Source organism: Mytilus trossulus, chromosome 5 (assembly GCF_036588685.1).
Source record: "Mytilus trossulus isolate FHL-02 chromosome 5, PNRI_Mtr1.1.1.hap1, whole genome shotgun sequence".
In the NCBI taxonomy this organism is placed as follows: Eukaryota; Metazoa; Mollusca; class Bivalvia; order Mytilida; family Mytilidae; genus Mytilus; species Mytilus trossulus.
Window position 1 is genome coordinate 43,254,795 of NC_086377.1, and position 288,358 is coordinate 43,543,152.

General features: G+C 31.6%; 9 protein-coding genes and 1 long non-coding RNA gene across 11 annotated transcripts; 4 read left to right on the forward strand and 6 right to left on the reverse strand.

Moving 5' to 3' along the window:
• Window positions 1-10,346: 10,346 nt before the first annotated feature.
• LOC134718863 (uncharacterized) lies at window positions 10,347-18,171 on the reverse strand. The gene is made up of 3 exons (XR_010107462.1): window positions 17,492-18,171; window positions 12,983-13,157; window positions 10,347-10,701 (listed from the first exon to the last, which is right to left on the reverse strand). It is a non-coding gene; the product is annotated as an uncharacterized LOC134718863 (long non-coding RNA).
• On the forward strand, window positions 10,689-15,820 carry LOC134718862 (uncharacterized). Its single transcript, XM_063581683.1, has 2 exons — window positions 10,689-13,096; window positions 14,585-15,820. The coding sequence occupies exons 1-2, from the start codon at window positions 10,712-10,714 to the stop codon at window positions 14,615-14,617; spliced, it is 2,418 nt and encodes an 805-aa protein (XP_063437753.1). The 5' UTR covers window positions 10,689-10,711; the 3' UTR covers window positions 14,618-15,820.
• A 1,478-nt stretch (window positions 18,172-19,649) lies between the features above and the next one.
• On the reverse strand, window positions 19,650-33,803 carry LOC134717969 (von Willebrand factor D and EGF domain-containing protein-like). The gene is made up of 11 exons (XM_063580470.1): window positions 33,534-33,803; window positions 31,495-31,581; window positions 30,272-30,369; window positions 28,599-28,926; window positions 27,535-27,620; window positions 26,806-26,878; window positions 24,835-25,038; window positions 23,502-23,731; window positions 22,896-23,199; window positions 21,424-21,579; window positions 19,650-19,850 (listed from the first exon to the last, which is right to left on the reverse strand). The coding sequence occupies exons 1-11, from the start codon at window positions 33,759-33,761 to the stop codon at window positions 19,650-19,652; spliced, it is 1,995 nt and encodes a 664-aa protein (XP_063436540.1). The 5' UTR covers window positions 33,762-33,803.
• A 1,341-nt stretch (window positions 33,804-35,144) lies between these two features.
• On the reverse strand, window positions 35,145-47,948 carry LOC134717970 (oncoprotein-induced transcript 3 protein-like). The gene is made up of 5 exons (XM_063580471.1): window positions 47,835-47,948; window positions 37,852-38,055; window positions 37,072-37,251; window positions 35,720-35,785; window positions 35,145-35,212 (listed from the first exon to the last, which is right to left on the reverse strand). Exons 1-5 carry the CDS (start codon window positions 47,890-47,892, stop codon window positions 35,145-35,147), a joined length of 576 nt encoding a protein of 191 aa, XP_063436541.1. The 5' UTR covers window positions 47,893-47,948.
• A 20,492-nt stretch (window positions 47,949-68,440) lies between these two features.
• Window positions 68,441-72,995, forward strand: LOC134718864 (zinc finger protein 862-like). The gene is made up of 7 exons (XM_063581684.1): window positions 68,441-69,319; window positions 69,592-69,824; window positions 70,361-70,450; window positions 70,765-70,930; window positions 71,178-71,401; window positions 72,565-72,685; window positions 72,858-72,995. The coding sequence occupies exons 1-6, from the start codon at window positions 68,651-68,653 to the stop codon at window positions 72,584-72,586; spliced, it is 1,404 nt and encodes a 467-aa protein (XP_063437754.1). The 5' UTR covers window positions 68,441-68,650; the 3' UTR covers window positions 72,587-72,685; window positions 72,858-72,995.
• Window positions 72,996-85,688: 12,693 nt separating this feature from the next.
• LOC134717971 (von Willebrand factor A domain-containing protein 7-like) lies at window positions 85,689-110,187 on the reverse strand. Its single transcript, XM_063580472.1, has 21 exons — window positions 110,090-110,187; window positions 109,190-109,449; window positions 108,543-108,659; window positions 107,038-107,211; window positions 103,651-103,723; window positions 103,098-103,189; window positions 102,535-102,726; window positions 101,620-101,838; window positions 101,130-101,249; window positions 99,559-99,726; window positions 96,611-96,729; window positions 95,756-95,915; window positions 95,181-95,251; window positions 94,400-94,553; window positions 93,096-93,262; window positions 92,191-92,302; window positions 91,421-91,616; window positions 88,854-88,923; window positions 88,156-88,364; window positions 87,395-87,521; window positions 85,689-86,411 (listed from the first exon to the last, which is right to left on the reverse strand). The coding sequence occupies exons 2-21, from the start codon at window positions 109,416-109,418 to the stop codon at window positions 86,121-86,123; spliced, it is 3,060 nt and encodes a 1,019-aa protein (XP_063436542.1). The 5' UTR covers window positions 109,419-109,449; window positions 110,090-110,187; the 3' UTR covers window positions 85,689-86,120.
• A 4,812-nt stretch (window positions 110,188-114,999) lies between these two features.
• Window positions 115,000-140,181, forward strand: LOC134718865 (transmembrane emp24 domain-containing protein 7-like). 2 transcript variants are annotated; one of them, XM_063581685.1, is made up of 3 exons: window positions 115,000-115,307; window positions 121,833-122,081; window positions 138,561-140,181. In XM_063581685.1, the coding sequence occupies exons 1-3, from the start codon at window positions 115,158-115,160 to the stop codon at window positions 138,798-138,800; spliced, it is 639 nt and encodes a 212-aa protein (XP_063437755.1). In that variant the 5' UTR covers window positions 115,000-115,157; the 3' UTR covers window positions 138,801-140,181. The 2 variants fall into 2 exon arrangements, with proteins under 2 accessions (XP_063437755.1, XP_063437756.1); XM_063581686.1 differs by lacking the exon at window positions 138,561-140,181 and adding an exon at window positions 130,417-132,684.
• A 10,532-nt stretch (window positions 140,182-150,713) lies between these two features.
• Window positions 150,714-155,781, reverse strand: LOC134718868 (guanosine-3',5'-bis(diphosphate) 3'-pyrophosphohydrolase MESH1-like). Its single transcript, XM_063581688.1, has 4 exons — window positions 155,625-155,781; window positions 154,406-154,461; window positions 152,537-152,615; window positions 150,714-151,276 (listed from the first exon to the last, which is right to left on the reverse strand). Exons 1-4 carry the CDS (start codon window positions 155,743-155,745, stop codon window positions 150,984-150,986), a joined length of 549 nt encoding a protein of 182 aa, XP_063437758.1. The 5' UTR covers window positions 155,746-155,781; the 3' UTR covers window positions 150,714-150,983.
• Window positions 155,782-155,935: 154 nt separating this feature from the next.
• LOC134718867 (hepatoma-derived growth factor-related protein 2-like) lies at window positions 155,936-190,677 on the forward strand. Its single transcript, XM_063581687.1, has 20 exons — window positions 155,936-156,296; window positions 159,032-159,108; window positions 160,138-160,273; window positions 160,714-160,857; window positions 164,815-164,871; window positions 165,471-165,578; window positions 166,542-166,743; window positions 167,467-167,548; window positions 168,083-168,172; window positions 169,429-169,573; window positions 170,608-170,970; window positions 171,416-171,507; window positions 172,573-172,605; window positions 173,028-173,101; window positions 177,865-177,941; window positions 178,433-178,534; window positions 180,363-180,476; window positions 181,336-181,414; window positions 184,454-185,232; window positions 186,071-190,677. Exons 1-20 carry the CDS (start codon window positions 156,222-156,224, stop codon window positions 186,341-186,343), a joined length of 3,102 nt encoding a protein of 1,033 aa, XP_063437757.1. The 5' UTR covers window positions 155,936-156,221; the 3' UTR covers window positions 186,344-190,677.
• A 68,679-nt stretch (window positions 190,678-259,356) lies between these two features.
• Window positions 259,357-269,517, reverse strand: LOC134717973 (uncharacterized). Its single transcript, XM_063580473.1, has 6 exons — window positions 269,424-269,517; window positions 268,772-268,899; window positions 264,794-264,947; window positions 261,665-261,904; window positions 260,062-260,310; window positions 259,357-259,544 (listed from the first exon to the last, which is right to left on the reverse strand). The coding sequence occupies exons 1-6, from the start codon at window positions 269,515-269,517 to the stop codon at window positions 259,357-259,359; spliced, it is 1,053 nt and encodes a 350-aa protein (XP_063436543.1).
• Window positions 269,518-288,358: the final 18,841 nt, after the last annotated feature.

Consider the following 288,358-nt stretch of genomic DNA (forward strand, 5'->3'; position numbering starts at 1 on the left):
AACGGTATATATTATAGAAAATCAATTAATAAATCTTTTAAATGCTGATAAATTATAAATAGATGTTTGGGTTAACAAACTTATGTTATACTACAGTGCATAACAACTGTAGTAAATGCTATTACTTTGTTCCATATTTTTAACCGGAATTTTTGTGACAAAAATGTCGGTTATTGATTTGGGGATGTACGGCGGGCGGCAACCAAATGTTGTCCGTGCATTTACTCATGAACCGTTCAACCAAAGCTTTTCAAATTTTAAAATGTTGTTACAGACAACAAAATGAAGGTCAAGTTAGATAATGACGATTTTTACCTTTACCGTTCAGGAGTTATGGTTCTTGAAAGATTGAAAAATGGCATTTCCAGTCGTGTCCGTGCATTTACGCATAAACTGTTCAACCATAGCATCCAAAATTTTAATATGTTGTTACTGATAATAAAATGGAGGTCAATTTAAATAATGACGATTTTGACTTTTACCGTTCAGGAGTTATGGTTCTTGAAAGATTGAAAATTGCATTTCCAGTCGTGTCCGTGCATTTACGCATGGACTGTTCAACCAAAGCTTCCCAAATTTTAATATGTTGTTACTGATGACAAAATGGAGGTCAATTTCAATAATGATGATTTTGACTTTTACCGTTCAGGAGTAATGGTTCTTGAAAGATTGAAAAATGGCTTATCCAGTCGTGTCCGTGCATTTACTCATGAACCATTAAACCTAAGTTTTTCAAATTTTAATATGTTTATACTGATGACAAAATCGAGTTCAAATTTGATATTGACGATTTTCACTTTCACTGTTCATCGGTTCTTGTGATATTGGCAGGACATAAATAAATGTTAATAAATCCGGTTCGCTGTCGTTGTGAAAGCCTCTTGTTGCATGATGAGGGCTTTTCTTTATTTATTTGTACGGAATATTTATTTTGCATGTGTTGAGATTCAGTTGATTCAGTTTATTACATGTAAATGCAAACTTTTTGATACTTCTGCTGAGGTTTTAAGGTTTTATTAATTGTTTTTGTCTTACAATCAATGGCGTTATATGCTTAATAATATTCTACTTTGAGTACCTTTCTCAATTATTATTACGAAGCACTAACTCCTGGTAAAAATTGCGAGATTTATTCAATTCAAATGCAAAGAAAAATCGCTGCTAACATATTGAACGTTGATGTGTTGTAGCAAATGGAGAATGGAGTATGTGGAATGACTGGACGTTCTGTGAAGTAAACTGTGTTCGGGAGGATACAACCGAAGGTACACAGAGGAGATCGAGAACGTGTAAGGGTCCACAATGCTCTGGTAAAGGCATGGAAGAACGATCATGCTCAGAACCAGGAATATGCAAAGGTATAAAAAGCCTTGTTTAGGGACCAGCGGAATCTCTCCGCCGGTTGCAGATTTTCTTGTTGTGTGAAAGAGCCATTGGTGGCCTTTGGCTGTTTTTTGCTCTGTTTGTCGGGCGGTTTCTGTTCTTTGACACATTTCATATTTCCGTTCTCAATTTTTTTCATTGTATCGCTATTCAATATATTTGTGTTTATCACATATGATAAATTTGGCAGCATAATGCAGTAAATGGAATTGAGAATGGTAAATGTGTCAATGAGACAACAACCCGACCATAGCTCAGTGATAATATTAAAATCCGAAATATATAAATGAACTAAAATTAAAAATGGTCCCTTCACGTTTGATGCGTATTGTGTATCCTCTTTGTAGATCAAATTCGATTGTTGTTTTATCTAAATGTTTTTAAATGTTATATTTTTTTTTCAATTATATATTGTTTAGAAATTGAACCGAGTAATCGCGTGAACGAAGGACATTTCAAATATATGTATCTACCTTATTTTGATTTTATTTTATTTACCAGTACGATAATATAGTCTTACGATTCATATAATCAGAATTAAAATATATCAATTAAAATTAAAATGTATCAATCAACATAAACCATTTTGATAGATTATGATATATAAATAAGAATTTTCCGACAATCAATATAGCATATGTAAGACTTAGTCAATGCGAAAGGGGTACAACACAAATAAAAAAATTTGTAGCGTTAAATATATAGATATATATAAAAGCCGGAATTTTTAAGTTACTGCAAACTTAACAACAGTAAGCCAAAAAAGAAAAGATCTTTTAAACTTTTAAAAGTCCCTAGTAGGAAATTTATGACGTCGAGCATTCTAGAAAACTACGGAACACATTGTAAAATTTTGATAATATACACTCTCAATTTGAAACAAGCATTTCCTGCAGATCTGAGAAATTCGCTTTTATACTATCATAAAGAATGTATCAAATTATCTGTACAAGTTTGTCCTCCTAATTATTTAAACTGAATTTTCATTAAAAAAAACTTAGATGACACGTTAACTAACATTTTTTTATAAAATAAAATTCTATACAGGTTAACAAATGAAATATTAAACCAGATAAATGCTATTTTATTTTGATCTTTAAGGAATGAGACCAAGGAAACTTTCATGTAAATGCCCAAAGAGGTTGATTAACACAAAATGGCACAACCTTGATGGAAAGAATATCACAAATTCTGAGGTAAAGCAAAAGGTCCAGGAGGATTTCAACAAGAATATAAAATCAGAAATCGAAGTTGACAGGAAAACTGTTTCAAAAACAGTTCGAAAGAAAATATCATCGGTGAACAAAAGAACATCTTCACAATCCATTGGGTGGGGCTGCATTGTTTTTCTCGTTATTCCAATGATTTTCTTGATTTCAATCGATATACTTAAATGCTATATTTACTTCCGAGCTCGTTGTTGTAAAAATAAACGGAACCGTGTTATCCAAGATCAAGGAGATAGTGCAAATCCCCTGCAAGAAAATTTCGATACCACTGAGGAATGTTATGCCCGCGGAAGTTGCAATAATCTTCATCCTGGTGAAATGAAACTTGAAACTTATAAAAGAAGGGATGACAAGAAACAGAAAATTGAAAAAGAGTGGTTGTAGATTATATGACGTGTTATATTTGTTTAACTTTCATTGTTACGATTGTATGTTAAGCTCGCACATAAGTGTCTATACAATTTTATGCGCTTGTCATACAAATGAGATGTTTAGCTAGCTATAAAAAAAAAGGTTTAACCAATCATTTTCTACACAAGGAAATAAATCAAGTTTTGTGTATACACCAAGTAAACAACTAATCTCCGAAAGTAAAAATCATAAGTGGTATGAAGTTACGTCGTTCCTCTTTTGCCTCTACGCTGAGGAACATTTGCATAAGGTGAACAAGACAAGTCAAATTATTCAATAAATGAGACCGGACTTCTGTCATCTTCATGTGTTTCTTATTTCAGGATTCCATCACATTTGGGTTCTTTAATGTTCTTCAAATTTGTTCTATACTTGGTCTTTTCAATTTTTATTATTCATGCGTCACTGATGTCTTAAGTACTAAGCATACGAAACGCTCTTCTATCATGTTCATATGTAAGGACATGAGTAGTCGCCGGCTAAAATGTTTAACCAAGTGTATGTACAAAAAAAAATGTATGTCCCAAGTCAGTCGCCTGCAATTCAGGGGTTGATTTGATATATAAATTATGCCTCTTAATACGGCTCTAGTATGGAAAGAAAAAATCAATAATGTTATGATGACTGATCTTTATTAATATACAACAAATGCAATTTTAGATATGAATTTGTCTATCCCTCTGGTATCTGTTGCTCCTCTTGTACAGCAGATATAATTTCATTAATACATGTAGTGGATATTGAAGGTAAAAAATCCGAAATGTTTATCTCATAACATATGTGTACGTGTATAGATACATATAAATTAACATGAAACTTTAAAAAGATCTCTTTTGGAATACATGTATTGTTTAAAACACCCGCCACCAACAACACACACTTCACCTGAAATTTATCACATCAGTAATTGCAAATGTTTGTTCTTGCAATGATCATTAATATTTGTTTGTATAATGTGCGTTTTAACTGTGATGATATACATTTGTACTTTCATAAACATACATCAAGTAAATTAATAATAATGGCCTATTACTACATTAGTTTGTGTTGAATGTAATAAACTGAAATTAAAAATATATACATTTTGTTATTACTATATTGTGGTAAGTATTTGTTTAATTCATTTCCGAAATAGTAAGTTCACTTTATATGGTTTCCTTCTTCTTCGATGTGAGAAAGCATAATATAGAACAGCATTGAATACTGTTTAACCTTTTTCATTTCAACTCGTTATTCATTGGTCTTAATTTAAGATAATGTGATTAATTAATTGACATGTTTACTCTGGAAAATTGTTTGTTTTAACTTTTTTTCAATGCAAGGGCCCTAATTACAATTTATTATTATCAAGTGAGATCGGGTGTCTTTCTGAAGAAGCAGTATTTTGTTTTAGTTTATCCTCCAATTACACGAACAAATTTATTTAGTTTTCGATCCTAATATTTTTTTTTCAAATTTAACACTTTAAGGTATGGGGGAATCTTAATTCAGAATATTTGTTTATCAAACTGGGGAACAGCATATAATTTTGGGAAAAAAAACATAAACTGCACCCCCAAACCGCCTTTTTGTAAGTGAAATTATCGTTCCCTTATAACTAGCTATACAACTAAATATTATATATTGTTAATTTGTTAATTGTTAGATTATTTTTTTGTTTGAAATATTAGATATAAATTTCTGTGTCGATGAAATCATTTCACCATCTTATTATTGTTAATCTTCAAATAAGGAAATGCATGCAAAAGAGAGTTTTTAAGTTAATCAAAAATACATTATAGTAGTTAACTGATTTTGTTATTTAATTTGCTCTTTATGAGTCGGTTGTTCCTATTTTGCTTCCATATATTCCAGTGCCTTTATATATATTTGGAATAATATACGAGAAGACTCTTTTGGATTAAAAAACAATGTTTCATCTGATTAAAATTCTGTGTAATTTATATGAAAAACTAATATAATATTGATATAACATTGGAAAGTATTTTTTTCAAAACAAATATTCACTATGGTAAATTTTCATATTGTGGATTTTCTAATCCCAGTGAAGAGCTATCTCTTGTAAAACTTTCGGTAGACGCCATAATGGATGAATATTCGTGGTAATTCGATATACTGATACTCGACACTGTTTCATACTGTGCATGTGGATTCTGCTGACCAGTATTTGACAAATCATACTTTCTACAAAGAAAGAGAATACGCAGATTAGCATAACAATATGTTCGTAGTACACGGGTGCCCTTTCCGCACTATCATATGTTCAATTGACCATGAAAATGGGATAGAAACTCTAATTTGGCATTCAAGTTAGAAAGATCATATCATAGGGAACATGTGTTCTATGTTTCAAGTTGATTGGTCTTCAACATCATCGACCAAAAACTTTAACCTAAAACTTTAACCTGAAGCAGGACACACGGACAAACGGACGCACAGAGCAGAAAACATAATGCCTCTAATTGGGGCATATCAATTAGCAAACTTTAGAGTAAAATGATTTAACAGATCAGACTTTTCTTTGAAAAAGAAAACATTATACGCACATTTAAATCAAATTGTCGCTGGGCTTCTAAAATGTTGTAAATCACAAATTTTTCAAGAAAAAAATATCTCACAAACAGGCTTTGAAAATTTTGGCAAAATGCATGCTTCCAAAATGTCGTATATGAACTTAAACATTTTTGTAAATAGCAGTGAAATAAAAACTTTGACATATCTGGATTATCCAAGAACTTAAATTATTTTCACAGAAATAAAGAAATGTACAATTATTGTTTTACCAAAGCCTTTCTACAACGATTTTCAAGTTTTCATACAACATTTTGGAAGCAAACTTTACAAACAACTGACATTGGCAATTTTGTAATATGTCTTATTTCACACATTTTGATTGGTCTAACTGTATGCTATTTTATAATACCAAATATTTTCTCCCGCCCAGACCATTGGTGTTAAAAAGTGTTTTTAGCCAAAAAAGTCATATACGACATTTTAGAAGCCCAGCCACGAAATGAGTTTGCGACAGGTTTCTTCTTCATGTTGCTTGAATCACTTAGGGTACATTAACTTTTATTTATTTTTGATAAAATATTATTACACAGCACTCTGCACGTTCATTCAGTGAATAGCATGACCAGTAATCGTGCAGGCATGACTTTAGTGTTATTTACTAATCCAGTTGAAAGTTAGTTTATGATACGCCATGTTCAGGACATGGACAGGAACTCAAATATATATATAATCAGAAAAAAGTGTGAAGAAGTACTAAATAGGTTTACGGCAGAACAGTTCATATTTAAACAAAATTGCTTAATTTAAATGTGTAGGGTATGCATATAATGAGTCGGCCCAATTACTGTCTTTCCTAGGTTTAAGTGTTTTTAATGAAAATAGAATTAGAAAAGCAGTTCAAGGGGAACCAACATTATTAAGCGTTATTCTCATATTTCACTTGTATGCACATTTTACGAGATATAACAGTGCTTTATCTAAAATTTATCAAAGTTTTTAATTTATTTCACTGATCTTTGTTGGATTGGACATGTTATAATATTAGATTAACACATTGTCTCTAAAACAAATAACAAACGTTTAAATTTAGTTTTTAGAAAAAAAAATCAAAACCAACCTATATTTTATGTTTTCATTTAGGTATCTTTAATGAGTTGTCTCTAGCTTTTATATACAACATTTTCTTTCGGTATGCTTTTTTCGTTGCACAAAATAAAATTTAGAAAAATTCCTCTTTCGAGAATTGACGCAAGGCAGTAAACGATTTTCTATATATGGCGGATGGACTATAAATGTTTGGGATTATTATATATCCAGTAAGTATCGTATGTTCATTCTTCTACACCTATTTAATAGAGTATACATGTGAGAAGATGAGGTATGATTGATAGTGAGACAACTCTTCGTAAGATACCAAATGACACACACATTAAAAACTGTATGTCATTGTTACACGTAAAAAATATGGATAGAAACATTTAAAATTAATTTTATCATTATCATAGTGAAAAAAAATATATTGTTTTGCATATTACCTAAAAATGAACCTCTTCTTCCAAATCATTATCACAATTATCAAAACGATAAAACCAGCTGCAGCCAAAGCGATGCCAAATCCTATTCCAAAGTATTCAGATGGATTGGATGTTTTATCTGCAATATAACGTTAAACAAAGTTAACGCATAATGGAATCCTGTTTTTTCGACAAAAATAATTAAAGGTTGGAGAAAGCTTTAAATTTGCTACGAATTGAAGTAATATATACACATGATTGGTAAAAAATCCGTTTTACTTGCCATTTTTTCAATCAGTTCATTTTTGACAATATTAAAAATAATGGCTTTCTATCTGACTTTTTCGTTAGAGAGGGGGTACGACAAGGGGATCCTTTGTCTCCCTATCTTTTTATTCTATGTTTGGAACTGCTTAGTGCATCAATAAAATATGATAACTACATTAATGGTATAAGATTTAAAATTCTGAATTTTTACTTAGCCAGTATGCTGATGATTCAACTTTGATCCTGGACGATGGTGAAGAATCGCTAAACAGTGCTCTGAATAAGATAGACTTGTTTTACTCTTCCTTTGGTTTGAAGGCTAATTTGAAAAAAACCTAAGTTATATGGATTGTGGCAAAACGGGGCTGTGGTGATGAGCTAAACACAGATAAATAAATAATATTGAACCCCTCAGGAAATTTAAAACTCCTAGGCATTCAATATTGTTTATCAAAAGTTGATATATGTGTTGATGATTATTTAGAAAAAAATCAAAAAGCAAAAAATCTCTTAAGTGATTGGTTATTTCGAAATTTTACTATATATGGAAAAATTGTAGTTGTGAAAACTCTTGCCCTACCAATTTTAATTCAATGTTTTACTGTTTTACCTGATCCATCCCCAGATATATTAAAGCAGATCAGATGCAAGCTTTGCTATACAAATTTGTGTGGGATGGTAAAGGGGTCAAAATTAAAAGAAATATACTAATTTCAAATTATTAGGATGGCGCGGTACAAATGCAACATATTAAATACTTTATAAAATCACTTAAGCTATCACGGGTTAAAAAAAGTTTTAAACCCCACAAATTATTCATCATGGAAGGTGTTTTCTTGAAATGAATGGTGGAGAAAATATGTTGCATTTATCAAAATCGGCACTCAATAAAATTAAAGAAGAATTTAACCCTTTTTGGCAAAATGTAATTTCAGCATGGGCCTCACTGTTTGAACCTCTGACCACAGCCTCGAGTGAAACTTTGTCTCAATTATTGTTTTTAAATGAAAATAATATAATTGATCGAAAAACAGCTTTTTATAATAGTTGGGTAAAGAATTATATATTTTTCATAAATGATCTCATTAAGGAAAATGGAGAATTTTACAATTTTAAAGAATTTATCAGAAACTATAATATAAAAACAACTTTCCTGTTCTATGGACTAATCTTTGTCCTCCCAAAGGAATGGAAAAATGTTATTCATTCACAAGTATTTTTCAAACTAGACATTATCGGTCACAAAATTGTAACCGTAATGAAAACAGTGGATAAAGTATCAAAACATTTTTATAATTTTTTTCTAGATAAAATCAAGGTAACCCCATCTCGTATACAAGAGAAATGGAAAATAAAATTGGGAATAGATATCCTGGCCGAAGAATGGAGTTTCTTTTTTAGTCTGCCTTTACTTGAAACAGAAGACCCCAAATTAAAGGTATTCCAATACAGATTACTCCATAGAATTCTGGGAACAAATACTTTACTTATGAAGTGTAAATACAGTGAAACAGAATTGTGCACATTTGGTACAAAACAAAAGAAACATATATACATCTCTTTTTTTAATGTAGATATGTCCGAACATTCTGGATTAATTGTTTTCAAAAGTTGGAAGAAGTATGTAAAATAAGATTTCACCCAATCTTATCAAGTATAATATTGTGTGTAAAATATCATGTATATAAAGATATTATCAATACATGTATTCTCATAATGAAGAGATGTGTTTACTAAATGTAGAGTTAGATTTACAGTCCCATCTGTTGCTGAAGCAATTGAATGGCTTAGGTATTATTATAGAATTGACATGGTCTCTACAAGTTTGTGCTCGACCAATAAAGCAATAAAAATTAAAGAAAAATGGTCAAATATTCATGATATTATTAAGAAATATAGCTCAATGAAGATGTATTCTGTAGTGTATTATTAACCTAGTATTCAATTATTGGTAACAACAATGGTTAACCATATACTTTAAGTCTATTGCTATTTGTAAATCTGTATTTGTAGAGTGAGATTTGAGAATAATATGAAAATAATAAAAATATATATTACAAAAAAAAAAGGATATTGTTTATAAATAAACTAACCATTTTGACACCAATTTTTTTATCAATATTGAATAAATTTGAATAAAGGATTTTTTAACATTGTTTGCAAAATTAAACCAGGAAAACGCTTTGTAAGCACATATTTTATATTGTAACTCACATTCTTCTTCCAATTCAACTTGAATATTTATTTTTTCAATCAGTAAGCATGAACGTTAACGATACAACAACTTTTTGTATTTAAATTCTCTTTCATCTAGTAATAGAATTAAAACATTTGACTTTTCTACTCTTTACACAAGTATTCCACATTCCAAACTAAAAGACAAATTGAAAGAGTATTGAATTGGTATTGCTTTGCTTCATAAAAAAAAGAAGGGCCAACGTAGATACAAATATCTTGTCTTAGAGAGGGATAAATCTTCCTTTGTAAAGGATCACTCTGATTCAAACAAAAAATTACCTTAAATTGATATTATCAAGATACTTAATTCCTTGATTGACAACACATTTGTAACGTTCGGAGGACGTGTTTTTAACAGACTTTCGGCATTCCAATGGGAACAAATCGTGCCCCTCTAATTGCCGATTTGTTTCTTTATTATCATGAGGCTGACTTCATGCAGGAACTTCTTAGTAAGAAAGATAAGAAGTTAGCGATATTCCTTAACGATACTTTCCGCTAAATAAATGCACAGGTACTTGAGGACAGGACCCTATAGGAGCCTTGTGATGCCCCCCTCCCCCTTTTTTTTTTTTTTTTTAATCGAGCAAAAATATCATTATTTTCGCTTATATTCAGCTCTCTGTATGCTATTTATCACTTCAAATGCAAGGAATACTATCAAATACCAGTTTCTAAAATTTGGGGTTTCTGATATATGTGTAGGCGGAAAGGTAAGTCACTCAGGTTTGTTTACATTGAGGTACTGCTCGGGATATTTCTTGAAATTTTCTATTAAATTATGTCCTACCTGTTCCAATATCGTATTTCTTCTTCGCCATATATATTATCCTCACTGAAAACATACATAAATAATCAAAATACAGGTATAAAGTCCTCCTCTGGGACACTTTTCACTCGCGATTTGAATATTTTCAACCACATTTTAGTAGAAGCTACGGAAGTGACATCGCTAGCGACATCTGTGCGGTATTTTCAAAAGGGCGGTAACCATTTCACATGTTACCTATTCTGTAACTCCCTCCTAAATCAAGAGAACCATAATCACTCCCGATCGATCGATTTCCGAATGGCAATGACGACAACGGTAAAACGCGAGAATTCCGAATATATTTTAAGTAATTGTTTTGGCGCAAAATTATGAACTGAAAAAGAATGACAAATATAAATGAAATGTCAAATAAGTCTAATTTGTTCAACTGGATAATTGATAACATTGAGGAAGGGGCTATAGATGAATCAATTGATTTAATAGATATTAAAGAAAAAACTGCAGCTGAAGGGACATCAGTTGGAAATTTAATAAAACAAATATATAAAAATGTGAAGGTGAAAAATGCACGCAGCAAAAGTAACTGGTGCAAAATGACCAAACGTTACTTTGGTATAAAGTGGAAAATTAATACACCAGTTGTGCTAGATATAAGCACATTTGGAACACATATCCCCATTGATTTTGTCTTGTTATCAAAAACTTTAAGCTGTATAACTATAGGTCATTTTAACAAAACCATAATAAATGGATTGAAGGTGCTTACTGAAGCTCAGTTAAAATTGGACCAAACTTGGACTTTAATGGTTATGGGTAAAAAGATAGACCCTGTTAGCTTAGGGGTAGACAAAACATTTAATTTACCATCATGTTTTGAAATAATAAGACAGTTGCGTTATTGTAATGGTGTTGAGGAAGTTGATGAGTCAATGCAAAATAAAGACTTCTTAAAAGAGCATGTTTCAAAACTTTTTGATGAAAACTCAGAACAAATTAGATACAGGTCAAAATTATGTCAAAAGGTGCTCCCATTTAAAAAATCACACAAAGCATCAGCATCATGTGTGCATTGTAAATGTTTGGAAAAAGCAGTTATTGTTAAAAATTTTCAACTTGAAGAAACAACGAAAAAACCTTTGAATGAGAATTTAAATTCCACAAATGCAACTTGCATAAGATCAAATACAGATCAGGATGTAATACTATCTACAGAAGATAATAATGACATGTCAGAAATTCTAACAAAAATTTTCCCTGAATGTAGTGATAAAATGAAATTATTTTTAATGTCGCAGAAAATGGCAATTGAAAGAAACCCACATGGAAGGCGTTGGAACAGAGACATCGTTCGTCTGTGTCTAACATTATGGTGCAGAAGCCCTAAGGGGTATACAGAACTTAGAAATAGTCAGTTTGTCATCCTCCCTTCTGAGAAATTACTACAAAGATTTAAAAATACTGTAAATCAAGAAGCTGGAATAAATAATGATATGCTTCATTGGATGGCAAATGAGGCCAAGCTAAAAAATATACCACCCGAGGGTTATGAAGGTGGGCTCATTATTGATGAAATGTCGATTCAGCAAGATCTACAGTTAAAAAAGATAAATGGAAAAATAGAATTGATTGGATTTACTGAATTATCTCCAGAGTCAGTAGTTTTTGATAAATTGAAATCCAACAAGAACGAAAGAATTTTAGCGAGTCATGCACTTCAACTTGTATTCCTAGGGTCGACAGGTTTTCGGTTTCCTTTCGCACATTTTCCTGCAAGCACTGCATCTGGACATGAACTCTATTTATTAGTATGGCAATCTGTGAATAGGTTAATGAACTTTGGGTTTAAAATCATGTTTGTTAGCACTGATGGGGCACAGACTAATAGAGACCTCTTTAAGCTTTTAATGCCTGAATTTAGTTCTGCCAAACCAGTAACATGCTCCTTTAATAATATTTACAGTAATGATAAGATAAGTTTCATCATGGATGTTTCTCATGTTATTAAAAAAATTAGGAACAATATCTTAAAAAGTGGAAGTGAATCTCAATGTAAAAGACATATGAAGTTTGAAGGTAATTTTATTGAATGGAATCATTTCAAAAGGGCTTATTCATGGGATATTTCAACCCATCCCTTTCCAGTGCATCATAAATTGTCACAAGATCATTTTTATCTGACATCAGAGGCAAAAATGCGCAATCACTTAGCAGAAGATGTACTGAATGCTGATATGTATCATTTGATGAAGCTGTATCAACAAACTTTGGGAGAATCAGGCTCTATGTTAAATGCTACTGTCAAATTATTGTCAAATACAAGTGTTCTGATAGCAAATTTTAGGGATAATAGGGCTATAACTGACTTAAGTGATGACAGATTAAGACAGAACCATGATGTAATGGATTTTTTCATTAAATGGGAAAAAAGTATTCAATTGGACACAACTGTCAAGCAAAAAGAAATGTGTATGATATCTCACCAAACCAGGCAGGACATAGTTTCATGTATTTTAGGATTTGAAGAATATTGTCAGTATAGGTTAAAAAACAACAATGCCTCTGTTATCCCCAGTAGACTAAATAGTGACGTTATTGAGAACGTATTTTGCCAACAGCGCACTTTACATAGTGGCGCCAACACAAATCCTACATACCTTGGTTACTGTCATGCAATGAACTCCGTCATCTTGGGCCAAACAACAGTGTCAAGAAAATCAAATACTGGTGGTGATACAGCACAACCTCCAACACAACAAAATCAAGTAAAGGTATAAAATAAGTCACTTCCAATATATACATTATGTACACTTTATCTGTTTTCATGTAGTCCTGAAATTAAAAAGAAATGTCACAAATATAATGCATGCATAAAATAAATAAGAACAATTTCATTACTAGCTGCCATTTATTATGGCGCTTTTGTGTGATGAAAGGGAGAGTACTGTAAGTGATGAGATACATGTATAATTCAAATTTAGATTGAAAAAGTATATTCAATACTACAGAACAAATTACTCATACTGAACATGCTGAATTTAGTAGTTTGAATAAAAAAAAAGATGTGGTGTGATTGCCAATGAGACAACTCTTCACAAGAGACCAAATGACACAGAAATTAACAACTACATGTATAATATGTTACTATACTTCCTTCAACAATGAGCAAAGCCCATACGGCATAGTCAGCTATAAAAGGCAAGAAATGACAAATGTAAAACAATTCAAAAGACAAAACTAACGGCCTAATTTATGTACAAAAAAATATCAAAAAACCCATATGTAATACAGCAACAAATGACAACCACTGAATTACAGGCTCCTGACTTGGGACAGGCACATACAATGTACATACATAATGTGGCAGGGTTAATGGTTGAAGCTCAAAAGATCTTCTTATAATTTCAAAATAAGGTTTATTGAGATTTGTTTTCTTTAAAAGGTAATTATTGGTTTACTTTTATTATAAGAGTAAGGAGGAAAAAAATCACCTCCCCCCCCCCCCCCCACAAACACACACACACACACATTTTCTGAAAAAAAGAATCAAGTTAATAAAATGAAAATTGTGTTAGATGTATTATAACATATATAGATGGTGAAGATTGGATCAATTGGACATCAGTGTTGAAATAATATTTTCTTTGCCAAAACATCTGTAATTTCTTCTTTCCTTTTCTTGGAGGAAATTGTAATTGTAATGTCTTTGCAAATTAGTAATAAGTCTTTTTTGTGAAAGAGCTGTCATTTAAAAAAACAACATTTTGGCTTGCTATATTTTTTAAAGAACCATACCCCTTTCCCTCCTATTGCAAAAAAAAATCCATTATTAACAGAAGCTTTTATTCAACCATCATTCTTAATTTGAGAGAAATTTCAAAATGAGTTTGTATTAAAAAAAGAAAACCCTCCAAATTATTTTCTCTAACCCCTCTTTTAACTTGGAATTATCTAGTTCCTTAACATAATCAAGTATACTTGCTTACTTTATTATAAGCACAAGGGACAAGTGAATGACCCGTCCTCCTCAGTCAAACATGCCCATTCTGCTTCATCCTCTAAATTAACACATTGCCGATGAAACCATAATGTGCAAACATCACAATTAATCCAATCTTCACCGTCTATATATGTTTTATTACATATAGCACAATTTTCATCCTCTATTGTCTCTTCTACTTTCTTGGTTTTTTTCCCTTTTCCTTTCCCCTTTCCTTTAGATTTTTTTTTGCCATAATTTCTTGTCCTTTTTGTTTTAGTCAGTGTTGAAGGAGCAGTCCCAGACAAACTAGTTTCTGGTTCAGAAGAAACATGTAGAGAGCCAGAGGGCCCAATCATGTCATCATGCACTGATTGTTCAGAGACAGGCACAGACTGAGAGATCCCACTAGGTCCGGGCTGAGGTTCATAAGAATCAGGTATATTTAGAGTTTCAATACATGTATCACTATCTAATATTTTCTTTGCCAAAACATTGGTAATTTCTTCTTTCCTTTTCTGGGAGGAAATTTTAATTTTAATGTCTTTGCAAATTAGTAATAAGTCTTTTTTGGTGAAAGAGTAGTCATTTAAATATTTTGGATTCTGAAGAAGTTCTGATTTAAGACGCAAGAAGGATGACTGTTTATTGGTTGATTTGTCTTCGGTATAAAATTTCATGTCAAACTTTTTGATAGATTTCTTTCCCTTTTCAGTCACTTTTTTTCTCAATGCCTTTCCTTTTTCTCTTTTTAAAAAAGCCAGAAAATCTCTTCTAAACTGACTCAAGCTTACTTTCAGAAACAAAGTCACAACTGACTGGAATAAAATGAGAAAGTTGTCAACAGCTGTTGCCATGGAATTAAGTAATGTGCGAATGTCATGGTCATTCTCACATTCATCCTCAGAAGAGGTGGTAACGGATGAGGTCACGCACATTAACCATGCCTCATATAACTCGTAGTCATCAAACAGTTGCTTTAAAGAATCATTATACAAATTTTTACCATATATGACTAAATTTTCATGGGTCAATTTTTGGCGGCATTGAATTTCAAGCTTTTGAAAAAAATCAAAAGCAGAGTCAGAAATATTTGTTAGTCCCTCACGCTGATTTTGTTTACGCTTAATTTCATCTAAACTAGTTTTATCAGTAGATACATCTACTAACTCACCAAAGGTACAGCACATTGAATTCAAAATGTTCATTTTATTTTGTAAATCTTTCAGTTCCTTTTCTTTACCTTTTGCAAATAATGAGTTTCTTATCTTCTGTGACAAATTGTGCTTTAATTTTGCAATCACATACCCACTGATATATCTAATTTTGCCCTTTCCAGCAGGATCTAACTCTTGAGTTAAAGATGGTTTAGGTAAGGGTTCAGGTGAAGTCAGATGCAGATGAGAAGATAAAGTTTCAAAAAACTTTCTTTCAATGTAAAATAATACAGATGTTAAAAGTCTATAAGCTGGACCTTTCAATTCTTGTAGTTCATACTTTTTAAGCAGAACAGAAGTGCTACATTATTATTCTTCTGAATTTATGTGTTTATTGAATTTAATAAAAAAATCATTCCTATGCTTCTGAGTGTATTTATCCTTATCTTCAGGGAAGCAGTTCAGCCCTATGTCATCAATAATTGATGCCTGCTGATCAAACCAATCATTGAATAAATTAAAGTTTTTAAGAATTAATTCTTTAAAATATAAGATCTGCTCTTCTGCAGGGGTATCCAAAAATTCTAATAAAACATTGTCAAAGGCCAGCTTTGAAGGGAGAGGATCAGTAGAGAATACTTTCTGGTTGTCATCAGTTAAAATTGTATCTAAAAATTCAAGTTTTTCTATTTCAGAATCTGAAAAATCTGAATCATTATCAAAATCAATAAAATCTTTCTCAAATGTTTTGCTGCATGCATCACTATCACTAGAAGCTGATTCAGTTTCTGAATATGAAAGTTTTTCAAGTTGAGTTTTATTTCGGCAACATGTTAAATCTTGGTTAAGCTCACCTACACTGAATGATTCATAAAAGTTCAATACATATCCTGGATGCTTTTTGCAAAGATGTTTTTTGAAATTGACTACTTTTAAACCATTTACAGACACTGCTCTTCCCACTGCGACACCTAATTGACCTGGTTGAACACTGTGTTGGCAATTTACTGTTACATTTTCTAAACTCATACCTTGGGCTTTATGAATTGTAAGTGCATAAGCTAATTTTAATGGCAGTTGAATGCGCTTTGCAATAATAATTTTCCCAACAGGATCATAAGTGGAAAAAATTTCTGCTCCAATATTTGCCGTAACTATTTTCTCACCAATTTTGAAATTAACATCAACAGATTTATTATGCAGTTGAACAGCAATACCACGAACACCATTCACTAAAACATCACTAAGATTTTTGATCAACATAACAGGACACCCTACCTTTAGCCCTAAATTCTTTGGCGCTAAAAACTTGTTTATATAGTGTGCAGAACCTTCATCTACTGAATGGTATGTTTGAAGCTCTCCTTGTATTTGATTTAGTTTATTATAATTGAACATATCAACGTCAATGTTTCTAGCAAAAAGTTGGACACTGCCTGCTTCATCCTGCAGAGGTCTATTTAATGATTGTAGAAATGCTACTGATTCATCTGAAGGATCCCCAACCTCTAATTCATTAATACATGTTATCAAATTATGTTCGTCTTGTCGGTGTACAATATGTAAATTGATCTTGTGGGGGAAATAACTCTCAAACCATGGTAAACGAAAACAGAGGTTGCCAGGGTCACCATACAGTTCATTTGAAACTGGTGGAAGCTGATAAAAATCTCCTACAAGAATAACTTGAATGTTTCCAAATATATCTGGAGAGTTCCTAATTTGCCTACACAAAACCTGGACCTGATTTAAAACTTTAGAGCTAACCATTGAAATCTCATCAATAATTAAAGTTTCAACAGATTCAATATTGGATTTGGCAACTGTGTATCTCTCATCTGTTCTAAGTAAATGAACAATTTCCTCTATTAAATACCTTCCGTCCCTTATTCCTGACCACTTGTGAAGTGTTTGTGCACCTAGGTTGCCGTAGTGTGTGGCAGCGATACCAGTTGAACACACGATAGAGACGTTTTTCTTTTGACTATATCTCATAAATTCAACAATTTTCTCAACAAGAAATGTCTTACCAGTGCCTGCTTGGCCTGAAATCAGTAAATTATGGCCATTAACGGCCAAATTGAATGCGAATTTCTGGTCTTCATCCATTATTGTTGTTGTTGTCTGTTGTTATAAAATTTCCCGCAAAATATATTCGGAATTCTCGCGTTTTACCGTTGTCGTCATTGCCATTCGGAAATCGATCGATCGGGAGTGATTATGGTTCTCTTGATTTAGGAGGGAGTTACAGAATAGGTAACATGTGAAATGGTTACCGCCCTTTTGAAAATACCGCACAGATGTCGCTAGCGATGTCACTTCCGTAGCTTCTACTAAAATGTGGTTGAAAATATTCAAATCGCGAGTGAAAAGTGTCCCAGAGGAGGACTTTATACCTGTATTTTGATTATTTATGTATGTTTTCAGTGAGGATAATATATATGGCGAAGAAGAAATACGATATTGGAACAGGTAGGACATAATTTAATAGAAAATTTCAAGAAATATCCCGAGCAGTACCTCAATGTAAACAAACCTGAGTGACTTACCTTTCCGCCTATACATATATCAGAAACCCCAAATTTTAGAAACTGGTATTTGATAGTATTCCTTGCATTTGAAGTGATAAATAGCATACAGAGAGCTGAATATAAGCGAAAATAATGATATTTTTGCTCGATTAAAAAAAAAAAAAAAAAGGGGGAGGGGGGCATCACAAGGCTCCTATAGGGTCCTGTCCTCAAGTACCTGTGAATAAATGATGTTCTTTCACTAAATAATTCAAACTATGTGGAACGCATCTATCCCTTCGCACTAAAGATAAAGGATACTACAGATAAAATTATGTCGGCCTCATATCTTGACTTACATCTAGAAATAGACAATGAGTGTCGGTTGAAAACAAAACTTTACGACAAAAGAGATGATTTCATCTTTTCAATTGTGAACTTTCCATTTCTAAGTAGCAACATTCAAGCAGCATCTGCATACGGGGTATATATCTCCCAACTGATACGATATTCCCATGCTTGCATTTCCTATCATGATTTTCTGGTTAGAGGGTTGCTCACAAGGAAGCTAATAAAACAAGAATTTAAACTGGTGAAGTTGAAATCATCCCTTCGTAAGTTTTACGGACGCCATCACGATTCGGTTGACCGTTATGGAAAAACCGTTTGACAAATGATATCGGATATGTTCCTTACGTCGAAACTACAATCTCCATCCCTTCCGTGATTGTGAACTACCGAATTAGACTATTTACCGGATTTGTTATCACATAAGCAACACGACGATTGCCACATGTGGAGCAGGATCTGCTTACCCTTTCGGAGCACCTGAGATCATCCCTAGTTTTTGTAGGGGTTCGTGCTGTTTATTGTTTAGTTTGCTATGTTGTGTCTTGTGTACTGTTGTTTGTCTGTTTGTCTTTTTTCATTTTTAGCCATGGCGTTGTCAGTTTATTTTCGATTTATGAGTTTGACTGTCCCTTTGGTATCTTTCGTCCCTCTTTTAGCAATGATTCATATCAAACCTTTTAATAACGTTGATTTGTGTTGTCACAGTTATCGTTATCAAAGGTAACTGGCTATAATTTGATACGTCAGTGACGCTCATATCACGCCAAACAAGTATAAAGTTGAAGGACCCAAAATTCCAAAATGTTGTGCCAAATACGGGTTGTGCCTGAGATAAGATAATCATTAGTATTTCGAGTTATTCATTCGTTTGCAAACAGTTGATTCATACATTAGACCTTATATTTATGTCAACACCGAAGAGTTGACTACTGGGCTGGTTTATCAGCAATGGCATCGAACCTGTGGTGTAAATAGTTATCAAAAGTACCTGGCTTACAATTTGATACGCCAGACGCGCGTTTCGTCAACTTAGATGCCATCAGTGACGCTTAGGTCAAAATAGAACACCAAAAAGGTATAAACCCGAAGAGAATTGAGGACCTATCATTCCAAATAATACTAATTTTATGACACCTTTATTAACAGTTGACATTAGCAAATAATCAACAACTACTGAATGAAATATTATTAGTCGATAAGACGTTGTGTAAAATACTTTGTTTATAATAGTATCAGGTAATGGTTCAATAATGCTGAAAACATTAAAATGTCAACAAAGCTCGTTTAACATAACTGTAATCTAACTTGTAAAAACATGTAGGAAAGACTAACCTTCAGCGCAAGATCCCTTTCCAGAACAATTTCTTGGACATGTAAACTCAGCAATAACTGTTAATATACTTGTTGATTCTCCTGTAGCGCTGTTAATATTTTTGTCTGTAAGGTTTTCAAATTTTTTTGCATCATTCAAGCACATGGTCTCAAAGTTTCTGATATTAGAATATAAAAATATGTCTGATCCTGCTATCTAAAAATAAATGTAAATAAAATGTTTATAACAATATCTGATGAGCACTTATTGCTTATAATTATATAAATGGAACAGACCTGTATCATTGAAAAGTTACATTACTATTTGCGTTTGAGTAAAAAGAGAGTTTCTATTAATTAGGTTTTCAATGAATAATTAATAAACGTTTATTAATTAAAGTTTGAACAGTTCATTATCATGATATGTAATTTCAATTTATAACAAAACAACTTACGTGTTATCATTTTATCCAGTTCAGCCCACATTTTCAAAACTAGTGAAAAGGCCACATGATAAAATTTCACTACAGGGCTACACAATATATTTGTGTGTGTTTTTTTGTTGTTTTTTTTGGTTCTGAGCCAATGACCTCATTTCAGATTTACTTTAAAATGTTGATTGTCATAAAGAGGTGGAGGATTATGAATATCTTTTTCATCAATATTTAAAAGTTGTAGCTGTTTTTTAATGTTTGTTTTCAGTATTTATATAGGGTCTCTTTTAAACTTGCCTTTAAATGAGGTTTATTACTCAGTGTAATATACAATTCAACAACTGAATTGCATGAACAACGTTAAAGACGATATCATCACAAATACTACCTAACTTTTTTTGCTATAAAAATTTCCTGTAGATTTGAAGTGTTAGGTGAAGTAAAGACATAATGTTTATCGTTGGTTTTTTTTTATTTAACATAGTTCTTCTCTTCAAAAATATCTTAAGTTGCTGCTTGGGCTATCGGTACAAACGATTTATTAGGAAAACGTTGTTACTTGATATTAATAGTTATGACAATTGCTTTTCCAGTTCATGTGATAAATATAAAAAAAAAAATCCATTTTATTTATTTATTTACGAAAAACTACAAAGTGAAAAGTGAATAAATTGATTATATGAAATCAAAAACATAATAAATCATTTTATTCCCAATTAACCCCTTATCTTTGTTATAAATATAACTAATTCACACCTTTCCTTACTAAATATGGGCAAACGAAAGTTAACAGCCGGTTAAAATGTATTTACTTAATTATCGGCTTATTAGGAAACTGTAATAACAATTTACAGGTAAGCATGAAACTAATATTATTGAGAAAAGAAACAGGGAATGTGTCAAATATACAACAACCCGACCAAAAAGACAAATACAGGCCAACTCCCCAAATTGGTTTTGTTCACAGCGAAAAAATCCCGCAACCAAAGTTGATCTGCAGCTTGCCTTTAAACAACAATGGACGTCACACTTAAAACCAAACAAATAAATGAAACAAAATTTTAAAAACATTCAAGACTAACGTAGGCCAGAGATTAAATTCGGCGGGTTAAATATGATTTGTGGTATCTCCACTACCCACTTTACTTATAGCAAATGTAGAATAAAAAGAGAGCATGGGCTTTATGGAGTATTTATGATGATAAAAAAGTTCTAAGCAAGATAATCTTAGTCCCCGTTTTTTTATAATCAAACTTTGTCTCGCAGATGCACGGTTAAATAAGACTTTTGATGGAAAACAACTTTCACAAACTATTATAAAGTGTAATATGCGAAAACAATGGTTATTTTACTTACCTTCATGTCACTTATACACTGGTCTATGTAATTAACGGACTGTACAGTTGGGACATTCGCTGCACATATTTCAAATGCTGGTAAGATGTTAAATGCATTTTCACATTTTTGCCTTGCAATATCTTCTGTCAGTCCATTCCTCCATACTGCAGGTTGCTATGAAAAGTCATTATAATTTATTACTGTACATTTCACCTGTAAATATTCATGCATTTTGTATTAACGGAGTCGAAACTCCTACTACTGGCATAAGTGTTTCTAATTAAAAGAAAAACACACACAAAGCAAAATAAATTTATGATAATTTTTAGCAGTGAAAATGCCATCCATGCGCAAAAGATGGGTTAACTTTTTAAGATCATCGTTGTTTATGTGATATCCGGAACCTTTCCTTACAAAATACAGTAACGGTTTTGCTCAAATTTCAAGTTCGTCTGGTGACCTGTAGTTATTTAGACTGTTTGGTTTGATCCTTGGTTGATATTGATTTAATGATAATAATATGATATTTCTTTATTTGTAGTGTGGGATATTTTTGTCAACTATTTAAAAAAAAAAAAATATTTGACCCGAAAATTATATATCTATATGTAGGGTAAAGGTATACTGGCAAACTCGGTTTCCTTCACAAAACACGTATCACATCTGGTTACATATGTTTGCTTACATTTAAAAACTATACAATAAAACAATAAAGAAAGTTTTGTTTTAATTTTTATAGTGGATAATATCTATTATTTCAAATCACTTGTATCCATTAACCCTAGGCAGTCCAGAGCTGCTTAGGGTGGTGATCTTGCTTTAATTTTACATGTCGTTTTTGCAAGGGACAATAAAAATGGGTGAGAAAAATAATAATCCCTCTACACAAAATATTCAATATAGCAACAAGCATATTTTTTCAATTAGTTACTGTATACAAGAAATATTGACATGTTGCATTTTTATAAAACCGTATCCAATTTTGAAATTAAACTTTAAAAAAATATTGACAACTGTTACTTTTTTCCTATTTATTTCTAACTATTTTCACTGTTTAAAATTCAAAACATAACTCGTGTAAATAAAAGACAAACAATTATTGAATTTGTCAATATCTTGAGTGTGTTCCCGGTTAAATGCCTGTTATAGGTATCTACAGACATGTGCTTCAAAATTTTTGGATTGTTTTATTAAAACTGTTTTAAAAAAGAACTATCAGAACATTTCAGTCGAAATGTTAAACATTGGTGATAATACTTAATTTCCTCATTTTAGATATTTTGAGTGATTAAAATATTAATGAAATTTCTATCCATTACTATGGTTGTCGGAGCAAAAACAATCGGCTATAGAACAATTCATTGATCTTGTTATTAAAAGATATCCGTTTAAATAATTATATTAACTATTAGAACATATCCTGCATATTTTTTTCATTGACATTCTAACAAAACTTTGGATGATATCATGATAATAAAAAAAATATTCACGTCATCGACTTCCACTTGTTCATCATCTATCATGTCATACATTGGTGGCGCCTCATCGTCCTCCTCCAGCGACCTTTTTTGCCTGTGACTGGATGTAATGCAAGAAGCATGGTATATAGTTGTTGATATTTCTATTTGCCTACATGCTTCCATGCGGCTATATAACCTACACTTAAAGTTCGGTTTTGACGTTTGGCCTTGTATTGACGCATATGCATCACATGTGCAATACTCTTGCACTTTGTAGTTCAACGGAGGCAATCTTGTTGGATCGAAAAACGTTTCTGTCGAATTATTGTCTATCCTACAAATATAATTGACAATATTTGTCTTTTTAATTTGTCTAATAATAATAATGTCAAAATTTAACTTGGAGATACAAAATAGAAATAGTACAAGACATAAACTCGACAACCTTATGACAAATAAAAGTTGATAAAGGACATCCAAGAACAGTTCATGAAATATCAAATATAGATATTAAAGAAAATAAAAGAAAACTGCTTACATGGTGACATCTGTCGCGCCGATAATAGCAAGAAAGTTGAACATACATTACGTTTGTAACAAAAGAAACAATATATGGAAGAATAGTATTTGACTCACCGCCAAGATTTAGCGAATTGCCTTAGATTATGTTTTGAATCTAAGCTGTTTTTTCTGGTTACAAAGTCGTCCGTAGGATTGTTATTGTATTTACCACAGAGTCCAGTTGTTAGGTCGAAATCGAGTTTTGAAGGTGTTATTTCAATTTTGCTGAAGAAGGTAAATGGAGAGTCAGTATGCTCGAAATCGTGTCTGTTGATGAAGACGACAGTTCCAGAAGGAAAGGTGATCTGAAAATTCATAACAAACAACCAGAAATAAGTTATTATTCAACTTGAAACAATACTATTGTAACGTGCACACCGGGTAGGCGTGTCTGTTTCTAGTTTAGAATGAGTTCGTTAGCAATTTGATACTGGATCCAAAATGTTTTATTTACAAAATATATAACAATTAAACTTTATTCATAAATTAACGTCAATGAACCAAAATATTTACAAGTGCTCTTTGCAATCTCTAATAAACTTTCTATCAACTATTCTACTGAAAATATATTCACTGGTACAAATTTGTACTCTTACAAATTTGGCCTGGGTCAGGAACAAACTTGTCCTCGTGGTACAATAATTTACCCTAAAAGTTTACACACTTGTCCTTGTTCTGTTGGTACAATTATGTACTTAACAAGGTGGTCACACAGACTCAAACTTGTCCTATACGGTACAATACGGTTCAGACTGTAAACATACAAGTCCGTATTTCTAAAAGGCACCAACCTGTTCTTTATTACACTTATTAATATTATCTATATATATGAGCCAGCGATCTCGAATATCTACATACCGTACTTCAGGTGTTCGTCTTCAAACTTATGACAATCGACCCTGAGCTAGGAATCTCTCCTGCGTATACATGTTATATACCCCGATGATAGCTGTACCATTCGTGAAGGAGGGGTGCTCTATCAAAGTGCCTTCTTACCAGTTTCTGAGTTTCCTACGGAACACCCCTTTACATTTGACCTGACCCGAAGTTTACCCGCGAAACATAAACTCTATTCTATGTTTTTTTAAAGTATTGTGTATAAAATGAGGCTTCTGCCAAACAGTTACTAAGGTAAACAATTGCACCTATGATACAAATCATCACACTATCTAAACGAAATATTTGGCCTAAAAATATGAAATATATGTTTAAAAGAAAATGCAGATCTTGAAATATATAAAAAGATTAAATACAAATGATTATAACATTTTGTTTTAAAAATAAAGTTTTGTATATAACAATATTTACTTTCAAAAAAAGCCATATGCACTATTTAAACATATACATTGATAAATGACATTAAAACATGAAAGCAATTGCATAATAAAATGTAAACAATATTACTAACTTTAAACGTTTTATCTGTATCTTCGGTCACAATAAGGTTTTGATCGTCGCATATTCTTGAGGTAATGTACCGGTTTGTTTTTCTTTTAGTTAAAATTCCTGTTTCGCAGAAATTAGCAATGAATATGCTATCAGCACTTCGTACAGCCACACCACAGTTACATAGTCCTGTTCTGAGTATACAGTGAGAGAAATATACGTTCACCTAAGAAAAAAGACGTAGTGTTACCATTTAAAAAAACCAATGACAATGAAAATGTATAAACCTCTGATCATAACCAGAATTATCTTTATTCAATATACAGAAAAAACACATTATTACGCTATGTTAAAAAATAAATAAACGGCACGACTTTTCATGGAATGGGCTTTCACAAATATGCTTGTAAAATTAACCAGAAAGCTGAACGTCTTATTATAATCCTGGTACTTTTGATAACTATTATCAAATTAAAAACGAAATATGTTGATAAGATCATTTTTGGAAAAGTTTAAAGAATTGAAAATAATTTGAAATTTTGTTTTAACATTATAGCGATTTACTTCCTCAGATATTTTTTTTTAAACTCAAAACACATTTTTTTTGTTACCAAAAGATTAACCATAAAATAAATAATATGTCGAAAGATTTTGAAAATGACTAAATATCAATGGAATCAATCTGAATCAAACTTTCATCGTTTTTATTATTTCACGATCTGTGTAACTACTCAACCTGGAAAGTAGACGTAATATAAACTCCATTGAATTAAATGCAACTTTCTTTTGCTAATTTACATCAATACAGATAAGTGGAAAGAAAAAGTAAAAGGTGAGTAAATTTGTTGTTACACATGAAAAAAAAAATACTAAGAAAAATAACTCCTAGGAAAATTCAAAAATGGAAAGTTCGTAACCAAATGGCAAAATCAAACCTGGTTTTATAGGTAACCACTCACTTGTATGACAATTGCATAAAATTCCATTATATTGACAAAACAACACTTGTTATAATGCTAATAACAAACATTTCAGTGTTGTAGGATTAAAACAATTTTATAAAAAAGTAAAATAACATAGAAATCAAACTCCAAGATAAATTTAGAACAGAGGAGTCAAAAGTTCAAAACATCTAACGAACGGAAAACGACTGTCATACTCCTCAGACTTGTTGCATGACATTTCACTTGTATGAATGACAGTTGCACTGAATTCCATTATATTCCAACATTGTGTGAGCAAAACAAACAGACATAAAAGGTAAAAACATTACAAAAGTGGTTACATTGTTATATAATCTTAATGGCTATAAACCAAATAAATGTTTCAATTCAACGAAGAAATACAAAATAGCATATATACAAAGTCTATGAGCAAATATGAAAGACAAGAATTCAAAATTTTAGCAAAGTACCACAATGGTAGGATGTAAGAGTACCAAACCACGTCAAAAGTATTCATAAAAAAATTACTTCACAGTAAAGTTAGAGATATACAAGGCAAATATTGAAATCGTATATCGCAATGTAGTTGATGTTTGTATATTACTGCTGAGGTGGGGAACATAATTTTGAACTTAATATCGTCTAGCACGTCATTTATTATGCTATTAAAATGAACGCGTATGCCAAATTCAAGATATATTGTCTATACACAATCTCATTTTCTTGTATCTTATGTCTATATTGTTACATGAGTCAATTTTTGGAATACAACATGTGTTTTTATCTCTTTCAATTAATACTAGAACAATTCTTCCTTGTCGTTCTGAGTTGTTATATTCAAGCCTCATTAAATACATTGGAATTGCATAGATATATGTTTATTGCTGAGACGTTTTATATACCTCATTATAAAGTTAACATTGTAGTTGTTGGGTTGCTGTTGTCCTATTTTGATTAACCATTCATTCATGTATTATATTTGTCAAAGTTGTTTTCAAATTATATTTCTCAAATCCGAAGAAACGAAAAAATCCAAGCAGCATAGTTACCTGTTGTGGTAGTGTTTCGTGTTTGTACATAATATATTCTCCGTAGTCGTTTGGAGAAGTAATATTCCATTCACTGCGAAAATAAAACTTCATCAAAGATATATTAATTAATTCTCTTTTAAATGCTTGCAATTATGACTGGAAAATCAATAGAATATAAAACCACAACTATCTCAATTTGTGATTGTAATGCTACATGAATGGAAAGTATATAACTCCTAATACACGAATTATATTAGAAGTTATGTTCCTTTTTTTGCCTAACAATTTTTCCTTGAATTATTACTCAACATGCAGTAGAAAACTAACAACGGTTCCTTTTCGATCTTGTAGAAAGGCTTGTCCTTATAATAATATTGAGTATGGATTTATTAGCATCGAATGAATAACCGTCATACTATACTGTGTTGTTGTATTGCTGTCTTTTCGTTATCTACATGATGTCTTATTTTTACTCTGATTTTAATATTTGTTAAACCCATAAGAGTCACTTAGAATACTTAGAAAAAACGTTCTAAAGATTACCTAAAAGCATAAATTCTGTGAATGAGTATAATAAACTGTGTATTTAGAATACGACGACTGCGAATTAACAAGGATGAACTACAGTTGTCAATTTCTGTGTTATGTGGTCTCTTGTGGTAAATTGACTCATAAGCAATCATACCACATCTTTTTTTTTTTTTTTTTTTTTTTATCTCATAACGCCTAGAAATCAAATGGACATACCTTTTGTCAAAAGTTTTTAAGTAAGGATCATTGCTAGAATAACAAGTATTGTCGATATGTGTTATATCCTTGTCACTGATGTAAATCTATAACATAATTTATACCAATAAGATAGTTGATATACATAATTTGTAAAATAACAAGTTGACTCAAAATGTTATTCGATATATGAGTTTGAATGTCCCTCTGGTATCTTTCGTCCCTCTTTTTTTAACGTGCTTGTTCCAAGATTTGGTAATTAAACTTTTTTGATTAGGTATTTTAAACATGTTTTATTAGAGGTGTAAGTAGATATATTAAATTGCTGTAGAAATGGGAAATGTTTAGTAGCAGCACAAGAGCTGAAATTTAACTATTAACACATGTGAGTCTCCCTTTTTGAAGTTAAAATGCAAATGCTGACATTAAAGTAGCTTTGACATGTAAGGTATTCGACTATTCAAGGTCAAAGTCTACGAACTATGAACGAAGGGACTGGACCTGATCTAACTATTCTATACAAACAGGAACATATTAAAAGATATAAATACGATTAAGATGAAATAATATCATATTGAAACACAAATATACCGAATAAAAATTGGTTTTGTACAGCGTTAATTTTGGGAAAAAAACGTTAATAGGTCGTGTATTGTGATAAATTATCCTTATTTAGTACCTACAGATAACATTTATAGTTAAAGGCGGTTGTTGTAAGGCAGTGTTGCAGTAGTAGTAAAATGTTAGCATATAGATTTCTAGTCCCGATCTTGGCGGACGTTGTCGTTTTACATAAGTTTTTCTTTTTTCTCGTTTCTTTTTATAGATTATATCGTTTGTTTTCGTATTTGAATTATTTTACACTAGTTATTTTGTGACACTTTATAGCTTGTTGTTTAGTGTGAGCTAATACTCTGTGTTGAAGGCGGTTCTTTGACCTATACATGTTTACATTTTACACAGTTTGAACTGGATTGAGAATTACTTCATTGGCACCCGTTCCATATCTTATTCTTTTAAAATAATAGAAGTTTGTGTGTGTGGTAATCTGTGTTTGGTATTACATTTTCTTATATTATCCTTACTTTTAAATCTGGTAGATGTATTGAATTCCAGATTTTTAGAATATCCTCTTTATTAGCATGATCAATCGTAGTATACAATCGCAGGAAAACAATTCTGTCTACTTTGTTTACAATACCATCCGATACACCAGTTACATTGATAAAATAGCTGTTACTCCATCCAACATGTGGTATTGTTAGCCGACATTCTTGTTCATCAAATTCTAGATTGCTTTGAACGAAAGATTCATCAGAACAGACAACTTCGTTATCATCAGTAGATTGATATTTTGGAACCCCATTATATAGTCCTACGAAGCATCCTGACTTTGATCTTTGAACGTTTATTCTTGAAAATAAAAAATATATATATATATAAAATGACTGAATAAAAAGTCAACGATAAATCTTACGGGGCGATGGATCATAAATACGATTCAGTACACTACAAAATATAATATATAACAAGTCTAAAAGGGTACAACATCACCAAAAACACAATAAAATGGTCATCGTGCAATTACCGAGGAAGGATATCTGTTATCCGAATTATCTAACATATTGTTCGTTTTATTGTGTTTTTGGTGATGTTGTACCCTTTTATACTTGTTATATATTATATTTTGTAGTGTACTGAATCGTATTTATGATTCATCGCCCGAGACATAATCGTGCATGTCTTCATCATATAAAAATAAAGCAAAATCCCTCCCTGCTACCGGTTGGTCTAACTGTTTTGTTGTTTAAACATTTTCATTAGCGACAGGTATGTACATAATCCAAAATATTGACTTCTTGAAATTTTCAAAAACTAATTCATATTCCGAAAATTGATGGACATCTGAAACTCAAATGGATATTTATTTGCAAATTATTCGGTTCAGCTGCGGTTCATTTCATTATCATAACATTAATATGAACGGACATACCTACCGTAAGAGTTAAATTATTGAAATAATCGTATATCACTAATTATAGCCCGTGTAAGTGGAGTATATGGTTTAGATCGATGAAGGGATGTTGTATAATATAGATTGGAACTAATGAAAACAAAAGCCCATGTAATAAGTTTTAACGGCAAGACAATTATTTTGAATACCCCATACTAAATATAATTCATCGATTGTCAACGCTTCTTACAATATGTCTAAATCTTTGTATATTTGTGCATTTTGTGTATGACGTTTCATGTAATGGTTTCTTTTCATGTTTCTAATTAAGTGTTGTGTATGAATTGATTTGTAAAAATTTTAAAGTATCAACAAGTTGAAATTTTACATTTCAGCTAAAAAAAAACACCTCTGAATTAGTTAGATACAACATCACAGCACAGACATTTCATCAAAAGCACGAGAATAGAATTTATTCAAGATAAGCTATAATATGGTGTTCTCACGTGTCTGAAATGGTGAAAAGAATAGTTACGCATATGTCGCCCCTTATAAGATTGCCTGTATGATTTAAAACCCGATATATTAAATTTATTAACCCATTGCAGATTTTCACTTATCAATAGACATCTTACTTTCATTTAGGTCTGTTATTTACTTGTTAAGTTCGAGCGTTACTAATAAGTATTTCGTAGACAAAATCCACGTCTGACGTTTCACATTTTAATCTATAATGTGTTTAATATACACGAATTTAAACAGTTAGTTTTATCCAGTTAATCTGAAAGATGTAAATATATTCACCCTTCTTGATAGAAACATCCAATGGGCAGAGTAGATTTTATTTCAACGCTGATCGGTTCATTTTCTTCTACATGTATTCCATTTACACCATCTACAACCTTCAAATAAAAAAATTTAAATTGTATGTGAACATGTGCAATGAAAATGCAATCTTACACCGTTGAAGTGCTGAGTGTGTTTTAAGTAAATACGCAGTCAGTTAAAAGATAAGATTTTTAAGTTCGAAGTTGACATTTCTTTTTTCAAACTTTTGATGTAGAAATCTAGATCTTGGACTAGTATTGTCTTTTTTGAGGAACTGAGCAAGGTTGAGTTGGAACTACAAAATGTCACATTCAATCTGAAATATGGCAAGCACATCAAACGAAAGAATAACAAAATTAATGTAATTTTCGTGACTCAGTGCAGTCATTTTGATCCATTTTATTACTTAGAAAACTGTGGATTAAACCTGGTTTTATACCTAGCTTAACCTCTCACGTCTATGACTGTCTCATACAACTCAAAAATAATGACAACGATGTGTGAACAAAACAAACAGACATATTTAGTTAAAATGTAAAAATAGGGGTGCAGCAGTCAACTTTGAAACTATTATGATCTGAGCGTCACTGAAATAAGTCTTATGTAGACGAACGCGTGTCTGGCGTATCAAGTTGTAAGCCTTGTACTTTTATTCTATTTCCATAGATTTTGGTACTGAGATGACTGCGATTCTCCAGTATAAGACTGAATAAATACTGTGACGACGTAATATATATATTTTGGATAAGGCAATACTTTATTTATGGAAAATGGAAATTATCTAAACTATACTGACAAAACAGACAGAAATTGATAATTTGGTAGTTAAACTCAACTTGTTTTAGATTTTAGCTTGAAGTTGTCTATCTGTGTCAATATTGAGGAATATATTTAGGTATGAAGCAGTCATTTTTGTATGAGTAGCATCCTTAATTTTAGGTACTGTCGGATATATGAGATGCAAGTACCGACAGAAATAGCGGTTATTCAATGATAAGACATCATCAATATATTTGAAAGTAAAATTAAAAAAAAAAATGTCGGGTGCTTTTTCTTTTTGTATATCGGACGAATCTGGTTGAAAAATGCTTTATTCGAGTACAAACAAGTTGACAAGAACGGGTACACAATTAGTGCTCATTGGAATTCCGACTGTGTATCCTATTTGTGTTTATTTTTTTTATTTTATATATGCTTACCTTAATTCCTGCGAAATAAATCTGTGAAAAATATTTTGGTCCAGCAACACCTCTGTTCTTGTACCTAGCTTGCACCGAACAATTGACCTGAAACATTGGTGTAACAGTGATCTATAAAGTAAAAGACTAGTTCGATCTCAAATAGCGCAGTTAACCATAGAACGTAATAATAGTATATCAAGTACATCAGCCTGAGAGCTTTATACATATATGATATATTCTACATGAAGCTCAACTTATTTCACTTGTCATCAAATAAAGAAAACATGACAATCGAAAAGTAACAAAAAAAACGGAAAGGAAAATAGACTCAATGAGGTATTTCAACAAGAAACAGATATGATTTCAGAGTAGAGGACAAAGTTAAATCATTTTGGTCAGGGAGTTATAACAAACATCAGATGATCTCCGGTACATGTTGTTCATATACAAATAATCATCAATGAGACATTTATAATAAAGTTATATCTTTGAAACAAAGGAAAGAAGACTAAAGTTAGATATTGAGGTAAAATATCTGACATTCTTCAACCAAACTAAGACATGGACTACTCGTATGTACACATACATGTTTCAAATATACATAATAAAACGAGATCTTATATAGCTTAATAAGACGATAGAAAGGAAACACATAATAAATAATATTCACATTATATTACAATGAACTAAGTACATGACTTATACACCTCAAAACAAATATTGCTTATTCTGTTTTCCCCTTGAATGTCCATGCTGATTTCATGCAGGAACTTTTTCGGAAGAAACAAAAGAAGCTAGCAATATCCTTTAACTTAACTTTCCGCTATATAGATGATTGTTTTTTATACTCAATATTACAAACTTGTGTGACTTTGTTCAACGCATCTATCCCATCGAACAAGATATAAAGTATACAACAGATACAGATATAGTTAATCGACCTCATTACTTGACTTTCATCTAGAAAATGACAATGAGGATCGGTTGAAAACATTTATTTTCATATTTGACTTTTTACTTTTGTAGCAAAGGCTTTGTCCGGCTTTTTAATCTATGAACTTGAATGTCCATTTAAAAAAAAAACTGCATTCAGAAAACCTCAGGTTTGTCGGATTATTGACTTTTCACCTTGAAAGTTCTAAGTTTGACCTTTGGTATAACTTATACTGGTATACGATAAAATAATAAGATGTTTTATTAGTTTACCAGACAAACCCCTCATGTATACTCAGTTGTAGCAATCTAAATTCATATGCAAGTTCAAAAAATCGTATGCGTGTAAAGTCACCTACCAAACGAATCAAGTAGTGTCTTTTGTAAACCGGAAGTGCAAACTAAAACCTGTATTTCAATGTTTGTGTTAAAGTACAGCCAAACTAGTAATTTTTAGAATAACTGTTTAGTGAGCCGTTATTAGTCATCAGAATGGACTTATAAAACTGTTATGTCATTAAAAAAAAATGTTTTTGTTTCAGTGAAATATAAGCTATATTTTGATAGCGAATATGAAATTCAAACATGAAGTAAACGTTTTCAAGTGATATGGGTTTACGTAGGAGAGTTTTGAATTATACCCCTTTGATACAACGTTGACCCCTTTGAAAAGCGAATCCAAAATGTTTAACTTATTTATTTTGATTAACTTATTTAGAAAATAAATGCATAACTTCAACTAACAACACCACATGGTTTATCACCAATATACTAAATGTTTTCATGTAACTAATCGCATACAATCAATAATGTACAACATTGCATAACTAGAAGAAATTCGAGATCCAAGTAAACAGGAACTAAAGATTCAGACTAACGATTATCTTTCATTTGAATTGGTAATCTAGTACCCTTTTATAGTTTTTATAATTCATTTAAGCCGTTCATCTTTTATTCATCTTTTTATTTTCTTTATACTTATTTTTATTGAAAGCATTTCTACGAAATTATCATAGGGAATACATTATTGTACATAATATTCAAATCATTCATAGTAGTAATTGTAGAAAAAGTAGTACAATTGTATAATGAAAATAACGCTATGCTAAATATGTTATACTTACCATCATATTCGGTTTGAATGTCTCCTCCCAGTGTTTTTGTAAAAGAACTGCAGTTCCTATGTTAGTGTTGGATACATTTGTGTATATTGCACCAGTAATTAGAACATTATTGATGTAGAAGTTGATATCATAAGCATAGTCATTTGTTGCGTCATTTACTCTGCACAAAAACTTTGGCGTTTCCTGAGTATAATTTCTGGATTGGTGTATAACACGTTCGATATGCATATCGACTGATATAGTTGATGTAAAACGTATGGAAGGATACACTGCAAAACAAATATGTGTAAGTTAAGAACCGAACATCAAATAATCCGTTTACGTTTTATTTCACACAAAGGAACAAAAGGTATAAAATGATGGTTGCATGATTGGTTACAATAAAAAAAAATCAACCTATTTAATGTTTTAAGACACGAAAACATACGGCATATAAGGCATAAGAAATGAAATTATCAGAGTAGAGATGATTGTTTTAGATGCTATATATCTAATGTTTCTTTATCAAACGAATTACAAAGGGTGCTCAGATAATAAGTAAATTATGATCCGCTCAAAAGTGTATATGACTGTCCATGGTCTTGAACTTTTGTTTATTTTACAAAAGAGTGTTTAATTCAAGTCGAATTTGGTGTGGACAGATGTTTCTCAATAAGTTTCCATTTACTCACTCACTTTCCAATATATAGATGATTTTCTTTCACTTATTAATTTAAAATTTGGTTACAAGGCTGACTGTGGCCATCCAATCGGACTTACGATAATGGATTCAACAGAATTCTCTTTACTTACATTCAGATATTGACAATCAGGGTATGTTGAAAAAACTTTACAGCAAGAGAGAGAATTTCAGCTACCCAATTGTGAACTTTCAATTTCTATGCAGCAAAATTCCAGCAGCGCCTGTATGTATATCTTGCATTGCTATGATATTCCCCAGCCTGCTTTTACTATCGTGATGTTATCGCTAGAGGGTTCTGCTCACAAGGAGTGTTTTAAACCCAGCATTCCATAAGGTGATGTTGAGATTTTCCTTCCGTAAATTTTACGGACACCATCACTAATAAGTTGATGGTGTGAAATATCCGTTTCACAGATAAGAGCGGATATTTTCCTTAGTTCGTAATTACAATACCATGAGGACGGTCTCCTTTTCCTGAATGTGACTTACCGAATTAGACTTATTTTCGGGTAAGTACTTACATGAACACCACGACTAGCGCAACAATTTGATCAGCAATGGCGTTGTCTGTGTATTTCGACTTTTGAGTTTGAATTTCCTTGCGATAACTGTTCCCTTTCTCGTAATCATTAACTAATATATCCCTAGATGATTTCAAGCAATTTCAAATACTACAGATTACGGAAACTCTTCAGAGTCGAGTTTTGTCTGCAAAAGATCGTCTAGACTCATCAGTGACGCTCGAATCCAAAAAGTTGAAAAGGCCAGATAAAGTTACAAAGTTGAAGAGCATTGAGGACCAAAATTCCTAACAGTTTTGCAGACTATGATAATAGATGGTTTTCTTTGCGTCTACTGTCTCAGATATATAGATTACCCAGTCTTTTTGCAGTTAAACATAATTATATGACTGATATGACGATGAATATTTATGCACCGTAAGTTTTAACAAAACATGTCTTGTCAATGCAAAGCTGGCATTTAGGTGGTGCTTTGACTAAAATTCATTGCGTGTAATGATTATATTATAGTAGTATCTCTATATAATCTTACTGACTGATAATATCCTTTTTCAGCACATTATAGTGATAAATAGAGTAGTATGTGTTATCTAAACTTGATTGCTTTTCTTACTTTCGACGTAACGGCTCCGACAAAAAAAACAATCTCGTAGATATGACCAACGATAATCTATACATCTAACTACTGTATGGGATTGATACAGGTATAAATATACCTTAATGAAGAGAACGATGAATTGACTTCATACCAACTGAACGATTGTTATATTAATATTGTCAATCCATTGAAAATAGATCAGACATTCATTTGAATAATGGTTATGATTGTAGTGAGGGTTCTTTATTAACAAAAAAATACATTTTTAAAACAATTGTCAATAAAACCAATAAAAAAAGTTGGACCTGTGAATATTTTTGACCAAATTAAATCAGTTAGAATATACCAATTAATATTTTTACATGTAATGAAAAAAAATACCAACCATTACTACAGCCTGGAGAAAATCCCGTTTGTGAGAGTTGTCCATCTGGACACGGCATTTCTGTACCTAGGATAACATTATGATTTATTTTTCTTTACAATAGAAAGAAGTTAAAAGGGTAATTTCATTGGAATTTGCATTATTATGATTAAAATGTACTTAATAAATGTGAAAAAGCCTTAAACATGTGTAAATGTAACGGCCATTTAACATTTTGTATCCTCTACAACAATGCTCATCACTTTCTAATGACGGTTAATTGTTTTAAGAAGAAACAATTTATTTAAGTACTTTTGACATCAGTGCAATAGGTTACATTGTTTCCAACGAATTTATAAAAGGGATAATTTCTCAATGTATAACAAAATTTAAAAGCATCTTTGAAATATTAAAGATAAGTTTTGTTTGTTTTCTTTTCAGAAAGATAACATGCTAGATAATGTAGATCATGCGTTGCTTTTGAAGTTGTGTAATACTTTTTCTGACGTTGATACAAAACATGTATTTTGAATTTTAAGTGTCAGTTGAAGTGTTAGATATAAAATTCGAATATTGCGTCCAATGGAATTTTCAATAACTATAAGACTGAAAAGGAACAATTAATTATCTCATAGTTGTTGTAAAGAGACAGGGGTGTGATTTAGTTCCCGGTTGGCTTAGATTATGAAGTTTATTCAATGCGTATGTTGAATCTATAGTAGTCAATGCGATCTCTTTTTATAAGCTTGAAATGTTGAAAGAGGAAACTATGGAACCAAATAATTTTCCCTGGTTGTGCTTCAATGATTTATTTGAATAAATCCTAGATTGACACACATAGATATATGGTTTAAGTATAAATCTTTCTGTGTCGTTTGATCTGCAGGAAACTTTTTATTGGTTGTCACTTGATTACTTTAGTGATTCTAAACGACAATGTTTTAAATGAATTCTATTTAAGCTATGTTGTTAAAAAGGACGGTATTTCGAAGAAGTGGATAATAATGTTATATCACCTATTGCTGCGGATACGTAACTGACAGTTTTTTGTAATCACATTTACCAGTCTCAATTCTGGAACACTTCCAATAATCCCGAGATTAAAACTTTATGGAGTTAACACAAATCAAATGTACAACCATGTCTGATTTATCTTGGACATTTGAAATGATGAAATACCGTTATGAAACTTGAAGTTCTTACTTGACAAAAGCTTATACTCTCAATTATAATATTATGAAATGAAATATTTTTTAGAGTAATTATTGTCGGTAGCATGGTATATTGTCATAAATAAATATATTTACGTGAACATAATACTTTATACATTCAAATTACCTCTTTTCTTAAATTAATCACAATTATATACATACCAAAGCAGTATGTTGTGGGGCAACCTCGTGTCGGTCGCAGGTAGTACACCAAGTATAATGTACAGTTTTTTATTCTTATAGGATATTCTTCATTTACACATCGGTCATCAAGTACTTCGTACGCTGTTCTGTTAACAATTTTGCCAGTTTCGGGGAAAATATCTTCACCAGTAGTTACACCTAAGGCAGTAAATGTATGTATAAGTGTCGTCACAAAATTAAACCAACCAATGAAATCAAACTGAAAATAGGAGGCTAAAGCAAACAAACCCTAAATTTTGCCAGGCATTGTCGAAATATTACTGAAACACCATAAATGAACATTTACGGTATTATGTGATTACATTTTTTAATATATGCACATATATAATTTAAATGAGTTTTTTCGGGTCTCTTGGAGGGGCGTCGGTGACCACGTGGTATGGTAATCACTAGCCAGTCAACACTGAGTTGTGAGTTCGAACCTCGTTTATGTAATTGCACTTGACTCCAATCGTAATTGACTAGGATTGTCAGTTCTCCTTTCGAAAGTAAATTGTTTTCTCTGGGCACCCATACTTCCACACCAACGAAAACTGATCGCCACCGAAATAGCCGAAAAGTGGCATTTCAAAATCGCAATAAAACACCAACAATCAATTATTCGAGTCTCTTTGCATCAAATATCATAATGTAAGTTATCACTGTCATGTTACATAAGGATTTATAAGTGTCAGGAATGTAATGTTACATAATATTAGTCATTCAACAAATGTACCTTTCTAACTTGAATAAGGTTACCTTTCCTTGACAAATATATCGGATATTTTGTGCCACATCTGTATCCACCGATCAAGCATTCGGTAGGCATACGTTCACCAGCTGTGCTAGTAATTCTATACCACCCTTCTTTTAACCTTGAGTCGCACAGGAAAGTATTGTCTGTTAAATTGTTGGCTGCTGATCGTTTCCAATTATCTATGGCATTAAGAGTTTCACAGGGCTCTACAAATATATTAAAATGACAAACTTAATAAGCAGTTTAGAAAAAATATATATTTCATTAACATGTTTTGTTTAAGGTTGTATAATATATGGATATAAATTGTGCCTCACAACAGGTTACCTATGGAGTTATTGTAAGTCTCTTAACGTGCAGAGAGCTTGCCGCTTGCTAATTTTATGAATCATTGTGTCATTGTTATAAATCAAAAACTTTATTAATTTCAATTATGCATTTGTTTTTAAAAGCAAGATATCTATGGAGCATACATGCAAATGCAACATTAGCCAGCACTATTACTTCCAAAACAAGCATATACTGACAAGCATACGGTTTGCGAAAAAGCAATTTGTTACTTATACATGTGTGTATTATATATGTGTGTTATATAAGTGTGTTGGGCACATCATAAAATATATACAAACTGAAGTTAGAAAATTACAAAAATAGCATTAAAAGGTATTCTGTCAGTTTTTTCGGTGTGTTGATGGAATTTATATCAAGTGTTTTCGTATTGAATACTTCCAGATTCACTTCTTCATAATTCAAAGATATGTCAATGGAGATATAGTTTTCTGTTTTACTTGTGTGCTTTGTCAAATATGCTTTTTCGTTGACATAATTGTTTGTTTTTATAGTGATTAAGGCCGTGTTCACACTTAATAACATGTACAGTAAATATGTTTACCATTAGTTTAATATTATGTACACTGGTTTTACATTAAATTTGTCACATTCATCCACCTGGTTCAATTGCCTGTACATGATATTTGTCCACACTAGTTAAATATGCTTATGTCATTAATATGATTATAATATAGAATCTAACTCAAATGTGTAGGCAACTTTGCAAGCCACGTTAGACTAATACAAAAATGGCCAAGACCGAAAATAATGAAAAAAAGGAAGGACAGATACGACGACTTAAAAAGTCAGGACATCATTTTTCATCCTAGCATCCATCCACCCCAGCCCACCCCGATAAAAGTCAAATGCTAACTCCTTTAGCAAACAAATATACCAACACATTTTGCATATATGAAATTGAGAAAGGAAATGGGGAATGTGTCAAAGTGACAACAACCCGACCATAGAGCAGACAACAGTCGAAGGCCACCAATGGGTCTTCAATGTAGCGAGAATTCCCACAGGCGTAGGTGTCCTTCAGCTGGTCCCTAAAAATATGTATTTTAGTACAGTGATAATGGACGTCATACTAAACTCCGAATTATACACAAGAAACTAAAATTAAAAATAATATAAGACTAACAAAGGCCAGAGGCTCCTGAAGTGGAACAGGCCCAAAATTGCGGTGGGGTTAAACATGTTTATGAGATCTCAACCCTCCCCCTATACCTCTAGCCAATGTAGAAAAGTAAACGCATAACATATATAAGTACGTCTGAGTCAGTGACAACTCTGCAACAGATTTATCCATCGGATCACCAGCAGTGATGGGGATACATGGCTGTGTACATTATTTATAAACTACTCGTCTAAACATCAACTCAACAATGTTAGATCTGTAAATTTGCTTTTGACGTGGAAAGGTAACCGATAGCTTAATTTTTATGAAGCCCAGGTGGTCGTGTGATCTAGCGGGACGGCTACAGTGCAGGCGATTTGGTGTCACGATATCTCAGTAGCATGGGTTCGAATCCCGGCGAGGGAAAAACTAAAAAATTGCGAAAGTAAATTTACAGATCTAAAATTCTTAGGTTGATGTTCAGACGAGTTGAATATACATAATGTACACAGCCATGTTTCAATATCACTGCTGGTGATCCGATAGATAAATCTGTTGTAGAGTTGTCACTGGCTCAGACGTACTTCTTAATATAATTATTTTCTGTGACTGTATTTTACATGAATTTGTAGGATCCTTTACTATAGATAATTTAGCTGATCTGTAAGAATATCATCTTCATGTCTTATATATCATGTACTGTAGTACGACGCTAGATTAAAACTGACGTGGAAAGGTATCACCTGGCCACCGAAAAGCTTTATTTTTATGAAGCCCAGGTGGTCGTGTGGTCTAGCAGGACGGCTACAGTGCAGGCGATTTGGTTTCACGATATCTTAGTAGCATTGGTTTGAATCCCGGCGAGGAAATAACACAAAAATTGAAAAAAGCAAATTTACAGATCTAACATTAGTGGGTTGATGTTTAGACGAGTTGTATATACATAATGTACACAGCCATGTATCACCATCACTGCTGGTGATCCGATGGATAAATCTGTTGTAGAGTTGTAACTGGCTCAGACGTACTTCTTAATATTATTATTTTCTGTGACTGTATCTTACATGAATTTGTAGGATCCTTTATTATAGATAATTAAGCTGATCTGTAAGAATAGCATCTTCATGCTTTATATATCATGTACTGTAGTACGACGCTAGATTAAAACTGACGTGGAAAGGTATCACCTGGCCACCGAAAAGCTTTATTTTTATGAAGCCCAGGTGGTCGTGTGGTCTAGCAGGACGGCTACAGTGCAGGCGATTTGGTTTCGCGATATCTCAGTAGCATGGGTTTGAATCCCGGCGAGGAAATAACACAAAAATTGAAAAAAGCAAATTTACAGATCTAACATTAGTGGGTTGATGTTTAGACGAGTTGTATATACATAATGTACACAGCCATGTATCACCATCACTGTTGGTGATCCGATGGATAAATATGTTGTAGAGTTGCCACTGGCTCAGACGTACTTCTTAATATTATTATTTTCTGTGACTGTATCTGACATGAATTTGTAGGATCCTTTATTATAGATAATTAAGCTGATCTGTAAGAATAGCATCTTCATGCCTTATATATCATGTACTGTAGTACGACGCTAGATTACACCTGACGTGGAAAAGTAACACCCGGCCACCGAAAGCTTAATTTTTATGAAGCCCAGGTGGTCGTGTGGTCTAGCAGGACGGCTACAGTGCAGACGATGTGGTGACACGATATATCAGTAGCATTGGTTCGAATCCCGGTGAGGGAAGAACAAAACATTTACAAAAGCAAATTTACAGATCTATCATTGTTGGGTTGATGTTTAAACGAGTTTTATATACATAATGTGCACAACCATGTATCACCATCACTACTGGTGATCCGATGGATAAATCTGTTGTAGAGTTGTCACTGTCTCAGACGTAATTATAAATATAATTATTTTTCGGTGACTGTATCTTATATTAATTTGTAGGATCCTTTACTATAGATAATTTAGCTGATCTGTAAGAATAACATCTGCATGCCTTATATATCATGTACTGTAGTACGACGCTAGATTAAAACTGACGTGGAAAAGTAACACTCGGCCACCGAAAGCTTCAGTTTCATGAAACCCAGTGGTCGTGATGTTTAGCGGGACGGTTACAGTACAGGCGATTTGGTGTCACGATATCTCAGTAGCATGGGTTCGAATCCCGGCGAGGGAAGAGAAAAAAATATGCGAACTAATTGCAACACAAGCTTTTTTTAGTGAAAATTGTAATATAGACTTGTACTAACAACATACTAAAACTATACATTGATATGATTTGCGGAAAAGGTTTTTTTGGGTGAAATACGTGGTTTTTAGAGAAAAAATGCTGAAAACTGGAAAAGAAGAAAAATTATTATTCATTGTTGCATTTTTAGACCTAAAGCTTGTGGAAGACAGGAAACCTTATCTTACTAGACTTTAAAGTAGTCCATTAGTTATTATTATTCATATTGAAGTAATTTTGAGGTGAAATGAGTGATTTTTTGTGAAAAAACGTCGAAAACTGGAAACGCAGAAAATCTCCGTTGTTAATGGTTAATATTTTTAAGATTGCATGATCTATATAGAAAAAAGAACATACTATTTTATGTTTATTTTGTGAAGTCTTTGAGTTATCAGTATTAATATTTGGGTAATTTAGTTGAATTTATGTTTTGAGACAGAAAACCCAATAACTGGAATTGAAAAAAAAATCTTGGTTATTGGTGGTTAAAACTTTCGAATTGGGATATAAATAGTAAATACTTTCTGATGTTTATCCTAAGAAGTCCTATAGAAATTAGCATTAAAAAAATGTAATTCTTGTGTAAAATATGATGTGTACATAAAAATTTTGAAAATGGAAATAAAAGGCTCGGTTATTCATGGTTATTCTTGGTCAAGACTTTTAACATAGGATCTTTATAGACAGACTTTATTATCTTATGATTACATGTATATGCATATGTATTCCTCTTGTTATCAATATCAATAATTACCAATTTGTTGTGTGAAATATTTTGTTTTACAAACTAATCACAAAATAAGAATGAGTCCATAGTACATGGATGCCCCACCGCACTATCATTTTCTATGTGCAGTGGACCGTGAAGTTGGGGTCAAAACTGTAATTTGGCAAAATGAGAAGGAGCATATCACAGGGAGTATGTGCAATACGTTTCAAGTTGATTAGACTTCAACTTCTTCAAAAACTACTTTGACCAAAAACTTTAATAGAAGCAGGGCAGACAGATGAATGAATGAATGAACGCTCAGACTGAAAGACAAAGTACCCCTAAGTGAGGGGCATAACAAATGAAAATTTTAAAATCTTGGTTACTTCCAGCTTGATTTTTAAAAACGTAAAGTTGAGAATGGAAACAGGAAATGTGTCAAGAGAAAACAAGTTCCCTATTATCAGTCTTCAACATAGCAAGTGAATCCAGCACACGAAGGTGGACTTCAGCTGAACCCTTTAATTATTGTGTACATTAGTTCAGCGAAATTGAAACCAGTCTTTAAACTCCAATACATATACATGAACCAAAATTATCAACAACAAAAACCATAAAGCAAGACAAACTAAGGCTAGGGGTTCCTGACTTGGGATAAGTGTACTAATGTGACTGGGAGAAAAACATGTTGTTTGAGAACTTAACCCTCCCATAGTTTCTCTAGACAATGAAGAATAAATAAACACGCAGTAAAACTCAGTTTAAAAGAAGTGCATTTTGTGGAAGTTTGAAATTGTTATCTTACATAACTGTTATGTATTTATAGTAATTAAATATGTAGCTATACTAAACCAAAAATTAGATTGTGTTAAAAAATAACTGTCGATCAGTTTGGTTACTGCCTTTGATTTGTAATGTTAATTGTTGGAAGAGTTATTTTTCTAGTGCCATTACATCGTCATTGATTGTAGTCCTTTTTTGTGTATTTTTTCCGTCAGCTACTTTTTCAACATTTGAATTGAATAAAGTCACAGTTAGACACAGACCAATTTTACTTAGCAGGTTTAATTTCAGATATGTAAGCTTTTTAATTTTTTGGCACATACACTGGTTCACTGAATTAGCATGCAATGGAGAAATTGTTTAAGGCAATTTCAAGAGAAGCTTTGTCAATATGATTATAATTTTACCTCTCAATAGCTTGAAGTTAAATAGCAATTGTACCAAAGTTACAACATTTTACATGTTGAAAATGCGATAAGCCGACTGTTGAATGAATTGATGGGATCACTTCCTGGAGTGTTAATGGTAACAGGGCATGGCGGATACAGGGGGGTTCCGGGGTTGGAACCCCCTTTTTTTGCCGATCAATGCATTTAAATGGGGACATATAGTTGGAACCCCCCTTTTTTGCCTGGTTTGGAAACCCTCCTTTTTAAAATGGCTGAATACGCCCCTGCAGCGCCTTTTGTGTGTACCCTGTAAATCCGTATGTGGTGGTCTGAAACATTAATCAAAGGATAATGACAAAGAACTAACATGGGTTGTCTGCTGTATGAAATATATAATTATGGTCAAAGATATATATGTCCATAAAAAAGCATTGCTAAGATCCTTCTCTAAAACATGATTTATTGTAAACACTCCCCATTCTAAAAACATAAGATATTGTATTTTTGGCATTCTATTATCCTTTAAATTCACACAAAACTATCTAAATACGTTATTTTAAATAGTTAAAAAATGTCACTAATTCAGTTTGTTCCGTTCTTTTACGTCAATTTAATAGTGCGTTTATTTATGAGAACGGCAAATATGTGCCTCCACCTAGAGCGCTTTGATCCAAAAGAATTGTCGTATTTGTCCTATTAGAATCGAAATAATTCATGGGGGCTTGAATGTATCTAGATTTTACCACGGGTTGTCCCTTTATGCCGATATTTTACCCCTCGCTAACGCTCAGGGTAAAATATTTGTCATAAAGGGCCAACCCGTGGTAAAATCACGATAAATTCAAGCCCCCATGAATTATTTCTTAAATGACAAAAATGTCCACAAGAGATAACAATGATGATGGTGTGAATGTTAACAACAAAAATAGCTCATCGTTAAAATATGAAACTGTTAAGACAATGAATGGAAAAATAAATATGACAGACAACAAACAATAACCACCATGTTCTCAAGGGCCACTTACTTGTGATAATCATACTCATAGTGTGCAGGGTTAACCATGTGTGCGAGCATGCACTTCGTCCTTCCATAATAAGGAACACTTGTGAAATAGCAAACAGCATAAGTGCAAATTGTAAAATCATTTTGAAAGGGCTCAGCTCAAAAAGGTCAGCACAGAGTATATACTAAACCAATTAACGAAATGAAACTGAGTTCCAATAGCTAGTTCAAAGCTTATTACAGTTGATGAATGATTAATACTCTTGTCACCGACTAAAATATAAATCTGTACACATCTGATTAGAAACCAGTGAAAAGTGGGTACAGTGATATTATTATATGTTATATTGATGTTTTGGGAGGCGACTTTCCTGGTATGGAACGTACACCCTTGTGGGTTAAGTGTTACAGCCAAACCTTATGTATATGGTGTGCAAGTACTGAGATCGTTGCTAATTACATGAGTAGTTTATTATTTGCTTCAGGAGCCTGGAATTTTCATTCTAACATACAATCATTTAACACTCATCATTTTTTTTTTTGAAAAACATTGTTTGATTCTAAATCCTAACATGTTTGTTCAAGAAGAAAAATGAAAAAAAAAATGTTCTCTTTTAAAACATGTAAAAGTTGTGGTAAAAAATAAATTAAAACTTAGAATTTCAAAAAATTAGTCTTGCAAACAAAAATCAATTTCTAATGGCCAAACACCTTCCCCAACTTAAATTAACTTTAACACAGGGGTAGATTTCTTTCAAAAACCTAGTAGGATTTGACTAGTTGGTTAATCTAACTCAGAAATTCTGAATGGTCTTCTGTTATAGGTTGTATACCATCACTATTGTGGAGAATTAGATCTTCGAATTGTAAAAAAGCAGAACACAATCTCGGTCTATATCTTTATTTAATTTTACAAACTTTGATACAGGAAAGTGATCAACTTGTAATATTATTCTTTTGAATTGACATAATTATGCATTGTATTATATTACTCAAACTGTTTTAAAAAATAAAGAATATTTTTTGGATAAATTATTTTTTATCAATTTTGGCAAAAAGGGGAAGTAACTCATATTACCTTCCTTTTACTACAAAATATTTTCGTGAATTAAACCACTTTCCGCAAAATATATTTTTGTATAGTTTTAGTATGTTGTTCATAGATAGTAATAGACTTGTTTTTCAGAGAAAAACCTTGTGTTGCAATTAGTTGCAGGTTGTTCACTAAATTGACTAGACTATTTCTGTGACTGTATCGTACATTAATTTGTAGGATACTTTACTTTAAATAATTTAGCTGATCTGTAAAAATAACATCTCCATGTCTTGTATATCATGTACTGTACATGTAGTACGACGCTAGATTAAAACTGACGTGGAAAGGTAACACCCGGCGACCGAAGCTTCATTTTTATGAAGCCCAGGTGATCGTGCGGTCGAGCGGGACGGTTACAGTGCAGGCGATTTGGTGTCACGATATCTCAGTAGCATGGGTTCGAATTCCGGCGAGGGAAGAACAAAAAATTTGCGAAAGCAAATTTACAGAACTAACATTGTCGGGTTGATGTTTAGACGAGTTATATATAGATCTAACATTGTTGGGTTGATGTTTAGACGAGTTGTATATACATTATGTACACAGCCATGTATCACCATCATTGGATACATCTGTTGTAGGGTTGTCACTGACTCAGACGTACTTATGAATATAATTATTTTCTGTGATTGTATCTTACATTAATTTGTAGGATCCTTTACTATAGATAATTTAGCTGATCTGTAACAATAACATCTTCATGCCTTATATATCATGTACTGTAGTACGCCGCTAGATTAAAACTGACGTGAAAAGGTAACACATGGCCAGCGAAAGCTCTTTTTTTGAGAGCCCAGTCGGTCGTGTGGTCTAGCGGGACGGCTGCAGTGCAGGCGATTTGGTGTTACGATATCATAGTAGCATGGGTTCGAATCCCGGCGAGGGAAGAACCAACAATTTGCGAAAGCAAATTTACAGATCTAACATTGTTGGGTTGATTTTTAGACGAGTTGTATATACATTATGTACACAGCCATGTATCACCATCATTGATGGCGATCCGATGGATACATCTGTTGTAGGGTTGTCACTGACTCAGACGTACTTATGAATATAATTATTTTCTGTGACTGTATCTTACATTAATTTGTAGGATCCTTTACTATAGATAATTTAGCTGATCTGTAACAATAACATCTTCATGCCTTATATATCATGTATTGTAGTACGCCGCTAGATTAAAACTGACGTGGAAAGGTAACACATGGCCAGCGAGAGCTCTTTTTTTTTGAAAGCCCAGGTGGTCATGTGGTCTAGCGGGACGGCTGCAGTGCAGGCGATTTGGTGTCACGATATCACAGTAGCATGAGTTCGAATCCCGGCGAGGGAAGAACCAAAAATTTGCGAAAGCAAATTTACAGATCTAACATTGTTGGGTTGATGTTTAGACGAATTGTATATATATATATATATATACATAAGTACGTCTGACATAGGACTCGTCATTGTTATAAATATCAGTTTTATTTTCAAAAAAAGAAGTGTCTTCTTTAAATATACATGGTAAAATTCATGTTCTTAATACTTTTTTTTGTGTATACTCAACCTTCACAAGGCCTACATTGACTATCGACTGCATGAAGATAAAACATTATTTAAACTACATGTACACATTGAATTTGATCAATGGGAATGTAATTGTGGTTTGTTTACGTGTGATATACACTAACACAACACCGAGTTTAGGTCAATGTGAACACGGCCTAAGATTATAATACAATGTTGACTGATGTACCTCAATGTTTGGCATTTTTTATTATTATATTTGTTTTTTTATGTCCACAGATGGTTGTTAATATAATGGAATTTAATGCAACTGTTATACAGGTAAGGGTTAATCTAGATATAAACCAGGTTTAATTCAACATTTTCTACATCAGAAAATGTCTGAACCAAGTTGGGAATTCGACAATTGTTATCCATGAGTTTGATGTATTTGACCTTTTGATAATGCTATTTGATAAAGGACCTTCTTTTTAAATATATTCCTCGGAGTGTGGAATTATTTATTTTAACTTTTTACAGCAGACAATTTATCATGGTTTATACTGTATTATATCTCGCTTACATTAATGATAGCATCACACATACGTTGAATACATATGAGAAACGTTAGATGCTCAGTAAAGTATTTATTACCTTTGTCGCTTTAAGTTAAAGACCAAAATTAATGACAATGTCCCCCTTACTCAAATCTTATTTAATTTAAAACAATTAGATGTAAGGTATAGTAAAAACAAAATCGCATGACATTTTTGTGTTTTGCTATCTTCATAATCTGAATGAAGCATATGTAAGATTCTTACCTGGAAATGCATGTCCCACGTAAATCAATACGGATATTGAAATTAATTTTAAACACATTTTGGTTTAAAAAATGTCTTTTATCTGAATTACGCAAAGACTGCCTGATATTTCGTTAATGCATATAAATCGTTCAAATCACAGGTATACTACTCACTCAGTACGTTAATCAAGCACATCAAACTTCCGTGTTTCATATAATTATGTAAGACATTAAATCATTGGTTGATTATTTTTACAGTAAGACTTTCAACGACATGATATAACATTACCAGATCTAAAGATTTGAAATACTAGCCGTTCGAAAAGAGTGCTCAATAATTTTATTTGGTTTGATGCTTCTTCTTAAGCTCTAATGCAAAATAAAATGCCCTTAAAACATTGGCACTAATGTATATGGAAAAAGTAAAATCACAAAAATACTGAACTCAAAGGAAAATCAATTCTGAAAGTCCATAATCACTGGACAAAATCAAATAACAAAACGCATCAAAAACGAATGGACAAATACATGCTTTCCACTTAATAAATTTATAATATCAAGAGTGTACAATCATATATATTAGTACACAGTTGTTTGTATATATTATGATAAAAGTGGTTTTAAACTTTTGTCTGTATGAAAACCTACATGCAAAGGACCACTTTTTCCAAGTTTAACCTCTTCTGAAGCAAAAACTAAGAAAAGACCTACACATGAGTCAAAAGACTGAATATATCGGGGTTTTCTTTAACAGACAGAAATTAGATATAAGATAACTCCTTACGAAGTGGCTGTAATTGAATAACCAATTTGTAGCATTTTGTCTGTTTTTTTTTCTCATAAACTGATCAGCAGACCTACAAATATACATATATTACAAAAAGCATAAGATAACTCCTTAAAGATTTTTACTCCTTTAATATGGATTTATATCCGAGTTTTACATTTATGATAAACTTGTAAGAAGCCAAAGAGAACCTATTTAATGCAAAATTATAAGAAATGCAAATATGTTTTTCGATATAACGAAGTCCTCTCCCTTACTGTTGTCTATCGTTATTCTTCTTGAGCTTGAAGACTAAAAACAATTCTTGCGTCACTTATATAGAACAATAATATATGTTATTATGTAATAGTGTGTTTTTTAATACACAAAACTATATGAGATGTATATAGTTTTCCCTCCAGTTTTGTTAGATATGGATATTTAATTCAATAATTACAGTATACCATAGTATTGTGCAATGGACAGATACTATCTCGTATTTCAACTGTTTACTGGATTGCTCACGCTTATACCAGTTTGATATTGTATAAAACTGAATATGTCAATAGTTTTATTAAAACATTTTTAAAGAACTTCTTCAAAATAATACGTTAATTGTGGGTAAATTGCAATAACATAATAAATGAGGAACATGTCTGTATGTTCGAATGGAAAAACCGACAATTTCTTTGAGTATTTTGAAAATGATAGTTCTGTATACTATATATTGATCGAAGATTTGAACTAATTACTGTTTACGGAATTATATCTTATAGCGTCAATTATTATCATGTGTTACAACAAACTATGTGAATATGAAATTTGTACTGATTGTAAATATCGATAACAAAAGTTGAAAATGTAAACTGGAATACTAGTAGACATACACGATCTATACTACCACAAGCAACATAATCAATTAAACGACTTCAAAGAGATGATTTAGAGATTTCAAAAAAATAATTAACAACAAAAATTATCAGCTATGCAAAATGATATATAAAATAAACTAAAGTATTTTGTTTGAGATTAACAATGTAAATAAATCCCATCGAGTGAAACAGGCTCATAAGAGCCTCTTGTTTTGTAATTAGTCACCCCCTTATCAATGTTGTTTTTCGTTATTTTTCTTGATCCTTATAGCCAATTTTGAAGAATGAAAACTGTACTTCATTTTTGTTAGATGTTGATATTAGATTGACTAATAAAAGTTTGCCAATGTATTGTGTAATGGAAATATCTCGTCTTTTAAATGTTTATTTGTGTTATCACGCTCAAACCAGTTGGCTTTATTGCATGAACTTGAATATATCAATGATTTTATCAAAATCTATTTAAAGAGTGTTTTCAAAAGTATACGTTAATCGTAGGTAAATTGCAATAGCAATTCTAAAATAGGAATATTATTGTATGTTCGAGTGGGAAAACAAATTGTAGTAGTGTGTGTGTGTGTGTTCTTTTTTAAATGATAGATATTGATACTGTATATTGACTGCATTTTGGTACAGTTCCCAATTGTAATAAGTTTATTATAACCTATCATATTTTTAGTATTGTATATGTTCCATAGAAAATATGTGAATATGACATTGTTAATGATAATTGTAAATGTATACAACAGCAATTTACCTCTGCTCAGATTTCATAACTTGAATTATAATATTAATAACGGTAAAATAAAATTCGACAATCGATGTTTTTTTTTATCATGGATACTCGAGGCCAAAATATTTGACACATTCTTTACAAATACGGATAATGACAAATATTCTGCTATAAGAAGAATAAGGACTGTTTAAACAACGGATTTTAGACATGTTGTATTTTTCAACTTATTCCAGATAACTATTTTAGTAGTTGGAGATCCAAGACTGTTTAAACTAGCTAGTAGAGATCTACTGTATATGTCAACTAATTCGTGATTATGACTGTACAACTTTTGTAGCGTCAGTTTCAGTGGGTCGCCTTATACCTGTTTTGAAATAGCTTTTATTTGTCTGTTTCTCTGTCCTATTATTTCTGCCATTTATCTTATTTTTTATTGTAACCCTGACGTGTAATGTTGTCATTTTAATGCTATAATTAACACTGCCATTAAAATTGGAGGTTTGGCATGCCACAAAACCAGGTTCAACCCACATTTTTGTCATTAAATTCCCTGTACCAAGTCAGGAAAATGGCCATTGATACATTATAGTTCGTTTGTGTGTGTGTTACGTTTCGGTGTTATGTCTCTGTTTTGTCGTAGTTCTCTTTTATTTGATACGTTTAGTAACCCGGATTTGTTTTTTTTTCTCTATCGATTTAAGAATTTTCAAAAGCGGTATACTACTGTTACCTTTATTTATGTGAAGAATATAACCGTTGCTAATAAAGTCCGAACTTTATGATTATACATGAGTGTGAAGCATCAATTAATATATGTCAATGTCGAACGATAGAAATGGTATTTTCATGCAGATAAATAAGAACAGTTATATCTTCAATCAGTTGTTAGATATAACTTTATATTGACCTATACAGTTCTACCAATTGATCAATACACACCAAACTCGTAAGTCTAACATACAAATAAGTTGCAATTCAAAGACACTTTCGCAGTATTGCATCAGGCATATTTCGAAAAGAAATTTACTAGAACTCGATGTGCGATTTGAGTATTCTCTCTTTGTTTCTGTTAAATACTTTCGGACATTTGTAACCTTAACAATTGAATACAAGTGAATGGAGAGAGAAGGTATTTCTGTAGAATATTTGCTGAGTACTAACAGGTATTGGAGTCATGATATTATCTTAAGACTTTTCTTGAAATTGCTGTACCGAAGTTATTTTTAATAAAAATGTGTTTGATTGCCCAATTTAGTTGTAATAACATTGTCGCGTAAAGCTCTTAAATATTTTAAAATATTAAGAACCCTTCCTTAAAAAAAATCTCACATATTTTGCCGTACCATTCTTGATACATTGCGATAAATACAGAGTATCATATTATTGAAATTGTTCACAGATAACTAAGATAAATATACATTCCTACACTGCAACAAGTGTATTACGATATTTATCCACTCGAGACAGTTAAATTTTATTATTTAAAGCGCGAGGCTAAAATTTAACTGTCGGGAGTGGAGAAATATCGTAATACACGAGTTATAGTGTAGGAATCTGTTTCTCTACAGGTTTTTATCCTTTTTTTTCAAAAGATTTTCATAAATGTGTATTCTTTCTATGCGACATCATCAGACATGGTCGCCTTTTTTTCATAACGTCACAATAGGAAAATTCAGAAGAAAACAAAACATTTCGACGTCATAATCAAATTTCGACTTATCATTTGCCGAGAACAGATTTTTCACTAGTGAGGAGAAATATTTTTCTCACACCGGTCAGAAAATGTGAAAAAAGCACAAAAAATAGAGAACCATATATTATTTGGATATACTTTTTGGATCTTTTGGATTATAGCCATCACATATATAAGCTTTGGATCTGGTGCAAGAAAATTGGTTCCGTTAATTTTATTAGTATCAATTGTTGTTTTTATCAAAGACGTTTAAAGAAGAGGCATTCAATGTTCTTGACGTTTTGAATAAGGAATGATTATTCTTTCATAGCAATTCAGTACAAATTTGAGACCAATTAATTGAATTGGAAAAATCGTATGTTGATAAGACTCACAAATGATCAACAAAGTGAGTGGAATTCGTATATTAATCCAAGCCATTGTGTCTAAAATAGAATTGTTGTTTCCGTCTTATTTTGATACCCCTGAATTGTAATAGACAATGGTCGGGTTGTTGTCTCCTTGACACATTCCCCATTCCCATTCTCAATTTTATTGGCAACCTAATAAAAGGTTAGATGCCAAAAAGTAACATAAAAATAAGGTTAAAAAAGACGGACAAATTATTTCAAAATAGAACACGACAGAAACACAGAATGCAGTCCTCATACAATTCATAACCAAATAATTGGTCAACGTCTCTTATATTTCTCCTACAAAAATCAGAAAACAAAATTACACTTCCTGCGATTCATGGTAAGTGGAAATAATGAGTTTGGTTCCATTTGGTGATGTCACAATTGAATATTCCGTAAAAATTATAGGCTATAGAACATGTCAGTGGTCATCTCTTATATTTCATGATCATCAATAAACTCATGTAACAGATCATTATGCACTATTTTAAAAATATTAAATTGATGTGTACTCAATAAATATATATCCGTCTCAATAATAATACTGCGTAGTTTATTTTGTCTTGTTTAAAGTTTAAAGGAAAACCTTGATCTTGATAATGATCCAATCGAATAAGTAGGTTATTTATTGGTAATATCAAATTACAGGAAGATCATAAAAATAGCATAGTATTAAAGATTGAGTGCAACATTGCATAAATACTAGATTAATTAAAATGCATTTAAACTATGTACTAGTGGTAGCAAGGTTAGATAAAAATAAAGAATATTAGTCATATGTGTTACAGGACACTTCGCATTGAAACGTTGGTTTACAATCTAATGTGGTTATATAAATAAACTTATCATAGATACCAGGGTTGAAATTGTATATATTCGCCAGACGAGCGTTTCGTCTACAAACGACTCATTAGTGTCGCTCGATTAAAAAATGTTATGAAATGTCATTACCGATGTTAAAAACTTACAAATTTGTTCATTATATTTAAATGAAAAATGACAAAACAAAAGGGAATCACATGAAATCTTTACTAATCAAAATCAGCAAATTAAGATATAAATCAAAGGACAGTAGTCAATTATACGAACATGTCATTAGCCTAATATGTCATTAAGTCTTCATTAGCCTAATGTGTCATTAAGTCTTCATTAGCCTAATGTGTCATTAAGTCTTCATTGGCCTAATGTGTCATTAAGTCTTCATTAGCCTAATGTGTCATTAAGTCTTCATTAGCCTAATGCATCATAAGGGCTTAATGAAGACTTAATGACGCATTAGGCTAATTACACGTTCGTACAACCGACTGTAGTAGTTTATCGATTTACAAATCTTGTTAATCGATTAAAAAACAGACATATCAAAGTTACAAACAAAAATTTAGGAAACAGCATGAACTCCAGAAAGACCAGGCCTGTCGACAGGATGAACAGCTCATGGGATGCGTGCTTAACCTGCCTTGCGCATTTACAAGTAGTTAAAATGTCACAACCGAAATTATCACGCAATCCGTAAAGTAACTGTTCAGACTTCCATTCTAGTATAAAAAATTCTAAGACAGCACTTAACTTTCGTAAGGGAGAAACAACTGTTGTAGTATCGATTTTCGTCGTTCTTCCTTTATTCGAGCAGTTTTTTTGTTTTTTTAAGTAGATCATTGCTTATAAGACCACCTAGTGTTGAAATGCACAAATATGATGTATTAACTTAGATGATTGAACGTCATTCGATGGAACAGATGGTATGCAACTGATGAGGGACTTTGAAATCACATTTGTCATAGACAGTACATTTTGTAGTTAGAAGTAGTTACCCAGACAACATGAGTATGTTGGCCCAACATTGGCACAACGTATATCATTGCATTAGCCCATCGTTGTATTTTAACGTTGGCCCAACGTATAAGTGCAAAGTGGGCCTACGTTGGCCCAACATGATGGCTGCATGTTGGCCCAACGTTGTACGGTTATGTGCAATACATAGAGCCAACATTGGCCCATTGTATGAAAAACGAAATCCATGTTGGCACAACGTTGGACCAACGTAGAAATATCTTTTCTTATGTTGGCACTATGTTGGTCCAAGGTAGGTATTTCTCATTTTTATGTTGGCAAAACGTTGGTCTATTGTTTCAACAAAATTACAATGGATGCTGCATGAGGAGATGTGTATGATAAATACTCCGGAGCGCATTTGATCTTTTTTTGGTTTTCCAAACTGCCAAAGTTTAAGGTAGCAATTCTGTATTTTTGTATTACCAATTGTTGGTACTGTCCTTGTTTTTTTCATGAACTTTGCCTCTTTAATCTTATTTAGTGTGTGACGCTAAGATATTTCTTTGGCAATGTTTGATGGATCGACCAGATAAACTCTGTGTCATTTGGTGTCTTGTAAAGAGTTGTCTCATTAGCAATCATACCACATCTTCTTTTTTCATATCAATTTCATTTATTTCTTTAACAGAACAAATGACGGATGGCTTATGGTTAGGCGATCATACAAATAGTTTTTTCGGGGATGTAATTTTAGTTGTATTGGTTCCAGATCCAGAATGAAATTAAATAATTCAGAAGATGAAACTTTATTTATTTTAAATTTGATATCATTGGTCGTCACCACGAGTAGTGTCCTCCTCAATTTGAACTTCAACAGTGTCATTATTATTTATATATGTTATTCTTTTTTTCCCTTCTCTGTTTCTTGCCACCTTCTCTGTCAAGGCTTAAGCGCCGCCAGCTTTAGCTGCATCATCTATCTCCTTATCCGAAGACTCTTTACAGCTATGTTTTTTTTCTAACCGACTCTGTAATAAAGTTATAAGTAAACTTGAATTGCGTATTTGTCTAATGCATGCGTGCGTAATCTCCCTTCTAGATATGTTATATAAATTAATGTATATTCTAAATAGTTTAAACACTATTTAATACAAAATAAATCTTAAAGAACCATTTTTTTTATATTGGTTATTTGTCTAATGGTCAGAAATTCATTAGTATTAGACGGATTTGTGGGTATAACAAACCCTTATTACTATTATTTCAGAATTCGGTATCATACTTTATATATACGTTATATACATGATATATAAAGAATAATGTAGATGTGTATTAATGACCAGTTATATATTTGATATATAAAAACACTGTTACACATTCAAGTGTCTATATGATCAGGTTTCACAAATATATCGTATCTGTTTGCATGCGATTTAGAAATACAATAAAACTAACAAATTCATTTATATTTTAATGAAGTAGAAATCATTATACCACATTTTTGAAACATTACGGAATAAGGTACATCTTAAGACAATTTTATTCCATTAACTTCAGTAATGATCATACATGTTGTGGTTATAGATTTATATTATTTACCATTGGTTTGAAGATACTAATGTTCAGTGGCAAATATTTCATGATAATTAATAGGATTGAAATGATTTAAAATCTAGAAAATATTTCGCCCGAAACGTATAAACTTCAAGATCAGCATTATAAAATGATAATATATGTTTTGATTTAAACAACATTAAAAAATCATATTGTATTTGTCATTCTGAATCGTATATATATATCAGATTTTTTAAAGTTACAACTTACATGTTACTATCTTTCTCTTTGAATCTCAGATGACATGATTTTCTCTTTTTGTTTTCTTCGTATCACTGCTTTCTTACAATTACACAACAGGAAATAATCACTAAAGTGACCATCCCATTACATTCAGATTTCCTATAAACTTAATTACCATAGCAACTATCTTTGAAATTTGTCGAACATATGGTCAGCCTTATCAGAATGGGCTTGATTAACAGACTGGCTGTATCAAATATCACTCTGCATATAATTGCTATAATAATGTTTCACAAAGTTTAATGAATAAAGTTATTATAAATAATGATTGCAATAAATTTTAATTTTTAACCAGGCAATCTATGTTTACGATATACATTTTTTTTATTACAGTAATGATATTCCAGTATAAATCTTACCTGACATATATATAGAGTATAATATATGATCACGCAACGTTGGGCCAGCATTGGCCCAACATAGAGTTGTAAATGTAATTTCAGTTGATAAACACTTTCGGTATAACATTAACTTTTCATAAAGACTGCTGCAATCGAAATTTTCCGCCTCCCGAGAGAAATAAAGCGTAAAATATTATATAATCAATTCTATTAACAAAATTTCATATCGGCCTTATGTTGCTACTAACATAATGCAAACATTTGCCCGATTATTTATAACCAACATTGAGATAATAATATGAATTTACAACAACAGACCAACGTTGGGCCAATGTTGTGCAGCCGACACCAACGTGCGACCAATGTACCGACAATTTGCAAACGTTGGGCCAATGTTGTGCAGCTAACATAAACTTGCGACCAACGAACCGACAATTTGCCAACGTTGGGCCAATGTTGTGCAGCCAACATAAACTTGCGACCAACGAACCGACAATTTGCCAACGTTGGGCCAATGTTGTGAAGCCAACACCAACGGTCGACCAACGGGCCGACCATTTGCCAACGTTGGCCCACTGTTAGTCTGCTGACTGGGTATATTAAGGAAAAGATCACAGGTGAAGCAGACTCCTACTTTTTGGAGTGTTCTTGTTCTTAATATGAAAATAAGGAGTTTTGGTATAATTACAAATGAAACAACTATCTACCACAGTTCAAATGATGTACAGGTTACCAATTTTAAAAATCAGTTCGAAAGTGCTTAACTTATCGATACAACACATACAGACATTTACCAAACACATATACCGGAATAATGCTAGATGATATATAACAACACAGCAAGTTTTTGGCAAACTAGCATAATAAGTTGTTGACATTCGTTTCGTCCCTGAAAGTAGATTAACAAATTGAATGCAACCGTAATCAAAACAATTAGTACTTCGTTGCAGTTTTGCTGATCTAATGTTTTCAGTGTTCGGTCTTAATCAATTGAGTCTTGTAATTGTTTTGATTCAGTTTGTCGCAGCTTGCATAACAGGATCTCCATTTTGAACTACATGTACTAGAAAATAAAAGGAAAATGATAGCGGGAATCACAAACATTAGTAAACATTCAAACAAATTCATGACATACCAAAACTTGACTACATCAAAAGCAAAAACTGACAAGCAATCATAGACAAGTGACAACAAACAAAAAACGGTCCAGTTAGCATGAGCTGGTGCAGACAAAAAAAATGGTAGGGTTGTCCAGTTTAACATGTTTGCTGTGCGCATTAAGTCCTTACTCATCCTAAATGTGTGTCGGAAAACTAGACAAAACTAGCTGAGTCCTGCACAACACAGTGAACAACAGTATATTCGCTGACATGCATGAAGAGATAAAACGGCAAATGTTTTTGAGAGCAGTGTCAAAATGTTCTCGATTTTATAAGAGGCTAACTCGATTCACATAACTTGTTATGAAACCTGTGATAGCGACAACTATCACAAACCATTCGCCGTACAGGATTTATTAAGCAGCTTCATATAATCTAATAAAATCAGTAGTAGCTCTGAGAGGTCAATATTATTTTCTCAATTATTTTCGATGAAACAAACATAAACTACTTGATATGTATATTATTTTTCATATGAAATTTAATGCTTAAAGAATGACAACTCTAACTAGGAACAATTATATTGACACTTACTTAGCAATTTTAACGATTGCACATTATATTTGTGATTGCAATATTTGAAAACAGTGTTGTTATAAAGCTATTTTACCTCATCAAAATTACAAAAAAATAAGGATTGGTTAAACTACTTGAAACATTGAAATACATTTCCAAGAAATTATTAAAATCGTTAACGTAGAGAAAGAAATGAAGAGTGTTATCCTCAAAACAACGATGAATATACATTTTCTATAGTTTCCTTTTAATATTCTTTTGATTCTCTTACAAAAAAGGTCCAAAACAGAACACACATAGACATGTTGTTCTGAAAACGATCAATGAATCATTGTTTTATTCCCGGAAGACACGTGTAGAAAATGATGCATTAAACCTGGTGTAATAGCTAGCTTGTAAAGTTTTTCTATATTTGATCTTTATTTTGCACCATGCTTAAGTGTATACAATCATATACAATAGCATGTCTAAATTAATAAAAAGTAATAAATGAAATATAGTTATTAATGTCTGTGTCATTTTTGGTCTTTTGTGGATAGTTGTCTCATTGGCAATCATACCAAATCTTCTTTTTTATAAGATTAAGATAATTAATATAAAAAGTAAAATCACAAAAATACTGAACTCAGAGGAAAATCAATTTGGAAAGTCCATAATCACATGGCAAAATCAAAAAAACAAAACGCATCAAAAACGAATGGACAAGAACTGTCATATTCCTGACTTGGTACAGGCATTTTCAAATGTAGAAAATGGTGGATTAAACCTGGTTCTATAGCGCTAACCCTCTCACTTTAATAACAGTCTCATCAAATTCCGTTACATTTACATGATGCGTTAAATAAACAGTCACAATCAATAAAATAGTCAAAATATGGGAACATCAGTCATCATCGTATAACAATTTAACAGGACACAACAACATATACTATCTACGAACACATGGATTGATTTGAGTGTCTGACGTCAGAAAAATTATATACGTCACATAAATTTGTCGTTCAATGTGCATACAATAGTTATCAAAAGTACCTGGATTATAAACAATTTTAAAATTTACATAGGCAATGAGCGCAGACAGGGTTAAAAAATCAAAAGTATGTAAGAATAAATTACAGAAATCAAACTAGTCCAAAAGTTATACATAGAACTTATGAGAATCCAAAACTTTTAAAAGGAACAATTTAACAGGACACAAAAACCTATCCACGAACACATGGATTTACTTGAGTGTCCGACGTCAGAAAAATTATATACGTCACATAAATTTGTCGTTCAATGTGCATACAAACAATTTTAAAATTTATATGGCAATGTACGCATACAGGGTTAAAAAATCAAAAGTATGTAAGAATAAATTACAGAAATAGACCGAGATTCAAACTAGTCCAAAAATTATACATAGAATATATGAGAATCCAAAACTTTTTAAAGGGAACAATTTAACAGGACACAATAACATCTACTGTCTAAGAACACATGGATAGATTTGAGTGTCTGACGTTAGAAAAATTATAAACGTCACATAAATTTGTTGTTCAATGTGCATACAAACAATTTTAAATTTTTTTCATAGGCAATGTACGCATACAGAGTTAAAAAATCAAAAGTATGTAAGAATAAATTACAGAAATAGACCGAGATTCAAACTAGTTCAAAAGTTATACATAGAATTTATGAGAATCAAAAAATTGTCAATAAAGCATTTCGTTCTAATGACCTAGTAAATCAATATAAGTTATTGATAGGGAAACAAGACATTTAAAATGGTTTCTATATCTCAAATTACACCTAGGGAATATTTTCACGCCGTTTAATTTAGTCATTGGGCGTGTTTATACACACAGGCATAATCATATACTATTTCCTGTAAATGTCATCGGTAAAATTTGATTAAATATTTCGTTAAATCTTTTCAAATAATATTATTTTTCACGGTCTGTGCAGAACCTAATATTCATTTTACGGTACACATTTATGAAAGTCCGTAGTTTAAGATTTTTTTATTTTCGTGAAATATGTCTTCATGTATCAGGATTGTCCAATGAACGATATGTCATAGGTTGATATTTCATTTTATCAATCCTGACACTGATAATGTATCAGTTGATGGATAATACGGCAATCTTAAGATATTCTTAATCTATTACAAATGTAATAAATGTAAAATGTTCACTGAAACCTGTAATAAAACAAAAGTTAGTGAACTGACATAAAACAAGCTCATTTCGATTTCAAGTGTGTCATACCTCAATACATTTAATTATATTTGAGAAATAAATACCCTTTAGTATTTAAAAAAACCTTATGTATGAATGCAGACTTTGTGTAATTATGACTTTTAATTAGTAATTGACTTCAAAATATATAATGTATAACGATTTACCTTAGTATTACATTACATTATATTTCTTGATATCATAATGCTAGTTAAAGGTGTATTCAAAATACGTATATTTTTGAAAAGGGAAATGTATAAAAAAAATTCATGTTGTTGACAGAAGTTAATTGAAATTTCGGATGAATTTTTTTTCTGTGTTCCATTCTGTCATATAACTAGTAAAATGTTCAAATATTATGCATCAGTATTTTTTTTCAAGCTTTCGTACTAACGATTTAACATGCAAAATGTATTAGAAATAAACAATTTACTGTGATTCAAAAATGAAATATAATAATATACAACGCATTTATTTGAATATTGATTGAAAGTCAATTAAGTATTTTTTTGGGTTCTATTGAGGGCAATCTATATGTATATTTGCTTCAGACCTATGTTTCGTCTACAAAAAACTAATCAGTGATGCTGCAATAAAAAAATGTTAAAAGGTCAAAAAAGGAAAAAGTTGAAGAGCAAAAGGTGCAAAACGAGTTCATTACATTATACTTTTTTAGTATCTAATTATTTATAGCTTTTTTTATAATGTGTTTTCTATTATAAATCTGCTGATAAGCGATGATACTATAGGGTTATTGCATGACTCTTGGGGAATATTGTCCTGAGTAGAATTTTATATTGCACGAGCTTGCTTATCTAAAATATTGTTAACTAAGGATTTTCTTATCCCAGGCATAGATTACCTTAACCGTATTTGGCACGATATTTTGGAATTTTGGATCCTTAAATGCTCTTCAACTTTGTACTTGTTTGGCTTTTAGCTGTTTTGATATGAGCGTCACTGATGAGTCTTATGAAGACGAAACGCTCGTCTAGCGTATGAAATCATAATCCTGTTACATTTGATAACTATAGTATTATATGTAAAAGTTAAATTATTCGCACGTTTAGGGACACCATTACTTCCTACCCATGTTTTGCGAGCAGGTGATCATTTTGTGAACGTACTTCTTACATTTATACAACTATTTAAAATCTCTCAAAATGCCGTTGACTTTCTTTAATAATATCATGTTTATGTGGTGTAAATAATACAAGGTTAAACTGAGAAATTGATTTTTAATTTTTTATCTACATTTCATCTTGTGAGATAAGATCCAAACATGATTAAACTTTTAAATATTCATGAGAAATATTCACAAATAATTTGAATCATTGCCAAATTATTACCATAAACATATCTACTCGGCAAAAAAGTAAAAGTCACTATAACAGCGCAGCATGGTTTCAAAAACAATTGTGTTTATATAATGAGATGCTTAAGATAATATACGCTTTCAATGTGTTTGTTGAAATGTACAATGCAATCATTATTGTGGTGTCTTATTTCTGGGTGATTGTCTTGAAATATGCAGGTAAGTTTATACTTATTCTGACAATTGTTAAAATCATCTTTTAGAATTAACCTTATAAGCTAAACAGTTGATTTGAAATTTTCAAATGGAATGGATTCTTTATAGATAAATTAATTGCTGTCATCAAAACTTTAAGACCTAGAATTGTTTCCAGTTTTTTATAAGATTACATTAAAGTTTCACCGTAACAAATTGATTAAAAATATAAGCACGAATTATGTAAATATTTTCTTGATTAATTGCATATGCATAACATGATGTCGTTGATGCCTTATTTGTGACATTTTTGGTCACTATTGGTCTGTTTGTTTTGTTCATCGGTGTCAATATAACGGAATTTGATACAACTGTTATACAAGTGAGAGGTTTTGCAAGCTTTAAAACCAGGTTTTATAAACCATTTTCTACAAAAGAAAATGTTTGTACCAAGTCAGGAATATGACAGTTTTTATCCATTTATTTGATGTCTTTGAGTTTTTGAATCTGCCATTTGATTAGGGACTTTCCGTGTAGAATTTTCCTCGAAGTTCAGTATATTTGTGATTTTACTTTTTTTAAACACTCATTAATGAATTGAAAACAAAACTTTTCGAACTACGTAATGAAATGCGTTCTATAGACCTTGAAAGGTTTTTCCCTCATACGGGTATTTTCAAATATATGATTACATTTCTTTCGACGGGTGTGGTCTATATTTATTTTAATCAAATAAACCATTTGAATCAACATACACAATCTGGATAAAATAATGGACAACCTCCTTTTGAAGCTATCAAAATTTAGTGTTTTGATCGTTTTTTACTCGTGTTTAACTGATAAGTCTTCTGAAAAACGCTCACCAGTCGAACCCAATTTTTAAATCGTGTATCTATGATGCAGTTGTTGTTAAATTGATAGCAGACAGCAAACTATTGTTTGTATAATTTTGCACATTTGAGATCGGAATTATAGTTTTTGTATGTGTTAACAATAAAATTCAATATCTAGGACGAAAATACCTTTTGATTGGCAGTTTCAGAATCTAAAGCATCATGGGTACTTTCATTGTTCGTACCCTAAAGTGAAAATAACGTTACGTCATTGGTTGAATTTCCTTTGTTTATAGCGTTTTAAACCAATCACAGCGCTTTAGTGTACACTTTTGAAAATATTACCCAGGCTGCATTAGATTTTGAAACAGCAAATTGCCTATAACTAAATCCTAAAACATCCAAAACATTTCTTCGTAAACTTTCTGTGCAATCTGTTAGATACTTCCGCATCTAAAATATTAAAACAGCAATGAAAAAAGAAGATTAAGCACTTTCACAGAAGATTTAGAAAAACAATTGATGAAATGCTTAAGATAATAGATAATTTCAATTGTGTTTGTAAAAATGTGCAATGCAATCATTATTGTAGTGTCCACTTTCTCGGTGATTGTCTTAGGGTACGCAGGTAAGCTTATACATATCCTGATAATTGTTAAAATCATATTTCCCCAGCTACCATATAAGCTCAGCAGTTGAATTGAAATTTCCAAAAAGGAATACGATCTTTATAGATTATTAATTTGCTGTCATCAAAACTTTTATACCTAAAAGGTAAGTTTTCATTGGACGTTATCATGTTTCATATGAAGTTTCTGATCTTATTGCTGAAAATATATATTTTTCTGTCGACAGATCTGGTTTATATTTTATAAATTGAAATAGATCTTTCGAATGCTCATAGGGACACTCTGGCTAAATTCGTGGCTAAAATTATGGTTTTTGTATGTGATATTGATAAACTTATAAATAATAGATTTAATATCCAGAAGAAATTATGTGTTGATTACCTTAAACCATGTCTCTGAAAAGCTACTGAACAGTACTTGATCGACTGCTAATAATCGTCTGAACGTTATTCAATGTATCATGGTTAATTAATCTGAATATTCATTTATCAGAGTGTATAGATTATTTTATTTTTGTTATTACTGTACATTTAGGTGTGGGTGTGTGATTTTTCTTTTACATTATTAAAGACATAGGAGAGGATAAGTATTTCATAAAACATGATAAACGCCCCTGGACTTGTGCTCCTGTACAAACTCAGAAACCTCTGACTTTTTTTAAGTCTTGCGTATGCTTTACATTAAGTTCATATATTTTGTAATTAAGTGTGGCGTCAATTTCGCTGTCCATGCAAACATTTGATTTAGGGCCATTCGATTGTCGTCCGCTCTTTGCTTAGGTTGTTGTCTATAATATCATTTGCATTTATTACAGCTTGTCTGAGCACTGATTGTTTAGATAACCCCAACGACGTCCAATCTTACACGGGAACAACTAGTGTAACACATACAGGGAAGACTTGTCAGAGATGGGATACGGACTATCCACATCTGAGAAGTTATAGACATTTCAGTGAGCGTCACAATTACTGTAGGGCTCCTGATAACTATCATAAATTGTGGTGTTATACAACAGATGTTTATACAAGATGGGAATATTGTGACATACCACAATGTGGTAAGTTTTAAATGAAAGATACCGGTAACGATTTATAATCTAAATACCTAACTTGAGGTAACAAATGTGTACGCTGGGATATAAGAAATAAATATCTTTTCAACACAAGAAAAAGAGCATGATAAAAAAAAATCCAGAACAAAAATCAAATTATACAAACTGCAGAAGTAGTGGATTAAATATTAAATAATGGTACAAAAAAAAACAATTGACAAAACAAAACGTTGTTCAATATCACAACTAATGTATCAAAAAAGCACAGTAAACAGTTGTTCGATTATACTTATTGTTGTTTTGTATCAGTATTGAATTTTTTCAATACATATGACAGCTGTTTCAGCAACTATATACAGCACGTATACAAGGACAACTACATAAAACCAAAAGGATTTTACCGAAACATTCATATCCGTATGAAGTCACTTAGTTTTGGAAAACATGATTTATGTAAAAGTATAATTGACCCTAGTAGAGCACTTCGGTTTTGACATGAGTATCAATTAAATGGTCATTTGTTTAGCTCACCTGGTCCTAAAGGTAAAGATCTATCTGCTCTGAAATATTCAGATGAATCGGAGAACCCGTTGTTGGGTTGCTGCCCCTAAATTGGTAATTTTAAGGAATTTTGTTAAGAAAATTTTCAGTTGACCCCTTAAGGAGTTATTGCCTTTTATAATTAATTTTAAAAAAATTTCTAATATTTTAGTGATCTTTTAACTCTAACAAAATGTTTTCCTTTGAAACTTCTAAGCCAAGTTCATTATAGATAGAGAAAATTGTAAACAGAAAGAATGGTCAGTAAAGTGAGATTGACAAACACATCATCATTACCAAAACACAATTTTATCTTGAATTCTATTCTCGTCTATAATGTGTGTCCTTTGTTAATTATGCTGCTTGTACATAGACCAAGGTGAGCGAAACTTCCTGATACAAAGTTTAGAATTATTTTTTTCCAAGAAATAGATTACCTTAGCCGTATTTGGCACATCTTTTTGGAATTTTGGGTCCTCAATGCTCTTAACTTTGTACTTGGGCTTTATAACTATTTTGATAGGAGAATCACTAATGAGTTTTGTGTAGGCGAAACACGCGTCTGGTGTACTAAATTATAATCCCGAAACCTTTGATAACAATTTTCACTAACTGAGAGTAATCTCAAATATTGAACATGTGTCTGCAGTCAGCTTGTTAGGTTGTGTCTTTTCAACGTTTCTTTTATTGAGTGTTGCTCTAAGATCACTAGCCGCGGTTATGGTACAATTGAAATCTATTATATAAATTATATTCCACGTAATATTTTGGCTGTCTTAAGTCAGAAACTTGTTATCGACGTTGATAGCTATCTATCATTTTGTTTGTTTTAAATTTATTTTCATTTAATCATGTCGAGGCCTATAACACTGTCTTTATACAGGTAAGTGGTTTTTTTTTATTGTTGTGGAAAAACTCATCAAGTATACCAACTTAAAGAATCCTTAGGGCTTTGATATATAAAAGTCGGAAGATTAAATCAAACATGAAGTCGTACATCTAGAGCATTTCATTGCATGGAGAAAAACCTAACAAAATGTGCCAATATTCGATTAAGACTAGGTATTATTTATTACTACTACTGTGTATCTTCTCTTGACGAAATATAAAGTAGTTCAGTACGTATAATATTTGGGGTAGCATTGTGTATTATGCCTTTGGTAAAATAGGCTTTTTTAAACATCAATAACGTCATTATTTGCAGGACTATCAACTGAAACAGTGACTGTAACAAATACACAAGCAACAAGTGCAACATCTGTGTCAGGTATTGGACATATTGATAGTAAGTTAATAATGCAAAATAGATAAGGTTTACTACTTATTTAGAAAGAAAAAAACTCGTCAAGGATAACATTTAATCAAAGCAACAGCTTCACAAGTTTATCATATATCTTTTTTTTTTTACATAAAATTACATTTTTTAGCTTACTTCTCTACCTGATAATTACGGAACCTACTTAAATCAAAAAACAAAAGTAATAGTCATAATTTGAATAATAATACTAATTATAATTATAAAACAAATATTAATAGAAATAATTTTAATAATAACATTAATAACGAAAACAATAATAATAAAAATTAAAAACCAATTGTTCAGAGAACAATTGAAGGTCTTTCCATTGAAAACAATGTGTTTTAATATGAAAGTTGTAAAATTAAGTTTAAAATGTCATTTCAATCGTAAACTGATAGGTTATTGTACGCTGATTCCAGAAATAAATGGTTTCTATACAATATTTTTTTTAATAAGGGAGATAATTTGTTACTTCCGGTTTGAAAAATGTTACTTCCGATAATATTTGAATATTTAATTGACACTGATTCCAAAATGATCTGGTTCTATATACTTTTTTATTAATAAAGTACAAAAAACAGCTACTTCCGGCGTACACAAGGTCGCTTCCGGTTGTTTTTTTCAAGGTTAAATGGTTTGATACCTTTTGCCAAAAGTCTCATGGCTATATCATGTATACATATGAGCTGAAAGCAAAGGTCAAAAACTAGAACGTCATATTAATCTATGACCTTGATATCAATTTCAAGGTCATAAACCAAGGACCTCAAATCAAAAGACCATAGGTCTTAATAATATTTGGTTAATCAGTTATATCACCATACGCGTAGTTTTAAATACAAGAGGGGAGAAAACTCACTTTTACGTTTAACGTACCCGTCCAATCAAAATTTATGTGTTACGACATGTCGAAACTAACAATTTATAAAAAATAATATGTCGATATCTTATACAGTTTCTGGAAATTAGTGGAAATAAGCCAAATTCAAAAATTAGAATATGACCTTGACCTTTGACCTTGACCTAATTTTTATATTTTTGGACCAAGGACCTCAAATCAAAAGATCCTTGGTCTCTAGCACTTATGGTTTACAAGATAGAAATGCATATTACTTATATCAAATGCATAAGGGGAAATAACTCTCATATGGAGCGTTCATATCACTTCGGTCAAAATAGGACAAATCATGCGAAAGATATAACGAGCAATTTTGTAAAATAAATTTGTCATAATATTTTACGGTTGCGAAGGAGTTGCGCTAACAAGGAAAACAGTGTTTGGGGAGATAACTCCTACAAAGAAAAGTATTCGTTTACGAAGGGTAAATTTCAAAAGCGCATAAACTGTTCGATATCATATACCAAATATCTAAGCGACATATTGCGAAATAAATGTTTATCGCAAGAAGAAAATTAGGCGGAAGAAAAAAAAAAAAAAAAAAAAAATAATCAGAAGAAAAACAATAGGTCTTTCCACAGAAAAGTGGAAAGACCTAATAATAATAATAATAATAATAATAATAATAATAATAATAATAATAATAATAATAAACATAGCAACAATAATTATTACAAAAGAAAAAAATGATAATAATAATAAAAGTAATAATAATAATAATAAAAATAATAATAATAATAATAATAATAATAATAATAATAATAATAATAGTAATAATAATAATATTAAAAATAATAATAATGTCGATATTATTAATAATAATAACAATACGAATATTATTAATAATCATAATAATAATAATAATACGAAGATTATTAATAATTATACGAATATTATTATACTTATAATAAAAATACGACTATTATTAATAATTACAATAATAATAATAATGATAATACGGATACAATTAATAATAATAATAATAATATTTATCATATAAATAATGACGAGGATGATGACTACTTATTAATAATATTATTAATAATAATTGATAATACTACATATATAATGAAATGGATATTTTTAAAGTTCTTTGTCAGACTAAATTATAAAGAATTTGTCGTAAGATCTTATATGAGATGAATCTTGGAAACAAACAAGGATGTAAAATAAAATTAGGAATAAAAACATCAACAATAATAATAATAATAATAATAATAGATTTTCTTTTTGGTACATGTTGTATACTTATGGCTGTTTGGTGTGTTTACGTACCTTTAATTTCTTCCATAGGTTCGACACTAACGGTAGTCCGGTAGTCCGGTGCCTCCCTAAAAACAAGGCGGACTACCCAAAAATTGTAAATCAGTAGTCCTGTGGACACCCTGAATTTTGTGTATGATCTGGTTATTTCAATGCTTAAATAAGATTAAAGCATTCATGTCACGCTTTCAATTAATAAATTTTATTTTACTTCACGATTGACAGGATGTTTACACTTATAATCATAATGTGACTCGACAGCTAGCCTTAAGAACGACCCATTATCTCGCCCCAGGTTATTAGGCCGAATGACGCAAATCGGACGGAACTCTTCGGACTTTTACCTTATGTTGAATCATGAGGGACGTTTGCGTAAAGTGGCGAATGAACGGAATGAACCGCACATCACGATCTTTCAAGCGCTTTTTAATACCGGGTATCGACAAAGTCAAAATCGCGTAAGATCGACATTGAATAAAAGAAATGTCAACATTAGATTCCTTTTTCGGGACCCAACCTCCCCCTAAAAGAACCAAAACATCAGAGGAAAAGAAAGACTCACAGAAAAATTATGAAAAAAGTAAAAGAAAAAGGAGTTATTGTGTCGACTGGGAAAAAGATTTCACCTGGCTTCAAAATTCTGATGATGAAGGCATGACATGTAAGACCTGTAAAAAGTATGAAAAAGAGGGGCAGTGGGTAGAGGGGTCATCAAACTACAGAATTGAAGCTGTTAGAAAGCATGGAAGCTCAGAAACGCATATGAAAAATGTTAAAAAACAAATGGCCACATCAATACCTCCATCAGAATCAACAGCTGAGAAAACACTATTGATGATGAAGAAGGCTGCATTCAACAAATTGACATTGCTCTTTCGTAATGCACATTATATTGGTAAAAACAATCGTCCCTACACAGACTATATTAGCCTCTGTGCATTGGACAAGGCCAAGGACCTGGACATTGGCGACACATACATGACAGACAAATCCTGCCAAATGTTTATTCATGCTATTTCTTCAGCAAGACAGAATGAACAGGATGACATCATAAAAAACAGTAGTTTTATCTCTGTGATTTCTGATGGGTCCACAGACGTCTCATCCAAGGAAGCGGAGATAATTTATGTGCGCTGTTCCGTAAAATGTAGGGTAAGATATCATAATTTTTGAAGTTTTATTTTTATATGACCTTTATTTCTGATTACAATACTTTCAATAATATGATGAAATCCTGCTATTAAAAGTCAAAAGGTACGCATGACAATTACATTTTAAGAGGACTTCGTCTTGACAGTTGATCATATTTAAATGTTTTGAAAAAAAATATGACTATATATTAACCATGTTAACATAAAAATTATGGAGCCGAGGTCCTTTAAAATTTATAACAATAAAATATAATAAATATTTTCTGTTAATAGGTGTCAACTCTTTTTATTGGTGTGAAGAATGTTGCCAAAGCTGATGGTAATAACATAAGTATTGCCATTAGTACTTTGTTAACAGAGAGATTCCAGCAATCATGGAAAGACAAGCTTATTGCTATGGGCACTGACGGAGCATCAGTGATGTTAGGAAAGTCTAGTGGAGTGGTAAAGAGAATAAGTGACATGACCAGCAAACCAGTTCATGCAATTCATTGTTCAGCACACAGGTACGTACACTAGTCTATGCACACTATATAAAAAAATAAAATATGGTATGATTGCCAATGAGACTATCCACAAAAGACCAAAATGACAAAACATTAACAACTATAGGTCACTGTATGGCCTTCAACAATGAGCAACCATATACCGCAAAGTCAGCTATAAGACAATGTAAAACAATGTAAATAGGAAAGCTATCGGCCTTATTTATGTAAAAAAAATGAACGAAAAGCAAATATGTAACACATAAACAAACAACAACCACTGAATAACAGGCTCCTGACTTGGGACAGGCACATACATAAATAATGTGGTGGGGTTAAACATGTTAGCGGGATCAAAACCCTCCCCTAACCTGGGACATTGGTATAACAGTACAACATAATGTCTTGTTAAGTACATGTACATATTTTATCTAGTTTTCCTGTCCAACCAATATTTCATCTGATCATTCATTACATCAATCAATCATGTATTAATCAATAGGAGTCTTTCATGTGCAGCTGTTCATGTCTATCATGTGTCCATATGTTTTTTATAGGATTGAATTGGCATACAAAGATGCAATCAAGATGGTGAAAATCTGGCAGCGGTGTGATGCGCTGATGCTGAACATCTATCTGTTTTACAAGTATGAATTAAATTTCTTTTTACAATTTCCGTGTATTAGTTTTTAGTATGTGTGTTAAAATTCAAAACGTCAAAAATTCTATGACTTTTAGCATAAACTTGGTTTTATTAAGGACAAATTCATTTATTTATTTATTTGCATTTAATGCACAAATGTTGTTCATGTGTGTCCTTGTTACATGAATGTTTTCTTACAAGCTCTATTCTGTAATTTGTTAATCCCCTTTTCTTCATACTTAAAACAAATCTTGCATAGCACTTTATAATGAAATTAAAAGTTATCACACGTTGAAGTATAAATGTCTGATTTTTTAGATACAGTCCACTGAACAGATCTAACTTGCAGGCTAGCTTCAAAAGCTTAGATCAGAAGATGTTAACACCAACCAGAGTCGGTGGGACACGCTGGGTGCCTCACCATGAGAGAGCTTTGACCACAATACTACATGGCAAAGAAGCCATTACTCAACATCTTGAACAGGTTTGTTGTTAATTGTAAAAATGTTGTATGAAATAATATAATTATTGGCAATATATGTTTCATATTAAGTTACATATTATATATATGCATATTAAAGCTGGACCAAGTCTAATTTTGTTATTCAAATCAACTGATGTGAACATGTTAATTATTAACTATATATTAAAATGCAGATAATTAGCAGTGTTTGAGTAGTAAATTTTGCACTTAACACAAAACTTTTAAAACTGAAAGCTTTCTTTTGTAGATGCAAGTACCAGGTGAATCCAGGAAAGATTCCAGTGCAAAGGCACGGAACTTTTTAAAAGCTTTGAAAGATAAGAATGTTTCCTTCTGGTTGCATTTCATGCTAGACGTCATTAAAACTTTGAGTACTGTTTCTAGGACAGTCCAAAGTAAAAACAGCACTGTGGGTGATGTTTATAATGAATTAGAGTCGTGCAAAACCATACTGAACAAGTATATGAAAAGGTAGCTAATATGGAAACACAATGAGTTCATTAAATATGCTTTCACGTCATATAATAAAAAAATTGTAGTTAACACTATATTAACAAATAATTCTGTAGCTTCTATACATACATTATGCACATATATAACAATATAATCAACATATAGCTGCATGACCATTTAACAATATAATCAACATATAGCTGCATGACCATTTAACAATATAATCAACATATAGCTGCATGACCATTTAACAATATAATCAACATATAGCTGCATGACCATCAATATAATCAACATAATGGTGATTTTTTGTACATGTACATTGTATGATAAACTAATGGGTTATTGTGTTGATGATGGCCATCAATATTATAATCCATTCATTTTTCCATCATTTTTCATGAAGGAAAATAAACAAAAACAAAAAGTCATCATTTGCAATAGAAAACATTATATTTTTAAGTTTGCTTTCATTCTTACAATGTTTTAGAAACAAGAATCTACCAGTCTTTTGGTTTTAATATAAACTTTTCAAAAATGAATGTATGCATAGTGATTCCATCTTGTTTCTGATTCATTAACTGGTGATGGGGCTAATCCAAAATGCTTTGAATGCTTCTTTTTATTTAGTGATGGACCAAATGTAAGAAAGTATTTGAAAGCTTCTACTAATGGTGATGAAAAAATCCTGGAAACTTCAAGAAACTTATTCCTCAGTAGACTAATTCAAGCCATTTCTACTCGCTTTGAAGGAGATTTGCATTTATTCAAGGGTTGTACAGTTCTTTCATTTAATAAGTGGCCATCCAGTCTTGATGAAGACACAGGTATTTAAGGGCACCCATTAAAGATATTTTGATTTGTCTTTTGAAGAATATCATCAATTGCTTATTTCAAATGTTGAAATACAATGAATTCTGAATAATCATATTTTGTTTGCCTTTTTTTAAGGGGATGTTTTAGTCTATGCACTATTTGGTTTATTTATTGGAACTGATCATTATGAATTCATGGTAGAATGGTTGATTTCCAGCATCTGTGGTTGTCTTACAGTACTAAGAAAATTATTTTGTCTGTTGAAGCACTTTCTCAAGTTCAAATTACCTCTATACTCTAACCCCAAAATAATTATAAATTTGTTTTCAAATAAAAACTTGACTTTTATATCTATTTCTTCTCAGAGTTTGGGGATACACTTATTAGTGAGCTAGTGGATGTGTGCAGCCCAGGGTTTGACGACACAGTTGATGCTGACTCAATTGAATCAGAGTGGACAAGATTTAAATGTGAACTGTATTCCAGGTAATTATAATTCAAAATTTGTTATAAAAATAATCATTCAGAATCTATGTATTTTAATGTACTTTTCTAATTGGACAGTAACTTCTTTTCATGATTTTGTATGGTTACACTACACCATATAGACACCAATTTTGCAATGAATTAATCATACATTATTTTTTATATGTTTAAGCAAAAAGTCACTGCAGATGTATACATGGGAAGCAGCAGCAGATGCATACATGACAAAATATCCCAATTTGTTCACTATGGTGAACTACCTCCTGACGTTGCCATCATGTTCAGTAGATGCTGAACGTGGCTTTTCAAGGTAACAATAAAAATTGATATGTGTCAGCAACAATAATAATATCTATCATTAAAAGATAACTACAAGTCTAAAAAATAAGCATTCATGATTCACATTTAGTTTAAAGATGTGATGTAAAACCAATGCAAATTTTAACTTTGACTCCACATGGAACTCAACAACTGGTGTATGTTTTTTTCAAGATAATGATTTAAAGTTACCATGGAAAAATTATTATAGGCTGTGGTGTCGAAGTATAAATGTTACTGTCTTCTCTCAATTGAGTTGAACATATTGATTAATTCAAGAAATACTTGTTTATTTTAAACAGCATGAAGATGATCAAGAATGATTGGCGGTCAAGGCTTAGCGCCAACAACCTGTCTGACTTGATACTTGTTTCTTTGGAAACAGAAAATGTTGATGCCTTTGACCCAACAAAAGCCATTCACCTCTGGAGTACTGAGGGTGTAAGATCAAGACGACCCTTCTATAAAGACAACCTGAAAAAGGTATCTATGGCCATAGCCTTCTATTAAAGTTAAAACTTTGTAAAAACAAGTCCTTGTGGGTTAATAGGCTGTTGGGTCGACCTTTGTCATCATGCTTTTTTTATTGTCACACATTTTTCCATCATAAACTTTAAACTAAACCATGTGAAGTATCCCATATAGACTGTCCTTGTTTAACTTTTCATTTAATACTAGAAATGATTTTTATATCTTTCAGAGTTGTACAGATGACATCCTCATTGATGTTGCAACTTCTGCTGAAGTGGAGATGGAGGTCAATGAGGATGAAGAAATTGAAACTGACAATGATTATAATTTGGTACAAAATGTATATCTTGAGGCAGAAAAGTTGGAGGATGAGGATGATAGCATCAGTGATGATGAGGATGAACTATATTATAATAACAAAGACATTCTATCTCTTCAACAGAAATCATATAAACTGTTCCAAGAATTAATGGAAAATTAAAAAAATATTAACTGATTGTTATTCTTTTTTCTAAATAATTCTGGAATAAAAGGTTTAATAACCCCATCAAACAAAGCCTTACAAATCGTCTCCAATTGCAGGCATCTCATTTTTTTCAAAATTTTTTCAGGGACCCGGAGGAAGTTCAGGAAGAATACAATAAATTGCACTAAATATTAGCTTTTATCTGAAAAAAAACAAAATATTTTCAAAATTCAAATGAACATTTGTGTGCTTTTGAGATGTTCAGATGGCAGGAAATTGCATCTAATTTTGAAAAATTTTCTTGGGGGGGCATGCCCCCAAACCCCCCTAGAAATTTCGGGCCGCGTTGCGGCCCTCACCGGTGATAGTAATGGCCTACCAGGACTACCAAATATTTTTTCTTGGTGGTCCTGTGGACTACATAGCATATAATGTTAGTGTCTAACCCTGCGCGGCGGCATTGATTTGATTTTCATCCACTTGTTATTGACTATTGTGCCTTTGGTATACTAGGTTTTTAAACATCAACAATTTAATTACAGAACTATCAACTGAGTTTGAGACAGTTAAAAAAACACAAGCAACAAGTGCAACATCTGTGTCAGGTATTTGAAATATTATTGTAAATTCATATTGAAAATTAAATATGGCTTACAACATGGAAAATAAACCAAAACGCATATGTCAAAATTCCATCAAAGATACAGCTTCACATGTTTAAATATCTATTATTCATTTACATAACATGCTGTAACTTCTACATTTTATTCACTGTGACAAACTATTTGTTACGCTATTTGCAATCTACCACGATCACACCCCTATTTAAAAGTTGGAATTTCCCAATCTTCATCTAGGAAAATCCTCTGTACTATTTTTTGATTGTTTGTCTTTTGATTTTTAGCCATGGGGTTGTCATTTTGTTTTCGATCTATGAATTTGACTGTCCCTCTCGTATATTTCGTCCCTCTTTTACAGAACTTACCTATTGTTTTGTTGCTATTTTTCTACTACTACTACTACTACTTAAACGTCGATAATTTCATTATTTACAACTGAGACTTGGACTGTAACAAAAACATAAGCAACAAGTACAACATCTGTGTCATTAGTCTGTTTTCAAGCAAGATTTCTAAATGCAAAATAGGTAGAAGCTGACGCACGCGTCCGGGTGCAGGATTTTCTCGCTGCGTTGAACACCCATTGGTGGTCTTAGGCAGTATCCTGCCTCTTAGGTTATTGTCTCTTTCTTTTTATAAATTTCAGAATAAAAAAAACAGAAACTTATTTGATATTTTAGCGATCAATGTGCTATTTAATAACAATTTTATTGCGAAACATTGTCTTCGTTTAATAAAAGCTAATATAACATGTATCATAATAAACTGTTATTTCATTTTCTAATTTACCACTAAGTGTGTTTTGTGTTTAGCAACTCATTCAAACAGGTATGATAAGGCGGATCGAAACGCTGTTGCCCCTAACTGTTTAATCCGTAAATTATAAGAAGGTAATTAGTTCCTGCAATAAAGATGCATCACCGAAAAATCAATGAAACCATGCAGATACATTGACAAGCATGACAGGAATAGAAAAGAAAACCTATCTGAATATATTATTTTTTTCTCCAAAATTGATGATTGTGCATAAACATATCTGGTAATTGCTGCCAAACATTAAACTAAATAATTATATGCGAAACTTGAAATTGAAAATAATAATGCGATGTGAGTGATCAATTTATTAGTTTCAATTTTCTTTAAGGAAAATCAATTTTGCAATACTCTAATATGTCAAAGCGTCTTTATAAATGTTAAAGATAAATAAGTAAATAAATGCAAATAGAGAATAAAATAAAGAAGTCATTGTTGAACTCTAATATTTCATTTTCGTTAAAATAATCGTTCCAGCTCATTAATTGATGTTCTCAATAGAGGATTGCTGATAAGTAATCATAGTTATGATCCCTCAGTGTGACGGGTGATTCTAATATGACGTTCTTCTTTAGCTTTGGGTACAAAGCCATGTTCTAATTTGAATAGAACATGGGCTGCACGTGATTGACGTCACAATTGAAATTGCAACGTCAGATGAATTTTGAACAACGCCAGAGATCAAAATGGACATTTTTGTTGGTGTTGCTCGCTAGGAAATTAAATAAAAACATTCTAAAAGTAAGTTTAAATGTTTCTGTTCTTTTTTTATTGATAAACTGTTGATTTTTCTATAACGTTTTTGTTCATCAAATCAAAATGGCGACATTTCGAGCGTCACTATAGGTCCGCTTTGAAGAACAAAACTTCAAAATATTCCTATTAGAATCGAAATAATTCTATAATGCCATGCTCTATGCTCATTTTAACATGGGTAGGCATTATATTTGTAAACATTGAATACCTCGCTAACGCTCGGTATTAAGATATTAACAAATATAATGCCTACCCATGTTAAAATGAGCATAGAGCATGGCATGAAAGAATTATTTCTTAAATAGAAGTATGGTAAATCATTAGTCCATTTTTGACGAGCAGAAAAACCTCCGGCAAAGTGGGGCGTCCGGGCGACTCTGCTATAAATTTGCAGTCACGTCCTGTCAAAATGCGGGGTTAAATCCGAGTGCCACACTCTTTGCACGTTAAGAATCCTTTTGTTATTTTTCTAAATTTCGTCTACTACACTTTTAGCAGGTTTTATGAAGGTTCATATTGCAATATTAATGTAAAGAATAAAAATAATAAGAGAATAATTAGAATAAGTGGTCCACAAAAGTTCACATAAAATGAATGTATTACTAAACAATTATAACAACTACTTTTTTTTACCGTATACGGTGCAGGAAATGCTTACTCTTCCGGAGTACCTGATTTCATTCCCAGTTTTTAGTGGAGTTCGTGACGTTTCTTAATGTTATTTATAACTGTTGATGTAAATGTCCTTTGGTTTTGTGAGTCTTGGTTCACTCATTTGTTTTGATTGTTATTGTCATATTTCTATTTTCAGCAATTGTAAGTACTTAAAACGGCTATACTATCAGACAAACGAACATTTCATGTAGTTCCCTCTTACTATTTCATTGGGGTCGATTTGTTATCTCATCGATGTTCTTTAGTATATGCTAAAGGTAGTTTGTTGAGGTTACGTAGTTTTTATTTTTGCCATATTCCTGATTTTCGTAGACTTATTATTGTCTGTTGTTCTTTTGGTATGATATCTTCTTTTTAAAACATCAAAAATTTCATTATTTGTAGGACTATCAACTGAGGCTGGGACTGTGATAAATACACAGGTAACTAGTGAAATGTCTGTGTCGACAGGTATAGAAAAAATAAGTAAGTTAGCATTGAAATATATGTATGGTTCATTATTTATCAACAAAATATACCAACACGTTTAGGATTAAGTTCAAGTAAAGGAACAGCTTCACTTGTGTATTATATCTTTTTTTCCCCTATTAAGTTTCAAAAACTATATTAAATCAAAAACTTGGACTTCTAAAAATACACAAAATATCAACATCAACGTAATCTACTCGGCCTAAATCATATGCAGAACAAACCTCTATCGTACCTTTCAAAATCAATTTGCTCATCAACACCATTTACCGCTCATATAAAGTTGTAAACACAAGTTGTACTCTTAACTATGTAAAAAACGTACAAAACGTCATAATTCCAATTCCAAGAGTGGTTACTATTGTAATTTTCATATACGTATGATATGTCTTTGACGCAATATTGTACATCAATTTTTCGTCCATCTATGATGTTTTACTCATAAAAACAACCAAACAAAAGTACCCCTATTTATTTTTGTTTCGAAGTGCAAAATTATCGAGTAAAGTAATAGTTTTGACAGTTGTTAGTTAATATACATGATATAGTATATATTATATATGTTTGATAACAAAATAAATCTATTTTATAATTTATCATTACTTTTCAGATTCAATAATTGATTTTCGATAACATTTCGATATATAATATTCGTATTGACGAACCATAAGATCTTTTTCGTACAACAAATTCTGATAGTTTACTTCATCATATATATTATGATTGATCGAATATTTTCACTACTGCTCATATAATGCATGTGTGGGTTTTGTAGCTAATGGAGAATGGAGTATTTGGAACGATTGGAAGTTCTGTGAAGTAAACTGCGTTCGAGAGGACACAACCGAAGGAAAACAGCAGAGATGGAGAAGATGTAATGGCTCAGAATGCTCTGGTAAAGACACGGAAGAACGAGCATGCTCAGAGCCAGACATATGTAAAGGTATGAAAGCTCCATATTATTGACAATTAAAAAATAAAAACAACACTGTATATACATTTTATGCGGCCGACGCGCTTCTCTAGATTTACCTTCATCAGCACACTTAAAGACAAATATTTAAAAGCTGACTATCTAGAGGAACCGAAGCAATATGAGCTTTATGAGTAAAAAAACATTATAAAAAAAGCAAAAACCGTTTAAGGACAAGTTTGACCGAAGAAGTAAGCACCTTAGTTTCTTTTTAATTTCTAAATTAAGGAATGGATTAGAAATCTTGTCAGTATCGATTAACTGACCTCTGACTTGGTGATAAAATTGAGAATGTAAATGGGGAATGTGTCAAAGAGACAACGACCCGACCATAGAAAAAACAACAGCAGAAGGTCTCCAACAGGTCTTCAATGTAGCGAGAAATTCCAGTACCCGGAGGCGTCTTTCAGCTAGTCCCTAAACAAATATATACTAGTTTGGTGATATTGGTGATACCTATCGAACCAGTGAGGTAAAACATTCGAAGTATTTTTGGTTATCCCATATAATATGTTTAAAATCCTTATGAAGAAATTATCATCACCTTACGTCTAACGATACTCAGACTTCACCTGCCAAACGTCGCCTTGTTCAAGATTCTTAGAAAAACCAGTATTTTTCTAGATTGTTTTCATTTAATTACTTCATTTGTATTGTCAAGGAAGGTTTAGGCATTCCCTCCACATTGTATGAATATTGCTCATCCTTTTGATAAATTTCTTTTTTGTTTATCTGAATGTCGTCAATCTTATTTTTCAGTTACAAGGTATATATTAGATTGAGACAATCAATTACGTTTTTACTATATCCTAATTTAAACGAATGTTCCAGTATGATTAATATTCTAATGGTTCATACAATAAGATATTAAATGTATAAAACAAATTTACCATTTTGATAGATTATAATACTAAAAAAAAAATTTTTTAAACTATATAGCATATGTAAAACGTGGTCGATTCGAAAGGGTTAGAGCAAAAAAGCGTTAAACTTATAAAAAAGCCTGCATGTTTTTGTAATTGTCAGTAATGACACGGAAAGACATGAAAAACAGTGAAACAGAACTGGAGAAGTCTTTAATAAAAGTAACTAATATATTTAATAGAAATATGTATAACGTCAAGTAGGATCAAGAAAATTCCTAAAGGGTGGGATAGTTTCGAACTAAAAACTGTTCACACAACTAATCTGTTAAAAAAAATCAGTTAGGTGCCTACTCTTTGTTTTTATGAATTTTATGTAAGGAAAATTCAAAATTCAAAATTGGAAAGACCAAAAATGAAGGTCCATAATGAAAGAGGAAAAAAACACATGATAAAACACATCAGACGAATGAACAACAACGATCGTATTCCTGACTTGGTACAGGCAAATGTAGAAAATGATGGATTGAATCTGGTTTTATAGCGCTTAATCTCTCACTTGCATGACAGTCGCATCAAATTCCATTTTGTTTACAATCATGCGTGATCAAACAGACATAATAGGTAAATTCAATCAAAATAGGGGTACTGCAGTTAATACCGTGTCGTAATCTCAATCAGAACAAATATTTAAAAAAGAAGCAAAAAAACCTACATCAAAGGAGTAGGTCCAGTAAGACCCCTTTTTGGCCAAAAATATAGCAGTTTTACAAAATTGTTAAATTGTAAACTTTTAGTTATTTATTGGAAAGAATAATGCTTCTGCTACATAAATATGGGCTGTTCTTGACAATACAATGCACATGTATCGGGTAATAGCATCATTAAGTCATGTAATTTCATTTTCGTTAAAATAATCGTTCCAGCTCATTAATTGATGTTCTCAATAGAGGATTGCTGATAAGTAATCATAGTTATGATCCCTCAGTGTGACGGGTGATTCTAATATGACGTTCTTCTTTAGCTTTGGGTACAAAGCCATGTTCTAATTTGAATAGAACATGGGCTGCACGTGATTGACGTCACAATTGAAATTGCAACGTCAGATGAATTTTGAACAACGCCAGAGATCAAAATGGACATTTTTGTTGGTGTTGCTCGCTAGGAAATTAAATAAAAACATTCTAAAAGTAAGTTTAAATGTTTCTGTTCTTTTTTTATTGATAAACTGTTGATTTTTCTATAACGTTTTTGTTCATCAAATCAAAATGGCGACATTTCGAGCGTCACTATAGGTCCGCTTTGAAGAACAAAACTTCAAAATATTCCTATTAGAATCGAAATAATTCTATAATGCCATGCTCTATGCTCATTTTAACATGGGTAGGCATTATATTTGTAAACATTTAATACCTCGCTAACGCTCGGTATTAAGATATTAACAAATATAATGCCTACCCATGTTAAAATGAGCATAGAGCATGGCATGAAAGAATTATTTCTTAAATAGAAGTATGGTAAATCATTAGTCCATTTTTGACGAGCAGAAAAACCTCCGGCAAAGTGGGGCGTACGGGCGACTCTGCTATAAATTTGCAGTCACGTCCTGTCAAAATGCGGGGTTAAATCCGAGTGCCACACTCTTTGCACGTTAAGAACCCTTTTGTTATTTTTCTAAATTTCGTCTACTACACTTTTAGCAGGTTTTATGAAGGTTCATATTGCAATATTAATGTAAAGAATAAAAATAATAAGAGAATAATTAGAATAAGTGGTCCACAAAAGTTCACATAACATGAATGTATTACTAAACAATTATAACAACTACTGTTTTTTACCGTATACGGTGCAGGAAATGCTTACCCTTCCGGAGTACCTGATTTCATTCCCAGTTTTTAGTGGAGTTCGTGATGTTTCTTAATGTTATTTATAACTGTTGATGTAAATGTCCTTTGGTTTTGTGAGTCTTTGTTCACTCATTTGTTTTGATTGTTATTGTCATATTTCTATTTTCAGCAATTGTAAGTACTTAAAACGGCTATACTATCAGACAAACGAACATTTCATGTAGTTCCCTCTTACTATTTCATTGGGGTCGATTTGTTATCTCATCGATGTTCTTTAGTATATGCTAAAGGTAGTTTGTTGAGTTTACGTAGTTTTTATTTTTGCCATATTCCTGATTTTCGTAGACTTATTATTGTCTGTTGTTCTTTTGGTATGATATCTTCTTTTTAAAACATCAAACATTTCATTATTTGTAGGACTATCAACTGAGGCTGGGACTGTGATAAATACACAGGTAACTAGTGAAATGTCTGTGTCGACAGGTATAGAAAAAATAAGTAAGTTAGCATTGAAATATATGTATGGTTCATTATTTATCAACAAAATATACCAACACGTTTAGGATTAAGTTCAAGTAAAGGAACAGCTTCACTTGTGTATTATATCTTTTTTCCCCTATTAAGTTTCAAAAACTATATTAAATCAAAAACTTGGACTTCTAAAAATACACAAAATATCAACATCAACGTAATCTACTCGGCCTAAATCATATGCAGAACAAACCTCTATCGTACCTTTCAAAATCAATTTGCTCATCAACACCATTTACCGCTCATATAAAGTTGTAAACACAAGTTGTACTCTTAACTATGTAAAAAACGTACAAAACGTCATAATTCCAATTCCAAGAGTGGTTACTATAATTGTAATTTTCATATACGTATGATATGTCTTTGACGCAATATTGTACATCAATTTTTCGTCCATCTATGATGTTTTACTCATAAAAACAACCAAACAAAAGTACCTCTATTTATTTTTGTTTCGAAGTGCAAAATTATCGAGTAAAGTAATAGTTTTGACAGTTGTTAGTTAATATACATGATATAGTATATATTATATATGTTTGATAACAAAATAAATCTATTTTATAATTTATCATTACTTTTCAGATTCAATAATTGATTTTCGATAACATTTCGATAAATAATATTCGTATTGACGAACCATAAGATCTTTTTCGTACAACAAATTCTGATAGTTTACTTCATCATATATATTATGATTGATCGAATATTTCACTACTGCTCATATAATGCATGTGTGGGTTTTGTAGCTAATGGAGAATGGAGTATTTGGAACGATTGGAAGTTCTGTGAAGTAAACTGCGTTCGAGAGGACACAACCGAAGGAAAACAGCAGAGATGGAGAAGATGTAATGGCTCAGAATGCTCTGGTAAAGACATGGAAGAACGAGCATGCTCAGAGCCAGACATATGTAAAGGTATGAAAGCTCCATATTATTGACAATTAAAAAATAAAAACAACACTGTATATACATTTTATGCGGCCGACGCGCTTCTCTAGATTTACCTTCATCAGCACACTTAAAGACAAATATTTAAAAGCTAACTATCTAGAGGAACCGAAGCAATATGAGCTTTATGAGTAAAAAAACATTATAAAAAAAGCAAAAACCGTTTAAGGACAAGTTTGACCGAAGAAGTAAGCACCTTAGTTTCTTTTTAATTTCTAAATTAAGGAATGGATTAGAAATCTTGTCAGTATCGATTAACTGACCTCTGACTTGGTGATAAAATTGAGAATGGAAATGGGGAATGTGTCAAAGAGACAACGACCCGACCATAGAAAAAACAACAGCAGAAGGTCTTCAACAGGTCTTCAATGTAGCGAGAAATTCCAGTACCCGGAGGCGTCTTTCAGCTAGTCCCTAAACAAATATATACTAGTTTGGTGATATTGGTGATACCTATCGAACCAGTGAGGTAAAACATTCGAAGTATTTTTGGTTATCCCATATAATATGTTTAAAATCCTTATGAAGAAATTATCATCACCTTACGTCTAACGATACTCAGACTTCACCTGCCAAACGTCGCCTTGTTCAAGATTCTTAGAAAAACCAGTATTTTTCTAGATTGTTTTCATTTAATTACTTCATTTGTATTGTCAAGGAAGGTTTAGGCATTCCCTCCACATTGTATGAATATTGCTCATCCTTTTGATAAATTTCTTTTTTGTTTATCTGAATGTCGTCAATCTTATTTTTCAGTTACAAGGTATATATTAGATTGAGACAATCAATTACGTTTTTACTATATCCTAATTTAAACGAATGTTCCAGTATGATTAATATTCTAATGGTTCATACAATTAGATATTAAATGTATAAAACAAATTTACCATTTTGATAGATTATAATACTAAAAAAAAAATTTTTAAAACTATATAGCATATGTAAAACGTGGTCGATTCGAAAGGGTTAGAGCAAAAAAGCGTTAAACTTATAAAAAAGCCTGCATGTTTTTGTAATTGTCAGTAATGACACGGAAAGACATGAAAAACAGTGAAACAGAACTGGAGAAGTCTTTAATAAAAGTAACTAATATATTTAATAGAAATATGTATAACGTCAAGTAGGATCAAGAAAATTCCTAAAGGGTGGGATAGTTTCGAACTAAAAACTGTTCACACAACTAATCTGTTAAAAAAAATCAGTTAGGTGCCTACTCTTTGTTTTTATGAATTTTATGTAAGGAAAATTCAAAATTCAAAATTGGAAAGACCAAAAATGAAGGTCCATAATGAAAGAGGAAAAAAACACATGATAAAACACATCAGACGAATGAACAACAACGATCGTATTCCTGACTTGGTACAGGCAAATGTAGAAAATGATGGATTGAATCTGGTTTTATAGCGCTTAATCTCTCACTTGCATGACAGTCGCATCAAATTCCATTTTGTTTACAATCATGCGTGATCAAACAGACATAATAGGTAAATTCAATCAAAATAGGGGTACTGCAGTTAATACCGTGTCGTAATCTCAATCAGAACAAATATTTAAAAAAGAAGCAAAAAACCTACATCAAAGGAGTAGGTCCAGTAAGACCCCTTTTTGGCCAAAAATATAGCAGTTTTACAAAATTGTTAAATTGTAAACTTTTAGTTATTTATTGGAAAGAATAATGCTTCTGCTACATAAATATGGGCTGTTCTTGACAATACAATGCACATGTATCGGGTAATAGCATCATTAAGTCATGCTAAATTACTGAAATCCATAAAATTCTAGCTTTTTCGCTAAATTTTAGACGGTTTCCGTTTAAAACGAAAGTGGCCGTATTCGTGTTCATCCTTAATATTGAAATGTAAGTTGTATTTGATGATAATACATAACATATATAAAGGTTGAGGATGAACACGGATGCGGCCACATTCATATTTGACAAAAACAACATTTGAAAAGTGACATATTTGAGCTTGAATCGGATCGTTTTTAATGACTAAATCAGTTAAAATCTTTCAAATAAACTAATTGAATCAAATGAAATAGACACTTAAGTATTTAAAAAGTGGTCAACATCTTTCGTCAGATGAGCCTGAAATTTGAGACCACGTTAATTGCTTGTAAAAAGAAGATGTAGTATGACTGCCATTAAGACAACTTTTCACAAGAGACCAACTGACAAAGAAATTAACAAATATCGGTCATCGTGCGGCCTTCAACTATGAGTCAAACTCATTACACATAGTCAGCTATAAAAGGCCCCGAAATAACAATGTAAAACAATTCAAACGAGAAATCTAACGGCCATTTTTATTTGAAAAAAAATGAACGAAAAACAAATATGTAACACATAAACAAACGACAACCACTGAATTACAGGATCCTTAACTTTTTCCTTACTTTTATTAGTTTTTGTATTGAAGATCAACCTAAAAAGGCTTTAAATCCTGTGACTGAATGGCTAAGTTCACATCAATGCGGAACAAATTGTAAAATCTGAATGGTATGACTTACAGTGTAATATTAGCGTTTCTACAAATTCGTTTCTATATTATCAGAAAGAATTATCAACTAACAAGTACGATTTAGACCTTTTGATCATCTAAACTGACTGTTCACTGACGCATATAAATGATACATTAAAAAACATTGTTTAGATATTTTTCTATATACGTTAACGAATAAAATATTACAAAAATAAATTCAGTTAATTTTGTTAATTTAGGGATGAGACCACGGAGACTGTTATGTAAATGCCCAAAGAGGTTTATTAATACAAAATGGCACAACCTTGACGGAAAGAATATAAAACACTCTGAGGTCAAGGAAAAGGTTTTAGAAGATTTCAATAAGAATATAAAATCGGAGATCTCAGTAGACAAGAAAACTGTAACGAAGGAAATACGAAAGAAAATCTCATCGGTAAACAAGCGAAAATCTTCACAACCAATAGGATGGGGCTGCATAATTTTTATGGGATTGCCGACTTTTTTTTTAATCGCTATGGACCTAATAAACTGTTACATTCACTTCCGAGCTCGATGTGTGCGAAAGAAAAGAAACCGAATCACGGCAATTTCTGGTATCCCAGATCACGGATATCCTCTGCAGTAAAAATGATGATACCCCTGCAGAATTATATGCCTGCGGAATTAGTAACAATCTTCAACCTGACGAAATGGAACCTGAAACTTCTCAAAAACGGCAACAAATAGCAAAGTAGAGAAGAATAGTTGTAGTATATAAAATGTGTTTTAATTGATGAAATGACATTGTTACATTAATTTTGAAACTGTACTCGATAAAATGATTCTAAATGCAGATTTTTTTTCTGTACTATCTTTGTCTAAATGTCGGAATAATATTCTATAAAATAATATATAAACATGAATTAAGTACCATTGAACCGTATACAGTATAACTTTTCAATATTTAATCAATTATTGAAATGTTTCAATATTTTGATGACACCTCTAAAGAACAAAAACGCAAGTATAAAAATTGAACTGGACTTCTATGTTCCGTAATACGTCAAATAGTTTTCCCTTAACTACAAGAACATATGTTAAAACTGTTGTAAATCTATCAGACACACATAAATACAATATTCAGTTTATGTCAAATACATAAAAGAAGAACCAAGTTTAGTTGCATTTCATCATTAGATAAACATTTTGGTAATACTAAGCCTTATTGAAAATCATTTATTTCCAATTCTAAGTCATGTGGAAAATGGGTATCTCGTGGTGGTTGACTTTTAAAGTCACATTTCAAAGTCATAAAGTCATCACAAAATAGTTGTTTTGAGGAGTTTTCCTTTTTCATAGGAAAAGTCTTTACAGCCTCTCTATTCAGATTATCAACCTTCATGGCATTTAGCTTTGGTTTCACACCTTTGCGATAGACGACTATAACAAATGTCACTGTTGCCAGTAAACAGGCCACAACTATTCCTGCTATGACACCTACTGCTATCTGTTCCTGTAAATGTATAAAAAGAAGCGTAAGCCATAGTAAAGATGTGATTGTAGTAAAGGTTTAGATAAAGGCAACAATAGTATAGCACTGTTCGAAAGTCATACATCGATTGAGAGAAAATAAATCCGGGTTACAAACTAAAACCGAGGAAATCGCATCATTTATAAGAGGAAAACAAAGAAACAACAGAAACATCCAAATGCAGCGAAAAAATAAACAACAATTTAACACACACATAAACTAACTATTAGATTACAACTGCCATTTTCCTGACTTGGTACAGGACATTTTAAGATAGAATGGTCTTAAGAAATCGATTATTTCGCTGTTTTTTGCGTTTTGTAATAGTAGTCTGATATAAAGAGCAAACTTACATGAGGGTATATTTTTGCAATTAAAATTTACAGTCTAAGATAAAGTTTTCATATTAACGTGATTGATTCATTAATTAAATGGGTGATTAATAAACATTCTGTGGAATTAACATATCGAGATATCAGAATGACAACCTATTATGAGAAACAACCCCTGTCATATCCTCTGTGATATAAAATCGACGCACTGATTTATAATGTGTTAGCTAATATTGTAACAATCTACAAAAACATGTTGATCCACCTAGACATATTGTTCCGAAACCGAGCAACGTAGTCTTTGTTGTGTTCCCGAAAGACACGTGCTTAAAAAACGCCAAATACCATTTATATTTTAAGTCTTTTAAGAATTTCGGGTCATCAATGCTCTTTAATTTTGTACTTGTTTGGCTTTCTAACTATTTTGACGTCAGCATTGCTGATGAGTAGGATATAGACAAAACGTGCGTTTCGGGTTTTAAATTAAAAACATGGCACCTTTGATAGGACTATTTGGTACCATTGAGCTTGATACACCCGAACCGGATCAGAACACTGTTTCGAGATAATTAAGAAAGTGTGTTTTGTAAATTTGTTAAAAATAATTTAAAGTAAAATACGTCCATGACTTACAGCTGTCGACAATACAGATTTAGAATCATCTATATAGATCACGTCTCCAAGGAAGAAATGGCATCGGACAAAATTATTAGTTTTGTCAATTATAGTTAAGTATGTCGATGGTGTACAACAGGTGCCACTGAAATATATTTTTCAAATAATTGTAAACTTTGACAATTGAGAGTTAGTTGAAACTATCCGTATATATATATTAGAAAGACACAATCAAATATATATATATATATATATGTGCATGCAATAAATTGATAGATACATGCAGTTAACATGCAAAAAAAAGATAACAATAAGAAAAGATTGAAGAAACTACGAAAATTCAGCGTACATCAACGTTTCTGCACGTTCTGTCAATATTTGTGTTATAGGCACATGTTTTATTGTAACGTCACGTTTGACAATTCTTGTTTTTGTTGCAAAATATATATTTTCATCTAATCATAAAATATCTCAAATTATTCGGGTTTTGTTATTGACATCTTTTAAATATGAAACACACCGACAAGATCCAATAGCGAGAGGTGTAGGCTAAAAGTATAGTTAGATATAACTGTGAATTCAGAAATTATTGCATACTTTTATTATTGTAGTTTTCAAAGAATGGACAATAATGCGCGATTACATATTGCGAATTCAGGTCTTTCTGCATTCATATTCAAGTATCAGATATCAAAATGTAAACTAATTTTTATTTTTTCAATAATCATATTATTTGCATTACTACAAAATAATAATAGTTTCTGAATTACAGTATTTACCTCACAGTTACTACTGATGGCGATGATAGTACACTGCTCATGTCCACATTCATACCATTAGATCCTGTGACAGACTGGAGATCTGTAGTAAATGTTATTGTTGCTTGACCAGTCCATGTACTGTCCAAGCAGGTACCGTTACCATAGTTATTGTCACACTGTCCATTCAAAGTGTCAACACTGCACATTGGTGGAATATCTGGACTTATCTAAGAAGACAATAGTCAATGAAAATGTTTAAATTAACATAGTTACTAGTATTGCTTTAAATTTTTAAATTTAGTTTTGGATACACTAGATTAATGTAAAATATTCAATATTTTATTTTTGACCGTCATAAAATGTCTATCTAGATTTAAGAAATATTATAGAATATAAACATTTAGATCACGGAGACACTATAGAAAAATACAAAAAGACTAATGAAATTCAAGGTACACACATAGACGAGAATTTATTTAGCTAGATACAATTTTCCCCAATCAATATATACTTTATGTTATTTTGCTTGTTTGACGTCCAGTTACAAAATGTTCAAAACAATTAGAACCATGGTATGTTTGTGTTTGGTCTGCGAACTGGACGAAGGACTGTAAATCGACGGCAAGATCTCACTGACAACAGACCACATGCTCTCCGTCAAAGAGTTGTTGTAAGGATTCTATTTGTACTTAATTGTACTCTGTTCAGAAACTTACATATAGTGTTTTGCTTTCTTGTTGAAGTGTATTTGTTGAGCCAGATCTCGTTACAGATATAGTATATGTCCTAGAAAAGAAATACAAATGTATATCACATATGCTTTATATTAAGGAAACAATATCTCCACCCTTAGATTTGTTAAGGTGGCTCCGGTGTCTTCCTTCTTTTTGAATTTTTAGTAGCAGACTACACTTGGTCTTTTTAATTTTAATAGTAGTATGCAGGGGTCGAATTTAACTTCTTTGTGTACTAGCCAGCCGGACCAGTGGACTGAAAACTCTACTGGTCCGGCTCCAAATCTACTGGTCCTGCACATTTTTCACATATTGTACAGTTCATTAAATTCCAATCTACTATATAATGCAACCATTCACGATCTTTTTCCCATGATTTTTTGGTATTTGCGCTTCCTTTTGTCACTTTCGTATACTTTATTTCGATCTTTTGGTTTTCAGTTATCTTTTATTTTTTTGTCCGGCGGTTTAACTCTTTCCAAATATTTCCACATTTTATATTGTTGTGAAGGACGCTCACCCGAAATATTAATTAACTTGATCAATTGTAATACCCCCCAGTACCGTGTAATTGACTTTACAGGTAAATTGTTTTGTAAACAAACGGAGATTGCGATGCAATCAGTGATTTTTATCGACATATTTCTACTGGTCAGCCGGACAACCAGCTGACAAAATATACTGTATGTAATACTTTTTATGTAAATATAGAAACTCATGTGTTTTATCATATTTAAGACATTTGTTTTAAAACAAAACACCATATGTGTGTGTTTGATTAATTTTTTTATCAACTTTGCCAAATAAGGGGAGATAAATCAGATAGTAGAGATGATTACGCAGATAAAATAATTTTATTATAGAAAGTGTTGTGAATATTTTATTATGTAACAAGAAAACAAGTTCGGCTACTCCATTTTTTTTTCTTCTTCTTATCTGAAATCATGTTATCTAAGCTGTCTTCTCACATTTTATTTTAAAATTCGATGGTTTAGTCTTCTTTTTATCACTCAAAATTGGATTTTCCATGCTTAATATATACAGACTCTGACAACTTTGAACAACCTGTAGCGTTTATTATATTTTGGAAAAATGCATGATAAATAATTAAAAACTACTGTGGATTTTATTTAAGACGCCCAAGTCACCATAACATAGCTATAAATCTTTCTCTTTTATATGACAGATATACATATCCACAGCGCTGGGTTCTTAGGGGGCAACATTTGTTTACAAGCAACAATAAAATGTTCTATACCATACTTATATTTTACAATCATTTTAAAAATATAACTATACAATGTGCACATTAACTGAAGCATTAATACCATCAAATCGACCAATAATTTTGTAAAAATAATTGAGGTACTTAATAAGTTCCAGATTGTTGGTGTTGAAGTCTTTTATGTTCCTTACATAACGAAAGGGGTTATATTATAATACTTAGAGATGTTTACATGACTACACATTGCAGGATTGGTTACTGCCTAACTATGTTCGTATAAGACAAAACGTTGCAATAGAGGGGCGATAGACACAAGAGGAACAGTCAAACTCATCGTAAGAAATTAAACTGACAACGCCATGGCTAAAAAAGAAAAAGAAAAGCAGACAAATAATAGTACATAAGACACAACATAGAAAGCCAAAGAATAAGCAAAACGAACCCCACCAAAAAACTTGGGGTGATCTCATGTTCTCCGGACGGGTAAGCAGATCCTGCTCCACATGTGGCACCAGTCGTGTTGCTTATGTGATAACAAACCCGGTAAATATTCTAATTCGGTAGGTCATATTCGTGAAAAGGACAGGGGATTGTAGCTACGGTATAAGGAACATATCCGATACCATCTGTGAAACGGTTATTCCATAACGGTCAATCAACTCGTGATGACGTCCGTAAAGTTTACGAAGGGATAATTTCAAATTCACCTTTTAAAAGTCTTGGTTCAATAGCTTCTTTGTGAGTAGCAACCCTGTATCAGGAAAATCATCATAGGAAATACAAGCCCGGGAAATATTGTTTCGTCAATACAAGACGGGCACAACATCAGTGGCGAGAGATAATGAATAATTTTCATACGGAAATATGCAAGATGCATGAGAGCTTTACTGTATTTATACCATGTTGAACTTAAAATTGGTTCATACCTCCATTCAGTTTGACAATGTAGATAAAATAAACTTTAATGCTAGTAGTTATTAATGGAATTATTTAAAAGACAAATATGCAAAATGGAAGGCTGATTCGCACGAAAAACAGGTTAGATGTGAACCAAGGCTCCGTGTTGAATACCTATTATGGTTTACTTTTATAAATTGTGACTTAGATGGAGAGTTGTCCCATTGGCACTCATACGACATCTTCTTAAACCTATTCAGACAATTATAATTTGATATGTGCTAAATACCATGTGCTAACTGGCAATGTGTTCGGCTTTTGTTGTTTTTCAATATTTTCGGATGAGTAATTTTCGGTAATTTATGCAGTCTGTTTTACTATTACGTAATTACATTCGCTGTTATTATTTTTAATTAATTAGACTTACACGGTGCTAAATGAACTTGAACCCTGTAACTGAAACATGATTTCTGTAGATTCATTACTGGCAATGATTTCATAAAAATGTGTCTGGCCTATCAGCAATCCTCTATTATCCGTAAGTCTAGCTGTAAATGTTTCGTTTGTTGTTCCTTTGTTATCAATAATGTAGGAAACATTTCCAATCGTATTCACATACAGGTCTGTAAAAGTGATATTGCATTGTAATGTAAACTTGTTATATCAAATAATGACTATAGCTTGTAACTCATTTGATGTCATCTAATGCTGTTTATCAAAACATTTTTTTTATTGCTTTGTTTATGTTGTACGTTAATCAAACATTTTATTTCATCGTTTAAATTGTTCTACAATTGTCATTCCGGTGACTTTTATAACTTACAATAATACGGTATTGGTTATGCTCATTGTTGAATGCAATACGGTGATATATAGATATTAACTTCTAAATCAAGTGGTTTCTTGTGGAAATCTAGAATTTTCTCTTGACAATCATACCACGTCTTTGTATGTCTATTATTTACTACAAAATATTTTGGATATTGCTGCTTTATTTTCCATACATTATTTTATTTTATTTTCGTCTTGATTATCTTTGTTTCAATTGGACGTCTTCCAAAGTTGGATAATTGCCAAACATTCCTATGTGTATCCCAACAGTTAAAAACTGTCTTTGATAATGTTAACTATAATATTTCCTGCATGCTGGATGTTTTTTTTTTAGTTTTAGAAAATCAATGCCTACATGATACATACCAGCTGTTGAAGAAAGGGCTAGTTTGACATTTACTGGCGATATCGTGTTAGGTGACGTTCTCATCCATGTGGTCCCATTGTCGTCTGTTCCATAGATACTGATTTGATACACCTGGATAATAATGATTTTTTTTCTTTTACTTGATTAAATATTGATTATATTTCTCTACTAATGTGTTCTAACTATACGTGGTTGTTTCGCGTCGTGAGTTGACTCCCTTACCGGCAAATGTTCAGCATGTCTTTTTTACGTATGCATGCATTAAACGTAGGATGTCTTAACAGGCATGCATGAAATTCGTCTGCTAAAACAGTGAGACAAAAATTTACTGATAGAACTAAGGAAGATCTTCAAAAACATTATACCATCGGGGAAATATTAGAACATCGTTCTTCACCGAAAAAGGATACATTAGAAATCATTAATCCTGAGTTTGAGAAACAAGTCTATGTTTAGACCAACTATACAAATTTCACATTAATTGTTGATGTTCAATTAGGTAAGAAGAATCTTGAAATGCTATTGAATTAAACACAATTTTCTTAAAGGTAATTGATGTGTTAACTGAACTGTTGTTAAAAACAAAACTGCAAGAATGTTATTCAGTGTGAGTATGCATCGGCCACGTTTTCTAAACAATGTGTTTGATCCTTATAATATTCGATCAATATAATTATGTGTTGTAGTGTTTTCCTTAAATGTCAGCTTTGATGGAACCCAAGTATTCCATAAATATCTGTCGCGCTTGAATATATTACAGGGAAATTAAGAAGGTTTACAACGGTTACAAAAGTTACCTGATAATAAAGTTAACAAAACAAATAAAATTCTAACAGACCAATCATATTTAAGTATTTGAATACATGCAAATCCTACAAAAATATTGATTTGTAAATTCCTTTACCTCTGATATTAGACTTGCGGAACAAAAATACATCGAAACAAAATCAGATGTCATTTGTGTTAAATTGAAATGTTTTTCACTTCCTGAACCTTCTGTAAGTTGCATTGTTGTAGCTGTGGCATTCTCTGGTAAGTTATAAACTGTTAGAAAAATTGTATATGTTTCGCCTGCAACGGAACAATATCTATTCTATCAAATCATGCAAATCTGAATACTCTTCTTTTTATTTTAATAAACATTAAACGACAAAATGACTTCTTATGTGACGTAAATTTTTTGTCGTCAGACACCTGAATGTGTTTTTAATCTGATAGATGCTTTTGTGTTTTTTTGTAAAATTATTTATTTTAAGATTATAACACAGTGATGACTGCTGTTCCCATATTTTGACTATTTTATTTATTATGTCTGTTTTGTTCACGCATCATTGTAAATATAACGGAATTTGATGAGACTGTCGTACATGTGAGAGGTTTCTCGCTATAAAACCAGGTTCAATCCACAAATTTCTACATTTGAAAATGCCTGTACCAAGTCAGGAGTGTGACAGTTGTTGTCCATTCGTTTGATTTGTTTTGTTTAGCATTTGATTTTGCCATGTGGTTAGGGACTTTCCCATTGCATTTTCCTCGGAGTTCAGTATTTTTGTGATTTTTCTTTTTGTTACATATACAGTTATTTACTTTTGTTCCGCAGTCGGTAAATGATGTGCTCAATCATTTGGATATTTCTGATTGCAGTTACTAAATCCTTTTAACAACAATTTGCGGATCGTAGATTGTCTGGTTTAAGAGAAATCAAACTTATTCTCAAGTAGATATAACATAACATGGCAATTTTTTCACATCAGACCACTTATCAGACCTAGAGCCGACAGGCTCGAGAGACGATTTTGACCATGGGCTGATAAGGAGTCTTTTTGAAAACTAACATGTTAATTTTTTTTTAAATGATATACCTTAACAGAAAACATACGGACAGAGACTATTTTAAAACTTTAACAAATGCTTTTGTTGTAATATTTGTTTTGCAAAGTTATTTTCCTGATTCATATATTTTCTCATTATCCAATTTCACACGGCTTAGGCAATTCTTTAAAGTTAATGAATAAGTATATGTACAAATAGGTTTTCTCATTAGGTACATTTATACCATTATTAAGTATGTGATAAAATCTTATAATAATACAGTTGTGCCATATCAACTGAATATGTTACATAAACTTCAATTGAATTTCCATTATAACGGTTTAGCTACAATGAAGTTAAAACATTGAAACAAGAATTCAAGAAGTTATAACAAACCTATGATAGGATTTCCTACTATTTTGTACAAGTATCCGTCATTTGCTTCTTCTGTAATGGTATAATCAAAGTCTATTGCGGACTGGGCAGTTACATTAACACTCCAGTGGCTATTTCCTGTTCTGAACAGAGTGTACATACCAGATGTTGGGTTCTTAAAACATAAAAAAAGGATTGTGTGTATTTTTATTCCTCATTTGACCATATTTCTAGATATTACACTTATATGTAGATTATCATGGTATTATTTAAGTTAAGAAGTTAAGACGGAAATATTTTTAGCAAAATGGAGACTACGAACTCAACAAGACACGTATATGATGGTGTACAAGCTCTCCATTATATACTAGTATAGTATCACTATAAGCTTTGCAACCAAGTTAAAGAATAGTTAGCATACAGTGAAAGGTTCATAGAAAATGAGAGTAAAACAGAAACCCGATAGTTGCAGCTAATGGACAGATTCTGAATAATTTGTTTATTTGGTTTAATTCAAGAAGAGTTTGCTCATATTAATCACATTCATTTCCAAATAGTAATGTACTGATTAAATTAATAGAAAAACTTTAAGATTGTTTCATGTTTCTTCTTAAATTGATCGAACATATAACTATAACATTTTAGTTTGTCTATGGAATGTAAGGTAATGATAATGCAGTATTATTATTTATAGATCGTCCAAACATATTTTCGATACTGATTGAAATTATCTTAATTCTGAATGTGAACGTATTTATTGCGTATTTGTTTAACATGTTTATATTGTAGATTAAATTCTTACCGCCACTGTAACAACTACTTTGTTTGGGTTTTCAAATAAAACATTTGTACTTGAACTTGTCATTACTGATCCTGAAATTATCATGAATGTTATCAAAATAAAATACAAGTAACATAAACTTTTAACATTTATCATGAAGTTGGTAACTTTTCAAAACAGAAGAATTCGTAATTGCATTATTAAATATATAAACATATAAGCATTTTATTCTTTTTCTGAAGTCAGCAAATATTTACTCATTCTTATTAAAGATAAAAGAGAGTCTGCATGTCAAGTGATGACCTTTAATATTCTGTAGACTTTTTTAAGATGGTTTTTTTCTGATTTAAAACATTTTGGCCATCATTCTTTTTTTATCTAGGCATTGTCAGTTTCTTTATATTCTATACGTTTGAATATCCTTTTGGTATATTTCGCCCTTTGTGTGCTATAATGTTAACACAAATACAAATTGTTTCATTTTAGTACAATGTCTGTACGAGATTTTAAGCAGGGAATTTTCACCAGTTGTTGGGAAATGGTAAAGGTTCACCTAATTTATTGAGTGAACCAAATTCAATCACACTATAACATACCAAGAGGGGAGTGTACATCAACTTCAGTGGTAGAAGCGGCTCCAAGTATAGTTACTTTCAAATTAGTTATCATATTGTCAACAGGAAAGGTAACAAAATCATCCGCAGTAGCATCGAGGTTTAAAACATTAATCACAGCTGTTGCCGACGGTAAGAGCTCCTGAAAAACATATTCAGATAGCTAACAAACAAGTTCTTAAACAAAATTTGATTAATAACTTTCAGTAAACATAAACATTTCCAACATGTAATGAGACATAAGGCCTAAAATCGACACGTTATATATTCCACGAACATCATAAACATTCTCCTTAACCAAAAATTTTATGTTTACCATTATGTTTTTCTGAGGTTCACAGTTTCATCTAGTTGTATGATCTCAAACAACAATGAATTTGATAGACAACACTCTTTCAATCGATACACAAACAATTGAAGACGCTATTCAGTTAATATCAAAATATCGTAAACCGCAGAAATAACGTATCGGTAGTAAGATTACACATAGAAACACTGTATAGGTCAACCAAAGTGTAATTGTCCAGAATTACATATATATTTTTTTTATCTCATGGTGGCATTCTTCAACTGTGTTAAAATTAACAATATCCGTCGAGCTGATGAGTTTCCCTCAGGAATCAAGATTCCAAAGATTTTTTGTTTGTAGAATTAAGTTAATTTGTTATAAAAGTTTCCTACTAAATTCGACGCAAGAAATTTTCAAATAATGTAAAGAATTATATTTCGTTGCATACCAACGTTTTTATTCACACGCAGACTCGTATGACAAAAAGTAACAACCAAGTCATGATTTTAGTCCTTAAATCAACGTTGGACTTTTTGCTTTTTTCCTACCTGTGTGATATGTTTCATGACGTCAGCTATTTCTGATGTACTGATCTGGTAAACTTTTCCGCCTGTAGCCTCGGCAATTTCATAATACACATCAGATCCTGTTGCTCGCTTCCATCGACCTAAATAAAAGCATGTATGTATGAAGACTATATAATCATGGTTAACTTATTGTAGGTGAATCATTGCAAATTTTTCAATGTAGTTGTATGTTTCAAAAGAACGAATCGTGCTTAATACATTAAGAGAAAGTCCAATTACAATAATATTTTGTTTATTTGTTAATAGTGAATGATATGCATATTTCATAGTTTTTTTTTTCATAATCCGTATCCTTTATAAACTGATACTTTTTCGAAACATAGTGCGTACTGATAGACATTTGCAAAACAATTTTTAAAAAAAGTCAACATTGTGTTATACCCTCATCACTATAATAACAAACAAATATGTCTACAACAAACTAGAGGCTCTTAAGAGCCTGTGTCGCTCACCTTGGTCTATGTGCATGTTAAACAAAGGACACAGAAGGATTCATGACAAAATTGTGTTTCGGTGATGGTGATGTGCTTGAAGTTCTTATACTTTACTGAACGTTCTTGCTACTTACAATTATATCTATCTATAATGAACTTGGCCTAATAGTAACAGAGGAAATTATTTGGTAAAAATATACAAAAGTTTACAAAATTTATGAAAATTGTTAAAAATTGATAATACAGTGCAATAACTCCTAAAGGGGTCAACTGCCAATTTTGGTCATGTTGACTTATTTGTAGATCTTACTTTGCTGAAAATTATTGCTGTTTACAGTTTATCTCTATCTATAAAAATATTCAAGATGATAACCAAAAACCGCAAAATTTCCTTAAAATTACCAAATCAGGGGCAGCAATCCAACAACCGGTTGTCCGATTCATCTGAAAATTTCAGGGGAGATAGATCTTGACTTAATAAACAATTTCACCGCGTGTCAGATTTGCTCTAAATGTTTTGGTTTCAGAGTTATGAGCAAAATCTACATTTTACCCTATCTTCTATTTTAGCCATAGCGGCCATCTTGGTTGGTTGGCTGTGTCACTCCACACATTTTTCAAACTAGATAACCCAATGATGATTGTGGCCAAGTTTTGTCTAATTTGGCCCAGTAGTTTCAGAGGAGAAGATTTTTGTAAAAGTTAACGACGACGGACGACGACGGACGACGGACGCCAAGTGATGAGAAAAGTTCACCTGGCCCAAATAAATGAAATAAAATGAAATGAAAAAGAAATGAAAAAAAATGAATTATCGTCAAAGCACTTTATGAAAAAAAGACAAAAATACAAAACATTGCCATAGCATAACAAAACAAATACAGGATGTATAATGGATATTACCAAATACATTTGTTGTATACACTAAACAGTAAAAATTAATCCTTTACATAACAAAAAAGAACACTATATCAAATAAATAAGATGATAAACAACGTCAGTCCTATAATATAAACTTTTGTGTATTATTTGAGAAGTTGACTAGGGATATTTATTAACAAGGTTTTGCTTTTATATTAAACAGAGATTGCATTTAATCCGTAGATTACACATTACATACAACATATTAGAAATGTCAAACTAATGATTTGCTATATGAGCCTCAAAACACCTTAGCATGTCAAACCACATGTCGTAAAACTAAACCAAACAGTGAGAAACTTTATAAATGCAACTACCAACCGGGTGAATGTTGGCTTGAAATGAAATATCGGTTACAGCTTAACCAGAATTTGGAAGGCAGGACGGAAATTTAGTGGCACCTATTGGAAGCAACTACAGCAATTGCCTTGCATTGTTCAGAGTTGAGATTGATTAACGACATTCCATTAAATGGTAAGGCAATAAATCGTGTCTAAAAATATTCCTTTCATTTTATTTACAGATAAGATGCTTACATCGCCTATAAATAAATTTAAAAAGTATTCAAAATATGAGGTATCTGTGACACTTTATAACTCATGTATGTCTGTTAAAACAAGGTTGCCTTCATTTTATTTAGATTCAGTAAAGTAAAGCATGTTATAACATAGCTTACAAGTAATGAATTTTACACCCCCGTTAGATGCGGCAAAAGGAAAATTGCCGTTGAAATCAGTTATGAATGTGATATAGAAAAATTGAATTTGTTTATTTTGTCGTATATTTTGATTTATCTTTTTTTATTTTGTTACACTTCAGTTATGTCGACATCCACTTTATGTCATATAAAATACACAAAATATCTATATAAAAAGTCAGCAAGTTGTCTGCCTTATCTGTGTTTTGTTCATGTTTTAAGCTTCTGGATGTTCGCTACGCTGTTTTGAAAAAAAAAAAAAATAATTGATATAGGAACCAAAATACAATCAAACAAAATGCTTCTCCGTTTTAATGTATTTTTGTGTTAGGCATTGAAATTTTGGCGATAAATGAGTTTCTCGAGATTTTTTCGTTTCACATCAGCACTTTTTTTTCTTAAATTTACTATCCAAGGTCGGTGGTTATCTCCAGGCACTCCGGCTTCATCCACCAATAAAAACTGGCTGCCACGCAATAGTCAGAAAGCAGTGCCTAAATGTGGCGTTTAAACACAGAAGTAATAAAGTAGAAAATGTTTTCTTTAAAAAATAAACTATGAACAAGGATTCTATTAGATTTACTAAAGTAACCCTTAAACTACATATTATTAATTTTTGAAAAAATGTTTGTTATCGGGCAATGTTCAATGACACTGTTCTGGATATAACAGGAGGATTCCGAAAATTTGTCAAAAAAAGTTACAAGCAAGAGCAGCGATCGTCCTTAATATCTCGTCATTTAATACTTTTTGAATGCGGTTGAGTTTAAGGTTTCAATTGATAAATGTCTAGTGTTTCCCAGTTCTGATGAAGAAAAATATTGAAATTGTTGAAAAGAGTTTCTTCCGTGAGTTACCTGCTTCTCTCCTTTTGCGTTTACCACACAAATTGCCCTCTGCAAAAATACTGAGCTTAATATTTTTGGCAATTGCAGCATCGATAACTGCTTGTCTGTTACTTTCATCTTTTGCAGATGCGTCTGTATAGGAAAACAGTATAGAATTTTCTCTACACAGTTCAATACCTGGAATGAACATACAATTAAAATCAAATATTACATCGAACTTTAAAAAGTATTTAATACAAATAATTCAAACATGTCAACCTATCAATTACACACATTTACAAGAAATTCTATGTCCAACAACACTTTAATATTATAATTGAATTTATATTCTTCAAAATAGGGCTATCATCTTTATATATCAGTTCTTGCATCCCCTTCTTTAAATCTAATTTACTAGGCTCTCTTATGTAGCAGTGCGAATAGAGATATCGCTTACAAAGCCGACATATATACAATAAAATGGTGCAACGATTCGAATCATATTAAAAGATTGTTGATGCAATAATCTTTGATAACTTGAACTTGAATTATAATGTTAAAATGATAAACTTTCATTTCAATTTCAAAATCCTAGACTAAATCTTGTTTTGCATTTTCCCTGACATTTGACTATTCGTTTCTTCAAGCATGAATATTGATGGTGAATTTGTTGCCCTTTTTCTATATATCATTGTATACTGTCATAAATGCATATATTTTGGTTCAGTGTCGCATTGTTTCGTATAGCAATTGATTATCCACTTACTTTAATACACAAATATCGATTTTTAAAAATAGTATATAAAAAATCAACAACGTTTCCTGCAAACAAGCAGTAGTAACTTTTTTGCGTGAAGTGGCTTATTTTACACCGATACCTAACATTGTTAACAGCCAATGTAAATAAAACCTATCGACTGAAGTTTATTTTTTGGTAAAGTAGTGTATGTACACATATGGTGTTAATCGTGTCAGAATGCACTGGTGACTCATAACAGGTTATATGGGATCATAAGATATTTTTCCTAAATACTTTCTTAGATATAACCAATAGATGGATTAAACATTCATATTGAGTGAAATACGCTGCCTGGTTGAAGGATAGTGGATTATAAGTAATTTTGTGCTGGTAAGGAAGGTGGTCAACCAAAGATTTCAAATGGTAGAGATGTAAGGATGTTGTCAAAAGTTTTAATGCTCCAAATTCATTTGGTGGTCATTTTTGATTATCTTTGACAAAAAACCTAAGATTGGAACATCATCCAATGCGGCTAATCCCACAAGTGAGTTTGATATGCTCAACATGATAGGTATCCATGTGGAATTGGAATTTCTTACTCTTTAATATTTGCGGTGTTCATACCCGTAATTGTATAGGGCAAGTGCTACTCGATCTTAAGTGTATGTGTATATTTTATGGACCGCTTTTTGTGATAAATTGTTTTGTTTTGTTTTTACTGTTTTTCTCTATTGTCATAGCAACGGAGGTTTTTTGTATCTCTCGGGTTCATATACACACCTTGAAACCGAAAATATTTTAATAAAAAGCAGGTATTTAGACTTTAAATATACATAATGTACTTTAAAGGCATATTTTTTACCTTTCAGCATTCCACTCATAGCATATTCAGGACAGTCATCCCCTCCACTCACGGAAAGCGATTCTAATGTTTCAATCATCTCGAGTCCATTTGTTGTGGTCAAACGATGAATATGCTCAGCTAGGAAAGAATAAAATTATTCTTGAAAATGTCACCTTTAGCAGTTATTGATATTAGACTTTTATAAATTACATGGCACTTCGATTGAAATTGATCCTTTTGAAAGAGTTTTGTTCTTAGTGTGTCATTTTTCCTTTACCTGACATTTTACTTTACATCAAGAAAACTTCTATCGCCTCTTATTTAGAATGCTCATTTTATCCTTATGTAAGGAATACCAGAACTGTATTCAAACTGTAGTTATAGGATGATCGACTTCAATTACTCAATGATGCATGATAAAAAGACATTGCACATTACAGCTTGTAATATAAGTCAACGAAAACAGTTCCATATAAATTGCGATATAATACATTTTATTCATACTTACTCGGGTCGTTGAATGTAACCAAAATATAATCAATTGGTTCATTCGTCGAATCTAAAACGTCTGTAATTATGTCTACGCATGCATCTTGAACTTTATCAATGTTATCGCTCATAGAGCCGGTGTCATCAATTACAAAGGCAAACGACGCCTTATGTTTTTCTTTCAAGTTAAACACTTCAGCAAATAAGTCATTTTCTAACTCATTGATAATTCCAATTTCTACAAAAAAAGAAATGCTAAATTATCTTTGAGGAGAATTACCTATTCTACAGACAATTCAGGCCTTCAAATATTGAAAGTTCAAAACGGAGACTTATACTTATAATAATGAACTAAACCATTAACGCATAGCCAGTTATAAAAGTCCCGAAATGAGACATGTAAAACAGATAAAACGAGAAAACTAACGGCCTGGTGTATGTGCAAAACAACCAACGAAAAACAAATATTATATAGAGCAACAATTGACAAACGCTGAATAACGAGCTCAATAAACAAGATCGCCGTAAAAATTAGGATGAGCTAATAAGTGTTTCTATGCTTGTGTTTTTTTTTATTTCCGACTTATCTCTGTTGGGTTTCTACCTGTTTCCGTTTGTTATGATACAATATTGATACGCATATAGTCTTAATATATAGTTACAGTTAAGATAATAATTATACAAGAAAACACGGACCTCTCTCTCTCTATATATATATGTATATAAGATGACATGTAATTCCAATCAATTAGATCTATTTGAGTTGTTAATCAATGTGATTATTCTGTCGACTCTGGTGTTCTCAATCCTATCGGAGGTCATTCAATTCCTCAGTTTTGATTTTTTAGTTTGAATTGTTTCATTGTTATGACGCCTCAATAATAGAGTTTGACAAAAAATATATATATAAATTCGTTGACTCAATTAAAAATACCTGGATCTATCAAAAACTGCTCTGTTGCCTTTCTTGCAGCAAAGAATGCTTGGTAATGTAAATGATGATGTGGCGAATACTTTGAATCAGGTCTGTCTTTGTTTATTCCACCTATTGCAGTTCTCTGTCCATTTTCTGTGTCGGAGGTCCCTCCAAATCCACACTTACCTTTATCAATATCACCACTTGTTTCTATCAGAAGAAAAACCTGAACTTTAATGCATTTGACAATTTAAGTTAACACTCCAAATCAGATTTTTTTTACATTTTACATTTTAATTTATTTGATTGTTTTTGATTGGTATATAAACTCTAAATAAAAAAAAGATATCTTCATAATTCAGCCTTCCGGTAAATAACGATCGAATACATGTAACTGTAAACAAAAAAGATTACATTGTGTTCATTCTGTTTTGTGTTCTTATTACTATAAGATCGTCGAAGGATGTTGTGTGAGGAAATGTGTTCGACTTTTGAAATGTTTCAATAAATATACCAAAAGTGTTGCAATTTAAATAAAAACTTGAAATTTAACCATTATGTTTTGTTAAAATAATACGTACTATATGGAGGTTGAATATCATGACCTGTTTGATATCCGCTTGTTAACGCATTATTTATCAACAAATTATTCTTGCAGGAGCTTGTATCTGAACTGTGTAAGAAACAAATAAATCATAAACAATCAACGTATTTTTGGTATATCTGTGTTTTACAAGTGAAAAAAAATATGACAGAAATACCTAACTCTAAGGTAAACCGAAAAAGGCTACGTACATTTAATCTGAACACAAATTTTGAAAATATCCTATTCATTTCAACCATTTGATTTCTTTCGTGAAAATCAGAGGTAAGTTTAACTAAGCGGTTGGCTAAAACATGGCTTATAGTTATGGTGAACTTAAGAAATATAAATATGTTATTTATGTGGTGAACTTAAGAAATATAAATATGTTATTTATGCAACTATGGTTTGCATAAATTACTAAGATTTTGTTAATATGGTATACTAAATTATTTGAATCGCTACATCTTAATTCAATTTATCAATTCATTGGATTCTGTTAACGTGCTAATAACATAATTGAATCATCGATTAACAAAGTTTTAATTTACCCGGAATTGTCACAATCACGACACGTGTCCACTGTAGAATCTGCAACAGCCATCAAAGTCTTATTTGGTACCCCTGTTGAAGAAATAACAAAGAGAGAAGGTCGTAAATGAGAACATTGAATTTGCAAGAATGACTGTGATAACTATTTACACCACTGGGTCGATGCCACTGCTGGTGGACGTTTCGTCCCCCCTAATGGTATCACCAGCCCAGTAGTCAGCACTTCGGTGTTGACATGGATATCAACAATGTGCTCATTTTTTATAAATAACCTGTTTACAAAACTTTTGAATTTTTCGAAAAACTAAGGATTTTCTTATCCCAAGTATAGATTACCTTGGCCATACTAAGCACCACCTTTTTGGAATTTTAGATCATTCATGCTCTTCAACTTTGTACTTGTTTGGCTTTATAAATATTTTGATATGAGCGTCACTGATGAGTCTTATGTAGACAAAACGCGCGTCTGGCGTACTAAAGTGTAATCCTGGTACCTTTGATAACTATATTAAAGCATAAGTTTATGTTACTAATGTACACTTTACTTCTATCCATTTAATACACAATCTACTAAGAATGACAATCTTTCTGAAATAAAGATGAAATATTTTCTGGGAAAAAAATATTTATCATCCTTCGTTTAATTATTTGTAAACCATATGGTTGATGCTTATGCTTTCATTGATTGTTTTTGTCATTGGACAAGTATGCAAGAAGAAATATAATGTGATACATAAAAAGATGATACATCTTAAAAACAAACTCACACTGTATAAAAGATTTATTATTATGTTTGCTTACATATTTTAAGCCTAATTTCATATATAATTGTAAAACTCAACAACGTTCAGTATTTGCTACAACTATAAGCACATTTGAATTAAGTTAAAACTTTTTTAGTCGCATTCTGAAGAAGACAATGCTGAAATTTAGAGCAATGCGTCTTCTCAATTTACTGCATTCAAACAGTTAAGAATCTTTGAAAGGATAAGGTACGGTAAGGCCCGTTTTTGTCATTCTATTGTCAACAAACTTCAAGCATCGGGGAATATTATAACATAAAAAGTTGCTATCAAAAACAGAATTTTAAAAATGAGAAAATACAATTACATTTATAGAGAGTAGAGACTTAAACTGTTATAATTATTCTTGCATATTTGTCAAAAAATTATTAGCAATTTGCTAAAAAAAAAGTTTGTGACTTAATGTACAAATTTAATGTAATGAAATATACAAACTATAGGCTCGTAAGAGCCTGTGTCGCTCACCTTGGTCTATGTGCATATTAAACAAAAGACACAGATGGATTCATGACATTGTGTATTGGTGATGGTGATGTGTTTGTAGATCTTACTTTACTGAACATTCTTGCTTCTTACAATTATCTCAATTTATAATGAACTTGGCCCATTAGGTACAGAGGAAAATATTTTGTTAAAATTTACAAAAATTTTACAAAATTATTAAAAATTGACTATAAAGGGCAATAACTCCTTAAGGGCTCAACTGACCTTTTTGGTCATGTTGACTTATTTGTGGATCTTACTTTGCAGAACATTATTGCTGTTTAACTCTATCTATATTAATATTCAAGATAAAAGCTAAAAACAGGGGCAGCAACCCAACAACTGGTTGTCCGATTCGTCTGAAAATTTGAGGGCAGATAGATCTTGACCTTATAAACAATTTCACTCCTGTCAGATTTGCTCTAAATGCTTTTGGTTTCAGAGTTATAAGCCAAAAACTACATTTTACCCCTATGTTCTTTTTTTAGCCATAGCGGCCATCTTGGTTGGTTGACCAGGTTACGCCACACATTTTTTAAACTAGATACCCCAATGATGATTGTGGCCAAGTTTGGTTTAATTTGGCCCAGTAGTTTCAGAGGAGAAGATTTTTGTAAAAGTTAACGACGACGGACGACGACGACGGACAACGACGCCGGACGCCGGACGCAAAGTGATGAGACCTTCGGGCCAGGTGAGCTAATAACAATTAGTTAGTTTTTCGATAACTTTTCTACAGTTGCAATATAAAAAATCCACATTAAAAAAAGACAAAGAAAATTCATGATTTCACGTCTTCACTGATTCAAATGATAGAAAAGGAATAATCATAAATAACTGTTTTTTTACTCAAAATCATGAAATTTTTCTTATGTATTTTACTTATAGTTCCTCATATTGCGGATACATTGGGACAAATAATATCCGTCTTCAGTAGACAGGCGGCCAAATGTACATGTACGACACGACACTCCATATTAGGCAGGTGTTTAAATAAGTTATTATCACAAATTCTTAATACTATCCATTTTGATTGTAAGGTAATTATGTTTTAGTGTATACTGTTTAAATACAGCGCATCACAGTGTATGCTATATTCTTTTAATTTGGCTTTTTTTTGTCTATTATTAGGACATAAGTTACAATAATTTAGCATAACATAACAATATGATTCACGTATATTTGTAACACTTCGTTCAAGTTATCCATTTAAATACGCAACAATAATCCATTCATGGTCATAATTTAGCCGCGATTTCCGATAACATTTTGGATTATTTTGATAATATACATATACCGGTACATGTTTTTAAATTACAAGTCATATATAACAAGAAATCAGTATTCATCAAATTATAAATTCAACTATATTGCGTGTAATAAATAGGAAAACCTGTTTGTATTTAACTAAAATTTAGATATATGATTTAACTGCCAAGTCTTGTATCGAATATTTTGATTGGAATACGATATTTTTTCACATATCGTTGTCAATATAATGAATTTTAAGCGACTGTCATACAAGTGAGAGGTTTAGCTAGCTATAAACCCATGTTTAATCCACCGTTTTGTACATAAGAAAATGCCTGTACCAAGTCAGGGATATGACAGTTGTTATCCATTCGTTTAAAGAATAAAAGTGTTTGGTTTTGCTATCAGATTCGGGACTTTTCGTTTTAAAATTTCCTCGGCATTCGATTTTTTTTTGTGATTCTTTTTTACATACCAGTTATTGCAGCCTGTTATTATTTGTATGAACACTATCTTTATTAAAGAGGGGTATTGGTGACCTGTAGTCGAAGTAGTCAAAATACTGTATCAATAGCCTATCAACACTGATATTGTCAGTTCGATTTCCACACGTGGTAGGACTAAATTCTGAATTTACTGGGATTTTCAGTTTTCCTACCAAAGGTCAGTATTCTATCCGGGCACTTCGTCTCCCTCCGCCAATTAAAACTGGCTGTTACAAAATAGCCAGCAGTGCTGAAAGTGGCAGTAAACACTTATCAATCCATCATAAAAATCTTTATAACAGTTGGTAACAATTATCAAACAAGATTTATCTCGAGTTACATTCTTCATATTCATCATATTTACCAAAATCTCTATACACTGTGTCGCCGTTCATTTCAACCCAATTTGTTCCACTGTAAAATGCCTGAATGGTATATAGACATTGTCCAATCATTTCACGTATTAAAAAAAGATCCGGTTCAGAACTTTGCGCTAGTTGTCCGATCTGTTTCCGAAGTTGTAATAAATGGGTATTTGCTGGAAAAGATCAAAAGGCTAATTAGTTGTACCTTTTTAAGATTTTTTGTAATAAGCATCATGAGCGAATTTATTCCAGATGGTTGAGTTTGGATATGATAAAAATAATAACTAGAGGCTCTAAAGAGCCTGTGTCGCTCACCTTGGTCTATGTGAATATTAAACAAAGGTAGCAGATGGATTCATGACAAAATTGTGTTTTGGTAAGGTGATGTGTTTGTACATAGTACTTTACTGAACATTCTTGCTGCTTACAATTATCTTTATCTATAATGAACTTGGCCCAGTAGTTTCAGTGGAAAATGTTGGTTAAAATTTACAAATTTTATGAAAATATTTATAAAATTGACTATAAAGGACAATAACTCCTTAGGGGGTCTATTGACCATTTCCGTCATGTTGACTTATTTGTAAATCTTACTTTGCTGAACATTATTGCTGTTTACAGTTTATCTCTATCTATAATGATATTCAAGATAATAACCAAAAACAGCAAAATTTCCATAAAATTACCAATTCAGGGGCAGCAACCCAACAACGGGTTGTCTGATTCATCTGAAAATTTCAGGGTAAATAGATCTTGACCTGATAAACAATATTACCCCATTTCAGATTTGACCTAAATGCTTTGGTTTTTGAGTTATCAGCCAAAAACTACATTTTACCCCTATGTTCTATTTTTAGCCGTTGCGGCCATCTTGGTTTGATGGCCGGGTCACTGGACACATTTTTTTAAACAAGATACCCCAAAGATGATTGTGGCCAAGTTTGGATTAATGTGGCCAGTAGTTTCAGAGGAGAAGATTTTTGTAAAAGTTAACGATGACGGACGACGACGACGGACGCCGGACGCCAAGTGATGAGAAAAGCTCACTTGGACCTTTGGACCAGGTGAGCTAAAAATGTCTTATATTTCTTATCTAACATAAGACTCCTTACGTGTGTATAAACATAATCATGTACTTTTAACTTATTTATTTTGTTGCGGATACTTAATTTCCCACATTCTAGCCGATTTTGCAACAACTTAGTGTCGCGATTTTCTTATCTTTTTTGTACTATATAGCGGATTTTCAGTACACTTACTAATATAGTACACTCTAACAGTTAGCACCAAACAAAAACGAATGTTGTTAAAATCATTCATTCTGTATAAACAAGTTGAGATCATTTTATATGACCAGTTTGTTTGGGTTTTTTTATTGTTTTTTTTAAAGGTCGAACGTCTTTTCCCTGTATTTCAGAAAATATATATACTAGTAATCATCTTATACTTTCATACGTTCATACATAGTTTCGTTTGAAAATAAAACCTGTAAAGTGATATTTACCTAGTTGTATCTGTTCAGAGTTGCAATGAATATGTGCATTATCAGATCTTTCTTGGTTCTTGACATGTTGTATTATTTCATCTTCCCGTCTACTGAACTCTTGCAATCCGTCACTATCTAAAAATAAACGAAGATTTGTTAGTTAATAGAATTAAAAAGGAGACAGCATTAGCAATTTATGATGAATTAAAATAAGGAGAACAAATTAAATGGGGTAGTATTATAAATTGATATATAACTAAGGTCGGGTTGTTGTCTTTTTGACATATTCCCCATTTCCATTCTCAATTTTATGATACCAAACTACTAGTGTCAAAGCGCCTAAACTACAATATATGTTCGGCCATTGCATTTTATAAGCAGTCCAAATCAAGTGCGATATAAATTAAATTCTTGTAAAATAATCTGCAAAGACCTAACAATAGAAGCATGTGCTTCATGTAAAGTAAGTAGTAAAAATTCAAAAAATGTATGCTATCAAACAAATCTGGGAAAGTGTTTGCTATATAAATGTATTGCCGCCTTGGTCAAAGGAAAATGGAGTGGAGTCAAGATATTAAGCTTCAGTTTAAAATAATAATTTCAACTATCCTGAAATACTCCTCTTAATAAAATTATCAAAACAAAAACTAAATCGTGATACCTACCATTTCCAAAGAATACATCGACTAAATTTATCACATCAATGCTGTCGTCGACAACAGTCAGATTGTTTTCCTTTATAAATTTGCCAACAGCAACACGGATTGAAATACGTGTTATTTCTGCATGATGTTTGGCATACGAGGCAGACCCTGTCAGAGCATCTGGTGGGAATCCATCGGATGGGTAGGTGATAATAATTAGAATCAAAAGTAGTTTCTGGTATACCGCCATCGTTTCAATTTGTATTGCTACTGTCGTCCATCTGGCAATTAGAAATGTTTGCATAATATTACGGCTACACATGAACATTTCTTTTAAAGTAATGAAGCTTTACGTTTTATTAGCTTATTATACATGCAATGAAGATATTTCTTTTCAGTATCTCCATTTCAAAATATTTATAAAATGTGTTTACTTACATAAATATTAAAAAGAAACCCCCCAAAAATATAGGGGAAAAAAGAACAAAAATAAATACAACAACAACTGAACAAACCGATAAACAATATACAAATAAACAGTTTCAGTTAAAGTTACACTATAGATAGATAGATATTTTTATTTTAAAGTACAACTTGGTATACATACATGAAATACAATATATTACAATTTTAAACGTAAGCAATCAATTAACATGTATATTTATACCAACCAGCCTTTAGAGTCGTATGATGCACTGTCATTTATGCACGAAAAATTATATGAATAAATTTCAAATCCTTTAATCATGTAAATCCTTATTATATCAGAGGCTTAATTCTTATAAGATACAATGTAGTTTCAATATATCAGATGTGTTTGATAATTAAATGAGAAAATAAGGATAAAAGTAACTATATTAATTTTTATCCAAAGAAACAATCACTCACACTGTAACGTATATATAATAGATATTTACTCACTATTCGCTTAATACCAATTCTCGTGAACAAAACGACATATATTTAGTGTTTTTCCAATTTTGTATATCAACAATTTCAAATACCAAATCTCACTTTTTTTAAGAAGAAACGAATAAATATTAGTTTCTTAAGAACAAACACAGATTGTACGTACCGTATTTCCCAAACCGACTTAAAATAGTCGTTTTGCAATTCATATAGATCATTATTTGCATATTTAAAGTTGGGACTTCCCGGTTTGTGATTGAATTGGTAATGATTCAAATATTTAAAATCACATCAACAATGAAGCTAATGCTTATTGGCTATTAAAATAAGAATGAAGGAACGTGCCAATTTTTTCATTTGCAAATATCAATATTTGTAATTCACTGTAAAATAGTGTCTAAAGATGTTTTACTCCCATATGAAATTAAGTTGGCATTGGGTGCCATTGAGACAAGTTTTCAATAGAAATAAAAGGATGTAGATGTAAACAAATATAGGGCACAGTACTTCCTTCAACAAATAGCGAACAGATCCATACAACAAAGTACGAAATGACAAAATGCGAATCAGTACAAAATAGAAAAAAACTACAGCCTCAATAATGCAAAAATATTAGTGCAAAAATATAAACGAAAAAAACCCTAACAAATTATGGCAGACGGCAACCATCTACAACTAAACCGCAGTATCTTGAGTTTGGACATGTACATCAAGACTAAGTTTAAGTCTTGAACTATGATTCTGCGAGTACCAGTCCTGGAACGATAAACCGTCAGGGCTCATATAAAAAAGAAGATGTGGTATGATTGCCAATGAGACAACTATCCACAAAAGACCAAAATGACAGACATTAACAACTATAGGTCACCGTACGGCCTTCAACAATGAGCAAAGTCCATACCGCATAGTCAGCTATAAAAGGCCCCGATAAGACAATGTAAAACAATTCGAACGAGAAAACTAACGGCCTTATTTATGTTAAAAAATGAACGAAAAACAAATTTGTAACATATAAACAAACGACAAAAAATACAATTCGATTGCTTGGTATTCTTGCAAATTGAGGAGCATGTGGAAAATATTTGTTGAAATTCTGCATATCTATTCACTTAAATGTTTTATTAGAAGAATTTCTTCAATGCATTTTCCGACAAACATATAGGCGCATAAACCTTCAACAGGTGCATGTATAAACCTACAATTTGGTAGTCTAGAATCTGAAACACTACTACGGGTGCTAAACAATCTGAATTACTCGGTCTGTTAAAATTCTAAACCATGACATTGAAGAGCTGGCGGATGTAAGATTAAGAAATGTGGGAGAATACATCAAAATCCATTATGCATCTTTACATATTTTGCTCGAATTTGCACAACCGCAATTCTGTTCTATGAATCACGTAGTATTGATTTTGTTAGTCTTACTACATTTGCATTAAAATAAATATATATAGCAATTGTTGAATGTATAGTTACAAAATACAAGCATTGTATGCGAAAGACTTTTACATCATATTTGATTTAAATTTAATTCAAATGTCTTATCAAGTATGCATACATTTTAAGATCACAATAAATCTCTGTATGTGGTGAAATATATGTAACATTTAATGACTGAGTGGTAATTTGATTCCGTTATGATATGTATCTATATCAATCGTTTGATTTAAAAATAGCATGCCTCAACTTCCCGGTTCAATATTTAAAATTCAGATATTGTTTTCACAAACCAGGGTCCATTTATTCAATAAATACAACACTATGAACGTGAAAACCATGAATGTGTTGTAAATTTGAATGATACACATGCAAACCCTTCAACAAAACAACAAAAAAATCCGACGACACAGAAGAAAAGTAACCAACCCTCCCTTTTTTTTGGGTCAAAATAGGTACATTATAAAAATAACTGACCCAGGAAAAACTCATTTGTACCTATAAATTGTCCCAGGTGATGCAATTAATATACTATTTTAATAAACATTATTAGTTTTCATGTTTATTTTTAACAGAATTTCCCTAACATATAATTATTTGCTGTTGAAAATAAACATGAAAAAATATAATGTTTATTAAAATAGTAAATTAATTGCATCATCTTTGTACATTGTATAAACTATAAATTGCCCATTACGGTAAAAAAAAAAAGCGATTTATCAGAACATAAATTTTAACTGATCATGCAGTGTGAACCGGAATAATGCTATGTTCTTTTGTTGACATGTCTTCCAATGAGAATAAAATTGAGAATGGAAATGGGGAATGTGTCAAAGAGACAACAACCCAACCAAAGAAAAAAACAACAGCAGAAGGTCACCAACAGGTCTTCAATGTAGCAAGAAATTCCCGCACCCGGAGGCGTCCTTCAGCTGGACCCTAAACAAATATATACTAGTTCAGTGATAATGAATGCCATACTAATTTCCAAATAGAATACCCATTTATAAAGTTCATGCATCTGAAGCAACATTTTGTGTTTACCTTCATCCGACACTTTGGTTGATTGATGGATTATTAGTTGTTTAACGTCCAGTGGCAAATAGTGCATGCATGTTTTGGACAAAAACATGTTTAAAATGCATACTAAAGGTAGGTCCTGCAATAAAGCGCAGCCATGACTGCCACTGGAAAAAGAGGGTATATTGGAAAGGGACAGAAACTTTGCCTCATAACAGGCCCATATGGACCCATCAAAAAGTTGCTGAAAGGGTTCTTAACGTCTAGAACGCGCCTACACATTTAAAAGCTATGAATATTAAAATACGTTGAGATGTAAGACCCCATGTGAAGAAAATGGGAAAAAAATCATTATGTCACCTTTACCTGATGTTGTTGGTACTCTTTTTGAATATTTATGAATTCAGTAACGGGGAGTTTTACACAAAAAGTATGTGATTCAGCGAAATACTTATTACAGAAAAGACGATACTCCAGGGTCAAACAGTTTAACTTAAGCATGTTAAGCGCATTCAACTAAGTGCTAGTTAAAACACTTAATAAATGATGTGCATCCGAGGCGCTTAACCTCCTTAACCATCACGATGACCGGCCAAACATAAAAAATTGAAAAACAGAGATGTGTAAACACGGATAAACGCATGGCCCTATATGACAAAAATTCACGAACGTCAATTTTTCATATTTTTTGGCACACTAAATGCAACTATAAAAATACAACTTGAAACACACAAAAAATACAATAAGAATTAAACAAAATATTTTTAAAACAACAGCACATTGTAAGGTAACCCAGGTGCTTTGGACTGAGGCTTTGGATAAATAATTGAGCAGTTCATTTAAGGCTTTTAAAACAAGACAAAAGTAGAACTGAAGGTATCCCAGTGCTAGCCTATGGATCAGAAACAGTTCATATAAAATAATACTCTAATGTTGGAATATATGATCAAACGTTTAAAACATGGCAAAATCCGTATCACATGCCGTATCACCCTCGACCAATATCACCCCCTCCCCCCCCCCCAACGGCATAAATGCCCTTGGGCTGATATTGGTGTCTCGGGATGATACGACATATGATACGGATTTTGCCATGTATTATTCTCTATATATATCTCCGACAGACAGCAACGTTAACAACATATGATATTAAAACAAACAGTGTTCTTAGTAATTATGATGTCATCGAAAAAAGGGGTGTACACCTCGAGGCTCTTTATTGTTTTTTTTTTTTATTTAATGTCTTCATACACGAAATTCGTAAAACAGAGAAGTGTTTACTATTACTCTAACCATCATGCGCAAAAAATAATTGCCGTTCAGCAGTCCTGTCTAATATATTCTACTTTACAATCTGTGTCTCAAGTGCTTAATATTGGTTGATTGAAAGAAATGAGATGAATTTCAGGCTAATTATTAGTTTAAACAATATTTTATTTTTTCAAAAGTGCATGAAATATAATTATACAATATAAATGCAGGTATTCGGCAACAAGAAAAAAATATGAAAATCCGTCTCGCTTTGATTATTATGTTTTTATTGCTGTAGGGAAAGACCAAGCAGATTGAAAATGATGGTCCACATCGGTGTCAGTAATCTTAAAGTTATAATGTATCCAAATATATAAACAAACTTAATTTATAAAAAGATCTAAAAAGACCGGCCGTGTCGCCGGATATATATATATATTTCTCTAATTCTATGGAAATTTATCCCTTTTCCAACCCATTGTATAAAAAAATTTAATCAACGTGTGGTTGCTGGTGATCTCAAAAGATCATTGGATGATTTTAAGGGTCATGACCTTTTTAACTAACTGGATGAATCAAAATTTGATAACAGGTGTTAATGAAATTGACAACTTCGTGCAATGTGAAAGGCACTCAAAGGGGATTTTCGGTTAACAAAAAAAGAATATGACTTTTTAATCATTAGAGAAACAGATTCTTACATAGTAACTCGTGGATTATCGGATTTATCCAATCTCGATAGTTAAATTATAAATTTTAAAGTACTCGCCGAGGCGGCTCGAACTTTAAAATTGATAATTTAACTATCTCGATTGGATAAATCCGATAATCCACTGGTATCAATGTAAGAATCTATATATATCAGAAATGGGATTATAATGCTGCGATCCTCTTTGTCAATTTGAAATAATAACAAATAAACACGTAAGGCATATAGCAAATCTAATTCATAATATAATGTACATTGAATTTGACTTTCTAATAAACTGCCCCCCCCCCCCCTTTTTAAAGTTTTTTTTATAATATTTTTTTTTTTAAATAGACTGCTATCATGTGTTTTAAAAGTCGAAGGAAAACTTAAAGTCAATGAAGTTAAAACAATGTACATTGATTTAAATCAGATATAAAAGATATAAAGAGGAATATATAAATTTTACATAAAATTTATGTTCCAATGACATACAAAAGTGGGTTATTTCCCTTTAGTGGAAATCTTTCGTATGCCACGTAATTTTAAACTACGCCATCTTTCGACAAGACGATTAGGAAGGACTTGACAACACATGTTGCACACGTTTTAATAACTGTATTGTTGAAATAAGAATAGATTGACACGAACTTTGATTATAAGATTTAGCATCCCGTGTTGACAATGAGCGAAAAATTGATCGGTGTCATCGCAGTCCTTAGTTTATTGTCAGTTGTGTTTGCCGGCGAACTGACATTTGAGTTACCAGATAATGAGAGACAGTGTTTTTTTGAACAAATTGAAAAGGGTGTTCAGTCTACCCTTGAATTTCAGGTTTGTAAACAACAATAACAAATATAAACATACGAAACAACAATAAATAATTCAAAATTCGATGCAATTATAGATGTAAACATAGTAAAACAGATTTGTAAACATGACATATGTTGGGTTTGTATGATTGTTAGACACAATGAAGAGGGTAGTAATGCCCTTTAATATCAGGCATCAAACAGTCTTTTTACAGCTTAAGTTCAAGACAAATTGGTTAAGGTTCATCATAAGGAACTGAAAAATATGGCCGTGTTTACACCTAAAAAATTACTATGAGTACATGTACAGACAAACTGGTACATCTAGGAAAGTTTTAAGGCATGGCAGGAACTAGAAATATAAAAGTTATACGCAGTCTACTTTTCAGAAAATTTAAAACTTATCTGGATTTTATTGTCCAGTTTTTTCAGTCTGCAGAAGATAGCAAAAAAAACAAACACCCGAGTTTCATTTGATACGGTCCACTCAGTTACACAGTTTAAATCACCTATTGTCTACAGGTGTTCATTGTCCGGTACCTCGAATTACCGAATAACAGTGTTATTATCCGAATAACACATGTAATGACCGAATAACTCTTCAAATATCAATATTAACACATTTGAGTGACTTTTAAACATATATTATTGAATAAAATTATAATAGAAGTGTATTTTATAACCTAAAAATGATTTACAAGTTGCAGGTAAGTTAATATTGATCATTATAAATTTATGGATATCGGTGTGATGGGGAAGACCAAAGAACCGCCGATATGTATGGGTCCGATTTATTCACGACAACACTGAGCGACTTCGACATCTTCAGCAATTTCTTCAATCATCTTAGAGTGAAATTAATTGACGCCGACACAGAGCAACTATTTTTTGGTAATTGGTAATGACGAAGAACCAGGATTAGTAAAATCTAAATAGTGTATTTTCGCAGACTATGACAGACAAGCCCGTGCCTTGTGCAGGATATCTTAATAGTTGTAATTTTATAGTTTTAAAGGGGCTTGGTTAACATCCATTTCTAAATCACAAATATAAAAATATGATAAAGATAATATTTTTTTTAATAAAAAAATTAAAACAAAAACTAATTTAAACAGTTTACTATTCTATATTTTATTTAAAAAATGCCCACCCTCATATTGTTCATTGCCTTGACGTGGTGTGAGGTCTCCACTTTGGTGGTCTAAGATGAACACGTTGAGGGATTGTATGCAATCTTTCTTTTATTCATTCCTTACGATTTCCTTGGTCGCCATCTTGGAAGTACACACCGATATCCATAATTTTATAATGATCAATATTAACTTACCTGCAACTTGTAAACTATTTTTAGGTTATAAAATACACTTCTATTATAATTTTATTCAATAATATATGTTTAAAAGTCACTCAAATGTGTTAATATTGATATTTGAAGAGTTATTCGATAATTACATGTGTTATTCGGATAATAACACTGTTGTTCGGTAATTCATGTTACCCTTCATTGTCCATCTATTGTCCATTTAAATCAATACTACTCTCAATCGTTTTCACTACTTAGTTAATTTTAGCACCTTCTGCAGGAACGAAAAAAACTGGATAGCAAAATCTAGAAAAGTTTATAATTTTCTAAAACATAAAATGCATTTAAAATTTATATATCTAGTTCCTGCCATCCCTTAAAACTGTTGCAGGTGCATAGGTTAGTCTGTACTCAGAGTAAAATTTGAGGTGTAAATACGGCCATATTAGCCAAAAGGTTATGATGAACCTTAAGATTTTACAGTGATTCGTCAAAATATCCTTTTCCTGATTCGTCAGAGGTCTTAAATAATTATTGTTACTTTCATTTTAGGGAAAAAATTAAAGTGATTTGTCAAAATCAGTCGATGTTTTTAACGTCTAAAAGAAAGAGTTCATTTCATGGTCATCTGTAACCAAGGGGCTGCTGGCTCAGTCGCTATGCCTTGTTACGGGGTCATAATTTTATGCGAAAAATCATTAGAAAAACGTTGACACCAATGACAGAAACTAGTTGTTGCAGTTATCAAAGATCAAACAGATTCACTTTTGATTATCATTTAATTCCAAGTCCAAGAAATAAACATAGGACAATGTCAATATCAAATGTACGACTCCTAACTGTAACTATCTCGACTCTCTGTTCTTACTCCTTATCCACACTATTTCTATTCTCTACTCACTACTCTACTACTCTACTGTTTTACATTTATTTTCACACAATATTTATACTATTAATCAGACAATACTTCATTTGTAACAATACTCAAATTAATATGACATTTCATAACACCTAGCAATAAGTAACAGTTTTCACATAATTAATATAAAAGATAATTATAATTCCTCATATAATCCCATTAACACATATTCTCTTATATGCTTAATTCTCTCACATTAATTCTCAATCTGTCACAAAGCCTTAAATATCAAACGTCACTAATTAACTCACATTTTGTTTTGACATGTAAATTATTAAATTTGTAAAAACAGTATTTTTGTAAAAGTTTAATTTTTGAATAAAATAATAAATCAAAATATAAGTCCAATTTAGCCTTATGACACATATACCAAAAATTACCGTTCACATCATTTGGCAAGAATTCTAACGTTATTAATCAAGAAGGTACCTGTATTACGGCCCTCAATGAACACTTCAGAAAATAATAATATCACTGTTTGTCAATTGAAAATTGGGATTACCAAACATACATAAATTACAAAGACCTTGACTGAGTGAGACTTCAAGGTAACCAGGGTATGACCTTAATATCTATTCAATATCATTATCCTGACAACCCTCAATTTGTACAACTCTGGATAGTCAAGATGATTGAGTTTCAATACTTTGGTTCCAAGAAAGTTAATTTAACCTTGTCCTATTTTCATTTTGCACACATCAGTCACGTTAGAATGGCAGAAATCTATGAAGTGTTGGGAGCAATACATCATCGCTTAAATAATGTACATGAAAACATCAACAAACAGATTATGTCAACATATGTTCCCTCATTCTTGTTACCCCGTATGGTATTTTCATGAGGATAAGGGTGTCAAACAAAATTAGTGTGGTCGATTTTAAGTTTTAAAAATATCTGTTTTAATCATTGACCAGTTCACATTTTTGTTCAGAAACTTGCCTCTAGGTTCAGGATTTTCTTGTTATGTTAAAGATTCCACTGTGGCCTTGGACTGTTTTCTGCTCTTCAGTAAGATGTTTGCTCTTTATGGTCAGGTTATTGGCTCTTTGACACATTTCCGATTTCCATTTCAATTTTTTTTTCATAGATTTCCTTAATCATGTTAATTCCCCTGTGTAAAAATCATGTCATGTGCATAGAAAAATGTAACTTGATACTAAAAGACATTTTCAAGTTTTGGGAGTTGTTACATTTTGTACAATGTACATGTAAGGGTAAACTCAATGCAAATTAATTATCAATGATTATGAGCACAGACATATACATGGATCATGTTGTTGGGACTTGACACTACTTTATTTAAGTCGGTTTCATAGTAACGATAGGATACGGAAATTGACATGTGTGAAAAACTTACTCGCAATTATCCCAATTATTTCTAATAATAATAATCAAATATCATTCAAACTTAGTTTAAAAGAGATAGCGGTGTATTGAACTTATAAATTGTCAATTAATTTTTGTTATGATCACATTCATTTCATCACAGCAGGGAACGGAATGCAAACCAGGAAATTGCACTGATTTCTCCCAAATTCCCAAACCATTACAAAACATCACACATCACATCAGCAAAGATCAAATAAATCACAACATGACAATATATATATCTTCTTTATTATAATTATTTGTATTTGTTTAGTATTAGAATTATTGGTTTATTTATAAAGCAGTTCTGATAGTTTTTCAGTTAGACACTTCCAAAATCCATAAATAGGAAATCTTGTGTGAAGTCTTGTAAAAAAAAAAAAATTTAAATGTTTAATCGCGATTAATTATTTAAAACTGGTTCTTCATACTGAGTTTGTGTATTTCTTTCTTTTCTGTTTTCATTCTCTTTTGCACTTTTCCACTACCTACATGACCTATAGATATATGGACCATAATTTGCTATTGGGCTCGTTTCCTATAACTATAGAAAAGTGATAAAATTGTGAATTACTGTAAGAAAAGTTGTAACTACATCTAAAGATGCCATTATTTTTATCAACATACAAGTGTATGCTACTCTTCCCTAGAAAAAAAATTGAAATATACAAATTTCAAAGATTCTACAACCGTATTTTTGTGTCGTTTCTCACGTTACTTTTTGCTTCCGAAGAGCATAACGCTGACTGATTTATAGATAATCGTCACCGGCAAATTCGTAACTTTTGCTTTCAAATAACAAAGAACATCGACCAATAAGAATAGTCAGAAGAAAATGCCGATGACTATAAGTATTTATGTAGCAGATGTAAGAACAGTGGCGTGACTTTTGTGTCCGATTTCGTAACGCAAATTTTAGATGATGTAATCTGCTTTGTTGTAATAGAATTCTTAAAAACAATATGCAAATATGAACATTCGCGAGATGTTCAAACAGGTAAATCAGAGATGATTTAAATTCTTGTTTTGATCTTCGTAATAATTAAGTAAGAAAATGACGTTATCGTTATGCGTTACATTTAACACGAAACAGAGAAGTCCAGTTATTTATTAAAATTGTTTTTGTCCTTAAGTTCTAATCATTTCCGGTCATAAGTGAAACATGTGACTAACATGAGTCACGCCATTACAGCCGGACATACGATATACTAGTTCTAAACATTGTTTTTGTTTCCAATGGGATGTTAGCAAACATAATCTGTAGACTTGTTTCGACTTGTTTAAAAAAGGAAAATACAATTTTCAAAGAGATTGCGCCAGGGGTCTATTATTTTTCCTATGTGCATAATGTTACATACGATCTTGTGTGAAAATAAATGCCCAATGACTTGACAAAATCGATTTCAGATTTGAACGACGTTTAAACACACTACGTTTCCCAATAACGATGTAAAGGGTCCTTGGAAAATTCAATCGAAATTACGTCTCTTTATCATGGTGTCGATGTTCGTTGGATTGATTTTGCTTCAGCAGTAAATATTACTGGATATTTTAGGTGAATAAAGATAATTAAATGAAAAATGCATGTTAATTTACCGTTACACTTGGAATGTACAAAGTTGGTAACTTTGTCACAATTTTTAATTATTTTTTTTTTATTCATGTTCTGCAAACACTTTTCAGAAACGCAATAAACTTGTCAAAGGAAAAGTAAACTTTTACCAGGCATGACTTGAAAGGAAGTACTTTATTGATTTTAGCCCACTAAAGTAGGTTAAAATGTGGAAACCATGTTGATGGTGTACAGGTCACAAATATCACATGGTGCCTATTTTAAAGATTTTAATTCCAAGTTAAAAGTTTTTTTCTTTACTGGATTTAAAGAATTTTACATTGCCAATGATTTGGAATAAATTTTATATAACTGGAATTTCAAAACCAAATATAAATATATTTTTTTGGCCAAAACATCAAGATACAACGATTATGGTATCCTGTATCAATGAAGAAAATATGGAAAATTCTGAATAAATTGTACTAATTGTTTTCAAAACAAGCACATATTTAGGAGTTTTATAATACTGTTACATTTAAGATGGATATTAAGAAAGAGTATACTGTTCAGATTATTTCAAGCATATTTTGCAATAAAATAAAACTAAAAAAATGCTTTCGGTTTCTTATGGTTTCCTGTCACATTTAAAAAAACCTTTAATTTAACATTGAAAATAGATTTTAAATATTAACACGAAGCAAGTAACACTTGTAATGGTGTTCATTTATGTCTTTTGAAATATATTGTAGAAAATAAAGATTGGTTTCCTTTTTGGTTTCCTGTCATGTAAACGGTGAATCAAAATGTATTAATTTTTTCTCGAAAAACTCAATTGTTCCATTCATACTATTCTAACACCAACACAACCCACAAAATAAAAGTTAAAATTTTAGAACTTATAAAAAAGGATACAAAAAGAAACCAAAGGCCGAATACCAAATTATGGTCCATATAGGAAGATGTGGTATGAGTGCAATTGAAACAATTCTTCATCCAAGTCACAATTTATAAAAGTATTAAACCACAGAGCCTAGGCTCACACTAAACAGCAAGCTATAAAAGCCTAAAAATTTACTAGTGTAAAATCATTCAAATGGGAAAACCAACAGTCTAACCTATATATATATTAAATGAGAAACACTTATGAACCACATAAGCAGACCACAACCACTGAACATCAGATTCCTATACATGTACATTGTATATACATGTAGATGTATTCTAGTATTATTCCAGTATTTTGTTTTAATACATTTTAATTGATTGGCACATTTTCCTTTGATCTTTCTGCCTATTATAATTATTTTCACATCAAGGACATAATTTAGCTGACATATATATATATATACAACATGTACAAGTAAAGTTTATATTCAAATACTCAATTTGCATTATTTTATAGGTTATATCAGGTGGTCAGTATGATGTGGACATGGAATTGACCGCTCCCAATGGCCAAGTGTTATACAAAGACGTGAAGAAGCAGTACGATAGTTTTACCTGGACACCAGATCAAAGTGGGGTCTTCAAGTTCTGTTTTAGTAATGAGTTTTCAACATTTACACACAAGATCGTCTACTTTGATTTCCAAGTTGGAGATGAAAAGCCACTTTTTGAACAAGAAGGGAAACATGCAACAGCTATGACTCTGGTAAGTTGAACTTTTGTATTTTCTTAAATAACATCGATTTGGCATGAACTAAAATAAATGACCTGTATTTTTTTTAATTTTCGTTTATATATTGTCAGGCTGAATATTACAAATGAAAATTTTGTGATCTAGAAGTCTTTTCTTTCGTGCCGCTAGTTTGCATGCTATTAGTTGTAATTGGTATTGCATGATAGTTCTATTTTCATTTGTTTGCTTATCATTGTTCAATAAACAGGTATACATGAGTTATAAATGGTTTATACATTCAGGAAGCCATTATCTAGTAAAATACAGGAGGTGGCCTCTTGTTTTTGGTTGAAAGTGTAAGTGTGTGCTCATTTATGTACAGACATTAAACAACTTAATTAAAGAGCATTGTAACAATTGACTTGACAATACTCCAGCTTTTTTGTTCAGTAAAAAATATGGAGGGCCTAGGCCCAGTGGGGGGACACCTTAATAAAAAATTTTTGGGGGGAGATGTCAGGGTTTGAAAAATTCTGTTATAAAAAGCATTTTGAAAAATATATTTGCAAAACTAGAATACTCGTTTTTTAAAAAGTGTGGTTTCAAACAATTTTCATTTTGTCTGGGATGGATAAGGCTATTAAGGGTTGTAGAGAAAGAATTCCCTCATGATAGCCACAAAACAATTGAATGATGGATTTTTTAATTTATATTATTTGTATTAAAATTTCCCAGTCCATATATACATGTATAAGGGCAAAGTAAAAAAAAATGGTCCAAATTTTTTTTTTTTTGTCAAATTTCAACATAGTTTTAGTCCATTTTCTTTTACAGTATCTTGATACATATACATTTAAGTTAATAAATCCAAAAGGATATTAAAAAGTATAAAGAAACAAAAAAGTTCTGTAACTTTATTGACATCAACCAATTGAAAAAAATTAAATCAAGTATACCTTTTGGGAATATGATTTCAAACAAATTCTATCAAATATTAATGTTTTTTTGATTGCAGAAATCCAAACATTACTTTTAATGCAAAAATTAATAATCTCATCTTTGATTATAATTTTTTTTAATGTTTTTGGCTATTTTTTGTATCAATTCATTTAAAGTTGATTAAAAAAGTTTTAATTAAAAAATAATTCATCAATTAGTTGATAAACAACCTTCTCCTTATCAAAATTAACCCTTTTTTATATTCAATGACAAAAAAAAATGATAGATAAATCTTTTAAGAAAAAAATGTATCTAACAGAAAATACATCCAATTTCCACTGTTTTTGTTGCACTCCTGACATATTATACACCAAACTAAAATACAGACACTAGATCAAAATGCTCATGATTTTTTAAATTTTTTAATCATTGATGGTTTATAAGGACCTAAATCTGTCATTTGAATGTAATTTCTGTTTTACCTCATGCATCTTATGCACTTCAGACCATATTTAAATTGGATTTTCTGACACATTCTTATACAATTGAGGGTAAGTTACCAAACTATGAACTAAATTCCATTAAATATCCATCAGAATTGTTGTTTGACAGCTTAAAAAGAGATCTGCAATCTTCAAAATTTTTCTGAACTCTTATTGTTTTTTAAATTATTACCTATATAAGGTACTTTATTTTACCCTATCTTGTTGCACTCCTGACATTCAATATTTATCATAACAAAATAGTTTATCCATTATCAAAACATACCATGCTTTCTAGATTAAGTGTTTATATACATTTGTGCCTTTCAGATTTGACATTTTATTTTCATTTAAACAATATTTTTATTAGCTATATATCATACATATCACTTATTGTATAAATAAATTCACATCTCATCACATTTCTCTACTATTTTCTTAAATAACAGTGATTGCAATGTCAAAATGGGCTGAGTGTTGTGGCTTGGTGTGTAGATTAATCCTGCTAAATATCTTTGTAAAATATTGAGCATTAGACAAATTACATTAAAAAAAAATGCCAAAATTGTCAGGAGTGCAACACTTTTTCTTGACATTTGAAAAAAAATGTTTTATTTGAAAGACACAGCAACTTGTAATATGATGACATGTGCCATAGATTCTTATGTATATTAGAACTAGAATGTCTTAGGGATGATTTCAGCTCAGAATGAAGCTTATCCATTGAACCTTTTTGATACAGATGTGTTTTGAAAAAGAGTCGTGCCATGTCAGGAGTGCAACACAAAAAATAATGTTACTGAGGAAAAGATGAATTTTGCTTAAATGGCTCACACCTAAATATAAACAAAAGTCAATCCTGTATAACAAACATGTTCTTTTAGAATGTCAAAGCAGGACTTATAGATATATTAGTTTTAAGTATATTTGTCCTAATCAAAAATTCTTGAATTTTTATATAATTTAGGATTCTCATAAACTGTGCATTTTTAAGAGAAATAACCATATTTCAGTTTTAAAAGTTTTATAATGGTTTCATGAAATACTAATTAAATTATTATAACTGTATTAACAAACAGTTAATTTTTATGAACTCCTGACATGAATTTACCCCAACAAAAAGTGTTTGCATATATTCAATATTTTTATCTTAGAAAGTTTCTCAAATTTTGAGTTCATCTTGCTTATCCAACCTTAAAATAAATAAAAGATGGGAAAGATAGTTGATGAAACTAAACTTACTAAACTTACTTGAGAACAGAATCAGACAGACTAAGGGACCAAAACACACCATCAAAGTCAACATCGACTATAACTTTGATGAGCAGAAAATTGAGAAAAAAATCTGAAAGAAGATCCACCTCAAGGACACACTAGACATTATATAACCAAAGAAAGCACAAGAAATTTAAAACTTAATTTAAATACAAAGACTTTAACCAGAAATCATAGTTATAATAAATGGAAGAAAAAATAGAGAGATTGGCAACAGAAGAGAAAAATAAATTTACACAATCCAAAAAAAATCCAAACCCACAGAAAAATATTCAGTTGATAAGTAAAAGTACAGGTTAAGATACACCATCTAGAGAAACAGAAAGAGAAGACTTAGTTTAGGAAAAATTCGTCCTGACAAACACAAATCTTGCCCTGTAAAACAATTGAATACATCATAGCCACAGCTAAACCAAGGTAGTTAGAAAGAACTAAAGTACTGATGGAAGTGTGCTAGAAGTTGATGGGTGCTGAAGTGGAAACAAAGTTGAGAGATCCTTAATAGATTTGGAAACTTGAAAAGAAACTGGCATTTTCAAAAAGAATAGAGGCTACCTAAAAAACTTAGACTTAGAACTTAAAAGGAACTCTTTGAAAATGTCATTTTCTTTTCAACAGTTTTCAGATATTTAAGGGGTTCCTCATCTTTGATTATACTTCAACATTTTAAAACTCATCAATTTCTTGTACTCAGCTGCCATCAGTTCTCATTAACTCTGACAACCACCTTGATGTAGCTGTGGATATGAGGTGCTCAATTGTTTTAGCACAAGATTTGGAATGGTCAGGCAGATAATGTCTTTTTCTTTGACTTCTCTTTCTGATTTTTTAGGTATTGTTAGTCCATCTGTACTTTTGCTACATGACTGGACAATTTTCTGTTGGCTTGCAACTTTTTCAGCTTGTGTCAAGTTTCTTCTTCTCTTTTGTTACCACTTTCTCTGTTTTGTTTTCCTTTTCTCATATGTGTTTTAATTCTGGTCAAGTCTTTTGAATTAAGTGTTACATTGTTTTGTTTTCTTTATTCTTTCTTTGTTTATATTTGTCTAGATTAACCTTCAGATTAGGATCTTAATTCATTGTTTTTCTCAATTTTCTACTCCTCAAAGTTGAAGTTGTTGTTGACTTTGTATGCACTTAGACTGTCTGATGTTACTCTAAAGCTTAGTTTCACAACCATCTTTCCAATCTTTCATTCATTGAAAGGTTGGGTCTTAAAATTGAACTCAGAATGTGATAAATGGTTTGTTATGGTAAATCCATGTCAGGAGTGCAACACAATTAATAGTTTGTTATATCAATTATAATAATTAAATAAGTGTTACATGAAACCATTCTAAAACTTGTAAAATGAAATATGGTTATTTCCTAATCAAATGACAAAGTTTAAGACAATTACCTTCCATAATTTGAAAATTATATGAATATCTAGCATAAAAATATGTTTGTCTGTGACAAAAAACAATTCTTGGATCTAAGTCCTGCTTTGAAACCTACCTTTAAGAATTTATTAAACCTCAAACATGTAACCTAAATAGTTAGAAAACATGTTTAGATGCATATAAGTCACTAGTAGGTGAAATTATCTTAAAATGTAAGTCCAAGAAAATGGTAATTTAAAAGTGTTGCACTCCTGACATCAAAGAAATGGTTCTAAAAGAAAAGTTCCTTGTCTATCAGACTTCTCTTTGGGTGCAATCTTGTATCTAGTATAGTATCTTTTGAAAAATAAAGCAGAACCATATATTTGCTTTTGCATTTTTTAAGTGTGAGTCTTTAAACTTCGAAGTTGCACTCCTGACACTCATAGGGAGGCCTTATTTACTTGACTCTGACACATTATTTATATCAATAATCAGGTAAGTAAACTATTTATTCTAGAAAGGACATATTTGTTTCACAGTATTGACCTTTGTTTATGTTTAGGTGTGAGTCATTTGTTCAAAATTCATTCTATTCCTCAGTAATACTAATTTTTGTGTTGCACTCCTGACATGGCACAACTTTTTTTCAAAACACATCTGTATCAATATGGTTCAATGGAAAAGCTTCATTTTGAGCTAAATTCATTACTAAGATATAACAGTTTTCAAAGAAATAAGAATTTATGGCATATCACTCCATAAAACAATTTGCTGTGTCTTGAAAAAAAAGTATTTTTTCAAAATGTCACAAAAAAGTGTTGCACTCCTGACAATTTTGGCGTCTTTTTTTAACATAACTTTTTTAATACTTGAGATTTTCCAAAGAAATTTTGCAGGAATATTCTACACATCAGGCCACATCATTTGAAATCAAATAATACAATCAAATTATCAGCATGGCTGATAAATATTGCTATATATGCAAGGAACCATTTTTTTTTACTTTGCCCATAAGTAAAGTTAGTTGATGAAACCTGTTTATTGAACAATACCTGCATGTTGTACTTTCCTGCATGAACGCATCATCTTGATCTGACTATTAGCATATAAAAATCTGTTAGGTTGATAATTTTGTAGCATTGATATAAGTTGAAACAAATGAAGATGGTGTGACACAGTTTGCTACATTTATACTGGACAAAGATTTTTTTTTCGGTAGCAACCTTTTTTTGGCTAACTTGGGGAATGAAATAAAATAATAAAATAAAAAATAAAAGACAATGTAGTGTTTCAAAATTCTAAGAACATGTATAGTCTATGGTCTCATAATTGTTTCGAAGGATTTATTGGTGATCATCAGTTTAAATTTGAGTTTTGTCAGGAATGTCTTTAGCATATTTCAATACTGTCAGATTATTTAAAATTACTGATATTTTCTTTGAAATTAGAAGTGATTAGATCAATATGATAGTTTTAGATTTCAAAATCAGAAACATGATAAATATGCTGAATACTTTTAAAACCATAAAAAAATCCTTTGACTTACAATCAGTCAGGGTGAATGCTTAAACAAGTCTGAGTCACTCTGAAGTCATATTTATTCACTCGAATATATATGTAAGTAATATTTACTGTTTAAGTAAATTTGTAAGATTTTTCTAATTTTGAATTATCTCCCCTTTTATTTTTTGGAATAACATTTATTATCTAGACAAAATTTCTGTCAATTACAGACAATAAAACTCTCTAATAGAACAATGTTGTCATGAAAATTCAAGAAAAGAATGAAATAAAATTTGTTTACTTAAAAATATGAGTTTAAAAAAATTAATGTACAAAGCATAAAACTAGTCATGTACCTCAAAAATTAAAAAAATGAAGTTAAGCTGGACCAGTGTATAAAGAACACTTGTATAAGTATTACCCCTGACTGACAATAACATTGTGCTAAATTTATATAGCATTTTATGGTTATTTAATCAATATTATTTATTTAATCACATGACACATACATGTGTTTGCATTAAAGACAGAAATCTTAATAGCACAGATATATAGATAAAATAAGAGTTATTGCCTTTGCCTCAGAGTTTGCGAAAACTATGGATCATCATACTCATGTCAGTTCTGACAGTCAACATGGTCAAAATTCCATCAAGTTTGCCATTTAAACATGTTTAATGTTTTGTGTCGGCCTTTTATACAATACATTTTGCAACATTTTTTAAAGCACCAGTCACCAGCATAAGTTTGTACCCTGTAAGTCAGACTCCAAACACAAATTGCCATAAGAAGCATGCAAAGATAAAGTAAAACATGAAAGAAGATATAATAGCCTATTATTTGAACTTGGAATTATTTTAAATTATGGAATTTGCTTGATTTCTTGTGTTTAAAATTTTTGATAAATTTCATGTTTATTTGGTATTATAATCTTTTGAGTGGTAAATAACACTTTCTTTACAATGTATTTTGGTTAGATAGTGTTGTGCGTGGCACAGTGCATTCTATTAAAAATATACTATTTTCTTTGTAATAGAAAGTGTTCATTTCTTTCAGTACAGAATAAACATGGAATTTATTAAAAAATTCAATAATAAGAAATCAAGCAAAGTCCATAATTAAAAATAATTTCAAGTTCAAATAATAGCCTGTTATATGTCTTTTCTATTAAATAAGTTTTAATAGGTATGACTTTGTAAAGAATCTTCATTGTAAACCAACATGACCAATGTTAAAAGAACAAATGTACCTTTTCAAATTAGCCAATACATGTAAAATATTCCAATTGCATGTGATTAGAATGGTTCATGATTTTCTGCTTTGTTCAAATCAACATGAAAATAAGTACTGATAAGAAAAGATGAATTCCAGTGATCATGGTTTATATCTTTTAAGTTATTTTTGCATCAGGTTGTGTTCATGGTTTGTGGCTTAGAAGAGTTAGATAGTGCAATTGAATCTTTGCTGTTTTCGTTGTTCTTGTTTCATTGCCTTGTACAATCAGTGATCTGGAAGGTTTTTTTCACTATGGGCCCAGGGCCCCTCAAAAATAAATTCAATGGGCCATTTTAAAAAATAATGGGCCATGTTGTCAAATGAGTGGGCCATTTGAATTGACTTCTGTAAAAAAATAAAAGTATCATTATTTTCCCAAGTTTTGGAAAAGAGGTGTTGGTACAAATTTTCCTAAAAATTATGATTTTAAATAATATTGTTCCTGTGATTCTGTAATTTCAATGAATATACAATAACTTCTTCCAAAAAGGACAATATTAAAGATAAACCTTTATTTACAATGTTTAAACTGTTACTGTTGACTTGTTTTCATGTTCATGTTTTTTTTAACATTAAATTTGGGTCTTCGTCATACCATACTCATTCCAGACGTTCCGTATTAGAGGACATTTCAGGAACGTCCTGTGCACTTCTTGTATTATTATTATTGCTTCATCAAGATGCCAAGAATAACAGTAGAGAGTACCATTAATTGATAGAACAAAATAATAATTCGCTGAAGTCATGTTTACAAAATGTCAAAACGAGCCAAAGACCAAAAAATGACAAGGACATTTAAGCGCCTATAATGGAGACAAAAACTATATTCATAAAATGGCTTCAGGGGTTTTCAATCGAAATAATAGCAAGCTAAACTAAATCAAAAGATTATATATTAGAGTTAAATCTCGTCTGTAATAGCCAAATTTCACAAATGTAAAGTTGTTTATAAAAAATTATATCATGAATGATGGTTAATTGCGTTTTTTTGGTTATCAGTTAAACCGCATGGTTCTATTATAACCATAGGAAAACACCCGAGACGTTAAACCGCATGGTTCTATTACCATAGGAAAACACCCGAGACGTCCTAAAAATATATAGGTGCTCCAATGATTGGAGGAACATTTTACAGTTGTTTCCACACACATGTGGCACGGAACACGATCGGAAATCTATTTGACGATATCTAAACGTTTCGAAACGATGTGAAAAATATCGTGCGCCACGTGGGCGCTTACATTTGTCACTCTATGCGCCATTTCTGGTGAATATGCGCTATAGGCGCAGGGCGCACGTCCTTCCCGATCACTGTACAATACACATGATACATTAAACTTGTTTCATGAATTGCCGTAAAATGTTAAAGGTAAAATTTTTAGGTAAAATGTCTTTTGCTAAAAACTCAACACACACTACAATTAACCGATAGACACAATGAACGGTAATATTTATCAAGCTTTTTACAATTAGCATGCTAGGTCAGATCAAGATGTATATCTGGTTACGGCTTATTTTTTTCCTTTGTAGATGGAGACATCAGCCGTCAGTATACACGAAGACTTACGTAACATATTAGATGACCAAACTCATCATCGTCTGCGTGAAGCTCAAGGCAGAGTATTTGCTGAAAATTTAAACGATAGAGTATTTTATTGGTCGTTAGGACAGTCATTAATCATATTATTTGTTGGAATAGGGCAGGTTTTAGTACTAAGAAGTTTTTTCACAGACAAGAGAACAGGAAAAGCATAATGTATTGCTTATTAGATTTTATACTTATTTCATGTAGGCCATCCTTGAAAATTTATGAATTTGCTAGGATTTAAAATTCTTCCAGTATAAATTAGCATAATCATTTAAGTAGTGGATATAAATTATGTGGGGGAAATATTTGCAAAATGTACTAAAAACTGTTGAAATATTTTTGTTCTTTTGGATTGAATATTCATGAATTTCTTATGAAACATGTTTTATCTTCAACAAAATACATGTTTTCCACTTAGGCTTATAATGTGCATCTATTGTTATCCTTACAATCTAAATTTGTTTTGAAACAATGTCAATGTCATGGACAAATTCTTGAAATTAAAAATCCACAAAATCAAGCGTTAACCAAAAAAAAATCATTTTTAATAAACCAAATTTTTAAGTATGGCCTTATCAAGATATATTTGAAGTTCAGTCTAATTAACATGATAAAGATAAAATTTCCCCTAAAACTAGGATGTATATAGATTTTTCACAGTTTAGATCAAGTTTGTGGTCATCAAATTTTCCAGTATGGTTTCAGACTCATAAATTAACCTATCAAAACTTGCAATGCAATTTAAATGTTCAGATTATTATATTTTAGAGAATTGATTGAAAAAAAAATCTATTCAAGCATTGTTTTCGAAACTATTTTTGGCAGGTCCAAAGTAAAATGAAGTACATACCAAGACTCAGAACGGAAATCATGTTTGTAATTAGACTTAAATTTCATTGTAAATTATTTTCATTGCTCATTTCATTTTGCTCATTTCATACCATTATAGAGGAATGAAAGTATTTGACAAAGTTAGTTAATAAATAGGAGTACAAGGGATTTGAACTGTAAATTTTTCGAAAATCTAACCTAGCTATTTTTTTTTATTTCTCCCACAATGCATTGTGAATTATCTGATAACATTAAAAATTTACTTTTACGTAAATGCTTTACATGTAATGTTGCCAATCACTTGTAAACTGTTGTAAGATTTGTACTAAATTTGGAAGGCAACTAAAAAAACACCTATATTTATACATTTATATATCCCATGCATGTTCAGTAACTATGGTAACTATATTAAATGCTCTGATGCCATTGCATGTCAGGATGTCAAACTTATTCAAACCATATTGCACTGTCAGACTTGTACATGAATACACAATTCAGATACTAGACATGCTAGATATATTATAATTTTTGTAAAAGTATGAAAAATCTCAATTTTTTTTCTCTTTGATGTAATATAATTGTAGTGTGGATATTTTGTATCACTGTGTGCTATTTGTACTTCTGTTTTATATGATGTATGTGAACACATTTGCATTGTCGTGAAGTGCGTATTTTGAGAATATTTATTTTGTTTGTTTTTTTGTATAGATGGTTATCATTCCATATACATGATATACTTGTATAAAAACATTCATTGTTTTTTTTTGTTTTTTTTTATGGTTATGTACTTTTTGTTTTAGAAATAAGCTGTTTGGTTTAGTGATCTAGTGAATGAAAGATTTCCCAGTAGATTTTATAGTAATAGTTAATTAGATGGGCGTATCATGATCACAGGAAATCTCATTTGCAATTAAATCAAGGGTTTACTTTAAAATCTACAAAGTCAGTGCTTGCTCATTTTAAGTTTTTATTGTTATTTATCTTCCATTTGCTTCTTTAGAAATCTAGTTTTCAAAAGTTAATTTAGAATTTTTCTTATTTTTTTTTCTTTCTTCTACTAAATAGTCAATTAAAATATTTCTCTGAATTAAGTACATGATGAAGGGAAATTGGAAACAATTTTGGAGACAACATCAAAGTTTTAATTTTCAGATTAAATACTTTCAGATATCTGCTGTTGAATTGTGCTCTCAAACAATTTTTTTTTATATTAAAGTAGGAGAGCATTTAGAAATAAATATGTAATTGTTATCTTTTATTCAATAAGTCAGCTATCATGATGAAAGAGTATCAATAATTTAAATTTGAAGTACTTTGTTTATTTGTATGTTTTGTTTTCCATTGACAAAAAGATTTAAGGAATAAAATGCTTTAATTGACTCTTTTTACATATTGCCAATGGTGTAAACAGGTCCAGTATAAACTCCTCAGTTCACTATTCAGCCTGTTTGTATGAAAGACCTTGTGCATTTATTAGCTTTTATGTAAGGGAATGATTCATATTTAGTCAGAAGCTTGATAATGTTCAGTTATAGCATGTCAGAAATATTGACATCTGCCTTGCAAACAACTCCTCAAGGCTCTTTGATGATACTTTGAAGTTTTGCTGCACATATTGATATTGTGCAAGGATATTTCTATAATAATTGTTATGCCAAAAATTAGATGTTTTTATAATTTGCCTACGTTTTTTATCTTATTTTTGAAAAAAATCGGAATAAATTTCTACATTTTAAAATCTTGTTTTAAGACTGTTTGTTATCAGTATTAAAAACTGTCAATATGAACAAGTTTTCTGCACCCTATCAAAATTTCCCCCACCCTGCATAAAGAGGAACTAATATGTGTGTAATTATATGTCATTGTGGTATGATAGTCATAATACGATAAAGGTCCTATAACTAGCTCTCATATATATGGTACAATCAAATTATTGTATAAAACATAGCAGCAAACAATGTATGACAATGTTCTTTCAAATTGTCTTAGAGGAGTACTCACACGGTAGATCTTACAAGATGACACTATTGCAATACTAAAAAAAATATAGTCCCTAAACTTCCTGAAAAAAGATGGTATAATATGGTCAACTACTATTCTGTTAAGTATGAGAGCTTTTCTGTAAAATGGTCTCAGAGGTTGGCTTTCACAAGATGTTTTTGTTACAATTCTCCCAACAAATCGTCAAAGACCCATAACTCACATTAAAATTGTCAAATCAAAATTGGTCAACTACATACACATATAATGGCAACCAATTCTACCAAATATGAAGAGTTTTCTGTAAAACAGTCTGTGATCTGAGTGGAGTTGCTTTAACAGGATGTTGCTGTTACAACATTTTGAAAAATGTTCAAAGTTCTATAAATCTGATAAAAATGGTCGAATCGAAATTGTGGTATAAAATGAACAACTACACATGAAAGTTAACAATAGTACCATGGATAAGAATCTTCCCTCTCCGATTAGTTGTATTCACAATGAGTTATTGCCAAAATACTTTCAAAACAAATATAAGACCCTTTACTCCTTTGAAATTGGTCGAATTATAATAACTGTACAGTACACATGATGAGAACAATCCCACTATTAAGTGTATAAAGGACTTTAAGGAGCTGCGTTCACAAGCTAGGATTGTAACAATACATACAAAAATGTCATATATGAACTTAACAAAAGCTCCTGAAGAATTTGATAAATGATATTATACTGAAAATATACCCTTGTCAAAAGACTACAAATAATAATACCACAAGTAATACAACTTTATGTCATAGGGTCTGAGTGTTGATGTGTTTCGGACTTGTGATAATGACACAACTACTGATGAGGTTTCTAACTTGTTACAGGCTCAAAAGCATTAAATCTGGGTTTAAAGTCTATATTATGGTTTTTGTGTCGCAGAAAGCTGGACATAGGGATAGTGATCCGGCGGCAACAGCTACGGTTCAGTGACTTCTTAAAAAAAGGCCAGAATTTTTGTAATGTTAAATTCTCTCTTATTATACGTAATAGGATAACTATATTTGGTATGTGCGTACCCTACAAGGTCCTTATACTCGTCAGAGAGTTATCACTTGACCTCGACATCATTTCATGGATCAGGGAACAAGGTTAAGTTTTGGTCACAGATATAATAAGCAATAGGTCTTGTATATTCGGTGTATGGAAGGACTGTAAGGTGTACGTGTCCAACTGGCAGGTGTCATCTGACCTTTACCTCAATTTCATGGTTCCGTGGCTATAGTTTTTGTTTTTGGTCTGTTTTTCCTATACTGTACGCAATAGGTCTACTATATTTGGTGTATGGAATGATTGTAAGGTGTGCATGTCTAGCTGGCAGGTGTCATCTGACCTCATTTACTTGGTTCGGTGGTCAAAGTTAAGTTTTTGATTTTTTGGGTATCTTCTTCTAAACTATTCCCCATTTCCATTCTCAATTTTATATGCAATAAGTCAACTATATTTGATGTATGGAAATATTTTATGATCAATATGTCAGTTTTTGTGGTTTGGTCTGTTTTTCTTTAACTTTAAGTATTAGGTCAACTTTATTTGTTGTAAGGAAGAATTGTTAGTTGTACATGTCTGCCTGGCATGGTTCATCTAACCTTGACCTCCTTTTCATGTTTAATTGGTCAATGTTTAGTTTTTCTGGTTAATGTTAATATGTGACAGTTGCCAATGATGGTTCTAGTAAATGCAAAAAATCCAAATAAAAAAATTATGAAGGGGATCAATTAATAGGAAATTTTATAGACGAAATCAACACCATTGCGCTTATCACAGAAAATCAATAAATGACATTGAACTCCACTTCTGCATTTCTTTACCGTGTCCGGTGACCTAGTATCTTATAACAGCTGGCCCAATTAAAAATTCTTTCCCGCGGTCTTGAATTTGAATATGTGAAAGAATTAAAATAACTTATCATGCAACTAAAAAAAGTAAGAGAGAAATTGTAACAGTACGATAAACAATCTGGTCTAAAAAAACGACGCTAAGGGCAACACTCTGTCTTAAACAATAATACATTTCTATATTGGCCTCTCATTACCTGATTGCAGCGTCATTGATGAGTCTTGTGAAGACAAACTCGCGTCTGGCGTAAAAAAATAAACACTTTCATAAAGTAAGTTGTGTAATAATTTACGTGAGACAATTAACTCAATGTCATTGGTCCTTTAATCATTATAACACACATTAACATCTTTTATAAATGTAGTTAAAGACGTACGCACAGACGGACTAGGTAACCACTCGATCTGAGCGTCAGTGACGAGTCTTATGTAGACAAAACGCACGTCTGGCGTAATAAATTATAAACCTGGTACCTTTGATAACTATTTACACCACTTGGTCGATGTCACTGCTGGTGGACGTTTCGTCCCCGAGGGTATACCAAGCTTAGTAGTCAGCACTTCGGTGTTGACATGAATATCAATTTTATAGTCATTTTCATAAATTTACTGTTTGCAAAAGTATGAAATATTCAAAATACTAAGGATTTACTTATCACAGGCATAGATTACCTTAGCGTATTTGGCATAACTTTTTGGAATTTTGAATCCTCAATGCTATTCAACTTTATATTTGTTTGGCGTTCTCACTATTTTTATCTGAGCGTCACTGATTCATGAGTATTGTGAAGACGAAACGCGCGTCTGGCATATTAAATTATAAGCCTGATTATCCTTGATAACTATTTACAAAACTGGGTCGATGCCACTTCTGGTAGACGTTTCGTCCCCGAGGGTGACACCAGCCCAGTAGTCAGCACTTCAATTATATGGTCATTTTTATTAATAAACTGTTTGCGTATATGTATGAATTATTGTCGAGCCTGCAACTTTTAAAAGCATTATATTTTAGAAGGTAGAAGACCTGGATGCTTCATACTTTGTATATATATAGATGCCTCATGTTACGAACTTTCCGTCAGTCACATGTCCAATGTCCTTGACCTCATTTTTATGGTTCAGTGACTACTTGGAAAAAAAGTTAAGATTGTTTGTAATGTTAAATTCTCTCTTATTATAAGTAATTGGATAACTATATTTGGTATGTGCGTACCTTGCAAGGTCTTCATGCCTGTCGGACAGTTTTCACTTGACCTCGACCTCATTTCATGGATCAGTGAACAAGGTTAAGTTTTCGTGGTCAAGTCCATATCTCAGATACTATAAGCAATAGGTCTAGTATATTCGGTGTATGGAAGGACTGTAAGGTGTACATGTCCAACTGGCAGGTGTCATCTGACCTTGACCTCATTTTCATGGTTCAGTGGTTATAGTTAAGATTTTGTGTTTTGGTCTGTTTTTCTTATACTATATGCAATAGGTCTGCTATAATTGGTGTATGGAATGATTGTAAGGTGTCCATGTCAAGCTGACAGGTGTCATCTGACCTTGACCTCATTTTCATGGTTCAGTGGTCAAAGTTAAGTTTTTTAGTTTTGGTCTATTTTTCTAATACTTTATGCATTAGGTCAACTATATTTGGTGTATGGAAATATTTTATGATCTATATGTCGGTTACGCAGGTTTTATTTGACCTTGACCTCATTTTCACGGTCTATTGCTAAGTTTTAAGTGTTTGTGTTTTGGTCTGTTTTTCTTTATTTATAAGCAATTAGTCAACTATATTTGTTGTATTGAAGAATTGTTAGCTGTTCTTGTCTGCCTGGCATGTTCATCTGACCTTGACCTCATTTTCATGGTTCATTCATCAATGTTTCATTTTCTTAGTTAATGTTGAGTTTATTTGACAGTTGTAATAAAGCTTTATATTTAGGTCTATCAAGATAGTATCAAGGATAAGTAAAGAAGGCGAGACATTTCAGTGTGTGCACTCTTGTTAAAAAAATAAGGATTTATTGATCTGAGCGTTACTGATGATGTTTGTGAAGACGAAACGCGCGTCTGTCGTATTAAATTATTAGCCTGGTACCTTTAATGACTATTCTCATCCTTTAATACCGGCAATCACCACGCATATACTGTGGAAAATGTGTTCCAAAGTGGCATTTAAAAAAGGGTATAATGTACGGCATATGTTTGGTTACATATAAAAAGTAAATTCACAAAAGTACTGAACTTCGATGAACATCAAAACGGAAAGTTCCAATCAAATGATTTAAAATATCAATCGAATGGACAACACCTGTCATATTCCTGACTTGATATGTTTGCGATGTCCATCAATTATGACACAGTTGATTTTATAATCATGATAATGGCGCACAGTAAACTTTTTATCTAAATGCATCTGTTTCCATACAGACAGGTGTTTCGAATATATACAAACATGTAGCGATTATAATGTCCAATAATTCAATTGATCCAATTACATTTAATTAGAACGACCCTACATGTTTTCTACATCACGACCCTCAGATAAGGAAGAAAGGACACTTTAAGTCAGTTGTATACCTCAGTCTATGGTGTATGTTTATACAGTTTATTTCGACTGATTGATCACAATTATGGGCATTTATCTATTATGCCTGTTTGGGTTGCTCTCTCAATTTTGTCGATATACTATCACCACTGTCATTCAAGTGGGAGGATTAACTAGCTTTAAAATTTTGTTTAGCCAACTATTTTCTTCGCCAAAACCCTGTCATGAAAATTGCAGTTGTTTTCCACTAGTTTTTGTGATGAATTGCGTTTTATAGCCTTCACCTTCTTTAATTTGCCCTGGAGTTCGGTATTTTGGGGTTTTTTCATAAACGATGCATGTATATTTTTATATATATATCTATTTAAAAACCAGATTGTTTTCCTAAAGTATCTCATTTTCTAATTTTACCACAGCAAACATCGATTATTCATTTTATATTATGGTTTACACTGTAAAAACTCAAATCTAGCATTTATGAAACGAGTAAATCTTGTACTTGTAAAAAATAGTAAGGTATTTACGAACGGAAGGTTATCATACTATCTGTGTGCACATGTAGAGACAGTGCCCTAGATCATGCAAAATTAAGGGGTGCATCTGTGAAAATGATTAAACGGTGTATGTTTTACTTAAAAGGGTTTTCATAAACTTAAAATAGTGGTAAAATCATATTGGAAATTGCAATTCTTTATTGTCGTTCGTATATATGTTATCTTTTAGGACAAAATGTCTTATCATATCCATTCAGACCTTTTGGTCCAGTGGCATACAACGAATGTGTCCTAAAAATAACAGTTTCAACTAACTTCAATAGACCTTATCATCTCACGATACGTATTTTTTTATATTGTAGATGGAGACAGCCTCTGAAGATATCCACTCATCACTCAGAGAGGTAGTTGATAGCCAGACACACTTCAGATTGAAAGAAGCCAAAGGTCGAATATACGCTGATGATTTGAACAGTCGCGTTTTCTACTGGTCGTTAGGACAGACATTTTTTATTCTTATGTTGGGAATCGGACAAGTGTTTGTTCTTAGAAGTTTTTTCAGTGAGAAAAAAGGTTACAATTCAACCCCTATTACGTCATAGTTTTTGTACTGAATAGGAACAAATTATCCATATCAAATCGGCAATTTGAATCGTTATCCGTTTTTATTTTTCCACTGATATTAAGGTATATTTATTTTTTGGTCTGAAAGTTCACAATTCAGGTATATGTTTTAATTAATCGCTATATTTTCAATGGCGTCTGCTTCTTTTCTCAGTAATATCTTTCACTGAATAAAATATTGTCAAAACAATACATAGGGTAGACAAGTTTGAGTGCAGACGAACAAATTTTTAAAATGTTTACAATAATTTGTAAAAGTTTTTGTATTGCCAACAGAAAATGTACTATTATGCTGTTATTTACAAACATGTTATCATTTTTTTTACCTGATAAAGTTCTTTCAAATTTAAAAAAAGTAAATATTTGTTGAATCTACCAGTTGTTGGAACACATTAATCGGAAACAGTACAATGTTTGAGCGAACCCTTTCTTTGACATCTTTTCAAAGTTACAATTAGATGGAATTCATCATTACAATCATGGTGTTGAGATGTATAAAATATTTTGCTCAATTGAAAATACCCATCGATTTCAAAAATAGTCAAACGTATGTATGCAAACCGATGTAAAAGTCAAGTAGTTTTGGTCCTCAATAGCCAAAGGATACGAAAGGGTCACGTGGAGCGGAGCAGACAGAATTGTATCTAATGGCTATTGACGATGAGTAGTAACTTTTTTATCAATAGATTTGTTAAATTATTTGTTAAGACTTCTGTATACATTGTTTTTAATGAGCCTTAGTTTGAAACAAACAGCGGCATTGTAGTCCAAAACTACAACTGATATAAGCAGGACCCAAACAATTTAGAAGTTAATACCTCAAATATCGGGGATAGGGATACTAGTTCAAACTTTTCTTGTTACTGGAAGATGTAGCAAACTTTTCCAATATGAAATTTATCAAAACAGCGGTAGGGATATGGCATTAAGGAATTGGCACATAAAGATACATTATTTTTATTATAAGGGTCTGGGTGTTGTTTTTACATAATAGGAGTATATTTGGGGGACATAAAGAAAAGATAATGATGAGGCACTAAACTATATGAAATAGAGAAAAGGAACACAGAAATACAGGCCCCTTAGCCAGATTCTCATATACGCCCATGTCATTGCACAAGTAAGACTAGTGCATTTTTGTACATGAGAAAATTAACCAACTACGTATACTAGTCGCATAATTTAATCATATGTGTCTAACATAGACGTTACAGAAATGGAATAGGTCCCTAATGTCATAGCTTTTACAATGTAACGCTTTCAATATCTAAATGTACTAACATCAAATTTACTATCATGTGAAATTAAGCAGCTTTAATGTTTTCCTTTTCTCCAATTAAAATTATTTTATATGTTCAACTGTGACTGTGTTTATTCTACACCAATTTCGAAATCAGATTGTTGTATAAAAACACTTAAATCGATAAACAGATATTTGACATAATAAGTAGTGAATAAGAAAGTTACACCACTGAACTAATAAGCAGCACATACATATCATTCCATTATTTTTTTTATACCTAAGATACATCCATATACCGGTATTATCCTATCATACACATGACTTCACAAATTATTTCAAAGCCGTTAAAAAACTGCATGTAAAGCATTTGATAATGTAAACTATTTTTAATCTTGAAAAATATACTTCAGTTCCTTCTCAAATGACAAGATAAAAAGCTCAAACATATCAAACGAATGGACAATAACAGTCATGTTCCTTGCCTGGTGCAGGCATTTCCTTCTGTCGAAAATGGCTGCAAAAAGTAAAATCACAAAAATACTGAACTTCCAGGAAATTCAAAAAGGAAAGTCCATAATCAAATGGCAAATTCAAAAGCTCAAACACACCAAACAAATGGAAAATAAACTCATCATAGATACCAGGACTAAATTTCGAATATACGCCAGACGCGCCTTTCGTCTACAAAAGACTCATCAGTGACGCTCGAATCCAAAAAGTTTAAAAGGCCAAATAAAATACAAAGTTGAAGAGCATTGAGGACCAAAATTCCTAAAAGTTTTGCCAAATACAGCTAAGGTAATCTATGCCTGAGGTAGAATAGCCTTAGTATTTCAAAAAAAATCAAAAATGTGTAAACAGTAAATTTATAAATATAACCATTTCAATGACAATTCATGTCAGCACAAAAAGTGGAAAACAACTGTCATATTCCTGACTTGGGACAGGCATTTCTTATGTAGAAAATGGTGAATCTAACCTGGTCTAAAAGATAGTTAAACCTATCATGTCCTTATATTGAATATTATGATAATGTGTATGCTGTTGCACCACTGACCCAGGACAGTATACTATCGGACGATTAACCGCACATGTTAACCAAGTCGTATTCGTCAAAAGACTAATTCAGTAATTCGTTGGTTTAAGTGTGATATACCAGTATTTGTTATTCAAGTAAACTATTGCCGGGGTCTTTTAAAGTTGAATATATGGTATGGGTTTTCTCGTTTATGAAGGCCGTACGGTGACCTATACTTGCGTTTATCCAAAAATTGGTGAAGGTTACTTTAATCTTTGCTAATTATGCCACATTTTAATGTTACTTAACACCTGTCTTACCTCTATGAAAAACATGCTGTACCCAAAGCCCCAAACAACATAGTGTCACTGTATGTGCTTGTGTAAATGAATAATGTATTGACAATTATTTTTTTGGAAACTCAATATACCCCCACGACACTTAACAAGGAGTTATACGGGATAATCATAGTTCTTGTTTATGTTCCTTTGGAATTTACACCAAAGATTAAAAAAACTGGATCATATTCTTTGTATCGGATACATAAATTGCATAACTGTCCTTACATAGAGGCAACAGTAGTATATCGCTGTTCAAACTAATAAATCCATGGACAAAAAACAAAATCGGGGTAACAAACTAAAACCGAGGGAAACGCATTAAATATAAGAGGAGAACAACGACATAACAATAAAATGTAGCACACACAGAAACGGACCGAGCATCAGACAAAATCCCACCACGAGAATAACAAATATAACATCAAAACCAAATACATGAATTTGGGATAGACAAGTACCGTGACACGTCTTATCGCAATGTGAATTTACACTAAAAAATAAGAGAAAACAAGCGACACAACGTTAAAGTGTAATACACACAGTGTGTGTTTAGATTTACAATCATTTATTCTGTGTTTACCAAGGCGGTTAAAGCATAACTTATCACGTTTTACTATTATCATACGGGATTCTGTGTCGGTTATTTTACTGCACTGGGTAGGTGCGTGTATTACATGACAAAACACACAAGGTCTTGTCTCAATATTCTTGACAGATTTGGACTTTGCCGATTCCGCTCCGGCAAAGAAAGACGATGTTGTGGTCAAATGGTTTGTCGACTCTTAACTCTTGTCCTGCGTCCATTATATTAATCTCATCTAAAATGCTTTTATGGAGGTCCCGTAATACCCAAGTATGTATTCTATGTTCTCGCGCGAGATGTTGTCTGACTTCCCCGGGTAGTTTCTTCATAAAAATTGGAACAAGTAAAGTGCCGTATGTTTCTTGTGTCTGACCTAAAGCTTCTAATCCCCTGACGTAATTTTCCATTTTATCGTAAACACTTCGTAAGCTTGTTATCTGATTTCTAGGAGAAGGGGTTTCTAATAATGCCTGCATGTATGCATTTATGATTTTATCTTGTTGACCGAACCTCTCTTTTAGCAAATTTACGGCTTCATCGTAGTTTACATTTGTAAGTGCGAACCCCGCTATAGAATCTAGTGCTTCATGTTCTAGCTGTGCTTTCAAGTAATTGAATTTTTGTACATTTGTAAGTGACAAGTTAATGTGTACGGCCGACTCATATGAGTCCCAGAAAGTTTGCCATTCTAAGATGTTGCCTGAGAATATTGGTAGCGAAAGTTTTGGTAGGCGGTGACTACTAGCTGACGAAAATGAACTTTGCTGTGTGTTGAACGTGTGACTTGCTTGTACAGACGGGTTCTCAAACGACTGTGCGTTGTGTGGGTTGGCTATGTTGTGCGTTGGAACAAACGGTATAGTTTCTGGATTTAATGCGTGGGTTGTTGTACTAGTATGTGAATCAATATGACGGGACTGTGGTGTTTGGACTTTTTGTATGAACTTACGTATGTGGCGAATCTTTGTTTCCATATCAACTGAATATTCATCTGAATCCACTATCTCATTTTCCACATCTTCCGGTTCTGTTAACTTTAGAATTCAATTCATCTGTCCTGATATGCTTTAATGTAGGCATCGTCGTCTTCGTCTAACTCCTTATTCTTTATACCTATTGATTCTAAATTCCAAAATCTCTCCAAATTGTAGTCTTCATCTTTGTGTGATATTAAAACATTAAACATGCTAGTTTTCGATGTGTTAGTTTTCTTACTGTATGTAGGTCCCGAAAGCAATGCAATGGCTGAACAGTTGTTGTAATATCGTTGCCTGAACTATCATCTATATTTATGGTGCATTGACCAATGGATCTCGTAAAATTAAAATCAGTCCGATCGGGGAACAGAAGCGCTGTTACCTGATTATTCCGAAGATTAGATGAAGCAAAGGAAAATTCGACTTTCGACGAAGAAGTTTTTGCACCACTCGGAAAACTAGTGCAAAAACAAACATTGTTTGAGTACTTAAACGAACAAATCCTGGTCACGGCACCATAAATATAGATGAATGTTCAGGCAACGATATTACAACAACTGTTCAGCCATTACATTTAATATACAAGTACGTATTTCCGCCCAAGGCGACGTCACTGACAATACGACGTCGACAATAGACATGTACAATAGTTGGAACGTTATGTTCCCGCGATAATCTCAACACACAGAAACGAACTATAATATAACAATGGCCACTTTCCTGACTTGGTACAGGGTATTTTTAAAGGGAAAAATGGTGGGTTGAACCTGGTTTTGTGGTATGCCAGCGACGTATTCTTTCATCTTGCAATATTATGGCAAATATTTGACTCTAATACACTTAACACGAGTAAAAAAAAAAGTGTAAAAGCGTCAAATTCCGATCTGAAAGACAAATAATTAGAGTGCTGCTTGGTTTTATAAAAAGAATGACCAACGCAGTTACAAGTATCTTGTTTTAGGGATCGGTAAATAGTACAATGTAGAAAAAAACATTCTGATTCAAGCAAAAAGTTCTCGGAACAGGAACGTGTTCCTATCTTTATATCAGGCGCTTCTTGGCAATAAATAAAAAAAAACATGATCCGTTAGCTTCACTTTCCGCTATGTAGATTACGTACTTTCACTAAAAAATGAAAATTTTGGTGAGTATAAAGTAAAATCACAAAAATACTGAACTTAGAGGAAAATCAATTTGGAAAGTCCATAATCACATGGCAAAATCAAATAACAAAACGCATCAAAAACGAATGTTGATCTAATGAATCCAATCGAACTTGCGATAAAGGATACAGCTGAGTCAGATTTATATCTTGACTCTAATCCGAAAATATACAACGAGGGTTGTTTTCAAACAAAAAATTACATCAGAAGAAAATAGTTCAGCTTTCTAATTGTGAACTTTCCATTTCTTTGTAGCAACATTCTAGCAACATTTTTCCAAAAATTACCAGCCTAAAAACATTTACTTATCACCGGTTTTGTACTTACATGAGTATCACTGCCCGACAGCCGCACCAATACGGGTGTCATATGTGGGGCAGGATGTGCTAACCTTTCCTGAGCACCTGAGATTCTCTTGTTTTTGTGGGTGGGTTTGATTTGCTCAGTCTCAAGCTTTCTATGAAATTTGGAGTAGGTTCAGTAAGACCTCATTTTGGCCCCAAAATATAGCAGTTTTACAAAATTGTTAAAATTTAAACTTTTTTTTAGTTATTGGATAGTAGAATGGTTGTGTTACATAAATTTGGGTTGTTTTTGACAATACAATGCACATATATTGGGTACTAGCACCATGAAGTCTTGCTAAATTACTGAAATCTTCACAATTCCAGCATTTTAGTTAAATTTTAGACGGTTTCCGGGTAAAACGAAAGTGGCCGCATTCGTGTTCATCCAAAATATTGAAATGGAAGTTGTATTTGATGATAATACATAACATATATTAAGATTGAGGATGAACACGGATGCGGCCACTTTCGTTTTTGACAAAAACCATCTGAAAAGTGACGTTTTTTCACATATTTGGTAGATTTTTCATATTTGAGCTTGAATCGGATCGTTTTTAATGACTAAATAAGTTAAAATCTTGCACATACATTAATTGAATCATATGAAATAGACACGTTTAAAAAGTGGTCAAAATCTTTCGTCAGATTAAACTTAAATTTGAGGCCAAAATCTGTCCTTACCGGACCTACTCCTTTCTTGTAATTGTGTACTGCTGTTTCCCTTTTAGTCTTTTCCAGTTTTGCCATGACTAAGTTTTGACAAAAGGCGAAACTCAACAAACAATTAATTGCAATAAGAACCAACTGTATCCTTTATACTCACCAACATTTTAATTATTTAGTGAAAGAACGTAATCTACATAGCGGAACTCTTTTGTCTCTTCTTATTTCCATATTGACAAAGAGTGTTAACAGATCTATGAACCTCACTTAAGTAATTCGCTATTATAGTTAGCATAACGCATTGTTACATTTTATGACAACCTCTTTTAAATGAGTCTTTGCAAGATTACTAGTAAGAATGGCTTAATTCGGATGTAAAACGAAACGTGTAAAGATCTAAGATGAGGCGAAAAAATACCAAAGGGTAGAAAATCCATTGATAATCTTCGTTCAATAGACTCCAATATGTAATAAAACAGTAAAATATTTATAGGAAACGCAAGCTCTGGAATGTCGAATCAATTGGAAGATATATGCTCAACAAGCAAACTCTGTTGGAATGCTGCTAGATAGAAATAAAAATATAAAATACTAAAAAGATGTGGTATGATTTCCAAGAGACAAAATGACTCAATTAACCAATCATTAATTATTGGGAAGGTGAAAATAAACATCTCTGGCAACGTTTTGTTTCAAATATCCATCGATCAATTTCTTGATTGAATTCAAGATACGAGTCAGTACCTCTCAATTATTTTGGGTATGAGCATTCCTGATGAAGGTAAATCAAGTAAAGCCGTTCCGAAGTGAGACGCAACATTAGTATTCATAAACTCATCATAGATATCAGGACTAAATTTTGTATATACGCAAGATGCGCTTTTCGTCTACAAAAGTCTAGTGTTACTTTCTTTCTCTAACCCTGAGATGGTAACGCTGCTGGCATGTGGACTGTTAAATGATATCAGATCAGAAGCCGCTACTTCGGGTCTTACATGAAATATAATATATGTTTGCGATTAAATTATTTGTTTAAAGATTGAAAAATTATAAAGCGTTAAGATTCAAACATACTTATACAACGGTGACATCATATGAATGTTGTTAGGTTAATATAGTGCATATCGATCTTGACGTTTTTTCTACAATCCCCTTCCCTTTCATGAATTTGACCTACAGAATTAGACTATTTACCGGATTTGTAATCACATAAGCAACACGACGGGTGCCGCATGTGGAGCAGGATCTGCTTACCCTTCCGGAGCACCTGAGATCACCCCTAGTTTTTGGTGGGGTTCGTGTTGTTTATTCTTTAGTTTTCTATGTTGTGTCATGTGTACTATTGTTTTTCTGTTTGTCTTTTTCATTTCTAGCCATGGCGTTGTCAGTTTGTTTTAGATTTACGAGTTTGACTGTCCCTTTGGTGTCTTTCGTCCCTCTTTTAGGTAGTTATATTCATGCTTGGCCCTCATTTTTTAATGTTGTCCGTTCCTTTTGAAGACAAATACAGAAGAATATCGCTTCGAAGGCTGTGAGTAAACGATGATCAACATTTCTTAATTGAAAATGATTTCAAAATTTTATAAGCACATTAAAATCAAACAATATTTGAATTATCATATCAGCACTGATTGAAGTACTGACTACTTGGCTGCTGACATTCAGAATAACAGTCAACCGGTAAAGGTTATATATCCAATTGTATTAATACCATTAATAGTACCCATTTTACTGCAAGAGAGACGCATTTTAACAAATAAATTATCACCAGTCTAACATGTTTGAACGTCCAAAACCAAAAAATGATTTTCAAAATCATTGAAGTAATAGAATTTTATTATAGATTCACTGGTTCATTTTTATTAATACTAAATCATTAAAACATTGTACCAACATTAAAACCTTTGATTTTTCCACTATTCCACATACTAAACTTAAAGCTCGACTGAAAGAACTCGTCAGTTTATGCTTATTTAACAAAAAGGGCACTAGACGTTTTAAATATCTAGTTTTGGTCTGGAATTCAGCTTACTTTGTGAAAAATCATAGAGTCAAGGAAAAAAATATACCGACGAGGATATCACTGCCATGCTGGACTTTTTAATTGACAACATAGTTGTTGAATTCGGAGGTTTGGTCTTCCAACAGACTATTGGAATACCAATGGGTTCCAATTGAGCTCCTCTACTTGCAGATTTGTTTTTATATTCCTATGAAGCAGAAGTTATCCAAGGGCTTGTACAGAAAGGAGAAAAGAAATTAGCCCAGTCTTTTAACTTCACCTTTCGGTATATTGATGATGTACTGTCTCTTAATAAAAATAGATTCAGTGATCACTTACATTTAATATATCCAAAAGAACTTGAAATTAAAGATACTACCGACACGGATAAATCTGCTTCATATTTAGACATTTTTCTCGAAATGGCTTCTTAGGCAGCAACCATTTGAATTTCGGGGGGGGGGGGGGGGGGGGGGGGGGGGGGCTATGGATTTTTTTCCAGACAAACTTTTTTTTAATTTTTTTTTGCGGCAAGTCAAAAACAATTTTTTTCTTTCAATTTTAGCATTACATACAGTGGCAGCCGAGGGTGGAACAAACAATTTTTTTCTCAGGGTCAAGAACAAATTATTTTTTTCTTCTCCAAAAACTGGAAACCCCCCCCCCCCAGTAAATCAAATGATTGCTGCATTATGGTGGGTTGAAACCAAAATTTATGACAAACACGATGATTTTAATTTTCCTATAGTCAACTTTCCATTTCTGTGAAGCAACATCCCAGCGGCACCAGCATATGGAGTTTATGTGTCTCAATTGATAGGTTACTCTAGAGCTAGCTCAAAGTACGTTGATTTTGTTGAACTAGGAATACTGCTTTCTCAAAAGTTGCTTAGACAGGGCTATGAATCAATCAAATTAAGGTCATCACTCAAGAAATTTTACGGTCGCCATAATGAGCTGATTGGCCATATCTGATATTCTCCCTCCGTAATAATAACCTTCTGTCATTACCGAACTGAACAAAGAAATAACATCACGGGTGCCGTATACGGTGCAGGAAATGCTTACCCTTCCGGAGCACCTGATTTCACTCCCGGTTTTTAGTGGAGTTCGTGTTGTTTCTTAATTATTATTTATAACTGTTGATGTAAATGTCCTTTGGTTTTGTGAGTCTTTGTTTACTCCTTGGTTTTGATTGTTATTGTCTAAATGCCTTAATTATTGGAACTTGATATTTGAAGAATTGATTTACCACAAACTCTCTTTAAAATATGCTAATCGTAATTAAGTAGAATAAAGTGATATGCATGTCATAAAGATGTGGTCTTTTTAAAGTCTAGAACTCTGAGTTGAATACCAATAACATATACAGATGATAAATGACAAGGACAAAACAAGTCGTAATTATTTCATATTTGTTATCCATTCGTTTGATGTGTTAGAGCTATTGATTTTGCCATTTGCTTAGCATTTTACATTAAAATTTGTAATTTTTCTCTGGGTTTAGTAATTTTGTTATTTTATTTTTTATTGACTCAAATGATCATTTAGCCCACATCTAGTTTTAGTTGATCGAGTTGTTAATTTCATGTTTGAATTGTTTCTCATTTTGTCATGCCAGAATCTTTTATAAACTACTTATACTATATATGGTATGAGTTTTGCGCTCAATAAACTTTCAAGTTTGATTTTCACACTCAGAATCTCAAATCAACCAATCAAAATACTGTAATTTTTTACTCCCAGTACTGAGTTATATGACTGAGGACTGATATAAAAACAAGAGGCTCTCAAGAGCCTGAATCTCTCACCTTAATTTTTTTGGTTAAATCTCTCATCCTTGATTATTTTGGCTTTTCAATTTATTTAAATGTTCTTTGAATCGTCCTATTTTCTTCAAAAGCAAAAAAAATAAATCATTTTCTCCTTTGTTCTATTTTAGCCATAGGAGCTATGTTTCTTGACATACAAGGAAATAAAATACAAAATTTATACTAGATACTCTGAAACTCATTTAGCCTAAATTTGGCTGAAATTGATACAGCAGTTTCAAAGGAGAAGATTTTTTAAAGTAAGTCAACATGATGAACAAACTGTGAAAAAAGTCTTTAAAGGGCAATAACTCCTTAAGGGGTCAATTGACAATTTTGGTCAAATTGACTTATTTGTAGATCTTACTTTGCTTAACATTTTTGCTATGAACAGTTTATCTGTATCTATAATAATATTCAAGATTATAACCAAAAACTGCAAAATTTCTTTAAAATCATCAATTCAGGGGCATTATACCTGCAAAACCAGTTACCGGATTCGGCTAAAAATTTCAGGACAGGTAGACCTTGACCTAATAAATATTTTAACTTATTGTCTTATTTGCTCTAAATGCTGGAGTTTTTGAGATATAAGCCAAAAACTGCATTTTAACCAGTGTTCTATTTTTAGCCATGGCGGCCATGTTTTTGACGAAATAGAAAATAAAACACAAACTTTATTTTATACACCCAACTGATCATTCAGTTGAAGTTCGGTTGAATTTGGTTGAGTAGTTTTAGAGGAGAAGATTTTTTAAAGTTAGCAAATATGATGAACAAATTGTGAAAAATTGTCATTAAAGGACAATAACCCCTTAAGGGGTCAATTGACAATTTTGGTCATATTAACTTATTTGTAGATCTTACTTTGCTGATCATTTTTGCTGTTTACAGTTTATCTTTATCTAATTAAGTGGCAGCAACCCAACAATGGGTTGTTTGATTCATCTGAAAATTTCAGGGCTGATAGATCTTGACCCAATGAACATTTTTACCCTCATGTCAGATTTGCTCTTAATGCTTTCGTTTTTGAGATATAAACCAAAAACTGCATTTGACCCCTATGTTCTATTTTTAGCAATGGCGACCATGTTTGTTGATAGATCAATACTTCGGATACAATTTATAAACTAAATACCCTAAGGAACATTCAGTTAAAGTTTGGAAGTATTTGGCCCAATAGTTTCAGAGTAGAAGATTCTTGAAATAGTTTACGATGACAGACGACAACGACAGACGACGACGACGGACGCCAAGTGAGGGCATAAGCTCACATGGCTATGCCAGGTGAGCTAAAAACCATACACTGCACTATAACTATCTATTATTTTATAATTGGTTATAATTTCTATAATTCTTTTGGTCTGTGGTGGAGAGTTCCTCTCTATTGTACTGATAGATATGTTTTATCATACAAGATGAATTTTCCTGTTGGATGAATTTTTAATGATGATCTGCAGATGAAAATTGTCCAGTGACACTTTACCAAGTATACTAGAACAGCTCTGTCTTTATTGGAATATATTATAAAGCTGTATTGCACTATTCTTAAAAAATCACATAAATTTTGTGATAATCCATCTTTATATAAAAAAATAGGAGACAAAATAAAATTGCACATGTACCGATCAGGGAAAGATCTTATGTTGTAATTTATATATATATTTATTGCAAGAGCAGGCATATGTCTGATAAACAAATTATTTTTTAATCTTTATTAATAAATATAAATAAATTCAAATCTTAAATATATATTAAGTGTCCAAGAAAAAATCATATAAAAATTGTATTACTATATATATATGTAAATAATTTCTATGTAAAAGGAACAAAAGTTAAACAATGGCTTTGAGTAGTTTTAAGACTGAGATCCCAGGTGGTGACAAAAATAAATAACACAAAGTCTTTCTTGCCAACATTCATCACAGGCGAGACAAAGAATCTGAGATTTTCAAAGTGTATAAAAGTATCTAATGCTGATACTATTACAGTATCTTATAACAAATTACTGAACTATGAATCTGATATACCCCTTTCTTTAAACAATTTATCTAATTCTTTTTCCATAGCATCATTTATTCCTCTCAGTCCAGCTACTACTTTAAATGCAAATACAAAATATTCCTGGACTCGTTCCTCACTCCAGCCTTCTGGTGTAGCTCTCTTTAGATCTCGTAGATTGTACAATTTGTCTGCTAACTTGATCAGTTTGGCTTTGAGACTTTTATGAGGTGCATTTTTTATCTGTAGATTTTTCCTTTCGATCTTGGATAAACTTTTATCATCTGAAACTTCATCGACTAGGCCTGTAAAAAGAGGAATGTGCAATAAAAATAATTTCATTTCACTTTCTACCAAATTGTTTTAGCATATAAATGATATATTCATGATATTTAAGTCTTTAAACTGTGTATTTATTACTATTTGTGAATTACACATTTACATGGATTACATGGTTTTGGATGAACCAACTAAAATATTTCAAATAAGAACCAACTTGCTATTGGCTTGTTACAGACTTTCACAAAACAACAAAATCAAATATCCACAAAAGTCTAATATTTTATTCAAACAATGCAAAATTTATTAATTCAAAGCATGCAACTTCATCAAAAAGAACGCCAAACAGTTTTTCTATACCTTATTTTTCAGATTACAGCTTCCACTATGGATTTGCTAGTAATGTTAGTCAATATCAACCTTTCTGGCTTGGTTGTCTCAATATTTTAATATTCTATTTTTTGTCAATTTTGACTATTTTATTAAATGTGTCTGTTTATTTAACGCATCAATGTAAATATAACAGAATTTGATGAGACTGTCATTAAAGTGAGAGGGTTAGTGCTATAGAACCAGGTTTAATCCACCATTTTCTACATTTGAAAATGCCTGTACCAAGTCAGGAATATGACAGTTCTTGTCCATTAGTTTTTGATGCGTTTTGTTATTCAATTTTGCCATGTGATTATGGACTTTCTGAATTGATTTTCCTCTCAGTTCAGTATTTTTGTGATTTTACTTTTTACACTACATACCATCTTTTTACATTTCAAAATGTGAACATTGTTTTAATCATCATGATCATTGTGGAACTGACAGGTTTCATTTTGCAAAAATAAAAACTTGCAGTTCAAATTTTATAGCAAAAATTTCATGCAGCATTTCCTTAAATCAGTATAATTAACCTAGCATTCAAGGCAGTTTATCAACAATCCCAAAAATAAGTGTACACATCATTTCTCAATTTACAATATTAAGGCTAACCATTGGTTTAAGAAATTGCAATGCATAAATCTGTTTGAACACACTTCACTTACAAGGATCTGAGAATAGCCTGTTCGATTTGATTTTCTAGTTTGTATACCTTTCAAGTGAACCACTGACCAAAATCATACAAACTTTTAAATTGAGGGCTGATATTAAATTTGCTGATGTAATTATTACCAGTTCAAAAAGCAGGATGGAGTGATGTCAGAACCTTGTAAGCACATGGTTCACACATGATCTGTTTTCTAGTTAAATTGACAATGTAATGTCTATGTGAGACTTATCATACCATAACTAACCTGCCACTTCATCACCAAACTCTTCCTTAATTTCATCTGTTGTTTCTGTGTCTTCTACTGTGTCATGTAACAATGCAGCCTGAAATATTATAATATATTTTAATAAATGTAACATAGTGACATACTGTATAGCAGATTACTTTCATGGGTGTTAAATTTCATGATTTTCATTGAATAAGGTTACCAAATATTTCAACAGTTATTATTTTGGTGGATTTTAAAAAACTTTATTACAATACTCTTGCATGTGCACTCTTAATTTGGCTGAATTCATTATTGCAATTTTGATCTTTTTACAAATTAAAAAATTTTACACATTGTGAAAAATAAAGCCCTTTACAGTGGTCCATTTGATATACATGTATCAAGTCTTAACATCCATCAACCAATCAATAATCTGAAAGTTTAAATAAAATAGGTATGGGTTCTCCATTTAAACGTTATAAGTTTATAAGGGAGCTACCATTTGATTTTTAGGGGGGGGCTAGGATGAAATTTGAAAAAATAGACAGGACAGGAGTTTTGAATAAAAAAAAAGCAGGATGAGACACTTGAAAAAAAAAAAGTCAGGACGACAATTTAGGTAAAAAAAAGTCAGGATAAAATAATGAAAAAAAAAGGCAGGACCGAACAGAGTGAAAAATAAAAAGGCAGGACAGAGATTACAGCTAAAAAAAAATGCAGGACAAAATTTTTCATCCTAGCCCCCTCATAAAAATCAAATGGTAGCTCCCTAAGCAGTCTGCTAGTATTTCATTTGAATTGTTTAACAATTTTCATGCAAGGCCTTTTACAGCTTCCTATATGCAGTATGGCAGTGGCGGATCCAGGGGGAGGGTTCCAGGGGTTGGAACCCCCCTTATTTTGGACAATCAATGCATTTGAATAGGGACATATAGTTGACAACCCTTTGTCCTGGATTGGGAATCCCCCTTTTTAAAACGGCTTGATCCGCCCCTGAGTATAGATTTTGCGTATTGCTAAAGGTTGTACAGTAACCTATAGTTGCTGACTCTTATATCATTTGGAGGAAAGTTGTATTCCATATCCTTCCTTTAATTTTTTTTTCAGTTTTCAATTTTTCAATTTTTTGTGATAAAATAGAAACACAGAAAACTCCTTTCAGAAAATCAGCGATAAACAAATACTGAATTAGTACTTATAATGCTAAAAACTGACAATAGAAGAATTACCAAATTTCCTCTGATGCCATAGTTCTTGAAAAGTGGTGGTCCAAAGGATAATATAAAAAAGAAGATGTGGTATGATTGCCAATGAGACAACTATCCACAAAAGACCAAAATTACACAGACATTAACAACTATAGGTCACCTTACCGCCTTCAACAATGAGCAAAGCCAATACCACATAGTCAGCTATAAAAGGCCCCAATAAGACAAAGTAAAACAATTCAAACGAGAAAACTAACGGCCTTATTTACATGTATGTAAAAAAATGAAATAAGATCACCAAAATTTGCAAAGGTGTGACACAATTTTGGTATTTTGTAATAAAAATAGTAGTGAGGACCAACATTTTTTCTTCAAGGACATACAGGGAAAAAAAGATATCAGAACTCTGGAAATTCAATGTGTGACTCAGAATCAGACAAGACTTTGCCTATTAATATTTTGTTTCAAGCTAGGGGAGATGTTGCTATCATAACAATTTAACAAATTAAATATTACTATTCTTCATAACTACAAAAATTAAAATGGTATACATGTTATAAAATCACTATGTACATGAATCTGTGTTTAAAATCATACTTTTTTGGACCTATAATGGTTTACTTTTACAAATTGTGACTTGGATGGAGAGTGGTCTCTTTGGCATTCATACCACATCTTCTTATATCTATATTCATACCTGTATTACACTTAAGTCTGTAATCTTTCCTTCATTTGTCAGTATATAAGCTACTCCTGTAATTACATACAAATCAATTATTATAATACAATCCTTAAACAATTTCCCAGCTGTTTTTATATATTCGAAAAGAATTGCACCAAAAAAGTTTTGATTTTGTTAAAAATCTGCACTTCAAAAATGACCTCACAACTGAAATATAACTGAAAACTTGATAAATGAATATCACAAGTACAATGTACTAAGGCCTAAAAAAAAAATCTGGGTTTCCGTTCCATTCTACTTATGAACTCAAAATTGTTAACTTTTTTATTTTCCAGACTTTTTGGTTTTCCCGCATTTGTGCAGAAATCCACTTCCTTTTTCAGGTCTTGTTTGCATGAGACTTTGAGTAAATCATATATTTACCAGTCTAGTAAAATATAGGAAGGAACGCAATACCAATTTCATTTTTAATAATTCCTTGATATGAAAAAAAGGTTATCTGATAATAGCGTTTCTTTGTTTACATTGAATATGACGTCATAACTTAAATAACATCAACACTTTAATACCTAACAACAGAACCAAAATCAGAAACATAACGATATTAGATGTTTGAATAAAAAAAAAATCATACAGACAAGTTCCCCTTTCACAGGTTCTGCCTGCCTCAAATTAGTGTTCTTTAAAAAACAACAACATATAAACATTGACTTTTGGGCAGAAGTTTGTTATAACAACTCAGAAAAGGAACGTTAATCAACAAAAAAAACATTTTAAATAGATGTAGACGTATTTACACTTGTATGCAAATTTGTAAAATCACACAGGTTCACGAAAACTTTGACATCATAATTCCAAACATTTGCATCACAATTAAAAAGTGCATTGCTTGAGTCAAAATGGTGATTCAGAGTAGATCTAAGGTCATTCGGAGGTAAAATACAGCTAAATACCAAAAGTGTAAATACGTTGATTAAAATCTACTGTATTTCTATTGTTTCTTTGCCTCTATCATATTTTTTTATTGTAGAAGCAATCTACATTCTTTCCCTTATAAATAGAATTAAAACAATGGCCGAAACGATTTTACAAAGTATGGACGAACTGATAGTATATATGGCCGAATTGACAGTGGCCGAAACATCTTGCATCAGACAAGAGACCAGTGACCACACAAAGGACATTGATCCGTTGGTTAAGCATTATCAGCTCTATATAAAGGAATGTTAACAACCTATTGGATGATTTATATATGGGGTGCTTTCAGGGTCTTTTCTTCTTTGATTTTTGTGTTCAATTGCTGCAAAATTCGTGCATCTAATAATTTCTGAAATTAAAGCTTCACCGGAAGCCATTTTTTTTTTATTTCGACAACCTGCGACTGGCGTAAAATGAAGTTAAATATGCTTTCCAATGACTCATAAATTATAATATACATCAAAGTATATTCTTCTATGTTACTTTATTACATATTTAATGACAAAAAATAGTTTGAAGTCATAATAAATTTAAAAGTGAAGTCGTAAATTTGAATTCCCGCCAAATTTTAATGCTCGCGAGAAATTACGATACTACAATCTAATATGGCAGCCTACACGACCAAAAATTAGCGGAAGAAAAAATCCTTGAATCATGAATAGGATAACAAGACGATCATGTTTATACTGATAAACAATTGCATAACATTGCCAAATTGTAGAATTTGCTCTCTGGTATTCGACACCAATATTTGAAAAGAAGCAAATTGAATACAAAGTTCAGGTGTAGGCATTGTCGTCGCCATTTACATCCAAAAGAGGTTCACATTTGTATCTGACAGCTTTTAAAAACAATGGCACATCTAGAATTTAAACCATTTGACAAAATATTCGCCAAGATGAAGGGATATCCGCATTGGCCAGCAAGGGTATGCAATAGTTATTGTCATTTTGTCTGGTTCAGCATGGATTTTTATTGTTTTTGTAAAATTTAGTAAAGTGTTATTTGGCATGTTTAGGTGAGCTCATTGGTTACCCCAGGGGTTAATTTAAGCTATGATTAGTATGAGATTGACCTTGACTTCCAACAAGATGTCAATCCCAGATAACCACATCCGGTGCCAGATATCAGGCATCCTGCGTTGCTCATTTTTTCGGTAAGAGAGGGATGCAATCCTAAAAGAGGCTGGAGTTGCCCAACTGTTAACCTTGCGTCATGTGTCCCTTCAGATCCCTCGGTGATCAGGGGTTGACACTAACTTATTAAGGCATTTGCGGGCTAGTAAAAATTATATTCAACTAGCCCTGTTCTGTGTCAGGTAGCACCCTGAAATTTTTTGAAATTTAGATGCAAAATCCTGCATTCTGAGGCATTTTAAGAAGATATTTTCAGTCTGAAAAATACCTATTTCATACTAGTTCTTTCTTCAAAAAAAAAAATTAAAGTCATAAGAAACCTCAAATCAAAAAAAATTAATGCATATGTTTTTTATAACTCAATGGATAGTTTTCATTATAAAACTTACGTACATTTACTATTTTCTGAAGAATTTTTTTTAATTTATTCATATTTAGAAGAAGTTTACTTTATTTTAATTGCTTGCTTCCAGCAACCAATTCCCCCGACATATTTTCCGTATGCAAAGTGACCTCAGTGTGACCCATCTCGTAAAAATCCGGTGATCACAATACGCATGAATGTCCTTAAAATAAACTATTATCTGAATTCACATGTTAAACACGTGCTCTCTTTCCATGCTTTTTTGTTTATTTTTTGTCGATTGTTGTCAAACAGGTGACCATCGTTAAACTTCGGCTTCAAAACACGAACTTTAATTACCTGCCATATTTTCACAACAACACTGACCGATTGAAAAAAAATTGACTATTATACGAAATTTAGACGACAAAAATGATAAATTCGTGCACAGAAGACTAAGTTTATGATGTTTGTATACATTGGTTCAAGAATTGCAAGAACATAATTTTTCACCGGTCACTCGTTTCTTATGACTTTAATAATTACACCACAGAAATCCAACGGCAGGAATTTGTTTGTCAAAACTTACATTTTTATTGTAGATGAATTTATGATAAATCTTCAATATTTATTGTGTTAAAATTTTTAGTCAAACATTAACATTTTGTATATTCCAGACCTACTTTAAAAAATAAATAGTTCCCAGATTAAAAGTATAGACTTCGAAACATTGACCAGGTTTATAGGGTGGTATTCAATTTACAAATATTCCTGCAGCATCAAATTAATTAATGACAATGTTGTACTGAGCTTGACAACTACATGTATCTCACAGTCTCCACCGCAAACATAACAATAGACCAACCACAAAGAAAGTGACAATCTACATTTACATCAAAACAAATATGTGTGTTAACTCATCAACTAAAATAATAAAATTATAAAAAAAACACAATGTTTTTGTTTATTTTTATTTGCATAAATAAGTTGACTTGTTCCCTTGCCCTATTTCACTTTTGGTTTCTGAAGCCAAGTTTTCATGTTCCAACTGATTTGGGTCATCCTGTTCTGTTAGGACCTGCATACATTTCGGTACGTGTAAAGAACGCTTTCTGATACCAATGGCTTAGTCTTGGTATCATCATCACCCCCAGTTCTCAAAAAGAAGCTACATGAAATCACATGCACATTTAATATTATTACCGGAAATTTACTTTCGTTTCTGTCCATTGCAACTATATCGATAAGTTCCGTTACGAAAAGAATTATGACGACATGACAAAAGCTAATTCGATAAAGACAGAGAAGATCGAAAAGTTTTCATCACCATGTGTACGCTCTATTTTAAGAACGAAATGACATTTCCAATTTTAACTATTAATTTACGCAACAACTACATGTATGTAATAGACAAGGGTAAAATACGCACGCGATTTAACAGGATCTTTGATATATCGATGTGATTAATAATAAAATACAATAAAACCAAAATGTATATGCAGTCTAATGAATATGTATTTCAAAATCTTGAAACGTGATGCATTCTTACTTTATAGGACGAGTAATCTTAGGCCGAGTTGACAGTATATAGCGACTGGTTTACGGTAGAATTTTTACCCTCCAGTACCTGTTTCTGTGTGTAAATAAAGAGGTCGTGGAACCAGTGTAGACAATATTGGACGAAGTTGTCAGATATGACAGGCGTTTGGACTGTACATTGCCGAAAGTACAACAGTTTGATGTTCAATGACAAATAAATTTACTAGCCCCTCTGTCTACCTCGCTATGGACATTTACTAGCCCGACACAAAAGTTACTAGTCTTGGGCTAGCCTTAGTGTCAAACCCTGGTGATGACCTGTACCCTTGTGACAGGTTGGGGAAGCCCCCTTGAACTACCGGGCAGCAATTACACTACATTAGTTTCACAGTAAACTTGTATTGCCTGCCTTCTCATTATGAAGCTGTAAAACTCAATCCAATGATCTCAATTGAATTATTAGTGAAGGTTCTCAACGTCAACAAAAGATGGATGAAAGATACCAGAGGGACAGTCAACAACTCGTATGGATTTGTACTATGCATGCCTTATCAATGGAAATACACCTGCTTATAGCTTATTTTTTTATTTTTTTTTGTAAAATCACCATTTATTTTTAGATTTGTCTTATGTTATGTTTTTCAGATTGATGAAGTTCCAGAGGGTGGAAAGCAAGCACCTAAAGGAAAGTTTCCAATCTTCTTCTATGGGACTCATGAAACGTATGTTGGCTGTACTTTTGAACTTTTAGATTATTTACTGACCCCTTGTTATGTTTGTTAGCATCTTTCTATCTTTTTTAACAAAACATATATAAGGCCAAATAAAAAAATCTTTCTTATTACATGCTTGAAAAAAATAATGTACGTTGGCAGTCTTCAGGCTTAACCACAAGTTCGACAGCATTGTTGTAAAATTGCTCTTGGGCTTGTAAAATTCTTTCTACAAGCCAACAGAATCCAACTGAACTTTTCAAAAAAATGAGTGTCTGGCTTGACTCAAAAGTTAAGCGTGAAGGCTGCATAGGTCAAGAAATCTTTTTGTTTTTATTTTTTTTTTTAAATTGGGGATTATCGAAGTCCTGAAATATTCATGTTTTCTTAGAATTTTTTTGGGGGAATTATACACTCACACCCTTAAAGCCTATTATAAGATATGCATATTTTTTTTACTTTATTGCATTCTTTAAAGAATGTGTTGCTAATTTGCCTGTAGTGTATCATGTGTATACAATGGGAATTTAGATGAAAGAAGTCTGCATTTAGTTTTAAACATGTAACAAATTGGGATGGTTCAAAAGCGTTTTTGAGAATGCAAAACAAATTTTCCAGTATCAGTCGGGTGACTGGAAACACATATATTTTGTTTTCGACTTTAAAGACATACATAAAACAACAATTAAAAGCACTCTGACTCAGGACCAATAGTAAATGAATAAATTACAAATCATACTTGTAGTTAGTCAACCTAAGTTTTAAGAAAGATGAATGTACTAATAGGGTCCTAATCTTTGCAACCATAGCTATGATATATATCACATACATGTAACAATGTCATTATATAAATACAGAGTTCTTGTGCAAAGTTCAAAACAAAGAAAACAGAAAAAAAGAAACATTTTCGTACGGCTTCTAACTGTAAGAAAGTGAATTAATATTATACCAGCATTACAAGACACAGTGATTGAACAACAGTAGGAAATTAATAAGATATGGCATTTGCATCTTTCTAATATTGTATTTATTTTTTAGAGCATTCCTTGCCACTAAAGATATATTTTTATATGAAAAGTGGAAACACAAATATGCCAAGCCACAGAAACGGATAGGTTTTAATGAAGGACTCTGGGAGATAGAAAATAATCCAAAAGTTAAATTCTCTGGTGCAGTAAGTTGAAACAATTGGAAATCTTTTATCATCCTGACACAAAGTGTGCCGTGACTTAAAAGATGTAGATTCATGATTAACTTATGATTTCATAATGATAAACTAAGATGATTAATAGTGTAAATATTCAGTGAAGTGAGAAAAATAACAAGCAGAAAATTAATGATTATTTTAAAAATTTTATTCTTATTATTCTACGACATGTTGAGGGGGCATTAAAGTTTCCTCTGTCCATCTGAGACAAAAGATGACCATGCTGATTTTTTTAAATTTCAATACAAATATTTGTAAATTTGAAGAAAAAAATGGATAGCTTAACCAAATTGAATTTATATATCTTTTGAGTATTTGTCAATTGTAACAGATTTGAATTTAAACATTGATTATTATGTTATACATGTTATATGTATAAATAAATCTGTTCAATTTATTTTTTTCAGCAACCAAGTTCTGATGAAGAACAAGGAGAGGAAGAACAAGAGGTGGAAGAAGAAGAACAAGAGGTGGAAGAAGAAGGAGAAGAAGAACAACCTGAGTCAGAAACTGAAGAACAGGCTAAAGCTACGAAGAAAACACCTAAAAAGGTAAATATCCAAATAAAAGATGTCGGGGAGAGATGGGATGCATCATATTTGCATCTAATCTCAGTTAAACACAATAAAAAAAAGGCTTTCTAGATGTCTTAAACAACAGCTCTTAATAGGAAAACTGTTTACATGAGGCCTCAGTACAGTACGGGTAGGGACTTATTTTTATGGATGTCTTAATCCGTCTAGTCGGATATGAATAATCAGACATTTTTATGGTAGGTAGTATGGTCATTTATCAACAAATCCAGGTGTGATTGGCAATATATTTGTCCTTTCATCTTAATCCGTGCTGCTAGAATTACGGTTCACTGATTTCAGAATCAGGTTACCTGTAATTTTAACCTCTCAGTCACTTTATTGATTACATCGTTTTTGACATAAAATATTTTTACAGGTGAAGTACTGGAGAAAACTTTGTTTTAATAAAAATAGCCTATTTTTTTAATTATGGTTTTTATATTTCAACTGCTATTTATTTTCTAATTTGTTCCTCAAAATTATTTTTGTTCTATGTTCTTTGTTGTTTATTTTTTGTTTTTTTGTGTATTTGTTTCTTATTTGTTTGCATAAAATTTCAAACATAAATATTTTTACATGTATTTCTGGAAGCTTATAATGGTTATTTTTGTTTAACTCGTAAATCCATTAGCAGAATGCTGTCTCCAGGGTTAGTTTGACGCGGCCACATGCAAAATATTTCTATAATATGTATTTAATTTTCAGTCTGTGTTGGGTCAGTTCCGAGATATAAAAAATAATTACAGTGAGCAATACTTGTATATTATTTAGTAGCTTGCTGATTCTTTGTAGTTTTTACTTTTTACTGTAAACAATTTATTGTCCGAAACTTCAAAGTTGGAGATGTATCAATAAAATATTTATAACGCAAATAATAACACTAGAAGAAGATATTGATTCTTCCCGGACATAAGTTTATTTTAAGATTTCCGTGTTTGTTCATTATGCTAAATTTATATAATTGATCTGCATTTGGGGGTAGGGGGTAAATAGGGTCCGGATCTCGAAATCCCTTGCTTAAAAACACGAAGTCCCAAGGTCCCGAATTTAAATAAATCAAAATCCCGACATCGCGAAAAAAGAATTCCCAGATCCCGAAAGTGTTAATCCCGAAATCCCGAACTTAAATTAAGTGCGTAATATTAATTTACGCACAATCCATGTAAAAAACGAAAACTTGTATTTTATATATTTTTAACAGCAATTTGTTTAGAAAAATTTGCCGTGAAAAGATAATTCCATGATAAACATATTAGTGATCAACGGCGTGTGCATGTGGTTGAACTTTAACTTGACTCCACTCACAATATTATTGAATGCTAATAAAAGATGATAAAGATCGATTTTGTCCACTGCACGAGATTCTTATATGGCGGGAAATGTCGTAACAGTAAACTCAGGTGACCTTACTGAACGACCGTGGGAAAATCCATTCATGATTAAATTTGATGTGGAATGATTGACAGTATTGTGCTTTAGTTTTGAGGCTCTCGATCGATTGATGCAGAATAGAAATTTAATCGATTTACATACATGTAAAATCAAAACAAGATTTAGTCTTCTTTAACTATTTTTTGTTTTATTTTTATCAGTCATTTCCCGGATTCCCATTTAAATATTCTACTTTGGAGAACTCCTTTAAACTTCGGACAACATAGATTTAAAAATTCTTACGGACTGCGCGAGCTATAGAATGACTAGAAGTACGACGAAAAAGTAAAGACAGCTGATCATGAATAGTACGATTAGCCTTCAACCCCATTGGGGTATAAATGTGCATTTATTCAATAAACTATATAAGGTTAAATTTTGATTTTCGTGTATCGATTCGTAAAAATATTTATAATAAAAACACCGGCGATTTTCATAAAAGAGTCGACTGAGACATGAAAATAGAAAGGCAATATCTCGATTGTCAACAATTTTTTGTTAAATAAAAAATAGGAATCGAAATATGTTCACGGCGTTATAAATATTGTATTTAAAGAAACCAATTGTTTGACTTTCAAAGAGATTAACGGGAAATATGTCAAAATAGAAAGCACGAGTGATCTGTCTGACCAAAATGTTTTACTTGCGAGAAATGATTGACAGGTGTGAATTGATGTAGAGGCTTCGACGGGGAAAGTTGTATCAAAAGGAAAATAACTTTATTCACAATGCCTATACATATTTTATAAATACGATATGTTGGCCTTATACTTAAAATTGTGTTTCTAATAATAACATAAAGGAACAGGATGTTAAAAGGGGGAAATAATATAACCATCAATGAAAACTCGTATAATTTACGGGATTGATGTCTCAACAATTTGATTTAAACTTCGATTGAAAACAGTCTTGGTTGTTATTAGGCTTATTATTTTGAATTAGATGAAATATTTACGGTTTACAAATACAAATGCAAATACAAAATAGTTTATTGGCACAAAACTATTATAATAATTAGCAACACAATATATTGTTAAAAATCGTCTTTATTTCATTTTCAAATTATAAAAAAAAAATCCCACATTCATGATATTTAATTTTAATTTTAAATATTTAATTTTTAATTTAAATTCTTATATTTAATATCAATTTCAATTCTTTCTCTTTGAATACAAAACAATATTTTACATTTATCTATTCTCCATAAATACAATTATATCTGTACAGGTAAAATTTAATTCTAATCAAGCTGGTACAGATTGATTTACGACCTTCCACTTGGATATTGCACAGCAGGTGTTTATTACTCTGGGACAACTGTCGACCAGTCTGACATCTAGACGGATTAAGGCTTCCATAAAAATAAGTCCCTACCTGTACTGTAGTTGAGTGATTGAAGTACTGTAAATTCAGAAATTATTGCCATGTTTTAATGATTGTAAAAAATGCAAAGAGGACATAATCACAATAATTTAACTTGTATTTTGAAATATTTTATATGAATTAAACAGGATTTTTCTATCTATTGTAAAATTTAAAATAGCATTTTAGTCTTAAATGACAAAATCACAATATTAAATGTATGCAAAAATTTCTGAATTTACAGTAAATGAAACAACTGTATCACTAGCCTGTCAACACTGAGTCTGTGAGTTTGAATCCCACATGTGGCAGTTGCACTAGACTCAGATTGTCAGTTTTCAACCCAAAAGTTGATGGTTCTCCCCAGATACTCTTGTTTCCTCAACTAATAATTTAATTTTGGATGTAACACATCTTCTGATTGGCTGACATTATTTTGTTATGAGCCCATAGACATAATTTAGTCATGTGAACGTGACACCATCAATGTTTTTTCATGGTTTTCTACGATTTAAAATGGAATTTAGTATTAAATCATAAAAAATGACTAATATTTTTTCTGTCTACGCGCGTTTTTCAGTGTGCACCAAATTTTTTATGTTATTTCTTCATAGAAAGAAAAAATATTACAGTCATTCCTTTAATAAAATATGAGAGGCACAATATAACATTATAGTAACAAAACAGAACTGAGAAAAATGCTCAAGAGTATATTTGAAGAAGCACCTCTTGACTTACTAATTCCCATATTAGACCATGGACTAAGAACTTTTGTAATTCATCTGACATATACCATTTCCTATTTTTGCTAAACTCTGGGAATGTATCACATGTATCAGGATAGCTTCTGGCTTATCAAATCTCCTGAAGAAATCAAAGTAAACATGAATGAGGCTCTATTTCATGTATTTGTACTAAGAAACACAAAATCCTTAAAATAATAAAAAGTCTTAATTAATTACCAGGATCATATCATTAGAAAAATTAAGAGATAAGGGTTAAAAATGTCGACATTTTTAATGGAGGGAAATGCTACCTGATTTGGAAAACTGACAATAAGCGTTAAAGAATGCACTATAGATATGAATAAGTATGTTTATTATATAACATAAAATTGATTTCTATTTTCATTTTCTACAGACACCCCAGACACAGAAGAAAAAAGAATCGCATAAAAGAAAGAAGTCTACATCAGGGGTAAGTGTCACTTTAAAGTTCTTACTTTAAAATATAGGTAGAAAATATGGATAAGACATACTAAGAATTCATGTGACAGTCAACCATGATTATTAAAATATGATTTCAAATTTTTTGTTTGCATATAAGATCATAACAGCAGTTTATGTTAAAAATACAAGTATTGGCCTAAAAAACAGAAATATTTCATTTAGCAGTTTTCTTAAAATATATGGAATTGTCAAAATATAGCACTTTACAAAAATTGTCATGAATCATCATAGAGCTATTGTTGAGCAAGCCCATACCACATGTACCATGCATGAAGTTTTCTATAAAAGGTAGAGTAGTGTAAAACAAGAAACTAAGTGCTTAATACTGCATTTACTGCAGTAAAAAAGGGGCAAAAGATACCAGAGGGACAGTCAAACTCATAAGGGTGATATTAACAAATCTATATGTTTTGTTTGTTATCTGGTAAATCTGACAACATTGTGAATCAATTCAAGCACGAAAACAAGAGACACGATTTATGAAGACTGTATATAATTGTCAGTAATTTTCACATCATTACTTTGTGTTTGTTTTCTTGTTATTTTTCTACTTATCTCTTTATCTAGGGTAAACCTGCAAAGAAAGCGAGAAAAGACGAAGGTTCTGATGAAGAGGTTGCAGATGAAGAAGAAGAGGACGAAGAATCACCTGATAATGATGATGAAGAGGATGAGGTAAACACACAACTTAATTTGAGAGAGTCACACTAGGGGGTTGTGTACAAACAATATTGAGGATGTTCGATTGTCATGTTTTGGATTTTTTGTCAGATTTTCGAAATCCTCTGATTTATCCATTTAGATGTCTTAAAAAAATTTGCCCATTGACCCCCATTTTTCTTTTAATAAATGTTTTACATGTATAATTATAAGTCATTTGTTAAAGTCTTATAAAATCTTATTTGTTTTTTAATAGTTTTTGAGAACTTTAACTTGTCAATGATAAAGCTATGAAAAAGCAAGAGAGATCATTTTCCCGCCATTATTTTAATGGCTTATAACTCGAAAAAACAAGCTCATTGACCTCTATATATTTCTTGCTTTTATGATTCCTTCATTGATTCCCTATAAATATATACTAGTGTTATGGAAAGTTATTTATTTTGAAATGGAGTAGTAAACTTCCTTAAATTGGTATTTCATGATGGATTAACAATTAAAAAAAAAACATCAACATTTCAATGAAACACAATGAATAATGAAATTCAATATAAAAAAAAGTATGAAATAAAAATTGAAAACACATTGCACAGGAATAACTCTTTATAACCCTCATTTAATACCATGGTACTTAATAAAATATTGCAATTTTGGGAGTACTGAATGCAATAAATGTATCAAATTGTGAGGTTTAATTAATGTGACGATTATCATGTTGCATTTTACCCAACTTAAACTAAGTTCTGACATGATATAACCTATTTGCAGTCCAAAAAGAATCGCTAGAAAAACTTCATATGCACATTTAAATAAGACCTGTTGATATATATGTCTATTAAAATGAGCTGTTCTATTGTTATCATATGTCACTATTTAAATAACAAATAAATAGTTCTCATATTTACTAAATACCAAAAAAAAATGATTTGATCGGAGGCTGTAAACAAGGCAAAAATTGATGCCAATCTTTTTTTCTAGGATTTTGAAATGGACGAACCTGCAAAGAAAAGCAAGAAGAAAACACCAGGCAAGACAAATAAGGCAAAAGCAAAAAGAAAATCAGTTGATTCAGATGAAAGTGATAAAGAGGAAGTGGAGGAAGAAAAACCCACCGAGGAGAAACAGGAAAAGAAGAAAAAGAAAACACCAGCCAAACCAGCACAGAAACGACAAAGCAAAGGTATAAATCAAGGATGTCGCAATATATTATGATATGACAATGCTTATTAGTCCTCTCCAGACAAAGTTGAAGGGGACTTGATTTTAAAGGTTTGCACTCCATCTGTCAGTCCAGCATATCAGTTTTCCACACTTTTTACTTCATGCCTGAAGATATTGATTTGAGTTTTGGTTGATTGTTTAATCATGACAAGTTACAGATCAAGTCTGACTTTTGTTTCAGGATGATAATTTTATGCAGAGTTATGGTCCTTTGACTTAGAAAATTCATTAAAAAAATAAGTTTTCTGCACTTATTTTGTCATTAAAGATATTGATTTGATTTTGTATACAGTTTTATTAGGATATGTTTCAGTTCTAGTTTGAATTTTGTTCTGGTCTGAAAATGCAAAACATCATATTGGAATGCAACGAATTTAATTAAAAATGTAACATGTCTGTTCATCTTACAAACACACATATAGATAATGGCTAATTTCAGGTATGGTTGCACATTATACCAGTTGGTCTTGATGTACACAAAAAAAAATCTGAATTTTAACCCAAAAAATATTTCATGAAAAAAGTTGATTGCAGCTGAGTTAGGTACATTCTATTACCGTTTGAATATTTTGAACTCATTCAATCGAAGAACAAATGTAAGATTAGTATTCCAAATATAAATATGAAGTAGGAAACTTAAAAGTTAAGTTGAAATGAATGATAGTAATTTTTAAAATTTAAGGTTCAAGACCATCTACTGGAGGAAAAAATAAAAGTGTTTCCAAACCTGCATCCAGCGATATGAGCAGTCTATCTAGTGACAGGTAAATTATAGAATAATCATCATGGAAAATGTTTGGGAGAATATAACAACTCATATTTTGTAAATCAAAACTGGTGAAAGCAAATTCAATTGTTTTACGAATAAAAATAGAATTTTATGGTTGATGGGCAAGCATCCAGATAAGGTCATATTTGTCAGTCAAAATGGATTATGAAAGGCTTATGACTGAAAAACTATTTTAATTTCACTTCAGATAAAAAAAATTGTACTATAAGTGACTTTCTGTTTATAGTATGCTGTCATTTTCCATTGACAGTAAAAATTCCTCTGACATATTACCTAAAAGTCCTCATTACCTAAAAGTCCTTTATTAAAAGACTTATCTATTGTACATGTATGCCACTGAACATAAAGCATCTATTGTACATGTATGCCACTGAACATAAAGCATATTGTACATGTATGCCACTGAACATAAAGCATATTGTACATGTATGCCACTGAACATAAAGCAATCAATCAATCATATCTCATATTGGTAGATTTTCTGTAATTGTTCCATATTTCTTTAAAGTGACTCTGAAGACGGTTTGAGCAGCTGGAAAAAGAGAGATTTAGAGAAAAAGAAAGAAATGGAAAGAAAAATAAAAGAGGCAGAAGAACGGTTTGTACATGTTACAGTCTAGGATACAGTATTTACTATTCAAATACATAAATAACAAACACCACCAGACTCATGAGACTTTTGATGAGGTTAGGGTTAGGGTTATTCTGTATCAACATTAAAACTGTTTGCCTAATACATTTGTCAAACATGTTGTCAAATGGAAAAATTTAAAAATAATTTTAAGGACTTCTTTAAATTTTTGAGAATTTTTTTTTTGTCATTTGAAAGCTTATTCATACACCAACTTACTGTCCAAGTTATATAAATTTTGGACAACCTTGCTTCTGGACCATTTTGCATGGTTTTCTCTGAGATGAGCTCTTAAATTCAAACATACATGGTACCAATGGAAATATCTTCATAAACAGAGTCCCCACCCTCAGAAACAGTTTGGGGGGCTTCAATACCTTTAAAATATATATAACAGGTCCTTATAAGAGGTATTAGTTGCATTATATTGGCCCATGTACCTTTTATGAAACAGTTATGTTGAATATTGACAATACAATAAAGAATTTACATCACATACATAGATTTATACTGCAACTTGTAGTATATATTTCCTGAATATAGTAACACAGTTTTATTTTGTGCAATGTCAATTTCATAATTGAACACCTTTTCCATAATCAAGGGTTCATTAAGGGATGAAAATAAATTAGAAGTGTTACAATAGCTACTAATAAAAATAAAATTGAGAATGGAAATGGGGAATGTGTCAAAGAGACAACAACCCAACCATAGAAAAAACAACAGCATAAGGTCACCAACAGGTCTTCAATGAAGTGAGAAATTCCCGCACCTGGAGGCATTCTTCAGCTGGCCCCTAAACAAATATATACTAGTTCAGTGATAATGAACACCATACTAATTTCCAAATTGTCTTTATTTAAGTTGCAGTATAAAAACAATATCAGGTCATGTTATAAAATTATAAACTTTTTTGTATTCTGCACCAAACTGGGAAGGGCTCGATATAACCCAAGTATTTTAGCCTCATATAAAAAAGTTTATATTTTTCTGACATTAACTTATAATGTATTAAAATTACTGCTTTATATTGCAAAACACTTACTTTTTTTTGGCCAATCAACAAAAAATATCTCATCCAGCGAAGGGGATAACAGTCTAGAACTTTTTTGTTATGGCCTACTGAGGCACTAAAAATGATGTCCATCATGTTCCTTATAAAAGTAAGAATTTTCAAATTAATAAAATAGAGGTTAAAAAATATATTATCATTTAATTTTTAGTACCCACAAGGAAGAGGAAGAAAGAATCCGTAAAATCCATGAAGAAAGATTAAAAGCTGAGGCTGAAAAAGAGGAATCGGAAAGTGATGATGGTACTTCCCCTAAACGTGAAAGAAAGAGAAAAAAGTTCTTTGATGAAGATGGTGTAAGTGTAAATTTTTGCTGATTGAGAAAACTAACGTCCTAATTTATGTACAAAATTGAATGAAGAACAAATATGTAGCACTTAAACAAACAACAACCACTGAATTACAGGCTCCTGACAGGCACATATGTAGAGAATGTGGCGGGGTTAAACATGTTAGCGGGATCCAATCCCCCCTAACCTGGGACAGGGGTATAACAGCATTAGAACGAACTATAGAAAATCAGTTGAAAAGGGCTTAACTCATCAGATGGATAAAAATACAATTACTACAAATACAAGTGGAAATGGTATTGCCAAGTTCGCAACAGAGAAGGTTTCTATAAAATGAAAATTTGCATTGTAATTTCTGATAAGGGCTATTCCAGAAAAAAATGTATGGGGGGGTTGGAAGGCACATTGTATTTATAATACATTGGTGATGGGTATCAGAGCAACTTTTCACACTATAATTCTCAATTACAATTGTCGGGGTGGCGGGTGCTGACAAAAACTGCCTTCCAACCCCCATACATTTTTTTCTGGAATAGCCCTAACATTATTTGTATGCAGCTTTTAAACATTTGTCTCAAAAGTTCCAATTAGACATAAATACATTCCAAAACCATTTACAGGAGCTATTATGAATGCCAATATGACAACAACTCACTCTTTTGGGGATTATTCAAATACTATTAAGGGCTATTCCAGAAAAAAATGTAGGGGGGTTGGAAGGCAGTTTTTGTCAGCACCCACCACCCGGACAATTGTAATTGAGAATTATAGTGTGAAAAGTTGCTCTGATACCCATCACCCATTTATTATTAATACAATGTGCCTTCCGACCAACCCATACATTTTTTTTCTGGAATAGCCCCAACCAACTTATTTTACAAATATCGTAATTTGTGTTAAGTCTTTTCTATCTGAATGATAGGTGATTACTTTCAGTACTTTTCTTCCTTACCAATCATGTGTTTGTGTTGAAAAAAAAATGTTAAGTATAAACAAATAGTTTGCTTTCATTCGTTAATTTTTATTTTATATATTTATAGGAAAACAAAGACAAGTCGGAAATAGTCAAAGAAAGAAGAGAATCCCATTCTCCAAAAGACAGTGTATCAAAACATTCTAAAAAATCTGATAAAAAGGACCATATAAAAATGGATAAGAAAGATTCAGAGGACAAAACAGATACGAAACATGATAAGGACAAATTAAAAAAAGACAATGTAGAAAAATCAAATAATGAATCTGAAAGTAAAGTGAAAAAGAAAGAACCAAGTAAAACAATAGAAGAATTTATAAAAGAAAACCGTGAAGAAGAAGAGACGATCAAAGATGAAAGTGATAATGACATTTCTAAAAATTCTAAACATAGTGATCATTCTGATACTAGTAAACCTGTTAATTCTCATGTAAGTATAATGACACTGAAAATTTACACCAATAAATCAAATGAAGAACATATAAGCAATTATAGGCAACAGCACAGCATTCAAAAATGTGAAAAGGCCGTTCTGTAAAGTTGACCCCAAAAACTAACAGCCTTATTTATAAGAAAACAACTCTATACAGTAATTGGCCAATTTCATGGTCCACTGAACATAGAAAATGATAGTGCGAAGTTCAGGTTAAACTTTTTGGTGAAGGTAGTTTTTGATGAAGTTAAAGTTACATCAACTTGAAACTTAGTACACATGTTCCCTATGATATGATTTTTCTAATTATAATTCCAAATTATAATTTTGACCCCAATTTCACGGTCCACTGAACATAGAAAATGATAGTGTGAGTGGGGCATCCATGTACTATGGACACATTCTTGTTTTTTATATGTAAAGATTTACTGGTTTATTGTAGGAGGAGAACAGTCATTCGGTATTAGATAAAGAGGCACAAGAGGCTGAAAAGGAGGCAGAGAGACAACGACGGATAGAGAGGGTTAGAAAACAGTAAGCACAGATGGTCCTGTACAATTTTGACAGCAAAAGCCTAAATGTCTTGATACATGTGATTCAACACTGCTCAAACAATTGTTTTATGACGTTAATAGTTCAAGTGTAGCAATATCAGTTCATTGATCATGTTCTAGGAATTGATATAAAGTTGTGGAGACGTGTTATGATTGCCAATTAGACACAGTTTCCACCAGAGGCCGATGGATAAGGATAGAAACATCTACAGGTTATTGTTCTGCCTTTAACAATGAGCAAAATCATAAAAGTCCTTAAAACAAAATGTGAAACATTTAAAAAAAAGAAATAAGCCTACTTTTAAATCTGTTTCATATATTCAGGCATCCAACTTGGCATTTACAGCCACAGGCCAGACACTAATGTTTTGTGTGTAAAATCTTGTGTAGACTTTTAAAATAAATTTAACATGCATGGGCTGGTGGACCTGTGTCCAAGTGAGTAGACTGTTAACAGTGCCCACTTGAATTTGACATAAATCTGTTCAAATAGGTCAGTTGGATGATTTATTTGTACATGGGGAAGTCACTTTTGGAAAAATGGCAAAGCAGACATGGAGTATGGATAAAAAGAAGACTTCTGGGATTTTGATTTAAAAAAAAATATATATACATGTATATTACAACTCGTTTAAACATCAACCCAACAATGTTAGATCTGTAAATTTGCTTTCGCAAATTTTTGGTTCTTCCCTCGTCGGGATTCGAACCCATGCTACTGTGATATCGTGACACCAAATCGCCTGCACTGCAGCCGTCCCGCTAGACCACATGACCAGCTGGGCTCTCAAAAAAAGAGCTTTCGCTGGCCATATGTTACCTTTCCACGTCAGTGTTAATCTAGCGGCGTACTACAGTACATGATATATAAGGATATAATAGTTTTATGAGACTTATCATTTAGTTGTTTTGTTGTCTCAGCAAACAAAAATGTATTGTGCCATATGTTTAATTAATTGTATTTATTATGTTAATGTATCCAAAAGTTGATTTATTCGATGAATTCATCAGACTTGTAATAAATATAACAAATCATTCATTACAGGAGAGAAAAAGAAGAAGAAAAGGAAAGAAAATAGTAAGTATTGTTTTAATAGCTTTATTCAAGACATATTTTCTAGTAGCACAAGAATTATAAAGGCTTAAATAAGGGCTGTTCAAAATCTAAATTTAAAGGGGGGGAGACTTCTGAGAATCAATGCAATTCTCCAGTTTGTCAATGAACTAAACAAACAAAAACATTGAGGGTAAGATATAGTTTGAAAAGGTCTATTATTTATTTTAATACAAGTATTGATCTAAAAAATGCAAATAAGATGATACATTAACTACAAGAGTAAGCATTTCCAATTAATGAGGGAATTAAAACTAGTTTACAGGACTTTCCGTTTTGAGTACAGTATTTTCATTATTTTACTTTTTTTGCAGTACACATGGTACACCTCTCACACATTTGAAAGGCAAATATATGAAAGTCGTTTATATTATTTTCTATTGTAGTCGAGAAAAAGAGGAAGAAAAGGAACGGAAAAAGCGAGAAAAATATGAACAGAAGAAAAAAGATAAAATAAGCTGTAAGTTTAATGTTCTGTGGATTTCATCTTTTGTGGAATACAGGAAATTAGTACTGTTGTGGATATTTGATTTCATGGCATGAGACAATAGAAAATTTGAATTTCATTGAACATTGAATTTCCTGGTTCGTGCATACTCAAGAAATCTGCAAGAAACTGCTATTCTGTGATAAATAATGAATCCAAATTTGTTGAAATGAGCACATTAAAATTAAGAAAAATGAAGGTTTTCCAGGAAAAATGTATGGAAGTTTATCACACCACACGATATTTTTTTCTGTGAGTACTGCACAGCTATTTTGCATAGGTACTATTTATGTACCACAAATCTGTAGTACTAGAAATCTACTTTTAATATTCAGTTTTATTGTGTTACTTACGAATTATTGTAATATTTAAGTACCTGTATTTTACAGTACTTGATTTGTACTTGAAATTTAAGTACTACAGATTTTTGGTTGCACGGTTACATTTTCAGCATTTTAAACATTTGTCTTTTTCAAATCTCATGAAGCTATGATGTTCAAACATGATATACTTTGATCATTGTTGGTATCATTTTTATACCCCCGCTTTAAAAAAGGGGGGGTATACTGTTTTACCTCTGTCTGTCCTTCAGTCAGTCTGTCAGTCAGTCTGTCAGTCAGTCTGTCTGTCTGTCCGTCCCATGAATATTTGTTGCATTTTTCTCAGGAACTACAATACAAGGATTTCTGAAATTTTGTTTGAGGGTTTATCTAAGTCAGCCATACCGTGTGATGCGTTTTCAGATTGATCACTTGACAACTTTCTGTTCACCGAACACTTGTATGATTTTACACATGATAGCAAAGTTGAAAATTTTCGTCACATTTTTCTCAGGAACTACAATACAAGGATTTCTGAAATTTGGTTCAGGATTTATATAAGTCAGCTTTACCATGTGATGCGTTTTCAGATTCATCACTGGACAACTTCCTTTTTACCGCATATTTTTACACTATTTATATTATCCACTTGCGGCGGGGGTATCATCAGTGAGCAGTAGCTCGCATTTCACTTGTTGCACCAATATTTTGAGTACATATCAAGTGTTGGAAAATAAAAGTACCTAAATATTACAATAATTTTAAAATAAAGAAATAGTACTAAATATTACAAGTAAATTTCCAGGACTACAGAAATAGTACTTTAATATGCAAAAGTAGCTTTGTAAGGGTTGACACAAATACAATTCAGTTACATATTGAATTAAAATGATAGGCAGTTGGATATATAAAAAAAAATTGTGCAATTGATGCATATGCTGAAGGTGCCTCGACACCAAATCAAAAATCAATTCTGAAGCAAGGCTTCCAAAACGGTCATATATGCCGGTCATTTGTATAATGTCCGGTAAAAGACCGGCTGGGCAAAGCATGAAACGGTCATCTACTTTTTTGTTTCAAAGGCTTTTTCGGTCATTTTAACATATAAATTCACGATCTTTTTGACCCAACATTTTGCCTTTAACAGCCATACATTTCCGGTCATAAAAGTGACATGATGATTAATTACTATCAAAACAACCCCTACTTCAATACTTTCTAATTTTAATCAAGGCTAATTAGTTGTTGGACAGCTGAAAACTACCTGTTCAGGTGACAGGTAAACTATTTTCAGTACCGGACATCGTATAAATTAATCGGTCCATTCCCAATTATTTTCGTACATTTCAGCAGCTTGTATCTAATTGATTTAAAATATATAATAAATACATTCATAAACATGATTTGATAAATCATTTAAAAAGGTTTTAAATGAAAAATCGTCAGCACTACGTTGTATGAACAAGAACACGTGTGCGCATGTGCACAGGTAAGAAATTCAATTATGCATCCTACATTTCTTCAAAAATGCTAAAAGTATCATCGATACCTGTATCTAACGTTCATTTCAAGTATTTAAATGTACAATAATGTATTTAACATACTGGAAAAGATATTTTGAAAATTTTACTTAGCCATGGTATTTTGACCCCCCTGCGGTATATTGACCCCCCTACCATAGACCTTCAATTTCAAAAGTTCTTGCAATTCATACTCCTTAACATAGTAATAATACTCCAATAAGTAGTTTGTATGTATTTAAAATGCTGGAAAAGATGTAAGAAAAAAATAAAATTCCATGGTATTTTGACCCCCCTGCGGTATATTGAACCCCCTACCATAGACCTTAATATTAAAAAATTCTAGCTATTCTAACTCCTTAACTTAGTAATAATACTTCAATAAGTAGTTTGTATGCATTTAACATCCTGGAAAAATGTTTTGAAAAAAAAAAAATTCCATGGTATATTGACCCCCCTGCGGTATATTGAACCCCTTACTATAGACCTTAAATTTCAAAAATTCTAGCTATTCTAACTCCTTAACATAGTAATAAAACTTCAATAAGTAGTTTGTATGCATTTAACATCCTGGAAAAAATGTTTTGAAAAAAAATAATTTCCATGGTATTTTGCCCCCCCTGCGGTATATTGAACCCCCTACTATAGACCTTAAATTTCAAAAAAATCTAGCTATTCAAACTCCTTAACATAGTTATAATACTCCTACAAGTAGTTTGTATGTATTTAACATACTGGATAAGATATTTTGAAAATTTTACTTAGCCTTGGTATTTTGAACCCCCCTGCGGTATATTGAACCCCCTACCAATTTCAAAAATTCAAAAATTCAAGCTATTCTAACTCCTTGACATAGTAATAATACTCCAAATTGTAATTTGTATGTATTCAACATGCTGGAAAAGATATTTTGAAAATTTTACTTAGCCATGGTAATTTGCCCCCCCCCCTGCGGTATATTGAACCCCCTACTATACACCTTGAATTTCAAAAATCCAAGCTGTTCTAACTCCTTAACATAGTTATAATACTCCAATAAGTAGTTCATGGTAGTACTTCATTTGCCACAGCGGCTTAGCCCGGCTTAGCCCAGGTGACGCTTCCGGTATAGGTACAGTCGCTTCATTTGCTGTAAAATCAGCCGCCGGCGCAAATAGGCATACGCCGCTCTCGCCGGTGTACACTTACCGGCAAGCAATCAGCCGGTCATAAAATTATGACAGAAAGTGCAATTTTAGATAAATTATCGGAATTTAAAAGGTGAATATTGATTTTCGTCAATCAGACTAGTATGATACATGATACTAAATTAGTCCACTACGACGATATTAAATTGCCATGCTATATTTTATTTTCAAATTCATAAAATTATCTCGGAGAAACGTTTTTATGATGAATAAGGCCTCAGAAAAAAAGTCTGCATCTTAAAAATATATATTTATTGAAAATAGGTTCATCTTTTAAATTCCCTAGCTTAGAAAGCAAAAAAGTATAAATTTGAACTTCTGTCGCCATCTTTAAATCAGCCGGTTCCACTCGTTTTATTTTCAGCCATATTTAACCCGGTCACGTGATAGGGCGAACCGGGCATAGCCCGACATAGAACAAATGAAGCAGCCCCCATATGTATTTAGCATACTGGAAAAGATATTTTGCAAAATTTTATATAGCCATGGTATTTTGACCCCCCTGCGGTATATTGAACCCCCTACTCATAACCTCTAATTAAAAAAAAAAAATAGCCAATAAATTGTAAATTAGATTATCTGCAATACTATTTCTCAAAAACAGGGGGGTTCAATATACCGCAGGAGGGTTCAAAATACCATATGTGAAAAATGGCCCCAGGGTCAACCGGGGTCATTTTACCGCATGGTATTTTGACCCCCGGGGTAATTTTTCCGCATGGTATTTTGACCCGGGTTCAATTTTTAGGGGGTTCAAAATACCATATGTGAAAAATGACCCCGGGGTCAAAATACCATGCGGTAAAATGACCCCGGGGTCATTTTACCGCATGGTACTTTGACCCCGGGTTCAATTTTTAGGGGGTTCAAAATACCATATGACACCGGCTGGCTCAGAAAAATTTTGGAAGCCCTGTTCTGAAGACCAACATATCATGCTGTTGATGTTAATAGATTCCAATAGAGAGTATAAAAGATCTTAGAAATAAGATGATGTGGTATGAGTGCCAATGCGACAACTTTCCATCTAAGTCATAATGTATAAAAGTAAACATTATTTATCAACTCGAATCCTCTGCTCAAACCAAACAGCAAGCTATAAAGGTTCTCAAAATGAATAGTGAAAAAGAGGAAAAATCAACAGAACAATCTAAAATAAAAAAGAGAAACACCACCAAACATCATGAATATCTTATTTCCCAAAAGACAAGAACATTAAGAGATAACAATTTTTATGCCCCACCTACGATAGTAGAGGGTCATTATGTTTTCTGGTCTGTGCCTCTGTTCGTTCGTCTGTTCGTCCCTCTCCAGGTTAAAGTTTTTGGTCAAGGTAGTTTTTGATGAAGCTGAAGTCCAATCAACGTGAAACTTAGTGCACTTGTTGCTTATGATATGATCTTTCTAATTTTAAAGCCAAATTAGACTTTTGACCCCAATTTCACGGTCCACTGAACATAGAAAATGAAAGTGGGAGTTTCAGGTTAAAGTTTTTGGTAGTTTTTGATGAAGTTGAAAACCTAACAACTTGAAACTTAGTACACATGTTCCATATGGTATGATCTTTCTAATTTTAATGCCAAATTAGATTTTTTACCCAATTTCATGGTCCATTGAACATGGAAAATGATAGTGCGAGTGGGGCATCCGTGTACTTAGGACACATTCTTGTTTAATTCCTAAAATTTTATTTTGTTCTTCATTTACAGTTGTACAAACAGAAACTAAGTTAATGCAGATGGACAAAGAGATAAAGAAATGTATACAGAAAGACCATGAAGCAACTGTATGTATATTGTTAGTTATTGGTACATTTTAGTACACCTCTAAATATGTTTTTTAATGAAAAAAAATAGAAATGGTAAGGTTTGCCAATGAGACAATTCTCCATCAAATGTGAAGCATTCAAAAAGTTTTAAACATAAAAAAATAGCAAATCTACAACTCCCTTTTATTTATGTTTTAATTTTTTCTCGAAATGAAGGGCGATGTCCTCAAGCACTCCAGCTTCCTCCAATACAAACAGGCAGCCACAAAATAGCCCAAAATAGGTGATTAAAAGTGACTCTAAAACACAACTAGAAGTAATATCTTTTGAAATTTGTGATTACGGTTCATGTCAGCATTCTATATATTTTGATGCAGTTTCAGATTCATTGTTTACCAAAAACTTACAATATGGAAATATATTGTTGTAAGTAAGTATTATATATTTGGTTTTTGAATTCAATAGTTCAACAATTAGTTCCCATTTAATATGTAATTTTATATTTGAAGGACGTAGACAAGTGTATAGCTATAATGGAGGATTTAGAAGCTCTACCTGTCAATCAGATCATGTTAAAGAAAAATCCAGACATTTTAAAGACAATAAAAATGGTAAGACTTAATGTAATATCACTATAAATGTGATAGTTGTGTCCCTTTGTCTGACTGAAAAAGAGTTATGACATATCTGAGTGGACAATTCTATACAAACAAACAAAAAACAATATGGGAAAAGATATAGTAAGAAATTTAATTGAAGATGAGTTTCACCAAAAAAATGTATGGAAACTTATTATGCCCCAGCTTATTCTATTTTACCTATTTTGACTGTCCCTCTGTTGGTTTGTCCCATAAATATTTTAAGTCACATCTTTTTAGGAAGTACATAACAAGGATTTCAGAAATTTGGTTTCAGAGTTTTAAATAAGTCAGCTATACTGTTTTGTGTTTGGTGGCTTTTCATCACTCAACAACTTTCTGTTGACCCTCAAGTATTTGGAAGAAGGTATCATCAGTGAGCAGTATCTAGCAGTTTCACTTGTTTTACAACAAAATCCCTTCAATGTGTAGGTAGAAATGTCTTGACGAAGAAAACTCCTGCTACATATAAAAAAAGTGGCAACAATCATAAAAATTCAAATTTGATATGCTTATCTGTTCATTTTGTTGGAATGCAGTGATCGGGAAGGACGTGCGCCCTGCGCCTATAGCGCATATTCACCAGAAATGGCGCATAGAGTGACAAATGTAAGCGCCCACGTGGCGCACGATATTTTTCACATCGTTTCGAAACGTTTAGATATCGTCAAATAGATTTCCGATCGTGTTCCGTGCCACATGCGTGTGGAAACAACTGTAAAATGTTCCTCCAATCATTGGAGCACCTATATATTTTTAGGACGTCTCGGGTGTTTTCCTATGGTAATAGAACCATGCGGTTTAACGTCTCGGGTGTTTTCCTATGGTTATAATAGAACCATGCGGTTTAACTGATAACCCAAAAAACGCAATTAAATGATATAATTTTTTATAAACAACTTTACATTTGTGAAATTTGGCTATTACAGACGAGATTTAACTCTAATATATAATCTTTTGATTTAGTTTAGCTTGCTATTATTTCGATTGAAAACCCCTGAAGCCATTTTATGAATATAGTTTTTGTCTCCATTATAGGCGCTTAAATGTCCTTGTCATTTTTTGGTCTTTGGCTCGTTTTGACATTTCGTAAACATGACTTCAGCGAATTATTATTTTGTTCTATCAATTAATGGTACTCTCTACTGTTATTCTTGGCATCTTGATGAAGCAATAATAATAATACAAGAAGTGCACAGGACGTTCCTGAAATGTCCTCTAATACGGAACGTCTGGAATGAGTATGGTATCGACGAAGACCCAAATTTAATGTTAAAAAAAACATGAACATGAAAACAAGTCAACAGTAACAGTTTAAACATTGTGAATAAAGGTTTATCTTTAATATTGTCCTTTTTGGAAGAAGTTATTGTATATTCATTGAAATTACAGAATCACAGGAACAATATTATTTAAAATCATAATTTTTAGGTAAATTTGTACCAACACCTCTTTTCCAAAACATGGGAAAATAATGATACTTTTTATTTTTTTACAGAAGTCAATTCAAATGGCCCCCTCATTTGACAACATGGCCCATTATTTTTTAAAATGGCCCATTGAATTTATTTTTGAGGGGCCCTGGGCCCATAGTGAAAAAAACCTTCCAGATCACTGGGAATGTTTTACACTTATTATAAATTGTAAGTGATTATAAGGGGAAACAAGCCATTGTTTGTAAACAATTTGTACTTGGTATGTTAACCATTTGAAAAACAAATGGTTCAGTATTTTTCTGTGCCTTTTATAAATTTTTTATTTAAATTGTGTTGAACTTTAACCTGAAATGTTGACTTTATAGTTGAGGAAGTATAAAGGCAGTGAGAGAATTAAACAGAAGGCAGAAGTAATTTACCACAAGTTCAAAGCTTTCTTTCTGTCAGGAGAAGACTTCGGCTCAACAACACCAGTAGTGGTATGTAATTTGTTATACGATCAAAATCTTTGCAAACTACAAGTCTGATGACAGATACTCAACCATATGTCCAAACATATTTTTGAAAATACTTTCTTTGTTGAAAAACATTTTACTAGTTGGGGTCATCTGACCAGTGGGTAATTATTGAGACTGTATTCATAATATGTTTTGTGGACAGAACTACTGAGTTTTTTGCATAAAACGACAAATTGCTGACCTATGTTAAGAGGGAGCCATATCTCTTGCACGTCAAAGACACTGTTGTAGATTTCAAAAAAAGAGCAGGCTAATGCAGCACTCGCACCTGCAAAGTGGAAAGGGATTGATATAAGTTGCAAAACTTGTTTCCCAATCCACTATAAATGAATATGTTTAAACTAAACTAAATTTAGCATTCATTGATGGATCAACAAACAACCTTCAACAGTGAGCAAAACCCACACTATCATTCTGAAGTACGTTCCGAGTGATATTTTATGGTAAATTATTTATACAGGATTACTGACTTTCTTTTCAGATTTTTGAAATATAATCTTTTCCTTAGTTTTTTTCTGGCTAACATTAAGGAGCTATAGAAAATTGTTTAAATCTGTGCATAAGGTAAATCAAATATAGGTTCCTGTCTCCATAACAAACCTAAATATTCAGGAGTTTTTTGTGTTTTTTTCATAAAAAAAAGGTATTTTATCAGCTTACATGAACTACTGACACTATTTTTATCTGTCTAGGCATGAAACATGGATATATATTTGTTTGGCTGGAAACAAAATCGTTTGTTCAGAAAGATTATGCATTTCATCATCATCTGACCATTATAATATTCATTGACCTATATTCATTGTAATATGTATTCTAGATAAAAGAGAAGCATAAAGATGTGAACTTGGAAAAAAAGAAAAGAGAGAATAAAGAAAATGAGATACAACAGACCTCAGGTATATGTTTGTTATTGGTTAGCAGCTGGTAAAGTCACCCTGTGGTGTGGCTTGTGTGGTAGAGGGGCATTTTTGTCTTAATGTTTCTTTATTTGTTTGCCTGTTTGTTTCTCTGTTACTTCATGGACTTCAAATTTTTTGCATAGTTTACTGCTATTTTAATTTAATCATTTGCATTTAACTATCAAAATTACAGTTTATAATTAAGAAAATCTTATTCACAACAATCAGAAAAATTAGAAGCCTCAAGAGAGCATAAATCTACTTAATTGTACTGATCCCTAGAATACGTGGAATTTAGGAGGTCAATCATTATAACATTGAGCCTGGTTTATCCAGTTATTTTATCACTGTCTGCCTGTATGTTAAATGCTTCTCCTTATTTCGGTAAGGGCTATTCCATTTAAACATAGATCAACCCCCAGGAAGGCATTTTGAAACCACTTCTAGTGGTGGGTGCCCTTTTCAAAGTTTTGATGAGGACAATCCTTCAAAATTTGTAAAAATGCTTCTCTGGGTGGCTGCCCTATTGTCATAGTGCCTTCCTGGGGGTTGATGTATGTTTAAATGGAATAGCCCTAAAGATTGCGTTCATGCCAGTAAAACATTTATAGTATCGCTATTTTTATTTTATCACTGCATTTGATATACAAAAAACAATGCATTTAGCTTTAATTTTTTCAAACCCTACCTATACAGAATTGAAAATACTCATGTATACAATTACAAAATGATGTGTTTGTTTATAACAAACCTTGTCAAGAAAATAACTTAAATTATGCATAGTGCAGTAATATAGGGTTATTGCATGAATATTGGGGAATATTGTCCCGTGTAGAATTTTATATTGGACGAGCTTGTGAGTGCAATATATGTTCTAAGAGGGACAATATTCCCCAATATTCATGCAATAAACCTTTTATTGTATAGCAATATAATATTTAAAAGTATAAATTGGTTTAAACATAGATTTTGACGTTGATGACATCATGAATTTTGAAGATTTAATGCACTAGTGCAATATTGGAATTTATTGCTTCTATATATTTATATAGTTTCTGGTCTTAAATATCCATGATTTTATTGTCAAACTAATATATAAGTTTGGAGTTATCTTCCAGTATAGCTTTTATCAGGCCTAAAAAAAATAATGTTGTGTTTCCGATCACCCCCTTGAAATTTTGCAGGGACGGTAGGTAGGGATTTTTTTTTTTTTTTTTTTTTTTTTTATAATATTATGCTTCATTGCTGTCTCGGTTTTCTTTAAAGGCATGCATGGACACTTCGTTCATTTCTTAAGACCATTTGACAATTTTCAAGATTATTTCATGTTTCTACTGTATACCGTAAAAATGGGTGTATAGTCCGCAGTTTTTTACCCAGGGAATGAAATTGATGGAAGGGGTGCGGACTATGCAGTACTATAGGATTTCATGAAAAATTTTTCCCAAGTTGGGATACGATGTTGAACGAGGTTTGGCCAAGTAAACAAAAACATCATGTGTTGTCAATGTTATAATGTATTCTTGACAACTCTTTGTATTATTTAAAAATAAAAGTATTCTTGACTATGTGATAGTCATGTTTTACGGGGTATCCATAAACGACAAGTCTAGGGTTCTTTGACATCACTTTATTAAGTAAACATAGGAAATAAATAACCCTGCAATAACAATAGCATATAGTTATCACATTTATCAATATCACAGTCTTATTAAAGTCTTATACTATAAACATATAAATATTATACTGGCGTAATAACAATGTTACAAGATCGTAAATAATAATCTATTCCATTTACAATAAACTATACTGAGTATCAAGAATGCGGTGACATTCACAATATGCAATGCACTTGCAATTATATCTTTCTAAATATAAATGCATGCTTTTGATAAGTCGTATCAAATAGTATATCATTATAATCAACCAAGCGTATTATAAACAACTCTTTGTTATTATTTTTAAATAAAATAAACGTATTTTTTTAAATAAAATAAACAATCTAGTGTTGACTTAGTAATTTGCATAAAAATCAGTCTTTGATCCAATGTCCGCTTTGTTTCGGATTTGGTAAAATTTGTTTCATTGCATCTTAACAGTGTACCTGAATCCTGAATATCAATGAAAGATGAACCCTTCAATGATAAAGCCATAATAGTCAAGTTGAAACCTAGTGAAATCTTCCCAAGATCAATTTCGTTTAATGTTATTCGCGTGTGTACAGTACAAGTAAACCACGATGCGCCATTTTGAATATGTGTGATTAAAAAGTATCAAAATTTTCGTATTCCGACTTTTTGTGTTTCACTCTTAACTTATCGACGTAAATAAATTAAGACCTAACATTTTTTAATTGTAAATTGTACATGTTGTAACCATTAATACTGAAAGTGTAAACCTGAAAGAATTTTGTATACAAAACTATATTCCCAGGTGAAAGGTCACATTGTGCAGGTGTATCGTCTTACTTAAATGAGTTTACGGGTTTGTGTGTAAGACATTGGATGAATTTCATTGCTAATGTCAAAAAAGGTGTTACTTTCTGTAAAATTTAGAAATATTTTTTTCTCCGCGAAATGGTCACACTTTCCGCGTTGAACATTGAATAGCACGCGTTGTGTTGCCATGTTCAAACACTGACAAACGAAAATAGCTACTGCACATGCTCCCGCATATATAATTAGCCAAGAAGATTCCACTTTCCAATACATTCTAAAAATAAGCCTCGAGTTTAAAATTACCGTTGTTTTCTTTTGGGGCGATAAAAAGATCTAGGGACTTAGAATTTTTTATTTTCTTTCAGAAAAAACAGTCGGTAGGTATACAAATTATTTTTTTTCCCACATCAGCTTTAAAAACTTTTGAGTCGGGGGTCTGAAGGACGGTTGGTCGGGTGACCGGAAACACAACATTTTTTTTTTAGGCCTTACAATGATTTTTATCAAACCTATCAATATACCTTTGTTTAAACAAATGTTTAATTTTAGGTAAATTAACAGATTGTAGTTATTTTGTTCATACTTTTACTCTTTTCAGAAAATGGACCAATAGAAGATGTCAATGTTTCATTGAATTTAGATTCTACGATGGAAACAAGTGTTTTAGATCAAACAGTTATAAATAATGATAAATCTGATGATAAAACTGACAATGCAGACAATAAGCAGGATACAGTAGATTCGGCAAATATACCAAATAATAAATTACCAAATCGGACTGCAGAGAGTCACTCAGACTGGCCTTCACTTCCAAGTCTACAGAGTGATACGCAAATCCCTGGTTTAGGAGAGACACAAATTCCTGGACTTGGAGACTTGGATCAATTAGAATTGAAGAAAAGTGAAAATGAACAGTCTGATCAAGACACAAAACTGGAAAATAAGGCCTCCGAAAAAGAGGTTAAAACTGGTGAGAAAGAGTCTGAGAAACTGGTAAAAACTGGTGAGACTGACTCCGAGAAACAAGATACTGAAGATGAGGATAATGAGGTGGATATGACCAACGAGGAATTGGAAATCATCAAAAATTTCCATGGCAATTCTAAAACAGATTCTAATGTGAAAGTGACTAGTAATGATACTGACTATAATCCTTTTTCCTCTGGGAATAATTCCCAGGAAGAGGAGGGTAATAATTCCCAGGAAGGGGATGGCGATCATTCCAAGGGAGGTAATAAATCCCAGGAAGAGGACATGGATGTAGATAATGAAGGCGGCGATGATTTATCCAAGTCATTACAGCAAGCTGCACAGGAAGTGGCCAAGTATGAAGCACAACCAGAATTTGTGGATGATGTTGAGGACAATGAAGATCAGGTATTACTATTTGTCTAAGGAATAAGAAGGTCATATCTTTGTGATATTGTTTGACAATTTGCAGATCATAGATAGTCAATTTAAATAAATATATTGCATGGACCATGAAGGTTAATTTTAGCTGCGAAAGTTACACCTGCCCTATTTTAAATAACTGCTGTTAAAAAAGTTAAAAAACAAACCTGGGTTACAAACTAAAATGGAGGGAAGCACATCATTTATAAGAGGAAAACAACAGAATGACAGAAACACTGTTCAAAGTGTCACAAAAACAATATACATACAAAAAAAACCCTATTATATACCAATTGCTATATTCCTGACTTGGTACAATACATTTTACGAAGAAGAAAAAAAGCGTGGGTTTAACCTGGTTTTATGGCTAGCCAAACCACCTGCTTTGTATCAATGTCCAAAATACTACTAAAATGACAATATAACATGACAGTTCAAATAAATGCAAGAACACTCAGAACACAGAAATACATAAATCATGTTATGTTAATACTTTATGGACTCCCAGTCATTACGTGTGCAATACAATTAACGGCACCAATTTTCTTGCACCAGATGCACATTTCGACAATACATGTCTCTTCAGTGATGCATGTGGCCAAAATATTTGAAATCCAAAGCTTATATAAAAGATGAAGAGCTATTATCCAAAAGGTAAAAAAAGTATATCCAAATCCGTGAAAGGAATCCGAGCTTTGCATGAGGGAGATACATTCCTTAATTTATAATAATTTCTAATATTTTGTAACAGCAAATCATTCTGTTGCATAATACCATAAAAAAAAAAATTTTAGATAATAAGTACTCTCATACTTCTTTACAGGAAAGAATAGACTTAGATGCCAGAATTAAAGCCATTATAGAAAGTCAGGATTCTTTTTCTGCTGTAGCAGCCTATGATCCTGAACAGGAGGTGTTTGACAAGGACTCGTCACCCATCAAACCAGTCAAAGAAGAGGAGGAACCCAAACCTGTCCCCGCCCCCGTACCTGCCCCAGTACCGCCTCCTGTAGCTGTACTGGAATCCCCACGTCATGAGTCTGAGTCAGACGGAGTAATGTCAGATGATGAACTGCATAATTTACTTGGTGTGTAGTAGTAAATGATTGTAAGACTTTTGATTGGATAAAAACAAGATATGTGCAGTAAATAATTGAAGAAAGCTAATATGATGTGTTTGTCATCATTAACTGAAATTTCAGCAGTGAATAATATTAGGAGGATGATAGACAATGACAGAAAAGGATAAAACATGATAGATCTCATTGGTGGATAATTTTAGTGCTTATTGATGATTGGTGGAAATTTTCTTGAATGTATTAGAATGTGTGTGATGAAAGAGATTTTTTTTTAAATTACTTGAAGTTTTACAACTTTGTTATTGATTTGAAAGAAAAGAAAATGATCTGAATAATCCAAATGGTGCAAATGGATTCATATTAGAAAACCATTAATTAATTGTCTGTCATGTCTGTATACTATATCTGTTGTATATTGAGGGGATTAAATCGTTAAACAAATGCCATTATTGTAAAATATTGGCAATAACGATTCAAGCATGATGAATTGTGGGAGGAGAATGTGATGAGCGTGAATAACAGTTGTCAATAATCATGATAATGGACCAAATCAAAGCTTTCATAATTCTTCCATTGTGTTCAAAATTTAAAGGTGTTAAATGATAGTGAAAATGAGAAAATCAATGGTTTAACTTAAGTGATTATTGTTGTTTAAGAAATTGTTAAAGTATAGATATGTATGTGTGTGTGTGTGTACAATTAATTGTATTTAAAAATTGAGTGATATCTTGCTGTATGACTACCACTGGGATGATGTTTATTTTTATGTGAATAAGGGTGTCACAAGCCCTTTATAAACACTCATGCTTCTAAATAATGTATTGTAATTTTTAGAGCTAGCTGTATGCAGTTCTTATATTGTTTTGATGATTCCATGGATACATTAATGGTAGGGGATTCACAAGCCCTTTATATTGTACTATCCAGTTCCAAGGGCTACACTCTTACTACTCAATAATTTATTGTAACCTTCAGAACCGAGAGTTGGTAGTTCTTTCTATTTATTATCTATAATTAGCTTGGTACATTACTGTTTTTATGCCCCATCTAGGATAGTTAATGGGCATTATGTTTTCTGGTCTGTGGGTCAGTTCGTTTGTTCGTGCGTCCGTTCATCCCATTTCAGGTTAAAGTTTTTGGTTGAGGTAGTTAATGATGAAGTTGAAGTCCAATCAACTTGAAACTTAGTCCACATGATCCCTATATATATATATATATATGATAAGATCTTTCAAATTTTAATGCCAAATTAAGGTTTTTCCCCCAATTTCTTGGTCCACTGAACATAGAAAATGATAGTGCGAGTGGGGCATCTGTGTACTTGGGACACATTCTTGTTCTATTATAGACTAAGTTGAAAATACAAGTAAATATGTATGTAATACAATCAATGGCAATCTAGTAGAATCAGCAATCCATGATATCAGATATCAGTCACAATAGGACAAACTTTCTTAAAGCCACTCTCTATATGAAGTCAATACATCAGTATCAAGTCTTTATTGAATAAGGGCTATTCCAGAAAAAAATGTATGGGGGGTTGGAAGGCACTTTTTGTCAGCACCTGCCATCCAGACAATTGAAATTGAGACTTACAGTGCATTATAGTGTGAAAAGTTGCTCTGATACCCATCACCCATGTATTATTAATATAATGTGCCTTCCAACTCCTCCATACATTTTTTTCTGGAATAGCCCTAAGCTTATTCTGATCATTAATCTAAATGATGTCATGTCACTGAAATTAAAAAAAAAACATCTTCTTGAATGATATGATTGGGTATATGTAATAAACTTTTCCAATATAGGACCCGTTTAAACTGTTAACTATTGTAATCCCTGGAGTAGAACTCTTGGGATGGTATTTGCATGGGTCTTGATTGGTATGGATTTAATATTGAAAAAGCCATATAGTGTTCTCTGTTTAACAAATTGTGAAAAGCACTGCTGAACAGTGTAGTTATTGCCCTTGGACAAAAATAAAATATGTGCTATGTGAGGGACATTGGAATTCTATTCCTGTTTTTTTTACTTTAAGTTGTCCTAGATATCTATACACATTTAAATGATTGAGCTATTAACTATAATAATGAATTTTATTTGCATGCCTAACTCATCTTGAGATGAGTTATGGATCTGTTTGTTATTATGTATTCAAATTGTGTATCTGAAGATGATGTGTAAATCTAAGAAAATAACTTTGATGAAGGTGTGATTGAGTTTCTTATCAATTTAATTTTTGATAGAAGATTTCATACATAACAATTATATTGCATTTTTGTGAATAACTTTGTAAATTGAGCATAGAGTGTCATACAACTAGCACAATATATTGACCATAGGACGTCTTTGCTTCAAGTTACTTAATATTTTGTGCTTGCTTACAAAATTGCCTCATTGAATAGAATGTGATGTGTCTGAGAGTAACATACTGTTGCTTTTATCAGAAGTTAGTTAGCAAAATTGTTAGATTTTCACCCATTTGTACATAAACATTTCATTCAAGCTAATTTCCCAATGCATGTAGAGCAGAACTTTGGTTAGCTTGTTTGCTTTCTTTGTGTATTGTATAATTGATTTCGGGACAATGTCCAATCAAATTCAAATACTCTAAATTCAGATATTCTGGCGAAAAATCATCAGGGTTATAATCGCTATAATTAAAACTTGATTTTTTTTACATGAATTAAACAGGATATTGTTGAATATCACAAAAATTAAAATCACATTTATTCAAAAAGACAAAATCACAATAATAAATGGACCAATGATTTCTGAATTTACAGTAGAATACATACAAGTTTGACTATTCCTATATATATGGTTTGAAGATGTCAATATCAATTCCAAAACTTTGGTAAAAGTATATTTAAACAAAGCAAGCAAGTGAACCAAAGTTTTACTCTACAAGCATTAGAAAATTAGCTCTAAACATTATTTTTGTTACCTGTATGACTGTACATTTGATAGTGAATATTGTTTTAAGGAATACAGTTCATGGGACTGTTTCATTCAAATTTATATTGATTAATTTTCTATTTGAAAAAATATCTTTGCTTTCCTTATTTTAATTATAAAGTACACAAGTGATGTACCTCTCATAAAAACAAACAAACTTATGAATGAAATTTTAAATCATTTTCTTGTAAAATATCTTCATAATTAAATAACAATCTTTTTTAATTTTAAGACCATCTTCATTAGATAAATCATATATACTGATTTTCATTTAAAAGACAACTTTATGTTGTGTAAACCATTGAATTCACCTTTTCAGGAACTAGTGGACTATGGGAAATCATTGTTCGTACACCAAAATGAAAATAAGGTTACGTCATTGGTTGAATTTCAATTGTTTAGAAGGTTTTTAACCAATTACAAAGTTTTGGTGTACACTTTTGAATATTTTACTCAGAATGCATTAGATTCTGAAACGGCGAATTACATTTCTGCATGAACATATGCTATTGTCAGTAAAAATGGGTACTGTTTTTTAATGGTCAATAGAAATCCAAAATGGCAGAACACTTCCATATTAACTGATCTAGAGTTAGGAATTCTGCATGTATCATATAGTGTCGAAACATTAATTTTTTGTGGGGTTAAAATTTCATGGTTTTGTATCTACATAAGTTTTCATGGGGATTTAATGTCCTGGTTTCCATTAAACGGAAATGAAAGTTTATGGAGGTTAAAAATTGGTGGGTTTTTTAATTTCTTGGCTATGTTCTTTCCACAAAATCATCGAAATTAAATCCTTCACGAAAATTTCTGCTTTTACAGTATTCTCTAAATAAAATATTGAGGTATAACAGTGTCCAAATGTTTATATAACATGTACTCTAAAGAGTTAAGTCACAAATATAACTGCCATAAAATGTATATTATGTATATTGTATGTGAAATGATTGCTAGCAGATCATTAAATTTCAAACCTCAAAAAGGAAAAAAAGGAACAAATTCGATACATCTTAAAAAATCTTTAAAAGCTAAATTCTTTCAGCACAAAAATCACAATAATTCTTCTGTGTTATCAACTTTCAACTGTTTATTATCTTAGTGTTCATCTGGTATTTAGTAATGAAACTCTGCAATATAAGATCATTGAAAACACTTTATTTTTAATATAGAATAAACTTGTCATGTTTCAATAATATTGATACACATCTGTTATGTGATTCTAAAATTTAAAAGTTTTGTATGACTGGTTGTATCATAATCATAAGGACGAATGTATGTGAATGTGAACTGGTTGTAGATCATATTGCTGTATATTATTATCTGTGTCAGTCAGTGACATTGTATTTGTAGATGTTGATGAAATAAAGTCGCATCTTTTTAAAAGTCAAAATTAGTTTCATAGTCTTATTACAATATGCAAAAAAGTCATGAATTACAAAAGACCAAATAAAGATGCCCAGCTATATAGGTTTCAATGTTTCTCCTTCTATCTTTTCATCTGTTTGTCTGACAGATATTTATCTACAGAATATAAAGACACCATATTTTGCTTGGAGCATAGCAATGATTTGAGTTAATGTGAGCACTTTTTATTGTCTCGCTTGACAAAGTCAAAAAGCAACATAGGCATGCTGTTTCGGGCGTTGGCAGTTTCAACAATGTAATTGTGATTAGGTCTAATTTATGGTCAACCACTAGTGGTAAGTCAAAGATATTTGGTATGCAGTTGTATAAGTATTGGCACATCTCATTTCCGTGGAGATTATTTGGCCCCACCTCCTGATTCATGGTCTATTGACTTTGAAATATTTGCTTCATTTAATGTACTAGTTTGTGATTAGGTCAGTTTATGGGGAACCGCTAGTAGTAGGTTAATGATAATTGGTACATGCAGTTGTATAAGCATTGGCATACCTCATTTCCATGCAGATTTTTTTGCCCTGCCCCCTAGTCATGGTCTATTGACTTTGAAACTTTTGCTTAGTTTTCATGTATAAGTTTGTGATGAGGTCAGTTTATGTGGAACCAGTAGTGGTAGGTCAATGATATTAGGGACGCAGTTGTATTACATGTATTAACATTGACAGATCTTATTACCATCGACATTTTTTTACCCTTCCCCCAGTTATGGTTTATTGACTTTGAACATTTGCTTAGTTTACATGTGTAAGTTTGTGTTTAGGTTTGTTTAAAGAGAACTACTTATGATAAGTCAATGTTATTTGGTATGCAGTTGTATTACCATTGGCACATCTCATTTCCATGGAGATTGTTTAGCCATGTACCTTCATTCATAGTTCATTGACTTTGAATATTTGCTTAACTTACATGTTAAAAGTGTTGCTTTTTTTATTTCAACATTTACATTATCGAAATTACCAAAAAGCGAGACAGTTTATATATTTCAGACACCTGTTTTCTGTTTGCTGGTACTTTGAAATTTTTGATATGATGTTTTCCCTTTGAAATAAAATTCCCTTTTTCATCTAGAACTTTGGAACTGAACGCCTGTATATTCAGTCTGCAGCCTGATAAAGACACATTTATCATCATAAAGCACATCTGGTGTAGTTAATAAAGGCAACAGTAGTATACTGCTGTTCGACAGTCATAAATTAATTGAGAGAAAACCAATCCAGGTTACAAACTAAAACAGGGAAACTCATCAAATATAAGAGGAAACAACATGTAACACTAAAATGCAACAAATATCAAAATGACAATGCAAAACACACAGAACTAACTATAAGATAACAATTGCAAATTTCCTGACTTGGTACAGGACATTTTAGGAAAATATGGTGAGTTAAACCTGGTAATGTGGCTAGCCAAACCTCCCACTTTTAACGCATGCCAACTTTACCTGACTACAAATACATGTACAAATAAATGGTAGAACATTCAGGACGGAAAAATACACAAACTAACAATACAATAAATAAACAGTATTAAGTCAATGAAAGAAAAATATATACTTTTTCGTATGAGGCTGAGAAACTGGAGAAGAGCGAGGTTCTACCGAGCCCTTCCCCAGTTTTGTGAAGAGTACAAAAAAGTTTATATTTTTATGACATTGACCTAATATTGTTTTTATACTGCAACATAAACAAATACATTGATAGCTTTTTAAATCGTAACACAAATGTCAAACTTATTTTCATCCCTTAATGAACCTCTGATTGTTGAGAAAGTGTTCCATGATGAAATTGACATTATACAAAATATAGCTATGTTACTATATTTAGGAAATAAACACAACTAATTGCAGTATAAAACATTAGGACATGCTAATAGTTATTAAAGGTACCAGGCTTATAATTTAATACGCCAGACGCCGGTTTTGGTAAATTAGGAATGTACTTCCCCCATGCAAAGGTCTGTTTTTTCTACTGGACTCATATAATACAAAAAAAAAGATGTGGTATGATTGCCAATGAGACAACTGTCCACAAGAGACCAAAATTTCCGCTTTCCTTTTGGTCTATTATGATTTCATTTATTTTGTATCCCACACGACGTGACATAAAAATATCAGAAATGTGCAGTAAAATCGGTACTGTTTATGTTACGATGTATTGACAGTGATGGACATAGGGAATTCACCAAAGAGACAACAGACCGGCAAAATACCATGAAAATGGCAGAAGGCCAGAAATAAATCTTCAACACAGCGAGAAATTACCGCACTTAGAAGCGGGATTCAGATGACCCCTTAACACAATATGTCTGTATTCGTTCAATGATTTATTTTAGTAGCAAATGTTTGAAACTTATCATTTTAGATGATAGAAAACCTGGATGCTTCATACCCTGTAAACAAAAACCTTGTATGAAGAAGTTTCTATCTGTCATATTTCTATTTGATTGACCTTATTTACATGTTTCAGAGACCGTTTGAAAAAAATGTGTTTACTTTGTCAAGGGAAATACTTATGGGTACTAGTACTATGTTAATCTCATTCTGTATTTTGGAATCCTAACTTCGTATACTTGTCCTTTTTTCTCAGACACTATACTGAAAAGGGACACTTTATTTTGCGTATGGAATAAATGTAAGGTGTTCATGCGCTAGTAGGATTTTACTTACCTTGACCTCATTTTTCTTGTTGATACGACAACGTTTATTTTTTTTTTCGTCTTTTTATCAGGTATTGTGAACAATAAGTCAATTATATTTAGTGTATGAACAATTATAAGGCGTGCATGTCTGATTTTACCTTGACCTCATTTTTATGGTTAATTGGTAAATGATGCACATGCCTGTCTAGATCTGGCATGGTTTATTTGACATATTTCCATTTCCATTCTCAATTTTATTGACTTCATTTTGATGGATTATTGGTCAATGTCAGATTTTGTGGTTTGATCTGTTTTCCTGATAATATAGTAGTAGATAATAGTAAGTCCACTATATTTGTTTTGTGGAATGATTGTTAGGTGTACCTGTATGCCAGTTAAGGTTCATCTGACTGACTCCGTTTAAAAACACATTTATATTGCTTAGCTAACGATATATACCTTTATACTTTCAACATGAATTCAATAATAAGTAAAATATGTATCTACAAGCGGAGAAATGTTTTAAAGATTAGCATCTTAAAATATCATATGTTCAAATGCTCAAAAAATAATTCACTTGGTATGTATTTGAGTTATATAATGTAAACAATGCTTTTGGATGTTTATTAGATCTAAACCCCTCAAAGCTCAACACTTATAAGCCAAATCCATTTTTATACTCAACTTTTATTTCTAAAATGTTATTTAAATCTCCACTTGCAATTAAATTGTTCAAAAGCAAAAAAGCAAAACTATCAAACTGCGTTTTATCAATTACTTTTAATACATAATAATGATTACAACAGAAATTCAACTGATCCAAGATATATGCTTATTTTCAAATGATAAAACATATTCAAATGTCATTCCTTATAACGAGTCGTATCAAGGGAAATGTGTTATGAAATGTTATGATTAATTAATAGTTTAATCAGCAATTAGCTCCTTTTGCAACATTTCATATCAACAGATCTCAAGCAATTAGCTTCTCAATTGACCTTCAATCAATTGTCTGATTTCATGGTGCTTTTTAAAAACATTGAACAGTATGAAATTATCCACCAGAGACTAACTTAACGTAGGTGGAGATTCATGTTAACAATTTCCTGTGTGATAATTTGCCTAAGTGACCACCTGAATCAAGCAAAAACCTTTGTAAAAAGACCCCCAATGTTAGATCCCTCGTTAGTACATTTCATATAAATTGAACCTGTATTAAAAGACCTCCTTGTCTTAAGAGACAACATTTATACGATCCTTGACTGTAAATAAAAAGAATTCATCGATTTTTTTTTATCGTTTCGTCTTAACTATCAAGACATCATGGTTCTTTGTTAAAATGAGAACAGTGCGTTGGGGACCGTAAAACATCACACATACATATTTTTTTAAATTACAATCTGTAAGTGAGAATGATTACAATTTTTCGTTTTACGTATGAATTAAAAAAAAATCATATCATTAGCATTTTAAATTTATATTATTGGTTGTATGCAGCAAAATCCTAAATCGAATTTATCTTTGTCTCTCTATCAACACTCACCAAAATAGTCGTCCCACATTATTTTGACAATTTCTTCTTATTTTCAGATTTAGCGAGAAATATTGTCTGAATTTCTTATCCATTTGTTTGAATTGATTGAGTGCGTTTATCGATTCGGCAAACTCGGCTTTGAGTTTTTATGTATCCGTTTTTATTCTGTAGTTAGTCACCGGTTTTATCATGTATATCTATTAATATAGTAATTTTATAAAAACAATTACTGTTTGCGAAAGTATGAATTATGCTATATAATAAGGATGTTCTTATCCCATTCAGAAAACCCTAGCCGAATTCGGCACAACCTTTTGAACTTTTGGTTCCCAATGCTCTTCAACTTTGTATTTGTTTTGGCTTTCGAACTTTTTCCATCAGAGCGTCACTGGTAAGTCTTGTGTGGACGAAACGCGCGTCTGGCGTATGGAATTTTAAACCTGGTACCCGTTGTTAGCTATTATTCGTGAACCGTGAAATTGGGATAACAACTCTTATTTAGCATTGAAATTAGAAAGATCTTATCATAGGAAACATGTACCAAGTTTCAAGTTGTTCGGAATTTAATTTTATCAAAAACAACCTAGACTGTAACCATTCATTTCTGCTTGGCTGATTGGTCTCTCCCCTTCTTCTCTGATAAGTGTAATGTTTCATTTCGTCAGGATGAAAATCATTGCCACATCTGCTGGCGTACTAACTTTCGGTGTTATTGCCATTTTCTTGCAGAGGCTTTGGTGTTTCTCTCTGAAATTTGGTGTTAGAAATTGGTCTATTACGGTTCCGTTTCATACCACCAAAGCGTGACTTGAAGTGAATGCAGTAGTTGAGTATGTCTATGGCAATCAAGAAAGCCGTTGGCCGAACGAGAAAAACAATACAGCCCCAGTCAATAGATTGTGAAGATTTTCTATTGTCTACCGAAAAGTTTTTCTTTCTTGTCTCTTTTGATACAGTTTTCTTGTTTACCGAGATCTCGGATTTGTTTTATTGTGGAAATCTTTGAGGTCAATTTTCTTTACTTCAGCATCTGTTATATTCATTCCATCAATGTTGTGCCATTGTGTATTTATTAATCTCTTAGGACATTTAAATAAGTTTCCTTGGTATCATCCCGAAAATAACAAAGTGAACAGTGATTTTTATCTTATGTAATATTTCATTTGTTACAGTATTGAGTAAATAGAATGAAAACTTAAATTGAATTTTAAAATATGTTTTAGCAAAATACGTGAATGAAGATGAGGTAAAATAAACTTCATCGTACTGGTAAGTTGATATATATTTTTATTATTACATAGGCAAGAATTTGACTTTTTTTTAGGAAAACGCTAGACTCAAGCTAAAGCTGATATTAGTTCCGCATTAACATATAAACTCTTTTTATATTATCTGTGTCTTTGTAACAAAAACATATCCACATATCCGAGATTAAAAGAAATATACCTTCAGAAATAACACAGAATGAAATACGATGTACCAGGAAGATGACGAAACATTATTTACAGTCTTTAATAATGGACTTTCCGATTTGAAAATTCGGTATAATTGTTTTTTAGTTTTTACTGGCTTTCCTTCGATTAGCCATACTTCTAGTTTGAAGTATGATCTGCAATGAAAAGGCAAACGATTGATAATTTAAAATTTATTGTTTATAGATTTTATTTGTTTTACAGATTAATTTTATGTATAGAAATATCATTTTTTTTAATGACCATCTTCAGGGATTTAACTTTTTCCACACTTTTACTTTATGGCACTATCAAGCTCATCAATAATTGAAATTCAAATAGGCATGCTGAACATTTTAATTGTATTTTCGGTGAAAAAACTTCCATTTGAAATCAAACGTAATAATCATTAACTTTAATTATTTTTATGTCTATTATTGCATATAACAAATTAAAAAGATTTATTGTAAAGATAAAATATCGGAAACGCTAATAACCTTTAAGTATTAATTATCATTATGAAATGAAATTTTGAAAATTTTAGATTCAAAACAATGATTACTTAAAGGAGCACTAGCTACGATATATATAAAAAAATAAAGTATGATTTTTTTTAGATTAATCATTAATTAAATGGGAGTAATGAAATAATAATTTGCTTTTAGCAATCAATTTGCTTTATTTTTGTTGAAATAAGCGATTATACATAATTTTTGACTGATTCGCTTGCAAGTGAAAACGTCATCATCATTCTAACCGGTATTCATGTGAACTTCAATTTAACCCCTAGCTAGAGACTGACAACGCATGCATTGTACGTGAACTGGTTATTTAAAGAAAAAAATTGTCAACAATGAAAGTGAAACTACGGTAAATCATTTGATTACTAATTCGATCCACATAAATCATTCTTATACGGTTAAAAACAATGAGAAACTTATATTTTAAATCTATAAATTCAAATCAAACAGACCTATAAAAATCCAATTGCACGTGCTGGTTTAACCTATTCATATCTTTATTTGTGTTTACATCGCTTATATGGTCATCTGAGGTCAAATCGATAGTTAATTAGATGGCATCTGGATTTAAATACACACGAAACGAACCTACATATCATCTACCCCATGCTTTGTAAACTGTTTATTTTAAACGTTTGATAGATTGGATAAATGTTTTACATTGTAATTAATCAATTATGAGAATTTGAGTCAAATTGGTGACCATGAATTTGACAGCTAGTGCCCCTTTAAGGAAATATCCGTTGGGACCAACAGTTGAAAAGTATCTTTGAATAGGATGTGCTTACCCTAGCGAAGCCACTGAAACGACCTCCAGTTAGAGAGTGGGTTTGTGTTGCTTAGTCTTGATATTTTTATGTAGTGTTTTATGTACTGTTCATTTCGTTTTTAGCCATGGTGTTGTCAGTTTATGTTCCACTTAAGAGTTTGAACGTCATTTCATATCGTTTGCCTCTCCATATTATGTTTAATTGAGCATACCATATTACAGTTCAACGATGACATCGTCACTTTATGAAATATTAAGAAAAAGCCTACTTAAATTATAAGAAACAACTTTGTGCCATTAAATATCTCCCCCCACAAAAAAAAAAAAAAAATAAAAAAAATAAACATAAACATCAGGACCATTAATAATATACGAAGTAAAACCAAGTAAAAAAGACCATGATGAAAATAAAAAATAAAAAAACAGATTTTTTGGTAAAGAAAAAGGAGAACGATACCAACAGAAGATTTAAACTTTTGATTCTTACAATGCTTTTGAAAAATAAGAAAAAGGCCAAAAGACATACAAAAGTACACAAATCACAAAAGCTAAAAATTTAGCAACACGAACCCAACGAAAAAGAGATGATGTCAGGTGATACACAGGGTAAGCAGATAAACGCTCAATTCGACAAATAACAAAGCAAAATTGAACATATATTGACGACATTGTAACAACAAGTTGCATGTTGTCCATTGCCTGATATCATATTAATAAAAAAAGGTTACAATGCAGTTATTTCGAATTATTGTCCTGATTAATACGTTTATTTTCGTTTTTCTCTTGAATTACCTGTATTTAAACGAGGGTCAAACTAATAAGCAAAATGTTAACACATAACAAATACTTTAATTAGATAAATGTATTAAAAACACGAAGCTACATCTATCAGGAATAGGACAAAAGTATATCTATTGAAATGAAAAAGAAACGATATGATTAACCAGTTCTTGATACAACGTACACGAATATCTAAATCTGAATTTGTGGCATTGTATTTTCTTTTTAAAGATGAATACCGTCTGATTCAATTTACATATCTAACTTGCTATGGTTGATTAGAATGTAGTTGCCGAAAGCATGGAAAATGTATGAGTTTAAACAGACTAAGATTAATATAGAATTGTGGATATTTCAGAGGACGAATGCCCGCCTCATAAAATTTGAGTACGATTGTCGATTTATTATTGAAGAGTGAAAACAAATATTTCACATTTTAACTGTAATGTTTTAGTACCATACATTCGTATTTGACTTTGACTTTGTCATAGTTGTTTTATTGCATAAACTTTTCAATTATGCGTGTTCATGATTTTACACTTCACAGCAGTAACTTTTTTATGTTTCATGTTTGTCTCTTCAAAGTAGAAGCTTAAAACTATAATTTTGAAGACTTGCTTGAAATATATCAATTTTTCGTTTTACCACATCAATATCCTTTACATACATGTATGTTTCTCTTTTTGTCAATGTGTTTTGTTTTGATGCATTACAATTTGATTTGCACAATCGTACTACTGCAATATTGTGCTCATGTTCTGAATAATCAAAATAATAGAAAAATCTATTTGTTTTAATTCAAACTAGACAAAATAACTGCTTCACCTAAACAATCATGCCTATTTAAAAAAAAAATCATCCTCCTACTTACTATGTTATTTATGTAGTATAAACAGAATAAGTTTGTAGTCGTTATAAAAACATTTTTACAAATTATACACTGTCCATACACGGGACTTTTATTGTACAGGACAACTGTGTCATTCAACCATGTGATCGAGTCCTATAAATAATAAAACAGTTTCAAGTTGGATTTTATATCGAGTTAGTTTTAAAATTTATACCACTACAATCAAACCTTTGAACCAAAAATCTGTGTTCTCTTAGAATAATCGATGACCTAGATACTACTGTAGTTCAGGAAAATGGAAATCCGGACGACAGTGCTGTTAAATGGAAATACACAGAACGTTCTCAAACTGCGTGATTCTACACTCATATCATTCAAACTTCGTCTCAAGGTATACCCCTATTTGGTATCTTCTTATTGCTTAGTCTTTTTTTCTTCTAATTTGTGTTTTGTGTACTATTGTTCGTCTGTCTGTTTGTTCGTCTGTTTTCTATTTTAGCCATGATGTTGTCAATAGATATAGAAAGATGTGGCATGAGTACTAATGAGACAATTTCAGTTTATTTCCGATATATTAGTTTTGATATCCCTCTGGTATCTTTCGCCCTTCTTCACACTATGTGTATCATTGCGAAGGGTTATACCAAAAAACCGGCTGACGTCAAATTTCATGATTGAGTTTTATTTTGAGTGTGTAACTTTCTAGAGAGCTATGTTTGTTAGTTTGATATTTTTGTTAAAGTGACTGTGTTATATAATTTCTATGACTCTTTAAATTTTCTTATTGGTCACATTAGACAATCTATAAATTACTGAGATTCATCTAGATGGTTTGTTGAATAATTGATCATCTTTTTTAATTTGAATTTGAAAAGCAAATTTATCACCAGTAAGTAAAGATGTACTCGCATATGTAAACACCTGTGTGTGAATCGACATCAACATATTTTACTTTTTCCATAAAGTTGCAGGGAGTATCTTAAATTAAAAAAATTAACAAATGTGAATTTGAACACAAAGTGGCTGGTGTTTTTGATATAGCTAAATGCACTCATAGTGTAATGCAATGATTGCATTGTTGCAGTCAGTATAACACATTTTCATTGTTTTCATGGTATTCATTCGTATATTGTAAAATGCTAGTTACTTCCAAAATGTATAGCTTGTTTGTCGGTGTTAGCCAAAGCTCAGTTTTGAAAGCCGAACTCTGGCCTATAATGGGTAACTTTTAACAATTGTGGCTAGGATGGAGAGGTGCCTAATTGAAACTCATACCACACCTCCTTATAGGCCACCAATAAAAAGGTAAGGAAGAATGGAAAGAATACCGGACTAATCTTTAACTTCACATTCCCCTATATAGATGATGCGATGATTTTTTCTCAGTAAATTATTCAATGTTTGGTGACCAATGTGAACGTGATCAGATACATTTAATCTTCTGCATATCTTGGTGAACCTCTAAAAGTTGTAAAGAATGATTGTTGACACCAATTGCGACAAAAGTTGATTTTAAGACACCAAATTTATATGATGCCAATATCCAGCAGTGTGATTTTTTTTTATCTTCAAGTTAAACCCGAGTATTTTCTTTTCCTATAACGATGGTTGCTGCAGACATAAAGCTGTTATGTGAAGACAATAGTTCTTAAACCTTGTTACAGATGTAGTCGTCTCTTCGGCGGATATTTCATGGGAACCATAACAAAATAATTTAATTTTGGATGTAACGCGTCTTCTGAATGGCTGACGTTATTTTGTTATGAGCCCATAGACATAATTTAGTCATGTGACAGTGACGTCATCAACGTTTTTTCGTGGTTTTTCTACGGTTTAAAATGAAATTTAGAATTAAATTATAAGAAATGACTGTAATATTTTTTCTGTCTATTGAAAATAACATAAATAATTTGGTGCACACTGTAAAATAACCCGCTACGCGCATTATTCAGTGTGCACCAAATTTTTTATGTTATTTCTTCATAGACAGAAAAATATTACAGTCATTCCTTAATTGACTGACAGACATGGAATAACTGTTTTTTTTATTTTTTTTTTTATAACGGACTATCTTTCAATTGTAATAACCGTAACCCTGTCCTCACTTTACCGATTGTGTCATCACCGAAAGAGACGTTTCACAAAATGTGTACTTGCGTGACTGAAACGACGGGTGAACAAAACATACTTCCAATTTCAGGATCACCTTAGAAATGTTTGTGATTTGGTTTGTGCTGCACAGTTTGTCTGTTCGTCGCTGCATTGTTGGTTAGCAATGTAGTTGTCAGTTTGTTTAAGACTCATCAGTTCCATTGTAATTTTCGTTTCCTCCCCCATTTTTATAATAGTTTCTGATCCAAAAGTTATTTTGTCAACCAATATGTTATTATTTACACAATATAGACCTGAATGCATGTAATATTTACAGCAGTGATATATTGATGTCAACTTTAGCTTTTCTGATATTCGATTGTGCAATATAATATACTTTCCGGTCAGCTTTTACTGCATCAATATAAATGTAAGACAAACATATATTTCTCCAGATTTTTTATTAGTGATACAGCATCACAAACATAAAAAAAGTAAACTCCTTCTTGACAAAACACAACGTTCAACACCACATAATACAAAGTTATGAGAATAGCAAAAAGCATAGTTCTACAACACATTTAACAGAAATACGATAAAAACATAGGTTTCAATACACTTTATACAGATTGATCGATGTAATGGAAAAATAGAGAGTTTAAAACACATTATACAGAATAATGTTAATGGCAAACCTCAGAAATGAACAACACATTACACATATACATTCTAATGCCAAAAAACAGAGTAAAAATACAAATCATACAGATAAATGACTAGAGAAAAAAACACTGTGCTAAAAAAAACATAATATAGAGACAGGATAATAAAAAAATCACGATTCAAGAATACAATATACAGAGGCGTGATTATGGACAAACACTGTGTATAACAACACATAATAAAGATATCTATATTATTAATGACAAAAAGCATAGAATTTTACAACATATTATACAGATATATCATTATGTCGAACACATGGTGTCAGCTAAAAATTACTAGTATACAGATTTTTTTATAATGGCAATACAAAGATATGGTGTACAAAACACTGTGTCCAACAATACATTATACATATATATGATAACGACAAACTAGAGGTGTTAAATGCCCTGTTTTTCAGAGATAAGACAATTGCAAATATTGTGGTTCAAAAACATTTTACCGAACTACGATAATGGCAAAATTTAAGGTTCAAACGCACTTTGTACCGAGCTACGATAATGGCAAAATGTAAGATTCAAAAACACATTATGCAGAGATATGATTATTCCAAAACACAGAGTTCAGCAACACATTTTACAAAGATGTGCTAAAAGTGGAAAGAGGGTTCAACAACACAGTATACATATATATATGATAATAGCAAAACACAGGGTTAAATAACACAGTATACATATATATGATAATAGCAAAATACAGAGTTCAATGACAAATAAGCATAGAGGTAATAATTGCAAAACACAGGTTTCAACAAAACCGTGTATATACAGATATAAGATAATAGCAAAAGAAACAGGCTTTTACAACACGTTAGCCAGAGATATGGTTATAAAACTTTGAAAAAAGTTATTATCTTTACAATCTATATTCCTCGTGAAGAGAATGAAGCTTTCTTTTTTTTAAGATATGGTTAAATAGTTCTACTGAGGAACGTTACTATTGATTCATTTAGTTCTTTCTAACAGGGGTCTACCCGTCTTTTTTGATAAGTTTCACGTTTTATTTCGTCTGGATGGAAATTATTGCCGCATCTAGTTGCGTAATAGTCATCTGTTGAAGGGACATTTTCTTGAAGAGGAATATCTCTATCTTTAGAAATCGCATTAATTCGATCACGTTTATCATGTTTACTGCGACGAGATCGCTTCTGGAAGTGAAAACAGCAGTTGAGTAGGTCTATGGCGATCACGATAGCCATTGGAAGAATGAGGAATACAATGCTACCCCATCCAATAAATTTTGAAGATTTTGTTTTGTTAATAGCTGAGTTCCTCTTTCGTACTTCTTTTGTCACAGATTTTTTATCGATAGAGATTTCCGATAGTATGTTCTGGTAAAAATCTTCAAGGACTAATTTCATAACTTCTGAATCTGTTATATCGGATCCATCAAGGAAGTGCCATTTAGTATTACAAAATTTCTTTGGACATTCACACAACAGTTTCTTGGGTCTCTTAACTGAAAAAGAAATAAATGAATCTTTATCTCTTGATTTAAAGTTTTTGGTTTTAATTATATAAAACAAAATATCGAATTAAAATATGTAAAGCTTTCTAAACGAAATATATTGAAAAATAGAACATAGCATGATAAAGCAATACAAATATAGCAAATACTGCCAACTAATTTTCCAAGATTTTTTTAATTTGTTTTTTGCCCTTGTGAGCCTACCCCCCGCGATTTACTCTTGATGGAATACTATTAGAGTAGACCTAATATAGTTATCAAAGGTAGCAGGATTATAATTAAGTAGGCCAGACGCACGTTTCGTCTACATAAGACTCATCAGTGACGCTAATATCAAAATATTTATAAAGCAAAACAAGTTTAAAGTTGAAGAGCACTGAGGGTCCAAAATTTCCAAACTGTTATTGATCCGCGTCATCGTCGTCTTTTCTTTCAATACTTTTCCCAGTGCAAAAATGACCTTATAGAAAGTTTTTTTTCGGTAATGCGTCAGTTGTTATAAATTAACTACAAATGGAAGTTTTTAACGACCTTGACTGGCTATACAGCCCTTGCACGGTCGGTTAAATATAATATATATATATATAAATTAACTATCCACGTTGAAGCGCTTTTGTAGTTATTTCAGCAGCAGCAAAGACAAGATTCAGCTTCACTTCGAATTCAAACCCTCTGACAAGAACACATGGTTAAGTATGATGATGACAATTACTAGATATTTCCATCTTAGTAGGTTTTCTTTTGAACTTGCAATATACTAAAGCTACCTCAGAGTTGAAGACATGTTATGTATGATATGAAAAGCTATGAAAAAGCTTTTAACTTTTGTTTTTACAAAATTACACATCGGATATATGTTTAAAACATGTTCAATACCTGTTCTTGCTGATGTTGAGGGTTTAGTCAAAATAGTTGAACTAACAGAATACACATTTTCAGAAGTTGAACTGGATATTTCCCTCACAGTGTCAGGCGAACTCTGTATTACAGTTGCTGGAAATGTGTTGTCGTTAAAATCTGCCGTCGTTGTATCTCCTATAGTGATAGAAGTTGCTGTAGTCGCTTGGATTTGCACTGTCACAGCATCAGCTGTTTGTTCTGTAATAATGTAATTTCTGTTTTAGAGAGAAGCTACATATATAAGAAATTTAAGGGACACTAGACCAAATATGAGCAAGGAAAACCCTCACTATCATCACGAAAACACTCTTAAGGAACACTTTTACTAAAACGATATACTGTGAAAGTACTTTAATTCGTGTGTATCAATTTTTGTGGTTTGAGCAATATTTACATGTTCGTGGATTTTTAAATTCGTGGATTTTAGTTTTCTAAAAAAAAATTAAAAAAATTAAAGCCTTTAGAAACGAAGGTTCAAGTAGTCTAGAATGAAGGAAATTGCAAAGTAAACATCGACCCTTTTAAATCGTAGTGATAACACTTATCAAACCATGATAAAGTGATCAACAGATTAAAGACCATCAAAGGTGTTAAATGGACCATATACATGTCACCTAAAGAAAACAGTAACAGAAACAAATGCTATAAACGTATTTTGAATTGTCAAATAATTCTGATCAAAATCAAGCCCAGCATGAAATTATTATTTCATATATGTACGAGAACAATGAGGATATAAAATGAACACTTTATCATACTAGCATATCAATACCGGAAATCTAACTTTCATCGATCAAAAATATTTTTTATGAGAATTAAAAGATCAAAAGATGTACAGTTTAGGTTATTAAAGATTAAATGGGTTTAATCATGCATGCAGTTGTAGTTCTGTGACTGCTATTAAAGTATTTTCAGATTTGGCGTTATTCAATATGTTCCCTAGATCATATCAGTAGTCAAATCTACCGATGGGATCTTACCATGACTTGATTTGGAAATTGGTTATTTTTATTTCGTTGGACATTTAAATTCGTTGATAAAGTCATCCACGAAAACCACAAAATTGGTACCCCATGAATAAAAGTACTTGTACAGTATTTCAGCAAAGTTTGACAAAGGAGTAGGTCCGGTAAGACCACTTTTTGGCCCCAAAATATAGCAGTTTTACAAATTTTTAAAATGTTATGTTTCAGTTGTTTATTGGACAGTAAGATGCTTCTGCTACATAAATATGAGCTGTTTTTTACAATACAATGCACATATATCGAGAACTAGCACCATTAAGTCATGTAGTGGTTAGTGCATCGGACTACTAACACAAAGGTTCCTGGTTCGATTCCCGTTTGGGATGAAAATTTCAGGAACTCAATTTTCGGCTCTCCCTTGACACCATTCGCGAGTATGGTCTTGAGGAAACGATGATAGTCCGTCGGAAAGGGACGATAAATGGCTGACCCGTGTTAAGAGAGAGCCATATCTCTTGCACGTTAAAGACACCCTTGTAGATTTCGAAAAAGAGTAGGCTAATGCCGCTACAAGGCAGCACTCGCACCCGCAAAGTGGAAAGGGATTAATATAAGTTGCAAAAGTTGTTTCCCAATCCACTCTAAATAAATATGTTTAAACTAAGTCATGCTAAATCACTAAAAACTTCACAATTCTAGCATTTAATTTAAATTTTAGACGGTTATCGTGTAAAACGAAAGTGGCCGCATTCGTGTTCATCCTTAATATTGATATGTAAGTTGTATTTGATGATAATATATAACATATATAAAGGTTGAGGATGAACATGGATGCGGCCATTTTCATTTTTGATCAAAACCATCTGTAAAGTTACATTTTTCGGCATATTTGGTAGATTTGTCATATTTGAGCCTGAATCGGATCGTTTTTAATGGCAAAATCAGTAACATTCTTTTACATTTACTAACAGAATCAACTAACTCCTCCTCCTCCTCCTCCTCCTCCTCCTCCTCCTCCTCCTCCTCCTCCTCATCATCCTCATCATCATCATCATCATCATCATCATCATCATCATCATCATCATCATCATCATCATCATCATCATCATCATCATCATCATCATCATCATCATCATCATCATCATCATCATCATCATCATCATCATCATCATCATCATCATCATCATCATCATCATCATCATCATCATCATCATCATCATCATCATCATCATCATCATCATCATCATCAATCAATCATCAATCATCATCAAGTAGGTTTTGTTTTGATACTGCAGTCAGTCTAAAGCTTTTTGTCAGAGTTAAAGGCATGTAATGTACAATAAGAAAAGCTTGGAAAAAGCTTTAAGTTATGATATAAAATACCTGTTCTTGATGGTGTTGAGATCTCAGTCGTCACAGTTGAAATTGCTGAATTCACATTTTCAGAAGTTGAACTTGATATTTCGCTCACATTGTCCGGCGTACTCTGCGTTACAGCTCCCAACGATGAGTCGCTGGTTAACATGCCGTTAAAATCTGCCGTCGTTGTATTTCCAATAGAGCTGGTGCTTGCACTAGTCGTTCGGGTATTTCGCATTGTTACAGCTTCGGTTGTTTGTTCTGCAATGAAGAATATATGTTTTAAAAAGATAACAAAATTAAGGGACACAAAAGACAAAAAACACAACTCTAATGAACATTTCTTAAGTCTAAAGATATTTGTCAGAGTTGAAGACATGTAATTTTTTAATGGAAAAGCTATGAAAAATTTATGAAATTGGAGGCTGAAAAAAAATCACCACGGAGAATTGAATAAAAAAAACCAATTCAATAACTAGCATCGGGTTATGTTTAGATATATGATTAGAAACGTTGGAATCGTTGGTACGGTGACCTATAATTGTTAATGTCTGTGTCATTTTGGTCTTATGTGGACAGCTTGGCAATCATACCACATCTTCTTTGTTATATTTTTTCATTTTATTTTGATCAATGAATATATCGGTTTTGTTGATTTTACTATGACGAAATTCTCATGTCTATAACATATAATGAAATCGGTTCATTAAAAAAGGTTATTAAATCTACATCCGGTCAATCTACATCCGTGTACTTTATATATAAATGCAAGTGAAATTAAATAACGTTGATAAATTTGTCACACTTTGTTATTTCATTTAAAGATAGGTATTTTATTACAAATATACAATTAGTAATTCCAAAAACATTGCAGAACAATGAATGGATAATTAGGTTAGAGATATAGGCGAAAAAAAGTTGAACATCATATTTAAATGTAGAATCAAGGTTGACCTTCAAACGTACAAAAAAGGTAAGAAATTAACACACTGTGGCAGTTGAACATAACACCTTTTAAATGGTCCAGCAGGTGGCATTACTTATTAGTTCATGGTTTATAATCCTCCTTCCTATACATGCTCGATATTCAAGATTGACAAAACGGATGCTGTTGATTTGAAAGCTGAACATTTATCAGACCATGACCAAGTGTGCTATGCATGTACCAACAATGTCTTGTTTTTTTTTATTTTAGATTTATTGATAAAAAAATCAATATTTGTATAATAATCTACAAGAACACAATACGCAGTGAAAAGACCTTTGTCTCACTCCAAACTTTTGTTGAGCACTAATAATAAATATGAAAGTTTAACTATGATTTTATAATTTTTGTGCTATTTTCACATTTCCTGACCGGTTTGAGAAAATGTTTCTCCTCACTAGTGAAAAATCTTTTCTCGACAAATGATTGGTTGACATTTATTTGTGACGTTAATTTTTCATGTTTTCGCCTGAATTTTCTTATTTAGATGTCATGAAAAAAGGCGACCATGCCTGATGACGTCACATGTAAAGTACACAACTTTCATGAAAAGGAAGAGTACAAATTATTAGAGAAACAGATTTCACCACTGTAACTCGTGTATTACGATAAATCTGAACTCTTAACAGTTAAATTCTAATTATTATCTTAAAAGCTCGGCAAGCCTCGCTTTTTAAATATAAAATTTTATTGTCTCGAGTGAAGAAATATCGTAAAACTCTCGTTTCAGTTGTGGAATCTTTATTAACAAAATATTATTTTGTTTTACTTTTTTGTTTATCTTTTGCTTTTCATTTATATTAAGATTGTTTAGATTCTGTGGCGAATGGAGAGTAATGTCACAAATTATAGACGTGATTTAATATTTTAAGAAAGATTATGGTGTTGTTCTTTTTCTTGAAGTTTGGTCAATAAAGTACTTATATTTTGTTCAAATAAATTTGTTTTGTAAGTTATATATTGAATCTACTTTTGCAAACGGGTCTTTACCTGTTTCTGCTGGTGTTGAGGTCTCAGTCATCGCAGTTGAAGTAACATAATTCACATTTTCAGAAATCGAACTAGTTATTTCTCTCACAGTGTCAGGCGATTTCTGCGTTACAGTTGCTGGAGATGTTTCGTCGTTTAACATGCCGTTAAAATCTGCCGTCGTGGTATCTCTTATAGTGATAGCAGTTGCAGAGGCACTGGTCGCTAGGGTACTTTGCACTGTCACAGCTTTGGTTGTTTGTTCTGTAATACCGGAGTACATGAGTTAAACAGAAACTGGATATAACAAATATATGGAACTCTAGAAAAAAATATGAACCACAGAAACAGCAGTACCATAACAAAAAAATAAAAAAAATAAAAAATAAATAAACACCTCTCAAGAACAGTTTGACTCAAATAGAATAGCTTCGATGAAGTCCAACAAAAGCTGTCATGAGCTCGTAAAATAGTTCAATACTGATACAAAACAATAAGTATTATTGAACATCTGATTTAGAGTACTCTCTGTCGGAAATTCTATTTTCTGATATTTGTTTTGATATTATCCAGCTGTTTTGTTTTGTTCTTTTTATTTTTTACCTTAATTTACCATGTTTTCCATTACTTGTTTGTCCAATTTCCTTTTAATTATTGATTGTTATTGTTTATTCTTTGCTTTTCCTCTGTTGATAGATATCTTTTTCTAACTTATACTGTTCGTCTTCTATTTGAGCATTCAAAATGCATTGACTGTCTATGTCTATGTCATATGCAGTCACTGACTAGTCAATATTTTAGTTCATTTTCAAACGAATTCCTTCATCATCGGATTGGTTTCAACCCTCTCGTTTTTGTGTTTTGTCAAGTCAATACATTATTATTATCAATATCAAATCCCAGTACACACATTGTTGTGTACTCAGATGAAAATATCATTTCATGTGTCTTTTTTTATTCTCTTTTTCCTTTTCCTCTGTTGAAAGATATTTATTTCTTATATCAAATCCCAGCGTACACATTTGTTACCTCAAGTTGTGTATTTAGATTATAAATCGTTACCGGTATCTTTCATTTAAAACTTACCACATTGTGGTATGTCACATGATTCCCATCTTGTATTTTCATCCAATGTATAACACCACAATTTATGATAGTTACTAGGATTCCTACAATAATTATGATGCTGACTTCCTAATTTATATATTCGCAAATGTGGATAGTCTGTATCCCATCTCTGACAAGTCTTCCCTGTATGTGTTACACTAGTTGTTCCTGTGTAAGACCAGACGTCGTTGGGGTTCTCTAAACAATCAGTGCGTAGAGAAGCTAAAACAAATACATATGATGCAACAGGTGAAGACAGTGAAGCTTTTTAATTGAAAGTTGTGAGAGCTGTAAGAATTCATGTGCACGTTTTTGAGTCTGCGGCGATTTTAACACATATTTTATTTAATTTTAACAACAAACAGTCTACAACGTCCACATAGAGTTGATGAAATGACATTGTAATAATGTAAGAAAGCTGGGCATCAATACAAAAGTAGCTGCATCAAACCCTCCAATAACCTATATTTTCGTTTCTACTGTTATACAGTTATAAATCTCTTAGAACAAAATAGATGTTTTTACATTCTAACGGTAACAAACCATTAACGACCATAGTTATATGTTCCCATCACAAGGGCTACAAGATTTTAAAATACACATGTACTGAATATTGAAAAAGGATAAAGGCAACATCGGTTTACCGATTTTAAAACCTTTTGAACTGATAAATCAAGGTAAAAAACCCAGAAGGAACTTCGTGTACTTTACAATTGTATCGATATAAACAAAATTGAAATGATTGTTGAAGGCAGCAAGGTTGCTTGCAATTTTATTTTGGGATGAAATTTCATGTAACCTTTGATTTTGAAAACCCTAAGACATAACTACAAATAACGAAAGGACACTGTTCAAATTGTATATCATTTTAAGCTACTAATTTTCCGTCACTTGTTTCAAATCAATTCCTTCATAATGTTTTATCCTGGGAGTTGTAATGCGTTTCCGACCATTGTAGTTCACTATTTTAACCAGGGGATAAAGGCTTTCAAGGTATAGTGAATAATTTTATCAATGGTTACATGAAAATAAAGTGCATTTTAGTTTCTATTAAAGTTCCCGGGTTTTCCTTATCGTTTTTGTCCATACATCATTGTCCCTTTTGGTTTCCCTCTCATAATGCCAGAAAAGATACAACGAAAATCCCTAATGGAGAATAACACAACAAGATACATCTTGATTCAAGGACAAAAAAAGAAGCAAAGAAAAAATACAACAATAAAAAGCATTTCTCAGTTACTAAGTCACAACCTAGAGAATCCAGGCCAAGGTCTCTTTTTTTAGTCAGTATGAAGATTGTTTTGGTATTATTTGATTCATATTATCTTGATATTCATCCAACATTTTTTTAGATAAGAAAAGTCAGTACTGAATCGCATGAACGACACACACATGACCAAATAACAAAAAAAATCAAAAACATAGTCTTATCATAACCTGCTAATTATTATAATACTTTATAATTCAAAATCTTCTATTTTTAGTTTATTCCTCTGTTTTTCTTTCTTGTAAATAAGTATTACACTATTTAAAACATGCTTATTTAGATACAATAACCAAAGATACAATATTTTTATTCTTTCAGTTTCCGTTTTCCGTTTTCAGGAACAAAGTTAATTGCTTCAAAATACCGATTATTTTTAAATTTGAAACGACGAAAAAACTCTTCGCATTGGGATCATCAGTTCATACACTGAAAAGCATATCAAAACGTGTTTATAGGTTAAAAACAACCCAACCACGTCCACCCTTTTTATTTTCAGATGTATTTGTATTTGTATCCATCTGATGTGTTAAGCCTTTTTCAAATGATTTGTATAGTTCAATCTATCGTTGCATTGTTACACTACTGTCCGCAGGTTAGAAGAAGATTGCTATCCCGTAAACATGTTTAACCCCGCCATATTCTATATGTATGTGCCTGTCCCAAGTCAGGAGTCTGTAATTCAGTGTTTGTCCATTTTTATGTTAAAATAGTTATAAAGGTACCAGGCGTATAATTAGATACGCCAGACGCGCGTTTCGTCTACTTTAGTCTCACATATTTGTTTTTCGCTAAATGTTTGTACATATTTTTCTCATTTGAATTTATTTACATTTGACATTTCGTGACCTTTTGTAGCTGACTATGCGATATGGGCTTTGCTATTTGTAAAAGACAGTACAGTGACCTATAGTTGTTAATTTCTTTGTCTCTTTGACAATAATGTCATATCTTCTTTTCATATATTAAACAAACGTAGGAAAACAATGATGACTTCTGATCTGTCTTTAGATAAACAAACACTACTTTTACTTTTTGATAAAAACAACTTGTATATAGTAATTTCCATGATGCTTACATCTAAAACTAAGAACATGGGCGTTAAGAATTACCATACACAATTGTAAAACGTAGACGTACAGGAGACAAATACCACATAAATTTATGCCATATATGCAACAAGTTTAATGTTTTACGTGATTTGATAAAGATATTGAATTAAACAATCTTATACTGCTATTTCCTTTTTTTATGAGAATTCTTTAAAATATTAATGTAATTTCGTGGTAATTAAAATCTACCAAATTCATATAAACTGAAAAGTCTTTCTTTAAGGGCATTGTATCCACTGATAGGCTAAACAACTGTATTAAAAAATGGGATTTTAAATTTGACTCCGTGCTCCAAATTTAGCAAACAGTGCAGCTGTCAAAGAATTTTAATTTGAGTACACAAATGATTATAGATTAAGAAAATGAACCGACGAAAGATTAATCGGCTTTTGTTTTATCTAATTTTCAGTCGTTACTTGTATTAATAATTTTTTTTTAGTGAGGTAATTATATGCTACCGTTGTCAATAAAACAAGGAGATGTGCTATCATTAGCCCTGTGATACATTGTTGTAGATACAAAACTACATACACGTTAACAACTCTATGGCACTATGACTTTAAGTCATTCCCAATAAGTTATAAAAGCGCGAGTAACTTTAACATGCGTTGGAAAATATGATTAAGCGAGATAATCACAATTACACAACAGTCTTATAGAATAGATGTAACTACTCGAAAAGCGTGTAAAAGAGGGACGAAATATATATCAGAGGAACAGTCAAATTCCTAATTCGAAAATAAACTGGCAACGTCATGGCTAAAAATGAAAAAGACAAACAGAAAAATAGTAGTACATTTACACATGCCACAACATATAAACTAAGGAATAAGCAACATGAACACCACCAAAAACTGGAGGTGATCTCAGGTGCTCCGAAAGGGTTGGCAGATTCTGCTCCACACGTGGCACCCGTCGTGTTGCTCATATTATAGCAAATCCAGTACATAGTCTGCTTCGATATGTCACATTTATGAAAGGGAAGGGTATTGTAGTGAAGACGTAAGGGACATATCCGATATTATCTGCGAAACGGTTATTCCATAACGGTCAACCGACTCGTCATGTCGTCTGTAAATTTTACGAAGGCATGATTTTAACTTCACCATTTGGAACTCTGGGTTTATTAGATTCCGTTTGAGCAGAAACCCTCTATAAAGAAAATCATTTTAATCAAACGTGCTCTTTAAACCCGCCAAATTATTTATGTATGTGCCTGTCCCAAGTCAGGAGCCTGTTATTCAGTGGTTGTCGTTTGTTTATGTGTTACATATTTGTTTTTCGTTCATTTATTTACATAAATAAGGCCGTTAGTTTTTTCGCTTGAATTGTTTTAAATTTTCTTAACGGAGCCTTTTATAGCTGACTATATGCGGTATGGGCTTTACTCAATGTTGAAGGCCGTACGGTGACCTATAATTGTTAATGTTTGTGTCATAAAAAGCTTTATTTCAATACAAAAACATGTCAGTTGTCGTTTGTTTATGTAATATATACGTGTTTCTCGTTTCTCGTTTCTCGTTTTGTTTATATAGATTAGACTGTTGGGTTTCCCGTTTGAATGGTTTTACATTTTCGACAAACGACAACCACTGAATTACAGGCTCCTGACTTGGGACAGGCACATACATAAATAATGTGGCAGGGTTTAATGAGCACGTTTCCCCCAATGATTTTCTTTATAGAGGGCTGCTGCTTACACGGAATCTAAAAAACCCAGAGTTCCAAATGGTGAAGTTAAAATCATGCCTTCGTAAGATTTACCCTACAATACCCTTCCCTTTCATAAATGTGACATATCGAAGCAGACTATTTACTTGATTTGTTATAATATGAGCAACACGACAGGAGCCAAATGTAGAGCAGGACCTGCTTACCTTTTCTCTGCACCTGAGATCACCTCAAGTTTTGGATGGGTTCGTGTTACTTATTCTTTAGTGATCTATGTTGTGTCATGTGTACTACTGTTTGTCTGTTTGTCTTTTTCATTTCAGTCGTGGCGTTTTCAGTTTATTTTCCGTTTGACTGTCCCTCTGTTATCTTTCGTCCCTCTTTTATAAGGGTTTAAATGCAGTTACCCTAAATTAGGTTTGAAATGCTAATTCTTTGAATATAGACATGTAGTTGAAAGATTTACGTGTTTTTCGCCTACATTTTGAATTAAAGCCTCATGCGTATCGTATTTGTATGTATTTTGTCATAACAATATGAGTTCGAAAATTGCAAGGATTAGTTAAATACTTAATCGTATTATAAAAACTTTATAAAGAAAACTACACTTTATTTTAAGAACTAAACATTGTTTTTCTTCTATAGTGCTGATTGTTATTGATATAAGGTTAAAACTCCTAAAACATAACAATTGGAATAAATATGGCAAATATATAACCTAATGAGATTGTATGAATGTCTGTTAGTGACTTTAATATATTAAATACAAATATCAAAAGTATGGTAACTGATAAATTCAGAGTACATGAGAGAATAAGGAGCTGGACTCATATTGTATTTTGTGTGTGAGACTCTGTGAATGCATATTTTATCATGTTTAGCATTTATCTATAAAATAAGAGTAAGGTCGGGTGATTTCAGAGTATTTTATATCATATGATATTTACTGTCACGTTTTTGACGTTTTTCCTTATAGATGTAGTACTCTGCAATATGTTACAATATTTTGTATTCCGTAAAGTTATCGATACCAGTAACTTGTTCGTTAGGATAGATTGAAAGTTAGAGATTTATGAATATTACGAAAGTTAGAAAGATATGTTAATAATATTGTTAATGTGTTTTTATTTGAGATTAAATTTATTGGAAATGTTCTTTCTGTCGGTTGATGTTTATATACACCTTTATTGTACAGTGTGTTTTGCACTCATGTCGTAAAGGTTTGATTGATTACTGTGCTATTTTTCGTTTAATCAAAAGGTGTGGTGAAAAAGAACTGACCGGACATTTCCCGAAGTTCTACAAAATTGATAAATATTTTGCGTGACGTTTCTCCCTATCTTTCAGATAAACTTGTGCCTTGATTTAAAAAAAAGGAGGGTAATATAATATTTTGAAATGAATTTAAGGCAGCGACTCCATAATCTATAATAAAATTGAGAATGGTAATGGGGAATGTATCAAAGAGACAACAACCAACAGGTCTTCAATGCAACGAGAAATTCACGCATCCGGAGGCGTGTTTTATTAAAAAGAAGATGTGGTATGATTGCCAATGAGACAACTATACACAAAAGACCAAAATGACACAAACATTAACAACTATAGGTCACCGTACGGCCTTCAACAATGAGCAAAACCCATACCGCATAGTCAGCCCTAATAAGACAATGTAAAACAATTCAAACGAGAAAACTAACGGCCTTATTTATGTAAAAAAATGAACGGAAAACAAATATGTAACACATAAACAAACGACAACCACTGAATTACAGGAGTACTAAATTATAATCCTGGTACCTTTGATAACTATCCTGACTTGGGACAGGCACATACATTAATAATGTGACGGGGTTAAATATGTTAGCGGGATCCCCCCATAACCTGGGACAGTGGTATAACAGTACAACATAAGAACGAAATATACAAATCAGTTAAAAACGGCTTAACTCATCAGATTAGCACACTTCCTATAATGTACACTTTTTTTGATATTCACCTATTTTCGAGACAGTAATCAGGTGATAGTGATTCTCGACAAGTCCTCCACAAATGTCTTCATTGTCACCTGAACATTTATAAGTACATTTATCATCATCAACGTTGTCAATCATCAACGGTTCCGTTTCTCGACAATAGCACTCTTTGTACTACAATATAAAAACTAATGACAATACAAATGAAATCTTATATGTCATAGGCATGGTGTTACTAATGGAACTAATGAAACTACAAGTTTAGTGTAATACTAAGTTCATGACAAAATAAGATAAAATATACCTATGTTTGACGTTTTTGTTTCTCGTATTGCGAAGACTGTTGACATTTCTACATTTTTAAATAAAACTTGTGTTGAATATAACATAAGCCTTTTTTGTTTTATGTAGATAAAAGAAAAAAAGAAAAAAAAAACACGTTCAAATTGATTTCTTTTTCATAAACAAGCTTTTTTCGGTCCAAGTACGGTAGAAATCCCAGATTTTTAAGAAAGTTATTACAATTTCAGAATCTTTAATCCCAGAGGGAATATAAATGGACGCCGCCGTCGCCGCCGTCGACGACGGAGCGTAGGATTACTATGTCTCGCTTTTTCGACAAAAGTCGAAGGCTCGAAAAAAACAATGACTATCAATTTTTTTAATATGTAACAAATAAAGGCAACAGTAGTATACCGTTATTACTGTTAGTATCCAGTAATATGTGAAAAAAAAAAAAATATTTTAAAAAGAGTAGAAAGATGTACCAATAAAATATAAAATTCTTTTATTTTAGGTCACTTTACACATGTTCTAGGACTACATACTATATATATCTAATTTGTTCATGTATAAGCAAGCAGTGTTCGAAACACCATTATATTTTTGTTTTCAGCTGATTTAAAGTCAATCGACCCTTTATATTCAAAACATATTTTCGGATTTCTTGAAATTTGATTCATACAGAAACAAAAAATCAAATGAATGAAATATGTGATGGTCTCAGTGCAGTTGATAATCCTGACACCCTAGATTCCTGCTACAAAATTATTTGGTTGACAATCGTCAAGGCTGAGAAAGTATCGTGTGACTGTTTTAAATATTGCATTGTCAATCTTAAATTCCGTTTGGATGACGCAATGAATGTTAAGCCCAAATCAGCGTGCCGCAAATGTCAAGGTATAGTGTTCTGAAATTTTAGTCACATGTATCTATTTAAATTTCTCCTGGGATGTGCGATCATGTATTACAGTTTTTTAAATGTTTGTTATGTTTTATCTTGTGCAAAACATGTGAAGCATGGAAAAGTCCTATGATAGGCTCGTACGTCTTAAATTTCACAGAACGTCATGGTCAGAACACTGACAACACAATATAAAGAAATGAACAGGTCACAATATTCATGCGTTAGGAGAGTTTTCTGGATAAAAATCGTTAGATACGCTTCAAGCTTTATATTTGAATGCCAATGATGAAAACATTAATGGAAAGCTAAATGGAAAATAAAAGAACCTGTGTAATAGTTCTAAAGTCCCTTTTTCTGGGTTAGAGGAAGCTTTAGTTTCATTATAATAACAAATTTAAAGTCATAAGCAAACTCAAATCAAAAGAAATAATGCATACGTTTTTTATAACCCAATGGATAGTTTTCATTATAAAACTTATGTACATATACTTTTTTTTCCGAAGACAATTCTTTAATTCATTCATATTTAGAAGAAGTTTACTTTATTTAAATTGCTTCCTTCCAGGAAGCAATTCCCCCGACATATTTTCCGTATGCAAAGTGACTGCAGTGTGACCCATCTCGTAAAAATCCGGTGATCAAAATGCGCATGGATTTCCTTAAAATAAACTATTATCTGAATTTACATGTTTTTTGTAGATTTTTTGTCGATTGTTGACAAACAGATGACAATCGTTAAACTTCGGCTTCAAAACACGAACTTTAATTACCTGCCATATTTTCACAACAACACTGACCGATTGAAAAAAAATTGACGATTATACAAAATTTACACGAAAAAAATGATAAATTCGTACACAGAAGACTAAGTTTATGATGTGTGTATGCATTGGTTCAAGAATTGGAAGAACATTATTTTTCGCCGGTCTCTCGTTTCTTACGACTTTAATCAAATTAGTTGAAGCTTTGATTCTTATCTAATTGATATCAATTACACAAATGCATTTATTAATGTCAAATTTTCCTTCGAAAAGCTATTCATTCGGAAGGTTATTTGAATATTTTAATAGCAGATACTGATATTGCTAGAGGTTAAATAGTTTACCGTTGGTTGCCATTTCAATAGACCAAGCTGACCATTGATGGTCTTTATCTTCTGCTGGTGTATATCTAGACTGATTCACGTTTTCAGTTTTTTAGCTAACCATAAGTTGAAAATCGAATGAAAACAGGAAACATGTGTCATGTACATAAACATAAATTTTATGGATTTTTTTGAGGCAAATACAACTTACAATTGTTCCAGAGTAGGCATAATTTACATCAGCATCTTTACAGTAGTTTTCACATAAACCGTTAGTTTGGTCTGCAATCGAATTACCATGTGTCCATAATGATGCATCGAATTTATAACATGAATACCCAAATGCACAACCTGCAAAATTAGATCACTTTGACATGTTTGATATGGGACTGATAAATGTCATACTTAAATATAACGTCTACTACTAAAAAATATTTATTTTCTTTCATTCTATTTTAAACCATGTACATTAGGTATTTATGAAAAACATCAAGTGTTTTTATATCAAATGTAGCTATGAATACAATTGCATTAATGTTTCTCATCATTTTAAGATTTCATGAACGCTTAATTTTGGTAAGATTGTTATCAGTTCTCTGAAATTGGCAATCAAATGGTGACCGTTACACATTACATACTTGTCGGCATGCTATGATGTTTCAGACGTACAATTTTAAATGAGACTTTTAGTTTTGTATATTGTCTACACATGTCGTGCATACATACAATTATATGTTTTAAGTTTTTGTATCATTTTTCTATTTTATCTTTCTTGGGATTGCAACTACAAATGTGTCAAAATGAAAATAATTCGGCCATAGAGTCAAAATCAGGCAACACATTGGTTTACAAAGCGGGGGGAAAATTAAACACCTGCAGGCGAGCTTTGCTGACCCTCAAAATACTCAACTGTAGTTCAGCAACATGAACGGCTCAAAGGACTCCGAAACATACCAATGAACCAAAATGAATGATTTACAATAATTTTAATAACTATATCATTTGTATATTACTTTGTTCTTATAAAACATGGTATTTTATCTGCTCTTTGGTCGGACTGTTGTCTGTTTGACATATTCCATATTTTTATTTTTAACTAATGCATTTTCATGTTTATGCAAAATAGCCCTCTCCAGTTCTACCAATTATACATGATTGTGATCGTTTCGCTATCTAAATGAAATGCCTTTCGCCATACATTTAAAAGTTTGTTCCTTATTGTAAAATGTATGTAGTATTTCAAGTAACATCCTTATCATTGACTCCCCTTTTGTCACTTTAATAATCCAGACCGTTATGTTGTTGATTTTCACATAAAAATCTGTAAACAGCGAACGATTGTGGTTAAACGAAAAACAAGGTTAATAGTGAAATACACGTACTACATGTAGTAGGAATAGACAAAGAAGCGTTTTCAGCAATAAAATCACAGAAACAATACCAAAACGAAACCGAAACGTCTAGTGTCAAATTTTGTTCAGAACCAGAACTTATCCACAGTAGATACAATAGATACATGTACAATAGATATGTTCTGTACTATAAATAAAGGCACTCCGAGATGAAGACGAAAGTTACAAAATGAAAACAATTCGATCATAGACTCGACATCAGGCAACACATGGGTCTACAAATCAGGGAAAAACATTCAACACCTGCAGGTGGGCTTCGCTGACCCTTAAAATAATCAACTGTAGTTCAGCAACATGAACGGCGCAAATAACTCCGTAACATACAAATGAACCAAAAATGAATGACTTTCAATAATTTTAATAACTATCTTACTTTGTTCTAATAGAGATTTCCAATAAAATGACATACGTACCCAACTCGACGTACGCACGTAACGGGACCGGTTATTGCTAACCAATTAATTTTGTAAAATGCTTTACTCAAGTTTTAACTAAGTATTCATAAACTAGGAAACCCATTCATAATAAATTTAATCAATATCAAATATTTCTAAGATGATGAAAAACGAAAGAAATCATGATTTTTATATATCACGTGATTCTTGAGATTCCCGCCTAAACTTCACTGTCATAAGACCACGTATATATACGTATCTTTACCTATCATACGATTCATTGGAGTTGTCTTTCATGGTTTTGACAATAACTTTGATTTTCAGATATAATTGCAAAATTTAATGGACTTATTATTTGATATTTGTATTGATTTTGTGTGTCGTTATCAGATGGATTCTTCTTTTCGATTTTTAATGTTTTATAATATTTAATTTCTTATTTATCGATCGAATAGGGGGAGTACGCCCTCTACCCCTGTATCCTCGGATGCAAGTTTATGTACAAAAACCTCGCCCCATAATTTGGTATAGTTAAAGACGAAAAAGTACTTTTGAAAAATATATCATTGATATAAATTTCTGCCCACATCAAATTATCTTAAATTAAATTAAATTTTTTATTGATAAAAACCTATATATCATAAAGACAAATATGCAACATACACATGCATTGATAAGGGGTTATAATCAAGGGCAATGCGAGTTTAAAACAACTGGGTGACGTCATAAACGATTTCCTACGTATATTTTAACTCCTTTGAACTATGAAAATAATGCTTTTAATTTTATAAATTATTATATTTTTTTATGATTTACAAATAAATTTGAACATCCAATAGACTGCTAGCAGACGGTTGGATATTGCATATCGAATATCGAATAACCGGCTGCTAACTTCACATTCATTAACTATTTTGAAATGAGTGTCACTGATGAGTCTTATGCAGACAAAACGCGCGTCTGTCGTACTAAATTATAGTACTGTTATCTTTGATAACTATTTCCTATTTAAGCTTAAATTGGAGCGTTTTTAATGAATAAATCAGTTAAAATCATTCACATACACTAATTGAATCAACTGATATAGACACTTAAGTATTTAAAAAGTTTCCAAAATCTTTCATCAGATGAACTTACAATTTGAGGCAAAAATCGTTTCCTTTAGCAATAAAATGTTGATTTATAGAGAATGATTTTCTTCTTTTGATTATCTAATCTAAATTCATCAATGAGCATAATGAGTGTCGGTGTAAGACGTTAATCTGTTACTCTTGTTGGAGGGATAAATTTTACAGTTTAATTGAATGGTGAATGGATACATTTCATAGGTCACGTTACACCAAACACTGTGTACTGTTAAAAATTCATTTTATGTAATGAATTATGGTTTGACATATTACTGTTCTCATATGTACATCAATTTTAAATAACTTATTACATAGGTAAACAACATGTACACGAATATACATATCCATTACATATAATTGAATTGATACTTTCTGTACTAACTTGTATCAGTAAGACCAAATTCTCTTTTTAGGAAGGCGTAGTAACACTTTTTGAATACCTTTGATTTCAGAAAAAATATTTGTTCGTGGAGGAGGGAAGTGCGAAAATTGTTTGATATTTTTAAAATGAAAAACGGGGGATACAACAAGAAGTTAAACAAAATTCCGTTGTCAAGATAACGTTTGCCAATATGCCGTAACAAAAGACGAACATAAACGATTTTATGATAAAATGATAATTTGTTGATTGCGAATCGTCTAGTGCCAAGTTTTGCACGCATGCTCAGGGCAAGGACAAATCAACAATATACACAATAGATACAATAGATATGTTCTTTTCTATAAATAAAGGCACTCCGACATGAAGATAAAAAATTCTTCTTGTTCATATCGCACAGCCAAAGTGACGCCTTACTCTGGCAAAGATTTTAAGACCGATCGGAAGAAATTGTAAGTGACTGCATTTCCATTCCCAAGATTCATATTTGGGAGTTAATAGTGTAGATACTTTACGTTACTAACTGTAGCAATAGCCTTGTACACGACATCATGAAAATGAATAAGTTAACCTATAAAATGTAGAACTTTGCATAGAGAATGTGCGTTCAAAAAGTAAAAATACTTTTCCGGTTAATAAACTATCAATCGACGTAAACTCAATATTATATGAACAAATAAATTCCCCTTCTCCTGAAAATCAAAAGGTTCACTAAGGTTATTAAATTTTATCATGTTTCAATAGATAATTATTTTAGTATTATGCTAATGAATGTATTTAATATATTTATTTCCTTTAGAATTAAGAAATAATTCCTTCATGTCATGCTCTATGCTCATTTTAACATGGGTAGGCATTATATTTGTCGATATTTTACACTGAGCGTTAGCGAGTAGTAAAATGTGGTCAAATATAATGCCTACCCATGTTAAAATGAGCATAGAACATAACATGAAGGAATTATTTCGATTCGATATGACAAATACAATATCCGTATATAGTACTTTCACCATAACGAGGCTATTGATTTTGATATTTGTCAAGTGTTTTATTTAATCGTTTTCTAGAATACAACCACGAGTCAGTGTATCGTCGTTCAAGAAAGGCATACATCGCTTTACTCAATCGAATGTTGATGAACCCCTAATCTTTAACAACCTAAATGATAAATATTTGCATATAAATACCGCTCGACAATACCAGGCAAATAAGAGATATGTCCAAGACACGATGTAGTTACGATATCGACGATATCAACGATATTATATCAATATTAACTTAATCACGATATACCCCATTCATTTACTTCACAGTTGTCCGGGTTCCTCTGTTCGTGTGGATATCAACGATATCGACGATATATATGGACGATATCATATCGATGTTAATTGTAATTAAACTATATAAAGCCCATTTTATATATTCATTAATCTAACTTATGTGTTCTGGTTCATCTATGGTATCGATATCAACGATATCGACGATATATACTTGATATCGATATTCTAATTTCTCTCTTCATGTGTTGCTTTGAATCGTCTACGTTGAAATAATTTTAAAGTGGTGTTGATATCGACGATATCACATTTAAATTTCCCTGGTAATGTGAATCAATAATTATGTTTGTTAAACAAATTTCAAACAAGTGTCGAATTATTCCTTTCAATATATTTTTGATGTCTTCGATATCGATACCTTGTAATGTAAATCATCAATTCTTGTATTCATCTAAAACTCATCTTAAACTAAAGTCGATATTGTTATCGATGTCGATTCGATATAGAAATTTTGTTATCTTTCTTTAATTTTTTATTCATAACTTTAAAAAACTGTTATCACGTTTAAAAAATAAGTATCAGTCTCAACAAAATTAATTCAAAATCAAAACAATTCTGTTGTTTTGTTCATATAGTGTATTATCAATACTTAGCAAACTTTTTATAAAAAAAGAAGATTTTTCGTAGTTCATTTCGCAATACCAGGATATAAAATTTCCTTCATTTTTTTCTTGTATCTATCAACACGTGTTTCCTTTATCTTAATTTGTTTCATTTGTAATCTATTTTTTGTAAGAATCTTGTCAATGAATACATGTGTAGCATTACAGTTGATGTTATCTCGTTTACTGATATGCACGTTTAAAAACAAAATATTATCCACCTCAAGTTTAATGTCAATATCAAATTTGAAAGCTCAAACATCTATTGCTTATTCAATGTGATAGCAGTAGTTTAAAGGTAAAAAAACATTCCGCTTAAGAAGTTGACGACGAAAATTAACAGAATACTAAAACAGATATTATCAATATATTTTCCAAAATCTCCTTTTACATTTTATTTAAAATGAACAAATAATCAGTTACAAAATTTAACAAATGTTTTATCAGTTTAACTTTTCACATGTTTATGTATATTTTTCTTTTTTTAGGAATTTATATATATTAACAACTCTCTACCTGAGACCAAATGACACATACATTAAAAATTATAGGTCATCGTACATCCTTTAACACTGATCAAAACTCATAACGCATATTAAACTATAAAAAACCCAAAATACCAAATGTAAAACAATTTGGACGTGAAAACGAACGGCCTAATCTTTGTTTAAAACACAAAAATAAATTAACACGAATCACAAAATTACAAGCTTCTGGTCAAAAGAGAACAAGGTACAGATATGAAGGTAGTTGCAGTTACTGAAAGCTATTCTTTAACCATTACAACTAATAATTGATAATTTTGTTTCAGGTTAATGATTCTTTTCTGTTGTAGTCTACATGTATATCATTATTTCAGAACTTTTCTATATATTTTTAATACACTTTCTTTTCTAAACCATTTTGTTTTTTACTTTATTAAGTAACCAATTAACTATTTCTGTTTTTCAATCAAGTAGTTTTATTTCGTCTCTAGTATTCAAGCAATCTTAATCATATATAATGATTTAAATACAAATTCCAACTCAATAGACAACTGATAATGTTTGTTCTTAGATCTCTACCCCTCTAAATAAACTCATCATAGATACTAGGACTAAATTTTATATACACGCCAGACGCGCGTTTCGTCTACAAAAGACTCATCAGTGATGCTTGATTGAGGACCAACGGTCCTAACATTTTTGCCAAATACAGCTAATATAATCTCTGCCTGAGGTAGAAAAGCCTTAGTATTTAAAATGTCCATTTATAAAATCTACTGTTACCCTTCATCCAAAATATCGACATCTGGTATGTTTCGGTTTTTCATGTATGTCTTAAGCAAAAATCTATATCAATCATGTGTCAATTCAAAATCGTGTCAACATTGTCGATATCGACATCTGATTATGTCTTTGTGTGTCATGGATGTTTAATTGAAACATCGATATGGTGTCGACAAATTCGATATCGACGATATCGACATCTTGACAAATCTTGGACATGATTGGAAAATAAGGCTATGGTTAATGTCAAAATTACTAAGTTAGTAAGGCGAATTTATCAACTTCATGGCGCTGGTCATTCAGAGCAGTTTGATAAAAATAGACTTCAGTTTTTTGTCGTGTTGGTCTTGCATGGCAAGTAACATTGCCGATGATATATGCTTACTCATATTTACTCACATGAATTAGATGGAAATATACATGTTGTTAACGTCTGTTGGGTCGTAAGTAGTGTTTTGTTTCTAACAATTATCTGCTGATACTACAATTATAGTAGTAATTGGCTTTTATAGTCTACATAGAAATGCACCAATATCGTCTTTAGTCATGCTACTTGTTAAAGAAGATAACTTGAATTGTTCACATAGCAAGTAACTTATATTGTCAAAGACGATGGCGATTGAGAAAAGCGTTTCGAATATCTAGGTATTGGCTGCTGTTGAATGAATTGTTATGTTTTTGTTTTTGAACATGACTTAATGAATGTAGTAAGACATGATATCTATTTCTTTATAGGTGTTTAAATTATTTGGTTTACAGGAAAAGAAAGCTGGTGTGTTGCAGGTACAAATTAAAAAAAAAAATACTCGGTCGATTTTTCGAATTAAATAATAATTAATCATTCATAGATGCAATTTAATTGTTTATTGATTTTGAATTAAATTTTGTTAACTTTATGTATATAATTGTCTTTTTATTGAAATGACCACCTTCAGGGATTGACATATTTCCACACGTTTACTTAATAACACTGTCAACCTAATCAACCATAAAAACTACTGAATAAACATCCAAGAATGTAATTGCTGTCGAATATTTAGTGTAAAAAACATCCCATAAATTGGAGTCGAAAGTACTTTTCTTTTACTGCAATTGTTTGATCTTTCATATTAAAAAATAGAATTATTCATATTATAGATTAAGCAATAAAGTGCAGATCTAGTGAACGCCTATAAGCTCAAAGTACCAATTATCATTATACAATAACATTTTTTACTTGCGATAATTATTAACCCCTCGACACCAACAGTTAAAAACAATTTGTTTTACCTTAATCGAAATATGACTAGTAAACAACGATATTCCACTCTTGACCTTCATTTAATATGACTTGCTTCCCCTTCCAGAGTACCTGGGATCACCATCAGTTATGTTTTTGTTTGTTCATTTTGTCACGTCTTTAGTTTTCTATTTTGTGTTTTTTGTACTGTTGTTTGTTTGTCTTTTCTTTTTTGTCCATGGCGATGTCCGGTTGATTTTGGCTAATGAGTTTGAATGTACCAAATGTAGTTTATACTCTCTTTCGAACCGATTTAAAACCACATCTAACTCAGATGATATTTTGTAACATCCTCTTTATCTCTTAAAAATTACCAATTCACGAGGTTCAATTAAACATTTTTAACAATGATTATAATTTTATGTCTTTATTATTTTTATAAAAACTTTTTTTTTACACAGAAAAATTACAATTTAACGATAAAATTTCTTTCTATTTTAAATTAACAAAGCCTTCTATAATCGTTCAGGAAATAAACAGGTATTACTAAATATAAAAAATATAACATAACATCAAAAGCATAAATTATATAAGTAAAAAATCTAAGAAAAAAAACAAACTATAAAATAAACAAAATATGAAAAATAAACATTATTTCGGGAAAGAAAGTGTTGAGAGATGCCAAAGGGACATCCAGTTCATCAATAATAAGTAAACATTCATGCGTTGATACAAACAAAAACATAGTCCAAGATCATAAATAAAAAACTAAAGTATCAGAAGAAGTAGTAAACATGAAACACTTTACCTAAAGTATAGATGTTTGAAGATGTATTTCAAAAACGCCTATTGGTGAAAACTCTGATCAGTTTGTTATCAAAACACCTAAGTAAGTGACGCAAGTTTTTGAAAGTTCTTGCCGATGATTATTCATAGAAGTCAAAATGATAGCGGTGTCGGAACGGTTGTGGTTTTGGGTCTTCTAACACTAATCTTGTTATAGTCTACACACAAATGTAGAGACATCGCCTACAGTCACGTTGCATTTTAGAGAATTTATCTTGCTGAGCAAGTTACTCATGTTGAAAAATACGATTGAGATTGAGAAGATCATTCCAAATATCTAATTAAAGTAGATAATTATATATATAAGGGCATTGATAAGGGACTTTCCGATTTAAAAGTTCGATATTTTTATTTGTTTGCTTTTTATTGCATTTCCTTCGATTAACTATACTTCTATTTTGAAGTATGATCTGCAATGAAAAGGTAAAACGATTGATCATTTAAAATTTATTGTTTATATTTATTATTTTGCACTGACTAATTTTATTTATATCATTTCGTTTGAATGACCATCTTCAGGGATTAACCTTTCCCACACGTTCACTTTATAGCACTGTCAAGCTGATCAATAATTAAAATTTTGTATAGCTGAAAGTTTTAATTGCATTTTCGGTGAAAAAACTATTATTTGAAATCAAAAAGTGATCATCATTAACTTTTATTCTTTTTTTTATATATTTTGTTTCATATAACAAATTAAAAAGATTAATTGTACAGATAAAACACCTTAAAGTATTAATTGTCATTATGAGATAAAATTTTGAATTTTAGATTCAAAACAATGATTACCTAGTATGGAAATATCCGTCGGGACCAACAGTTGAAAAGAATCTTTGAATAGGATGTGCGTACTCTTGAGAAGCCACAGAAACCACCTCCAGCTGTGATGTGTTTGTGTTGCCTAGTCTTGGAATTTTTATTTAGTTTTTTATGTACTGTTTTCTGTTTTCGTTTTAGCCATGGCGTTGTCAGTTTATGTTCCACTTACGAGTTTGAATGTCCTTTCATATTTTTTTCCTCTCCTCATTATGTTTAATCGAGCATACCATATTACAGTTCAACGATGACACCTTCTCTTTATGAAATATTAAGAAAAAGCCTACTCTAATTGTTCAGAAAACAACTTTGTGTCATTAAGTAACCCCCCCCCCCCCTGAAAATAACCACATGATTAAATTAAAAAAAAAATGAAAAAAATAAACAAAATAAACAAAAACGTCAGGACAAATACTTTAATAAGTAAAGGTATCAAAAAAGGGTCCACTTGTCATCAAAATAACTTAGTAAGTGACGAAAGGTTATAAAAGTTCGTGATGAAAGTCATTCAGACAATCAAACATAAAATGATGTTAACGTCTGTCGGAACGGTTGTTGTCTGTGGTCTTCTAACAATTATTTTCTTATAGTCTACACAAAGTGTTAAACTTATATACATGCCAACAAGCTTCCCAAATGCTAGAATGCTTGTGAACAGATCTCACAAATGGGTATTCCCGCTCTCATTAACGTTATCACTAGTCACCAATAATACATTGATAACATATTTTGTAATTGAAAATGTAGTAATATCGCCTTTAATCATGTTGCATGTATTAGAATTTTTATATGAGTTTAAATGTCCCTTTTGTATCCTTCGCCTCTCTTTATTATGTTTAAACAAGCAAACCATTTTATAATTCAACAATGACATATTCTTTTTTATAAAATTAACATTGCCTACTTCCATGGTTAGGAAATAACTGTGTACTTTTGATACCACAACAAAAATTAAACATCACCATTAGGAGCCTAAATAATATATGAAAAAACAAGAAAAAAATCCATAATGTAAATTAGAAAACAAACATAATTTGTGGTAAAGGAAAAGGAGAAAGATATCAAAAGGACATTCAGACTCATACATTTAAAACAAACTCACAACGCTCTGGCAAAAAAAGACCAAAAGACAAACAAACATTTTTGAATGACCTTTTCAACGAAACGAACTTATCATTGCATGACATACGGAAGACTTCTAGATCAGAAAACTTCAGTTTGAGTATAATCTTCAATAATACCTCCATTTTCAGAAATAGGAAGATAATTTTTGTAAAGATTTGAAGAACCAAATCTCATTTTATTTCTATTAGGGTCTATTCCATAAATATTGTTATTTCTCAATAGAACTGTCATATATGTCACAAAAGAAAAAAAAAACGTAAATGGAGCGTTTCCTTTATTTTCCGCGATAATACTAAGATTATAGTTTCGTAATCAAATGATTCTGGAAAAATGTGTTCATCAAATAGACGTATTTGATGTATTAAAAATAAAGACAAACGATTGAAAGTACACTTAATCCGAAACGTTCCGTATGTTAACAACGATAACAAACGTTTGATGGTTGTAATCAAATATTTTTGTTTTCCCCTAGTTGTGATATGATATGATATACCCTATCGCAACTCTTGAGCAATGAGGTTTAAGAAGTTATAACATCAAAAATGCCATCTGCATGATCTGTGTGAGTCCTGTTCTAGTTCAGGTGTTTAAGGATTAATGATTAAAGAGTGTTTTTCTTCGGTACTCAAAATGTTGATACAATCGTAAACTATGTTTTCTTAAAGATTTGTTACTTATCATACATAATATCAATATAGTCTACAAATGATTTTTCTTCTCACAATAAACACCTATTCAACCCCCTCTGAAACTCAATCTTTTCACCTTAGGTCACTCCCAGTATTTGATGGGGTTCATTTTGCTCAGTCTCTAGTTTTCTATGCTATGTTTTGTCTACTAATGTTTGTCAGTTGGTCATTTTCTTTTTTAAGTAATGGCGTTGGCAGCTTAATTTCGACTTCCCAAAGATTTTCTCTCTTGAAACATATTCAAGGGATAAGAAAGTCGATTCCGAACAGTTGTATTCTATACGTTGTACATTTTATTTCGTTTACAGTACATCTTGAAATAATAAGATGTGCAGCAAAATAAACTAAAGAAACAAAACTCCAAAAGCAATAAAAAAATTACGTTATAGCCAAAAGGCATTATTAATTATGATAAAACCCATTGAAATGTTAAACCATAATATCATGCCCGTATCAGAGAAAATATTTTTAAAATGTCAAACATTTTGTCAAAAGCACATTATATGATTAAAGTACAGTATTAAGATAGTTATTGTCAGTATCTCTATTAATTGGTCCGAACTGTCTTTACTAAAACTATAATAATATCCATCCTTTCATAAATGATCAGGTTGATTGAGATTTAATTTTCTTGAGTTGAACTTTCAGAAGAATCATCAGTAACATCTATTTAATAGACCACTACTTGTGTTTGTATTGTTCATATCAAAAATAAATATTAAGTCAAAATTTACATTTTAAAAAATCTTATGTTTTTAATAACATTTATATTTAATAACTAAAAGATTGGTTGATTCTTAAAATCTTACCTGCATTCTTAAGGTCAATAACTGAACAATATAATACCACAAATATCACTGAATTGTACATGTTAGCATTGAAATCTGCACATGCATGTTCGTTTGGAACGTATCTCAATAACAATATTCAAATAGATAAAATTGAATTATCAAAATCATGCTACTCAGTCTCGGTGTACCTTTAATTCCGCCGTATCATAAAGCATGTTTGAATCATATTTACATTTCCTAAACACGAATAAGGCAAATTGTATGTTCAAATATTACAAGTACTTCCTTGCTGATCATATTTGGATCGAGAAAGAGAATTTGAAAGGAAAAAAAAAACATTAAAAAATAAAATATTGTTATTTTGGTATAGCTTCTCTATTTAAACTATCATGTTATATTGAATTATTCATGTTATTAATAAATAATTACATTAGATGTATGTTTCATTATAATACATTATTCTGATTGGCTAATTGCACATCACATGTTATTCCGTAAGCAGTTGCATGAGACAATAACATTTCATTCATGATGACACGAGGTCCCACAATAAAGTGCACAGGTGAATTTAAAAATTTAACTTCATGTAAATCGTGTTTTATAATCCTAGCTAAAAATGTAATTATAAGTATTAAATGCTTCTTTTTGTAACTTTATAGGGTTGTAAAAGCGTTGACCGTGCGTACATTTTTAGAATGAAGCACTTCCGCGCTTCATACAAAATGTACTTCGGTCAACGCTTTTACACCCCAATAAATTTACAAAAAGAAGCATTCAATTCTTAAATAAATTCAGATTACATTGTTCATTAGACATGCACGATTACAATGAAAGCTGATCTCATTTTGGTGTTAAAAATAACAAAATGAAAATTTTTATTTTTAGTAAATACAATCTGTCCATGGGTAGGAACGAAATGTATCATTTATTTATTTTATTGTAGTTGAACACTTTCCTTATGTTAGATAAAATAATAAAAATACAAGGTACGCATTTCAAACATGAAAGGGCGGATCTATTGACTGTTGTTTACTTAATCACCAGTGAGAAAACACATATAAGGTATTAGCATGATCAAATGAGGATTAAAATTTGGGTTCTTAGTAAAAGAAAAAAAGACAAGACAAAAGACATATAATCATACAATGCAACGCTACACAAAACATTAAAAATAAATCAACACACACTCGTTGAATGAAAACTGACAGTACTTTTAAGCAGTTTAGATATCAATATTTTATCGGAAGACTTAATTTAAGGCACTAAAAAACATCTTTGTGAAATAGCGTCACACATAAAAAAAACCTGATGCGTCAAAAGGATAGGCGGCTTTGATATATGCATTTCTGACTGATCAAGGACAAACACATTGGATCGAAAGTCATATACGACACAAGTACAACATATTTTGACTGAAACAAACATTATGTGCCTGGGTTAGATATGTCTCCGGGCAAACAACCCCCTGGACAGTAGTGTGAAAGCAGTTAAAAACTACCTGTCAAAATCAGTTGATAAGTTATGAATAATTCATAGTTTAAGTTTTTTCTTGTCGAAGAACACCCCAAGTTGTGTTCTACAACAAGAAAAACCTTAAAATATGCATTATCTGACTTATAATACGTCAACAATATTATATTGAATGTAATGTTTAGAATCACTCGGAGGAAACAGATGAATTTAATGTTTAGGAGAACTCGGATGAAACAGAAGAATTTAATGTTTAGGATCACTCGGATGAAACAGATGAATTTAATGTTTAGGAGCACTAGGATAAAACGGATGAATTTAATGTTTAGGAGAACTCGGATGAAACAGATGAATTTAATGTTTAGGATCACTCGGATGAAACAGATGAATTTAATGTTTAGGAGCACTTGTATGAAACAGATAAATTTAATGTTTAGGGGCACTCAGATGAAACAGATGAATTTAATGTTTAGGAGCACTCGGATAAAATAGATGAATTTAATGTTGAGGAGCACTCGGATGAAACAGATGAATTCAATGTTAAGGAGAACTCGGATGAAACATATGCATTTAATGTTTAGGAGAACTCAGTTGAAACAGATGAAGTAAATGTTTAGGAGCACTCGGATGAAACGGATGAATTTAAATTTTAGGAGAACTCGGATAAAACAGAAGAATTTAATGTTGAGGAGCACTCGGATGAAACAGATGAATTTAATGTTTAGGAGCTCTCGGATGAAACAGATGAATTTAATGTTTAAGAGCACTTGGATGAAACAGATGAATTATATTAAAAATATCTGTACATATCAAATCTTTTGTAAAATATGATTGAACAGTATCCTCCACTATAATATCCAGTGTATATGCAACAAATCGCGAGTCTTCATTTTAGCATCTATAAAGGTACTTTAACAGTAATGTAGACTAGTTCACAATGTTTAAAATCTAAAAATCATATTTTATGAATTCGATTTAAATGTAGAAAAACATCCACTGTTTCGTTTCTGCTATGTAAACACATTATTCGAATGTAAAGCGCTTTTACCAATCTTTTATGTCTTGAAGTTTTGAAGATAGTAAATAGTAACTGTATTAAAGTTTATTTCTAATATACGTATATGTGTATTTGTATTTTCTCGATAACAATGTACTTACCTGCATTTTTTTAGTCAAAAACAGAGAAAATAGACACTACAATTATGATGGTGTTATACATTTCAGTAAACAAATGAAATTGTCTAACAATTTAAAAAATATCTCAGCAATAGGATAAATGGCATTTAAAAAAGATTATGCTGCGCACTCTCGGGCTCGCCTTCGTGTTTTCGGTATTGGAGACATTTATTTTAATTACTTTTTCATAATTCACTTTTTTTTCAAATGTTTCTCGTTAAAAATTTCAAATAATATGCAAGAATGTAACATAACAAGATGGAAAAAAGATATAAACTTCATTTTGTAATAACGTTTAACGTAGACTACAATTTATATGGAATAAAAAAAGATAATAAATATAATATGTTTTATACATACATATAAACAAAATTGAAATCCATAGTACTGTTACAATCAAGGCTATTGCTATCTACATCTTTCAAGTGTTTTAATCAATATAATTGATTTCCTTTTCTTGAATACAATCACGAGTCGATGAACTGTCATTCAAAAAAGGCATGCGATAGCTCAATGTATTTTGGATGATGTTGAGCGCTAATCCTTATCTACCTAAAATACAAATAGTTGGTGATATATTTCTAATATGCCTAATTAATTGGAAGGGGTCAGGTTGTTGTCAAAACAACTAAGTAAGTAAGGCAGTTTAATTAACGTTTGTGGAGTTGGTCCATCAGGGCAGTCAAACGTAAAATGGTGCTTCATCTGTCGAAACAGTTGTGGTCTTGGGAGCTTCTTATACAGTTATAGGATACAAAAAAAATGTAGAGATGTCGCTTTCAGTCAAATTGCATGCTAGACAGTCTATCGTTAATAACAGGTAACTTAAATTTCAAAATACGATGGCGATTATTGAGAAAGTAGATAATTATAGAATATTACATGGCGTTTTCCATATTGGCCCTGGTATCAGGCCTTGATTCCCATTTCAAGCCAGAGGGCTTTAGCCCGAGGGCTTGATATGGGTTGTGGGCTGATACCACGGACCATATGGAAAATGACATGTTTTAATCTATGTGTCACATATTTTCAAACAAGAGAAAAAAGAAAGTATTTACCAAATAATGATTGATATCTTCAACAAAAAAAAACATTTAACGCTAGTTGATTTTTAAAAATGTATCACAGTAAGTTACACAGTTTTGTGAAGAGTTTAACAAATAATTAAAAATAGATATATTAATTCTCAGCATAGTAAATATCAAACGAGTGAAAGTGTTACATTTCCAATTAATGCTGAGGAGGAATACACCATATCGGTACTTTAATTTAGAAATATGTTCCGCTTGAACTTACGATGTCATACAACAATCGCTTTTCCATTGTGGCGTCATATATTTTCTAACTTCTTTATGTCGTCAACATTTTACGGGAACTTTTGTGATTTCCACTGTTGTTTTTTTACATTTTTTCTACTACAGCATAATCGATCGTAAACTTTATAAATTTCTTTTCATTCTGTTCTCATTTTTCGTTTTTTTGTATGAATTTACATGCATCTGTGATAATTTAAAATTCAATGTTTATAGATTTTATTTTTGTACAGATTAATTTTATATATATAAATATCCTTTCATTTGAATATCTATCTTCAGGGACTTAGCTTTTTCCACACGTTCACTTTATAGCACTGTCAAGCTCATCAATAATTAAAATTTGGTAGCTGAATGTTTTATTTGCATTTTCAATGAAAAAACTTCCATTTGAAATCAAAAGTGATAATCATTAACTTTAATTCTTTTTTTACATCTCTTGTTTCATATAACAAATTAAAAATATTAATTGTACAGATAAAATATCGGAAACGCTAATAACCTGAAAGTATTGATCCTCATTATGAAATGAAATTTTGAATTTTACATTCAAAACAATGATTACCTATGAAAATATCCGTTGGGACCAACAGTTAAAAAGAATCTTTAAATAGGATGTGCATACTTGCGAAGTCACTGAAACCACCTCCAGCTGCGGTGTTTTTGTGTTGCCTAGTCTCATGTTTTTGTGTGGTGTTTATTTTTTTTGCCTCTCCGTATTATGTTTAATGGAGCATATCATATTACAGATCAACAATGTTAAGGAAAAAAAATTGTGCGATAAAATCCCCCCACAAAAAAAAAATTAATAAACAAATAAGGAACAAAAATAAACATAAACATCAGGACTCTAAATACTATATGAAGAAAAACAAGTAAAAAAGGACATGATCATGATGATGAAAAATAAGAAAAGAACACATATTTTTTGTAAAGAAAAAGGAGAGCGATACCAAAAGGACATTTAAACTCATGAATCTAAATTAAACTTACAACACCGTTATAAAAAAAAAGAAAATGGCTAATAGACATACAAAAGTACACAAATCACAAAAGCTAAAATGTTAGTAACACGAACCCCACACAAAAAAGAGATGATGTCAGGTGATCTGCAGTTGAAGCAGATAAATGCTAAATTTGACAAGTTAAAAAGCAAAATTAAACACATATTGGCGCCATTGTTACAACAAGTTGCATGTTGTCCATTATCTGATATATATATTAATAAAAAAAAATTACAATGCACTTATTTCGAATTATTGTCCTGATTCATACGATTATTGTCGTTTTTCTTTTAAATTAACTACATTTAAACGAGGGACAAACTAATAGGCAAAATGTAAACTCATAATAAATACTTAATTAGGTAAAGGTATTGAAAAGCACGATGCTACATTCGTAAGGACAAACATATATCTATTGAAATGAGAAAGAAACGATATGATGCACCAGTTCTAGATACAATATATACAAATATCCAAATCTGAATGTATAGCATTATATTTATATTTTTTTAAGATTATTACCGTCTGATTCAATTATTAAAAGGTAGTGGCTGATAGCAAATGAGAAGAATATTTTTAAGCAGACTTAGATTAATAAAGAATTGTGTATAAGTCTCAGGACGAATGCCCGCCTCATAAAGTTTGAGTACGATTGTCAAATTATTATTGAAAAGTGAAAAAAATATATTTCACATTTTTACTATAACGTTTTAGTATCATACATTCGTATTTGATCTTGACTTTGTCGTTGTTGTTGACATAAACTTTTTAATTATGCGTGTTCATGATTTTACACTTGACTGTAGTAACTTCTAATATGTTCCATTTTTGTCTCAACGAAGTAGAAGCTTAACATTTTTGAATACCTGCTTGAAATATATCTATTTTTCGTTTTTACGACATCATTATCCTTTACATGCATGTATTTCTCTCCTTTTTATAAAGTTTTGTTGTTGTAATGCATTACAAATTATTTTCCACAGTCGTAATACTGCAATATTGTGCTCATGATCATGACAATTTATATCAAAATAATAGAAAAATCTATTTACTTTAACTCAAACAAATAACTGCTTTACCTTTACTATCATGCCCATTTTTTTATATGTAAATTTCATTCCCCTATTTTAAACATACAGCATAAAGAAATAAGTTTGGTAGGTGTTTCAAACAGTTTTGTATAAATTTTACGCTGTCCACACACGTGATTCTAATTGAAGACGATAACTGTGTCCTAAAACAATGGTATCTAGTCTATAAACAAAACAGTTTTAAGTGAGATTTTATTTTGAGTTAGTTCCTAAACTACTTGATTCTACACTCATTACATTCAAACTTCATCTTAATGTATACCCCCATGTTTTGTTTGGTGGGGTTCTTATTTCTAAGTCTATATTTTTCTTTTGTTTGTGTTGTGTACTATTGTGTGTCTATCTGTTTGTCTGTCTGTCTGTTATTCTGTCTGTCTGTCTGTCTGTCTGTCTGTCTGTCTGTCTGTCTGTCTGTCTGTCTGTATGTCTGTTTGTCTTTCTGTTTGTTTTTCTTATTTAGCAATGGGGTTGTCAATATATATAGGAGGATGTGGTATGAATGCCATTGAGACTATTTTAATTATTTTCGATTTATGACTTTGAATGAGTATATTTCGCCCATCTTCATATTTTGTGTATCTTTGCGAAGGGTTATACAAAAAAAAAAAAAAAACGGTTTACGTCAATGTTCATGATTAAGTTCTATTTCGAGATTCGAGTGTTTATATATCTAGGGAGCTATGTTTGTTAGTCTGATATTATTGTTAAAGTGTTATATAATGTATATGATAATTGTTTTTAATGTTCCGCTTGATATGTTATTTTAGAAATTTTTAATTTACTGAGATGCATTCAGATGGTTTGTTGAATAACTTATTATCTCTGTTAATTCGTCAAAGCAAACATAACACCAGAAAGAAAAGATGTACTCGCACATGTAAACACCTGTGTGTGAATCAACATCAAAATATTTAACTTTTTCCATAAAGTGGCAAGCTGTTATAATTGAAATAATATTGTCGTGTGCAATACAATTAATGTTGCTGATATAATTACATGTACTTCTCGTTTGAAACGGCTATTCCTGGATTCTAAGTTTAACATGATCCACTAAGTATAGTACCCAATCGGTACTGTGATTTCTAACGTTAGTTATACTGCTTATTGGAAGGTGTCAGTGCATGACTTACGTTTAAACGTTAATATATACTTATATGTAGGGCACTGTCTGCGTCTGACGATGCAACTGTTAAATTTATTTTTAACTCAGAAATTTCTAGCTTTCAACGTATTGATGACGATTGTGCTACAAATCCATGCCTTAAGCAATAATTTCGGTAAAGAAGTTTCTGTAATCATGCAATTTTTTGTTTGCAGCCATTTCAATTATGAAAACAGTCAGTAAATCAAATTGAAAAAAATGTGAATTTGAACACAATTGGGTTGGTGTTGTTGTTATAGCTAAATGCATTCATAGCTTAATGCAAGTTTAAAGTCAGTATCACACATTTTCATAGTTTTTGTGTTATCCATTCGTATATTGTAAAATGCTATTTATAGCTCATTTTTCGGTATGAGCCAATGCTCAGTTTTCAAATTCCCTGATATAGCTGATGCGATGATTCTTTCTCAGTAAATTTTTTTTTTTTTGTAAAATTATAATCCTGGTACCTTTGATAACTATTGTGACAAATCTGAACGTAAACAAATATATTTGAGTCTTCTGTATATCTTGGTTAATCTCTAGCAGTTGTAATGAAGTGTCGTTGACAAAAATTTCGACAAAAGGTGATTTTAAAACCCCAAATGAATGTGAAGCTAATTTCCAGGAGCGTGACGTTTTTTTTCTTCCAGTTATACCAGAGTTTTCTTTTCCTATAATGCTGGTTGATGCATACAAGAAAACTGTTGGTACAGATGTAGTCGTCTCTTCAGAGGACATTATATGGAAACCATCACAAATTGACTGACAGTAATGGAATAGCTGGTGGTTTATCTTATAACTCACGATGGCTATGTTTCAACTGTAGGAACTATAATCCCGTCCTCATGTTCCTCACTGTGTCATCATCGAAACAGACTTCTCTTTTGGTTTTTGGTGGGGTTCGTGTTGTTTATTCTTTAGTTTTCTATGTTGTGTCATGTGTACTATTATTTGTCTGTTTGTCCATTTCATTTTTTAGCCATGGCGATTTCAGTTTATTTTCGATTTTTGAGTTTGACTGTCCCTCTTGTATCTTTCGTCCCTCGTTTTAACAAAACATACTTCAAATCTCAGGATCACCTTAGATATGTTTGTGATTAGGTTTGTGCTACGCAGTTTGTCTGTTCGTCGCTGCATTCTTGGTTGGCAATGTTCTTGTCAGTTTGTTCAAGATTTATCAGTTACGTTGTCATTTTAGTTTTTCCCCCATTTTCTATTGGTTTGTCATCCAAAAGTTAATTTTGTCAAACAAAATTTCATTATTTACACAAGATAGATCTGCATAAATGTATTATTAAAAGCAGTGAATATTGATGTCCACTTAAGCTTTAATAGTATTTGATTGGGAACATTTTTTATACTTCCAGATCGTTTTCATTACATCAAAGTAAATGTAAGAAAAAAATAAATTTCCCCTATTTTTTATTAGTGATACAGCATAACAAACACAACAATAAGTAATTCTTTTCTTGACATAACACACATTGTTCAACAACACAAAATACAAAGTTATGAGAATAGCTAAACACATGGTTCTACAACACATTATACAGAAATAAGATAATAGTAAACTAGGGGGAACTTTGACACCTAATTTGACAAGAAATGTGTACGTAGTTACAAAGTCCTACCTTTTTTGTGCTAATTGATGTAAAATACTTCCAGAAATATCCAAAAGAAAGAATTTAATTAGATACTTTAAACCACTTTTTCTAAAGGAGGGGTCCACTTATTTGAATAATATTCAAATGTTAAAGAAAATGTGTTAAATTTACAGGAATATTACAAAATTATTGGACATGTTTTGACCATTTAATACCAGATAGATGTATAGTTCTATGAGAAATATGAACCCTTTTGTACAAACAGATATATAACTTATATTGATCCCTTATAAAACATGTAAAAGGGATATTTATAACATTAAGGTACTGCCCCCAAAACTGATTATGAAAGATGGAGAATTATCTCATTATCAGTCACACATACATAGACCAGATTTAGTTATTTCTTGTTCAACAGGGAAAAAATATTTCAGATATTTAAGAAATGTCAAAGTACAAGTGATAAATCAAGTTTTGGTATTGTCAAAACCTACTATATTATGTTCACAAACAAAAATTATAATCGCTCGCCTTTACTTTTCAAGCTTAGCCTAAAACATTTGCAAATTAAATATTTTTTTACAAAAAAGATTTAAATCGCTCGCTCGACCTAACTTGTTGAGTCCAAAAATCCGTAGAACAAGAAATTAAATTGGTGTGGCCTTACTGATAAACTGAAAAATGTATGAATCTTTTTTTTTATCGATAAAAGATTTAAACCTTTATTCCATTTGTACGAGGTAGTTATGAAAGTTGACTGTAGAGTATGCATTAAAACGGGGAATCGCAATTCTGATTCTACGGTAATTTAAAAACCCCGTTAATAAAATTATTCATCTAGGAAGAGTTTGACAATCACAAACAGGTCTACGCCCGACAGTCTTTTATAAATTGCATGTCAAAATAATGATATCGAAACTTTCTTTTTTTACTTGAAACAAGAAAATAAGTTAAGTGACACTTTTCTCCTTAGATCATATACATATTATAAATAAAGGCAACATAGTTTACCGCTGTTCAAAAGTCATAAGTCGATTAAGAGATTAAAACCCCAGGTAACACACTAAAATTGAGGGAAACACTTCAACTATAAGAGGAAAACAACAAAACAAAAGAAACCTAAAATGCAACAAAAAACAAAAGATAAGGCAACATACATAGAAACGAACTATTAGATAACAATTGCCATATTCCTGACTTGCTGCAAGCCATTTTATGAAATAATTAGTTTTATGGTTAGGCAAACTTCAGTGCTTTAAGGCAATGTTAGATATACCGCTAAAATGACAAGTAAACATTACATGACGGGAATTCAGCACAAAAAAAACCAAGAAACACACAAGACAAATAAATACTTAGATATATAATACATTTATAGTACATTTCAATATGCTTATCACAGAATAACAACAAATAATTAAAATCATTTGGATTATACAGCATAACGACATATGCGATTGCTGTCGCCAAAACTTTACTTTCAAATCAATACATCCAGAATGAGACAATTTGTACATGATTTTCAACTCAGCTTTACAAGAAAATCAACGGCTGTGTCTGATTATTTATTTTTCGAATACCCATAATCATCATGTAGTGTTTACATATTTTTTTTATCGGATTAATGAACATGACCTGACACTTGATTGATGAGTTTTCCCCAATTACCTGTCTATAGATGAACTTGTCTATGATGAGCGAACAGGTTAAACTCCGCTCAGTCAAGTGTATTAAATCCAGAAATAGTTATAACAATAATCACAAAACAATTACAGAAAATAAGCATTCAAATGAATAACACGTATATGCATAAAACTTTTTTTTATTTTTATCTTATGTGTATGAAGTTGATCTATTGGCTTATTCCTTTTAAGGTTAATGTATATATATAAACCAAGAAGTTTTTCAAAAGTAATACTTTCTGAATGTTTTTTTGAAGTATTCACACTTTAATTGATCCAAATAATAATTGATTTTCACTGTTTGGCGTCTAGTTTTTAAACAATTTTGGGATACATTAGTTTTCAACTTTATATTAACTTATATAGTTTGAGGGTTGCTAGCTGAATGTGGCCAATTTGAAGGACATGTAAACAACTGTCATATATGCAACATATGTGCATACATATGAATTGAAAAGCGTTAACTGAAATGCAAATTAAAAATAAACTTAATCAATTCTAACTGGACGGATAGAAATAAACAATTATTCAATGATACTATATTATTAGATACCATACAGCCTATTTACACTGGCATTGCTGAAATGTTTCTACAGTTTGATATCTTAAAACGCATTTATTTGAAAATGTTTGTAGAAACCTAAGATAAAGTTTTGATAATTACTTTTACGAGGCTAAAGGATTTTTTTTTAATATGCACATGTAGTTCATTGACCTTTTATTTACTAACCGTTATTTAAGTCGCTAATCAAAGGGTTCAATGATGAAGGCATTTGGCGTCTACGATTATGGAAGATGAGATATAAATATAGAGGCCACATATAAAACTTGTTTTGTCTTAGGTTAATTGTCAACATCTAGTGAAGTTGAGGCTATTTGTCTTATCGCCTCATCCTAATATACTGTTTCAGCATCATAGTAACCGACATTTAATCTATAGCAAGGTATATACGTCATCTTGGAATTTATCCAATGACTAAAATTAGGTATGCACATGTCCATAATTTAAAACAAAATATAGAAAAGACTATCTACGAGTTATAAAACTAATGTTTCATGAAGCTTCCTTGACTTAAGATGAACGTACACAACTAGCGAGTAGTTTAAAAAACCAGAGTTAAATGAAATAAGTTCTAATTGTAACAATCAATTAATTTTCTTTTTTCAAACAGTTACGTTTAATAATAATCAAAGGAACCAGAACTATAATTTATACCGCTTGTCTTATCTACACAAAAGTCATCAGTGACGCTCAGATCAAAATAGTTTTAAAGCTAAACAAGTACAAAGTTGAAAAGCATTGGGGACCCAAAATTCCAAAACGTTGTAAACATAATTGTTTATTTTGTTGTATAGTAACAAATATATTATCGAATACGTATGACGTTATTTCCTATTATCCTATTATCATACAACTGCAAAACGTGTTAAAAGACAAAACTGTTAATGTTTTTGTGAAGTAACAAGTGTATTATCGATTATCGTCATTCCTTATTTTCTTGCTGCTGCACCGGCAGCGCCCACTGATGCTCCTGCAAAAAAGAATTTTGCCACTACAATGACAACGACACCAATCACAATTACAGCCACAGTTCCACATACTATAGCAGCAACTATTATTGTAGAACTTATACCATCATCATCAGCTGAAAAATATTGAAAACCTTATTTGAATTATAGTATCTGTACATAATATCAGTTGATCAATTGCCAGTGATGTAATTCAAAATAGTGAAATATCAGCTGGGTGAACTTGTCTAGCAAGGTATTAATGTCTGTCAAATTTTAAATCAGTTTCACTTTATAAATTATCAGAAAGCTAAATAAATTTCCATATGTATATCAACACATGTATTGATACAAAAGCTGCTACTAATGCTGATTAATATGTTGAAATGTATTGATAGACGAGTGGATGGACAAGAGGATAACAGTGATTTTAGAAATGATTTGACGTTGTACATGTTGTAGTCACGTATTATTTGTGAACCATGTAATGTTTTAAAAGGGCGAATTTTCTGTTAAAAGTCAATAATTATGTGGATTTTTGAAGCCCAAACTTTCTTTTGCCTTACATACGGAAATGAAAAATCCGAAAACTATTCCAATATAGAACGACATGTTTATGAAATTACAATAAAACATTTGGTTGACAATTGTGTTATTCGTTATTGCAAATAATGAGCTAAACATATGTCATTTTCTCCCTACCAAGTTTACCCCCATTACTTATTATGATGTCGACCGGCCATTGTTATTGAATCTTATGCAAATTGATTGGATGCAGTTATTATTAGTTTACTTTCAAATTTTGAATATGTTACTTAAATTGCCCAAATAAACTGGACACTGGCCGAGTCCTTATCATTTTATATAAATGAAAGTGAAGGTATGAAAATTACGTAATTGCAACTTCTTATTATTTCTCAAAATTTGTCGAATATATTGTAGATAAATTATTTAATAATCATTATAGCATATTGATGTGAAAAAAAAGAGAAAGTTTATAAATCAGACGTCTTATTCAATAAAACAAGTCATGTTTGTTTTCGAAAAGGATATACTAACCAATTATATATTTAGTATTTACAAATGATTCAAAACTCAAAAGAGTCATTAAATAAAGTCAAAATTTGTCCAATCTGCCTATTTTTGGACCTAAAAGTCAAAACATCGCAATCTATTACAAGTCTGACTTCTTTTTCATATAAAACTTACCACATTCTGGTATGTCACAGTCTTCCCATCGTGTTATTCTATCCGTTGTATAACACCATAATTTTGTATGATTGTCAGGAGATCTACAGTAATTTTGATGCTCGCCGACCGATCCATATCTGTGTTGATGTGGATACTGACTATCCCACCGCTGACAGATCTTGCCTGTACGTGTAACGTTAGTTGTGCCCGTGTATGATTGAATTCCATCTTTGTACACAAAACAATCAGTTCCCTGAGCATCTATAATAATTTATAAATATATTACAACGTTAATCTTTATATCAAAAAGATATCAAAGGCATAACATAGAACTAAGTTGACCGAAACTGTCAAAAGTATAGCTACGTTAGTGTTTTTATGTGGTATGACATCCTTAGTAATTTGTGCTTTGTAAGTAGATGATTTATTATCATGACCAGATCAATGATTTTTCGTGTCATCACAGAAGTAATTACTATTTGGCTGGTTATACTCTCGAAATAGACCTCAACAAATGCAGCATTGACATTCACATATCAACTATGATATCACTTAAAGATGATGATGATCATAATACATGCCCGAGAAAAAAAACATTCGTGAAAACAATTTTCAGCTATACTAGTAAATTAGAAAAGCAGTATGCGGTGCTAGATTACACCGTGCAAACACAATATTCACTAATATAACTTATTTTCAGACAGGCAATCAACGTGGTTGCCCGGATACGTTCTACGGTACACATCCTCTATGAATTGGCCGAAATATCTCAAGGACTCTTCAGATTTTCTTTTCTCAGTTTTGCTTCAGTCACATACCTATCTTTAAGGCCGGGTGTCCAAATCTTTCCTTCATTTTTAGTGTGAGGAGATTATAATCTCTGTGTATAATGAATGGCATTCCGTATGCATAGCTCTCCGCTTGTCCACAAGTAGTGCTTAATAGGATATTTCGTGACATTTTGCTGTTCCATACATTAAAGTCCGATTGAGTCTCAAAGTATTCAATAAATTTATTCCAAAGATCATTACTAGTTTTGGAAAAAGGTTCTATGGACGGGACATATACTCAAATGAGGACCTTTTCTTGAATACCATCTTTGCTCAATAAAAATATAATTGTAAATAAATATGACAAGGCCTATTCCCATGACTTATTACTAAGAAATGTATAAAGAATACGTTTTACATTCGTGCTTTCATCAACTTGCCAGTTCGATTAAAATAAATTTTGGTACGGAGAAGCATTTTTCTAATGAAATAGTGCTTCGATCACGCTTTTCATGTCTTGCAATTTTAAAGTCAGCATAAAGTATCTCCTTTGATACCTTATCCCTGTTTATTTCAAATACATTTTGTTGGCATTTTCACGTAAATAATGTACTTACCTGCTTTCTTTAAGTAAAACACTGAAAATGTACACACAACAATTATGATTGTATGGAACATTTCAGTTAACAGAGCTAACATTGTCTATCCTTTTTAAAAGTATTTCAGTAATATAATTGAAATCAATTTTTAAAAATCATGCTGCGCAGTCTCGGTCTCGCCTCCGTTTTTCACTGTATTGGCGGGATTTATGTTGATAAATTTTCTGTAATTTTTTTTGTCATGTATTTCTCGTTAGTGTTTCAAACTTGATGGACAACTGTAACAGGATGGAACAGATGAAAGTTTTATTTTGTAATTAATATTGCGTAGACTATTAGTTTATATTGTATGATTAATGAAGACAATTAACTTTATCATAAAACACATATATGACATCGTTTATACATTTCTATGAGTTTTAAAAAATAGCTATCCGTATATGGTACTTTCATCATCACCAGGCTATGGAAATTGATACCATTTAAGTGTTTTCACTTAACAAAGCTTATATAGTTTTCCAGAATACATAACGAGTCAGTGAATCGCCCTCAAAGAAAGGCATTCATCGCTTTACTCAATATACAAAGGTGTTGGTTAACTGTAGTCTTTGTCAACCTTTAAAGTATAAATAATTGCAAATGAATACGGCTAGACCTAATTCGGAAAGAGGGGGTCGGTTTATGTCAAAGTGACTAAGTCAGTGACAATAAAGTTCAAAGTTCGTGACGCAGTTAAACGAAATAAAACAACATTTGAATTTGGTATAATGGGTTTTGCGTGGCGATTAAGATAGCCGCTGATACATCCATACTTATATTGACTCACACGAACTGGATTGGAACTGGATTGGATATGTTGGTCACGTCTCTTGAAACGGTAGCAGTCTGGTTTATTCCGAAAATAATCCTTTAACAATTATTTTATAATACTATCATTGATTACCATGTCATAATCTTTATAGAAATGTATAAATACCGTCTTTAGTCATGCCGCTTATTAGTGAAACGGCCATGAATGGTTCTTCTAGCAAGTAACTCACTTTTTTTAAGGCAATGACAATTGAGAAAAAAATTTCAAATCTACAATTCAAGTAGTTAATGTCCATAATCACATAAATCTACAGTTCAAGTAGTTAATGGCTATTCTGAATAAATTTCTAGGTTTGTGTCCTTGAACATGACATAATTTATGTTGTGTAATATTAAATATATATATGTCTTTATATGTTTTCAAGTGATTTGTTTACAGGCAAAGACAAATAGTGAAGTGTTATATATTTGTTTTCGTTTATTTTTTGTACATAAATTAGGTCGTTAGTTATCTCGTTTGCATTGTTTTACATTGTCAATTCGGGGCCTTATATAGTAAGCTGATTATGCGGTACGAGCTTTGCTCATTGTTGAAGGCCGTATGATGACATACACTTCGTAATTTCTGTGTTATTGTGGTCTCTTGCGGACAGTTGTCTAATCATTAGCAATCATACCACATCTTCTTTTCTTACAAGTTTTCCACCTGCATGTCAACCCCTACAGATTAAAATGTACTTCTTTATTCGAATTTGATCTGCTTTTAAATGTTAAACGTTTGCTAGTTTGAATTTAATTGTTTATTGGTTTTATAATTATGTTTTACCAATTGATATTGGTTTTCGTTAAAATGAATGTGTCCGGGAATTTACCCTTTTCTACACGTTCACCGTATTGCCTTGCTAATATAATAAATAATTAGAATTATAAATGTCATGCTCTACATGTTAAAAAAATAGACCTATTTCGGAAAGAGGGGGTCGATTAATGTCAAAATGACTAAGTCAGTGACGTTAATGTTCAAAGCTCGTGACGGAGTGAAACGAAATAAAACAACATTTAAAGTAGGTATTATTGGTTTTGCGTGGCGACTAAGATAGCCGCTGATACATCCATATTCATATTGACTCACACGAACTAGATTGGAAAGATATATGTTGTTAACGTCTGTATGAACGGTAGTAGTCTTTGGTTTATTCCAAAAATAATTTTCTAACAACTATCATCTAATATTGTTATGATGATCATGTCATAATCTTTATATCAATGTATAAATACCACCTTTAGTCATGCCGCTTGTTAGATAAACTGTCTTGGTTGGTTCTCATAGCAAGTAACTGACTTTGTCCAATAACTTAGTCTTATTCGACACAACTTTTTGGAATTTTGGATCCCCATTGCTCTTCAAAGTTTTACTTGTTTGGCTATATAAATATGTTGATATGATCGTCACTCACTGATACGTCTTATGCAGACGAAACGCGCGTCTAAAAGTACTAAATGGCTGTCTAGCATACATTTCTAGGATTGTGTCCTTGAACATGATTTATGTTGTGTAATATGAAATATATATATGGTTTGTATTTATTTAGATGATTTGTTTACAGGCAAAGACAAATAGTTAAGTGTTATATATTTGTTTTTCGTTCATTTTTTGTACATATATTAGGCCGTTAGTTTTCTCGTTTGAATTGTTTTAAATTGTCATGTAGGGACCTTTTATAGCTGACTATGCGGTATGGGCGTTGTTGAAGACCGTACGGTGACCTATAGTTGGTAATTTCTATGTTACTGTGGTCTCTGGTGGAGAGTTGTCTCATCATTAGCAATCATACCACATTTTCTTTTCTTATATAAGTTTTCCACCTTCATAACAACCCCTATAGATTGAAATGTACTTCTAATTTCGAATTTTATCGGTTTTTAAAAGTCAAACGATTGCTAGTTGTTTGAATTTAATTGTTGATTGATTTTATAAATATGTTTTTACTGATTAATTTATGTTTTGTTATTGGTTTTCGTTTACATGACTGTCTCCGGGGATTTACCCTTTTCCACACGTTAACTGTATTGCCCTGTCAATATAATAAATAACCAGAATTATAAATGTCTTGCTCAACATGTTAATTGCATTTGCATTTTCACTTAAAAATTGAATACATAACGAGTCAGTGAATCGTACTTAAATAAAGGCATGCATCGTTTTACTAAATATACAAAGGTGTTGGTTAACTGTAGTCTTTGTCAACCTTTAAAGTATGAATAATTGCAAATGAATACCGCTAGATCTATTTCGAAAAGAAGGGATTGGTTGATTTCAAAATTACTTAGTCAGTGACGATAAGGTTCAAAGCTCGTGACGCAGTTAAACGAAATAAAATAACATTAAAGTTTGGTATTATTGGTTTTGCGTAGAGAGTAGGATAGCCGTTGATACATCCATACTCATATTGACTCACATGAACTGCATTGAAAAGATATACATGTCTGTCAATTAGAACGATAGAAGTCTTTGGTTTATTCCGAAAATAATCTTCTAACAATTATCTTATAATACTAGTATTGATTATCATGCCATAATCTTTGTAGAAATGTATAAATACAGTCTTTAGTCATGCCACTTGTTAGAGAAACTGTCTTGGGAGGTTCTCATAGCAGGTAACTGACTTTGTCCAATATCTTAGCCGTATTTGGCACAACTTTTTGCTCTTCAATTTTTATTTGTTTGGCTTTATAAATATTTTGATATGAGCGTCATTGACGAGTCTCATGTAGACGAAACACGCGTCTGGCGTACTAAATAATAATCCTGGTACCTTTTATAACCCTGGTAACTATTTGTTAAAGGCAATGACAATTGAGAAAAACTTTTCAAATCTACAGTGTAAGTAGTTCATGGCTATTTTGAATACATTTTTAGGTTTGTGTCCTTGAACATGACATAATTTATGTTGTGTAATATAAAATATATTTATGGCTTTTTATGTGATAAAATGATTTGTTTACAGGCAAAGACAAATTGTTAAGTGTTATATATTTGTTTTTCATTCATTTTTTGTACATAAATTATGCCGTTAATTTTCTCGTTTAAATTGTTTTACATTGTCATTTTCGGGCCTTTTATAGCTGACTATGCGTTATGGGCTTTACTCATTGTTGAAAGCCGTATAGTGACCTATAGTTGGTAATTTTTGTGTTACTGCGGTCTCATGCTGACAGCTGTCTGACCATAAGCAATAATACGACATTTGTTTCTAACAAGTTTTCCACCTTCATGTCAACCCCGATAGATTAAATTGTACTTTTATTTTCGAATTTTGATGTGCTTTTAAAAGTTAAGCGATTGCTAATTTGAATTTAATTGTTTATTGATTTTATAAATATATTTTACCAATTAATTTATATATAGATATTGGTTTCCGTTTAAATGACTGTCTCCGGGGATTTACCCTTTTCTACACGTTCACCGTATTGCCCTGTCAATGTAATGAATAATCAGAATTATAAATTTCATGCTCAATATGTTAATTGCATTATTCATGTCAAAAGTACTAATCAGTGATATTATTTTTTATATCTCTTCTTTCATAGGCCATTAACAAGATTAATTTTAAAGATAAAACTGCAATTTTCGAATCTATCTAACGTTAATAAGTTTCACGAATTAATTATCATAATGATTTTTTTTTTGAAATTTCGATTTAAAATGATAGACTTAGGACAAATTAACTCTGGACCAACTATTGGTATGCATTTGATGTTGCTCAATATAATTATGACCATTGAACTTCAGACATTTCCCCATGAATGTAATGCCCATTAAAAGTTCTGAGCAACAGAAAATATACTTTTAGTGTGAGCCTTACTCCGTTTAATAATTAAAAAGACATGTAGTTATGGTGTTTGATAGTCAGTCATTATACGTTTAGTGCGAGCTTTACACCTTTTTATAATTAGAAAAACAATGTTTTAAGGGTGTTTTAACATCAGACATTTTACTATGAGTTAGATCAGCTTTCCTCTTTTAACCATCAGACATTCTCCTATTAATTTGATCCCCTTCCTTCTGTTGACCATCATATATTATACTATGAGTTTCATCACCTTTCTTCTTTTGACATCAGACATTCTCCTATTCGTCAACTTTCTTCCTCCGACCATCAGATATTCTCCTATAAGTTTGATCAACTTTCTTCTTTTGATCATCAGACATTCTTTTTTTAACCATCACACATTATACTACTTGTATGAGTTTGATCAACTCTCTTCTATTGACTATCTACCATTATACTATGAGTTTCATTAACTTTCTTCTTTTGACATCAGACATTCTCCTATGAGTTTGGTCAACTTTCTTCTTTTGACCATCAGACATTCTCCCATGAGTTTGGTCAACTTTCTTTTTTTAACCATCAGACATTCTCCTATGAGTTTGGTCAACTTTCTTCTTTTGATCATCAAACATTTTATTTTGAGTTTGATCAAAGTTCTTCTTTTGACCATCAAACATTCTCCTATTAGTTTGGTCGACTTTCTTCTTTTAATCATCAGACATTCTTCTTTTAACCATTACAAATTATAATATGAAATTGATCAACTTTATTCTTTTCACCATGAGACATTCTCCTATGAATTTGGCCAACTTTCTTCCTTAGGTCATCAGACATTACACTATGAGTTTGATCAACTTTCCTCTTTTAATTATTAGACATTATACTATGAGTTTGGTCAACTTTCTTCTGTAGACCTTCAGACTTTATACTATGCGTTTGATCAACTTTCTTCTTTTGATCATCATACATTTAAGTATGAGTTTGACCACATTTCTTTTTTTGACCATCAGACATTTTAATATGAGTTTTAAGCAATTTTCTTCTATTGCCCATCAAACATTATACTATGAGTTTAATCAATTGTCTTCTTTTGTGTATTGGCTACTGTCAGATTATTATAATAAAATCAACCTGTCTTTTCAAACCAAACTAGGTATTTGACCGTTACAAAGTAAGTGTTACCTCTAAGTGTTATATTTTTGTTTTTCGTTCATTTTTTTAACATACTTTAGGCCGTTAGTTTTCTCATTTCGGGGCCTTTTATAGCTGACTATACGGTATGGGCTTTGCTCATAATTGAAGGCCGTATGGTGACCTATACTTTGTAATTTCTGTGTTATCGTGGTCTCTTGCGGATAATTGTCTAATCATTAACAATCATACCACATCTTCTTTTCTTACAAATTTTCAACCTTCATGTCAACCCTATTGATTAAAATGAACTTCTTTTTTCGAATTTAATCTGCTTTTAAAAGTCAAAGGATTGCTAGTTTGATTTAATTGTTTAATGATTTTATAATTATGCTTTTACCAATAAATTTATGTATGGTTATTGGTTTTCGTTTAAATGACTGTCTCCGGGGATTTACCCCTTTCTTCACGTTCACTGTATTGCCCTGCTAATATAATGAATAATCAGAATTATACATGTCATGCTCAACATACTAATTGCACCTGTATTTTCAATGAAAAACAAAAACTCCCATTATTCCAGTCGAAAGTACTAATTAGTGATATTATTTTTAATATCTCTTTTTTCATATGACATCAACAAGATTAATTTCAAAGATAAAACTGCAATTTTCGAATTTATTTAACGTTACTGAGTTCCACAAATCAATTATCATTATGACATACAATTTTTAAAATTTCGATTTAAAATGATAGACTTAGGACTAACTCCCTCTGGACAAACTATTGAAATGAATTTGTTGTTGCTCAATCTAATTATGATTATTAAACTTCAGACATTACATCCTGAATGTTATGCCCCTTAAAAGTTCCGAGCAACAGAAAATATACCTTTAGTGTGAGCCTTACTCCTTTTTATAATTAGAAAAAAATGTGTTTATGGTGTTTGTTCATCAGCCATTATACTCTGATTGTGAACCTTTCCATGTTTTTTACCATCATAATTTAAACTATTATTTTTGTCATCTTTCTTCTTATAACCATCAACCAATATACTCTCAAGTTGATCACCTTTCCTCTTATAAAAGTTAAACATTATACTATAAGTTTGATCAACTTTCTTCTTTGACCATCAGACATTATACTATAAGTTTGAATAACTTTTTTTCGTTTGACCATCATACACTATACCATGAGTTTGGTCAACTTTTGTTTCGACCATCAGACAATATACTATGAGTTTGATCAACTTTCTTCTTTTGACCATCATACATTGTAGTATGAATTTTTCAACTTTCCAATTTTGACCATCAAACATTATACTATGAGTTTGATCAAGTTTCATCTATTTACAACCGGACATTCTCCTATGAGTTTGATCAACTTTGTTCTTTTGATCAACAGACATTATACTATGAGTTTGATCAACTTTCTTCTTTTGACCATCATACATTTTACTATGAGTTTGATCGTTTTTCTTATTTTGACAATCAAACATTATACTATGAGATTGATCCATTTTCTTCTTTTTACCATAAGACATGTAACTATGAGTTTGATCAACTTTTGTTGACGATTAAACAGTATACTATTAGTTTGATTACCTTTCTTATTTTGACCATCAGACATTCTCCAATGAATTTGGTCAACCTTCTTTTTATGAACATCAGACATCATACTATGAGTTTGATCAAGTTTCATCTATTTACAACCGGACATTCTCCTATGAGTTTGATCAACTTTCTTCTTTTGACCATCAGACATTATACTATGAGTTTAATCAACTTTCTTCTTTTGACCATGAGGTATTTTTCTATGAGTTTGATCACTTTTCTTCGTTCATCTTCAAACATGATATTACTTGAATGAGTTTGATCAACTTTCATCTTTTAACCATCAGCCATTATACTATGAGTTTAATCAACTTTCATCCTTTGACAACCGGATATTATACTATGAGTTTGATCAATTTTCTGTTTTTCACCTCCAAACATTATACTATGAGTTTGATCAACTTTCTTCTTTTGACCATCATTCATTATTCTATCAGTTTGATCAACATTTTGCTTTTGACCATCAGACATTATACTATGAGTTTAATCAACTTTCTTCTTTTGACCATGAGGTATTTTTCTATGAGTTTGATCATTTTTCTTCGTTCATCTTCAAACATGATATTACTTGAATGAGTTTGATCAACTTTCATCTTTTAACCATCAGCCATTATACTATGAGTTTAATCAACTTTCATCCTTTGACAACCGGATATTATACTATGAGTTTGATCAATTTTCTGTTTTTCACCTCCAAACATTATACTATGAGTTTGATCAACTTTCTTCTTTTGACCATCATTCATTATTCTATCAGTTTGATCAACATTTTGCTTTTGACCATCAGACATTATACTATGAGTTTGATCAAATTTCTTCTTTTGACCACCAGATATTGTACTATGAGTTTGATCAACTTTCTTCTTTTGACCATCAGACATTATACTCTGAGTTTAATCAACTTTCTTCTTTTGACCATGAGGTATTTTTCTATGAGTTTGATCACTTTTCTTCGTTCATCTTCAAACATGATATTACTTGAATGAGTTTGATCAACTTTCATCTTTTAACCATCAGCCATTATACTATGAGTTTAATCAACTTTCATCCTTTGACAACCGGATATTATACTATGAGTTTGATCAATTTTCTGTTTTTCACCTCCAAACATTATACTATGAGTTTGATCAACTTTCTTCTTTTGACCATCATTCATTATTCTATCAGTTTGATCAACATTTTGCTTTTGACCATCATTCATTATTCTATCAGTGTGATCAACATTTTGCTTTTGACCATCAGACATTATACTATGAGTTTAATCAACTTTCTTCTTTTGACCATGAGGTATTTTTCTATGAGTTTGATCACTTTTCTTCGTTCATCTTCAAACATGATATTACTTGAATGAGTTTGATCAACTTTCATCTTTTAACCATCAGCCATTATACTATGAGTTTAATCAACTTTCATCCTTTGACAACCGGATATTATACTATGAGTTTGATCAATTTTCTGTTTCTACCTCCAAACATTATACTATGAGTTTGATCAACTTTCTTCTTTTGACCATCATTCATTATTCTATCAGTTTGAGCAACATTTTGCTTTTGACCATCAGACATTATACTATGAGTTTAATCAACTTTCTTCTTTTGACCATGAGGTATTTTTCTATGAGTTTGATCACTTTTCTTCGTTCATCTTCAAACATGATATTACTTGAATGAGTTTGATCAACTTTCATCTTTTAACCATCAGCCATTATACTATGAGTTTAATCAACTTTCATCCTTTGCTAACCGGATATTATACTATGAGTTTGATCAATTTTCTGTTTTTCACCTCCAAACATTATACTATGAGTTTGATCAACTTTCTTCTTTTGACCATCATTCATTATTCTATCAGTTTGATCAACATTTTGCTTTTGACCATCAGACATTATACTATGAGTTTGATCAAATTTCTTCTTTTGACCACCAGATATTGTACTATGAGTTTGATCAACTTTCTTCTTTTGACCATCAGACATTATACTATGAGTTTAATCAACTTTCTTCTTTTGACCATGAGGTATTTTTCTATGAGTTTGATCACTTTTCTTCGTTCATCTTCAAACATGATATTACTTGAATGAGTTTGATCAACTTTCATCTTTTAACCATCAGCCATTATACTATGAGTTTAATCAACTTTCATCCTTTGACAACCGGATATTATACTATGAGTTTGATCAATTTTCTGTTTTTCACCTCCAAATATTATACTATGAGTTTGATCAACTTTCTTCTTTTGACCATCATTCATTATTCTATCAGTTTGATCAACATTTTGCTTTTGACCATCAGACATTATACTATGAGTTTGATCAAATTTCTTCTTTTGACCACCAGATATTGTACTATGAGTTTGATCAACTATTTTCTTTTGACCATCAATCATAATACTATGAGTTTGATCAAATTTTTTTTTCACCATCATACATTGTAGTATGAGTTTGATCAAATTTCTTCTTTGCACCATCATACATTGTAGTATGAGTTCGATCAACTTTTATCTTTTGACCATAAAATATTATACTATGAACTTGATCAATTTTCTTCTTTTGACCATCAGACATTTTACTATGAGTTTGGTCAACTTTCCTCTTTTGATTATCAAACATTATACTATGATTTTGATCAACTTTCTTATTTTGATCATCAGACATTATACTATGAGTTTGATAATCTTTCTTTTCTTTTTCATCAAACATTGTAGTATGAGTTTGATCACCTTTCTTCTTTTGACCAACAAACAATATACTAGGAGTTTGGTCAAGTTTCTTCTTTTGACCATCATACATTGTAGCATTGTTTATATCATCTAGCATATATCTTAATCATTAACCCATTTTATCTGTGATTAATTAATTTCACGGCTCTTGATCATTATGCAAAAGGGTGTGTGCGGCTTGTGCATATTCGACATGTTAATCCTAGTCAAAATCCATATAGCTTGCAAACGTCAGACATTATACTCTGAGTGCGAAAATCTACGGCTTGTGACTCTCTGCCATTATACTTCGATTGAAAACTACTACCGTTTTTTAACGTCACACATTATATTCCAAGTTAGAATTAAAACGGTTTGTAAACGTCACACTTATGACATATGTCTATCGATCCCTTTGCAATGTAAAAGGTAAAAAATGGAACATCTATTTCGAGCTTATATGTGACAATGCACTTTTTTCATATATTCCATATACCATTTGGTCGACCCTGGCATATCTGATCAGCTTTAATTTCTATATGTTTTATGTTCTTCAATGATAGAAATAAATATTTTCAAAAAGATGGTAAACACACAATCATAAAAACCAATGAATAAATAACTTTAAGATGTTAGGAAAAAAAAGTAAATCAGAGCGTAATAATCATTAATCGTAATATTTCATTCGACGCTTGATTCGTTTACCAACATTGCAATTCTGTCAAATAATTTTCCTCAATGAGTTTTGATAATTATCATGTACTAATTAGCGTCTGTTTCGGGTATATATAGAATAGTCCACTGAATTTCTATAAGTTTTGAAACAAATGAGTATTTCAAATAAATAATGGTTCCAACGAGTACATTTGTCGTCAGAAATGTTGCCATAGTTTTAGAAAATGGATTGGAGCAAATACTACAGTTATAAAGTTATACATTAAACGATGATGTCATAATTTTATATTCCTCTGATTAATGCAGTAAACTTTGAATAGTTTGTAAATGGTCTAATATTAGCTTTTATTGGTTTCCCTTCATGGGGAATGTCCATCGTTTTACTTTGGTAGGAAACCTTTTTTTTGTCTGCGTCGCTTGCCGTTGTGTCCAGTTGACAGTTGTGGTGTTGGTTGATGTTTGTTCTTTGATGAATTGTTTCATATTTGTAATGATAACCTCATTTTGAAATTTATTCAATTTCTGTTAGTGGCAAGAAAAAATATAACAATTATTGCAATAAGCTAAAAGAAGTATTTTTTCCTTAAACATTCAGGTATAAGATACATAAATTGATATACCTAAGTAGGATTGTAAGTTTTCTTCACAAGCTGTATTTTATAAAAACAAAACAACATAAACTGAACAAAATGACAATGATACATAATTAATAAAAAGCTACTAGCAGTTAATAACAGTCACTGATATGGCAGCTCTAGATCTTAATTTAACTGATTGAAAGATTATGTCTTCATTATATGAATATCAAGTACAATCTCCCCATTAGGGTTTTAGTATTGTACCATCATAAAATATATGGGAAGATCATAACTCATAGTATGACAACAACTAGTTTTATAATAACTGTGTATATTTCCGATGCAAAGTCCCTATAAGGGAATACATATTTAAGCCAAAATAGTCATAGTTCAACAACATAAATTTCATTAGTATACATACTGAAGTCGTCATTATTGAGAACCAATATATCACCTAAATATCATAAAGTATTGATAAATATTTTATCAGATGTTGATTCCATGGATAAAAAAACACAAACTTTTGATTAACTAATATAAACATCCCTTGTGACAAAATATAGACGTTAACACCCTGTTTGTTAAGGGCATACGATACAGTTACGGGGGGAGTTAATGACGTTGCTAACGTAAAATGTTATTTTCGCGACGTCAACTGTGACATATCCGGAAAAGATGTAGTTTTCGACTGTTTTTTATCATTCAAACTGATTTAATTTGAAAAAGAGTTCATGGACCCCATTTAAAACAGCAATTTGATTCATTTTGATGCTCTTCAACTTTGTATTTATTTGGCTTTTTAACTATTTTGATATGAGCGTCACTGATGAGTCTTATGTAGACGAAACGCGCGTCTGGCGTATAAAATTGTAATCCTGGTACTTTTGATAACTATTTACACCACTGTGCCGATGCCACTGCTGGTGGACGTTTCGTCCCCGAGGGTATCACCAGCCAAGTAGTCAGCACTTCGGTGTTGGCATGAATATCAATTATATGGTCATTTTTATAAATTTTATGTTTACAAAACTTCGAATTTTCGAAAAACTAAGGATTTTCCTACCCCAGGAGTAGATTACCTTAGCCGTATTTGGCACAACTTTTGGGAATTTTGGGTCCTCAATGCTCTTCAACTTTGTATTTATTTCGCTTTTTAACTATTTTGATATGAGCGTCACTGATGAGTCTTATGTAGACGAAACGCGCGTCTGGCGTATAAAATTGTAATCTTGGTACTTTTGATTGCAAGGAGATTATGTGACCCAAATTTTATAAAACTGTAAATAGCGCATTTTTTTTAAATTTTGATAAACATGCTGCAAAAAATGACGTTTTTCTCTATTCATTAACATTTGATTAATATGAGTTATTTCTGAATAAAAATTGCATAATTTGTAATGATACTTATAAAAAAACAGAAGTTACCGATTATTTTAACAACAAATAATTTGTGTTTATCTTTTAAAACAAAAAGTTATGTCTTTCTTTCAAAAAAGAAAATATGGACACAAATCTGAATTTTGAGCAAATATACAAAATTTCGACCTCATTTTACTCAAAAAGTAGCACATGAAGGTATATTACATATTTGATTTAATCAGGTAAAAAATAGCCTATATGCAAATTTTCATCAACTTGTAAATACAGGTTCAAAACTGTATCGTATGCCCTTAAGAAATACCTGTACCATGTCAGGAACATAACCGATGTTTTCAAATCGTTAGATGTGTATTAACATGTGTTATTTGAAAGACATTTATATACCTTCGATTATACAAATAGAATAATAAATGGGGTAACTTTTTTGTTCTTGTTACTTGAAATAATTATGAACCACATCATCACACAACGACTTCTGAACATTGGACAGGTGCACACAATTTAAGCGACTTTATACGTTTAAATAGTACCAAACCTTCACCCTTCTCTATATTCAATATCAATTGAAATAGCTTAACTCATTCAACAGACATATTAACAAAATTGAACATACACTGAATAAATTTGATATATGATACAATGTTAATACAAAATCAATACAAAAAGGGATGAATAATTAAAATAACAATATTATTCCGCTATGAAATATTGATATATTTAAAAAAAAAAAAAAACAATAGTTACTTTGGGAAAAAACGCCATTTACCATAGTATAATACACATGTAGAGGTAATTAATTTTATTGTTAGGTATACAGTTTAATGGAGGAGGTAATATTTTTACAAAATAAAAAAAAATGATGTTCAAAGAATAAGTTAAAACGTATAGTAATACCAAACGCTTGTGTATAGACCAGGTATAAACATGAATAACTAAACGTTAAATATCAAAAAGCATTACAAAGAGTAGCAACTTTTACATTTATTGTTTTTTGCAATATCTGTAATCTTAAAAATTATATGCATTCAACATATATTTATTTAGCTTAGTCACACATATTTAAGCCAAAGTAAATACTTTTCGTACTGTGCAATTCTAGAACCATTAATTCAGACTTAATCAGAAAAAACACAAAAGAAAGAAGAACATATATCATACAAAATAGATCCTACATATATAGCAAACATAACAGAATTATTGTGTGCCTTTTACTCCCTGCCTTTCAGTACAAGTGAGAGATTTAGCTAGATATACAACCAGGTTTAATCCACAATTTCTAACAAAATAGAATGCATATGCCAAGTTAGGTTTTTGAAGGTTGTTAGACAGTTAGTTGTTTCTCATTCGTTTGATGTGTTTGAGCTTTTTATTTTCCTGGTAGTTTAGTATTTTGAAATTTTACTTTTGATAGAGAAACACCTTCTGGGTTGTCCTTTATGTTAAAATTGATGCCGATATGTCTTAATGAAATAATTAATTGTCTTAAGTAACAACATTGTACTATATAATGACGTTCATGTTTCAATAAAGATGTCGCTATAAGACGTTGCCCCTGACCCTGTCGCAATTAACCATAGACATGAATATCTGTGAACAAGTGAAACATGTAAAATTTCATGGAATTTAATATAGAATAACATTTTGTATAAAAAATAACAAATGCGATTCTTCATATTACATCACATTATTTGGTGTTATATTATAAAAAAAAGAACTGGTCTTTATTACCAAAAAAAAAACCCAACCGATTCACTAAACAAAACCTCAACATCAGCCGCATACTATGCCTACTTGTATTTAAATTCATTATTTTACAAAACAATTTCTTATATATAAAGTACAGCATAAAATTGCTAAAAAGGGTATAAAGTGCTTAAAATTGGGAAAAAATAGTTTGTGACCATTCAATGTTGTTTTTTAAAGAACAATACACGTTTGTCATTATCTTCTGACACATATTACTGAGTTTAATTCGTACATTCACCTTTCAGTGTACAGACATTTGCGTCCTTATCATACTCTGCAGCAGCACAGGCTGTAATTGTGAAGCACATTATTGTACAATCGATGTAACTGCTCGCTACAGATGTCCCTATGATCGGACTGACAAATCCATACCTGGAATGGCCACATGCATAAGCAGTACTTGATTGACCTACAATAGATATGTTTATCAATTATTAGAAGTATTTTGAGACAATATGGAAACAATATCTTAATATTAGGCACATGCCGTGGATGTCATATCTACCGGTTACATATACACGTAGACTTTGATTACGACTGTTGTCGCATTAACCTTTCAATTTGGTTGAGATATATATTTCGATGAAAAAGAGAGAAAAAAGGGACACTGGCGAGTTTATTTTACTTAAGACATAAATATGTGACATCGTTAATATCTTAATGCAATAGGTTTATAATTTAACTTAACGTCTAACTGTCAAAATTTCATTTAAGTTCAGAACAATGAAATAGGGGGCTTTGATATTATTAAGATATCTTAAATTAATTTATGAATTTACGTCAGTTGCAATGCAAAGGGTACTGCATGTCCTTTTAACTGGAATCGATATTCGAATAATTCCTTTTGATTTTTTTTTAATACTACTCGTTGATAATGCATGATTAAATATACACTAGTGTACCATATCATTGACTGTTCTTATTACCTGATTCATTGGTGCTGTTCACCTGGTCGCCGTTAACATCTACTTCACGAATTGTAAGGGATTCCATATCCTTACATTTAATTCTGACGAACCTCCCTCTTGTGTTAGGTTGGCACGCTAAAGTGATGTTCTCGCTAGATGTGGCCTGATAGTTACAGTGAAATATATCTTCTTCATCTAAACCGTTCCCATTAGTACATGTACATGCTGGCATGATCACTTCGACATCAATGATTTTCAGTTGTTCAGCTAAAAGATATGCAAGTCTTAGAGCAAGTTTATAATTTAGGAATAAATAGGAATTCATTATGTTAGATGATTACTTGTATGTCAAGTATCTACAAATTGCAATTGACTTGAGACTTTGTGTTCGTTGATACAAGTTCCCACTATTTTTCTTCAGTAAATTTATGTTTTTCTTAATAATTTTGATATGATTAATAACCAGTTTTTCTTCCATATTAGTATTATTATCTTTATTATTTGAGTAGCAATAATAGCATACATGAAAGGTCGTCTGTTGCACAAATACGTTTACGTGATAAATAATGCGATAAGATACACATTTTTTTTTCTTTTCATTTGTATAATAACAAAAATGTTCAGTCAAATACGTCCTCCATTTTAAGAGTATATTATTATTGGTCGTTGTTGATTCTCTTATATATATGGACACTGTACATGTAGTTGCTTCTGTATTTTTTACAGCCTCTACAGTTTCAGTTGATATTCCTGTTAACAATGAAATCATTGATGTTCTAGAAATCAGCCGAATATAACAAAAAAGAATAGACAATAACTATATAGTTGAAAAACAAAGGCCTTGACAAAAAACAAAACAAATGGAGTTTACCCTCACATTCAAGGTTGTCATAAGATGCACAAAATACCTAAAGGTTATTCCATTAGGGTCGACTCATTTTCATATTCTACTTATGTAACTAAATTTAAGGCAAGAATAGGTCTAGAGATGAAAATTCTAAAATCTGATCGGGAGCACACAAATAAAAATAATAATAAAAAATTAACAGGATTATAATTAAGTACGCCAGCTGCTCGTTTCGTGTACATAAGACTCATCAGTGACGCTCGGATCAAAATACTTTTAAGTACAAAGTAGAAGAACATTGAGGACCCAAATTTCCCAAATAATTGTGAAAAATACGGCTAAAGTAATCTATTTATAGAATAAAAAAATCTTAGTTTTTCCAAACAATTCAATGTTTTGCAACATTGCCATTTTGAGCGCTATTTTCAACTTAGTGGAGATTCAGCAACGGACCTGTTACTAAAGGGTAAATTTATAAAATGCAATCAATCATGCATCACTACATCAATAATTTTAGTTTTAATTTTTTTTATTATCTTTTTTATTGTTATTGTAGTACTTATATCATTACATTTTAGTAGGTATTGCAATGGTTATGTATCCAAGACAGAAACCTTTCAATAGAGTAATAGACATTAAAGATACAAACAGATGTAAAACGATGTACATTTCTATTAAGATTTGTCATAGAAGTGTAAGATATCAGCTAAAGTGTTTTTACACTATTTATATGCCCTGACAAAAAAGAAAATGCTATGTCAACATGGGTCATACCTGTTGTTTCTTGTGTTGATGTCTCAGTCCACATAGGTGAAATATAATTATTTGCATTTCCAGATGTGGTACTGGATTCATCATGTGTAGTAAAAGGCGTGAAGTTTGTAGAAAATGACGAGGATGTGTCGCTAGTTATCATGTTCATGAACTCTGTCATCGCTGAGACTCTTGTAGACACAGCTGTTGCACTAGTCTCTTGGATATTTTTCCCGGTGGTCACAGTTTCAGTTGTTCGATCTGTAAATAATGTTGCTTTTTAAAACTAAACGATATACCAACAAAACAAAAGATAATATTGATCAAAGAAAATCAGTATCTTTGCCAATAATGAAAAGTTGAAAAATAAAACAAAGGAGCCAAACCCTTCGGTAAGGATTGATATTATGAGCATGTTAATCATGCACGCTGTCTCAGTAGAAAAGAAACTGTAACAGTTGCCTTGCCTCAAATGAATTGTGTTTAACAGTTGAATTGCTTGAAATACGAATTCTATTTTAAAAGTTGCATTGCCTAAAATACATTTTTTCAGTACATAATTCATACAGTACGCATAGCTTTAAAAAGTAAAATTGTACAGTTTTGTTTATCATATAAAGAGGGAAGGTTAAATCTCTCTTCAAGAGCTGTGTCTGTAAGATTATAAATGCATACTTTATTGGAGACAATGAGTTAACAACATAGAAACTACTGAACAAATCCCCTAAGGTTATACAAATATTTTTTTAATTAATAAAATATACGAATAGAACGATGTGGTATGAGCTGCAGAGCTAGCGTTTAACGCGCTAATGTACAACAGTTGAACTAGCTCGAATTGAAATAAAAAATACTTTCGAGTAGTTACAATTTAATTGTCAATAGTTATATCTTGATAGTAAAACTACCTTCAAATCTTCATTATCAATATCCCAAAATAGATTGCAACACGCAAACAAATGTACTATAGACAATACAACCTGTGTAATGTCATTGTATTGATACTTGATCAATACACAATGATACTTGAAAAAAACCTATTTAGAATTGAAAGTATTGTAATAAATCGTTCATACAAAAAGTCGTTAGGTTTATCTAACGAGTTATAAAATCAACGGTACCAATTTTGTTGCACCAGATGCGCATTTCGACAATACATGTCTCTTCAGTGATGCTCGTGGCCAAAATATTTGAAATCCAAAGCTTATATAAAAGATGAAGTGTTCCTCACAGCATAAAACATATTCTTCAAAATATTGTATGGACACTGTTTTTACAAAAATTGACGAAGTTGAAGTGCAATATCATATATCTATGGGTTAGGATTATTCCGATAGTATGCCTGTTAAAACTAACTCATTTAAGACACTTTATTGGATGATAGTTCTGTCTCTTTAAATACAAGCAACTTTGACATTACTTAATTTCTTCAAAATACCACAGCTTCATAAAGCATTCATAGAAGTTACAATCTAGGTTCAAAGATCAGAATTTTATCAATTTTACTGAAGTCTATATGTACTGCGAATCACATATACAAAAATAAAAGTTTAACTATAACTGACACAGAAATTGGTCATATCTTGCTTATATAGTTGGTGAACCGGCCGAACACGCTATGTGGCTTCGAGAAAAAACAGGTTGTATCGAAAGCAAAGGCCGAATGGTAATTTCGACCTCCGCAAAATATTAAAAACAAATATTTTCATACTTCATTTGTTGTCATAACATCACCTTCATTAAATTAGCGTCCACAATATGTACTTGTTAGATGGATCTCATTGATGCGTGTGCAATACAACTGTTTATAAATATATTGACAAATTACTATTTGTCTTTAAGATTTATCTCATGACTATTTAATGAAGTAGCTAAAACAACGTGAAATTCATCTTAATTTGGATATCGAATAATACATCTGGAAAGAATCTGGATATGTAATACTATTTCATGGTATTGTTAGTGCCGTCTGTATCTTGATATTCTTCCGTATGTTTAATAATATTTGTGAAATTTATCTCATAATAAGACATCCGGCACACTGTAGTTTCTGCTATAAGCAACACGACGGGTGCCACCTGTGCAGCAACTGACATCACCCCTAGTGTTTGGTGGCATCGTGTTACTTCAACGTTCTGTGATGTGTCCTATGTACTATTGTTTGTCTCTTTGTCTTTTTCATTTTCAATCGTAGCGTTGTCAGTTTATTTTCGATATATAAGTTTGACTGTCCCTCTGGTATCTTTCGTCCCTCTTTTATTAGAGTTTAAATACAGTTAGCCTAAATAACGTTTGAATGGAACATTTATTGAATATAGACATGTCAATGAAAGATTTACGTGGTTCTCCCCTTGATTTGAATTAAGGACTCGTGCGTAGCATATTTGTATGTATTTTGTCAGAACAATATAAGTTCGAAAAATTGCAAGGATTTATTTCGTTAAACTTAAAACTAATTAATCGTATTTTCAAAACCTTATAAAGAAAACTACACTTAACGTAAGACGTGTTAAAATTGTTGAGCTAGTCACAATCCCAAAACTAAAGTTTAAAGACGAGGTCAACATCGTTACAATTGCTGTTTTTTAAGACATAAGTTAAAGATTTATTGGCATATTTCTATGACTTTAAAAGTACTAGAAAACAATCAGGATATACATTAAACAAAACATTGACTATTTATTTTATCTATTAAGATTATTAATAGAGCTCAACTGCCATAAAAAAAGTATACTCCCACTAATATTGTACAGTGTGGTTTGCACTCATGAGGTAAATAATGTGGTTAGAGATTTTTCCTTAAGTTTAATATTATTCCTAGAGCTCAACTGTCATATAAAAGTATACTCCCACTAATATTGTACAGTGTGTTTTGCACTCATGTGGTAAAGGTTTGATCGATTAATGTGTTATTTTCATTTAATCAGGAGCTGTGGTGAAAAAGAACTGACAGAACATTTTTCCAAAATTTTACAAAGTTGATAAATATTGTGTTTGAAGTTTCTCTCTGTAATTCAGTTAAAACTTGTGCCTTGATTTATAAAAAAAAAGGTTTATAGAATATTTTGTAATGTATTTAAGACAGCGACTCTATAACCTATAACAATGTATTAGTACATTCTTAAAATGTACACGTTCTGTGATATTCACCTATTGTTGAGACAGTAAGCAGATTATAATCAAAATTGTGGTCATATCCTCCACAAATGTCTTCATTGTTACCTGGACATCTATAAGTACATTCATTATCAGCAACTTTGTCAAACGCAGACGGTTCCGTTTTCCCACAATAGCAATATCTGACCTGCAATATAAAAAATAATGACAATACAAATGAAGTCATATATATCAAAGTCATGGTCTTACTCAGGGAACTAATGAAACTACAACTTTAGTGTTACTGTGAAAGTACTTTTATTCGTGGGGTACCAATTTTCGTGGTTTTCGTGGATGACTTTATCCACGAATTTAAGTGTCCAACGAAATAAAACAACCAATAAGCAAATCAAGACATGGGGAGATCCCCGTCGATAGGTTTGAATACTGATATGATCTAGAGAATATATTGAATAACGCCAAATCTAAGAATTCTTTAATAGCAGTCATAGAACTACAACCGCATGCATAATTATACCCATTTAACCTTTAATACCTAAACTGTACAACTTTTGATCTTTTAATTATCTCACAAATATTTTTGATCGATAAAAGTCAGATTTCCAGTATTGATATGCTAGTATGATAAAGTGTTCATTTTATATCCTCGTAGTTCTCGTACATATTATAATTTCATGCCGGGTTTGATTTTGATAAGAATTATTTGACAATTCAAGATATGTTAATAGTATTTGTTTATGTTACTGTTTTCTTTAGGTGACATGTTTATGGCCTAATTAACGGTTCAATGGTCTTTAATCTGTTGATCACTTTATCATGAGTTAATTAGTGTCATCACTACGATTTACACGGATCAATGTTTACTTTGCAATTTCCTCAATCCAGACTAAATGTAACCTGTCCTTAATTTTATTTTTTTTTATTTCTAGAAAACTAAAATCCACGAATTTAAAAGCCCACGAATATGTAAGTTTTCCTCAAACCACGAAAATTGATACCCACGAATTAAAGTACTTTCACAGTATACAAAGTTCATAGCAAAATAAGATAAAATATACCTATGTTTAAATCGATATGTTTGACGTTTTTATTCCTCTTATTGTAAAAACTGTTGACATTTCTACATTTTAAAATAAAACTTGTGTTGAATATAGCATTAGTCATTTTTGTTTGATGTAGATGAGTGAATAAAGAACAAGAAAACACGTTCAAATTGATATTTATTTTCATGAACAAGCTTTATTCGGTCCAAGTATGGTAGAAATCCCAGATTTTTAAGAAAGTTATTACAATTTCAGAATCTTTAATCTCAGAGGTAATATTAATGGACGCCGCCGTCGCCGCCGTCGATGACGGAACGTAGGATTATTATTTCTCGCTTTTTCGACAATAGTCGAAGGCTCGACAAAAACAAAGACTATCAACATTTTGTAATATGTTACAAATAAAGGCAACAGTAGTATACCACTATTACTGTTTATAATAGTTAGATTGTATCCAGTAGTATGTGAAAAATAAATATTTCAAAAAGGGTCGAAAGATGTTCCAATAAAATATAAAATTCTTTTATTTGTAGGTCACTTTACACATGTTATATGACTACATACTAGGTATATTTAATTTGTTCATGTATAAGCAAGCAGTGTTCGAAACACAATTATATTATTGTTTTGATCTGATTTTAAGTCAATCGACCCTTTTATATTCAAAACATATCTTCGGATTTCTTGAAATTTGATTCATACAGAAACAAAACATCAAATGAATGAAATATGTGATGGTCTCAGTGTAGTTGAAAATCCTGACACCCCTAGATTCCTGCTATAAAATTATTTGGTTGACAATTGTCAAGGCTGAGAAAGTATCGTGTGACTGTTTTAAATATTGCATTGTCAATCTTAAATTTCGTTTGGATGAAGAAATGAATGTTTAGCCCGAATCAGCGTGCTGCAAATGTCAAGCTTTATTTTTGAAATTGTAGTCACATTTATCTACTTGTATCCTTCAAGGCTTTCTGAGATAACTTTTTCCTAGGATGTGCGATCATGTATTACAGTTTATGAAATGTTTGTTATGTTTTATCTTGTTCACAACATGTGATGCATGGAAAAGTCCTATGGTAGGCTCGTACGTCTTAAATTTCACAGAACGTCATTGTCAGAACACTGACAACACAATATAAAGAAATGAACAGGTTATAATATTCATGCGTTAGGAGAGTTTTCTGGATAAACAATCTTTAGAAACAAGCTTTATAAGCCAATGATGAAAAATTAATGGAAAGCTAAATGGAAAATTAAAGAACCTATTTAATAGTTCTAAGGTCGTTTTGCCTGGGTTAGAGGAAGCATTAGTTGCATTATAATAAAAAAAAATTAAATGTTGAATATCAGCTTTGATTAATACATTAATTTTTTTTTATTAAAAGTACATTTTTACGCTGACAGCAGCATAACATCGCGAGAGAAAGGGTTCCGATTTTTGTATAACATGTATTCCTTTTCAGTTATCGTCATTATAAAATATTTTTTTCTTTGTTCATATCTTTATCCATTTTAATACTTTTGCAGATAATATATGTTTAAACTAAATTATGGCTTTTTTTAATTGTTCATATCGTCCTTTTCTCATTATTTAAAACTTTATGCACCAGTATTTAGGTTATGTTCGGTAATTGTTCCGTTTTTGACTATCGTACCATTCTCATTTTCATAGTAATAATAGCATTTGCAAAAGCTATTTTCTATTATATTTAACTATTGAAACAATTGTAATGGGATTTATGACCGTTCTGTGTTGTTGCATACCCGAAATGTGATTGTTCAAGTTCCAATTTTATGACTATTTTTCATTTACTAGTATTGATTTCGTGTTTTTGACAAATTATGCATACAAAGCCTATAGAAAAAAAAATAATTCGCTGACTTAAAATATTGGTTCACTTGTACCCACGAAAGTCAAGGAAATTGGTATCCAACGAACTTTAATGTTAAATCCCGCACAGTATCAAATATCTTTTTTTTTTTTAAATATACCCTTCCAATATCTTCATGAAAGAGTGCTGCTTTTTTTAATTAACAGCTACAGATAGAATTAGATAGTTTCAAATGCTCTCGAAATCCAAAAAAAAGAAAACTATAATATTTCAACCGGGGTTATTATAATTTGACAAACAAGCATTTCCTACCGAAAATTTTTGGTAACAAATGTCCCCCGAAGAAAATAGAAAGCTTTCACAGAAAAGATAAATTTGTAAGGTATCTTCAAAAAAATCGAGAAAGGCCTGGCAATGAGCAAACGGTTAGTGCAGTGAACAAGACATACTCAATGATAAAATGTGAACGTCACTTCGCAATTTCCATGACTAAAATGTTATCGATAACTTTATTATGCTATGCATGTTAGAGCTTTGTATTTATCTAGCCATACTTTGTTTTAAATCCCGAATCAATAATCATTCATTTAAACCTCCAATTTCAAACTTGACCAAGATCTTGAAACTTGAATATTGTATCTTATAAATGTATATAGAATTAAGCTTCAGTGTTTCAATAGATGAATATTTTCTCCGGCATGTGCAACGCTGTTTTAAGGTTAGTAAGTATATAATATGTGCAAAATGAAAGATTCCAGATTAATTGTCATTATGTTAAAAAATGTCGAAACACAAACATCAGAACACTTTTTTCATCCACAAAATATCATGTTGTATGTCAGCATTGAACAATGCAGTTGCGATATACATCACTGACAAAATGACGAATAATGAGTACAAGCAAGATTTCAAACGCATAGATTAAATAGTTTAACATTGTACGTACATATTGATTGATTTCAATATAGCCAAGGTTATGGACTATCAGCGGATCAGTGCTTATAGTAATGCTGGTGTATTTTGTTTCCTGTTGTAAGGTTAACGTTATTATATGTTAAGGTCAAATACACTGAATTAATGAGTCATGTGCATGAACGATTAATGTGCAACAGTTATTTAACGCAACATATTCTTACCCGTGTTCCACTATATTGATATTTTGCATCAGCTTCTTTACAGTTGTTTTTACACCGACTGTTATCATTTTGGGAAGAAGACTGTATGGTGTCCCATAATTCTTCCCTTCTATAACATGATGCAGAATCTAAAACAAAAGAAAATGTTAATGTCAAAGTGATACATTAAAATGTAAGATGTTTTTGTCCTGTTGTGAAGTTGCATTCATATATGAACATGGCAATAGAAGGCTGACAATCCATTATGTATATATAGTGGAAGATATTAACAAGCAAAATCGACAGAAATATGCAAATGATGATACAAGCATGAAAATAAGCACGAAGCATTATTAGTATATATTTTTTATGATTAAACTGCTGACCATGAAAACAAAATCTTTTTTTCAAGATGGCCATGACTTTAAAAAAAAAATGACTGTTTTTTCCAGTTCTAAGTACATTTTTCAGGAGACATTATTCTTTGAACTGCTTTTACTGAAACAAATTATCAGGTTTGGTGGCTGCATTCCCTTTATGTGACGTAAATGATAGAGTTAAATATATGACTGATTTTTAATGATGTTATAAATTGGTTTGATAATATTTTTTAAAGTTATGAAACAAATGCGTTTATCAATTTTGCGCATGCAAAAACTATTTATAGACATACAGAGTAATTTGCACCCACTACCAGGGCATACCGATGTATATCGTAGTTCATCTAGACGAGGATTTGAATGTCGTAAACATATCTTGATCGTCATTTGATTCCTCTTAAAATATATGCTCTTCTATTCAAGTAAGTGTTACTTCTATGATGCCAGTGTTTGAACACACACCCATTCAGTTGAATTGTTCAAGCATTCGATAGATAAGGTGAAAAACGTGGTTAACTTACAAAATCCCGGCCAAATACAATTATAGCTGCAGGTCACGCTCCTTTAGTATTGGCTAAGCAAATTCATTGGGAATGGCCAAATTTGTACTAAGAAGATACGTTTATCGTAATGTTTGGTGGATAGTTCATTAAAATGGCTTGTTTAAAATTTGTTGGTGATATAGTGCATGAAAGTGGATGGACTTGTGCTTTCACTGAAGCGGATATTGCAACACCCTGAACGTCATATTAGATTTATGTATATTCAAATGTACCTAGGACTAGACATGCGCATCAGATAACTGCGTGTGTTTTGCTTGAATCATAAATGTCTTCACGCAGAAAATAAAGCTCATGAATCCGTGTCGTTCGATTATGTGTAAGGCAAGAGAGTCATCTCGACCGACCACATTTTAATTTTTGACGTTCAATTATGAATCTATAAGAACTTCTTGTGCTTTCGGTAGTTCGCACGTATCGTATTTCACAAACAGTGTAAATAAAGCATGACAACGTATTTTTTTGGTTCAGATCGTATTAATTATACTCGATGACTACTAATCCATCTCCGAGAAATTGCTTTTATTTACGAACATCACCCACAAGGTGGCATTGGGATTTGCAAATGGTAGTGTCAATGAACGTAAGACCAACAAGTTGTTTTCTTATATATCAATTGATCAGGCGCACAAACAGAATAATGCAGTAGTAAAGGGCGATGTTTGTTCCACTAAAGATCCGCTTGAGACGATGGATTGATTAAAGTCGGTAGACTGGTAGATGAATTTAAACGATCTAGTGGTTTGAGTCATTTTAAAATAGATGAACGACATCATGAAAACTCTTCGAAACATAAAAGGATTTCTTTGAAAAGTACCAAAGGCTTTCTAAAATGCTGAACGAGTTTGGAAATCCATTTTTCCTTTTTCTAGAACAGCTGTCAGATTTATACAAAATTGATTCTTTTAATGAAATTGTTTACTCGAAGGTAGGTGAGATATGTATATGTACTCCAATATATTGGGTCCGAACAATCCGAAAATCTTTTGATGCAAATGCAAAACGACGGAGAACCGTCTTTGTATAACCAGATAAAAAAAGAACTTTCTCCTACCATAGCCGTTAAAGAAACTAAAAATATCTTTGTCAAAACACAAAGCTGAAGAACATGAAACGTGATTGCTTATCATTTCATGAAAGTAGACATTTTGACTTGGAAGATGTCTTTATAAACGAAAACCAAATTACTCTGAGGGTGTCATTTTAAGCAGTGTTATTTGATCGCAGCAAATGGGTACACTTGAAACATTGTGCTAATTGCTAATTATAACTATATAAAGCCAAAATTATATTTTAATTGATGAAATGTATGTGTTATAATTCGTCTATAGGTATCAATATCAACGATATCGACGATATAGACTTGATATAAATATTCTTATTTCTTCGTGTATTGCTTTGAATCGTCTTTTTTGTCTATTTCTTAAAGTAGTGTTGATATTGACGATATCACATTTGAATTTCCCTGGAAATGGGAATCAATAATTCTGCATTTTAAACAAATTTCAAACAACTGTCGACTTATTCTTGAATATGTTGTCGATGCCGTCGATATTAACATTTGAATTTGCATTGTAATGAGCAGCATCCATTCTTCACTATGTATAGAATATACATTGTAATCATCTTAAACTCATCTCAAATTGCTACTCGATTTTGACAATTTGAAATGAGCTTTTGTATTTAATTTTTAATTTTAAATATTTTCTTCACAATATGCTCACTTTTTATGAAAAGTGTAGATTTTTCGAAGTCCATCTCGCAATATCAACATTTAAAATTCCTTCAAAATTTATACATCAATAAATACATTTGTAGCATTTCAGTTGTTGTTATCCCGCTTATTGATATATGTACGTTTAAAAACCAAAATTCGACCACCTCAATTTAATGTCAATATCAACTTTGAAAGCTTAAACATCTCGATATTATCAACATGCTTGATTTCTTGATAGGCATTATATTTGTTACGTTCGGGGGACATGTTTTTCAACAGACTGTCGGCATCCCAATGGGAACAAACTGTGCCCCTCTACTTGCCGACTTGTTTCTTTATTATTTTGAGGCTGACTTCATGCAGGAACTTCTTACTAGGAAGAAAGATAAGAAGTAAGCAATATCCTTTAACTCTACTTTCCGCTATACAGATGGCGTTCTTTCACTAAACAATTAAAATAATTTGGTAACTATGTGGAACACATCTATCTCATCGAATTGGAGATAAAGGATACTACAGATACAGTTAAGTCGGCTTCATATCTTGACTTACATCTAGAAATTGAAATGAGGGTCGGTTGAAAACAAAACTTTACGACAAAAGAGATGATTCTAGCTTTCCAATTGTGAACTTTCCATTTCTAAGTAGCAACATTTCGGCAGCAGTTGCATACAGATGGATGCAGTCCTAACCTGTACAGCAAGTTAACTTGATAACCAGTCATTTGGACTGGTCAAAGTTAACCTGTGACCGAACTTAGGACTGCTCTGACCAGTCCTAGGACCAAAATCTAGTTAACTTGAAAAGCGGACTTGGTCCTAGGACTGTTTTTATGTCTGCCAAAACATTAACTTGGAAACAGGTCCGCTATTGATATAAGTTAACTTCGGAACCAGTCCTGTCATAAAGTTATCTTCGAAACCATTCCTGCCACAGAGTTAACATAAGTTAACTTTTGCTTTGACAAATCCGATGAAAACCAGACCTGTCCGCAAGTTAACTTTTGGCTGGTCTGCTCAACACTAAGTTAACTTGTAACCAGGACCGCTCTATACGATTTAAAAAAAAATAATTTTAATATCTTTGTTTCGTAGTGTTAACATCGAAATAAAGTAAAATTAATACTTCCGTTTTATAAACAGTATTTTAAAAATACAAAATGAATTAGTTAAAAATTAAGTACGCATAAAACTTGCTTGTAACACAAATTTATCTGTGATCTGACTATCTATCAATTATAAAAAGGATCTTGGTTACAATGATAACGGGCACTAAATATATATATTCCAACATCAAATTCAACCATATTTGCACTTTATTATGTATATCTTTGGAAAGAAGTATAATTGATGTTAGTTGTATACGTCCTTGTTAGTAATACATCCTTGAACTATGCAGTCACAATCTGCAATAGTTTAATTCATTTACACACATGACTACAAATTTTTGTTCACATAAATTTCGGGTGCCAGCATGTCCTCCTTTTATTCAAAACATTGATACGTAACAAAATTTCAGTAGTTTTGATACCTCATGCTGACTAGTACATCAAAATTATTTGACCGCATTGACCAAAACTGACAATAAGTGCACTTTAAATTTTAAATCTATATACCCGCATAGTAAAAAAGCCATATTTTATGTATAATACAATGAACAGCGATATTCCAATATAATAAGAACAAATTTTTGTTCTCATAAATTTAGGGTGCAAGCATGTCCTCTTTTTACTCAAAATATTGATATATGTTACAAAATTTCAGTAGTTTTGATACGTCATGCTGACCTTACAACAAAATTATTTGACCGCATCGACAAAAACTGACCATACGTGCACTTTAATTTGTAAATCTATATACCCTGCATAGTAAATCAGCCATATTTTTTATGTCAGGATTCAATGCATGATACAATGGAAAGCAATATTGCAATATAATAAGAACAAATTTTTGTTCGCATACATTAAGGGTGCCAGCATGTCTGCTTTTTACTCAAAATACTGATACGTAACAAAATTTCAGTAGTTTTGAAACCTAATGCTGACTTGTACAACAACATTATTTGACCGCATTGACCAAAACTGACCATATGCGAACTTTAATTTGTAAATCTATATACCCGCATAGTATATCAGCCATATTTTTTATGTCAGGATTTAATGTATATTGCAATGAATAGCAATATTCCAATATAATAAGAACAAATTTTTGTTCGCATAAATTAAGGGTGCCAGCATGTCTGCTTTTTACTCAAAATACTGATACGTAACAAAATTTCAGTAGTTTTGAAACCTCATGCTGACTTGTACAACAAAATTATTTGACCGCGTTGACCAAAACTTACCATATGTGAACTTTAATTTGTAAATCTATATATCTGCATAGTAAATCAGCCATATTTTTTATTTCAGAATTCAATGTTAATACAATGAACAGCAATATTCCATTATAATAAGAACAAATCTTTGTTTGCATAAATTTAGGGTGCCAGCATGTCCTCTTTTTACTCAAAATACTGATACGTAACAAATTTTCAGTAGTTTTCATACCTCAAGCTTACTTGTGCAACAAAATTATTTGACCGCATTGACCAAAACTGACCATATGTGAACTTTAAATTGTAAATCTATATACCCGCATAGTTAATCAGCCATATTTTTAATGTTGGGATTCAATGTACAATTATAATCTACAGCAATATTGCAATATAATAACAATTTAGTTTTGTTCGCATAATTTTAGGATACCAGCATGTACTCCTTTTATCTAAAATATTGATACGTAACAAAATTTCAGTAGTATTCATACCTCAATCTGACTTGTACAACAAAATCATTTGACCGCGTTGACCAAAACTGACCATATGTGACATATGGATATCACTAAGGTTCCCGTAAAATTTGGATGTCATCAAACAAAATATCTGACGCCACAATTGAAAAGTGATTGTTGTATGCGTCAAATGTTCAATTGGCTGGGTCAGCCGGGATTAGCTATAACTTGTATTCAGACATGTCAGTGTTGGTACTTTGATGATGCGGAATAATGGTTTTGTTTTACATTCCATCATGAACTACTATACATATGAAGTGACTGTTATTTTGAATAAAGATATAAAATGCTGACACTCTCATTTTATATGCGGATTTTTTTTGGCATTTATATAGTTTCCCAATATTATTGATTACATGTACATTTATGGTCCTACTAAAAACTCCTGATATCAAATATATGGCTGATTTACTATGCAGGTATATAGATTTACAAATTAAAGTTCACATATGGTCAGTTATCCCGTGAATATTGCTCCGAAGCGTTGGACAACCTTTCTATCCGCCTTCTAATAGTAATAAAAAAAAACACTCTATGTGATTGTATAGGCATTTTGTTTTATTTCTTTAAGAATACATGTATATCAAATAAAAAAAAAGAGAATTTGTATAATATCTAGTAAAGTCTATAGCGAGTAAATAATAAATGATATCTGTGGAAAAACAATGCGAATGTTGTTTACGTATTTTAATTAAAGTTCAAGTCTGATATGAAAACTCTTATAACGATATACTGTCATAAGGCAAGCAGACCTGTCCTCAGGTCTGGTCAATAGCAGACTTGTCAACAGGTCTGGTCAAAAGTAGACCTGTCCTCAGGTCTGGTCAGGAGCAGACCTGTCCACAGGTCTGGACTGAGGAAGACCTGTCCTCAGGACTGGTCAAAAGCAGACTTGTCCACAAGTCTGGTCTGGGGCAGACCTGTCATCAGGACTGGTAAACAGCAGACTTGTCCACAGGTCTGGTCTGAAGCAGACCTGTCGATGGGTCTGCAGCAGTCCTAAAAAAGCAGACCGTAGGTCTGGTCCACCAACGACGAAGTTAACTTGCTTGACTGCTTAAAAATTCTCAAGTTAACTTAGAAAGCAGTCAACAAGTTAACTCTAAGTTAACTTTTGTCAAGGTTAGGACCGCACCCATCTGTACGTTGTATATATCTCTCATTTGAAACGATATTCCTGTGCTTGCATTTCCTATTATGATTTTTCTATAGAGGGTTGTTGTTCACAAGGAAGTTTTTAAATAAGGAGTTTCAAAAGAGGAACGAAAGATACCAAAGGGACAGTCAAACTCATAAATCTAAAACAAACTGACAACGCCATGGCTAAAAATGAAAAAGACAAACAGACAAGTAATAGTACACATGACACAACATAGAAAACCAAAGAATAAACAACACGAACCCCACCAAAAACTAGGAATGATCTCAGTCGCTCCGGAAGGGTAAGCAGATCCTGCTCCACATGTGGTACCCGTGGTTTTGCTTTTGTGATATCAAATCCGGTAAATAGTCTAATTCGGTAGGTCTCATTCATGAAAGGGAAGGGAATTGTAGTTACGACGTAAGGAACCAAATGGTGAAGTTGAAATCATCGCTTCGTAAATTCTACGGACGCCATCACGAGTTGGTTGACTTTTCGTTTCCCAAATGATGTCTGATATGTTCCCTACGTCCTTACAATCCCCTTCATTTTCATAAATGTGACCTACCGAATTAGACTATGACCGGATTTGTTATCTCCTAAACAAAACGACGGGTGCCACATGTGAGATTACCCCTAGTTTTTGTTGGGGTTAGTGTTGTGTATTCTTTAGTTTTCTATGTTGTGTCATATTTACTATATTTTTTGTCTTTTTGTCCTTTTTAGCCATGGCGTTGACAGTTTACGAGTTTGACTGTCCCTGTGGTATCTTTTTTCACTCTTTTATGGGTTTTTTTTAACAGGACTTAATAAATGTTGTAAGACATTATATATATATTTCTTTATAGGTGTAATACCACCAAATCATGGTATATCACATCCGGTTGTATACGAAAGTAGGTCTAAAAATATATCCCCTTGAATTTGACCGTTGTAGGTAATTTATCATACCTTTTATTGCAGTAAAACTATTTCTGTGTCATAAACATATGTCTTGGGTATTTCTAAACACCATTATTTTTTATTTGTGATTTGTATAGAAAATTTAGTAATCTTTAGGTTACATGGTGACTTAACCTTGTGCACACATAGAATAAGGGGAGAAATTTGATTGGTTAACTTCCAATGATGGTTATTTTCCTATATGCGATGAAATGTTATGTGAAAAATTTTCTATAGAACTGGACAGGATAAAACTTTACTCATGCCAAGTATTTCTTTATTTGAAACAAAGATAAATTCTGCACATTTTTTTGAAAAGTGCAAATTTAACAAAGACTAATAGGGGAAAATCAATGGTGGTATTACACCTATATATGTTTTTAAATGATTTGGTTTACAGACAAAGTAAACTGGTTCATTGCAGGTAAAAATGTGCTACCAAATACATGGTAGATTTTTGAATTTGATGAGAAGTTAAACATTGATAGATGCAATTTAATTGTTTATTGATTTTGTTCCGTTTAATTTTATGTATATAATCGTCATTTTATCTAAATTTAATTTTTTCCGCAAATTAACTTAATAACACTGTCAAGCTCATCAACCATGCAAACTATTGATTAATCTTCCAAGAATGTAATTGTGGTGTAAAAACATCTCAAAAATTGAAGTCGAAAGTTATTTTCATTAACTTTAATTTATGGATCTTTCATATTACAAATTAAAATTATTCATATTATAGATTTAACAATAATTTACAGGCCTATTGAACGCCTATACACTCGACGTACAACAATATTTCGCTGATGACCTTCATTTAATATGACTTGCTTCCATTTCCAAAGTACCTTAGATCAGCCCCAGTTATGTTTTTGTTAGTTCATTTTGTCGCCAAAAAAAGTGACAAAATAAAAAGACAAACAACACATAGAACAAAATAGAAAACGGAATAATTTGGTTTTAATTTTTAGAAGTCAAGGGCAAAAGATTTATTACGCTCGAATCCATTTCATCAATAATCAGTTAACATTCATGTTCGTTCAAACAGAAACATAGTCCAGATTTATTATTTTTATAGACGACGTAGGCCGAGCTTCTTTTCGTAACCAATGTTAACAAGTTGGCAACGATAATAATACCGACATCAACAGAATTAAGTTTCACTGCACGTTAATCGTCAAATTAAATAACGAACACAAAAAATTGGTTTAAAGATAAACAGACTTGTTTTTAACTTTATTTGTTATCCGATAGCAATTTAAAAAAAAACCATGATTAAACGCCTTTCCTAAGACATTTATTGGTGTATTAACTAGACCAAGTCACTTACAAACATATCATGAAAAATTCTTTGAATAAATCAAGACAGGAATGTAATAATCATGTAAGTGCAGCAGAAGGAATTCGAAGAATGTTTTCGTAATCGCAACGGTTCATTCTGGCTATTCCTACATTTTGAAATTGATAGGTAAACACACATGAACAGCAGTCTTTTATGCGATGACAACTATCGATTCCAAAACTTAAATGTGTGTGATTATGTAACAAAAACAACCATAAAATTTTGAATGAAAACGGGGAATGTGTCAAAGAGACAACAAACCGACCATATAAAAATAACAGCAGAAGGTCACCAACAGGTCTTCAATGAAACGAGAAATTCCAACACCCGAAGGTGTCCTTCAGCTGGCCCCTAATCAAATATATTCTAATTCAGTGATAATGAACGCCATACTAATTTCCAAATTTTACATGTCAATTTTAGTATACATGTTTAGTGAATGCCTCACCAAAAGCTCGTTCGTTATCCTAGCACCTTACAAATGCTGATATTTAAAGACACTAAACAGTTATTGCCGATAATCATGTATATGTTACTATATCTCTTTCCATTTCACGACTTTTTACCTTCATTTCTGACATTTTTTCCTATTGCGTCTGTTTTTTTCACGCATCATTATCAATATTATTAAATTTGATTCGACTGTTGTGCAAGTGAGGGGTTAAGCGCTACAAAACCAGGTTTAATCAACCATTTTTTACATTTGAAAAAATGTGTACCTAAACAGAAATAGGACAGTTGTTGTCCATTTGTCTACGATGTGTTTTGTCATTTGATTTTGCTATGTCATTAGGGACTTTCCGATTAAATTTTCGTCGGAGTTAAGTTATTTTGAGATTTCACATTTTTTTTTTAAATTCCAAAATGGCATGTGTGTCGATTAAATAAACAAAATACATAGCTTTTGGATATAATATACATGAAAAATAATACTATGAACTTAATTTACTTTTAACTTTTATCAGTTACACAAGATATAAAGTATGCTATATGGCTGACCAAAAAAAATGTAAAAAACATACAACCACTCAAAATATTAAGACAAGATATCAGACATTTTTATTGAAATCAGTAACTTTTTAGGTTATCTTTTTCACACTTTCAAGAAACGCTTAAATAGGATTTTCCTCTAAAATATCTACATTCAACGAAAACGATGTACGGTAAAAATCCTTCATGGCTTGGCCAAAATATCTCAAGGACTCTTTAAATTTTTTTTCTCAGTTTTGCTTCAATCACATACCTATCTTTAAGGCCGTGTGTCCAAATCTTTCCTCCATCATTTGTACGAGGCGATTATCATCGCTCTGTATAATTCATGGAATCTCGTATGCATGCATCTCCGCTTGTCCCCAAAGAGTGCCGAGGAGGATCCTCCGTGACACCTTTTTTGCTTCATACTCCGATTGATTCTCACAGTATATCGAACGTTATGGTATTCCGTCGTTGTTCCGGCTATATCACTACGCTCGTTTTCCAGACTATACACTCTAGAAATTGTACATGTCCTTATAGTAAGGCCATGTTTACAGATGCTTGCCCAGGTGAATTAAGTTCCATTCGCCTTTGCTTGTTTATAACACGGTGATTGGGTTATAGTGCTAAGGTATTTCATCTGAGGCATATTATCGGTGATAACATTATCCAGGGTATGACAAAGTCCATTATACAAATGATTAGGGCTTCGCCTGTTCCTGAACCATGCATGTACGGTGCTTTCTGACTTATAACAAGAAATGACGGATATGTATATATACAAATTTCAAAAACTATCGTTTGAAATTATCAGGCATATTATCGCCAATACTCAATAGATCACAGCGACTGCAAGGAGACCATTACTTAGAGCAAGCAAGCTTATTCATGTCAGCCGAAATTTCAGAGGAGCCATGAAAAGGTGACACAAAAGGTAGTTAACGATATCAATGACAGATTAACTCTTCGTCAGCGGTGAAATGGGAGATATGCACAAGAATTATTGTAGGGAAATGAATGATAATGGTTCTTCTCATGACGTCTGTAGGGATAGGAGGTCATTGGTCCTGATCATGAATTGGATTACTTGAAGACTGGATCTATATTATAAAAGGGAGACATTTTCATTGGGCAATGCGTAATTGCAAAAAAAATCCTAAAGGGCTGAAGGACCTTTTGATTAATGTTTTGGAACATTAATAAAACAACTTTACTAAATTATTTAGTATTTACAGTTCCTTCCTTAATTTGTGCATTATATGGATAGTTCATCGTTATTCAATTGCTTGCCTTGGATTTACGATTCTGTATTTAAAAATATTGTGGCTGGATACATAATATAATTTATAAATAAATACAGACATATCAATTTCGCCAGTGTTGTCATTGCCAATTATAAACGATATACAGCTGGAAGTGTTGAACGACCTTGACAGCCCTCGTACGGTCGACTCGGTCCCCTAAGGCGTTTGGTGAGCGTTTCAGTAATGTTTGCCATCGGTCAGAAACAAATGATGGTCGCCATTTTGGTGGATGCCATCTTGGTTTTGTGAGTTGTTTTGATTTTGGTATGTTGAAAATTTTTATGTTATTTCTTCACAACGGCTGCCTTCAGGGCCAGTGTGGTCAGCTTGGTAGCCCGCTAACATCGATGATGAAGTACTTGTTGATGAGTCTCGGACGTAGTTTTGAAACAGGAAGCGTTATCAGGACCACAGTTCCGAGGCAGTGAAATGAAGGCCAATCATCTAACACCTAGGATACAGTCCTTGGACGTTAATCAGCATAACATTCCCACATAATACAATGGGTTTGGAGTGCATGTTAACGCGGGTACGCCTACTACTGTACGGCGTTCATTGTTTCTGTAATTTAAAGTATATAGTCGCTGATCATCTAACTGTAAACCCTCATCGAAGATAGCAGGTAAAGCAGAGGTGGCCCAACACGTCCGTCCAGCTGTAATGATTGAGACGTGAATGTGGATTGGATTGATAAATGATATTTATGGAACGTCCGAAAAATATACTCGTTGTGTACAAAGATTAAAAAACGTTGCATTTGATGTTTCCCTACAAACAATATCAATCAACCGACATAACCTATATAATATACTATTCCCAAAAGACAACCTCAGATATACCTTGTATTAAAAAGTACACATGAAATCAGACATGTCAGTTTTAGACAATGCGTTCAAATAGTTTTATTTTTATAAAAAAAGAATATTGGTAACAATGTTAATATCATATTCAATGATTAGCACTCTGTTACCAATATCCGTTTTAGATTTATTTCAAGGTAGATCACGGATAAACAAGCAAAGAGTTGTTATCCACAAATACATGTACTTAATCGAATATATATCACGGAAATATTAATTTTACTTTTTCTTCTATAATTATACAATAAAAAAAAAAGAAGACAAAGCACAATAATATAAAAAAAAATCGATGTAGAGTGGTCCTAATTACAAGTTATCGCAGTATTGAACTAACTGACCAAAGGTTGACTTGAGAACAGGTCTGGTTCGATCGGAATTGCCAAAAATTAACGAATGTTGACATATTGTAGGATATGTTCGAAGTTACTTTAAATCAGTATCAGAACAGAGTCCGAGTTAACTTTTTTGGCAACAGTCCGCGGACTAAGTCCAATTATTTTTACGATAATTATGAACTTACCTGCATTCTTTAAGTCAAATACACAGAAAATAGACACCACACTTATGATTGTATTGTACATTTCAGGAAACACAATTAATAGTGTTTATCATTTCAAAATAATACCAGTAATGATTAAAAGCTTTTCCAAAAAATGATGCTGCTCAGTCTCGATCTCGCCTTTAATATTCTATTTTGCAGGCATTTATGCTAATAACTTCTCCATAATTCATTTTGATTATTTATATTTTGTAATAAATTTCTCGTTAGTGTTTCAAACATCACGAATAACCGTGACATAACAAGATGGAAAAGATAAAAGCTTTATTTTGTTATGATTATCGTGTAGACTATCAATATATATTTCATGAAATGTGAATATCATTAAATATATCATAAATATAACATACATTATACATAAACATGAGTTACAACAAATAGCAATCCATACATAGAATTTTCTCCGTCGCCAAGTTTTTGATATTGATATGACTCAATAGGTACAACGCTTATACATGTATGCGCCAGACGCTCATTTCGTCTACTCATAAGTGTCGCTCAGATAAAAAAAAAAGTAAGAACGCCAAAACAAGACCAAAGTTTATCAGCATTGAGAACCCCAAACTCCAAACAGTTGTACCAGATATGGCTTAGGTAATCTATTCCTAGGTTAAGAACATTCGTAGTTTTTCGAATAATTGTAGCTTTTGCAACCAGTAAATTTATAAAACTGATCAAATAATTGTTAGGCATGTCAACACCGAAGTACTTACTACTGGGCATGTGTTACCCTCGGGGACGATACTTCCAACATCAGTGACATCGACCCAGTTATATGGGGAACTGGATACACAAAATTTCAAGGTAAATGTTTATTCTTTGATAACTTGATTGATAGAAACATACTATATACAAAAAAAATTACTTAAAAAAGTCCTCATAGACGAACATGTAATACGTCTCCATTCATTGGTTATATAATACAAAATTCATGACGAGTCATATTATACGCTAAATCATCTGTTTAGGTTAATGTTCTTTTCAATCAATAAAAAACATTATGTTTCTAATAAAAATAAAAAAAAGCAGTAGACAAAGATGTATAAGTGTGTGTGTTTGTCAATATATAGGTACTTCAACACATGTGAGCTACATTGAACTTTGGTAGGTTAAGGTCACGACACAGTACTTATCTTGGTCAAATCAATAACAAATTTAATTAAGATTGAAAATTAACTCATCATAGATACCAGGACTAAGTTTTGTATATACGCCAGACGCGCGTTACGTCTATAAAAGGCTCATCAGTGACGCTCGAACCCCAAAACGTTGAAAAGGCCAAGTAAAGTACGAAGTTGAAGAGCATTACGTGCAAGTGTGAACATTATACTTACAAATCCAACTAACCTTTTCTCATCAGTATTACAAACTTTCAAAACCACATCGAAATTCATCATCTAAATTCCCGAAACACTTCAAAAGATATTACATTCATAAACGAGGATAAAAAAAGTCGTGCGAGGCCGCAATTCGTTTCTGATAAGGTTATAGGTCATTCCCAAAGTCTTTCCGGATGAATGATCAATTTCCGTAATAAAGCATGTGTAGAGCATGTAGATAGCAGATTTGTTTTTGTGGAGTAGCAAAGACTACTTGTAACAACTTTGATAATGTTAACGTATGCAGATAATTTAACAAATGTGTTTTTAGTTGATTTTACTGAATATTCTCCCTTGGTATCAGTGGTAATTAAACAGGGAAACTTGATGAAATGCTGTACACCAAGTTTAATTGTTAAACAGCTATATGTGCAATAAAGAATCATTTAGAGTGTTAAAAAAAAGACATCGACCCAGTGGTGTAAAGAGTTATCAAAGGTTATAAGTTATAATGTTATACGCCAGACGCCCATTTTATATACATAAGACTCATATGTGACAATTAAATAAACAAGGTTTGAAAGCCAAATCAAGTACAAAGTTAACGAGCATTGCGGACCAAAAACCCCAAAACGTTGTGTCAAATACATTTTATGTAATCCTTGCCTAGGATAAGAAAAACATAAGTATTTCAAATGTTTAATTTAATAAATTCTTGAATATTATTACGGTCCTTTATCATCCTTAAGCATAAATAATTGCAGATTAATCAGGCTAGACCGTTCTAATTTAGGAAAAAGGGGGCCAGTTGGTTGATGTATAAATGAATTAGTAAATAGTAAAATCACAAAATTACTGAACTCCGATGAAAATTCAGAACTAAAACTCCTATTGGCAACATCAAAGGCTAAAACACATCAAACAACAGGAACTCTCTTATCCGTGACTTGGAACAAAATGGTGGATTATACCTTTATCGTGGTAACCCTATCACTTTTATGACAGTCGAATAAAATTCCAAAAAATGTACAACAATGTGTGAAAAAACACCCAACACAGCATAGTAGGTGAAATTGTCAAAATAGGGGTAAACCATTCTTGTTTATAATTGTTGGTCTTACACGAAGAGTTACATTGCATCTCACACTCATATTCACTCACGTTGAAAAGATAAGTGTTGTTCACGTCTGAAAGAACGGTAGTAGTCTTTGGTTTCTTCCAAAACTGTTCTTCGAACACTTAACGCCTGATGCTAGTAATAATTATTCTGTCATAGTCTATATAGAAATATATACATACCGTCTTTAGTCATGATGTTTGTTATAATGACAAACTTGGAGTGTTCACATTGAAGTGACTTGTATTGTCTCTATATAGATATATAAATACCGTCACATAGCAAGTATAAATACCGTCGTTAGTCATGATATTTGTTATACAGACTAACTTGGATTATTCACATTGCAAATAACTTATATTGTCTCTATATAATTGTATAAATACCGTCTTTAGTCATATGTTTGTTTTACAGAGTTACTGGGAGTGTTCAAATATCAAGTAAGACGATTACGATTGAGATGATCTTTTCAAATATCTAGTTCAATTAGGTAAATACTATTTTAGAATGGATTGCTATGTTTGTGGTTTTAAAATAATGTTGAAAGAGAAATGAACAAATATGTATGTATATGTGTTTAAATGTTTTGCTTTACAGGCCAATGAAAACGGTGTGTTACAGGTTAAAAGTTAGCTACCTGCATATCAACCCTTTTCGATAAAAATGTACTTTTATTTTCGAATTGGATCTTCCATATTAAGTAAGACAATTGATAGGTTAAAGGGAAATCGCTTGTGATGTTTTGGGATTTTTGTAAGATTTTCGTAATCCTCTGGATTTATCCATTTAAATGCCTTAAACAATTTTCCCCTTGACCCCAATTTTATTATATGATTCTGTGACATGTACATTAGTAAAAAGTAAAATCACAAAAATACTGAACTCAGAGGAAAATCAATACGGAAAAAAATCAAATAACAAAACGCATCAAAAACGAATAGACAATAATAGACAAGACAAGACAAGAACTGTCAGATTCCTGACTTGGTACAGGCATTTTCAAATGTAGAAAATGGTGGATTAAACCTGGTTCTATAGCGCTAACCCTCTCTCTTTAGTAAGCCATCTGTTAAAGTCTTATGAAATTTTGATAATTGCCCAATAGTATCTGAGAACTTAAACTTCATTGATAAAGCTATGAAAAGTCAAGAGAGATTATTTTCCAGTCAAAATGTTAATGGCTAATATCGCGAAGACAAGCACATTGACCTATATATTTTGTTTTGCTCTCTTAATTTTTTATTAATCCCCTAACAATATAAACTTGTGTTTTGTTTGTAAAATATTTTGAAATTGAGAAGCAAACTTTCTTAAGTTCATTATTTATTGAATTTATTATCATGTTTTGTACCGAATAATTTTAGGTATGGCATATTTTATTCCTATAAATGACAGTCATTAGGGATTTGTTCCACACGTTCATATTTTAGCCTTGTCAGGCTCATCAATAATTGAAACTCTGATGTTCATATTAACTGTTTTAATTGTATTTGCATTTTTAATGACGACCTCCCATAGTTTTAAATAGAAAGTACAAATTATGTTAATTCTTATATAATCCATAAAATTTCATGTTACAAATTTAAAATATTAATTTTATATAGTAAACGTTATTTTCATCGGATCAATTATCATTGTGAAATGCATTTTTGAATTATTGATTCAAAAGAATAATTAAGTAGGTAAAATACCCGTTAATACCAACACTTGAAACGATTGTTATTCGAGTTTTTACTATTGAACGACGTTATACTAACATTGCCTTTATTCAATCGGTCCTGTTTACCCTTACGGAGCACCCAAGTGTTTGGTGGATTCTTCTTGAACAATGTTTAGTTTTCTATGTTGTGTTTAATGTATTGTTGCTTGTCTGTTTGTCTTTATTATTCTTTTAGCAGATCTATTCCATTAAAAGGAGGGTCGAAATGCCAACCTATACACATAACTTAATTGTGTATATGTAAATTAAAAGCACGATGCTACATACGCGAAGAATCGAGGTAGAAAGTCAATGTATTGAAATGAAAAAAAAATGTACTAATTTAAATCTAAATCGGATTTCGTAACATTTCATGTGTATTTTTTTTGCAGATACATATAGTCTGAATGAAATCACACCTTTCTTTAATATCGTTTTTTAAATATGATGCCAAATGTATGGGCCGAATGTAAGTACGGGGTATTATTTTAAGCCTTCAAACAGTTTGATTTTATTGAATAGTTAAAAACTACATTTCACAGTTTGACTTTAGATGTCTTAATGTGATCAAGCTTATTTTACCTTGACTTTGTCATTGTTATGATCTTTTTTACACTTCTCAATAATGCATGTTTAATAATTTTACACTTCACTGCAGAAACTTTTTAAAATCACGACAGGAACGTGATATATCATGTCAGTACAGCAAAAGGAATTTCAGGAAGTTAATCGTCACAACACTACTCAACGACAACGAAAGATGATATTTTTCAAAGACATGAAACAATTCTGCAACTTATATTAATCCTTTTCCACTTTGCGGGTGCGAGTGCTGCCTTGTAGCGGAATCTACAAGGGTGTCTTTAACGTGCAAGAGATGTGGCTCTCTCTTAACAGGGGGCAGCCATTTATCGTCCCCGTCCGACGGACTATCATCGTTTCCTCAAGACCATACTCGCAAATGGTGTCAACAACAGCTGTGCACTTTCAGATATTGTTTAAGTTTTGTTACACATAATATAATCCCAGACTAATATTTATACATACTAGATATCGCGAAAATACACATGACAACCGTGAGTGCCTTGAATAGATATACGTAATTGTTCAAAATCCCAAATGCAAGATTTGCACAGAAATTTTCTAATCGGCGTTATTCTACTTTCTTATCATTCAAACTCCATCTCCTCTAACATGTGTTATATTGGTACTAGAAGTAATATTTGGTCAAGAGTTACACCACATAAATGAATTACATCAACATTCATGATGCAATTCTTTCAAGAATCGAGTGGGTCTTTTTTTTTAGAAGAAGACTTCCTAGTTCCATATGTTTCACTGTGTTATATGTATTGTTTAATTTATGATAGTGTCTAAAATGTTTTCTCTAGTTTAAAAGTATTACTTTTCAGGAATGAAGACAAACTGATATTAATTTATCTGGTTTATTGAATAATTAAGCATCTTTATTAATTCGAAAGCTAACCTAAGCATCACAAAGAGAAGTTAAAACTTGCCATATTTAGATATATATATTTGTATAACAACACCTATATGTTACTTTCTCAATAAAGTGGTAGGTTCAAAAAGCCGAAATGATAAGCTCGTAAACAATTAAATTGATATTGCTGATAGCATTCCATTTCTCGTTCGATTGAAGCGGCTAGTTTGGATTGTAAACTCAGTATATTATTCTATCAAAACTATCAGTTCTAATGTTACTAAGATGATACTTTGAGTCTAATATACAAACTAAGACAAACAATTGTGTAGGCCATAGTTCACTTTAAATGTATTTGAATTCTTAAGGATACGATGAGCACATAATTTGCCTGTTACGTTGTAAACTTTTATTTGCAACTTGAAAATGTACAACTTTCATCATGTCGATGAAAATTGTTTTAAAGCGAAATCCGTGCTTTTAGCATTGTCATCGCTGGAAATTACATTAACAATAATGAATGTGTGCACGATTGAGTTGATCTTGTTGATAAAACTACTTGAAGTTTTGTTGTTTTATGTCCGTTTATTTAAACAAAAATATGATTTTGAAAAAAAAAACACATTTAAATGCATGTCGAGAAAATTGAAAAAAAAATGTCAGACATTTTATTCTCTAACATTGTCATTGTTATGTTCTTGTTTAGACTTCTCAATAATGCATGTTATTAATTTTACACTGCACTGCAGTAACTTTTTAAAATCACGACAGGAACATGATATATCATGTCAGTACAGCAAAAGGAATTTCTGGAAGTTAATCGTCACAACACTACTCAACGACAACAAAGACGATTTTTTTTCCCAAAAATTACAAGTTTCAAAGACAAAAGACAATTCTGCTATAAAAACAAGCAAACTTTTAATCAAATATATAGAAAACGAGCAAATACACATGAAAGTCGTGGATGCCTTGAATGTTTCTGTAGGTAAGTATTACTTTTTCAGAAATAAAGACAAACTGATATCAATTTATCTGAATTATTGAATAATTAAGCATCTATTTCAACTCGAGCATCACAAAGAGAAGTTAAAACAAATGTATTCTCTAATATACCTGAAAGCTTTTAATTGTTTCCGTTAATTTATTGTGTTTCAGTTACATACTCACGCAAACTAATCATGATTTATAGAATAAAGTCACAGTTGGCAAAACTTTGATGAATGTTTGGTCCTCAATGTCCTTAAACTTTGTATTCTTTTTGGCCTATAACATGTTTTTGGTTTTTTTAAGATTACGGTATGAGTCGATTGTAGACGCAACACATGTCAGGCGCACATATAACATTACAAACTTGGTATCTATGGTGAGTTTGTGAAACCAGGCATTTAACTGTGACCTATGTTAATCAGAGGATTTCC

Excerpts from the sequence above, each read along its gene's own strand:
- LOC134718862 (XM_063581683.1), top strand. The coding sequence starts at position 10,712 with ATGACAAATATAAATGAAATGTCAAATAAGTCTAATTTGTTCAACTGG. Across the intron at positions 13,097-14,584 it reads CACAACAAAATCAAGTAAAG|TCAGTGTTGAAGGAGCAGTC; the intron begins GTATAAAATAAG and ends TTTTTGTTTTAG.
- LOC134717969 (XM_063580470.1), bottom strand. The coding sequence starts at position 33,761 with ATGCATATCGAACGTGTTATACACCAATCCAGAAATTATACTCAGGAA. Across the intron at positions 30,370-31,494 it reads TTTATTTCGCAGGAATTAAG|GTTGTAGATGGTGTAAATGG; the intron begins GTAAGCATATAT and ends TTTTATTTGAAG. Across the intron at positions 26,879-27,534 it reads TTAAAAACTTTTGACAAAAG|TGAATGGAATATTACTTCTC; the intron begins GTATGTCCATTT and ends TTATTTTCGCAG.
- LOC134717970 (XM_063580471.1), bottom strand. The coding sequence starts at position 47,892 with ATGTGTTTAAAATTAATTTCAATATCCGTATTGATTTACGTGGGACAT. Across the intron at positions 38,056-47,834 it reads CGTGGGACATGCATTTCCAG|AGCCCTGTGAAACTCTTAAT; the intron begins GTAAGAATCTTA and ends ATATATTTGTAG. Across the intron at positions 35,786-37,071 it reads CCCCACAACATACTGCTTTG|GTACAGAAATGCCGTGTCCA; the intron begins GTATGTATATAA and ends ATGTTATCCTAG.
- LOC134718864 (XM_063581684.1), top strand. The coding sequence starts at position 68,651 with ATGTCAACATTAGATTCCTTTTTCGGGACCCAACCTCCCCCTAAAAGA. Across the intron at positions 70,451-70,764 it reads AACATCTATCTGTTTTACAA|ATACAGTCCACTGAACAGAT; the intron begins GTATGAATTAAA and ends CTGATTTTTTAG. Across the intron at positions 70,931-71,177 it reads TTACTCAACATCTTGAACAG|ATGCAAGTACCAGGTGAATC; the intron begins GTTTGTTGTTAA and ends TTTCTTTTGTAG.
- LOC134717971 (XM_063580472.1), bottom strand. The coding sequence starts at position 109,418 with ATGGCGGTATACCAGAAACTACTTTTGATTCTAATTATTATCACCTAC. Across the intron at positions 99,727-101,129 it reads TATGAGTGGAATGCTGAAAG|GTATTGAACTGTGTAGAGAA; the intron begins GTAAAAAATATG and ends TGTTCATTCCAG. Across the intron at positions 91,617-92,190 it reads AGCCCTTTCTTCAACAGCTG|ACCTGTATGTGAATACGATT; the intron begins GTATGTATCATG and ends TCACTTTTACAG.
- LOC134718865 (XM_063581685.1), top strand. The coding sequence starts at position 115,158 with ATGAGCGAAAAATTGATCGGTGTCATCGCAGTCCTTAGTTTATTGTCA. Across the intron at positions 115,308-121,832 it reads AGTCTACCCTTGAATTTCAG|GTTATATCAGGTGGTCAGTA; the intron begins GTTTGTAAACAA and ends ATTATTTTATAG. Across the intron at positions 122,082-138,560 it reads ATGCAACAGCTATGACTCTG|ATGGAGACAGCCTCTGAAGA; the intron begins GTAAGTTGAACT and ends TTTATATTGTAG.
- LOC134718868 (XM_063581688.1), bottom strand. The coding sequence starts at position 155,745 with ATGGCTTCCGGTGAAGCTTTAATTTCAGAAATTATTAGATGCACGAAT. Across the intron at positions 154,462-155,624 it reads ATATATAAATCATCCAATAG|GAGTAGCTTATATACTGACA; the intron begins GTTGTTAACATT and ends ATGTAATTACAG. Across the intron at positions 151,277-152,536 it reads GTTTGGTGATGAAGTGGCAG|GCCTAGTCGATGAAGTTTCA; the intron begins GTTAGTTATGGT and ends CTCTTTTTACAG.
- LOC134718867 (XM_063581687.1), top strand. The coding sequence starts at position 156,222 with ATGGCACATCTAGAATTTAAACCATTTGACAAAATATTCGCCAAGATG. Across the intron at positions 160,858-164,814 it reads CGAAGAAAACACCTAAAAAG|ACACCCCAGACACAGAAGAA; the intron begins GTAAATATCCAA and ends CATTTTCTACAG. Across the intron at positions 173,102-177,864 it reads GAAAAAAGATAAAATAAGCT|TTGTACAAACAGAAACTAAG; the intron begins GTAAGTTTAATG and ends CTTCATTTACAG.
- LOC134717973 (XM_063580473.1), bottom strand. The coding sequence starts at position 269,517 with ATGACGATCAAGATATGTTTACGACATTCAAATCCTCGTCTAGATGAA. Across the intron at positions 268,900-269,423 it reads TAGTGGGTGCAAATTACTCT|ATTCTGCATCATGTTATAGA; the intron begins GTATGTCTATAA and ends CTTTTGTTTTAG. Across the intron at positions 261,905-264,793 it reads GCTTACTGTCTCAACAATAG|ATCGAACAACTGAAACTGTG; the intron begins GTGAATATCACA and ends CATTATTTACAG.